General features: G+C 34.1%; 2 protein-coding genes across 3 annotated transcripts in view; one reads left to right on the top strand and one right to left on the bottom strand.

Moving 5' to 3' along the window:
* FMN2 (formin 2) overlaps nucleotides 1-17,812 on the top strand; it is a 446,111-nt gene extending 428,299 nt beyond the window's left edge. For both annotated transcript variants that reach the window (XM_051993530.1, XM_051993529.1), the window contains 2 exons: nucleotides 15,288-15,369; nucleotides 17,543-17,812. In XM_051993530.1, the coding sequence (XP_051849490.1) occupies nucleotides 15,288-15,369; nucleotides 17,543-17,569 (109 nt within the window). In that variant the 3' untranslated portion in view covers nucleotides 17,570-17,812. The remainder of the gene's footprint in view (nucleotides 1-15,287; nucleotides 15,370-17,542) is intronic.
* A 39,446-nt stretch (nucleotides 17,813-57,258) lies between these two features.
* Nucleotides 57,259-197,016, bottom strand: GREM2 (gremlin 2, DAN family BMP antagonist). The gene is made up of 2 exons (XM_051993527.1): nucleotides 196,744-197,016; nucleotides 57,259-60,889 (listed from the first exon to the last, which is right to left on the bottom strand). Exon 2 carries the CDS (start codon nucleotides 60,886-60,888, stop codon nucleotides 60,382-60,384), a length of 507 nt encoding a protein of 168 aa, XP_051849487.1. The 5' UTR covers nucleotide 60,889; nucleotides 196,744-197,016; the 3' UTR covers nucleotides 57,259-60,381.
* Between the last annotated feature and the right edge of the window lie 91,342 nt (nucleotides 197,017-288,358).

Here is a 288,358-nt window from a genome sequence, read left to right as displayed (position 1 = left end):
AAAAATTAAGTGGAAATGATTATAACATTTATCTAAATTATTGATAACTTTCATTTTTACATCATTTTCATTTACAAATGTCCATCCTCATTTTCTTTCCCAGAGAACTATCCCTTGAAGCTATAAAATAGGAATGTGAAAAGAGAGAAAGTAAGCAATTCATTTGTCCTATTCCAAACTGACAGTTTCCCACCTCTGTAAAGAAGAAATAGGAGATCTCATGATGGCTTTAAGGATGAGCTTGGTAATTGTAATGATACAGCATTCCATTTGTTCAATTACTTCCACTTCCATTGTTATGCTAATCATGTATATCATTTTCCTCTTTCTGCTTAAATCATTCTTGGTTCCTGCAAGTTTCCTAATGGGGTAATTTTTATAGCAATATGTCATATTATGGTTATAAATTCAGTTCCTTTGTTTTTTCCCCCAGAAGTTTTCACATGAAGAAATAGCAATCATGTTCCAAAGCTAAATAACTCCCACATATATTTATAAAGAATTAGTCCTCAAGTGCATTTTAAGAACTTACCATGAATAAAACACTGGTTAGGCACCAGGAAAACATAATGGAAAGAGAAAACAGTTTATGACCTCAAAGTACATATCATCTAATAGAAGGAAGACTTGAATCATTTAATTTAATCACTGAAGCAAGTTAGGCATCTCTATATCAAAAGCTGATTTGGGTGCCATATTATTTATTTAAATTCTTATCTAGAGAATTGTGAATATCTTCTCTCTTTTTTGGAAGGAATCAAGGCTTTTTAAAATTATTTTTAATGGAACATATTACTTACATTAAGAAGGAACATTAGTTATCATTTAATTTAGATTCCTCTCTATGCACTAAATAACTTCAATTTTTTTCAGCATCTCAGAAAGATAGTCATTGGTCTCTACTTGAACAGTATACCATTCCATTGTTATTGCACACTAGCCAGTGTCTGTCTTAAGAGTATAGCAGCACAAACCTTGTATATTACTCTCTCTGCCCAGAACAATGTACAACCAATTATTACTGGTCTTGATATAAATAGTACATTTCTATCAACATAGTTTATGAGTTCCATTCAATGAATAATTATTGACTGCTTACTATTTAAATTTATTTATTCTAATATACATTGCTTTATGAATCATGTTGGGTGAGAAAAATCAGATGAAAAAGGAAAAACCATGGGGGAAAAAAAAAACAGAAAAAAGAAGTGAACATGACATTGTGTTGATCTACATTCAATCTCCATAATTCTTTTTTTTTTTTTTTTGGAAGCAAATGACATTTTCTGTTCAAAGTCTATTGGGATTGCTTTAAGTCACTGAACTCCTGAGAACAACTAAGTCTTTCATAATTGATCATCGCACTTTCTTGCTGTTATTGTATGCAATGTATTTCTGGTTCTGCTTGTTTTGCTCAACATCAGTTTATGTAAATCTTTCCAAACATTTCTAAAATCAGCTTGTTCATCATTTTTCTAGAACAGTAACATCCCTTATCTTGATATGGCATAACTTATTCAGTCATTACCCAATTGATGGGCATCTACTCATTTTCCAATTCTTTGCTACCACAAAAAAGTGTCTACAAACATTTTTGCACATGTGAGTCCTTTCCCCTTCTTTGTGATTTCCTTTGGATATAGAGCCAGTACTGGCACTGTTGGATCAAAGGGAATGCACAGTTTCATAGCACTTTAAGCAGAGTTCCAGATTGCTCTCCAGAATGGTTGGATCATTTTATAACTCCACCAACAATGCATTAGCATTCCAGTATTCCCACATCCCCTCCAACTTTTATCATCATCTTTTCCTGTCATCTTAGTCAATCTGAAAAGTGTGAGGTGGTACCTCAGAGTTATTTTAATTTGCATTTCTTTAATCAATAGTGATTTTGAACATTTTTTTTCATATGACTATCGATGGCTTTAATTTCATCATCTGAAAATTGTCTATTCATATCCTTTGACCATTTATCAATTGGGAAATGACTTGTATTCATATAAATTTCACACAGTTCTTTATATATTTTAGAAATGAAATCTTTATCAGAAATACTGGCTGTAAAGATTTTTTTCCCAGCTTTGTACTTCCTTTTTAAACTTGTTTCTGTTGGTAAGATTAAGCAAAACCTTTTTAATTTAATGTTGTTAAGGTTATCCATTTTGTCTTTCATAATGTTCTCCAGTTCTTCTTTGGTCATAAATTCCTCTCTTCTCCAAAGATCTGATAGGTAAATTATCCCTTGTTCTCCTAATCTGTATATGGTATCATCCTTTATGCCCATATCTTGTATACATGTTGACCTTATTTTGGTATGATGTATGAAATGTAGGTTTATGCTGAGTTTCTGACATTATTTTTCAATTTTCCCAGCAATTTTTGTCAAATAGGGAGCTCTTATTCCAGAAACTGGAATTTGAGGTTTATCAAATATTTGATTAATGTAGGCCTTAATTATTGTGTCATGTGTATCTAATCTATTCCACTGATCCAACACTCTATTTCTTAGGCACTACCAAATAGTTTTGATTACTGCTGTTTTATAATATAGTTTTAGGTTTGTATTTTTTTTTCATTATTTCTCTTGATATTCTTGAACTTTTGCTTTTCCAAATGAATTTTGTTATTATTTTTTCAAGTTCTGCAAAATAATGTTTTGGCAGGCTGATTGGTATGGCACTGAACAGGTAGACCAATTTAGGAAGAATTGTCATTTTTATTATTTTAGCTTGGCCTATCCATTAGCAATTGGTATTTTTCCAATTGTTTAGATCTGACTTTATTTGTGTGTGAAATGTTTTGTAATTGTATTCATACAATTCTTGGATCTGTCTTGGCAGATAGGTCCCAAATATTTTATTTTGTCCACAGGAATTTTAAGTGCAATTTCTCTATCTCTTGCTGACTGGGCTTTGTCAGTAACATATAGAAATGCTGATGATTTCTGTGAGTTATTTTATATCCTGCAAGTTTGCTAAAGTATGAATTATTTCAAGTAGGTTTTTAGATTAGATTTTTTTTGAAAATGGAAAAAAATGTCAAATTTTCTGCTTTTGTGCAGTTTATAGTCTAACAGGAATGATATATCACGTCCAAAAGAATGCTTTATGAAATTTCCTTTAAGAAGAAGAGAAGAACCCTAGGGACAAATAGTACTAAGAAGGTGAAAGTTTTTGAATTGATGTGATCTTATGGGAAAATAAATTTCTGGAGACCATTTAGAACAGCCAGGTGAGAAATAATAAAACATATTCAAACAGATAAAATAACAATAATTTTATTTAATTTATCTTTTTGTCTTTGAATTAACATTTGTTGTCTTGACCAAGGAAGCATTTTATAAAATTTAGCCACAATGATGTAGTGTGGGAACTATTTTTTTTGAAGGGTCCAGCTATTCTGTAGTGTCTTTTCTACCCACATAAAGACCTTTGCCATCCTTAATGATTCATAACTTATTCCTCACATCACAGTTCATAGAACATCTATGGAGGCTAAAGGGTTTTGTCTGTGATTTTTGAGCTTTAAATTTAGCTTAGTCCAGTCATTATTCAGTCATTTCTGACTCTTCATGAACACATTTGGAGTTTTCTTGGCAAAGATAGTGGAATTGTTTGCTTATTTCCTTTGCCAGATCATTTTCACAAATCAAGAAATGAAGCAAACAGGATGAAGTGACATGCTTAGAATCATATAACTAGTAAATGTCTGAGGCTGACTTTGAACTCAAAAAGATGAGTCTTCCTGACTCTTGGCCTGGTGCTTTATTCATGATGCCATCTAGAGCATGTTTTATTAAATTTAAATTTCTCTCTATAATCATTCAAGGAGGTGATAACATGTGTTTCTTGATTAATTGGCCTGACATTCACTGATGAAACTTGGAAACTTATATTCTACTCAGAAATTTTAGCAGAAATTTAGCAAAAATTATATTGATTTCCCTTCTTTCCAAAAAAGTTTTCTTTTTATTGAAGGTAGCAAAATTAAAACTTAAAATTTCACACATATTAGTGACTTAAATATATAACCAAAAAAATTTAAATGTCCAACATCATTTTTAAAAAATGCATAAAATCACAGAACTTGAGAGACTGATGAGAACTTGGCAATAATTTGGTCCAATATATATAAAGAATCCTTATTTGTTAAATGTTAAAAAAAAAAAAAGAAAGAAAGAAAGAAAAGAAAAAAAAAGCTTCTGATTCCCTAATTCCCTATATTTAAGAAAATGGAGAACAACAACACAACAATTTTTTAAAATCCCCAAAAAACTTTTTGTTCTATTATCATTATTTTTCAGATTAAGCTAAGAGTCAATTTTCAGTATTTTTTTTTTCATTCTGCAAGTCTCAAATACCTTCTCTTTGGTGAAAAACCTTGCTCAAGCATGCTGCCCTGACTTCACTCCCTTTGTACTCCACCCCCCCCTTTCCATTTTTCCGTTTCAGTATTTCAAATTCATACACAGAAAGGATGGTATAAGCTTTCACAAAAGTGCCTTGTCAGCTGGTAATGATAATAGAGTCTACTCTTAGCTTATTCTAGAAGGGACTGTTAGAATCACTATTGCTATGCCAGTACTTAATGCATGTGTCCATTTTAACTCTGCATGGTTTAAATTGGTCTTAGGCTGGTAGACTTCAAAGATGTGTTAAGCTCTTTCTAAAAAACACAGATGGAGCCACTAGGAAACACATTTGTCTACAATGGATATGTATTTAGACAAAATTATTAAATGTTTAGTGGTTAAAAAGTGGCCTTTCTAATCAGATTGAATGATGAGAGAGCATATCTGCTATTTTGATAAGGCTGTGGCCAGCTTGGCATTTGGAATAGAAGGTAGATAAAAATTATTCTGCCTGCAGACTGCAGGGATGTCTGGTTTCTTTTTCCTGTATCTGTGCCAAAGTGTATCTCCCTTATTCATCTTACAAACTGTCCTTAAAGTTAATCATGCTGAACATTTTGTGTATATTTGCCTGACAATAAATGAGGTTGGGGGTAGGGAGAAAAAGTGGAGAAAAAAACCACACAACTTTATTAGGACAGAAACAAGAAAGTGTGCTCTTTGTTTAGATTAACCCTTACTGCAAATGTTAGTAAGAATGGAATTTGCGAATCTTTGTTTTGCTCTGTAAGATACCAGACATAGAATATGTAACAATTATGCTAGTTTAAGCCAACACTATGGTGACACTGATTTTTATTCCATTCAATTATTCTTTACAAAACATTAAGCATCTTAAATGGAAATGTCCTTTGCTTGATAAACTTACTTTCTTATATTATAAATCCCCCAAATTAGGTAAAGTTATTTCTACTTGAGAATATTTTCATGGGGGAGGAAAAGTAACCCCCTGAAGCATATTGAAAATATTTTATATCTTTTGAGCTATGTTTAAGACTAGAGGACAGGATATTTGTGCATGATCTTTTTTTTAAATCGGATCTTTAGTTAAATCCTAACATTGAAAGACTTTGTGGTTTTTTCCTCATGATTGTTTATCTGGATTATAGAATGTCAGATCAGTTTAGTGATTGATCAACTGTATGGTTTGCTCCCTACCAAAGAGCATCTCAACATTACTAACTGATCAAAAAGTTTTGTGTATCATAGTCTGCCATGACCAACAGTGGTGTCATGTTTCCTTGATGAACTTGGATCTGAAAAATTTTAATTCATACCTGTATATCTTTCTATCATTATGGTTGCTACTACTGCGTATAAGTATGTTGGAAATCTGACTTGTGACGCCTAGATTTACAAAAGTTTTCCTGATATTATTAAGCAGACTGATATTATTAGACTTCTAGAAGTAAAGGAAAACATCCTTATTCTGAAGAGGAGAGATCTCTCTTCAATTTAACAAAGATTTTTACCATGATTTTTCTACAATAACCTTGTCTTTGTACTTGAACTTTAAGAAAGCTAGGTAATGGAATCAGAGGAAAAAAATTAAGCAAGAAGAAAATTGAGACTAACCTTACATCAGTATTTCTCAGAACATTCATATGAATATGTTATTAATAGATAAAACAAAGAATCAGTTTACAAAGAAAATCCCCAAAAGAGAAAATACCTGGGGAAAAAATACATTTAGGGCATAATGGAATCTAAAATATTTAACATGAATTTTTAGGTATTAACCAATGTATGTATGTATGTATGTATTGCAGATGTCTGGGGAAATTTCAGGTGCCTTGTGTGTTACTAGGATCCAAAGGAATTTTTACCTAGCAAGTTTGATTTCTTACTTGAAGGATGGGAGAATGACTTCTAATTTTTTCCTGATCACTAATTCTTGTGGGGAGAGCTCAAAGGTTTTGAGAACTCTGTAGGGATCAGGTTTCCCTCAGAGAGAAGAGGTTTTCTTTCTTTCTTTTTCTTTCCTCCTCCCTCCCTCCCCCTCTCTCTTTCTCTCTCTCCAGGCTTTTGCATAGGACAAGGTAACAGAGACATCTTGTTATAAAAAATTGTGTAACCATAAATTTGAAAATGGATGCAGTTCTCAAATCTGTCAGCTAGAGTGAACCTGTATATTGGTAGGAAAATGGTGGTTTCCAGGCTGGTTTTGAACTGTTATATGTGATCTTTTCCCCAGAAAGCACCCCTAATTGATTTCACTAGGACATTTGAATGTTTTGTTGTTGCTGTTGTTGTTGTTGTAATTGTTCAATCATTTCAGTCAGGTCCAACTCTTCATGACCCCATTCAGAGTTTTCTTGGCAAAGACAGTAGAGTGGTTTGCCATTTCCTTCTGCACTCGTGTAACAGATGAAGAAACTTTGGCAAACAGGGTTAAGTGATTTATCCAGAGTCAGACAACTAGTGGTTCACCATTTCTTTCTCCAGTTAATTTTATAGAAGAGGGAACTGAGGCAAATAGGATTAAGTAATTTGTTCAAGGTCACACAGCTAGTAAGTTTCTGGGGATACAAATGAACTCAGAAAGGAAGGTTTTCATGATTCCAGACCTGGAATTCACTCCGCCACCTAGCTGCTCATCAAATGATGAATTGGAAAAAAATACAAAGTCAGGATAATTCCCTCATCTCAGTTGATATATTTTAGAACATAGTCATAGCTAATATGGATATAATGTGTTAACAAGGTGTTAACCATCCTAGATTCTCCTTATAAAGTATGAACATTTTTATGAGTCAACAGGGAATAATGTCATTGAATTTGTAAAATGAAATTCATAAATAAACTTTCAGAATTTTAAATTATCAATCCCTTAAAACAAAGATTGAGTCAGTTAAAAAGAAAGATATACAAAATCACTCTTCATATTTCGGAGGATTTTTTTTTCTGTTTTCCCAACCTTCCCACACACATGAGCCATGATTTCCAGCAGCAAAGCTACTTTACCAGAAAAAGACCACTGCATTCACCATTCAGCAGGTGGAGAGTCTATATTAGAGTATTTAGGTCATAGAATTGCAGGGAGAAGCAGTTACTCAAATCCAAAAGCAGTTTTAAGCACTGTGATCCCTGTAACAACTAAGCCAATGAGTCTCAATATTTAATACCTGAGAGAGGATCAGACTTTTGAAACCCAGAGTACACAGAATCCAAGTACCGCATCCCACAGGGAGCTTTGTGAGAACACTAGTAGAGAACAGTGTATGGAATGTACAGGGAATTCTAGCACCTCTAGTATGAGGACTGCTGAGCCCTTTTCAGGTCTGATTATCTTCCTTTGGTATCCATTTGTGACCTAACTTTCCCCTTGAGTTCCAAGAAGCTGTAGCGTGTTCAACAGTAAACTGCCTTAGTGAACTGTTGCAGCACACAGGCTAAGCTAGATTGAAGGTAGCCATCAGACCTAAACTCATCAATGAGTTAGGAGACTGTCCACCCCAACTTTATAAAGACTTCCCTCAGCTAAATGGGAAGATGAGAACAGTTTGTTCCAAAGGCCATGAAGGCTGTTGATGCAGGTGCTGTGAAGTAGAGCCTGGTCAGACATTAAAGACTCCAAGGTTAAATGCTGCATGCCAGACTTTTGACTTGCTACCGGACTTTTTTTTTTTACTCTTCCTTTTTTTAAATAAAGTTTTTTTTTTTATTTTCAAAATATATATGCATGGATGATTTTCAACATTCACCCTTGCAAAACCTTGTGTTCCAAATTTTTCCCTTCCTTCCTCTCATTCCCTTCCCTAGACAGCAAGTAAACCAATATATATTAATCGTGTGCAATTCTTCTATATTTCCACATTTATCATGCCACACAAGAAAATTCAGATCAAAAATGGGAAAAATGAGAAAGAAAGCAAAAAGCAAACAAACAACAAAAAGAGTGAAAATGCTGTGTTGTGATCCACATTCAGTTGCCATACTCCTCTTTCTGAATGTAGATGGCTCTTTCTATCACAAGACCATTGGAATTGGCCTTAATTGCCTCATCATTGAAAAGAACCATGTCCTTCAGAATTGATCATAGTATAATCTTGCTGTTGCTGTGTTCTTTTGACTCTACTTATTTCACCTACCCTCAGTAAATGTAAGTCTCTCCAGGTCTCTCTGAAATCATCCTGCTGAGACGCTAAAGACTTTGCACAATTCTGCTTCTCTCAAATCCAATCCATGTGCAAGTAAAGATATTACCCTATAATATCATCCTCTTCGAAACCTAAGAACAAAGAAGAATAGTAGAGGAAAAATATTCAAGGCCCAGCATTATATATAGAGTGAATAATCTCAGTTAGATGCCTTGCTACACATGGATTCTTCAATTCATGTCCACTCTCCTCACAGTATTGTGAGAGGGATATGTTTTAGTTCATTTCCTTACTGTACCATCTTAGCAAAAGCTTTTGCTCTATACTAGTTGTGTCTACTCTCTGATTGTTAAGGGAAGAGAAAAAATGTGATTTTTTTGAAGTGGGTACCCACAGGTAACCTTTGAACCTCAAGGTGGTACCTCTGGGAAACCAACCTATGTATATGAATATAAACTGAGAGTATCCATTAGGGGATGTTAACCTTTGCCTATCATTTTAATTATGTCTTAAAGCTTAATCCTTGCTCAAAGAAATTACTGCTGTGATCATATGTAGATAATTAATTTGGGGTATGACTCTCACATCAGTAATGAATCATAGCTTATCTATTAAAATAAAATCAGTTGAATTTTTGCAATGTTATTTAATGCCTACATATCTAGTGCCTTCTCATCCTTTCCTGAAGTATGGGTGTGATGCAATAATTCTTTGGTCTTTCTCATTCCTTGTAATTGCATCCACATTTTCTAATACATTCCTAGCCATCCCTGTCTGTACCCATTTTTCCACTGAAGACATCAAGTATCAAAATATTTATTATAATAATTTAACAAGTTCTTTATGGAATTTCTCAACTTTTTTATTATCTGAAACAAATGTGGGGAAATAAGTTGTTGTTATTTTCATAGTGGTCTTTTTGCATATATTTATAAAGAACTCTGTAATATGTTTCCTGCTGATTTGGGGCAAAACATAAAGCCAATTCCATGCTTTTTTTTTTTTTTTTTTTTTTTTTTTTTTTTTTTTTTTTTTTGCATCTTGGTCTTTGATGACATAGTTGAAGTTGTACCGAGTATTGACCTGAATTAACAGGTACTGTGTTAAACTCTGAGGCTAGGAAAAAGAAAAAGACAGCTTGAAATCCAATGTGGGGAGACAATATACAAAAAGAAGTTGAAAAGGAGGGAAGGAGGAGGGTGTGTTAGAGACTACCCAGCTTGGGGTCACGATGTTAGTGGAGGTAAAAGCAAGCATAACAGCTGATGGGAAAGGAAGAACTGGCTGGAATTTCTAAATCCTCTATAAAGGGAGGGTTGGGGAGTTTTTGTTTTTTTGTTTCTGTTTTTGTTTTTGTTTTTTGTTCTCTCCTCCAAATGTCCAATTAGAGGGGAGAAATAAATGGAAGGTACAGAGGAAATATCAAAGTTGAAGCAATCTCCATGATGAAGAGATTTCTGACTTATCCCTGAGGGAATCCTGAAGTTACAGAAGAAGAAACTGAAACTAAGCAGAGCAGCTGGAGGACCATAATTTTTATCTTACATAGTATATAATGTACCTTCCATTTTCCAACACACGTGCCAGTGTTTGCTCTTCTGCCATGGCCTCTAAGATCTTCTTTACTGTTTAGTATTGTTGGGGTACACATTTCTACTCTTTCTCTATCTATTGCTACTAGGGACAATATTTGGCAGCAACCAGCCCCACCCCCCAGTTATTGAGACCCACAACTCTGCCTGCTAACAATGAAGCCTATATCTATGTCTATACTGGCTGTCCTTCTAATCAGATCCTAGCACATCTGTGATCCACATATCTGAGTGCTCTGTATATAGCATTTGTTCTCCCAGTTTGAGACAGACTGTACTCCATACCTATAAGACTGCTTCTCTCAGTGTGATCTCTTGGACTCTCTAATTCCATTTGGTATTTATGTCAGGTTGGTTAATGTTTTTCCCTCTCTCCTTTTATTAAAAAATAAAACAACCACCACCAAAAAAAAAAAAAACATAAAAAATCCCCAAACTTCACACACATTTCTATTTATTTCATGTATGTTTATTTTGTAGATGCTTTTCTGTGTACATTTATGTCCCTTCAGTGGGGCAAGGAAAGCATGTGTGTGTGTGTGTGTGTGTGTGTGTGTGTGTGTGTGTGTGTGTATTTTTTTTTCCCCGTGTAACCCCAGAAACCTATATAGTGTGGGCTGTTTTTCTTTAATAAGTATTGTTGAAATGAATAGAAAAAAAAGTTCATAAAGTACAGATATCCGATCTTGCATTGACCATTTAGAAAAAAAATAATTTGGTTGACAATATATAGGTTTATAGGTTACTTAGTCTCTGATTCCTTTACTTCATGTAAATCCTATTTCTGAGGGAGAAGTAGGCTTTCTCACAGATGCACAGATGAAGGAATGGCTGGTTTATACCTCCTGAAAATCTAAATCTAGGCACGATTAAGGCAAAAAGTGCCTTTTTTGTTTGTTTGGGTTTCTTATTCACTTTTTAAATATGCACTTTTTGCCTCTGGTTGTGAAGTTTTAAATCAAATAGAATGCTAGAATGTATTCTATTTGTTTACAAAATAGGATGGTATCTCTTTTTCTGCTCTTATATTATTATAGCTTCTTACTTTACTCTTTACCTACTTTTACTAGCAAAAATCCATGCTGAATCTGCTAGCTACATCTTCCTTAGACCAACATTTGATTTACTATCTTTAATTCTTATAGCTTCTTTAGTCTTCATACAAATTTCATTTCTTATTATATGTTGCCTCAATATGTTGGAGCTCTCTCTCTGCTGTTAAATTCAATTCAGAGAACCAGGCCTGATTTTACCATACAGATAAGAAACTTGAAGAATTGTTTTTGGAAGGAAACCAATCCAATTAAACATTATATAATTAATAATTGGAGCTTTTGAATGTTAGGAATGAGAGTAATTATATGAGTTAGCTTTAAAGTTTAAAAAAAAAAAAAACCCTCTTCTTTTTATTCATTAAAAAAATGAGAGTACTGAGGCAGCTATGTGGTACAGTGGATAGAGCACCTGCGCTGAAGTCAGTAGGACCTGAGTTCAAATGTGGTTTCATTCAGACAATTAACACTTCTTAGCTATGTGACCTTGGGCAACTCACAACCCCACTTGCCTGGGGGTCGTGGGGGGGGAGGGAGGAAGAGGAAGAGAGAGAGAGAGAGAGAGAGAGAGAGAGAGAGAGAGAGAGAGAGAGAGAGAGAGAGAGAGAGAGAGAGAATATTCAAAAAACATCATAGATTTCAAGAAAATTTGCTAGAGGGCCTTTCTTAGCTCCTAATGCCTCAACTTATTTTTTTTTCCCTATCCATGGTAAATTTCTTGAAAATGTTTTTGTCTGCAAATGATTACTTTCATTGGATCCTTAACCATTTTTGTCTTGGGTCCCTGGATTCTGTCTTTTGGCTACTCTGCAAAAGATGTTCTAAGGTTTCCAGTGACTCCTTAATCACCTAATACAAAAGTATTTTTTTTTCCAGCAACATCTTTCTTGATCTCCATACAGCATATAATGTATTATATATGATCTGTTCTACTCATGCCTTCTAAGATACCACAATCTATTTCTTCTCTAGCGACTCTTTCCATATCTCATTTATTCAATTATTCAAATACTCAGCCAGCCAATAAGCTTTTATTAAGCACTCATCATGTACTGGTACAGTAGTTCCTCATCTATTCTCGAATCTCAATATTTTTTCCCTCTTCTTCCTTTATAATCTCCCCCTTGGCAATATCATTTACACCTGTGATTTCTTCTATCATCTAAGCAGTTGATTCTCAAATGTAGCTCTCTATTTCTAACCTCTCTTTTGAGCTCCAGGTACCCATCTCCAAATAGATTTCCACTTGGATATTCTACAAGAACCTTCAAAATCACAGCTGAAAACTGTTTGTTTTTTTTTTTTCCCTCCTCCCTATAAACCTTTTTGTCTTTAATCTTTCAAGACATTTTTATGTATCTAAATCCATTTTATAAACCTTTGGTTTATGCTCTCCCTCCTAATCAAATTAATAATATTAATCAGGGAGACCTATTTAAAAATTTACTTTGAAGGACCTAGCACATTAATTGTTTATCTGGTTATGTTTAGAATTTAAGCTTCTTCAGCTTATGTCTCCTTTTGTTTTTTTTTCTTAATAAATGCTAATTAATTGATCCAAATAATGCTTTTCATGACAAATTCAATCTATTCATCTTTTACTAAAAAAGGATCTTTAGGATTTTTCACCTAGAATTGTAATATCAAAATTTATCTTTTAAAAATTATTTCTCATAGTTTTTGTTTATTCATATTGACACCCTCTCTCCTTCCTACTACCACATTCAATTTGTCCAAATTAATACAAGTAATTTTCCACCACAATTCTATGAAAACTTGCACAGTCTATGAGATATATCACCTGAGAATCAAATTCCTAAAGTGACTCCTATATCATGCAAATTTTTTTTAAATGGCTTTACTAGATTCCTGACTCTGCTAATTCACAGCAGATTACTGCCTAGTTTAAGAGTTTAAAAGCACAAGAACAACTAGATGACATCAGAGATTGAGTACTGGCCCTGAAGTCAGGAGAATCTGAGTTCAAATTTGACTTCAGAAGCTTAATACTTACTTGTGTGTCCCTAGGCAAGTTACTTAACCCCTGTTGCCTCACCAAAAAACAAACAAACAAAAATATCCTTCATCCCCCACCTCCAGTTTAAAAATATAGGAAAACCAGATTATATTTGAAATTTTGATTCTGACAATTCTAATCAATCCATCCCAATTAAAAGAGAAGATGTAGTAAAAGCCTCTAACTACCTTTCTCATTTCTTTGATTCTTTCTCTCTTTCTCCTCTTCATAGCTCTTCTCCTTCTCCTTCTCCTCCTTCTTCTCTTCCTCCTTCTCCTCCTTCTTCTCCTCCTCTTTCCTTTCCTACCTCTCTTCTTCCTCCCTTTCCTATCTTTTCTCCCCCTCCCTTTCCTATTCTCCTCTTCTTCTTCCTCCTCCTCTTCCTTCTTCTCTTTTTCCTCTTCCTCTTTCTCCCCCCCTCCTCCTCTTCCTCTTCTTCTTTCTTCTCCTCTTCCTCCTCCTCGTCTTCATTCTTATTTCTTCCTCCTCCTCCTCCTCCTTCTTCTTTTTCTTTTTCTCTCTTCTTTCTTCTCTCTTTTTTTCTTCTCTCTTCTTTCTTCTCTCAAAATGTCTTTACTATGTAGGAATTTATTATTTTAGGGTAAAATTTTAAAAAAATTATCATTACATTCAACTGTTCCCAAATAGTCATAATGAATTTAAAGAATGAAATAAAAAAATAGAAAAGAGAATTTTCAGAATATTTTAAAAACTCTAAAATTATATATAAACATATTTAAATGCCAACAAAATGTGAAAATAGAAAATGTTTTTTAAAAAATCAAAAGTGAATTTAATAGAAGGATCTTCAGGATTTTGACTAAGTGCAGAAAAAGTTCTCTCTTAATGTCTCATCCAAATACTTCAAGTTAAATTTACTGGTAGCTATTTCAAGGGAAAATGTGGTCTCTGCAATCATTAGCTTGTTATAAAGAAAGTTTTTTTTTTCTTCTGCAAATGTTTAGAGAGAGGATTAAAGACAATTTATTGCTTGGGTAGAAAGTAATAAAAGTAACAACAATGGAGTGTCTTCTAAATTGTCATCATTTTCTGGAATTACTAACAAGATCAATCCCAGCAGGCTTTTTGTGTCCAAAGGAATTGCTTTCATTTGTCATGCTTTAATGTATACTGTATCATTAATCTTCTTGCCACTGATATTGGATTGTATTTGTTTCATTGAATTGTGAAAAGTAAATGTTTCATTCAACTGTATATAAGAGGCATTCCTTCATCAGAGCTTTGCCACAGACAGGATTTGAGAAGTATATTTATTATACATTTCTTTTGGATAAATTGTCCTTCAAGAGCTGCATAAAAGGATTTGGTTAAGATGTGAGTGTCTGCCTTTTCTGTTGTTATTTTTCCAGGAACACACTATGCACAGTTCTAAAAAGAAAGATTATCTTTTAAACATAAAGTAGCTTCACAGACTCATAGATCATTAGAGTATCAAGGTCCGGAATGTTAGAGATTATCTAATTCAATCCTTATATGTGATAGATGAGGAAATTAAAGCCGAGAGTGGATGACTCAGTCAAATTCACACCACCAATGACTCAACAACAAGTTAGTTTCTTCTGTTTCCCAATCTAAGGGATACTTTCCCTCCCTTATTTTGATAAAAAAAAAAAAAAGACTTTCTTAAAAATATGAATTTGAAAAGGAAATCTTTAAACAAAATTAAATTATGAACATTTTTTCAAACTCCTTCATTAATTCACAGATGAAAGACATTCTATGAATCATTCCCTGATTTAAAAAAAAAAATCTTCCAAGATTGTCTTCAGAAAATAAAAATTTTTAAATTGGAGAAAAAGCACTATGGATCATATTCTAAGCCCTTCCAACATGGCAGGATTTGCCTAAACTTAGTTTTTGCCATTTTGGGCTTGCAGAAAAAGAAGTTACTCTCCTACCAAAAGGAGATTTTGGAGGTTTGTTTTCAATACTTGGTAGGCACCATTTTGCAAAAATTTCCATTGTATCCTTTGGGGTATGGGTTAGAAGCCCATTTCTGAAGCTCTTACTGGCTATAAAGTTCTCACTTGCTATAGAAGGAATTGTTTATTGTTCTTCAGCTTGTGTTTCAAAATGTGTTCTCTCCCTCTTTAGAGTAAAAGAAGCAGAGGAAGTGTGTAGGCAGAAAAAAGAAAAATCCTTGTATAAAATAAAGCCGAAACATGACTCTGGAATTGTAAGTATATAGCATACTCTTTGTTTATGACATAGCTTTCAGAACTTACTCTTAAAATGTACATGAGGATATACACAATTAAATTGGTCTATTATTTCATTCTTTCCTCTTTTTGCTGGTATCAGTTGTGAATTTTTTTTTTTTTTTGCTCATGCAATTGCTCAGAGACAGAATGTTGCAGCTTGACTGGGGAAAGCATGTTCAAAATTTTTAGACTGAAAAAGAAGAGACTATTGAAAAAAGGGAACCCATTTCTCAAACTTTCTCCAGATTTCCCTTTGAAATTAGAATAAATGTTACAATTTCATTAGCTTTCTTGGGATAGGGAGAAAAATGGGAAATTCCAAAGTTGTTCTTTGCCTGGGGCTTTGAAAATTAAACCTAGAACTAGGAGTGGTGTTACAAAGTTGGCTGTTTAAGAGATATCAGATAATGAGATGATTTTAACCACCCAAATTAAGATTTTTCCCTTTCCTAATTAGTTATTTAAATAATGTGACAAATTATTATTCAGAAGGAAGGGAACATTAAGCTTATAAGTTTGCTTCATTAGCAGTAAAGTGAATAATTTCTATAATGTATATGTTACAAAGTATGTAAACTGATAACTAAATTATTGAAATTTAAATTATGGACAAGATATTAATCATAAAGAGTTCTGCAGATGATTTTGTTTAGGTAATACATTGTATTAATTGTATCAACCTCAAAAAAAAAAAAAAAAAAAAAAAAAAAAAAAAAAAAAAAAACTACAGATCTTCCTAAATGGGATCTACAACTGCTCAAAAGAATTTTGTCTAATTTTTAGCACACACACAAAAGAAAGGATACAGATAAAGAATGTCACTTGACTAGACTATGATATACAATTGAATGAAGAAGCCATTTAGTTAGTGTATCAGTATATATATCTTGGACTGAAACTTTAAATGGAAAAATGAACTGGAACCAAATTGAACAAGGAACATAATAAATTAGGCTAAATTTGGAAAAATTGATACTTTAAGAATTCATAAGCTGTTTTCTACAACAAAATCACCTTTTAAAATACTAAATCATATCATCCTAGGATTGCTATATGGTTGCAATGATATATTCACTAAAGAATCAAAATTAGAGACAACCTAGATGGCAAAGGAAAGATATTATTGGATGTAGATAGGTTACAGAAGATGACTTGACTGCAACAAATGGTTTAAAAGAAGTTATTCCAGAAATTAATGATCAGAAAAAGAGTAGAAATGGCCTACAAACAAGAGGGATAAGAAATAAATAACCCAAGCATTACAGTGATATTTATGTAATATAAAACTCTCCAATGCATTCTTCATAGAGGATTTATGGCAGCATATGAATAAGCGTCATACAAATGGATAAGTTGCTGTCTCATCATTATCTTTATCATTACTCCAGTCTCTGTTGAGTTGGAGTAAATAAATACCCACATTCATAAGATCACAGATCCATTGAAGTTTTGAATTATAAAGTTTTGGAAATGGTCTGGTGCCAAAAAATACAGAAAATCATAAAGGAGTCCTTGGTTTATATTTTTAAATATGAAGCACTTTAGCAACTGAATTTGCAATATTGTCTATAAAGACAAGTTATTACAATTACCTAAAATGGAATATAATTAGAAAGGAAAAATGATATGATTAGGAACCATAATTCACATACTAACAGTATTTTCTTCCCTATTTCTACAAATCATAGTTCATTTAATTTGGATCAAGTTTCAAATTTCAGCTTGAAATGTATCATACATATAGCTTCTTTTCAGTACTTTCCTCCCTTAATTGAAATATATGTTTAAAAAGTTATAAATGAAGAGGAATATTGACTTATTTATTGTTGTCATATCTCTCTGAGACTGGGGGAGAAATATGGTACATAAAATTGGAGCAGAGTCTAGGTGATTTGGGGACAGAGGCATAGTGTGGTAAACCTTTTTTTCTTTTTAACACAATACAAAATTGAACATTAAAAGCACTTACCCTGTAGTTTATGCAAATCTAATGATAACACTGAAAAGAAGCTTGTCCATAATATCTTTCTTGGAACCTATTCCACATAGAAAAGTTATGCTTAGTAACATTGTAAGATTGAAGCAATTAAATTTCTTGGAAATGTTGATGTCTAACTTTGTTTTCTATCTTTGTCTGTTTGTTTTCAGAAAGCAAAGATAAGCATGAAAATCTGATCACCAAAAGTCAGAACAGATATAGCATTGCCATTAGATGGACAAAGTTTAATGTATTTGGGGAGGGGAAGGAAACTACATCATTTTGATCATTGTTTTTTTCATTTTGACCTAAGTGTAGTTTTTGTTTTCTTGACTGATTTCACTGATCAATTCCACTGTACTGTGCACAAATTAAATATAAAAAGTAAAATAATTAAATTTATTGACCCAGAAAATAAACTACTTTTTACATTAAAAAAACTTATTGCATGCAATATGTCCTCCTTTTGCGACAATCAGTTGTTTAATTTTATTTGAGATGCATTCCTGAAATTTTAACAGGTATTATCTAATTCTTTATTATAAAACAACCATTTTACCACATAAAGTTCTAAGTGTATCTTTGATTGACAGCCAACTTTTTTCTTGATCATTGCCTAAAAGTTTTAAATAGATTTAATTTTCCAGGCTAGAGACATAATCATTAGATACATTTCCTATCATTTCATGATGTTATCATTAAAAACAATGATTAAATATTCCATCTCCATTTGATAATTCCTATAATTTTAGAGATATTTATAAGAATTCATTATTCCCTCAATAGGCACAGACTTCTAGGTTCTCTGGAAGATTAAAAAAAGTTTCCTAAATATTCTTTGCAGATGGATGTTTTACAGTCTGATAAAGAGTTCCAAATCTTACAAACTCACTATTTTTGGAATAGCCTTAAGTGAAAAAAATATATAACACTTTAGTTTTTATCAACAAAAAATAACTTTTCTTAATCTGCAGTACTATAGTCTTTGTATTATTTTGCCCATGACAAGCAGCAAGCATTATTTTATGCATTACAATGGTTAGCAGCTGATTTTATTTATTTATTTTTTTATTGTTATTCCAATTGCAAGAAGCCTATACATACTGTAGAGGAATCAAAAGCAAATGCTCCAGCTGGAAACCCTTCCTCCCCCTAGGTCTTTGCTTGTTTTTTGATGATTAATTAGGTTATTGTAAAGCAATAAGTTATCAATTTGTTTTTAAACCACTTTTCACTTTTCATATTGGTGTAACTGTTATTTAGTTTGGAGTTTGAATTATCCTTGATTTTTCTATGTTGAAAACTACTAAAATATCCCTAATAGCAATTGAAGTGTGCACTTTAAGAACTAATATTTCATACATTTTCTCAGAGTAATAATAAAACAACAACAACAATAGAAAGCAGTGAAACATGTATGGGATGAAATGTGACACTCAAAAGGTAGAAATCTGATTAAATACAAGAAAATCAGATCAATCCATTTTCATCTGGCTAAAGACTGATGTTCTAAGTCAGCCTGATGTCAATAAAAGCACATAACACAATTGTTAACTGTTCCAAAATGAAACTAAATCAAAGTCATTATTTTCTCCAAGTAATTCATATACCATACCACAATACTTTAAAAAAACAATAGCAAAAGTGATCCATCCAGAAGTAGATTAGGAGGAATATTTTTTTAATTTATTATATTATATATTTCATTTTATTTTCTAGCCTATGGAATAACACCAAAAGAATATAAAGAACACACATGGGGCAGTATCTATGAAGATTCTGAACCTAGTGAAAACTTAAACTTGGGTATAAGCTCTCAGATTGCTACAATGTGTATTAATGTTTCCATTTCCACTAGCAATTAGACTCTACCACACTGCACTGAAATTTATAAAGAAAAATGTTACTACTGGTGAATTATTTGCATCTATCTGATGTTCACATTTGTATTTTAAATTTGAATTTTGTCTGCTCAGTATAATCAACACTTTCCAACCCTTTGGTTGCTTTCCATGCCCAAATAATTGTGAAGAAGATGATTATAGATATATTTTTTTCTGATTGTTAAATTATTCCAAATATTAAATAGGGTCAGGAGAGTGAGGAAAGGAGAACCAACCACAACAAAAAGAAACTGTTCTTAGCAATTAACAGGAAGGCAAAGGAATTTTCATTTTAATGAAGATATTTTTAGTTAGTTTTAAATTTTCTGTCTTGAAGGAATCTAATGATTTTCTTATGTACAATCATTTAGAAGCAGCAATCTATCCTCTCCATTGCTGCTTCACATACCCTCTCAAAGGACCATTTATCAATATTTGGAAGGAATTTAAATACTTGATGCCTACAGACTTTCAACTTGGGCAGAAACTGGAATAAAATAAGCCCTTGGTTGAATTGCAATTTACTCTTGTTTTAATATTTGTGACCTGCCAGGATAGTTAAGCAATACTAAAAGGAATTAGAAATGCCCTTGGATTTTTCTGAATTAATAATGTGCCAAGAAAATTTAAAAGATGAAAAATGAGAGTCTAGTTATATTTTTATCTAATAGATTATTTTTAAAAGCTTTTGTTTGTTTTGCTTTCTTTTAGCTCAGAAAAAGAAAAAAAAATTGTGGGCTTAAAATGCATTGTGCTGGTAGTAAGCCTACCCAAGGTGAATCCATCTAAAAAAAAAATGTGGTATGTAGTCAGATTAGTGTTTCGTGGTGAAAGAAAATGAGTTTTGCTATTTTCAGTCAGCTATATAAAGCAATTGAAAAGAATAGGCTCCTTCAATGGCACTGATTCATAATGATATTTGTATTTATATAAAGTGTAGCATAATGTTCTTATATTTTGGATTTATTTTAAGTGTACAAATAGAGTAGTTTGTTTATAGTCTTCCTGTTTCCCTCAACTATATTACCATACTACGATGAAGTAGTAGGGCATTTAACAAGATCACTATATGCAATACTGTATTTAGTGTTTCTATTTGAATTTTTCTAGAATGTTACTTTATATGAAAATAAAATAAAATAAATAATAAAAAGTCCTTTCTTATGCTACGTTTTGCCTAAGAACATCTTTTAAATACTTAGCCTTATTTTAAATAAAAAAAGAGAAATATGATCTTATAGCTATTATATTTAGAAGGAACAAGAAAGATGGATTTCTATTTCAGGTTTGATGATTATTAATGGATTAAAAGCATATATAGAATACTTGTATTTTTAGAAGAGCTAGTTATTCTACTTTATATTGATAATTTGCTTTCTGGGAAAGTAAATATTATTTACAAATATTAGCTATTAGATACTGTAAAAGTGGAAAGAATATTACCTTCCAAAAATAAAATATTAGTTGAAGATTTATTGGTATAAAAATATAAGTATATGGGTAAGCATGTGTACATGCACACAAATATAACATAAACACATAAACAAAAAAGTGAACATAGTATATATTGATTTATATTCAGTCTCTATAATTCTCTCTCTGGATGCAGATAGCATTTTCCATCAAAATTTATTGGAACTGCCTTGAATCACTGAATCACTGAGAAGAACTAAGTCTGTCATAGTTGGTGATGACACAAACTTACTATTACTTTGCACCATGTATTCCAGGTTCTGCTTGGTTTGCTCAGCATCAGTTTGTATAAATCTTCCCAGGTCTTCCTAAAATCATCTTGTTCATCCTTTTTTATAGTACAGTCATATTCCGATACTTTCATATACTATAACTCATTCAACCATTCCCCAGTTAATGGCATCCACATGGATGTGGTGGCGGTTGATGCCACCACAAAAAGAGCAACTACAAATGTTTTTACAAATGTGGGTCTTTTCCCCTCCTTTATGATTTCTCTGAACACATTGGTAAGCCATGTGAAGACAGTCAAGCATAAAACTCTCACAATGTTAGGTAGATAACCTGAGGCGCATGCATACACACACACACACACACACACACACACACACACACACACACAAAAACACACACACGAGAATATGGATAAAAAATAATGAAATCATTGATGTATTGGAAACAAAAATAGAATTTCTGTATTTAACTATTTTTAACAAGAAATTTTGTCTATATATTTCCTATAGCATATCAGACAATATGGCACCTAGGGAATAGGAAAGGAGATAGAAATAATAAAAAAACAAAGATTTTTTTCTCAATTTAAAAGAATTGAGAAGAAAAATGAAATATATCAAGAAGAATCCTAGTATTTTTACTTTCATAAATAAATCCTACCCACACCATTATTGCTAATATTGATAAATAATTTCTTTCCTGTCAGGGGTGTAGGTAGCATGCTACTTTAAATTCATGAGACTATTTAGGAAAGAAAAACTTCTCAAAAAATGACCTTTATCCATTCTGGATCCATTCTGGAGCTCCAACCACTCTGGAGAGCAATTTGGAACTATTCCCAAAGGGCTAGCTATCAAACTGTACATACCCTTTGATCCAGCAGTGTTTCTATTGGACTTATATTCCAAAGAGATCGTAAAAGAGGGAAAGGGACCTATATGTGCAAAAATGTTTGTGACAGCCCTTTTTGTAGTGACAGGGAACTGAAAGGTAGTGGATGCCTATTTATTGGAGAATGGATGAATAAGTTATGGTATATGAATGTTATGGAATACTATTGTTCTATAAAGAAATGATCAGCAGGATGATTTCAGAGAAGTCTGGAGAGACTTACATGAACTGATGCTAAGTGAAATGAGCAGAACCAGGAGATCATTGTACATGACAACAGCAAAATTATACAATGATCAATTTTGATAGGTATGACTCTCTTCAACAATGACACGATTGAGTCCAGTTTCAATGGTCTTGTGATGGATAGAGCCATTTGCACCCAGAGAGAGGTCTGGGAGCATGCATCACAACATAGTATTTTCACTCTTTTTGTTGTTGTTTGCTTGTATTTTGTTTTCTTCCTCATTTTTCCCTCTTTTATCTGATTTTTCTTGTGCAACATTTGTGGGAAAATATATAGAGGAATTGCACATGCTTCACATATATTGGATCACTTGCCATCTAGAGGAAAGGGTGGGGGAAGGGAGGGAAAAAAATTGCAACATGAAATTTTGCAAGGTGAATGTTGAAAATTTTCCATGCATATATTTTGAAAATTAAAAAAAGAAATAAATGAACAATAACAACAAAAATTGACTTCCATTCTTTTCATCTCTGCCTTTTTGACAACTGAGGAAACACTGAAGTTCTACACATTTGCACTGGAAAGATAACATTATCTGTAATTACTAAAATTTTAAGGTCTCAAAATATTTTTTATTTACCTGATATGTACTTGTATTATAATTTTGATAAGATGAATTTTTAAGTCATTCTAGGTGCTATATTACAATGCACACTGATGTCAATTTTATTTTTTTGCTTCATCTTAATTTGCCATGCACCACCATAAAATCTGGCATGTAAAAGACATTGTTATAATGGTTTGCTTCTAAATGATCACTTTCCTGATAGTGACAAACAGCTCTGACATTTTAAAACACTTGTAAAAATAGGAACTCATTAACATCATGCAAAAAAATCTCCTGAATTTCTTACTTTGATTGTTATTCTGTTATTTCAAAGTCAAGAAATGATTCATTTTATGTATACTTTAAACTTAAAGAATTATCTAAATTGAGTAGTATTGTATTGGACATTGTCACCCACTGGTGAATATAATGTTGTACCTACTACTTAGAGACAATTTAAACAACAGACATGGAAAGAGTTAAGTTACAATTAATCAACAAGCATTTTGCATGCCAGACAATGTGCTAGGCCTTCAGGGTAAAAATAATATGGACAGTTCCTATCCTCAAAAATCATATGTACCCCTAAAAGGATATAAATATTTTCACAGAGAGGGTATACATCCAAAAAAGGAAACCCACATAATTAAGGGGTGGGAAAATATCAACAACTGGAGAATTGGGACAGATCTCTTGTAGGAGGTGATTAAAACCTTGAAAGAAATTTGGGATTCTATGTGGAAGAAGTACTGTTTTTCACTAGGTAAAGATAGGGATTAGAAACATAGTATGGGGAATCTGATCTACCTCTTTTCTCTGATGTCACTAAAAAATGTCTGAGGGAAGAGGAAAGAGGAGAGAAGAGGTTGCTACTACTTATATAGTAAGGAAACACAGAATGTCTTCTCCCAATAGCAAGTCTCTGGCATCTCCCACATAATTGTCTCCATCTGAAGTGATCACCAAGGCTTGATTATACTCATTATCACACAGTTGCTTTGTAGGATTCAAAGCAATAACAAAATTTACTTGAAAAAACAAAAGATCTTGACTATCGAGGAAAATTAGGAAAAGATGGGAGAGAATAGCATTTCCAGACCTCAAATTATATTTCAAAGCATTAGTCATCAAAGCTATTTGGTACTGGCTAAAATAGAAAGGTATATCAATGAAACAGAGTAAATAAGGGAGAATCAGAAACAGTGGCACTTAGTAACAAAGTGCTAGATAAAATGCAAGATATAGATTACTTAAAGAACTTAGCAGTCTGAGAAAAAATTAGTCTTAAACCAAGATTTTTAGAATATTAGCAAAATATTCTAAATGGATACTGTATTATAACCACAGCATAAAAATTAGGAAAAGAGATTGTATAATTCTCACAGCTATGAGTAAGAGATATATTTTTAACCACATAAGGAATAGAGGCAATTACAAAAGAGAATTAGATAACTTTATATCAGACTGAAAAGCTTCTGCAAATATAACATTACTGAATCTAGTTAGCAGTAAAGTGGCCAAATGGAAAAAAAAAAAAAAGACATACATATATGCATCAAATTTCAAATTGTAGAATCAATTAACACAAATGAGGTATCTAAAATGCCTTAGTACAGTTTCAAGGACAGCTAAATGGCACAGTGAGTAATACACAGAGTCTGAAGTAAGGTTTAAACTTTAAAACTGCACTAATCCTCTAGGATATTTATATACACATATGTGTATGTATGTTACATAAACAAACACATATATAAGTCTTCCTGATTTATTTTCCTGGGTTCAAATCTGCTCTTTAACACTTACTAAATGTGTTAACCTGTGCAAGTCACTTAACCTTGTTTATCTTGTTTTCTTCTTCTGTAAAAAAAAAATAATGTGCTGGAAAAGAGAATGGCAAACCATCCTAGTATCTTTGCCAAGAAAACCCCAAATGTGATCATGAAGAGTCAGACATGACTGAATAACTCAACAATTTTAAGCTTTAATAAGTTCAGAATCTAAATGTCATAACTGTTTAAAAACATTATTTAAAGATTTGATTTTTTACATTTCCTTTCCATAATTGTGATTTCAAATAATAAAATTGTAATTTTCATTTTAATGAAATAAGGTTCTTTCATTTATTCAGTGTGTGCATGCGTGCATGTGTGTGTGTATGTGTGTGTGAGTGTGTGTGTGTGTGTGTGTGTGTGTATGATACCTTTTTAGACTGAGGAGATCTTTTTAATTAAATAATTTGTTATTTTGGATTTCTTATTAAAATTCAATGCAGCTATTGCCTTGTGCTAAAACATCATTCTGAGTTAACTTCTATACTTTGTAACTACTTTTATTGAGTGCTACTCAGGAATCAGGCAGATTTCATTTGTATTCCTAGCCTTAAGAACATCCAAAGAAGATCTGTTACATACAGTTTTGATGTGACCCTACAAGAAAAACTTCAGTGGTTAGATTGGGTTACAACAATGTAAGAACATTGTAAGAATTATTTAGTTAAACTTTCAAAGGATTTTTTAAAAATAAATTTGTAGCACTTATGTAGCACTTATAAAGTCCTTAAATCTTAAAACTGCACTAATCTTCTAGGATATTTATATACATATATGTGTTTGTATGTTATACACACAGACACATGTATGTGCATATATGAATAGAACATACAAAGATAATATCATAAGCCATTTGCCATTGGTTAAGATGTCAATGAAAAGAAATAATAAGCATTTATATAATGCATACTATGTGCAAGAAATATGCTAAATACTTTACAAATATTGTCTCCCTTTATCCTCACAATAACTTGGGGATGGTACTATATAGTTAACTTTATTTTCTAACTGAGGAAATCTTGATTTTTCTAATTGAAGAAACTGAGGCGAACAGAAGTTCACTTAGTAACTGTCTGCAGTCATAATTGAACTTACATTTTCCATTCTCCAGGCCCAATCCTCTATCCACTGAGCCACCTACCAATCTCCATTTTAGATTATACAGGCATGCATCAAAGTCTGGTCATATTAAAGGACATGAACAAACAGTTCTCTAAAAAATTGCAATGGCCAGCTAGTTAGTATAGTGGATAGAGCACCAGCCCTGAAGTCAGGAGGACCTGAATTCAAATCTGACCTCAGACACGTTAACATTTCCTGAGTATATGACCTAGGAAAGTCAATTTAACCCCAATTGCCTCAGAAAAAAATTTGCAAACTATTAACAACCATAAAAATGAATGTTCAAAGTAACAAGAGGAACACAAGGAAAAAAAAAAAAAAAACAAAAAACTTCACACCCTACTGTGATGACCGTATATTTAAAATCAGCTGGAGTCAGGAATTCAGGTTAAGGGGAAAATCTTCAATCTTTATTGAAGTGAAGAGGTGAAAAAGGATTGCAATAGCAATATGGGCATCTGCGACAGAAAGCCAGCTAGCGAGGGGGATTGGAGATGAAGGGCCGCCGCAATAGCAATGCAAGCAGCTGTGACAAGATGCCAGCCAGCAGTCTCTCCTTCCGCTTCCCTTTCCATTCCCTTGCCTCCACCCACCAAAAATGTCATTTCCTATACAACACATCAGGACTTGCACAAAGAGTGGGCAGGGGCCATTTTTTCTCCAAGCATATATATTAATAGAGTATGGTCCAATTACTATTTAGCCTCACATGCTTGGGACCTCAGTGCATCAACTCAAGCTTCAGCCCATTACACCCTACAATTTGGTAAAAAAAAATGACAAAGATGGAAATAATGTTGGAAAAGTTATAGGAAAAGAAGTATACTAGTGTGTTATTGGTAGATCTGTGAATCAGAACTACCATTTAGGGAAACAATTTAGAATTAAGCAAACAAAATGACAAAAATGCCATAACATTTGACACAGAGATTCCAACTACTAGGCTTCTATCTCAAGGAGGTATTGATAAGGAGAAAGTTCACTTACCTACCAAAGTATATAGAAGGGCACTTTTTTGTGTGATAGAAAAGTTTTTGTTTTTTTTTTTTTTTTAAAGTAGATGTCCATGCACTGATGAATAACTAAAGATATAATGGTACATAAATATAATAGAGCATGATCATTATCTATTATAATGATTAATATAATGAATATATTGAAATAAGGGGAATGGTTCATAAACATAAACTGATATAAAGTGAAATAAGCAGAGTCAAGAAAATATACACAGTGACTATAACAATGTAAACAGAAAAAAAAACACACAACAAAAGTAAATGTTAAAAGATTACAAAGGAATTTTAACATATTTAACATGTACTGGACTACCTGCCAGTTGGGGGAGGGAGTGGGAAGAAGGGGAAAAATTAGAACAAAAGGTTTTGCAAGGGTCAATGTTGAAAAAATTATCCATGAATATGTTTTGTAAATTAAAAAAAAAAGCTTTAATTAAAAAAATAAAAGATTATAAAGAAGCATGATCCAAAGAAGTGATAGAAGATACTGTCATCCTATACCTTTGCAAAGGTGAGAGGTCAATTAAATGGAACATTGCACTTTGTTGCAGGATTTTATTTTATAACAATATCATTTATTCTTTTTTACTCTATATTATTTGTAATATGGGATGACTCTGGGGATAAGGAAGGGAAGGGAAAAGACTGCATAAGTAAATTTTGGTAATATTGGATACAAAGATGTCAATTAAATGTTTTGTATTTTTTTGAGAAAAAGCATAATGGCAAATTGCAGAGGGCCTTGAAAATATGAAATAGTATTTTGATTTATTCAGGAGACAATAAGGACACAAAAGCTCAAGGTAGAGCCAAGATGGTAAAGTCAAGAAGCTGCTTGAGCTTTCCTACTTTCCTTCAAAAATTCCATGAAACCAAGGCTCTGACCAGAGTCTGACAGTATGAAACCATTCTCCACTTCAAGATAGATTGGAAAAATGTAAATAAAGTTCAGTCTCACTGGGGTGACAAGGGTATTCAGGCCAGATCAGATAGACTCTGGGAAGGCCAGTGAGAGGGTCTTAATTAGAACAAATCAGAAACAAAGATCTTCAATCCTGGCTCAGTAGAGGAGCAAACCAGTGGGGCAGTTTCCAATCTCAGCTGAGAAACCAGTTTTCTCTGGGAAACCAGACTGTTTCCTGAACAGAGAAGGCAAAGCTACTACCCCCAGCAAACACAAGAGGATCCTGTGCTCAAAGTTAAAGTTCAGAACTGCATAGGAAGCTTGGGGCAGCACCTTCTATACCCCAGGAGCAGAACTAGACCTTAAAAGTGAAAAAAAAAAAAAGAAATACCAAAAGAAAAGGAAAGAAAATGAGCAAGAAAAAAGAGGTATCAGCACTTACTGTCATCAGAGGATTCAAATAGAAAAGAAGTGATGAAATTCTTCTTCTCAAGGAGCTCACAGTCTAATTGGGAGAAACAACTCATCAAGTCAACAAGCATTTTTTTAAAATATTGTCTACATATTTTTTTAAATTGTATTTTCCCCGGGGACATGTAAAAAAATTTTTTTTGGTTATACATATACATTGTTTTCTTTACACATATCCTTACGAATTATGTTGAAGGAGGAAAATCAGAACAAAAGGAAAAATTCAGAGGAGAAAAAAAAAAAACAGAAGGAAAAAAAAATTGAAAATAGCATGTGTGGATTTGCATTGTCTTCACAGTTCTCTCTCTGGATGTGAATGGTCTTTTCCATCCAAAGTTTATTGGGATTGCCTTGGATCACTGAACTACTGAGAAGCAAGTCTTGCTGCTGTGTGCAATATATTTCTGCTTCTACTTGTTTCACTCAGCATTAATTCATGTAAAGCTTTCCGGGCCTTTCTAAAATCTGCCCATCATTTTTATAGAACAATTAATATTCCATTACTTTCATATACCATAACATTAAGCCATACTCCAATTGATGAGCATCTACTCACTTTCTAATTCTTTGCCACAACAAAAGGAGCTGCTACAAACATTTTTGTACATGTAGATCCTTTTCTCTCTTTTTTGATTTCTTTGGGATATAGATCCACTAGTAGCATGGCTGCATTAAGGAGTATGCACAGTTTTATAGATTTTTGGGCATAGTTCCAAATTGTTCTCCAGAATGGTTGGATCATTTCACAGCTCCACCAACAATGCATTAGTGTTCCAGTTTTCCTACATTCCTGACAACATTTATTATTATATTTTCCTGGCATCTTAGCCAATCTGTGGTGTGTTAGGTAGTACCTTAGAGTTGTTTTATTTTGTATTTTTCTAATCATTAGTAATTTAGAGCATTTTTCATATGACTATAGAGCCAAACTGTTTTTATGTTGTGATATCTAATATGTCAAGGGGCTATTCCTTATCTTAAAATATTATTATTATTATTATTGCCAAACACCATTACAAATGACTATTGAGAATGACATTTCTTCTCATTCTCAATACCAGGGGTGTTGTTCTCCCTGCAAGAACACATTACCAATTATATAAATGAAGTGAAGGAGAAAATAAGATTTGCTTAGCAGTGAAATTCATTGGGATATGTCTATAACAACAACAACAAAAAAAACTTTTATTGGAAATATTTAAGAGAAATTGTGGTCTGTGGATTTTTATAAATTTTTTTATTATTATTATTATGCCTGTTTCTATTAGAAAAGTATGGCTTATTGACCCACACTTAACACTATACACCAAGATAAGGTCAAAATGGGTTCATGACCTAGGCATAAAGAATGAGATTATAAATAAATTGTTTACTTCTCAGATCTGTGGAAGAGGAAGGAATTTATGACCAAAGAAGAACTAGAGACCATTATTGATCACAAAATTAAAAAAAATTGATTATATCAAATTGAAAAGTTTTTGTACAAACAAAACTAATGCAGACAAGATTAGAAGGGAAGCAATAAACTGGGAAAACATTTTTTACAGTCAAAGGTTCTGAAAGGCCTCATCTCCAAAATATATAGAGAATTGATGCTAATTTATAAGAAATCAAGCCATTCTCCAATTGAGAAATGGTCAAAGGATATGAACAGACAATTCTCAGATGAAGAAATTGAAACTATTTCTAGCCATATGAAAAGATGTTCTGAGTCATTATCAATCAGAGAAATGCAAATTAAGACAACTCTGAGATACCACTACACACCTGTCAGCTTGGCTAGAATGACAGGGAAAGATAATGCGGAATGTTGGACGGGATGTGGGAAAACAGGGACACTAATACATTGTTGGTGGAATTGTGAATATATCCATTCTGGAGAGCAATTTGGAACTATGCTCAAAAAGTTATCAAACTATGCACATCCTTTGATCCAGCAGTGTTTCTACTGCTTTTATATCCCAAAGAAATCTTAAAGACGGGAAAGGGACTATATGTGCACGCATGTTTGTGGCAGGTCTCTTTGTTGTAGCCAGAAACTGGAAACTGAATGGATGCCCATCAACTGGAGAATGGCTGAATAAATTGTAGTATATGAATTTTATGGAATATTATTGTTCGATAAGAAATGACCAGCAGGATGATTTCAGAAAGGCCTGGAGAGACTTAAATGAACTGATGCTGAGTGAAATGAGCAGGACCAGAAGATCATTATATACTTCAACAACAATACTATCTGATGATCAATTCTGATGGACGTGGCCATCTTCAGTAATGAGGTGAACCAAATCAGTTCCAATAGAGCAGTAATGAACTGAACCAACTATACCCAGAGAAAGAACTCAGGAAGATGACTATGAACCATTACTAGAATTCCCAATCCCTCTATTTTTGTCTGTCTGCATTTTTGATTTCCTTCACAGGCTAATAGTATACTATTTAACTCCTATTCTTTTTGTACAATAAAATAACTGTTAGGACATATATGCTTTAACATACTTAATACGTATTGGTCAACCTGCCATCAGGGCGGGGAGGAGATGGGGGAAGGAGGGGAAAAATTGGAACAAAAGGTTTGGCAGTTGTCAATGCTGTAAAATTACCCATGCATATAACTTGTAAATAAAAAGCTATAATTAAAAAAAAAAAAAAGTATGGCTTGACCATGGGACTCTTGCAAGTTGCTAATTAAACATTGTCTTGACCATCATTTCTAGGTTAGGGAAATGGGCATTATCTCCTTGGTATTTTTTCTGGTTTGCCATAAGTGTATAATTCATCACCAAATGACTAGCCCACTAATGATACTCTTCTATGTACTTCGTGAGGCTAATTCTCATAAAATAGACATGGTCATTTGCCAGAACCAGACTTGAAACCTTTCCAGAAGACAAGAATCTGCCAGAGAGCTTCTCACATTGCTTCTGGAAAGACACATTCACTCCTTTCTTATGATGAGATAGATGGATGAAGAGATGAGTGGATGGGTGGGTGGGTAAATGGACAGATTGATAAAAACTGACAAAACCATTTATTAAACACTTATAATTTTCTGAGCATTGTGCTAAATGATATTTAGAAATAAAAGCAAAAAGAAACTCTCTCCCCTCAAAGAGGTTACATTGTAATGGGCAAAGATAATACATAAAAGGCTAATCTGAATTAGACATGAGCATTGCTGGAATGGATATTTCCTGAAATGGAGTTTCTAGAGAACTTACCAGTTGTCAAAGGTCATACGGGTGGAGGTGCTGTCTGCATGAGAAAGCTACTAAAACATAAAAAATGAGTTAACTCAGGAATCAAGGGCTGAGGCTAGTTTAAAAGGTGATAGACAGTGGAGAGGATTTCCATGGCAGAAAAATATGGAACATTTCATGAATAAGCAGAATCTCACTTTAGACTTGATCATTAGTATGAAGAATTGTTAAGTCAGAGTGATAAAAGTTGTCTGATATTTTGTCAGTTTTTCACCATTTAAAGCTGCAATATATATATATATAATAAACATGTATTTAGGACTTTCTGTGTATTGTAGAATATCAAGAGAGGGTCTGTTAAGATGATTATGGCATAGTCTCTACCCTAGTGGAATTTACAATGCTGTAAGAGTATACAATGCATATACAAAAATAATTAATAATAATTAGAGACATTTATATCTTGCTTTCAAAACATTTAACAGATATGTCATTTGACTCTCACATCAACTATGTGAAAGATTATTATGTTCATTTTTCAGAAGAACAAAATGGTAATCTGGTGAGGATCAGTCAGTTAACAGCCAACACACATTTATTAAGAGCCTGGAATTTTATTTTATTTTATTTTCTGCAAATGGCAATCTCATTGTTATAATTCTGTCATTCACTTCTTTTGCAAGGCATACAACTTTATTTACTAGATTAGTTTTAATTTCAGAATCTCCACCAGCTTCACAATACTCTCTTTCACTTTGACCACTCCAGAAAAGCATGTATCCAGCTCTCACTGCACTAAGCTAGCCTTCAATAGCCAGCCTTATTTCACATAGGGCTGCTATTTTGGATACCATACTCCTTGAGTTTTCCCACAACTAGAGCTGTTTGTCTTTCAGATCTACTGGATTTTGTGTTGTCTATAAATGTGCACACATTCTATGTACTGCTAGGGGAATCAACTTTACAGAAGTTTTTGTACATTTTTTTTAGTGTTTCAACTGCAGGGTAGTATCTCTGCCTGCCATGGTAATCTGGTGAGGGTCCAGTAAGCAGACAAGTTTTGGGGCACCTTTTCTAGCCCTTCCCCACACTTGGGGATGAGCAATGCAACTCTAAAAGGCTGCTCATACACCCAGGATGCTGCCATATCCCACTGCAAATCAGAATCGAATTAGTTCAAAAGAAATGTGTGATGTGCAAAGTTAGAAACACCCCAAAAGATCATAGGGATTATTTGTGAGCGCATTCCCAGCTCCTATTGGTTCCATAGTCAGATACCCTATAACTCAACTCTAACATAGTGATGTCATTTTGATCCTCTTTTGAGAATAAAGGACATCCACCAACCAGCCAACCATTAAAAGCATAGCATTTAGCAGTCACTTCTCAGAGCATTGGGAATATACAAATACAAAATAAAAGAAACATGGTCACTACCCTTAAGGCATTTATATTCTAATGAACGAAGATTATACATAAAAGGAAGCTGAAAGAAAGAAAGGGACCAAGGTGGAATCTGAGAGAGTAAGTGATTTACTTAGTCACCTAGTTAATGGGTCTAAGTTGAAATTTGAATCTGTCTTCCTGACTCTTAAGTTCAATACTCTATCACTAAATGCAATAAAGCATAAAAATAAAGTAGAATAAAATGAACACAAATCATATAACAGAATCAGACAGTTAAAAGCATTTATTAAATACTTATGTTCCAAGTACAGTGCTAAAGAATATAGACATCATAGGTAAAAACTTGGCCTTCTCTCAAAAAGATTACTTTCTAATCAAGCCATTCTCCAATTGATAAATGGTCAAAGGATATGAACAGACAATTTTCAGATGAAGAAATTGAAACTATTACCACTCACATGAAAGAGTGTTCCAAATCACTATTGATCAGAGAAATGCAAATTAAGACAACTCTGAGATATCACTACACACCTGTCAGATTGGCTAAGATGACAGGAAAAAATAATGATGAATGTTGGAGGGGATGCGGGAAAACGGGGACACTGATGCATTGTTGTTGGAGTTGTGAACGAATCCAGCCATTCTGGAGAGCAATCTGGAATTATGCCCAAAAAGTTATCAAACTGTGCATACCCTTTGATCCAGCAGTGTTTCTATTGGGCTTATACTCCAAAGAGATACTAAAAAAGGGAAAGGGACCTGTATGTGCCAAAATGTTTGTGGCAGCCCTGTTTGTAGTGGCTAGAAACTGGAAAATGAATGGATGCCCATCAATTGGAGAATGGCTGGGTAAATTGTGGTATATGAATGTTATGGAATATTATTGCTCTGTAAGGAATGACCAGCAGGATGAATACAGAGAGGCTTGGAGAGACCTACATGGACTGATGCTAAGTGAGATGAGCAGAACCAGGAGATCATTATACACTTCGACAACGATATTGTATGAGGATGTATTCTGATGGAAGTGGATTTCTATGACAAAGAGACTTAACTGAGTTTCAATGGATAAATGATAGATGGAAACAGCTACACCCAAAGAAGGAATACTGGGAAATGAATGTGAACTATTTGCATTTTTGATTTTCTTCCCGAGTTATTTTTACCTTCTGAATCCAATTCTCCCTGTGCAGCGGGAGAACTGTTCGGTTCTGCAAATATGTATTGTATCTAGGATGTACTGCAACATATTTAACATATATAGGACTGTTTGCCATCTTGGGGGGATGTGGAGGGAGGGAGGGGAAAAAACGAAACATAAGCGATTGCAAGGGATAATGTTGTATAAAAATTATCCTGGCATGGATTCTGTCAATATAAAGTTATTATTAAATAAAATAAAATTAAAAAAAAAAGATTACTTTCTAATGATGGAAAGAAGAGTATTAAGCTAGGAGGGAGAGAAAGTGATTTCTAACCTGCCCTAGTTTCTCTATATCTATTTTATTATCTCATTTAAATTATACCAACTCTAGAAAGATGAAGACAGTTCTATTAAGTTTCTTTCTTTTAGATAAAGACTCCAATTGTCATATTTCAGCCAAAACAATAAACAAACCAACAAAAAAAATTCTTTAAGTGGGAGACTTAGAGCCTAGGATTGTTTTTTGTTTTGTTTTGTTCTGTTTTCTCCCTGAGCTCCTATTTCTGAATTCTAAGTAAGTTTCCTGCCTCCATAGTACGTTTTTTATAAAGCCTTTGTGAGTCAAATTTAATTTAAAATGCCATCTTGATGTGTGTGTAATGTTGTTATGCTATGCCATAAAGTTATTATTCTCTGGAGATTTAGATCCCACAAAATTCCAGTGATGATGCTCATCTGTTTTTAATATGATGCTTTAAAATAAAATAAGAAGTAAAAGCTTACCACATTACTGCATGTGATGTTCCCCTCCCCCATGTGTGATGGCAGAATTCCTTTTCTCTTTCCTTAATTCAGAAATAAACTTTCCAACTAATGTCACCACCCTTCAAAAATTATGCTTTGTACTTGTTCAGTAATTTTCCCTTCCAAAGGGAGAAAAGATATCATCATAGGAATCCATGCCTTATTCTACATACAGAACACTTGATTTTCCTGGAGAAAGCTACTTTAGCATCTGAATAAATTGTATTGACAGCCAGGTCAGGGGCATTGCTATTATTCCTGGCTAGTAAAGTCAATTCTGACTGTCCGTATATTGCACCCTGATGAGAATTAGCTTTCCAAAGTGGTGAACATAGTACTATGTAAATTATTTTTCAAATGGTGAAAGAAGAATCCATTAAGATTTTCTTTGCTACCAATGCCAGCAAGGCTAACCACATTCTAGAATTCCCACATGATGAGATCAGGGTAATTGTGTAATGATGAATACCCAGGATGCTGTGCTCTTGCAATAACTTTAAAACATTAGTGCCCCAATAAATAATAATGCTGGGTTAAGAGGAGTAGTGGAAGTACTGAAGTTGGCCTGGGAAATGAATGCTGAGAGGAAGTGACAACAACTAAGTTATTTGTACTATGAGCAGTCTGTCATCTTTTTTTTTATGTTACTATTGAAGAACAGACAGATCCCAGAATTAGAGTATTAAATATTTGAAACAGAAAGATTGTTAGAAGGTAATCTATTCTGACCTCTTCATTTTAAAGATTAGAAAACTGAGTCTTAGAGATCAATTACGTGTTTCCATAATTTTGTGTTCTATTATTTTTTTTTATAATGACAAGAGCTCTAAAGTCCTATCAATATATCCTATCAAAATCAAAATATTTCCTTTCAAAAGTCTTTGGGAAGAAGGCCAACTAAGTCTATTATCCAAGTACAAGACAGTCAGATTCAGAGAAAAACTCATTACCAGTTTGACCAGAAGGCAATGAAATTTTCTGGCATAACACACCTGAAAGCTATTCTATGAATTCAAAGAAGAGTTGAAATCTTTGCCAATGAAATGAATATACACACTGAAGAATTCATGTTATCTATCAGGAATAAAAGTACTTTATCATTGCAGTCCTATTTAGGTCTTAAAATGGCCTTTTAAAAATCTATCAAAATTCTGAAAAAGATGGTGAGTTGGTGCTAAGGAAAAGTATTGGGAAGAAATAATTTACTGTTTGTTTTTAATGGTTTATTGTTAATCAACTTTTGGGAAATTACACTGCCAAAATGGCTAACCAAATGCTTTTAAGAGTAATTAGACTTATATAAGGAATGTCTTTTGTATAAATGTCTAAGAAGATATGTTAACTAAAATAAGGTGAGCTATTTTATCCAAAGACATTTCTGTGTGTATGCATTGGCTGTCAAGATTTTAATGGAGTTTATCAATTGGGGTAGCTGGGGGACACAGTAAATAGAGGGCAGACCTGGAGTCAGGAAGATTCATCTTCCTTACTTCAAATGTGACCTCAGACACTTACTAAAAGTATGACCCTGTTTGCTTAAACCTGTTTGCCTCAGTTTCTTATTTATAAAATGAGCTACAGAAAGGTGGGGCAAACCACTGTAATATCTCTGCCAAGGAAACCACAGATGGGATCATGAAGAGTCAAATATGACTCAACAATAACAGTGAATCGCCAGCCTGTGAAAGGGGATTTGCCTTAGAGATCAGACCTGAAGAAGTTGGAAGAATGCTACTAACAAAAAGAGAAGAACCATTGGGAATAAAAAAAAAAAAAAACCCACCCCAAATAGGTGTGATTAATCCTATTTTGCCTATCTACTATTTGGAGGGGAAAGGGAACAATCCAGATTTAGGAAATAATAATGGATTAATTAGTCAACAAATAGAACATTCCTATTAATTCAACTGAATACGCTTTCATTAAGTATCTTTCATGAACCCTGGGCTGTTTTAGTCTCTGGGATACAAAGACAAATTTTTGATCAGCTAATATAAAATTACTTTACCATGACTTTCCAGAACCCTACAGTCAACAGCTTATTATCTAAAAAGATATAATTTAGTTTGCTGAAGTTATTCTCAGAACCTGAAGAGACCTCAGCAATAAGATCTCACTCAATAGTCCTATAACTGTTTTCTGACAGATGAAAAATTAAAAGCTGAGAGTCAAAAAATACTCATGGTATTATGAAATTGAAGTCATTTATCCTTCATGTTAAGTAGGAGAACCCTTCATTTTAAGGGTTTATTTGTTCAAAGGAGCAAAGGACCATGGATTTATAGTTTAAAAAAAAATCCCACTAGTCCTAGAATAGGGCTTAAACTTTTCTATTTGCAACCACTTTTTGCCTGAGAAATTTTTATGTGACCTTGGGTATATAGAGATATAAAAGAGACATACAAATCAAACATTTACTTATAATAAATCCTAATTTTGTGAACCCCACAGTTAGCTATTTGATCCCACAGGAGGTCATGCCTCACAATTTAAGAGATTGGAATCTGGACTCTCTCATTTTGCCAATGAAGAATTTAAGGATCTAAGTAGTTATCTGACATTGTATAACAGCAGACCAATAAAGGTTTATTTCCATTTCAAAGATCTTCCAACTTCTTGCTGATACACTATTCTTTTCTGAAATACTACTATTAGTAGTACAGGCCCCTGTTAGAATTCAAATCAAACCAATAAGCCTTTTAAGTGTGTAGGTACCAAGTATGGTACTATGTGCTAAGGATATAAAAGAGATAGATCATAAATAATCCACAAATCCACACATAAATACTGATCATATGTAGTATTAAAATATATTTATATTTTTATTTTTCCTCTACTCAAGTCCTAATCAGAAACTGTCTCATTGATGGAGGTGAACCCTGAAACTGTCCAAATGACAGAGGTGAACGCTGAATCTCTCCTCTGACCCACCTTTCAGGACTGTTAAGTGGTCTCATTCAGTTGGAGACCTGGCCAGAGATATGGTCAAACCCTCTATTGAGTTGAAGTCCAGGACCACTCCCAGTAGCTCAGAACTCCCAGTTATCGAGTGTCTTGAAACTCCAAGATAAGTATTCTCTTTTCAACTGGAAATCTAGGCCTCCAAGCATTGAGAACATTGACGGAATCTCATTCAATGGAAGCCCTAGCCTCAGATTGCTATAAAAGACAATTCTAAATTCCAAATCTCTACATAAATCCAAAACAGGATTATGCTTTGCCAAGGAACCTCTTTTCTTGGCACAATTGCCTGCCAGCACTCTTGCCTACTGTGAAGATACCATCTTCTCAGTCTCAACCGTTGCCATTTTCCCTGACAGAATCATGCCACTAAGAAGTCTGTCTTCCTAGCAAAGCTGGCTTCTTAGTTCCAATAAAAATCCCTTTGCCATTCAAATTTCAGGTTTGTGAATTCTTTCACATTGGAACTATGCTAACCAGAGGGGATTCCCCATTTCAATTCTCACACATTAGCACTGCATCATCATTATTGTATGGAGATGACTCTGTACACAGGAAGGCTTGGCCTCCAAATTCTACAAGGCCTTTCAAGGAAAAGTTCCACGTATAGGTCTGGCAATGGACTGCCTCTCTAGGCCATGCTGTTGTTGTTTCATGGAGTGCTTAGGGAGTGTTAACACCTCTGGCATGAGGGATTGCCAACCCCTTTTCATGGCTGCTCATCCATTTTGGTGTTCATCTGTGATCCAATTTTCATCTTTGGCTCCAAGAAGTTGTTGCATGTGCAGTGTCCACACCCTATTAAAACCACCAGCAGAAGGCAAAATCAAATTGAGAGTAACCATAAAACTTCAAACACATCAGTAAGTTGGGGGAGGTCTACACCAAGCAAGTGAAAACTTTCCCCAACTAAATGGGCAGATGAAAACACTTTGTTCCAATGCCCAAGAAGGCAGTTTAAGCAGGTGCTTTGGAGTGCTTAGAGCTAGGTCAGACATCAAAGATACCTAGGTCATCCACTACACCTCAGGCTATTGCCAGTCATCTTGACCTTTGTGCAGCCAGTGGGCTTTGATGACTGTAAACAAAGAATAAGGCTGACAATTTTGTGCAACTGCCTCACTTAAATCCAGTCTAGCCACAAATCAATACATCAGCCACGATGTCACTGGTCCTCTGAAAATAAAAGACAAAACAATTTCCATTTCACCATGTTTTCCCTATGAAACTTTTTAAGTGATCAAGAAAGGTAGGAAAAAGGACAAGATAATGAAAATCTCATTTGTGAAATATGTATACATTTAAGTGGTTGATGAACATCTCAGCGAAGAAATTCCTTCTATCAATGTAGCAGCATGTGTTAGAATTTAATACTGCTTTGAAGAACATGAGGCAATTCAAAGAAGAGGGAAAATTAATTGGATTTGGAGTAAGAGAATCTGGGCTACACTGTCTAAAATGTAATTTAGCTCTCTGAGCCAAGTTTTCTTTTCTATAAATGGAAGGAAGTTCACTAGATCAGTGTCTTCTCAGATTTTCTTTTCATCTTATGACCCAGCATTTTTTTTTCTATGAAAAACCATGGAGACTAAGAATGTAAGCTAGAAACAAGCAAGCAAAAAAGGATTCCAGGTGATTCTAGGACCAGGAGATCATGAATGTTGGGTGTGTTGGGCAGAGAAAAACTGAACAATTGATTCTTGAGGCAGGCTAGGAGAAAGCACTGATAGAGATAAGACCACCCTCTGGGCAGGTCATCCAGTCATCCAGTCAGAAATTCAAGTCATGTCAAACCCTGTTTGGTTGTTGGGTAGCCTCACCTCGCCATGTCCTGTAAGAAATTCCACTCATGTCCCTGAGGTTAAAATTTCCCTATAAAATCTACTTATGGCCATGCTATATTCATTGCTCTCGTTTGGGTCAGTCTGCCAGTGCCCTCTGCCTCATGGTGTCTGTCCTGTTACTCTTCCCCCATGCCATGTGCTCTCTCCTGACGCCACTTCTCCTTAGAGATAGCTAATTATTTTGGGGTACTGATATAATATGAAACTCTAAAATGTCCAAAGAGTGACTCTGACCCCTCCTTAGCCAGATAGCTCAGAAAATTCCCACAGACCAAACTTCTGAGACAATAATGAATAAGACTACTTGTCATTTCATTGCTGACTGATGATCTGGTCAGTGATAATCAAATTTCAGAGACCACCCTTAATTCATCTGGAGATTACTTTCTAGCCTTACCTTCGGGCTATAGAATTAACATATCTCTAATTGAAAGTTGTATAAGTGTATTTCCTAGCTTCAATTTCTTTACTGGATTCTTTTGGAATTTGGTCTGCTCAGTAATGGCAGTCACATTGCTTTTCATAAAGCTTTGCCCCTTTTCAAGCCTGCAAAAAATTTTTAAGACACTTCAGGACATCAGTCTAGAACTTTTGGGATCTCCCCTCTTCCCAACCTCAATGTTGAGGATTTAGCCTGTCAGCTAAGTTCCACTAAGGAATTTGCCCTTTCCATCATTAATTATCAAAACTCTTCCGGAGTTATTTTTACCTTCTGAATCCAATTCTTCCTGTGCAACAAGAGAACTGTTTGGTTCTGCACACATATATTGTATCTATTGTGACCTATTTAACATGTATAAGACTGCTGGCCACCTAGGAGAGGAGGTGGAGGGAGGGAGGGGAAAAATCAGAACAGAAGTGAGTGCAAGGGATAATGTTGTAAAAAATTACCCAGGCATGGGATCTGTCAATAAAAAGTTATAATTATTTAAAAAAAAAAAAACTTTCTATACTCTCCCAACTCTAGTTCATATTTATCTTCACTGGTGTCTATTGTTAATAGACATCTTCATTTTGTCTGTAACCTATTCCCCTAAACAAATCTATCTTTTGCCAAAGAGAATGGCTATTATGAATTCTTTACATGATCGAACCCCAATTTTTGTTGCCTGTCATCATTTGATGTCTACATCATCCACATCATAGAGCTGTCAGCTTTCCAGACTTGTTACCTAAGCCTTTGCTTCTCCTTCCCTGTACCTGCTTCCATAACTTCTTTCTTTTATTTACTTTCTTTTTTTTTTTTAATGTTTTTATTCCAGGAAGTAGATATAAACTAACTTTGGGGGATTAAAGGGAGCAATGAGGTAGTCTCAATGATTTGCAATAGACCCAGCAAATGACCAATGAACCTCAACAAATTCATTCAGAAACATGACACTAGATCACTTCTCAGGTCCATTGTAGGCTTAGAAATAACATCTACAAAATATAGTTTTGAATATAAAGCAACTATCTGTTTTCTATAATTTGATACTGGATCTCATCAATAAGGTTACGCCTTTTAAATGTTCAGATTACAATACATGTATACCATCTAATCCTAAATAATTCTTGGTCCATGTCTTTCTGTAAGTATTCCATAAATGCCCATTCAACATGTCTTTCTCTAAATGTCTTGTTGCTATGAGATTATCATTGGAGCACAAAGGTTAGCTATTGGTTATGCTTTCCTTACACTATATACCATGTTTCCCTGATAATAAGACCTATCCCGAAAATAAGCCCTCCCCTTACTGTGTAAGATTCCTCTAAATTAAACCCTCCTCCGAAAATAAGCCTTATTGAGATTCCTATGTAGTGAAGGTGATACCCTGTGCTACACGCTACATTCCGGTACCCTCTGTATGCACCGTCTCCCTCCCCCACCCCCCCTCCGGGTGAAATGCACGCCGCACTCCGAGCTGCAGCCAATCAGAGCTGCAGCAGTGAGCGCATCATCCTGTTCTTCCCCAGTGATTTGCTTGCTGGCGCCATTGAGAGCAGTGCTGTGGAGGAGAGCTGAGGCAGGACAACATAAAAACCCAGTATGTAAGTGGGAGTGAGGGGGCATGAGGGAGGATAAAAGAAGAACTCAGGCAGCACTCACCGCGCTAAAGAAATGAAGAACTTCCTTGCAGAGAGAAGAATAGATCAAGTAATGATTCCTGCAGGAATGACTGCCTATCTCCAGACCCTTGATATTGCAATAAACAAGCCATTCAAGGACCATTTGCACATGGAAGTCAATGACTACATTGAAAACAGAATGGAAAGAAATCAGCGTGGAAATTTTGTGAAGCCCTGTCTGCAAGAAGTTGTGACTTGGATGAAGAAGTCATGGGATAAAATTACTGACAACTGTGTCGCCAAGGCACAACGAGCAGGTTACCTGGACAAGACATGTTCATTTAAAGAGAGCTATATTGCTGGACATGACAGATTGGGTCCACTTCTTCTGAAGGAAATAGAGGCGCAAGACATCCAGGATGAAATTCAGGGTATGGACACATGACGATGTTGTTGAAGAAGATAACATGATCATTATTGAATAAAGGTACTTTTTTTTGTTCACATTTACCTGTTTATTAAAATTGCTGTCAATGTTCATTAAAATAAGCCCTCCCCTGAAAATAAGCCCTCTGGTGTTTTTCTGTCCAAAAGAAATAATAAGAAAGTGTCTTATTATCGGGGAAACATGATAATCCCTCACTTCCTTTTCCAGTTACACACCCCTCCAATTATATACTTTTAACTTTTCCTCATACAATTCTTTATTTCCTTTTCACTCAATGCAAATAAAATAATCTCTTTTTTTTTTGATAGTTTTCCTCTTTCTGAAGATACACTTAACTAGGGGCAAGTGATATTAACCAAGCTCAGATTTCCATGATGCTTACCCAGTAACCAGAATTTCCTGGAGTAATAGAATATTACCTCCGCTAGAAACATTTAATAAAGTCAGGAAAATACTCAATTATCTCCTACAATGTACTATATTTATATTCCAGGGCTTTTTCTTTCATGATACGCCCACAAAACAAAACAAAACAAAACAACAACAACAACCAAAAAAAAAAAAAACTCCTTCAACTATAGATTTGCTTCCCTCTTGGTCTAAAATTATTAGAAAGGACCTTAGATATAAAATACCCCAAAGTCTAACCTCATTTTATAATGAAGAACTGATTGCAAGTAGTTATGAATCACCCAATATGACAGATAGATTTTGGTTACCAGCAATAGAGAATGGTGGGCTTACCAAATGGAGAGGCTGACTGGATTTATCACCTCACACTGTTATGCTGAGTGCTATCAAGGTACCCAGATTCTTCCCAGGCAATTGCTGGACAGAACCTGCTGAAAGCTGGAGTGACTACTGCCAGGATCTCCTTTTGATGGTAGTTTCAGGTGCCAGGGAATGCTGACCATTGGGCTTTACTCCTACTCCCCCAAAACTGAATTGGGGAGGTGTTTGGACAAGGTTGTATGGGGTCCCCAGAGCTGCTTCCCCTATTTGTACAAGTGAGGCAGAATTTGAGTTTCCCTGTAGTTCTGAGATGTAAACAGAGGGAGTTGGGCTATATTGATCTTATTAGCAATCCCTAAAACTGAGATACTACTCAGGACTCTGGGGAGTGGAATGGAGAAGGTCCCTTACTACCTTTTGGGGTGGTTTCTCAAGGAGCAAAAGAGGATTCCAGACAAGATAGGAGTCAAGGAAGGGCAAAAAGTTACTATTTACCTAGTTTGTTTTTTCTTTTTCTTTTAGAATGGGTTGGTTAAATTCCTGGAATTATCCCTAATGTTTCAGGAATTTTTTTTCCTTGCCATCTTAAAGTGACTAATTGCCAAACTTCTTAATCATTGCTCTCAAAACTTTGAGAATCTGCTAAGATGTTACTTTGATTTTAATTAGTTAACTTTTTTGTGTGGTCCTGTTTGGGCCACAAACAAAAACCTGTGTTTGTTTGGCCAGAGCCAAAGTCCGCAGGAAAAAGTTAGACTTTTTGAGAAATTTTCCCAGCATTCTAACTACAGCATAGAGGGTTTTTTCCCTTGCTGGTTGTGTTTGAAATCTTTCCAGGTAACAAAATCTAAGCTCACAGAACCAATATGACACAGACATTCTGCACAGAGACAGAGACACAGACAAAAATGGCACGAAAGAAGACTGTCCCATCTTTACCAAAGTCATAAAATTTTGTCAAAAGCTATCCTGTAGCACTCCATCTCCTCTGGCATCCTAGAGAAGGTGAAAAGGTGGCAAAGATAACCTACAAACTTTGCCAGAAATTGCAAGAATTTCCAAGTTGGGTGTCTTCAATCAAGGAAAAGTTGCTGAAAGTGGAGCTCACGATGATCCGGACAAGCCTTCTCCCAGTGGCTTGGGATGTTCCCGGTATAGGTTTGAGGGAGAAAAAAAAATGGGGGACTTATCTTGACAAGGAGGGAATCAAGCCAGGGGAGGCCAGACTCTCCCTGTACCAGGCCACCGAATGTTGGGGTTAGGAAAGGACCCTAAAAGTTGGGGGGGGGGTCACAGACCAGGGTTATCAGGCTTCTCAAAAAATTTTGCAGACTTGAAACCATATCCAAGTCAAGGGGCAAAGTTTATGGTAATTGCAATGCCAACTGATGCTTGGGCTAAAGTCCAAAGGATTTAGCAAGGAACCTGAAGCAAAGAAACTCATTTATTTAATTCTTCATATAATTGATATACTAATTTTATGGTCTAGGGATAAAATCAAGTGGTCTCAGGAATTTGGTTATCTTTGACCAACAGACAATAATGTTTGTAGGACTGTTCTAAGGCCAGATGATTTGAAATCATTGACAAACAGATTAGTAGAACAATAGTCTCAGGATCACTAATATATCCTCCCTAAAGTCTAAGGGAAGAAATATTATTATATTCCTAGGCCAGAGGACTTTTATAATCATTGACAGAACAATAGCATTCTTAGATCAGAGAGCCTTGGGAACAAAGATTCCAAAGCCAGAAGATTTAGAATCACTGACAGATTGTTAGAACAGAATCACCCAAAGGTCAGGGGACCTTAAAATTATTGTTTCCCCTAGAGGCTATATTACATCAATTTGACCAGTGATATAACACTATACCACATATTTTAAGGGGAATCTTTTATTATAGTGATTGACTGTAGGGGCAGTGAGGGGCATAGTAGATAGATTTACTAGGCCTGTAGCCAGAAACACCTTTTCAAATCCAGCCTCACATAATTAATTAGTAGTTTTGTGATCTTTGGTCAGTCATTTGACCATTTTTTTACATGTTTTCTTATTCATAAAGTGGGGATAATAACAGCATCTACCTTTCAATATTGTTGTGAGAATCAAGATTATTTCATTTCACATCCAATTACTTGCTTTAGAGGGCATATAATATTTATTTTCAGAATGGCAGGAAGAAAAAGAGGGAGATAAAGAAAAAGAGACAGAGAGAGAGAGAGAGAGAGAGAGAGAGAGAGAGAGAGAAGAGAAAGAGAGAGAGAGAGAGAGAGAGAGAGAGAGAGAGAGAGAGAGAAGAGAGAGAAGAGAGAGAGAGAAACAGAGAAAGAGAGAGAGAAAGAAAAAGAGACAAAGACACAGAGATTGAGAGACACAGAAAGACAGAGACAGAGATAAAGACAGAGAGATTCAAGTGTTGTTCTCAAAATCACTAAAGAATTGGAATTAAAGACAAAAATAGACCCTCCTGATATACTGCCTCCCATACATGGGAACAGGGCAATGTGGTGCCTATGGTAACACAAGTAGTATAGTCTCTGTCTCCTTAAACCAAAGAAAACAAAACACCACTACCACAAAAATTAAAAAAAACAACAACAAGAAGAAACTATAACCATAAATATTTTGATAATTCTCAAATGTTTTGCTGAAGTTTCAAACATGGAATTTTAAGTTCCCAGTATGGTGAAACACCCAAGTGGTAATTTATACCCTACATGTCTTCACCCTAAATGAGCAAGTTTCAACTTTTAAAATAAGCATTTTGTTCAATGTAGAATGTGGTCTTTTCAGGAGTTATAGTCTGGGGTAATGCCTTGTTGTCTATTTAGCTTTTTCAAAAACTGTTTACTTTCCTCAGGGAATTTAAAATGAGTATGAATGTAAAAGTATATGATGAAGATCCAGACAAAAGTGTCATTGAGGAGAAAAGAAAAGCCTCAGAACTTCAGAGCCTCCTGTTTCCCCTGTTCTCAGATGCTGACCTGACCTCCTGTTCCACTGAGGAGATCAAGCTCATGTTAAAAGAGATCCTTCAGCCCTCTTTGCACCTTGCTTTTCCAAATTAAAACTTTTTCATGACTTCAACCTTCTCTTCTAACTTCAAAATTAAGAGGTAGTACTTCTAGCCAAAGTTAATACTCCATTGTAAAAATACAAAGCTATGTATAATCCCGTATGCTTCCTTGTGATAGATATTACTTTATCACTTTTTCATCTTCATTCTTTCCCACTCCAATAGTTTTTTTTTCCTCTTTTCCTGAGAACATAAAAAGGTCTTCCTCATTCTAACAAGTCCCCTTTCTTTGATCCCTTCACCTTAAACTACTACTACTACTTTTTTTTTTTTTTTTACTGCCAACTTTGTTGTATATGCTAATTCTTTGAAATTCTGGCTTCTATATACAATGTCGATCTGAAACACGAGTTGCCACCTTATTGCCAAATTCAAAGGTATTTCTTAACTTCTTTTTTCCTTAACCTTTGTAAAAGATTTGATAGTTTTAATGATTCTCTCATTGTACGTACTCAGCTTTTATGATTGCAATTTCTTGTTTTCTTTTTTTCTTTCTCTAAAAAATATATATCTCTATATATCTGAAATATAGTTAATCCTACAAATTCTGTTCATGGCTCTAGCAGTTACCTCTCCAAAATCCTCTTCCTTGGTGATTTATATACACCTCTATTATTTGAACAATTATCTTTAAGTAGATGACTGCCAAATCAACATCTCTGGTCACATCTCAATCTATCTCTATTTATATCCCAATCTTCCATAACTCTTGCTCCACCTCTTAACTACTAATTGAAAAAGAAAAGAAAGCAAAACTCCTCATAATAAATATGCATAGTGAACCCAAACAATTCACCATATTTTCCATATTAAAAATGTGTGCCTTATTCTGCATTTTCATACCCCCTAGGGTAGCCTGTGTCATTAGTCCCCTTGAATCATGGTTGGTCATTTGTATTGATCAGCTATTAAATCTATTAAAGTTATTTGTCTCTGCAATGTTGTTTTTACTGTATAAATTGTCTGCCAGCTTCTACTCACTCCATTCTGCAACAGTTTATTCAAGTCTTCTCATGTTTCCCTGAAACTAATTTTTTTTCATCATTTCTTATGATATAGTAATATTACATTAATTGACATACAATAATTTTTTCAGTCCCTACACAATTGGTGAGCACCATTTTTTTTTTTACTATCATGAAAAGAGCTCATAAATATTTTTGTATATCTTTTTTTGATTTCTTTTGAGGTGGAGACATAGTAAAGATATTTTTGACCTCTCCAACTTAAAACAAAATAACATTTTTTAGAAAAGAGAACAACAAACAGCTTTCTTAGACCTTCAGGTCTGACAGAGATTATAATATAAAAAGATAAAGATACTTGTTTTATTTTAGGGAAAGTTCGTGATTTGAAACTTTGTATCTACTAATAAAGAACATTATTAGAAACATGTGACTTGGCTGGACCAACTATACTAATCTCAAATTCAAGATAAAATTTCTTTTTGTTTTGTTTTTGAATTAGCCTTCTCTCCCTCTGTTTCTCCAAACTTCTCCTCCCTCCCCATTTCTATATTCATCTTTCAACCTCTCTTCCTTTTCCCTCTCTCTCCTCTTTAAATATCTTCTAGAAAACAAAGGAAAAATCATAAGTTATTTTCTTAGCTCATCTTTCTTTCCTTACTTCCAAGAGTTTAATTTTCAATATCTTCATGTAAAGGTACATGTGTGACTGAACTCTGAAGAGGTAACCTGTCATCAAACTTAATTCAGTAATAATTGTGTGCTTTATATTTTGAATTTTATTATTAATGATTCTTTTTTACAAAAAAAAAATTATAAAGTTAAATGGTTTATTATGCTGGGAAATGTCTATGATATGTGTTCAAGAGCTTCCAATTTACACTGAGTTTATATGGCTTATATACTGCCTCCCATACATGGGAGTTGATAATCCTATAATAACACATGTCATATGTTTCCCATTAAATAATCCTCTTGAACAAAAATGTATGTATGTATATATGTATGTATGTACACACACACACACACACACACACACACACACAGTTGTAGGGTTCTATTTCAAGGCACTGTCATGTCCAATGCTTATATTCTGAGAGTACAGGATTCACCAGATTTGGAATATAAACCCACCAGATTTGGAGCCTAAATAATAGTGGCAGTGAAGTTGGAGAGAATCTCCCTCAAGTTTTTTTCCTCTTCTGCCAGATTCAACCATATCACACCTCATTGTTGGAATGCTATTTTTGCCTCACTTACAATCTATTTTGCACCAAAGCTCACAGAATCTTAGATTCATAGCCACTAGGAACTTTAAAGGTTGTATTGTTCAATCATTCAATTGTATCTGACTATGTGATCCCATTTATCACTTCTTTCACTAGTGTATTGTCATTTTACAGATGAGAAATTAAAGCAAATAGGGGTAAGTGACTTGACCAGGATTGTTGTGCCACACAGTTCCCTTTTGATGTCCTGACCAATTTCCCTAATTGTCCTATTTAGTTACTCTGCCTCAGGTTATAACCTTTCCCTGTTAATGTTTGATGAAATAAAGATCTACCTTGGTTCCTCTACCCCCCAAACCCCAGGCTATAATCATTCCTCTTAAATGGTAGATGAGATAAAGGTTTTATATTTTTAGGCCATAATCATTCCTTCTTAATGTTTGAAAGGATAAAAGGTCTATCCATTTTAGACATCATTAGAATATCAGTAACCTCTCCAGTACTTCCCTCCATTGTGTCATCCTAAGTGCCTCCCCCCATTAGGTTACCCCCCATCCAAGTACCTCCTCCATTATGTCATTGTGCTTGTTATCCTTTAAAAATCTTGCTGTCTCAATACTCAGAGCTGGATTCTTTGAGAGGGGTAGTCTTATTTAGCCCTGGGACCAAGCATGGATCCATTTGGTCCCAGTATATCTCTCCATTTAATAAACTATTAAATTGTTCTCTAAACTCTGTCTTGCTCAGTTTCTCCGGCATTACAGGATCATATAATTATTATTTTAGGTCACATCTGGATCCAGATCATCCTGACTCTTGCTCTTCCACTGCATCACCACCAATCCACTCAAATCTCTCATTTTGCAAGTAAGGAAATTGAAGCTCACAAGGAGGAAAGGATCATTTGTAGTCACATAGATGGCAAGTAGCTCACTGAGTGGTAGAGGCAAAATTCTAACTCAAGTCTTCTAGTTTTCAATATAGTACTATTTCTACCCAGTTATTTGTGTATCTTTTTTTATCTTCCTTTGAGAAGACATGATAACTTTGTATGCTAGATTTTTTGAAGAAAGGATTTTTAAAGAATTCAGAAAAATTACAGAGAAGATCCAGAAATCCTATAAATGATTTTTAGAGATTTAAAGGACTCTCTATACCATTAAGTCTAAATCGCTCAATTTTAAAGTCAAAATAACTTCCATGCTCATTAACTCGCTGACATTCTTGGGGGGAAAATTATCTTGAGAAGAAGAAATAGTTTCTCTTATGCCTTTATGGCAGGAACTGATTGTTGTTATTCAGCTATTTCAGTCATGTCTGACTCTTTATTAGTCCTATTTGGGGTTTTTTTGACAAAGATAGAGTGGCTTGCCATTTCTCTCTCTAATTCATTTTGCAGATGAGAAATTAAGATAAGCAGGGCTAAGTGACTTGCTTAGGATTGATCACATAGCTAGTAAGTGGCTAAGGTCAGATTTAAGCTCATGAAGATGATCTGACTAAGCTCAGTTCTCTATCCACTGTACCAACTAGCTGCTCAGAGACCAACACAAAAGAATAAATCCTGATACTATTAATGTTAGAGAATTGATGCAAAACCATTATACTTGGAGGACAGATCTTGGTTATAAAATAAGAACATCAATAAAGGTGAAACTATAAAGTACTTGTCCCTAACACTGAAGGAGAAGGTTCAGCATTCTCATGATTTCATCCCCAAGAAAAAAGCATAGGGTTTGCGGGAATAAGTTATGAGCTCCAAACAGTAGATCCCAGCTATTCCATCAATTTAACATACTGTCTTTCACACTTATACCCTATTTTTGCAATTTAACCTCTACACTATCCTATAATTTTCTTTTAAAATTCTTAGATATTTTTAAGGTTCATCTTAGGTCAACTTTCTGTAATAAACCCATGGTGATCCATATCCCAGCTTTCAGTATCTTCTAATTTTCTTGAAGCAATTTACTTAAATACCCATCCCCATAATTTTCACCTATCATTAAAAAAAAAAAACATCCAAAAAAATAAATAAAATAAAATAAACATCCATTTAGTATTACCACTCACCCTTAGTAAAATGTAAGCTTCCTGAAGGCAAGGACTTACCATATTTTATCTGTGTTTCTTCCATGACTAGCATAGTTCTTAGATAAATAGTAATAGTTATTTACTAAAGGTTTATTGGATTGATTTGACTTGATTTAAATAGTGGCAGAGAAGGCATTCCAATTTGAGTTCCCGGAGCACCCATCCCTTCTCTTGCTTCTATATTATCTCTTATGACTGAGGACAGGATAGTGCTGCAGATATTTTATATGTCACTTCTTTGATATCATACCATTCCAATAAACAGATATTATTCTAGTGCAAGAAACTATTTCAACCTAAGATGAAAAGAATGTATGATAGCCCTATTTGAACTGTCCCTCAAAAGTTGTACTGGCATTTAGTAATACATTCATTATGAGACTTTGAATTACTGTGATTTGCATTTGAATAATATCTACACTTGGATTTCCTTTCTTTTATGATAGCTTTCCTTTTGCTAAACTGTCATAATGACACTTGAAATGGCAGTGTTGTAGGAATAAAGGATCTAGGGAAGACTGGAGTCTAAGGGTCACTTCTGCAACTTCCTGAGTATATGCAAGTCAAAAACTCCATGAGTCTTAGTTTTCTCATTTGATAATTCTTGAATAACCATCCTTTTTCCTAGGTTGGTTTAAAAAAAAATTTCTAAACTAAAAATTTCTATACATCTATGGACTTTTGTGGAAGCAGGGAGAATTAAGATCAGATTACTTGGATGTAAAATAGGACAGTTTTTCTGATATCTAGATGGAAGATCAATCTTGAAAGTGAACACACCTAAAAAGAAGTGTCAAAACTCTGCCTCAAGTATTTAAGGATGAGCTAATGTTTATATTGTGCTTTAAGGTTTGCAAAGGTTTACATATACATGACGTCATTTTATTCTAACAACAACATTATGATTTCAGTTATCTCTATTGTACAAAGGAGGACTCTGAAACATAGAAAGATCTCATTGATGAGAGGAACCCTGAAACTCTTTATCTTTCTTTCTTTGACTTTGGGAATGAGCCGTGAGGTAAAGCACTTGAGAAGCTCCTTTAAGGAAAGATTCTCCTTGAACCCAGCTTCTGGGAAAGATCAGCCCCAGGGTGTCAAGATAAAATGGTTTATCTTGGTGACACTAGTTAAAGTAATCTCATTTAGCTGGAGATCTATTGACCCCCTTGAGCTGAAAATTGGCTCAAAACCATTCCCAAAAAGTGGTCTCATCTGGACCTGAGAGCAGTGACAGCATTGAGGGAATCTCATTTGATTGAAACTTCTGTCTCAGATTTCCTTATAAAAATGCCAATTTTAAACTCTTTTTTTTTTTTTTTTTTTTTGCAAAAGACCTAGCATGCCATGCCAAGGAACCTCTCGTTCCCCTTGACATAAGCTGCAAGCCTCTGCCCGCTGAAATAATATTTTCCTTCAACATTACTCCCTCTTTATCTTTATCTCTCTATTTTCCTAACAGGACTATGTCCTTTTTACCTCCCTGTTGGGATTTTTCTGTTAGAGGATTTCTCTGTCAGAAACTCTCTCTCTACCAGGACTGCTCCACTAGAAACTTTATATCCCTCTGTTGGGACCTTGCCACCTAGGAATTTAGTTTTTCTATTCATGCATAGCAAAGGCTGACTTCCCGATGCTAATAATAAACTTCTTTTTGTCTGTCTAGCTTTTCGGGTTCATAAATTCCTTTACAAAGGATCTCTGGGCTGACCAAAGGGATTCCCACAACTCCCAGTCCTGTGCCGAATCTCATCATTTGGGGACACAACCCTGGACCTCTTCATTTGGTTCCCTGACCACTAGGAACCCCAAACATCTTTATTTGGTTCCCTGACCTGCAGGAACCCCAAACCTCTTCACCATGACTTATAAAATAAAATAAGGACAACTAAGTATATAAGAATTTGAATTCAGATCTGATTTCAAATTCAATGCTCTACTACAATATCCACTGAATTGCCAAAGCAATCTTTCTGAGGCCCAGATCTGAGTTTTTAAAAAGTCTATAGTCTTCTTATTACCTCTAAGATCTTATATAAAAAAGTTCTGTTTTACTTTTCAAGCCCCTCACACCCTGACTCTTTCTTACCTTTCCTTAGTTCTTTCCATTTAATATAATATAGTTCATACACATAGTCAGAATTACCCAATAAGTCAGTGTCTTTAGATACCTTTCCTTTTCTTTTCATGGCTGTCTCTTGTTCCTGGGATTCTCTCCTCCACCTCTCTCTCCTGCCTTCCTATAAGTCTCAGCTCAAATCCCACTTGAGACTAGATGCCCTTCCCATTTGCTTAATGCTATTGCCTCCTTTTGATATTTATATATATATATATACATATATATATATATATATATATATATGTATATGGTATTATATGTATCTGGTTGTAAATTGTATATATGTTGCATATATCTAATTGTAGGTTGTTTCTCCCATTAAAATACAGGCTCTTTGAGGAGAATCTGCCTTTCTCTGTATCCCTAAACACTTAGAACAGTGCCTGATACATAGAAGGCAATTAACAAATTTATTGTTAACTCAACTTGATTATCTATATTATGTTATATTAGGAATTGAGGTATGAATTTTTCTCCCCTATTTACTATAAGAAAGCTTGGTAAGGAGACAATTTAGAAGAAAGGATGGTTTAGCAGAAGTATAGAGAGAATGAGAATAGAGGATCAATAAAGAAAAGGAAAAGAAAATGTATGGAAATGTTCTCCTAGAATAACTGAGCTAAATGGGAAGTATTTATTATTCATTGTTCTCTCAGGGTTGGAGTGATCTTTGTCTCTTTTTCTTGCCTTCTGAAAGAGGAAGAAGTCATATTTACAGCTGAAAAGCATCTAAGAGATTGTTGAATCCAGCTTTTTAATTTTATACATTAGGAAACTGAGGACAAGTTCACACAGCTAGTATATGTTTAAAGTGATATTTGAGACTATGTCTTTCTGACAATGTCTAATATCCTATCTACTTGAGCTGGGACTTGAAGGGTCATAGGTGTTTAAAGAGTTAGAGGAGTAAAGTAGAGAAAGCATTCAAGGCATAGGGAACCATATGTTTCTTTAATAATAGTTTTAATGAATCTCCTGCTCTTTTCCATAATGTTATAACTTAGTGACTCTGATCATTTGCTTCTCCATTACTCTTTGAGTGATAGGAAGCTTTATTTTTTTTGGAAACTTTTCAGCAAAAGGCAATTTATTTTTGATCAAGGTCATCAGTATAAACCAAGCATAATGGAATCACCTTCCTAATATTTTAAAGTAGTAGACTGTCCATTTGTGTGAGGTAATATAAGGCTTACATTCTTAAAAAAAACAAAAAAATCCCCAAAAAACAAACAAACAAAAAAAAATAGTAGGGGAAAAAAAGTAGACAAACTTTTTATAGTTCTCTACCAGCCCTATGATAACATAATTTTATGACTGACTCACAGCACTCTGCTGCAGTAGTTAGCATGATTCAGCTAACATGAATATTAAAATGGGGCACTGATGACTCAGATTCTTTTTTTCAGCATTAGTCACTACATTGCTGTATCCTTTTAAAGGATATCATTGACACCATTGTTTCTCATTGTTCCTAAATGCTCCTATCTCCACATGAACTCCCACATGTGCTTAAACCAGATTAAAATGTAATTGGGAAATATTTAACAGAATTTTAAAAAATACAATAAAACAAATTATCTTGATTTGTGGTTTTTTAAACCAATGTGCAGATAAAAAAGAATTAGTTTCTGTGTGAGTATGACAACACTTTTCTAGGATCTTAAGCCTCGTCATCAGGTTCATGGAAATTTGTAAAGACTAGACAAATTTATTTATGTTTAGAGAGAAGACTTTTTGAATGCAGGGAATATTTTTGTACCCTCAGCACCCAGCTCAGAATCTATCATAATTGCATAGGAAGAATATATCTAAAATTTGAAATTGATACTCCTTTGAAGGACTTATAGTAGGATACAGACAAGAATTTGTGTAGGTTAGGAAGGCTTGGTGAGGCTGCATATCAACACTTTTGGAGAAATTACCTACATCAATATGCCGAAGATCTCTTGAATTATCTAGAATATTAAATTTTAACTAGCATCTTTTGTGCTGAATACAGACACATCTTCCATGTTCCAATTCTTCATGTTGTTTGTTCCCTTCTGGACTCTTTCCACTCAATATACCCTAAAAGCTTGATCAGGGCCAAGTGTTGGGAGAGTTATCATGTAAAAGAAGCATTTGCCTCATTCTATTTGTCTCCAGAAGGCAAAATTAGTTAGAGCATGACCTGCTTGGCTAAAAAATAAAAACAAACAAACAAAAATAACAACTTTCAAACCATGGAAGCAGTTAAAAATTCCATTTCCTTCATTATTATCTCCAACTATTTTGCATATTGTCTTTTTGTCCATAGTTGTTTATATGGTATCTCAATTAGACTCTAAACTTCTAGAAGGCAAGTATCCTATATTGTTGTTGTTATTTTGGCTTCACTTTATATCCCAAGGACTTAGCAAAAAGCATGGCACACAATAAGTGCTATATGGTGGCTTCATTAATGAATAAGTAGGAAATTCTCAATCATTCTTTATGCATTTTGAAGTGAAGGCTGGAAGGGGATTTACCAGGGACAATATTTAGAATGATTTTGCCTAGGCAAACTAGGGTACAAACTAGAATCTTGGCAGAGGGTGTGATAATTTGAAGTGAAAAGAGAGAAATAGTGTGGAGGTGAAACCATTATGACTTTCAACCATTTGTATTGGGGTAGTAGGGAACATGGAGGGGATGAGCTATTACCCAATGTTTCAACCGTGGTTGAGTGAAAGAATGGTGGTACTAAAGAATTCCTAATTCAGGTAGACATTGAACTAGCTGACCTCTAAGGTCCCTTCTATGAGATTCCATAATTCTTACAGGAAAGATTGCCTCATAGTTTCTAAGTTACCTTGTTCATATCCAGTGGTCTAAAGTTAGTGATTATCCTAGTATTCATGGGCATCTCAGGGGAAATTAATTTAAGAAATAGCATTACTGTAATGCTTTGCACATTAAAAGGATTTCATAAGTGTTTTCTTGATTGGGATTGCTATTCTTACATCCCTTGGGGACATGGGTAATAAATGTAGTGGATGGGTGGATGTGTTAGGAATTGTTCAAAAATATAAAAGCCTATTTTTATTATTTAGTTCTTTACATGTACTCCCATGGTGCTATTTAGGAGGAAAAAAATCCCATTTTCAACAATCTTTCTGGAAAGCTTACTCATCAAACATTCCATTCAGATAGCAAGTTGGTGACTGCAAACAACTTCATGATTTTTCTTTTTGCTTTTCCCCTTTGTTGGTGAGTTGCTTCTTTATATTAATTTTCATTTAATGAATAATTGAGAAATCAATTTGGAAACTTTAGAAACAAATATATTGGAGTTTTTCACTTGAAACTAGGTTTTTGTTATTTTCAACAAATATAAAATCATTAAATAGTTTTATTAAATCTTATTGATGAGCATGACCCAAAGTAACCTTCTTCAGTTTTTTAAGTATTTTATTTTTCATGAATGGAAATTCTAATTCCTCGAATCATCTCTGAGTCATCCACTACAAAAGATAGGATTATCATGGAAAAGGAAATCTGGAAGTGCTCAAACCATACAAAAGTATAATTTGAAGACAAATTAGGATAAATTGGCTACTTCTTGTTTGGGAAATGAAAGTACATCAAAGGCAAATATAAGATATGGAGGCTCTAAAAACAAAAGTAGAGAAGATATGACCTCTTTCCACAACTTATTCTTATGAAGACAAGATGGAAATTACTGTGTACATTTAAGATGTATAAATACAAGAGGGATTGGGAAAGATGTCTTGTGGAAGGAAGCAGAAACCAGTACTCTTTTTATGGAGACATAGGTGGAAAGAGTCCTGTTTGTAATAGCAAAGAACCTGCCTTCAAAATCCCTGTTTTGCCACTTAACTACCTTTGTGATCTTGAACAAGTCACTTGAGCTTTCTGGGCCTCAGTTTCCAATTATGTAAACAGAATTCAAATAAATGCCACATTTAAAAGTGGAAGGAACCTCAGAAATCATTTAATGCAAACTTCTTCATTTTGCAGGTGAAGAAACTCAACCTAGAGAATTTATATAACTAAATCCTTTTTACTTATCTCAAATTGCCTTAGGCAACTCAAACAAGAGATAAGCAAAATGGCATTGGGTTTTATTGTGTCAAACACTCTCCCTTTTCCCCAATTTGCTGATACCTTTAAGAATACCACTATTTTCCCATTCACCCAGGCTCACAAGATCACTGTCATTTTTAACTCTTCATATCCACCCAACATATCCAAACTGTTGTTAAATTGTGTCATTTCTACTTTTGCAGTATCTTTTGTCTATGTTCCCTTCTTTCTACTCATGTGGCTACTACTCTGGCACAGGACCTCATTATTTCATTCCTGAAATATGACAATATCCTTCTACTTTTTTGTTTTCCTGCCTCAAATCATTCCATGCTTGAATACATTCTTCAATCAGCTACCAAAGTTGTTTTTCTAAAACAGAGATTTGATCATGTCACTCCCTCTCCCTTTACAGTAAATTGCAGTAATTATTTATTACCTCTGGTATCAAATATAAACTTCACTATTTGTTATTTAAATCCTTTGCAACCTGTCCTCTTATTATCTTTACAGTCTTCTCACACTTAACTCACTTGGATAAACTTTATAATTCAATCTTCTGAATATTACTCACATATGACATTCTCTCTCTACAACATGACTTTTTGCCTGGCTATATCCTGTGCCTGGAAGATTCTTTCTCCTCACTTCTATTTCCTAGCTTCCCATGCACCTTTCAATATTCAAGGCAAATTCTTCCTTCTGCAAGACATCCTGATCTCTCTACTCTCTTCCCTCTTGTATTTACACATCTTAAATGTACACAGCAATTTCTGTCTTGTTTTCATAAGAACATGAGCTTCTTGAAGGTAGGGACCATATTTTTTTAAACTTTTATTTATAATGATCTCTTCATACATACTTAACTGTCTAACTTTCCCATAGTTACTCAGTTTTTCATGTCAGGATTTGAATCTAGACTCTCACTTTAGAGTCTCACTTTAAAATCACTCATTTCTCCCCCTAGAAAACCATCCCAGATCATTTCTTCTCCCCGACAGCCCTGCCATTTTGCCCACAGCTATCATCATCCTAGATTGCCAGTCTTTTTGTGTCCAGAACAGGTTTGGGTCTCTTGAGCATACCACCCCGAACAACTTCCCAATTAACCTTCTACAGGACAATGAGACTTTGATTACATATAATCCTAGAGTATCTTTATTTGTTCTATAATTTAATAGTACACCTATAAAATAATTACATTATACTTATAGCTTTTTTCTTCATTTGTAAAACAAAAAACACAAACAATTAAATACAGTTTGAACCATTATAAGGTAAACTTAGTTTTTACATACAATAATCTCCAGAAAGGGCTTCACACTGCAGCATATCATATTGCTTTTATTGATACCCCTGGAGAGTGTGCACGTTTGTGTTGTGTTTATGTATAGCTTAATCTGCATGATCTTCTGCTAACTTGGTCACAGGGATCGGCTTTATAAGAGAGTCTCAAAAAGATGCCCATGTAGGCATCTCAGAACTACTTCCTTACATAACTTTTCTGCTGACCTTCATAATCTCAGAATTTTATTTTTAATACAACACTAGGTATAAGAATGTCGGTTCTGAAGTTAGGTAGGATTTGCCCATGCTCCTCCCTCTGCTGCTCTCACCTGCCTATGTTTACCCCTACTCCCTAGCTACCTTACCAATATTGTAATTTAGTGCTGCTCCTTTTGGGGCCACCACGTGTTTAATTGAGAAGCATGTCAAAGGCTGGTGTGGAAGCCAACTATCTTTTCAGTACCACATTCCCCATCCTCATAAATACAAACCATTGATAGAAATTAAAGCAGTGAGGCTGGGAAAGGAAGCAACATATTGACTTCTAGATCCCTAGGCCTCCCCCTGAAATCCTGTAAAGACCCTTTTAAATTCAATAGGTGAATTCCAGAAAAATTATCCTCACAGTTTTAGACAGTATTGGAACTAAGTCATTGTGAACTTCCTTAGCAGGAATGTCTTAACAATTTAAACTGCAGAAATAAGAGGATCACTTCTTGAAAAATTACTCAAAATTGTTTCAGAAGATGCTAAGTTCAATAAAGATGCAACTCTTTCCCATCTGTAAGAGTTTATAAATCCTCTTTCTTACAAACAGAAATAGGGCATTGTTGCAATCTAAAAAAGAACCTAAAAAAGCTTGACAGCTCCTTGAGACTCTCATATTTTGAAAATATTTTTGGAAAAAAAAAATGTCCCTTTAACTCCACTGTCTACTGTGGTAAGTTGTATAAGTAAATAGGAACTTAAAATAAATATTTGATAAATTTAAATAATCATTTTAGTTACCTAAATTTTTATAAGCCAAATAACTAATGCAGAAAAATTTCTATGTCACTATGAAAATGAGGGTCTATTTGAAAAGGTAAAAAAATTTGTCCCTGTAACTCCCATATTATTCTTTATATTCTATTCTTTAATATACAGGTTCCTAACCCCAAATCCTTGGACTCTCAAAGGGTCTGTGGGTAATTTCAGGATATTCTAGAAGATGAATGAATATTTTTTTAAGTTAAAATTATTTTTTCTACTAATTTTCAACTGAAATTTAGCATTTCCTTTCATTATGATTTTAAAACAATATTTATTATGAGAAGAATCATAGGCTTTATTAGATTTCCAAAAAAGGGTCATGACATGTAAAAAAAAAAAAAAAGGAGGGGTTAAAATCCCCTATTTAATGGCTTAACTTAGCTTTAATTGGATGTATTTCATTGTTCATTTATCTCTTCATAGAAAAATATCCCAAATCCTTTGTCTCTTAAATTTCCCTTTCTTTTTTGTTTTAGCAGGAAAGGTCTATGCTTAGTGTCACGGCAGTGAAAATAGTGTCCTTTTTCTAATCTAAACACTTTAAAAGTTAAGGGGGCTTTTGTTATTCAATTTAACAATTAACTCCATTCATTCTCACCCAAATGCTCCCCCTTACCCCCCAACTCTGTGTCAAGATGCTCTAGTACCTTAAGTGAAATTAGTGTTTTCCCCACCCTGCCCATCCCCAAGCATAGATATTTAGCAATGAATAGCTGATTGGGAAATATTTCTGAGTGGCAAGCGTCTGCATCTCTAGCTACCATGAAACTGGTCTATGTGGAGGAAGATTCCAACCCCAGCTACTTGGTGTTTACTCAGAATTGTTATCCAATGCCAGAGTCAAAATTGACACGTGAAACAATACTTGGATAGGATGATTATACTTTTAACAGCTCTTTACTACAGGTTGATTATAAAAACCAGCGTTAATGTAGAGACCTTTGTGTGTAATAATATTTTTAACTGCAGCAACAAAGCATGCAAAACCAAAATCTGTCTCAAGTCCATGAATTGGGAGGAAAGGAAGGAACAACAAAAAAGGTGAGGAAGTTTACATCTACCCATATTTTAGAGTGGGAGGAAGAAGGCAGTGTGGTACAGTAAATCTGGAGTCAGAGAATCATGTTCAAACCCTGCCTCTAATACTGACTTGGGTGACTTCAGCCTAATCACTTTACCTCTCTGAGTCTCAGTTTACTCATTTGTCAAATAAGAGGATTGGACTAGATGACCTGAAAGGTCCCTTCCAGCTCTAGAATTATGATACTACAATCCTGTGACTTGAGCAAGGTCCCCTAGGGAAGCCAAATCCTTGGTTCAAAGGGCTTCCAGCTTCTTCTTGCAATCAAGCTTGTCAAGAGTCTCTCCATAATTTCATTTTGTTTTTATTTGAACCATGTGCTTGTCTACATCACAGCCTCAGGCAGCAGTGGTGGCATGAAATCCACAAAGTGAAAAGTTCCCAGTTGGGAAATCCAGTGACAGTGAAGCCATAGAGACATCTTTCACTTCACATGGATATGGTCGGAGTGTAGGGTTGAGGAGATATATTTCTTTTCTTTTCTTTTCCCACACAGTGGAAACATTAATGCTGGATTTAACAGTGCATCACCTAAAATATCCTTCCAATTTCTTTCTTTCTTTTTGGTTGGTAACTGTTTTCCATCTTCTTCCTTAGGGCTTGCTTCACAGGCTGGTCTTAGATGCAGGAATCTTGCCAAGGGGCACCCGGGAACACATAAGCCAAGCTTCTATTTCCGGTCAAGGTGACACGGAAACCTGCATCCCCCAAAGAACTGCCTGCTGAAAAGAAAGGGTCCAGCCAGTGCGTGAATCTGCTCAGAGGAAAGGGATAGAGGCAGCAGCAAATCTGACAGGAGGTGGGGTGAGGGGTCCCCCCTAAATGCTGAGCAGCATCCTGCCACTGAGGCCATTCACTGTTTGTCTGAGTCACTGAGGTTCACAGACATGCATCGGCACTGCTTTACCTTCTGAATCTTTTTGTGTCGGTATGGGGGGTCCTGCCCTGGGCACTCTAGTTCTACCAGTACAGAAGTGACCCGCTGGGGCTTACAAAAAGCACAAGACTGGAAGGACTCTTCCTCCTTCTTCACGTGCCGAGGGATGTAAAAGGAGTTGCACTGGCCATAACAGAAGCGGTTGAGGATGGTGCGGCTCCGACAGCCTTCTTCACTGACCGTCTGCCTTAGGGGCTGGGTCTTACACCAGTCGCTCTTCAGATACTTCCGCTCGGTGACTACTAAGGCCTCCTGGCTAGAAGCCAGCACTTCCTTCATCTGATGTTGCCACCTCTCGGAGTTGTTGCTACTGCTGTCCTTGTATGGGGAAGGGATGGCTCCCGGGGGCCGATTTTTCCGAGCTTCTGCCACCTTCATCAGCATAGCCACAAGGAACAAAGAGAAAGAAAGTTTCCAAACCATTCTGCAATGGGAAAAGAGGAAAAACACAAACATTGATTAGGAAGGACAGGGAGGAATCGGTACTTATTTCCAACATACCCTTCTGTAGATTTCAATGAGAAGCATCAAGACCCTGTAAAAATCAGAGTTCAAGAGATAAAAGAATAGGTTTGTAGGCCTGAACTAAAACTGACTCGGTGACGTTGAGTTCTCAGTCAGCCAGAAACTAGTTTTTGTTAAGTACTTACAATGCGCAGGCACTGGGGATTAAGGGACATACGGAAAAGTGCACAGGCTGATGGAAGAGACAACATGCAAATAATTACGATTGTACAAAATATATACAAGGCAAATGCGAGGTAAAATCAGAGGGAAGGTATCAGTGTTGAAGAGGAGTGAGAAAAACTTTCTGAAATTGAGATTTTTAACTGAGACTGGAAGGAAGATAGGATGTAAAAGTTAGGAGGAAGAGAATTCCAGGGAAGGGGAAATGCGAGGTGTACCTAAGGCAAGTTCATCTAATTAGCTGTAAAAGAGGTACCAGAACAAGTAAACGTAACTATTGACTACCTGTTGAACAATTAAAAATTGCAGTGTCCTAGATATTACTTACTATGTAAGGAAAAATTAAAATGGACCAATGAACTGGAAAAAAAAAATAAGCCCCCAACTTTTCTTGGGATTGAAGGCATGAGCATACACAAGTTGACCTTTATATACCTCCTTTTTCTCATGTGAAAAGTAGAATCATAATACATTTAGGAATTACCATAAAGCATTACTTAAATATAAACTATTAATTATTGTTACCTCACCCCATAAATTCCTTTTTTTCTTTCTATAAATGAAAGCATTATTATCATCTTCTAAAGTTTTTATTGAGTATTATTATATTTACCCTATTATTCTGGATACTATATGAGATAAATGGTGATCTTGCTTTTTAGAGATATTTAATGAAGATACATAACATAAATATGTAGGAATAGATATATAAAAAGAAGAAATTGGTGGAGGAAGGGCAGATATATTTAGAATGAAGAACAAAAAATGAGGATCATATACTGAAGTGTAAAAGGCACTCCAGAGGGCATCTAGCTCAACCCTCTTATCATTCTGCCTCCCTAGAAAACACAATAATTACATAGTTTAACTGGACTGATCTCTTCCACCTCATAGATTCTGTACAGTATTACATTAACTAAACAAATTCAAGAAATATTTATCCTTTTTGCATAATAGGCAAGCATTAATGGGAAAGTTTGATAAATTTCCTTGTTATATCTTTTTGTCATTATTTTTTCTATCTAGTAGGAAACTCAGAGCAAATTTGATATAGTACTTAGTTGAGCAAGACATAAAACATGGACATTGAATACATAATTATGATGACTGGATATAAAAGTAGCTAGTTGACTTTTTTTTTTTTTTTTTTTTTTTTAGCTAGTTGACTTTCACTGAGGACAGGAGAGTTGAAGAAAAAAGACAAGGGAAAATGAAGAATCAAAGATGAGGAATAGGATATATATATATTTTTAAGTTCTAGCAAATAATAATTTTGAAAGTTTTAGGCCAAGTTTTTAAAGACTTTTTTTTTCAACCTCATTATTTCTGTGCATAAAAGACTCATATAAAAGCAGTCACACCTCTCGAATGTTCATAAAATATATGACCCATGAAGTTCAATTATCTCATTATATTTGTAGAGTTACCTGATTTTTCATTAGTTTCTTAAAAGGAAAGCATTCTTTGTTTGAAAATTTCTAAAATTATTGGCATTCTAGGTATATATGACCCAAACTTGATAAGCTGAAGCCAGGAAACATTTACAAAATCAAGCCCTCAGACTTCCGGTTAAGATGGCGGAGAGGAGGCTCACAGCTGCATAAGCTCCACGCTCTCTCTCACTATCCATTTCATTACAAGCCTCTGAATCAATGCTTGACTGAAAAAAACCCACATATAGTTACCAAGAGAAGCCATCCTTGAGATCTGCCAAGAAAGGTCTGTCTTTACTGGAGGGCTGGGGCGGTTTTAGATCGGGCGCAGGATGAGGGCAGCGGCAGTGAGAGCACGGGAGCAGACTGGAGAGGGGGTGGGGAGTGATTGCAGCCGTCTCTGCGGGAAGAGCTTCGCTACAGGTTTGAATACTTTGCTCCGGCAGCAAGTCAACAGCCCAGCAGAGAAGCTAAAAACACTGGGGCTGAAGAATACAACCCCAAACAGCTGGAGTCTCTCAGGACCTGGCCGCCCCCCTTTTCCCCCCCACAGTGACTCAGCACGCTGTGGGATCTCAGAGCGCAGGCGCAGCACAGTCCTGCTAGTGCCTCACTGTTGCCCCCTGCAGTCTGTAGAGGAAGCTCGATAACACACCCAGCCCCCCCCCCCAAAGAAAGACTCCAGTTTTTTCTGTTTTTCTTTGGTAGTTTGTCTCTGATTAATAGACAGAATGAGCAAGAAGCTGAAGAGGACTTTAACCCTTGACAGCTTCTATACAGATAGAGAGCAGACTCTAAATCCTGAGGAGACTAAAAACAGGCAGTCCCCAGGTGAATCCCCAAAGGAGGAGAACATCTGTTCGTCAGCACAGATGAACCTCATAGAAGTGATTAAAAAGGCTCTCACAAGGGAGCTAGAAGAAAAATGGGAAAAGGAGAGGGAGGCTTGGCAAAAGAGCCTGGAGAAGTCAGTTAAAGAGAGAGTGGATAAAGAAGTAAAATCCTTGAAAAATAGGATTAGTGAACTGGAAACAGAAAACAGCTCTCTAAAAAACAAAATTGGCGAAATGGAAAAAAATTCCACAGAACAAAAGAACTCAATTGGACAATTAGAAAAAGATTTTAAAAAAGTGAGTGAAGAGAATACTTCACTGAAAATCAGAATTGAACAAGTGGAATTGAATGACTCGAGGAGACAAGAAGAATCAGTCAAGCAAATCCAAAAAAATCAAACAATGGAGAAAAATGTGAAATACCTTCTGGGGAAGACAACAGACCTGGAAAACAGATCCAGGAGAGACAATCTGAGAATCATTGGACTCCCAGAAAAACATGATGAAAAAAAGAGCCTGGACACCATTTTCCAGGAAATTATCAAAGAGAACTGCCCAGAAGTCATAGGAACAGAGGAAAAAATAAACATTGAAAGGATTCATCGATCACCCACTGAAAGGGATCCTAAAATCAAAACACCAAGGAATATAGTGGCCAAATGCCAGAACCCTCAGATGAAGGAAAAAATATTGCAAGCGGCTAGAAAAACCCAATTCAAGTATCAAGGAGCCACAATAAGGATCACCCAGGATCTGGCAGCATCCACATTAAAAGATCGAAGGGCCTGGAATATGATATTCCGAAAGGCTAAGGAACTTGGTATGCAACCAAAAATAACTTACCCAGCGAGAATGAGCATCTTTTTCCAGGGAAGAAGATGGACATTCAATGAAGTAAGCGAATTTCATCTATTTCTGATGAAAAAACCAGAACTTAACAAAAAGTTTGTTCTACAAATATAGAACTCAAGAGAAATCTAAGAAGGTAAAGATTAATCTTGGGAACTATATTTTGACTATATAGATGTATAAAGAATACATGTATACCTTGTTCTAGAAATTGATGTGGAAAGGACATTGTACCAGAAAAAGGGTAAAGTGGGGGTAGTACATCTCATGAAGAGGCATAGGAAACCTATTATATCTGAGAGAAAGAATGGAGGGGGATGAATATAGTGGGTATCTTACTGCCTTCAGAATTGGCTTTAAGTGAAAAATCTTAAGACATATTCAATCTATGGTGAAACTTCTCCCACCTCATTGAAAAGTGAGAAGGGAAAAGTGAAAAGGGAAGGAAGAAGCTAAGAGGAAGGGAATACGGAAACTGGGAGGGAAAGGGGAAGTTAGGGGGAGGAACTCTAAGGCGGGGGGAGGGATACTAAAAAGAGAAGGCTGTGAGAAGCAAGTGGTGCTCACAAGTGTAATACTGGGAAGGAGGGTAAAGGGGAAAGAAGGGAGAAAAGCATAAACCGGAGTTAACAAGATGGCAAGTAATACAGAATTGGTCATTCTAACCATAAATGTGAACGGGGTAAACTCCCCCATAAAGAGGAAGCAGTTAGCAGAATGGATTAAAAGCCAGAATCCTACAATATGTTGTTTACAGGAAACGCATCTGAAACAGGGACATACATGCAGGTTAAAGGTAAAAGGTTGGAGCAAAATCTACTATGCTTCAGGTGAAGTCAAAAAAACAGGGGTAGCCATCCTGATCTCAGATCAAGCTAAAGCAAAAATTGATCTAATTAAAAGAGATAAGGAAGGGCACTATATCTTGCTAAAGGGTAGCATGGATAATGAAGCACTATCTATATTAAACATATATGCACCAAGTGGTGTAGCATCTAAATTCTTAAAAGAGAAATTAAGAGAGCTGCAAGAAGAAATAGACAGTAAAACTATAATAGTGGGAGATCTTAACCTTGCACTCTCAGAATTAGATAAATCAAACCACAAAATAAATAAGAAAGAAGTCAAAGAGGTAAATAGAATACTAGAAAAGTTAGATATGATAGATCTCTGGAGAAAATGTAATGGAGACAGAAAGGAATACACTTTCTTTTCAGCAGTTCATGGAACCTATACAAAAATTGACCATATATTAGGACATAAAAACCTCAAACTCAAATGCAGTAAGGCAGAAATAGTAAATGCATCCTTTTCAGACCACGATGCAATGAAAATTACATTCAACAAAAAGCCAGGGGGAAGTAGACCAAAAAATAATTGGAAACTAAATAATCTCATACTAAAGAATGATTGGGTGAAACAGCAAATCATAGACATAATTAATAACTTCACCCAAGAAAACGATAATAATGAGACATCATACCAAAATGTATGGGATGCAGCCAAAGCGGTAATAAGGGGAAATTTCATATCTCTAGAGGCCTATTTGTATAAAATAGAGAAAGAGAAGGTCAATGAATTGGGTTTGCAATTAAAAATGCTAGAAAAGGAACAAATTAAAAACCCCCAGTCAAACACTAAACTTGAAATTCTAAAAATAAAAGGTGAGATCAATAAAATTGAAAGTAAAAAAAGTATTGAATTGATTAATAAAACTAAGAGTTGGTTCTATGAAAAAACCAACAAAATAGACAAACCCTTAGTAAATCTGATTAAAAAAAGGAAAGAGGAAAATCAAATTGTTAGTCTTAAAAATGAAAAGGGAGAACTCACCACTGATGAAGAGGAAATTAGAGCAATAATTAGGAGTTACTTTGCCCAACTTTATGCCAATAAATTCGACAACTTAAATGAAATAGAAAAATACCTCCAAAAATACAGCTTGCCCAAACTAACAGAGGAAGAAGTAAATATCCTAAACAGTCCCATCTCAGAAAAAGAAATAGAACAAACTATCAATCAACTCCCTAAGAAAAAATCCCCAGGACCAGATGGATTTACATGTGAATTCTACCAAACATTTAAAGAACAATTAACTCCAATGTTATATAAACTATTTGAAAAAATAGGGATTGAAGGAGTCCTACCAAACTCCTTTTATGACACAGACATGGTACTGATACCTAAACCAGGTAGGCTGAAAACAGAGAAAGAAAATTATAGACCAATCTCCCTAATGAATATTGATGCTAAAATCTTAAATAAAATATTAGCAAAAAGATTACAGAAAATTGTCACCAGGATAATACACTATGACCAAGTAGGATTTATACCAGGAATGCAGGGCTGGTTCAATATTAGGAAAACTATTAGCATAATTGACTATATCAATAACCAAACAAACAAAAACCACATGATCATCTCAATAGATGCAGAAAAAGCATTTGATAAAATCCAACATCCATTCCTAATAAAAACACTTGAGAGCATAGGAATAAATGGACTTTTCCTTAAAATAGTCAGGAGCATATATTTAAAACCATCAGTAAGCATCATATGCAATGGGGAAAAACTAGAACCTTTCCCAGTAAGATCTGGAGTGAAGCAAGGTTGCCCACTATCACCATTATTATTTAATATCGTATTAGAAACACTAGCCTCGGCAATAAGAGTCGAGAAAGATATTAAAGGAATTAGAGTAGGCAATGAGGAAACCAAACTATCACTCTTTGCAGATGATATGATGGTATACCTAGAGAACCCCAGAGATTTACCAAAAAGCTATTGGAAATAATTCATAATTTTAGCAAAGTAGCTGGCTACAAAATAAATCCCCATAAATCCTCAGCATTTTTATACATCACCAACAAAACCCAACAGCAAGAGATACAAAGAGAAATTCCATTCAGAATAACTGTTGATACCATAAAATATTTGGGAATCTATCTACCAAAGGAAAGTCAGGAACTATATGAGCAAAATTATAAAAAAGTCTCCACACAAATAAAGTCAGACTTAAATAATTGGAAAAATATTAAGTGCTCTTGGATCGGCCGAGCGAACATAATAAAGATGACAATACTCCCTAAACTAATCTATTTATTTAGTGCTATACCAATCAGACTTCCAAGAAAATATTTTATTGAGCTAGAAAAAATAACAACAAAATTCATATGGAACAATAAAAAGTCGAGAATCTCAAGGGAATTAATGAAAAAAAAATCAAATGAAGGTGGCCTAGCTGTACCTGATCTAAAATTATATTATAAAGCAGCAGTCACCAAAACCATTTGGTATTGGCTAAGAAATAGATTAGTGGATCAGTGGAAAAGGCTAGGCTCACAAGACAGAATAGTCAATTATAGCAATCTAGTGTTTGACAAACCCAAAGCCCCTAACTTCTGGGAAAAGAATTCATTATTTGATAAAAACTGCTGGGATAATTGGAAATTAGTATGGCAGAAATTAGGCATGGACCCACACTTAACACCATATACCAAGATAAGATCAAAATGGGTCTATGACCTAGGCATAAAGAACGAGATTATAAATAAATTAGAGGAACATAGAATAGTTTATCTCTCAGACTTGTGGAGGAGAAAGAAATTTGTGACCAAAGATGAACTAGAGACCATTACTGATCACAGAATAGAAAATTTCGATTACATCAAATTAAAAAGCCTTTGTACAAATAAAACTAATGCAAACAAGATTAGAAGGGAAGCAACAAACTGGGAAAACATTTTCACAGTTAAAGGTTCTGATAAAGGCCTCATTTCCAAAATATATAGAGAACTGACTCAAATTTATAAGAAATCAAGCCATTCTCCAATTGATAAATGGTCAAAGGATATGAACAGACAATTTTCAGAGGATGAGATTGAAACTATTACCACTCATATGAAAGAGTGTTCCAAATCATTATTGATCAGAGAAATGCAAATTAAGACAACTCTGAGATACCACTACACACCTGTCAGATTGGCTAAGATGACAGGAAAAAATAATGATGAATGTTGGAGGGGATGCGGGAAAACTGGGACACTAATGCATTGTTGGTGGAGTTGTGAACGAATCCAACCATTCTGGAGAGCAATCTGGAATTATGCCCAAAAAATTATCAAATTGTGCATACCCTTTGATCCAGCAGTGTTTCTATTGGGCTTATATCCCAAAGAAATACTAAAGAAGGGAAAGGGACCTGTATGTGCCAAAATGTTTGTAGCAGCCCTGTTTGTAGTGGCCAGAAACTGGAAAATGAATGGATGCCCATCAATTGGAGAATGGCTGGGTAAATTGTGGTATATGAATGTTATGGAATATTATTGTTCTGTAAGAAATGACCAGCAGGATGAATACAGAGAGGACTGGCGAGACTTACATGAACTGATGCTAAGTGAAATGAGCAGAACCAGGAGATCATTATACACTTCGACAACGATATTGTATGAGGACATATTTTGATGGAAGTGGATTTCTTTGACAAAGAGACCTGAGTTTCAATTGATAAATGACGGACAAAAGCAGCTACACCCAAAGAAAGAACACTGGGAAACGAATGTAAACTATTTGCATTTTTGTTTTTCTTCCCGGGTTATTTATACCTTCTGAATCCAATTCTCCCTAAGCAACAAGAGAACTGTTCGGTTCTGCAAACATATATTGTATCTAGGATATACTGCAACATATCCAACATATAAAGGACTGCTTGCCATCTAGGGGAGGGGGTGGAGGGAGGGAGGGGGGAAAAAATCGGAACAGAAACGAGTGTCAATATAAAGTAATTATTAAATAAAAAATTAAAAAAAAATCAAGCCCTCTTCCATCTACCCCAGAGCCCAAAACAAACATGTATCATAGATAGAACAAAAATCTGTTTCCCTCAGAATATCCTAATTATTGTCTTTGAGAATTGCATTGAAATGTATTCAGCCAGTTGGAATAAATCTTTTTTTGGAAGTCATAATGCTGATTTGGTGGTTAATAGGTCTGCTTTTCTTGGTCACATCATTTTTTTTTAACATTTGTAAAAGATTGATGATCCTCCTTAGAAATTATTTCTTATAAAAGCTCAAGAAGAAAAGAAGGGGCTGAATTTCTCAGAAAAAGAAAATGATGTTGATAAGAAGAAAACATAATGAGGTCAGTCTAAACTGTGTGAAACAAATTCAGTTTCTCCTTTCCCTTCTCCTCTTTTCTCTTTCTTTCAAATAGTATTTTTACCCATTACCAAAAAGGAAAAAAAAATGATAATGAAGGAAGGTGTACTAAAAACTCTTCTGCTTTTGCAGTTTTTCCTTAATTGTCCATTCAAAGACCTTAAGGGATAGTATGAGACAGCTGCTCCCAATGGCCTTTTTAAAGTATGTGTTCAGAATTAAAATGGAAGAGAGTGTGCTTTTCAGTAGTTTAGTTCTATAACCACTCTCAGTTCCTAGAGAGTAGGAAGAATTTCATTCAGTAATCCAAATTCCCTAGTCTATTTCTCTTGGGATTCTGACTCAATAAATAGATATTGACTAAAACCTATTAATGTGCAAAGCATCCTGGTAGGTGCTGGGAATGTAAGGATGACTGCACAGTCTTTCTCTAAAGAAACTTAAGTAATAATAGGGCAGTGGCCAATATTAGAGGTAAGTAGAACACAGTACAGGTCAGGGTGAAGGAGATATTGGATAGAATGCTCTAAAATTGTTTGAGAAAGAAACACTGGTTTGATGGAGATCAGAGAATAAATAGTTCATTTGAAAAGTGGCCTTTTATCAGAGCCTTGCAAAAAGAAAAGGAATCTGAAAAGGCCACATGAAGGAGAGGGCCATGTTGGGTATAAGTGCCTATATGAATACAGGCAAATATAGCCCAATATGTCATAATTATTATTAAGTCATCTCAGTTGTATCTGGCTCTTTCGTAACCCCATTTGGCATTTTCTTCTAAAGTTATTGGGGGTGGTTTGCCATTTCTTTCTCCAATTCATTTTAGAGATGAGAAAATTGAGGCAAACAGGATAAATGACTTCCCCAGAATCATATAGTGAATAAGTATCTGGGCCAGCAAGTGCCTAGCACTCTATCTACTATACCACCTAGCTATTTTAACATGTCACCTTTGAGCCCGCTATATCCAACTTACTCATTTTATAGATGCTGAGTAAAATTAAGTGATTTGTTCACAATCAGAGCTAGCAAATGCCTCAGGAAGAATATGCACTGAAATAGTCCTGACTCCCAGGCCAATATGTGCTGTGCTTTGCCACCAGTTTTATCAAGTTAGGCAAATAGTTTATATTCTAATTTAGCTGCAACATTGGTTATTAATTAACAGTTCTTCAGTGTTTAGTGGAAGAGTTTGGAACAGTATAAATTGGTAAAATGAAATCAGCATTGGGTCTGATTGCACCTAGATTCCAATTCCTCCTCTGATGCTTACTCCATGAATGAGCATAGACAGGTATTTACCTTATTAGAGCTTAATAATCTCATCTGTTAAAAAAAAAAAATAAGAGTTGGACTACTGTAGATGGCCTCTGATGCTCCTTCCTAGTCTAGACTGATAATTCCAGGCAGGCATGTAGGACAAGTTAGGAAATTTATATTTTGTCCTAGCAACAACAGAAAACTGCTGGATGTTTGGGGGCATGAGAATGATGAGATCTTTGCTTAGGAAATTTAGCTTGACAGCTGTGTGGATAGTTTGCTTAGCATTTGAATTGAGCTTAAGAACCAGTATAAAAAGATAATCATTTATTGTTACATGACTAAACATGGAGATGGGCTAGTCATATAATGAAAGCAAGGGCCAACAAGCTGATGATCAGGATAGCTTGCATATTGCACTGGTAACTACATAGGAGCATTTAAAATAGTATTATTACAAGACTTTAAAAAAGGCACATTGTGTGGACCACCCATGATGGAAAATATATAAAAGGACATGGAGAAAGGGTCATCAAAGATGAAAATGCACAGACAGATTGTCATCTGTAGTATGAAAGGGGCTACCCATGTGATGGGATAAAAGAATGGGTGAAGTTATTGAAGTGAACACTGGATTGACAGGTAGGCAAAGGAGGCAGGGAGGGTGAAGGCAGAGTAGACAATAAGCTGTTAAAGCAGTCCAGGCAAGAAGCCATGAGGAACTGGAACAGACTTGTAATTTTGCAAGATGAGAGAAGGGGGCAGATGTTACAAGTTTCCTCAAGGTGGAATCAACAGGATTTAGCAATGCATCAGACTTGGTGGTGATGGTGGTCATAGTAGGAGATGATAGACAAATGATTGGCCTCTCAGAAATGTCTGAAATAGCTACTATCTATAACACTGAGGATACTTTATTCTGCCCTCATATCTTGTATTCAGCTGTTTTTTTGAAGAAACTCTTAAATAAATCCTGTTAGTTTTATTAACTCTCCTGCTGGTCTGACAATGTTGTCAATCCACAGGGAAACCAGGGCTATAAATGCAGATGGCCTAAGCAGACTAGGCTGGACAAAGACTCTTGTGCAAATAGAAAGACCATGGGATCCTTTCATCATAAAGGGTTGCTTTTGGTGCAAACTATTTAATTACCAAGAGAGGGTTGGACAGTACCAAAGTTGCCTAGTCTCTGAAATCAGATGCCCAGTAAAGGAAGCACCTTTCAAATCTTTCTAATTGTAGGCATTTAAAATTATTTTCTATCAGGAAGTGTCATAGCATAAGGCAAAAGGTCCCCTGGAGCCAGGGGAGTGAGGCAATTCTGATTGTGACTTCAAGGAAAGGAAACAAGAGTGCTGAGTCATCATCATTCCTTTGACAGGTATGGATATCTAGGGATTTCTGCCTCTCTAAAAAATAGTGCTACATATATGAGTTAAATTGGCTAATAGGTAGGAGGATGGGTGTCTATGGCTTCTCTGCCACAGAATAAATGAATGAATAAAGTATATATTAGGTTCAAATCACAAGATTTTTCTCTTTTCAAGCAGCTCACCTTCTAAAAGGAAATACAACCTATATGGAAGAATTCAGCTGCAAATAAAAAGGTTCTATGGTTCATATGTAGTAGCAAAGCAGATATTAATGCCTCTGTCTCTTTTTAATATTATTTCAACATTTAATCAGTTTTTGATGTTGAATCATTTCACTTTATTTTTATTTTTTTATTAAAGCTTTTTATTTTTCAAAACATATATGTGGACAATTCTTCAATATTAGCCCTTGCAAAACCCTGTGTTCCAATTCCCCCTCCTTCCCTCACGCCCTCCCCTAGATGGCAAGTAATCCAATATAGGTCAAACATGGTAGAAATATATGTTAAATCCAATATATACATACATATTTATACAATTTTTGTGCTATGCAAGAGAAAAAATGAATCAAAATAAAATGCAAGCAAACAACAACAAAAAGAGTGGAAATGCTATGCCACTCAGTTGCCCTGGTCCTCTCTTTGGATGTAGTTGGCTCTTTTCATCACTGAACAATCGAAACTCATTAGAATCATCTGATTGTTGAAGAGAACCATGGTTGAATCATGTCATAATGCCACCTGACTTACATAAACCTAAGGGATGGGGACTTTTTTCTAGTTCCCTGCATTAAGCTTGTGTGCCATATATTGCTTCTTAGTCAAATATAACTTATACCTTTTCCCTTTGAAGTCCTCAATTCTCTAAATCTGAATTATCTGAATTTTGTTCTTACTGCTATTTATGTAAGTCTTTAAGTTTTGCAAAGCACTTAAAATACACAATTATATATTATCCTGAAAATAATTTCAGAGGTTGGTACTATTATTGTTTCATTTTACAAATGAGAACATTGAGATAGATATAAAGTGACTTGACCAGATTAGTATAGTTAACAAGTATCTGAGGCCAGGATTTGAACTCAAATCTTTCTGACTTATATTGAAGAGCATATCATATTATAATCCATTTTGTGTTGTTCCCAAGGAAGCTGTCCCCTTTGTCTAACTTAGTTTCTACTGTTTCTTTCTTGATCAATAGACGGAGCCTACTTGTGCATAGTAAAGTTCATTATTCCTATTTTGGGAGTCACTATGGCAATGAGAGAAGAGATTATTTGAAGGATTAGATAGAAAAAGGATATAGAATTTAACACCTGCATCTGACAGTGCTATAGCTATATGAAGAGGAATAGCTGAATTTAATCTATTCCTAATGAAAGAAATACAAAATAAGAAATATTGCATATAAATTTGTATATTGTAGTAAAGAAAGACAGAAAGTTTATAATGGCAGGCAAGTCATAGTAAAATGATCAGAGTACCCTGCATGATTCAAGAGAAAAAAGTACAAATTTCTTCATCTACTCTTCCATGTAAGACTACCCAAGTGGAATGAGGAGTATCACTTCTCTCCAGGAGAGGTTTGATTCCATCTTGGAAAATTTCCAACCCTAAAAGAATCAAACCAGTTCAATTTCCTTCTGTTTTCTTTCTTTCTTTTTTTCTTTTTCTTTTTTTTTTCTTTTTCTTTTTTTGTTGTTGTTGTTCATTCATTTGTTTGTTTTTTGTTAGGAGTTTGGGAATCTAATTCAGAAAAAAAAATCAAAATGAGTGGTAGGAAGTGGGAAATGCAGGATCTGGGGAAATGCAAAAGAAGTAGAAGTTAGGAGAAAGATTTCTATCCTTCCATATGCCCAAACTATGAGTCACTTTTCTGTTTCTTGGTTTTCTCCTCTGTAAAACAGTATTAATGGTACTTGCCATCACCCTGATCTCTTGGGATGTTATGAGGAATGTAGTGTTGAATCCTGGGGTAATCTAAGAACTCTCTGGGGTGGAGGTGTGGGGGGGAGTCATTACTTTTATTGAAGCAAGGATCACAATGGTAATAAATTTTCTAAGGCTTTTTTTTTTTTTTAAATTCAGGAACATTGTTCTGCAGAGCTGTTATATTGCCTAATTTTTTCTAATAAAGAGGTTTTTTTTTTGTTTTTTTGTTTTTAAAGATCATGCCCGAGAGAATAATGCTGCTGAAATAAGAGGAGGAAAAAAAATGTCAGTTATCCTTCATCAACATACTCCTTTCCCCCAGCATTAGTCTTATGTGTTGAAGACACGTTTTTGAACATTTCCACTTAGCCCAGAGCAGAGTTTTCTGCATTTGTATATGTAAAAATTAAATAGGCCTGCTTAAAATGCTTTCCACAAAATCAAAAACATCCTACCCATGCACCCCGTTTGACCCACCCGGTATGTTGCTCATTGCTTCACGCTGCATTTGCTTTGTATATAGTGTGACCATTCCTGGAGATGGTGATAAACCAAGGAGTGGCAGACCCATTTCCCCTTTGTACTTTCTCTAGTACACATGAAGAATTCTTTCCTTTTCCTCTTTTTCCTGGTTCAGCACACCCCAGTGAAGATGACCTTTGAGTCCTTCAAAGCAACTTACAAGGAGAAAAAAAATCTATTGATCTCTAGTCACTGCCCAATAGCTACGAACCTTTCTGATAGGCAATGGTATGTCAAAGGAGTCATCTGTGATATCACTGAAAGAGCACTAGGTGGGGGTGAGACAGAACTACATTAAAATCTCAGTTCTTATGGACTACATGAATGTTGCCAAGTCATTTAGGGAAATAATAATGCTTTTTACCCATTTTTCTATAGCATTTTCCTCAAAATATTCCTTTGAGTTAGATAATGCAGGTTTTATTATTTCAATTTCACAGATGAGGGCACCAAGCCTGTGAGAGAAGGGACTTAATGAAACTTCCATATATTTGGTATGTGAAGGAGGCAATAGTGGAAGCCCTGTCCTCTGATATTAAATTCAGTACCCTTTCCCAGTCTGCTATATACACTTACTTCACTACTTTCCATGAATTTAACTTATGGCTTTTATAGATCATCTAGTCTCATTCTAGATGAGAATGAAAAAAAGAAATGAGAAAAGAAATCCAGAAATCCTATATAAAAGACACAGTTAAGATCTCATACTGAATAGGTGTCTAAGTTATGCTAAGTCCTTTTAACACACTGATAAAATAGGAAAGGTTATATCTGACCTTAGTTCTCAGGCATATCTTGAAAACCAAGTGAAATAATACATATGTGTGATTTAAAACACTATGCAAAATGCTTTTCATATTATTACTATCCATCAGTTTGGAAAAGACAAATTAAAATTATGTAACCCAGATACTTGATCCTCAGATATATTTAATTATGTCTCAGAGTTCCAATTGTCAGGATTTAAGACCTTATGTCTATGTTGCACCCATTATTCTGCTCAAAAATAATTTGCATGCTTATAACCTTACACCTATTTTGGAAATAGATCCGGTTTTCGTGTCTTGGTCTCCAGAAATGCAGCCAAGGCTTTGACATAAAAAAAAATCCAGTGACAAAAATGAAAATTCAATTCTTGATCCTATTTGATTAAGTTTGTATACTCATTTCAGTGTAAACTAAGGCTTAGATAGGCTAATGTAGGGATGACATAACATCAACAGACCTACTGTTAAAAGAACTCAAGAGGATATCGACTGAAATGCTTTGAGTCAGTTCTGTTAGTATCAGAGACCAAAGTTAAATTAACTTAAAAGAACATAATCTCAGATAGCAAAGCATACAATAAATAAATTATTGAACTTTCTTAATGAGGATTTCATTCTTCAAAAGGTAGAGGAATGAACAAAGAGAAATTCTATGCTAGATTTGATTCATGATGAATAAACAAAATTGATTGTTGACTTAGAAATGATGAAAATTCTGAGACTATGTAAACTCTCCAAAAATTTGAAATCAAGGAGAAGAAATAAAGACTAGTCTGACATAAATTTGGGGAGGGCAATTTACAAAGGGTTCAGAGAAAAGATAATTTGGATCTGATAGATTAAAACTATGTAGGGAAAGTAGACCCAAAATAAATAGTACACCCTTAAGAATTACATGCTATACACCTGTCTTCTCAGGGCAAAATAATTAGAAATTAAGAGGATGCCCATCAATTGGAAAATGGGCAAATAAATTGTGCTATGTGTTTGTGACGGAATATTATTGTTCTTTGGGAAATGATGAGCAGGATGCTCTTCAGAAACAAAAAAAACAACAACCTGGAAAGTCCTCCATGGACTCAAAGTGAAATGTACTGTACATAAACTAATAGCAATGTTCTGGGATGATCAACTGGGAATGACTTTGTTATTTTCAGCATAATTGCTCTGAAGGACTTATGATGAAAAATCCTATCCATATCCAGAGAAGGAACAGATTGCGTTTTAATACAGTTTGAAGCATACTCAATCTTTTTAAAAATTTTTATTTTTCTGAAGATTTTTTTATTAGGATGGGAGATTCATGTTTTCTTTCATGACATGACTTTTATGGAAATGAAATAAATAATTAAATGCAATAGATCTTAGGTACAATTATCTAAGGAAACAGAGGTAGATATATAGGGAAGTCAATTTTGTTTCTGCTTTCATGTTTTTTGTTTTTTTTCTTTTTTAAATAAACTAAAGCAAACATGAGACAATTAACACACATACTTTGGATACAGTTTCCTGGAAACAACGTTTTCAGGCTTGAGAGGAACCTGGTCCTGCTAAGTATTATCTGATGAGTTTATGTAATAATTAGCACTTATAGAGCACCTACTATATGACAGGCACTGTACTAAGCACTTTATAATTATCTCATTTGATTCTCATGACAACCCTAATAGGTAGATGCTAGTATTATCCTATTTTACAAATGAAGAAGCTGAAGCATATAAAGGTTAAATAACTCACCCAAGTTCACACTCCTAGTAAGTATTTGAAACCATATTGAAGCAGGTCTTTCTGATTCCATGATTAGCACTCTTATCTAATTGGGCCATTTTGATGCCCTGAACCTAACCCATCATATCTAGCTGGCTCTAAATCAGGCTGTAATTCCTATCCCATTCATGTATCTATCTATACCACTTTGTTATATGCTGCTGACATGCATAAATCCTCTCTTGAAAGGTTGTTTTTTTTTTTTTTTTTTTTTTTTTTTTTTTTTTTTAAGATTATGCCTGAGAGAACTTTCTATTCCAGGCACAGTAATCAAACCAATACTAACCACCATTGCTCAAAGTGATACACCAACCAACTGATTGAAGGATCAAATAAACATGTCACTAACAAAATCAAAAACTCCCTTCTTCCACCATCACCCACACATATGAGTTGCATTCTTCTTGAGAACAGGGACTATTTCAGTTGCATATTAGAATTTCCATTTTTTAAAATAGCATCCAGAACATAGTGAGTGCTTAATAAACCCTTTCCTTTTTTGCTTTTGAAAACATGCACAGACCTTTATGAACTACCAGGAGAGCTAAAGCTCAAAATGAGCTGAGACTAGTAAAAGCTAAATAGTTGGGATTTTTTATTATTTTGGTTTTTGAGGGGGAGGTTTTTGTTGTTTATTATAAAAGGAAAAAGAACCTCAAAGAATTCCAAATTGAGGGAATGCTTATCAATTGAAGAATGGCTGAACAAGTTGTGATATATGGGTGGTGATGGGATACTATTATGCTATAATAAATGATGAATAGGAACATTCCAGAAAAATCTGGAAAGATATGGATGAACTGATATAAAATGTAAGCAAAAACTGGGAGAATTATGTACACCATGATAGAAATATTTTAATGATGATCAAATGTGAAAGATTTAGCTACTTTGATCAAGACAATAATCCATCTCAGGCATTCTTAATTCTAGACCCAGTGGTCTATCCCCTGTGTCACCTAGCTGCCAATGAATTATATATGAAATCATGTTTTCTTTTATTTGAAGATTTTTTTCTTTAAGGAATGCCTCTCTAAGGGATAGAAATAGGAGGGTTCAGAGACAATGTAAAAACAAAGAACATCATTAGAAACATTTTTAAAAGTAGCTAGTGTTGAGAAGTATGATTGAAATAAAAATTATGACAAAAAATAGCAATATTTATTTCTCAATTGCTAGATACGTTATTTAGGGGTGCTAGAAGTTATTTCTGTCATATTCACTGATATGCTTCTCATATTAATTAGCTTTTCACATCTGAAGGAAAAAAAATGTTCTTTGTTTCAAAGAATCCAAAGAGCAGAAGGTGGTGGGAAAAGACTCTATTTAAATCATCTATTTAAAACAATAATTTCATTGTAATTGCTGTCAAGTCTTATATATTCTGCCTTTTTAAAATGTTTCTATAGGGGAAGCTAGATGGTTCAATGGATAGAGCACCAGCCCTAAAGGTGGACCTGAGTTCAAATGTGGTCTCAGATACTTAACACTTCCTAGCTGTGTGACTCTGGGTAATTCATGTAACCCCAATTGCCTCAGCAAAAAAAAAAAAAAAGTTTCTGTAGTTTAATTATTATCAATGTCAAGTTGAAGTACACAAGGAGGCAATGAGAGGCTTTTAACCAAAGGAAATACAATATGAAAACACAGTTGAAAGATTTGAAATCATCTCAGGGAACATGAAGAAAGTGACAAGAACATAGGGCATATTTGAAATTAAATAGGGATAGTACTTAAAAAAGAAAACAAAACTAATGACAACATCATACCTCTCAGCCTTTTGTGCATCAGAACATAAGCTCTTTGTGAGTAGGGATTGTTTCATTCATACACACACAAACACACATTTTTCATTCTTGTCAAGCTTCCATTTCTGTGGGTGGGTAGATCAGCAGATCTAAGCTGGTCCTATTTTACTTGCTTCTATAGATATTGAAGTCCCTGAAAGAGTCTACATATAGATTAGAGACTGATAACATGATGAGACTGAGAAAATGTATTTCCATTGAAAAGAAAGTTGCCCTAGAGATTGGAAAGTATTTGTTCAATTTGAAATATTTGTTCTTAGAAGTCCCAATCACAATTTTGTGAATATATTTAGCATGCCCTCAACAATCGCTAAACCCTGTATATGTACCACTCACATTCATCTTTCACCATTCTCAATTTATTTTTTTCTTTAAAATAAAAATTATGCATTGATAACTGTGTGACCTACTTGATGTTCACCATCTCATCCCCATCCTCACCCATCTTTTATAAATAATAAAAATACCTTAGTCAAGTCCAGAAAATGCAAAGTACTAAATTAATTATTGAATAGATATGTGCCTTCTATGATCAGAACTGTCATCTATTGAAAACTCAACTATGCAATTATGTATTGCAAATTGCAAATATGCAAATATGAAGTTAGTGTATAGCTAGTGTATATAGTGAAGTAGTTTGTTAAAAGAAGACATTAACAGATGTACCCAGAGTGTAGTGAGTACACTCATTCATGGTTCAACCTTTTCCATTACTCCATTCTCAAGCAGAGATCTTTTCATGTAATTAGGTCTGTCTTCCCCACTACATAGTACTATGGTATTATCATTGGGTCCCCTACTTCACAAGAGTGTTAGTTATTGCCCTGCCTCTACCATTTCCAGGAATGAGATTATCACAGATTTTTTTTTTAATGTGATTAGTAATGCTGACTAGATCCTATACTTTTTGAAGCCCACCCTCACATAGTTCATACTTTAATTCTAAGCTTGATAGTTAATAAAGAAGGAAATGACAATGTCCTTCATGTGATTACATCTAATTATTTATCTTTGAGCTATTAAGAATTCTGTTCCAAGTCTGGTCTTCCTGAGGAGTAAGAATTTTGAAATTCTGGTTTAGTAATTCTGGAATTGGTCATCTGAAACACACCCAAAGCTTTATTAGTCAAATCCTGTACAACACAACAGAGCCTAGACATACAAAATGACAAATGCGACAATAGGACATTAGGACTTGGCTTCTGACCAAGATTTAAGGTTGGGATCCCTTTGCAAAAGAATAGACTGTCATTCAGTAAAACATTCAATATGTAACTATCAACATTTATATTGGATCCCCCCAATTATGAATTAATAAAGATAAGAGAAGCAAGTCAATCAAAATATCAATGATTTTGTGATTCATGCAATTGTATTCTACTTTTGCTTTTTCCTTCCTTCTTCCATTTTATTAGACACATAGAATATCATGGCTCAAAGATGAATTTTCACTATCATCTAATGCAACCTGCCACTTTACTATTGAGGAAACTACACCTAGACAAAAATTATTGGTGTCAAGGACTGAACTAGGAAACAGGTTTCCAGGTTAGATGTGCTCACCTTAGACATAGTCTATGTTCTTAAGGAAGAGATCTGTCCTTTAAAACAAACAAAAATTAATCCTCAAAAGATTTGAGAGCTTAACCTAACAGTGCTCCTACTAGATCAATGGCTGGCTTATGTTAACACTTTGTTAAATTTGATTAGCCTTGGTTTTAACATGTTTAGCTACTAAACAGTTTCCTCTTTTCTGCTGGTAATTAACAACGAGGAGGAGTTTCTTTTTTACTTAATTACTGTAACTGGCTTTCTTGAAAATATTATACTTTGATTTACCACAATATCAATTTCAGATCCCCTGTATCTGTTAACATTAGTATCTGGAATAAATTGTAAAGAATCTGTGATAACCTTAACACTGAAATACCTCACAAGCTAGAATTGTCTCTTCTTGATTTCATGTAGAAATGTTACAATTTAGAAATTGGGCATCATGGTAGATATTTGTGGGTAAGCGGTCAACCACATTTGCTGGATTTGTGAAGTGAGAAGATTATAGCAGGCACATGTTTTTCAAGTAGTTTTTCCTTATATTGGAATTAAACAAGAATAGTTCACTAAATAAATAAAAATATTCTTATTGGGACCTGTAAATGCTACAAATATTTTTCTACATGGTACAAATCTTTCCATACATATGAATTATTTTTCCCTTATTTCATTTTGTTTTTGCAAACTGAAAAAAACCCTTACAGGGTTTGTATTCAGAAGACATGCGTTCAATTCCAAGGTCTCTAACTTAGTTAACCTGTGAATTAAGGCTAATCACAGACACTTTTCCAATTCTTTCTCAAACTTCGCATAGCTTTCCTCTCTCTCTACCTACCATTTGAACTAAAAAGCTTTGTTACATATTTCACTGAAACAAATTCGGCCATTCATACAGACCTCTATCTTCTCCCCTTCTTACTCATCTCATTGTCTTCTTCTCCTATCTTCTCCTCCACACTGTTTCATATAAAGAGGTGGCCTTTTTTCTTGTCAGGGCAAACCATTCCTCATAAATAAATGATCTGATCCATCTCATCATTTCCAATTCCATCTCATCATTTCTAGCAGGTTGTCACCTCTATCATCCCCAATCTCACTAATTAGAATTTAATCTCTCCCAGATTACTGGCTGCCTCCCTATTGCCAATAATGGTCTCACATCCTCATAACAGAACCTAAAAAAAACCCAAAAACCCAAAACCAAAAAAACCTCAATCTTCATTCAATCTGTCCATTCACCCTAGCTATGCTGTTTTCTTTATATCATACCTCTCTTTCACAGCTAAACTACTAAACTACTTGAGAAAGCTATTTACATTCTGTGTTTCTACTTCCTTTCATCTCAATCTTCTAATTCTCTACAATCTGGCTTTTGATTTCATTATTCAATTGAAATTGCTTTTTATAAAGTCATCAATGATCTCTTCATCTGCAAATGTAATGATTCCAAATCCTCATCCTTCACTTCTTTGTAGCCTTGACACCTTTTATCACCCTCATCATGGTACTCTCTCTTCTTTTTCCTGACTCTCCTCCTTACTTGTAAGACTTTGCTGGATCCTCATGGAGATTCAAGGCACTAATCAAGGATGTAGCCCATTTCCTTGTCCTGAGCCCTCTTTTTTCTTCCTTTATAGTATTGTGTTTGGTAATCACATCATTTCTCATGGATTCAATAATCATGTCTAATTAGGTGATTCTTAGATCTATTCATTCAGCCCTAATTCCTCTCCTGCCTCCATTCTAGTATCTTCAATTTCCCTTTGGGTATCTCCAACTGAATTTAATACATCCTAAACTGAACTCATTCTTTTCCTTTCCCCCAAAGTCTTCCCTCTTCTTAATTTCCCTTTCCCTGCTCCCAATTGTAGAGGGCTGAAACTCTGAAAAAAAGTGTGCTTGAATCAGACAAGACAGCACTTAAGGCTAATTACCCATTCGATGTGAGATAATGGCTCTATAAGCATATATTTAGATGATGGCTCTCCTCATGATTGGGGCTTGCTGAATGTGTGGTGATGAGGTAATCTTAGGCAAGGATTGGAGGTCTGAGGGAGAGAAGTCAGGTCACTTGGCAGCAGGATGAGGAAGAGGGAGGCTGGAGACTCCAGACTCCAGAATCCAGGATACATCTTTGGCAAGCCAGTGGCAACTTGCCTGCCTTCTTCATTTCTTCCCCTAAAGATCAAGGACTTTGATTTAATCTGACTCTGGCTGATCCTGAGACCCCCCAGGGAGCTAGCCCATACTTTATATCCAACCAAGATACAAGCTTGACTCCTCACTATATCACAACTTCTATATCCAATTGTTAAGTCCTAGTGATTCTGTCCCTTTACATTTTTCCTATATGTCTTCTTATCTCCTCTGACACTATTGCACCACCCTGGTGTAAGAGCACAGTACCTCATATGCCATAATTTTCTCTTTGTTATCCCTTTCTCAAGCCTCACCCCACTGCAATCTACTTCCATTCATCTGTCAAATTGGTCTTCCTACAAGTCTGATTATGTCACCATACCATTCAATAACTCCAGAGTGTATTACCTTTATGGTGTGAGATCTTTGAGATCAGGAACTGTTTTTTATCTTTCTTTGTGCCCATTGGCACTCAGTACAGCACATTACCAAGAATAATACTTGACATTTTGTTTACCTCAGTTTTTTATTCTGCAAAATTTGCATAGCAATATTTAGGCTGACCACTTGAGCAATGTTAGTGGCACAAATCAGATAACAAATATATGTGTACCTTGAAAATCATAAAAACATTATATAAATGCTAACTCATAATTTGGTTGAAGCTCTTTATTTAGCTGTAGGTATTATTTCATGAAGGCAGAAAGTTGGTACAGTAGATAAGAATGCTGGGCCTCAAGTGAGGAAGAACTGAGTTCAGATCCAACCTCAGACCCTTAACTAGTTGAATGACCCTAGAAATGTCATTTAAAAACCTGTTTGCCTCAGTTTCTCATCTGTTAAAATGAGCTGGAGAAGAAAATGACAAACAACTGTAATATCTTTGCACAAACCACCCCTCCCTCCAAATAATATAATAAAATAATGGCTAATATGTATACAGTACCTACTATGCTCAAGGCACAGTGCCATTTTACCAATAGCTTATTTGATCCTTACAATCCTATAAATTAATATTATTAGCATCTTCATTTCATTCTTAGAGAAACTGCATTGAACAGAAACTAAATGTCTTGCTTAGGTCAGATAGTAAGTGTTTAAGGCTCAATTTGAACCAGGCTTTTCTTGATTCTAGGTGCAGCACTCTATCCATTATACTATTTAACCGAGCAAGAGAGAACAGCATGGTTTATTTAGAAAGCTAGATCTTGAAGTAAAATCAGAAAACTGCTGGAGCGCTCTCAATTTTCCTCAAAAACCACATGAAACCAAGCCTCTGAACAGAGTCTAATGGAATGAAACTACTGTCCAACTCAAGATAGACTGAAAAGAACTTCAGAGGTCAGTCTCACTGGGGTGAAAAGGGTGTTCAGCGCAGCTCAGAAAGACTGGGAAAGCTGGTGAGAGGATTTAAATGACAGCAAATCAGCAACTAAGACCCTCAGTCCTGGCTCAATAGAGCAGCAATCAGTAGGGCAGCTTTTGGTCCCAGCTCAAAAAGCAATCTCTGGGAAATCAGGCTGTTTCCTGAACAGAGAAGGAAAAGCTACCCCATACAACCACAAAGCCAAGACTCAGAGCTATACAAGAAACTCCTTTACCCCAGGAGCAGGGCTCTACCTTAAAAGTAAAAAAAAAAAAAAAAAAGAGAGCAAATACCAAAATAAAAAGAAAGAGAATGGGCAAGAAAGAAAAGAAGCTTGACTATAGAAAGCTACTATGATGATAAGGCAGACCAAAACACAAACTCAGAGGACAGAATGTTCAGAGAAGAAATATCTAAGAGTTAGATAAGTTGGTCTCAAGCCTAAAGAGGCTTCTTGGAAATCATCATAAAAGACTTCAAAAGTTAAATTAAAGAGATAGAATAAAAAATGAGAAAAGATATTGAGAAGTAGCCATGAGAAAGTCAACAGCTTAGAAAAAGAAGGGAAAAAACTGATTGAAGAAAACAAATTACTTAAACAGTAGAATAAACCAAATGGAAAAAGAGATACAAAAAATAACTGAACAAAAATCACACAAAAACTAGAACAAAAATAAAAAAAAAAACTAGAACAGGGCAAATGGAGGCTAATGACTTTGTAAGACAGCAAGAATCAGTTAAACTAAAAAGAATGAAAAAATGGACGAATATGTGAAATATTTCATTGACAAAACAGCTGACCTTGAAAATAGAACCAGAAAAGACAGTTTAAAAATGATTAGCGTACTTGCAGGCCATAAGCAAAAAAAAAAAAAAAGAGCCTGGATAGCATTCTACAAAAGAGCATTAAGGAAAACTGCCCCAATATTCTAGAAACAGAGGGGGAAATACTCACTGAAAGAATCCATCAATCACATTCAGAAAGAGATTCCATAAGGAAAAGCCCAAGGAACATTGTTGCAAAACTCCAAAACTATAATATCAAGGAAAAATATACTGCAAGCTGTCAAACAAAAACACTTCATATATTAAAGGGCAACAATTAGGATTGGCCAGAATCTGGCAGCTTCCACTATAAAGGATCAGAGGGCCTGGAATGTTATATTCTGAAAGGCAAAGGACCTGGGGTTACAACCAAGAATTAACCACCCATCGAGATTCATCATCATTTTTCAAGGGAGGAGATGGAGCTTCAATGAAATGAGACTTTCAATCATTGCTATTGAAAAAAAAAAGAACTAAACAGAAAATTGAATCTACAAAAACAAGACTCAAGAGAACCATAGAAAGGTAAACAGGGGAAAATATATATTTGAAGGCTAAACTATTTAGAACCCTAGGTGGAAAAACAATATCTGTAACTCTTGTAACTGTATCTGTCACTGGGGCAAACAAAGAGGGAAATTACATGGACTAAAGGGTGTGATTATGAATGAATTCTGAAATGATGACATCAAAGAAAAAGACATTAACAGGTGGAAAAAGGCAAGAAAGGCAAAGTATAATGGGACAAATAGTTCACACCAAGAGGCTCAAAAGATCTATTACAATAGAGAGAAAAAAAGGAGGGGGATGAACATTGTCTGAAGCTTGATCTCATCAGTTTTGGCTCTAAGAGGGAATAGCCTAATCTTTCAAATGGGTATAGAAATTTATTTAACCATATAAACAAGTAGGAGTAAGAGAAAAAGAAAAGGGAGGGACAGGATAGAAGGGACGGCAAAAACACTAGGGAAAAAAAGCAAGAGAAGAGGGGAAGGGGTTGTAGAAAATTAAGGTATTGGGTGGAGTGAGTTTAAAAAAACTCTAATAAGAGAAGGAGGAGGAGTGATAGGAAATATGGTAGTTGATGAAGTAGGTAAAAAAACACTACTAAAGAGGGTTGAGAGAAGAAAAGTATATTCAGGGGGAAAGTAGAATAGAGGAAAATACAGAACTGGCAATCATAACTGTGAATGTGAATGGGATGAACTCTCCATAAAACAAAAGTAAATAGCAGAAGAGATTGAAAAAAAACAGAATCCTACAATATGTTGTTTACAAGAAAAAAATTTGACACAGAGAGACATACAGAGTAAAGGCAAAAGACTGGAACAGAATTTATTATGCTTCAACTGAAATAAAAAAAAAAAAAACAGAGGTAGCGATTGTATCTCAGGTAAAGCAAAATTAAAAATAGATTTTATTAAAAGAGATAAAGGGGGAAAGTACATTTTGGTAAAAGGTACCATAAAAAATGAAGTAGTAATGATACTAAATGTGTATATACCAAGTAGTAGAGAAGGCAATTTCCCAGAGAAGATGTTAAGCCATTACAGGAAGAAATAGATAGCAAAACTATAGTAATGGGGGACCTCAAACTTCTTTTATCAGAATCGCACAAATCTAACCACAAAATAAATAAGAAAGAAACTAGGAAGGTTAATAGAATTTTGAAAAAAAAAACTAACAAAATAGATAAACCTTTGGTGAATTTGATCAGAAAAAGGAAACAAAACAAAACAAAACAAAACAAATCACCAGCATCAAAAATGAAAGGGAGGAACTTACTCCTAATGAAAAAGAAATTAAAGGAATAAGTAGGAGCTATTTTGCACAACTCTATGGCAGCAAATTTTACAATCTAATTCAAATGGATGAATATTTACAAAAATGTAAATTGCCTAAACTGGGAAAATATTTTTTACAGTCAAAGGTTCTGATAAAGGCCTCATTTCCAAAATATATAGAGAACTGACTCTAATTTATAAGAAATCAAGCCATTCTCCAAGTGATAAATTGTCAAAGGATATGAACAGACAATTCTCAGATGAAGAAATTGAAACTATTTCTAGCCATATGAAAAAATGCTCCAAGTCATTATTAATCAGAGAAATGCAAATGTTTCTGGCAGCCCTCTTTGTAGTGGCCAGAAACTGGAAACTGAGGGGATGGCCATCAATTGGAGAATGGCTGAATAAATTGTGGTATATGAATATTATGGAATATTATTTTTCGGTAAGAAATGACCAACAGGACGATTTCAGAAAGGCCTGGAGAGACTTACATGAACTGATGCTGAGTGAAATGAGCAGGGCCAGGAAATCATTATATACTTCAACAACAATACTATATGATGATCAAGTCTGATGGACCTGGCCATCTTCAGCAATGAGGTGAACCAAATCAGTTCCAATGGAGCAGTAATGAACTGAAGCAGCTATGCCCAGTGAAAGAACTCTGGGAGATGACTGAGAACCATTACATTGAATTCCCAATCCCTAAATTCGTACCTGGTGCATTTTTGATTTCCTTCACAGGCTAATTGTACAATATTTCAGAGTCTGATTCTTTTTGTACAGCAAAATAATGATTTGGTCATGTAGACTTATTGTGTATCTAATTTATACTTTAATATATTTAACATCTACTGGTCATCCTGCCATATAGGGGAGGAGGTGGAGGGAAGGAGGGGAAAAATTGGAACAAAAGGTTTGGCAATTGTCAATGCTGTAAAATTACCCATACATATAACTTGTAAATAAAAAGCTATTAAAATTTTTTTAAAAAATGTAACAAAGGTTAACAAAGAGGAAATAAAATACTTAAATAGTCTCATCTTAGATAAATAAATTGAATGTCATTAATAAACTACATAAGAAAAAAATCTCCAGAGCCAGATGGATTCACAAGTGAATTCTACCTAATAATAATACCTAAAGTAGGAAAGGCCAAAACAGAGAAAGGAAATTACAGATCAACCTCCCTAAGGAATATTGATATAAATATTTTAAAAAATATTTTAGCAAAGAGATTATAGCAACTTATTAACAGGATAATACACTATGACCAAGTGAGATTTATTCCAGGAATGCAGAGTTGGTTCAATATCAAGAAAATTATTATCATAATTGACCATATCTATAACAAAACCAACAGAAATCATCCAAAACCAACAGAATCTCAATAAAGGCAGAAAAAAAATTTGACTAAGGACAGCACCCATTCCTATTAAAACACTAGAGAGCACAGGGATAAAGGAAGCTTTCCTTAAAATCATAAGCACTATCTATCTAAAACCTATAGCATTATTTGTAGTGGAGAGAAACTGGACACATTTCCAATAAGATAAGAGATGAAACAAAGATGCACTATTATTCCACATTGTGCTAGAAATGTTGGGTTTAGCAATAAGAAAAGAAAAAGAAATTAAAGGAATTAGAATGGGCAATGAGGAAATAAAACTATCACTCTTTGAAGATGACATGATGATATACTTGGAGAATCCTAGAAAATCATCCAAAAATCTACTGGAAACAAACAAACAAAAAAACTCTTTTTTTCTGATTTTTCTCTTCCAACATGATTCATAAAGCAATGTATATTAAAAATAAATAAACTTTAAAAAATAAAATAAAACAAAAAATGAATTATATTTGTGTTATTAGTTAGACATTCCAGTCAAGGGAAACAGTGAAAATGATATATACAAAAACATCATCTATTGAAATATGGACTTTGACTAGATGAAAATTGTAAATAGTTTATTTAGGCCATTCTTCTGAGATCTGTCAAATAGACTAACTCTTTCCCATTGTACCTGTGGTACTTATTTCTTATGTTAGATTTAATGTTTAATCTTTCCCTTCCTTTACTCCTTTACTTCCTTTACTTATTATAATGTGAGATAATTAAGTTTTGATGGTTTTCCATTTCGATGGGATTAGAATTGGTAAAAAGTTTTATATCCCATGTAGAAACACTATATTAAGAAATGGTTCCATTATTACCTTTTCTCATTTCCTTTTTCTTCCTGGGAGGGCATTATCAAGATTACAAGGGATTGGGATTTATGGGTCAAACAACACACTTAACAATACACATACTACTGCTTGAGGAAAAAGGGATAGGGGTCATTGCAACATAACCTAAATTCTGGACCTAACAACTTAGTTTTGTGGGTTTTCTTTCCTGAGGCTATGTTTCAGGGAGGGTAATAAAGGGTAAAACTCATTAGTGCATCATTATCTTTTGTCTGAAGGAAACAATGTGTGGTTTTTTTAGTCAGCCCACTTGGTGTTTGCATTGGTCCTGGATGAGTTTCAAACCAGCTATATTGTTTGCACAATCCCCCACACCCCTCCCACTCCCAAACATAAAAAAGCCCACCACTAAACCACATGGTTGATGCTAAATTACTAGGTGATGACTCTTCTGGCTCCTAAAGGTTTCTAAAATCTCAGTCACTGAAATCATGAATCTTTCATATAATGAGAAAAGATCTAAGCCTTTATGGTAGACCTCCCATGGAGATAGAACCTCCCATCTACTCCATGAGCTCCTTAGAATTGCAGCTTAGAGTCAGGTTATAGAGTTTTCTATAACCTTTCATATTAAAATACAATTCTACAAAGTCTATGGGTACCCCTGTATCAAAGTTTTGAGTCTATAATTTTCAGAGGTTAATCTTGAAGTGTTGATAAATTTGTGCATTATGATAGTATGCACAAAGATCGAATCTGTAAGATCTTTGCAAACAAAGCTTTTCAGATATCAATTATTTGGGCATTAAATCATCATATTTCTAAATATTTTTATCTTTGATTGAACTAAGTGCATCATCCATAAGAAAAGCAAATAGAGAATGCTGAAAATTTCCAAATCCAAAATAAATGAAAGAAATTTGGAAGTCATTTTCTTTCATAACAATAACAGTCATTTATATGGTTCTTTAAATTTTGCCAAATGCTGTTCTAAGTTTCTCATTTGAGATTCATATTTCAATGTGAGAATGGGGAAACTAAGGCTCATGATGGTCAAAAACAGGATTTTGAACTTAGATCCACCAGACTCTAAGAACAGCAGAATTCTAGCTACTATACTTCACTGTCTCTGATGAAACTTAAGTCCAAGAGATACAAACCAAAAATTGTTAAGTACACAAAAGTTGGGATAAGATAGTAGTCCTAAGTATTCAATGTTAAAAAAAAAATCACTGAAGAACTAATTTTAAATATTATTTGCTAAGGATTCTCTCTTTCTCAGGTCCTCTTCTTTTGCTAAATTCATATTCCCTCTTTTGAAGCTTTCTTCAGCTCCCATGGATTCAACGATCACATCTACACAGACAACTCCCAGATGTTCATTGATAATCCTAGATCTCCAGTCTTGTACTCCCAAATAACTAGTATTTGTCTCATACGTATCTTGTGTTCAATATATCTGAAGCAGAATAGTTTTTCTGTTCACCTGATCTGTTCCCTCTCCCTAACATCTTCATTTCTGTTGAGAACACCTAAGTTTCAATTACCCATATGCTCAACCTCAAAATCCTTTTCAGTTCTTCCATTTAATTCTCTTACTCTTCCTATCTAATAAATAAGCAGATCATATTGATTTTACCTCTAAATCTTATATCTATCTTCTCTCTAGTCTGAATGCTAGCTAGGTCTTTTTGTTTCTAGTTTTCTCTTTTCAGTCTATTCTCCAATATTGTCTATTAAATGTCAGATTTGTATTCTGAAAGCACAGCACTGACCTTAACACTGAAGGAGCTCCTCCCCTTCTCTCCTCACAACCCCCTCCCTTGCAAAGGTACTCTCTCTAGAATAAACTACAAATGTCTCTGTTTTTAAATCCCTACACAATCTGGCTCCAGTCTTTCCAGATCTACTACATATTACTTTCCTGAATACACTCGATGTTCCAGCCAACCTGACCAGCATGCTATTCCCCAGAAAAAACATTCTACCTCCTGCCTCTGCTTTTACACTTGCTGGAATGCAGTGGAATGCAATCTGACGTCACTACTGCTTCTCACCATGCCTAGCTTACTTCAAAGCCAAATTCAAGTGTCCTTCTACAGGATGCTTACATTGATCTCCCCTCCCGCAGGTGGTAGTCAAATTTCTCTGTATGTATTTCATTTTTTTTCTCTGAGCACCTTGTTTTCCTCCAATTGGGCAGAAATGATTTCAACAGTTTTATATCCCTGATACCCAGTAGAGTGCACAACACATAGGAGTAGCAATTTCCTAAGCTCTTCTTGAATTGAAAGAACAAAATCTAAATTAAGTTTTTACAAAGCCTAGTTCACACTAAAGCTTGATTTTGTTAGAGGAAACTCTTATTAGCTCCTATAATAATTAGGCCTAGTAAACAACATAAAGATTTTGGTTTCATCTTTTTTAACTTTAGACATTATTTCAGATGAAAAATTATGGGTTTAGAAAAAGCTCCTACAACCTAGGCAAAAGTTGTATTCTCTGCCTAACTTCTATGTATACTTATTTCTACTTAACACCTGGCTTCTCTGGTTGAGGCAAAACTCAATTTACTGGAAACATCTGGGTAATGAAATGGTAGGTTATAATTATAGTCTCTGAATAGAGAAGCATCAGGGGCTGGGAGGAAGATGGGGGAGCTGAGGAAAAAGCCCACCTCCTTGGGGCCTTCCTTCTGCCTTGATTTTCCTCTCTATGATAACCATACTTTGTGAGTCAGCGATATTCTTTCGTATCTACTTACTTAATTTTTAAAATTTATTTTATTTTATTATAACTTTTTATTGACAGAACCCATGCCTGGGTAATTTTTTTTTTACAACATTATCCCTTGCACTCACTTCTGTTCCCTTCCCTCTCTTTACCCCCTACCCCAGATGGCAAGTCGTCCTATACATGTTAAATATGTCACCTTACTTATTTTTTTTAAATTTATTTTTAACATACATAACTTTATGAATCATATTGGTAGAGAAAAATCGGAGAAAAAAGGAAAAAAATCAGAGAGAAAAGGGAAGAGATAAAAAAATCAGAAAAAAGAGAAGTGAACATAGCATGTGTTGATTTACATTCAGTATCCTTTGATATTTTTTTGTATGCCAATGGCATTTTATGACTGAAGTCTATTGGGATTGCCTTAGATCACTGACCCACTCTAAACAACCAAGTCTTTCATAAGTCATTCATGATCCATTCTTGCTGTTATTGTGTATAATATATTTCTGGTTCTGCCAGTTCAGCTCAGCATCAGTTCATGTAAATTTTTCTAGCCCTTTCTAAAACCAGCTTATTCATCATTTTTATAGAACAATACTATTCCATTACTTTCATATTCCATAATTTATTCAGTCATTCCCCAACTTATGGGCATCTACTCATTTTCTAATTCTGTTACCACAAAAAAAAACCTGCTGCAAACATTTTTGTACATGTGGGGTCCTTTCCCCTCCTTTATGATTTCCTTAGGATACAGATTCAGTAATGGCATTGTTGGCTCAAAAGGTTTGCATAATTTTATAGACTTTTGGGCATAGTCACAGATTGCCCTCCAGAATGTTTGGATTATTTCACAACTCCACCAACAATGCATTAATGTTCCAGTTTTGTCACATTCCCTCCAACATTTATCATTATCTTTTCCTGTCATCTTAGCCAATCTGAGAGGTATGAGATGGTATCTCAGAGTTGTTTTAATTTGCATTTTTCTAACCATACTGATTTAGAGCATTTTTTCATATAACTATAAATGGCTTTAATTTCATCATCTGAAAATTTTCTGTTTATATCCTTTGACCATTTATCAATTGAGGAATGACTTGTATTCTTATAAATTTGTTCTTCACATATTTTAAAAATGATACTATTATCTGGAAAGATTTTTTTCCCCAGCTTTGTACTTCCCTTTTAATCTTGTTTTGGTTGTTTTGTTTGTGCAAAACCTTTTTAATTTAATATAATCAATTTGATTTTACCTTTCACAATGTCCTCTAGTACTTCTTTGTTCAAGAATTACTCCCTTCTTTAAAGATCTGATGCATAAGTCATCCCTTGTTCTCCTAATTTGTTTATGGTATTCTCCTTTATGCCCAAATCATGTAGCCATTTTGATCTTATTTTAGTATGCAGTGTGAGATGTAGGTCTATGCTGAGTTTGTGACATAATACTTTCCAATTTTTCCAGAAATTTTTGTCAAATACTGAGTTTTTATTTTGGAATCTGGAGTTTGGGGATTTATGAAATACTAATTGCTATAGGCCTTGATTATTCTGTCATATATATCTAACCTATTCCACTGATCTACCACTCTGTTTCTTAGTAAGTACCAAATGGTTTTGATGACTGCTGCTTTATAATACAGTTTCAGGTTTGGTACTGTGAAGCCACTATCCTTTGTATTTTTTCCATCAATTCCCTTGATATTCTTGACCTTTTGTTCTTCCAGATGAATTTTGTTATTATTTTTCTAGTTCTATAAAATAATGTTTTGGCAGTTTAATTGGTACGGCACTGAACAAGTAGACTAATTTAGGCAGAATTGTCATTTTTACTATATTAGCTTGGCCTAGTCAAGAACAAGTGATATTTTTCCAGTTGTTTAGATCTGATGTTACTTGTGTGTGAAGTGTTTTGTAATTGTGTTCATATAGTTCTTGGGTTTGTCTTGGCAGATAGACTCTCAAGTGTTTATTTTATCTATAGTAATTTTTTTTCTTTTTATCTCTTGCTGATGGACCATAATAATATAGTAATATATCATTAGTATTTATATATATATATATATATATATATATATATATATATATATATATATATATATAAATACTAATGATTTCTGTGGGTTTATTTTATATCCTTTTACTTTGCTAAAGCTGTGGATTGTTTCCAGTAGATTTTTGGGTGATTTTCTAGGATTCTCTATATCATCATATCATCTGCAAAGAGTGATAGTTTTATTTTCTCATTGCCTATTCTAATTTCTTTAATTTCTTTTTCTTTTCTTATTGCTAAAGCCAACATTTCTAGTACAATGTTGAATAATAGTTGTGATCTTTGTTAATCTTTGTTTCACTCCTGGTCTTATCGGGAATGGACCTTCTCTCCGTTATGAATAAATGCTTACTGTAAATTTTAGATAGATACTGCTTATTATTTTAATATCCCTATGCTCTCTAATGTTTTTGATAGGAATGGATGTTGTGGTTTGTCAAAAGTTTTTTTTCTTCATCTATTGCAATTATCATATGATTTTTGTTGATTTTGTCATGGAAATGGTCAATTATGGTAATAATTTTCCTGATATTGAATCAGCCCTGCATTTCTGGCAAAGATCCTACTTGGTTATACTGTACTATCCTTCTGATAAGTTGCTGTAATTTCTTTGCTAATATTTTATTTAACATTTTTGCATCAATATTCATTAGTGAGATTGGTTTGTAATTTTCTTTCTCTATTTTTTGTCTATTCCTGGTTTAGTTATCAGTGTCATATTTGTGTCATAGAAGAAATTTGGCAAAACTTTTTAAACTATTTTTCCAAATAGTTTACATAGAATTAGAATTAATTATTCTTTAAATGTTTGGTAGAATTCACTTGTGCAATATTTATTTTCATGGTACATTTCAATCTTCTTTTTTTTCCCTTTGCCTACTTTTTGGACATTAAAAATCTCTTCTCAAATTTTGAGACAGCATTTTTCTTTTATACAAAATGCTCAGCAGTGATCCAGTTTCTTATTTGCTTTGATTGATTCAAGGAGGGGCATGGGGCTCTGTTCTCATACAGTTCTGATTATTTTATTCAATAAAAAGAGTATTTATATCTAGTCAAGGTGCCAAAGCCAAATGGAGATCGTTATCACCATTATTCTTACTTTAACAGTTGTGATTAATTTCATAATCTGGAGCTGATTTTTTCCATATAAAAAGGCATTTTTCTTCCATGGAAAAGTAATTTCAAAAATTAATCATGAAGTTCATCTTTTGATGAACTTCCCTTAACAAAAGGGAACCTGGGACTTTTTTCTAGCATAGAACTGGAGGTAACAAGAACAAATAGAGAAATGAAATTCTGGAAACTTCTTTTAATGAACTTTGCCATTTATCTTTCACGAAATCTTGGGCAAATCATTCAGCCTTTCACCTCGGTCAATGAAATTGAAATATGCTTCCAGGATTATAAAAATTAATATATTGAGGAAATATTTTAAATATAAAGATTGAGTTCTAAATTGTTTTTAATTATTAAAAAAGGAGAAAAAATCCTATCTAGTATTTGAACAACATATTTCTGAATTGACTTTTTTTTGCTAATTGAATTTTGAAGTTGATAAAACCATAAGTCTCCTTATAGTAACATTTAATCTAATTCTATTAAATCCAGATTCTTGGAGAAGGAAGGTGAGAAGCTTCTCCTCAAAATAAGTTTAAAGAAATTCTATATAAATGTTCTAGAATTGAAAAGCCAGCACAGGATTGCTAAAAAAAAATATTAATAATAATCATTTAAAAAAGATTTCTATTAGAAAGAATTATTGTCATGGTTTAAAGAAAAAAATACTTAATTCAAGATAGCTAGACTTGCTGACTTTGACCCTTAGGAACCAAGAACTTATATAAGTCTCTTGGGCATTTTTATGTCATATCCTCCCCATAGGTAAAATGAGGACTAGAGACTAGAGATAATATCCAATGCTCTTTTCAGATATTAAATTCTAAGAAACTCCAAAATTATCATAGAAAAAACACAAAGTTCTTTTTCTTTCCAAAGATATATAAGATTTGATCAATGAAAGAAAACATTGAGTTATGCTTAGTCAAGCCATAGGCTTTGAGCTTCTGGAATGGCCTTATTTTAATATCAAATTATAGGACAGATATATTACTGGAACAGAGGGTGGAAATAAAGAAATTAAATAGCAATATTAGCCTTTTAACCCATTGTTATAACTCCTTTCCCTTATATTGTTATAAATAAATAAACCAATTCATTTTTCCTCCTTAACACTATGGCAGAAATGAAGTTTGAAGTTAAAATGATGATGATGAAGAAGCAGTCAACTATTGCAACAGGTAAATTGTCTGCATCTGTAAAAATTCTCCTATTGGTCACTCTGACCTGCATTTCTCAAATGACACATGTGACCACAAATTTTTTTACAGGGCGAGAGAAGCAAATTTTTAGGAAAAGATCAATTCCAATAAAAACAACAACATTTACAAGTTCTTTAAGGTTTGCAGAATACTTTTACAAATATTACAATATTAACCTGAGAGGTAAGTGCTATTTTGCGGGTGAGGAAATGGACATAAACAGAAATTATGTATGACATAAATTATGTATGACACAGCTAGTAAATATCTGAGGCTGGATTTGAATAAACAACACCCCATCTAATATGGTTCATATCTTTACACCAGCTGTTCTACCTCTAGTTTGAGCTTCCTCATATCTACTTCCTGAAATCCCTAGTTTACTTCAAATATTAATTCAAAAGCCTCTTTCTCCCTGAGACCAATAACTGTTACTGCTCTGCCAAAGGTTACCCTTCATATGTTGTACTCCCTTTTAGAAGATAATTACCATAATTACTTCTCTCTCTCCCTCTCCCTCCCCTCTCCTTTCTCTCTGTCTCTCTATTTGCCTTTCTTTTTCTCTCTCTCTCATTCTCAGACATAATGTTTGCTTACTTAATTGATAGCTATTCTAAAATCTTAAGTGGTCAAACAATGTCTTTTTTAATACCACAAATTAAAATTACTTCATTAAATTAAAATTTAATATTTTTCATTTTCTATTAAATGGCAATGTTACTCTTGTTACCCATTGTTAATAACTCCTTCCTCCTATGTTATTATAAATAAACCAATTCCTTTGTTTTCTTAAGGCTATGACAGAAATGGCTGAACATTAGGATGGTAATGACGACATTGTCATCGATAGAGTAGCAATTTATAAACCAGCAAGAAGTCCTTCATGAACATGTACTAGGCTAACAACAACAACAAAATAATTCAGTGTTGCTCCTATTCTGTTGCTTTGTTTCTGAGAGTAAGTAGTTGAAAGAACACTGGACTAGAAGACCAAGTTTGGGATTCTATTTTCAGTTCTGCCATTATGATGTTAAACAAGTTGTTTTATTCTTTTATGCCTATAAATTTGGTTCATTCTCTTGATTTTTCTCAAAAGAAAAAAAAAAGTCTTATCATCTAAAAACAGAGATAATATAAAGTCTTCATTGATAATTCTTAATTGTGCAATGGTATTTTCTGACTCAATTTTTATACCTAGGATTGAATTTATGAAATTCTATAAAATAATAATGATGCAGATATATGGTTCTGTTCTTATGGTCAATGTCTCAAATCTTTCTTTATTATCATACTTCAGTAGCCCTTGGTTTCAAATAAATTATTTTTAGCATGTTATGATGAACACTATCATTTCTGTACCTTTTTAAAAAGTTTTTAAACATAAAGAGACGGTGTATTTTATCTAGGTCTTTTTCGATATTTATTTATTCACAAATTTTAATGTTTTGATTGATTGAAATTGTGAGGCCCTCTAGTGTTTCAGAATTTGAGTCAATTAACATGTTTTCTATGAATATCTTGAGGAACTTATATGGAATCCCTTTTCTAGTTTTCTTCACTAGATGTTTGTCTTTGATGTGTGTTATATAATTGTAAAAATTTTGTAACAGGGGAAAGATAAACATATAGATTGGCAGTTATTGGTATAATTTGTTATTTTTTTCTTATACTGAAATAATGTAACAATACTGCAATAATGCAGTATTTTTGTATATTCTTGTTTTACCTGCTTCCATTTAATTTACTTTTTCCTTTTATGCATTTATTTTTATCCTTTAATTTTCTTTGAAACATCTTTTCTTTGACAGATTTGGGGATCTGACAGATTTTCTTTGAATATTTCATAATATTAGAAACTATCAGAGGAACTGGTTGCACAAGGAATATAATATTAGCCTTGGAATCAGAAAAACCAAGGTTCAAATCTGGTTTCAAACACTTACTAGCTATAAGTCTGGTCAAGTCACTTAACTGCTGACTGTCTCAGTGTCCTCAACAATAGGAAAGAACAGAACCTACCTTAGAAAGATTATATTAGGATCAAAGGAGATAATATTTGTAAAGAACTTAATACAATGCCTAGAGCACAATGGGATTTATATAAATGCTTGTTCCCTTCTCATTTGTTCCTCATAATTTTTTATATGGCAGAACATCAGTAATCTATACAAGTTCTCTCTTTTAAGGATATATATTTTCTGTGATGTGCAATGAACCTGGGTCTTAGAATAAAAAAAATCTAGGTTAAAATTCTGTCTCTGACATCTACTATATGAACATGGTGCATATTCATTCTCATTTGTCCATGGGGTTATTAAATTTCTACATCCTACCTCAGAAAAATAAATCTCAAATGATATGATATATTTAAAATATTTTGTGAACATTAAAGCATTTTTTCTAATAAGATTGATAATTGTGATAGCTTAAGCAATAGTTTTTTGAATGTCCCTATATCATAGGGTTTTTTAAACTTTTCCCACTTGTGACTCCCTTTTAGCTGGAGCAATTTTACATGATACTGGGTATATACATCTATAGAATAGATATATAAACCAAATATTTTCTGATAATTAATCAGAATTTTACTACTCTCAAATTGATTTATGAGACCCTATCTGGGATTGTAACCTATAATTAAAGAATCTAGGCTATAAAAATTAAGAGAACAAGGGATAGTCTATTTCTCAGATCTGTGGAGAAGGAAGGAATTTATGACCAAAGAAGAACTAGAGAACATTATGAAATGCAAAATGCATCATTTTGATTATATTAAATTAAAAAATGTTTTTGTACAACAAAACCAATGTAGCCAAAATTAAAAGGGAAGCAGAAAACGGGGTTGGAGGGGAAATTTTACACCCAAGTTTTCTGATAAATGCCTTATTTCTAAAAATATATAGAGAATTGACTCAAATTTATAAGAACACAAGTCACCCCCCAATTGATAAATGGTCAAAAGATATGAAAAGACAATTTTGAGATGAAAAAATTAAAGCCATCATATTAAAAATGCTCTAAATCACTATTGATTAGAGAAATCCAAATTAAGATAACTTGGGAGGTAGTACCTCATACTTCTCAGATTGGAGAAAATGACAAGAAAAAGATAATGATAAATGTTGGAGGACATGTGGGAAAACTGGCACAGTAATACATTGTTGATACTCTTTCATTCAGCAGTGTCTCTACTGAATCTGTATTTCAAAAAGATCATAAAAAGGAGGAAAGGATTCACTTAGGCAAAAATGTTTGTAGCAGTCCTTTCTGAAGTGACAAGAAACTGGAAATGGAGTGAATAGCTATTCATTTCAGAATGGTTGAATAAGTTATGCTATATAAATGTAATGAAATATTATTGTTCTATGAGAAATGATCATCAGGCTGATTTCAGAAAGGCCTTGAGAGATTTACATGAGCTGATGCTGAATGAAGTGATCAGAAGCAAAAAAAACATTGTACACAACTAGATTATATGATGATCAACTGTGATGGACTTGGCTCTTTTCAACAATAAGATGATTCAGGAAAATTCCAATAGTTTTGTGATGGAGAGAGTTATCTGCATGTAGACAGTGAATTATGGGGACTGAATGTGGATCCCAACATAATATTTTCACCTTTTGTTGTTGTTGTTTGCTTTTTTTCTTTCTCATTTTTCCCCCTTTTGATCTGATCTTTCTTGTGCAGCATGATAAATATATTTAGAATTGCATATGTTTAACCTATATTGATTTATTTGTCTAGAGGAAGGAGGAAGGAAAAAGGAGGGAGAAAAAATTGGAACACACAGTTTTGCAAGTTTTTTTAAATTAAAGCTTTTTTTATTTTCAAAACATATGGATAGATAATTTTTCAAAATTGACCTTTGCACAGCCTTGTGTTCCAAATTTTCCCCTCCTTCCCCCCACTGCCTACCCTAGATGGCAAGCAATCCAATATATGTTATACATGTTAAAATATATGTTAAATCCAATACATGTAAACATATTTATACAATTATCTTGCTGCATAAGAAAACCCAGATCAAAAAGAAAAGAAAATGAGTAAGAAAACAAAATGCAAGTGAACAACAACAAAAAGAGTGAAAATGTTATGTTGTGATCCACACTCAGTTCCTATAGTCCTTTATCTTTGTGTAGATGGGTCTCTTTATCACAAGATCATTGAAACTTATCTCAATCATCTCATTATTGGAGTCATGTCTATCAGAATTGATCATCGTATACTATTGCTGTTGCTGTGTACAATGATCTCCTGGTTCTGCTCATTTCACTTAGCATCAGTTCATTTAAGTCTCTCCAGGGCCTCTCTAAAATTATCTCGCTAATTGTTTCTTATAGAACAATAACATTCCATAACATTCATATATCATAACTTATTCAGCCATTCTCCAATTGATGGGCAACCCCTCAGTTTCCAGTTTTTTTGCTACTACAAAAAGGACTGACACAAACATTTTTTGCATATATGGGTCCCTTACCCTTACAAGGGTGAATATTGACAACTATCTTTGCATGTTATTATGAAAAATAAAAAGCTTTTGTTATTTTTAAAATGAAGCTGGTCTATAGTACATTCATATTCGTTGTTTAATGTGCTGGTGGGGAACCTTTTTCTGCCAAGGGCCATTTGGATATTTATAACATCTTTTGTAGGCCATAAAAAATATCAACTTCTAGAACTCAAACAGTGGGAGTTGGCGTTTCAGCTCATCATTGCCTGCGGTTGCCTTAGCAAATTATTTTGTAGGCCTTCAGTGGGCCAAATGTTCCCCAAACCTGGTTTAATGCCATATTGCTGACTATTAAAACTGTCTACTATCTGCAATACCTCTTCTAAGGTTGAGCCAAATTTCATGTATAGAATTGGGGAGGAGGGAAGAACATAGATAAGAAGCTTAAATTCATGACTGTATATCTATTTTCAGAAAAAAAGTCAATCTTTCCTTTCTCAGCTTTGATCATAGCTACTAAAAAGAAATGAGATTCACTGAATTAAATTTAAACCACCTAAGGCAAAGGTTGACAACATCCTTCCCTTGTTCAAAAGCCTACACACAACTTTCTCGTGATAATCTGCCTATTTAATGAAAAACATCTTATCTTCACATCCAATCTATTACAGGCTTCATACACCTTTTTTTTTTCTGTCTTGGTAGGACCTATTGGGTAATATTCACTTATGACATTATTATTAATTATTCTCATTAAGAATAACATCTTATTTTTTTGTTTCTTGAGTGCTTCTCTTATGATGTGAGTCACAAAGCATCTCTCACACCCTATCTCATCATTTTATTTTACTTGCATAGCATCCTTCATGTTGCTGCTTTTGTTGTTTCCCTAATGAATGAATACTTCTAGCACATTTTTTTAAAGAAAGGATGAAGCTAAATTCATTAACATTGAAAACAGAAAAGTTTGATCTCCTTTTTTCTTCTCTAGCTCATTTTACAAATGAGGAAACTAAGACAAATAGGGTTAAGTGAATTGCCCAAAATCATACAAGTAATAAGTATCTGAAGCCAGCTATGAACTTAGCCTTTCCTTACTACAGATTAGGTTCACCTAGCTGCCCATAAAGAAATTTTAGGGCCTTAGACAAATTTGTGGTGATATATTCCTTGTTCAGTCATTTATGTCTTTTGGTGACCCCATTTGAGACCTTCTTTCTTGGCAAAGATACTTCATTTACTTCTCCATTTCATTTCAAAAATGGTCTCCCATTCAAGTATTAATCAAGCCAGATCCAGCTTAGCTTCCTATATCAGACAAAATCTAGCTCTGAGGCTGGCTTTAAACTTGGGTTTTCCTGACTCCAGTTTCTATATTTCACCAGCTGATGTCCAGTTCATACCATCTTTGCATCATACCATACCTCATCCTTCCCAATTTCCTTTGTTAAATACAAATAATATAAAATCCAAATCAATATTGTATCAGACCACAATTTAAAAGAGAAATTTTAAACAAGGGGAAAGTTGAAATGAAACAAAAAAGTTGGCAGGAAAGTCACTGACAGACAGACGTGAAGTGAAACTATCAGTCTAAGGTCAACAAATAGATTCTTTCTGGGAATCGGAGCAAAGATTTTTTGCTTTTCTCATGGACTTGGCTCATTTACTTACTCTGAGGCTTCAAGTTCAAAGCAGGCTTTTATCAGAGTCTGCTTACGTCCTAGATATGTGGGTGTCTGTGCCTTTGCTGGCAGAGGGCTCAGACATAGAAACAAAAATCTTATGGCTACCAAAATATTTTGGAATAGGTTTCAAAATATTAAGGGGTGATTCAATATTATGTATTAAAAATGTTATTGTGAAATGATAGAGATACTGTTATTATCCCAATATGTGCAATAGTGCAAGCTTAATAAAATTAGAAGCCCAGAGGTCAGGATTCTCTAGATTTTTGTATAAACTGAAATATACAATTCAAAATATATTGCTTATTAATGATGATGAAGTTAGCTACTATGTATTAGCTTCTTGTCCTAATCTTAAATAGCATTTATCAAACATTTTGGTCTCAGGACCCCTTTACACTCTTAAGAATTAGTGAAGGTTCCTTTCCTCTGTCCTTCTCCCCAATTTTCCCCTCATAGAACTTTTATTTATTTGGGTTAATCATCAATAAGCATGTATCAGGTTCTGTCCTAAGCACTAGAGATACAAAAAGAAGCAAGATTAACTTCACTTTTCAAAAAGCTCACAAATTTTTGTGGTGAACAACAGTTATATATATATGTATATATAATTATATAAACACACACACATATATACACATATAAGCTACATAAAGGAGACATAATAATTCAAAGAAGGAAGCTACTAGAATTAAGAAGGGTTAAGAAAGGCCTCCTATAGAAGTGAGAATTTTGGTTGTGATTTGAAGGAAGCAAGGGAAACAGAGATGAAGATTGAGGGCATTTCAGCCTTGGGGAAGGCTGAGAATTCAGAGAGAATTCCTGGAGCTGAGAAATAGAAAGTGTCTAGTTACTGAAACAGCAAGAAAGCCTGTGCCAATTGATCAAAAAGTTAAGTGGAGGAGAATAAGATTTAAGAAGAGTGGAAATGAGGCAGGATTTATATTATAAATGGATTTGAATATTGAAGAAAAGATCCTGCATTTGATCCTGAAGCTGATTGAATAGAGGGGTGACATATTTATACACATTTATTAATATTTACAATATTAGAAATCAAAATGTCTTACTATTATGAAAATACCTTTGAAAGTGTCCCAGAGATTCCTAGGGTACCTAGACCAAAACTCTGGTTTAGAAAACAGAGGAGAGTCATGTCCTTTAAGCCGCATAACTCTTTTTCCTATTTTAGGGAACATTTAATGTTGAATTTGGTAGGTTTACTATCCTCCTCCCCTCAAATACATGGCACCACTAAATTAAGGATATAAATTATACTAATAATCTTGTAAGCAATAATATTTTAGCAAAAAAAAAAACCTTATATTATGTCATAGGGTAACACAATCAAGGCATTGTTGAGATTATTCTATGCATTTTAGAATTTTCTGTGGAAATCTTAAAATTTTTTCAGTATTGATTTTATAATTCATAAAGTTGAAGTACATCTCTAGAGAACAGTTGAGAAAATGTACCTCTTTTATTCCCCTGCATAATTGGAGGACTAAATATTCCATGAATGAAGAACACTGATCCACCATTCTATTTCTTAGTACCAAATGGTTTTGATGACTATTACTTTGAGTTTTAAGTCTGGTAATGCTAGGCCAACATACTTTGTAATTTCTTTCATTAGTTCCCTTAATATTCTTTTCCTTTTGTTCTTCCAGATGAATTTTATTATTTTTTCTAGCTCTATAAAATATTTTTGGCAGTTTGATTGATATCATACTGAATAAGTAGACCAATTTAGGTAAATTATCATTTTTATTATATTAGCTCAGCCTAACCATGAGCAATTGATATTTTCCCAATTGTTTAGATCTTTATTTGTGTGAAAAGTTTTTTGCAATTGTGTTCATATAGTTCCTAGGTTGAATAGGGTCAGGGGAAAGTCACTTAGTAATCCTTGAAATGATATGCTTTTCTAAAGAGAGATAGAAATGCAATTATTTTATCAGGGTGATTTTCATCTCTAACTACCCTTAGAGAATTGGATGAGCAGAAAAACAACATTCTAAGAGTATTAGAATTCCAAGATATAATATGCACTGGTACCCACTAACGTTTAATGTACAGCTGTTCCCCAGAGATTTGTAATTAGTGGAATAATATCCATAAAATCTTAAACCATTCACTAAGAAAGATATTAACATTACTCATTTTAATTGGTTAACTTTTACCTTGCACTATACCTTCCAAAGGAAATCCATGTCCTTTAATAAAAGAAAAGTGGTTCATTTGAAACCCTCAATAATTTACATTATGACATGCCTAGAGATTTTGTATATCACAATACATTATTATTGCAAAAAAACTGATGATATTAGATAAAGAGGTACAGAATCGAGGTTTCAATAACAGTTTTGTTGCTGAAAAGCCTTGAGTACATTTCTCTGAGCCTCAGTTTCCTCATTCTATAATGACTTAATTGGACTAATCAATTCCAAGAATTAATTGAATACCTATGACATTCTAGGCTTTGAGGTAAGTCCTAGGAATACGAGGAAAGGCAAAAAAATTCATATCTCTAGTGTTATCTCTCTTTGTGTTATTATGCCATCCATGCAAAGAGTTTAGCTCTATCTTTACATTTCTGTAGTTAACACTTTATCTAGAATGAACTGAAATAGTTATTATATAGATCCTTTATTCTAATGAAAAAATAGAAAATTTTGGAGAAACAAAGATATAGTAAATATCTTTCTTCTTTCTTTCTTTTATTTTATTTTTTATTATTACAGCTTTTTATTTACAAGTTATGTGCATGGGGAATTTTACAGCATTGACAATTGCCAAACCTTTTGTTCCAATTTTTTCCCTCCTTCCCCCCATCACCTCACCCAGATGGCAGGTTGACCAATACATGTTAAGTATGTTAAAGTATAAATTAAATACAATATAAGCATACATGTCCTAACAGTTATTTTGCTGTACAAAAAGATTTGGAGTTTGAAATAGTGTACTATTAGCCTGTGAAGGAAATAAAAAATGCAGGTGGACAAAAATAGAGGGATTGGGAATTCTATGTAATGGTTCATAGTCATCTCCCAGAGTTCTTTTGCTGGGTGTAGCTGGTTCTATTCATTACTACTCTATTGGAACTGATTTGGTTCATCTCATTATTGAAGAGGGCCACATCTATTAGAATTGATCATCATATAGTATTGTTGTTGAAATATATAATGATCTCCTGATCCTGCTCATTTCACTCAGCATCAGTTCATGTAAGTCTCTCCAGGCCTTTCTGAAATTCTCCTGTTGGTCATTTCTTACCGAACAATAATATCCCATAATATTCATATACCATAATTTATTCAATCATTCTCCAATTGATGGGCATCCACTCAGTTTCCCATTTCTGGCCATTACGAAGAGGGCTTCCACAAACATTTTGGCACATACAGGTCCCTTTCTCTTCTCTAAGATTTCTTTGGGATATAAGCTTGGTAGTGATACTGCTGGATCAAAGGGTATGCACAGTTTGATAACTTTTTGAGCATAGTTTCAAATTGCTCTCCAGAATGGCTGGATGTATTCACAATTCCACCAACAGTGTATTTATCATTCTTCTTTCTAAGAAAAAAATGAGTGTTCCAAAAAAGAAACCTACGTCTGCTTTTAAGTATATGGTATAGTAAAAAAAAAGTGCTTTTCTGAGCTTGAATTTTCCTATTTCAAAAATAGGAATAAAAATACTTGTGCATCCTACTTTGTCTGGGTCCTAGTGAGCATTGCCTGACCAACTTTAAGTGTTACACAAATGTGAATAGTCCTTGTTATTTAGCAGTCTTTTTTATCTTTCTCAACCCCAAGTTCAGTAAAAAAGCCAGATCAGAAAAGCCTCCTTCAGCTCAAAGTCATACCACTAAAGTCAATGTGACATAGTATATAGTTAATTAATCTGGCTCAGGAAGATCTGGGTTTAAGTTCTGCCCTTGCTTTATATTGGCTATGTGAGAGTGTGGGCAAGCAAGTCACTTGAACTTTGCAGTAATCAAGATAGCTATCTAGAGAACATGGTATGTGCTGATCAGTATTGAGAGTTTCTTCACTGAGAAAATAAAGATTCCAATGAAACTGCAAATTAGTAGTTCACTCACACATATGTATACTTGTATATGCATATAATCATATATTACACATGTATATATATTAGCATATGTTAGTATGTATTATGCTTGTGGGAATTTAAGTACATAGAAAAATCGTTACAGGTTACAATGGAAAATTGGAAAGAACACAGTCTTTACCCTAATTCCAATCCAGCCTCTGTTATTTAGATTCTTTCCAATGCTAAATCTGTGGCCCTATATGTATATACATGTGTATATGCATATTTATATGTATATAATTTTATATGTACACAATACTGGTAAATATACATCTTTGTATGTATAGATACTTATAAATATGCAACATACTATACACATATGGTATTTATAGGATAAATAGAGCTTTCATCAACTTTTACCTAAGCAGATTTATCATAGGATTGGAGAAGGGACTAAGACAGAGTAAAGGAATAAGAAAGAAGAGTAGATAGATGATTTATTACTGTTTCCTCTTCTACTAGCCAACCTTAAGTTTTAAATATTTATATTTATTTTGTTGGAAATTATATGAAGTCACTCAGAATAACCCTATCAATAATCAGAACTTTTTGTGTGCTTCAGAAAGAAGTACTGCATATCTAAGGTAGACAAAGATAGAGAGGATGGAATGGTGTGGGGTAAGTTTTGCCCATCCTTTTTCTCTAAAGTTATCAAATATGTCTTGGGAGAGCTCAAGCTGAAGATAAAATTAGTTTGTGAAATAGTTCTTAACATCTTTCTAGAACTCTGAAGAAATGCTGTAGTACATGGGATTAAATCAAGAAAATCCTTCCACTGTTCATCCCTTAAAGTGGATAATTTTGCCAGTGGCAATTAGTTTTCTATAAGGTCTTAAGGCCTACATCTGTAAGTCTCTAAGACTTATGTTTCCTTCCTTCATTCCTTCCTTTGTTCCTTCATTCCTTCTTCCTTCCTTCCTTCCTTCCTTCTCTCCCCCCTCCCTTTCTTTCCTCCTTCATTTGTTCCTTCCCTTCTCCTTCTCCCCTCAGTCTCTCTCATCCTCTGCTCCCCCCCTTACTTTCTCTGCCCCTCATTAAGATACTTCTTATAACTAGCATAATAGTTTAAAATGTTTCTTTTTTCACTGTAAATACCCTACAAGACTCAGCAATGCAATTTTTTTTGCCATGACTTTATCACTAATACAGAAAGCAGTTATAACTCTGTAGTTCTTGGACTTCTTGACAGTTTGATCAAATAGACCAAAGGGTTCTCAATGCAGCTGCTCATATTATCATCGGTGCCAGGATCACAGATCAGGTTTCCCCTGTCTTCTTTGTCTAACTTGGCTACCTCTCAGAAAGTGCTTTGATTTAAATATTCTATTACTGATCTAACAAATTTTCTTTAACCCAGGTCAGTCTCATTTTGCAGGTCTTCCGAATAACAATGCTTTTGTATATATATGCATAGACATGTATGCATCTACATATATGAAGGGAGTCTAGGAGACATGTCAGTTTTGCTCTTTGCTTTATAAATTTATTGTCTTATTGAAATATCCCAATTTTGTATTGGGATAAAAGCCATGTAGCTGCTACTTTAAATTTTCTATTACTTTTTTATAAGCTCTTTTGGACATGGACCTGGCTTGTTTTGCATTTCTTCCACACATGATATTACATGTTCATATGTGTGTATGCATGGGCATCTAAGGGACTTTCTTTAGTCAAACAATTCTATTGTCTTATTAAAATATTATTATTATTATTATTATTATTTGCAGTGCAGTGCCATGTAGACGCTACTAATCTAAGAAAAAGTATATTCTGATTTTTTTTTAATTCATTGGGCATGTACAGATATAACTCAAGTGTCCTGGTATAAAGAGAAACATGAGCTTCTAGGACAGGGGTCAATTACCTCATTATCTCTTTAACCCCATTAACTGGAGTACTACTAGCTTATGAGTGCCAATAACAGGCTTAAGGCATCAGCAGAAAAGGAACAGAAATATGGGACAAGAAATGAGGTGATAGAGAAGAATTCGGCTTCTATCACTTATTAGCCAAGCAACCTTCAGGAACTTATTCCACATTTGTGGGCCTTCTAATCCCTAAAATAAGAGACTTAAATTTGATAATTCCTAAATTTTCTTTTAGATTATCTAAGTCTATGATTCTAAATAGAAGGGATAGAAATGAAGAATATTGGATTCAATAATCACAGATTCAGAATGGGAAAGGATCTTAGAGATCATCTAGTTTAAACTCCACTTTACAGATGAAAAAAGCTGAGATTTTTCTGTAGTCATTCAGTACAAATATTTATTTATTGGTTCAACTCTGACATTTCCTCCCGATATATTTGAAATTTCAAAATGAAGCTTACTCTGCATAAGTTTAAAGTTATCAATAGATACAAGTAATTCTAATCAAACTTTTTCTTATAAACTATAATTTGAAAATGTTCCAACATCTTATTGAGAATCTTGTGAAAGTCTTCAAAATCGTTTTATAGTATCAAATAAGCATTTTGTACAAATCACATTTCAATAGGAGAGTTTGTTTTCATTTTAATGAATTAATTTTCTATCAGAATTTTGAAATTTCTTCTTGGGTAAGGTATTTTGAAATATATAGATTTGATGGAGTTTAAACTATCAATCCGTACCTTTTCATTAGTCAGCAAATCATCCATCCTCCCAGTCACCTCAACTTTTGAAAGAATTATTTAGCTATCCATTCAACAATCATTTACTAAATCCCTACTATGTGTCAGACATTGTCCTAGATGCTAGTGATAAAAAAGTAAAACTGAAAATGGCAACTGCCCCCAAGGAGCTTACATTTAACTAAAATGAAAAAAACAATCTACAAATTGGTTTAAACAGAATGAAATCAAAGTAAATACAAAATAAAATTTTTGTTTGGAAATAAGGGGAAAAGCACTAATAATTGGGGAGATAAGGAGGACATTAAAAGCAGACTGAAAAATGCCTGTGTTGATGAAATGTTTGCTAGACATTATGAGAATCAAAATGAAATGTGGAAATAATCTTAAATGTCATGGTTATTATTATTATATCATTTATAATGACCTGTGAAAAATTCATGGTATAAAGAAAGCTATTTAAGAAGATATGTGTTCCAACCCTGTTTATGACACATGCCAGTTTTGTCATCATGGGAAAGTCACTTGATTTCTCTGAAGTCCGTGCCACAAATTTTTAAAGAATATGAACTTGTTCATGTATTACATTTTTGAAGAATTTTAGGACAATTAACAAAGTATTCGCATATACCTGATCTGAACTATATATGATTTAATACTTACTGGAAATTTTATTATTCATACATTAGTGATGAAGAAATTGAGTTTTAAGGTAAATACTTGACCAAGTTCTCAGGACTTTTAAGTAGCATAGAAGTAGGACCTAAATTCAAGTTTTTTGATTCTAAGTCACTGTCTTCTTTTTCTTTGCCCTGATACCACTAAGTACACTTTCAGTGAATCACTTTGGCAAATTCCTTTTTGAAAGTATACCTTGCCAATCCTCTCAGTGCTCATAAAAGTATTCCTTTAAAATGAGTTGGTCCTCTCTGTGCCAGTTCTCCTTAGAGCTTTGCCAAGGCAATGATAAATTGCATGACTGCTGGGCTTTTATTACTTTCTAGCCTTAAAGTTATCCTTTGCATCCACTGTAAGCTTTGAATTCAAGAGTAAGAGTTGCCAAAGCAACATTGTGGAAAATCATTTAATCTAAGTTATTTTGTATTTCTTGAAACACAATGAAAGGGCACCTAGGGCTTTTGTGAAGGAAGAAATGATGGATTCCTGTGTCCAGAAACTAAAAATGTCTGCAGGTAAAAAAAAAAAATTCCCATAGACTTTGTGATCTTTATATGTCACTGTTATTTGTCAAAACAAATGAAAACTTGCTATTTCTCTTAAGATCGGTAGAAGAGTAATAGTGTTAGAAAACAGTAGGAAAATGTTCTGGATTTGAAATCAAAAGATGTGGGTAAAAATCTTGACTCTGTCAAGTTACCTGTGTGACTCTGGGCAAGTGACAAAAGTTCTTTCCTCATCTGTAAAGTAAGGGGTTGACTAGATATCTCTAAAGTACCTTCTAGCTTCTAGCTTTGACTCTGAGTTAAAATGATGTTAGGCCATCCACATTTTGCCTACTTAATTAAATGATTAAAAAAAACTCTCTCTCTCTCTCTCTCTCTCTCTCTCTCTCTCTCTCTCTCCCCGCCCCCCCTTCTCTCTACCTCTCTTTCTCACATAATGAATTTTTCCCCTAGAGAGTGCTAAATTTTTTGCTGTACATCTGCATCACAGAATCAAGAAAATAATACTAAGGTCATAGGAAGGCAGAGCCTACAATCAGAATTTTAAAAAGACAATTCATTTAACAAACCATTGGCACCAACTCCAGGGCTGTCCTCATTCTTGGCCTATGCCAAGATACTCTCTAGAATGAAACCATATTCACACTGAGGTCTCTCAGTAACTAAATACTATTGGATGGAGGCCAAAGCAGACTTGCTTCATATGGAATTCCACTCCATTGTAAATACTCTTATAAGTGAGGTACTAGCACACTTGCCACAGATCTCCATTTATAAAACAATATGGATTTTTACCTTGTAAAAAGGATGGAAAAGACAACTCAATACCACAGACATCTTGTCAAATATCAAGTTCTAAATTTCTTTATAATCAACTTTAATGTACTCAATACATCAGAAAAGTGATTGGAAGTAGGAAAAAAAATATTGAACCTAAAAACAGCCTTTAACAGTCAGAGATTGAAAGGTCCAGGTGATATACCTCTCTACTGATTATCACTATTCCATTTATTTAAATATTGTTTTCTTTTTAGTTTTATTCCACACTCTGGAATGGACACAGTACTTAATTCTTCCTGGAATGGGTATTGAATAATTAGAAAGAAGAATATAAGCATTACTGAAGACTTTTGAAATAGTTTGCCTTAAAATGGTTCATGTCTGGCAAGTTACAGTCATTTTCATTCTTCTGAATATATTATTTAAAGAAAATGTACTATAAATTTATATCAGGGACTAAATGAAATAATGTATTCCAAGTGTTTTGCAAACATCAAAGCACTATATAAATGTCTGCTAATTATTTATATTTTGATAATATTAATACAGAAACAGTTCTGAGACAAGATGCTATTATATTAATTTTATTTTGGGCCAGCTAGATGACCCAATGGACAGAATACTAGGCCTGGAATCAGGAAGATTTCCTGAGTTCAAATGTGCCTTCAGATACTTAGTAGCTATGTGATTTAGATAAGTCACTTAGTCCTGTTTGACTCACTTTCCTCATGTGTAAAATGATCTGGAAAAGGAAATAGCAAATCACTGGCGAACCACTTCATCATCTTTGTCTAAGAAACCCTCAAATGGGATCATAAAGAGTCTGATAGAAGTTAACAACACCAAATTTTGCTTTATGTTGAATGTGCCCTAGGATATTAGACAAGGGGGTAAAATACTTGATTTTTGTTGTTAAATACTATTATCATAATGAGTATTTTTATTATCACCTCATAACTAACTAGCATTAACATAGCAATATAAAGTTTATGAAGAACTTAATAAACAGTATTTCATTTGATCCTCACAAAAGCTCTGGGAAGTATATATTATTATTCCCATTTTATACATTGGTAAAACTGAGGTAGAGAGAAGTTAAGTGATTGTTCCAGGGTCATAAAACAGCTTGTATATACAAGTTGCTTATTAAATACAAGCAGAAACAAGAGTATAAACATTACAGCAGACTTTTGAAATAGTTTGCCTTAAAATAGTTCATGTCTGAACATTTATTGGAATTTTCATTCTTTTGAATATACTATTCAGAAAAAGTGTACTATAAATTTATATCGAGGATCAAATGATGTATTGTATATAAAGTACTTTGCAAATATAAAAGCATAATATAAATGTTTGTTTATTATTCATATTTCATCATTTTCATCATTTTGATGAGGTCGGCATAGTTTGAACTTAGTTTTTCCTAGCTTCAGGTCCAGTACTTTCTCTACACTACCAACTAGCTGCCTCATATTTGTAAATACAGATCTGATAAAACTGCTAATAAGGCAAGACATTAAAATGTGATTATTCTTTTATATTTAAGATTCTATAGAGTATTGCAAAGATAAAATCACTGCTTTAAGAGCTGAATCAAAATATTGGGATATAAGCTCATTATAAGATCACAGAGAATTCCAGTGACAGTTGATGAGTAAGGATGCTATATAATTTCATCCTGTTTCTATATAATTTTGGGCTTGTCATCTATTTATATTTTGAAAATTTTTAGTTCTTTGTAGCTCAGAGATATAGTATTTGGGATGTTAGTATCTATTTAAAAGGGTCATTCTTTTTTTAAAAAAATAGTACTTTATTTCCCCCCAGTTACATGTCAAGATGACATTTTTTTGGCATTCATTTTTACAAGATTTTTGAGTTGTAAATTTTTTGCTCACCCTCTCTTCCCTGCCCTCCCCTCTTAAAACAGCAGGCAATTTGATATAGGTTATACATGTGCTATCATATAAAAATATTTCCATTCTGTAGAGGGCTGGAACTCTGGAAAAGTATATTTCAAACAAGGATACTTAAAGCAGGGTGTTTACTCAGTATGAATGATGAGATAATGGTTCTCTAGTTCAAATATACTTAGTGTGGTGTAATGGTTCTACAGTTGGCACATGCTCAGTGTGCTGTAGTGATGTAATTGTACTAAGGTATTTAAGGGCTGAGAAGACTTGAATAAGCAGACTCCAGTGTGTGTGAGCTCTAGCTCAGATTCCAGACTACAGAGAGATCCTCCAGAAAGCTAGCCTGGACACTACACCATCCATATATGGGTATAATCAAAAATTCTCTTTGGTTTTCTCTCATCTATTTACACTTTCCCTCAGAGACCTCATCAATACTCATGATTTCACTTATCTGTCTTCTTAATTCTACTTCAAATTCTCTAGCTGCCCATTGGATATGCTGAAATGGCTTCCCCATAAGCATCTCAAATTCATTATGGCTAAAACACTACTCATTATCTTTTCCTTTTTCATATTTATTTTGAAAGCATTACTAACTTTCCATTCAGCCAGGTTCACAAGCTATGAGTCTTCCTTCTTCCTTATCCTTCTTTCCTTTTACCATCAGTTGCAAAATTTTTGAACCTACTTTCACCACATCTTTTACATTTATTTCTACATCTCCTGTCATCTGGATTACTACAAAAGCTTCATAGTTAGTGTCTCTATTTCCAGTTTTACCTTTCAAATTTATCTGTAGAAAAATTGCCAAAATGGTATTCAAAGAGCATGGGTCTGATCATATTACTCCCTTACTCAAGAAGATTCAGTCCCTCCCTGCTTTATCAACAGATAAAACTCTCAATTTTTTCCATATGGCATCTAAAGTTCTTCACAATCTAAGTACAGGTTTATTTCACAATGCTAACTCTCGTGTTCTCTATATTTCCAACAAACAGTCCCAGCAAATAACCCACAGCATTCTTTTGCCTATATCTGTGTCTTTATTCAGGCTCTTCCTTCATTCTTGGAATGCTTTCCCTCCCTGAATCTATTTTTTGAAATCTGTAGTTCCTTTAAAGTTTCAGCTTTTTTCACCTCACATACAATACGTACCTCCAACTGTAGTTAGCTCCAAACCAAACTACACTGTATTTACCTTGGATAGTTTTGTATTGATTTATCTCTTTACATGTTGCTTTCATCTGGTAGAAAACTAGAATATAAAATCCTTGGGGCAGGGAATTTTAATTTTGGTCTTTGCATAATTCCAGGCACTCAGTAGGCATATAATAAATGCTTGTTGACTTGATTGAGTCTTTTAAAGGGAAGGAACACTCCCAAACCTGCTTGTCTTCTTCCCCACTCCTTTTTATCTGGTATTAATTCTTTTTTCCCCTTTCACTTTCTCTCTGTTCTGCTTCCACCTCTATTTATAGAAGAATGACTTTCTCTAAACTGTTAGAACAACTCAGGGAAATTGATGATATAAATGCAATGCTATTTTTTTCCTTTTCAAGATGACTCAGGGTAGGGGATAGAAAGGCAAAACAGTTAAATTGAGACAGAAATGGTGATTAGATTCATAAATCTCAAAAAAAAAAAAAAAAAAAGCACACCAAACCTGGAAAATGTGTCCTCTTTCACTTAGTGCTTACCAACTCACTGTAATTTAAAATCAGATTTTTGTGTGTAATGGTATTTCATAATTTTCCACTAAGTTATTTTTCCTTTCCTGGGGGAAAAATCTTCCAAACAAAGGAAATTAAGAAACAAAATAGTATAGTGAATTTGGGTATGTGGCAAGGCTATTTCTCCACCCATCTGGCATTTTGTCACCTTCTGACTGGGAATCATAATCCATGTGCAATGTTCTTTCTTAAAATATAATGGCCACATGGATTTCCCTCCATTAGTGTAACTAGAATTATCTATTAATAGCAGAGAATCATTTCATATATGCATTACACATATTGTTGTTGTTGTTTAATCATTTTAATCATGTCTGATTCTTTGTGATCCCACTTGGGATATTTTTGGCAAGATAATGACATTTCCTTCTCCAACTCATTTTACAAATGAGGAACTGAGGCAATCAGGGCTAAGTGACTTATCCAGGGTCAAGTCAGGTCACACAAGTAATAAGTGAAGCCAGATTTGAACTTAGGTTCTCCTGATCCCAGGGTTAGTGTATTATCTACTGGGGCACCTAACTGTGCTAGCATATGTATATAAATATATGAATATATGCAGATACATACATAGGAGAGAGGATGAGAGAGCAAGAGATGAGAGAGAGAATGAGAGAGAGAGAGACAGAGAGAGATGAGAAAGGATCCCAACCCCAACAAAAAGATAATATTCATGTATCCTTTTATAGAGGTTATTAATCTTTTTATGTCATACATCTCTTTGGCTAGCTAATGAACACTTCTCAAAAATATTTCAAGGCACTAAAATAAAATAAATAGAACTATAGTGGAAGCCAAGCATACTGAAATATAATTATTCAAAATTAAAAAAAATGTCATGGAATCTGGATTAAGGGTCTCTGCTTTAGGGAATAAAGATATAGTTACATATATACTGGACTACAAGAAAAAAGTAAAAACCTAAGAAAAAATTTCCTCTTTTCTAGTTTTGGAAGCTGATGAGATTTGAGATAGCTTCTATTATCTATACTGGATCAGAATATAAAAGACCATTAAGAAAGCTAAAGCTAGACCATTGCTGGAAGTCTGGAAAAAATGAGGGTTTTGAGGAAAGATAATATAATAAATTTGCAATGCATATTGTAATCTCTACAAGTCTGCCCATCCCATGTGACTTTGTCTATTTTATCCAAGACACAAAGTGGTGAGGAAGGGTTCTTTTTCATGGGTCACTGCCCCATAACAAAAACTCTACTTCCAAGGGGTGATTATCACAGCCACGAAGCAATCTGGTGCCCAGGGATTGGTTATTCTATCAATAGCATCTATGCAACTACTATTGTGGATGTCCATTGTTAATCATGTTACAGTTATCCTGAGAGGCTAACTCCACAATACAAGTATTTGGTACTTGAACAACATGTAAGGTTGTAGTGGGGGTGAATAGGTAATGGGCAAAAGGTGGGACCAATTAGTTTGAAGACAAGTCCATGACTGGATGTTGCAGGAAAGATGGGATCCAGATGATTTCCCCCCATCTCTCACTGGTTGATTATATGTCCCGTGGAATAATGTCATAACCCTCATTTTGGAGATCATTGGTTTAGAGTACAATTTTTTTACAAAATTGTATTGAAGAGGAGGAGCCTGAAAAGTCATGAGCACTGTTACTGTCACATGCTATCTTTTAATATCAATATTCTCCTGGTGATATGACATAGCTATACCCCATGAAACTCTTAGATATAAAAAGAAGCAAAATTTTAAGTCATCCATAGGACAAAAATGAAAAATTAATAAAAGCAGGTATATTACAAAAAAAAATGACTTGTATACAAGACATAAAAGATACCATCATGACATATCTAACCAAAAAAAAAAAAAAAAAGGTGGACTCTGAGATAGTAACTTGTTCATATAGCTAGCTACATACATATATGCACACATACACAAAGAGTTGAATATCTCTAATTTATATACACACAAGTATATATGCACATATGGATATTATATGTATATATTAAAACATACACACATGGGAATATTTATATCTACACATATGTGGAAAATATACAATATCTAGGTATGTGCACATATATGAAAATATACACATATATTTGCTTTGTATATAATCATATCTATAATGTTTATAGATACATACTAAAATTTAGAAATAATCAAATATAAAAAATTCATTTATGGAAAGTCATGAACAAGAGTCATATAGGATGAGTAGGTACAGATGGAGTATAGTCTACAATAATAGAGGGAATGTCAATGAAATCATGAGACCATTATTAGCAAAGTAGTTTTGATGCTTATAACAACTTGAGATAAGATTTTACAAAAACTGAATGACATTTCAAATAATGTCATTTTAAAATAATTCTATGATTTAAGCTGTACTTCAATAATTAATCCAACACATATTTATTAAAAACCTAAAGGATATTTAAACATTTAAAACTTCTTTCAGACCTTCATAGAACTAATAATTTGGAATGCTCTTTTTCATGCATTTAATATGATGCCAATAACACAGGAAGAGTTTCATTAAAACTACATAATAAAAATGACTTTTGAATATAATCAAGTGTTATATGAATTTAAAATAATGCTTTAAAAATCCATGATTTGTATAAGCATTGCTATGATGTCCCCATTGGGGACATAGTCTGTAGTAAAGACTATGATCTTTGAATTACTTAACAGTATCTTTTAAAAGGACAGATATTTCCAATATAAAACTAGGGGAGGGAAATGAATCAAAATGAGTTTCATATGTTTAAAAAATGGCAATGACTTACTGTGTTACAGAAACTTCATATTAACATAGAAATAAGGTATTAAACCCTATCAGACCATAATTAAATGAAAATCAGAAGATTTCTGTGTCCTCTGTCTCAACTAGTAAATATTAATATTCCCAAATGATCCTATCTCTTGGCAAAGCAGATGATGATAAATTAAACAACATTTCAAAAGAACAATTTTGGATAGAAGTATTATAGAAGTAAAACCACAGCATTGGATAATTGGCAGCAAAATAATTTTTCCAAGTATAAGTGCCGAAATTATGGCAGCTATCCATTAAGGGATGGAAGAACTGGCGATATCATATCATGCTTTCACAATTTTAGAATCAGTAAAATTTGAAATGGAAAAAGATAGCATTATTTTGCAAGATATATATATAAAGACACCTACATATATGGATTGTATACACATACATATATACACATATACAATTCTACCAAATTGGCTTAGGACAGTTTGATATGACAATAAAGCCAAAGCCGAAGAAATCGCTCATGTTATATAAAGTTATCTTAGGGCTTCTTGATTGGGCAATAGCATTTGCGTGCATATTTATTTACCTAAGATTTGACCCAATTTCAAATCAATTTTGAAAATGTTATGCCTGACCTATATCTGAGACATGTCAAGATGAAAAAGAAAAATGCACCTATTCTACCCTCAAGTCTCCTGAACTATCAATTCACGATGCTCTACAAAGTTATTCAGGGTTATATACCTTTAATTCATAAGTTCTAAAGTAGAAAAACAAAATTGTCTCCCTTTCTCTCCCAGATCCAACATCCCTGTAAACTATTTAGGGATAACAATAGAAGGCTTCCTTTTGTCGTGTATCTTCCTGACCAATGAGAGAATCAGATGATCAGTCTCATTTCTTAAAATGGAAATGGATGACCCAGTAAAGAATATTAAAAATATCTTTTAGAACCTAGAGGACTTTTAAGAGCCTCACTGGAAACATATTATTCAAATCTACAAGACCATAAACCCTATGGATATGGAGTAAAGAAAAGCTCGGAACTAGCAATGAGTTCTGGAGGCTGTAAGGAATAAAAGGGTTTTCTCATCACTCTAAACTATGGGCAACATGGATGAAGTGGTGATTTTTCACTCTAATGTTATTGTAAATTTTCCAGTAATCTAGGTCTCCAACATTGCAAATACTGGAAACCAATTTGGTCTTCCTGCTTCACACTGACAGTGACACTTCGTTAGCCCACATCTGAAATCCTGTGGCTTTTGATTCATTCTGTTTGTTGATGCCTTTTCTCTTGTTTTCTCAGAATGTAAATATTTGTTCTGTCTGCATCCTAATTGGCAGTCTTAGTCTCTTATTGAATATGAGGGCTGTGGTAAATCTAGGGCCTCGGGATCTTTTGCCATGTGCTGGGATTTCATGTTTTATGACATTAGCTTGGCATAACAGTTACCCTCCCTGGCCCTCTGACCCTGACTGAATTGTAGTTGTGTCTCTAATTGAAAACCAGGATTATTTTATTCCTTTCTGTAGAGAGGAAAACCAGAACTATCATTCTGAACACACACCAAACCACAGGAGTCTGGGTGAGGGACCATAATGACAGGGCCTCCTACACAGCACATTTACAATCTTTTTTTGCTAATTAGCTTAATTTTCTTTGTCTAGACTAAGTTAATACACTGAAGACCTCCACATTTTTTTTTAAAAAGAAGAATCGTTAGTTCTTCAATTTCTGCCAACCAAAAAGGAGAGAAAAACATCAATAAGACCAAGGGAAAAAAAACCCAACAAATAAACAAAACAGAACCAAAGTATTTGTCCATGAATGAGCTGTTTCCTAATATTTTTTTTGGTAGGGGGAGAAGTTTGTAACCACTGTTGCTGGGGGTGAGGTGAGGGCATAAGGCCTAAAAGTCATCAAAGTATTGTTCTAATACTAATAAGAGTTGACATTTATATAGAATTTTAGGTTTATAAAATGACTTTGCATATATCATCCATTTGATCTTCTCAAAAACCTTGTGAGGTAAATCCTACAAAGAATGTTATTGCCATTTTACAAATAAGAAAATAAACTCAAGGGAGATTCAGCAATACCCAGTGGTCAGGCAATTGGTAACTACCAGAGGTAGAGTCTGAACCCATCTAGAATCTTGACTATCACTGTCCCATTGTCAAGAAAAATAGAAAATTGAAAGAGATGGGGGAAGAGGGGAGGAGGGAGGGGAGAAGAAAGGGAAGCAGAACCATTCCTTGATAAAAGTAAAAAAAATTAAAAAAAAAAATAACAGTCACTTGACTTCTTTCTTATGGCTGCCTTGAACATTTCCAATCAGGATTGATTCTTTCTTAGTTGACTTGTCTTCTATGAGGCATTAGGTTCCTGAATAATGAAAGAACATGGCTTGCTCATAAAATGTAAGATATCCAAGCCTTTCTTTGGCTTTTTAAGCTAAAATATTAGGGGTATATATAATATTTTGGGCTCATGACCCTGTTTAAAACTTTCCCTGAATAAAGGGATAAATTCAGTTTGAATCAAATTGCATTGTCTCTTAAAACTCCTTGGAAGCCTGAGGTTCAGTTTAGATTGACCTCAATGTGGAGATCACAGCTCACTGCTCCACAATGGCCTTGGGGAAAGGGAGGGGATCCACACAAGTGGCGGCAGACTGTCTATGGTAGCTTGAAATGGCTCCTGTGCCAAACTGGCTTCCCAGTATGTGGAGCAGTCACTGTGGCCCAGAGAGCCTCAGAACTGGATGGTATCCATGGAGGCTCTTGCACACTTAGAGAGCTTTGCTCAGCCAACCCCCAACCCCCTGATGCTATGTTTCACCTTTCTGCTTAATGAGCTCCAATTCCAAAACATTCTAAACTGTTTGCCATGTGAAAAGACTGATTAGTTTGCTAGGATGTGATGACAGGTTTCATTTTACTGCTGCCTTTTGTCTTAAATATGTTTCTTTTGGTTGATGTCCTTTTAAGTTGAGTTGAACTAACTATAAGTGGGTCAATAAAGGGTTGGAAGAATCTCCAAACCCTTTGCTTGTACATAGTCAAGACATTTTCCCAACGCAAATAACTGACTAGACCCCATTATGTTATTTCTAAAATGGCAAGGATATGGCTTAAGTTACCATTTATAAATTGGAGGAAACTGTAAGTAGAGGGAGTGAATTGCCAAGGGTCTACTTCATGTCATTTAAACTAATTGATGCAGCATTTTCCAGGTGAATCATCTGTGCTAGACAAAGTTTCACATTTCATTGATTCACTTCCTCTCTCTTATTCTATATTTCCTTCTCTGTCCCTCTCATATGCGATTATAGGTTGATTGTATTGATCTGTTTATTTACTATTTGAAGAGTTCTTTCTAGGCTCCCGTAAACTAAAATATGTACTAATAATCAACTAGCTGAATTTTTTTTACAAAATCACCTTTTCAGTGTTCAAGGATCTTCATAATCTTAATGCCCTTCACTCTAACCTTTCCAATATTTTTACATCCTATTTCACTTGCCATACTTTTTAGTTCATATCATTGGCATCCTTAATGTCCATGGACAAGATACTCTTTTTCCCTTTGTTGATATCGGGCATTTTCTCTGGCTGTGTTCCATCCTTGAAATACTCTGCCTCCTCATTTCTGTCTCCTGGATTTTTCCTTCAAGATCCAACTTAAATTCTTCCTTCTACAGGAAGCCTCTCTTAATTTATCTTAATTCTAATGTCTTCTTTTCATTAATTATTTCCTATTTGTCCTAAATATTGCTTGTTTATACATATTTGCTTCTTATTTCATCATTTCACCTGTAAGCACTTTGATGACAAAGATTATTGGCTTTATTATTACTTGCCTTTCTCTCTTTTCCCAGAACTTAGCACGATACCTGGTTCATAGTTGGTGTTTAATAAATCCTTACAGACCGATGAACTCATTCTAGCAAACCAATCAAATGATCACTTTTGTCTTATGGGTCCCAAAACTGGATTGGATGATGTCATGCCTATTAAGTAACCCTACCTTCCCTATCATATGCTTAAAGTTTTGATTCATTTTACTAACTTGGTCAGATGCGTTGGTACTACATAAATGCAGCTTAAATTAATTCGCTCTCTGAGGTCAAACATTGTATCTGTGCTAAGGTGACCCCTTTTCTTTATCTAATACAAATATAATCAAAAACTATATTGATAAACATATTTTGTTTGTTTCTTTATTTGTAGACAAAGTTCATTTTAGGATTGATTCTATTTCTAGGACTTGGAGGAAATATAAGATCAGGAAAGGTAGTAGAATGTTCATGTGGTAAGAATTAGTTAAATTAGAAGAAATAATAGATAAATTCTTTAATCACAGAGTTGGGAGAGAGAGTAACAGAAATCGAATCCAAGCCATATGTGAAAAAATAAATGATCACCTAAGTTTTGCTTTGAATTTTTCAAGAATGAAAAATCTATTATTTTCAAAGACAGCATTTTCCATATCTCTAATCCTTTACAAGTTTTTTTTTTTTTTTTTAACATCAAACCTAAATTTTATTCTTTGAAACTTCAATCCATTGTTTCTAGTTTTGACAAAGCAAAATACTTCTGGTTCTTTTTTTTTCAAATGACAGACATTCAAATATTTTTAAAAGTTATTGTATTTTCCCTAAATAGTCTATCTTTGAGCTAAACATTCCCAGTTCCTTAACCAAGCTTCACATAAAGTTAACTCAAGGCCTTTTACTAAAAAATTCTTCCTGAACACTTTCCAGTTCATCTATGTCTTTCCTAAAATGTGGTACCTACAACTCAATTACACTATTATAGAAATTCATAACTTCAAGCAAGTGGTAGGGAGACATGGATTATCTAATAGGAGTGACATAATCCAATCTGGGTTTGGGCACCATCAAACAAAACCAACCACTTGATTGGCTGGTTGGAAAGAGTAGTCAATGTCTTATTCATGAAACAGTAATGAGTTTCACAAGCAGAGTCCTAGACTAATTAAATTAGTTTTCTTGGCTTCTATATCATATTGTGAGGGTCAAATTGAACTCACATTTCATTAAAAACCACAGATTTTTTTTTCAGATGAACTGCTACTTAGTGTCATTTTCCCTCATTTTATACTTATGAAGTTGATTTTTTGAATCAATATAAGAATTCACATTTATCCTTATTGAAATCCATCTTATTACATGATATCTTGAATGCTACACTGGTATTCTTAAAATGTATTTTTAAAAAAGGCCTAGATAAGGCCACATCATACTGGGAGAATACTCTGGGAAGGATCAAAGGAAGAATATGGACAAGAACAGCACAAAATGAGAATATATAAAGTCAGAAATCTATTGAATTATTGAAATAAGTATTTCTAAGAACTCAACCTAAATATTTCCTCTGACAAGGAATGGAAAATCTTATTGTCATGTTTATCCTTGATATAAATACACAATATACTTATCAAGCCAATTCCAAAGTTACATTAAACCTTTATAATTATTAATATATGTTTTATATATAATATATATTATATAATATAATCAAAAAATAATTAAAACAGGTTCATAGCATCTATAACTCAAAATCATAAATTCAGTAACACATTACAGACAAGAATTTTAATGATATACATGTATAGTTAATTATAAGTAATCTATAGTTTAATTATACATGTATACATACATTCATAGATATACACACATTACTAGCCTATATGAATGTATAAGTACTAAAGTACTAAAACTATTACAAAGGCAATACATATTTTAAATAAGTGCAGTGGTGACTTGGAAAGCTTTTACTAATACCATCTGATATCCTGCTTTTGTTGCTAACAGAAAGATTTGATCATTTCAATAGCACCACACTGAATTTTTAATTGTTTGAAATATTTGCCAGATCTTTAATAGTCATTCATTACCTCACCAATAAAGTAAAAATAAACGTATTTAATTATCTTTACATTGTTATTGTCATTCAGTTATTTCCAGCATGTCTGACTCTTAGTTACCCCATTTAGGATTTTCTTGGCAAAGACACTGGAATACTTTACCATTTCCTTCTCCAACTTGTTTTACATTAGAGGAAATTGAGAGAAATAGGGTTAAGTGACTTTCCCAGGGTCACACAGCTAGGAAATGTCTGAGGCTTCATTTGAATCCAAGTGCTTACTCCAGGTTCGGTGCTCTATCCACTACACCGCTTTGTTACTCTGTGTGTGTGTGTGTGTGTGTGTGTGTGTGTGTGTACACATATACAATAGCTTATTGTATATGTGTGTATACATATATGTCTATTGAGCTTTTTAAAACTTGATTTGGAAAGAGTACCTTAGAGGAAGGCAAGAAATAGTATCAAAGCTCTTTATAACTATCCTGTCCATTAACCTTCAGCTTTAATTCAGCTAAAGAAATGTTTGAGCTCCCACATCCCATTATAGCATACTAGCAACCTTTGTAACTAAGAACAAAATCAATGTTTAAACTATCATTACAATGTCAATGTAGTGTGTGTTTTTCAAAAGAACATTTACAATGTTCCAGCACTGTGTTAAGTACTTTGCAATTATTATCTCATTTGATCTTCACAACAACCCTGGGAGGTAGGGGCTATTATTATCTCCACAATAATAACTTGCATTTATATAGCATTTATTCTGTGGCAGGCACAATGCTAAAAACTTCATAAATAGTTCATTTCATCTTTAGAGCAATTCTATAAACTAGGTGCTATTATTATCAGTATTTCACATTTAAGGAAAATGAGACAGAGGTTATGTGTCCAAGGTCACATAAGCAATAAGTGTCTCAGACTAGATCTGAACTCAGATCTTCCTGAAACTTAGCACAGTACAAAATAACTTCCCCATTTATTTTGCATTTGTTTTAAATAACACATGCTGACTTGAGTAATCATTATTCATATAAATATTTCTAAGAACTCTTCTCCTATAGTTTATATAGCTTTTTGTAAACATTATTAATCATATGCACTGTCCATGGAATTTTTCTATGAATGGTGTCTCTCAACTGCAGAGTGGGATCCCCACTAATATTAGTTTGATCAATCACAATAGGACACACAGTAGCTCAATTCTAAAATAGTAATGTCATTTTTGTCCTCTTCAAAAATGAAGGACAACAACAATGAATGAAGAAATAAGGTAAATCTATAACTTAATGGACAGAAATTATAACCAATAAACAGTTCTAAAATTCCATAGTGAGTCTAGGGTACTGTAAGACACACCAAACCTACCACTTAGGTATAAAAGTAGGCATCAGGTATGGTATTTGTTCACAAAGATACTTGGAAACTATTTGAGAAGACACGCTATAGACACCAAAACAGCAATTTAATTCAAAAAGTCATTAAATGCCAAATAAGTGCTGAGTAACATATTTATATACAAAAATACATGTCAAAACAGATTATTTACCAAATGAGCAGTATAACTGATGAGCATTGTAGAAGTTTAGGATTAATCAAAATTTTGTACTTGGTGAAGGCTTCATTGATGAGGTAGGATTTCTGTTAGATCCTAAAGTAAAAGCAGAACTTACACATATAAAGTGGAAACAAAGGTAATGGTATGAACAATTTTTTTTTTTGAAGAGACAAGCAATTCTCCTGGGGAAAAACAAATAGGAAAGTTTTGTTCCAGTTGAGGATTGGAGCAAGGAAATAATCAACAAAAAATCTGTAGGAAGGGATAAAAGTGTGGTCTTTGAATGCCAGATTTAAATATTTGATTTCTTTTTACAAATAAGTAGAGAATAACTAAAGTTCTCAAGTGATGTGGTAACATGTGCATAGAGATATATGGATTATATGGATTTATCTTGAAGATGTTTTTAACACAGGGCAACTTTGTGGTGCAATGAATAAAGCACTGGTCTTGAAGTCAGAAAAAAGCTGAATTAAAATCCAGCCTCAGACGTTTACTAGCTTGTGTGACCCTGGATAATTCACTTAATACTGTTTGTTTCAGTTTCCTCATCTGCAAAATTAACTGGAAAAGGAAATGGCAAATGACTACAGTATCTTTGTAAAAAAAATTGGGGGCATGAATAGTTGGACATAAAGCAACTAAACAACAAAAGACAGGAGAGGCTAAAGCAAATGTGTGTTTATTAATTTTCAGTTGTATCCTATTCTTTAGGACACTTTAAACAGGTTAACAGAGAATTACAGTAATTCAGAAACAAAAACATGGTGGCTAGTGAGGATGGAATAGGAAGTCCCACTTCATGAGACAAGAATAACAAACAGGACTTGGAAATAAACTGGATACAATAAGCAAGAAGGGATAAATAAAGATTTTCAGTTTTGTTGACTAAGAAAAAAAGGTGATGCTATTGTTAGAAATAGGAAAGTTGAGAAGAGAACTTGAGTTCAACTTTAGGAGGAGAAGGGATAAAAGTTGTATTTTTGTCATGTTGCATCTAAAATGATGGAAGAAAATATTCCTTTGTTCCTATTTTATGAATTTTTTCATAATTATAACTTTTTCTTGACAGAACCCATGCCTGGGTAATTTTTTTACAACATTATCCCTTGCATTCCTTTCTGTTCCAACTTTTCCCCTCCCTCCCTTCACCCCCTCCCCCAGATGGCAAGCAGTCCTATACATGTTAAATAGGTTACAGTATATCCTAGATACAATATATGTGTGCAGAACTGAACAGTTCTCGTTGCATAGGGAAAATTGGATTCCGAAGGTAAAAATAACCCAGGAAGAAAAACAAAAATGCAAACAGTTTACATTCATTTCCCAGTGTTCTTTCTTTGGGTGCATTACTTCTGTCCATCATTGATCAATTGAAACTGAGTTAGATCTCTTTGTCGAAGGAATCCACTTCCTTCAGAATACATCCTCATACAATATCGTTTTTCAAGTATATAATGATCTCCTGGTTCTGCTCATTTCACTTAGCAGGAAGAAAATATTCTTGAAGAGGTTAGAGGAATTGAAACAAACTTTGAAGAGAATGTGGCAGTAGAAAATAGATGACAGGCATTCTCATAGATATAATGTCTGAAATAACAAATAATAGGAGAAAGAGAAGATATGAAAGAGACAAAGACAGAAAAAGAGTAAGCCTACATAAAGGTGACCATGACCTGAAGGCAAGGATTGAGCTAGTGTGCATTCATACACAGGCTCTGGGATAAGGAACTGAATCCAGTGAATGAAAAAAGCAAAGGATTTAGAAGTAAGTAGTGAACAAGAACAGCATTGTATCTTGGAAGCCAAGAAAGGGAAGAGATTTTTCCAAAAGGAGGAGCTGATTAATAGGAGTGAATCTTTAGGGAGATTGGGAAGAATGAATACTGAGAAAAATCACTGATATAAAGATGTCATTTGTGACCTTAGAAGAAAAAAATCAGTTTGTACTGAGGTAAGCAGGGAGCCAGTGATAAGGAAGTTAAGGAAATACGTTAGAAATGTAGCTCTTAAAGAAAAGAGAATGGAAAGATTAAGGCTAAAAAGGAGAAAGAGTTTTCAGTTGGAATGATGAGGTCAGAAGACAGAGTAGAGAAAAATTACAAGCAATTGAAAAATGAAGAAGTGGACATACCTTGTGTAAATGACTCAAGGAGTTTATCCCAGAAGAGGAGGAGATGAGGAACAAAAAAAGTTTGTTCATTCATTCATTCCTTTGTTTACTTATTAAGCATCTACAGGTATATTCGAAGTGGTTTATAAGTATTATCTTATTTGTTCCTCACAATAATTCTATGAGGCAGGAGCTATAATGATCCCTGTTTTATACTAGAGAGAGTTAGAATAGGTCAGGAAGGATGTAAGCAAGGAAGCTTAAACCAATGGCATAGGTTTTTAAAAAGAATGGAATTACTGATGGGTGCTAGATCTTTATATGGGATCATAAGATAGGCCTCCCCTTTCTCTTTTGAATTTGAATTGGGAGGTAGAATAGAAAAATGAGCACCTTACTCTATCTTTGCACAGGGCTTCAGTTAAGTGGTATCATGGATAGTAACATCTTCAGTTTATTTTCCTAGAATTTTTCTTTTTTTTTTTTTTTTGCAACATTCAGTGCATTTTCCTTTACACATCTAAGTCAAAGGACAACTTTTTTGGGCCAATCTGAAAATCTTTTGATGATGGTCGTATTGTTAGATTGTGACCCAGACCAAATTAGATTGCTTTTATTAAATAATGTAACCTTTGCTTAATAGCAATACCATACTCTAGTGTGTAAAGCCTGCCAATTTTCAAAACACTTGTGGATTACTTGCTTTTAAAAAGAGCATATTTTAGCCACATTGCTTTAAATACAGAGGAGTCAGGAAGGTTAATTGGAATGGAAACTTGGAATTAAAAAGTAATAACTCAAAATAATTTTTTGGTGACCAAATAAAGCAGCTAAAAGTGTTCTATAGTGTGTTATAGCTTTCCTAGTGTTCTAAAGTTTGATTTATATTGTCTTATTCTGAAATAGGATAAGTTTCTCATCTCTTTCCTAGACTTCTATGGAACTGATCCAGGCACAAAGCTTTCTCAAGTACTAGAGGAGACTTTATATTTGGACATTCTTCATAGAGGTTCAAAGTAAGATTAAATATTGGTCCTTGGGAGTTAGATGGCTTGGAGGTCTTAAATTATTGGTGACTAATTTTACTGATTTGTGCTAGAAATTGAGTTTAGAGAAGAATATCTATTTCTGGTGAGTGAATTTGACTCTTAGCAGATTCATTTATAAGAAATAGACCAACTAGTTTATTTAATGCACAAACTTAGCCAAATCCTGAAGAAGAGCTCCTTCTGTTCTGTTAGTTATTAGGATTCTCTCTTTCTTTTGTAGTCCCCAAATGCCTAATAGGGGGTGTTCAATTAATGTGTGTTGAAATAAAAAATGACAAAGAGCAGATAGTCTGCTCACTGAATCATACATTTTAGAGATAGGAAGTTCATTAAAGCTCATCTGTTCCAATTCTCTCTCTCTTTCTCTTTTTTTACACAAGATTTTAAGACCTTAGGGAAGCAAAATGATTTATCCAAGATTACACAACTAGTAAGTGGGAAGCTGGATTAGCTAGGATTTGACTTTAGGAGTGCTGACTTCTAAGTCAGTACTTTTTCATTAACAATATAGTGGCTTTTCAAAATCTTATCTAATTTTTCAGTTTCATAACCTTATAAAGTTCTTTCTCATATAGTCTAAGTTTCTCTTGCTGCAATATCAACTGAACATTGGATTGGAACTTCAAAAGGCCATCTAATCTATTTCTCTGCTTTCAGGAAGGAATACTAAAAGGATACCAGATGGTTGAAATTATATGCTGATTTTAAAGACCCACACTGAAGAAAACTAGACACTTTTTTTTTATTTCAATGCTGAGTATCTTTAATTTTTAACAAATGGTTACTTATAATAAATAGAATTCCTTATGCTTTCATTTAAGTATATAATCTCTTATTTAGTCTTCCATTGCCATGATTACCACCATTTACACATTTGAATATAACTATTAAGTCACTTTAAGTCTCCTACCCAGCTAACATCCCAACATATATTACAATCCTTTCCATATCTTTAATCTTAAATCATTCCCACTGTGAAAATCCCCATTTTATTCTGGGTATGTGTTCTTTGTATATGTTTGCTTTCTTGTTTTATCTCATTATCCTGTGAAATTCCTGAGAGTCTGCTTTTTGCCTTCTTTATATCCTTAGTGAAATACTTGATACATAGAAGGCCCTTAATATGTAATTGTTGACTTGAACTGATTTTCCTCCACAGTAATGTAATGTTTGCTGGGAATTCATTTCTTTTGACATTTTTCTAATCACTGGAAACCTGATTTGGCTTCTCCCAGGTAAGATTTCAGAAAGCAAAAGCACAGATAACCTGAGGAGGTATTCCTCAGGTCTTAATTAGCCTACAAGTTAGAAGCACTATCTTCCAGGACCTGAAGATCAGGCTTATTGTTTGTAATGCTCAACATTAGTAGGTACTAAGGAGTAGATTACTTGGACTCTAAAAGAAGCGACTAGACAGAAATAGTGGGAAATGAATATGGAATACACATACATGGCTTTTACACATCTATCACTACCTCTGTTTTTTATGACAGGTAAAGCAGTAATTTTCTGGAAGAAAGGAAAATATTTCAACATGAAGAAATATAGAGAAAGCCTATGCATATAAAGACCGAAAAGTGCAGAAACATTGGTGTAGGGTAGGGTAAGACAGCAATATTTTCTTCATCATCATCATCTTCATTACCATCATCATCATCATCATCATCATCCAGACTCTATACCAATTGTTCTACCATTATTATCTCATTTGATCCTTACAATGACACTGGGAAGTAGCTATTATCATTATAGCCATTTTACAGATGAAGATACTGAGACAAACAACAATTGTACCTTGTCCAATGACACTGAATTAAAATCTGAGAGCAGCTTTAAATTCAGATCTTATTTGACTCCAGGTCCAGCTTATCTGAATATAGGCCCACAGAACCATGCAGATACAGCAGTTTAGGAAATGGAGATAAATCATTCTGAACAAAAATCAAAGTACATAAAGGGGTTAGCAGAATGAATAAAGACTTAGAAAAATATTCTGGGTATAGATATGGAGGGCTTTGAATGTCAGAATAAAATGTTTATATTTTATGTTAATTTTTTTTGAGCTGGGAACTAAAAAACAAAACAAAACAAAAAAACAAAACAAAAAAAACCAGCATTTGTTCACTAGGAAGGTTGCTTAAGCAGGAATGTCAAGAATAGATCAGAGATTTCTGAAAAGAGGCAGAGAAGACTTGAAGATCATTCCAATAATCCATGCAATAAATAATGATTGAATGAACAGGAATTATGATGATGGGAATGGAAAGAAGGGGCATATATGGGAGATATTTAACAAGCATAAGGAAGAATTCAGTGACTAATTGGATATGCTGGATGAGAAAATGAGAATGAGAAGTAACTCCAAATATTTGAACATGGGTAACTGTGGGGATAATAATAGTATCTACAATGGAAATAAATAAATGAGTAAAAGCAACACATTTTTGTGAGAATATCTATGAATCTTTATTTAACATGGTGGGGTTGCTATCCAATGGGCAGCTGGGTTTGTGAAACTGGTATTCTAAGAAGAAATTAAGATAGAGACATAGATTTAAGAGTTCTCTTCATATAATGGTTAATTAAACTTATTAGAGTTAAGATCACTAAGAGAATATATAGAAAGAATAAAAATGTGGTTTACACAAAATCCAAAAGGGGCTCTATCTATAATTAAGGAGGAGGAAAAGAGATCAACGAAGAAGGGGAAAACTCAGTCAGAAATAAAGAAAACTATTACATAGATTAAGGTTATATAAGCCAATGACAAAGACACTATCAATTGGGAGAAATATTTTTAAAATATTCCATAAAGAAGAAAGAAGATTCTAGGAAGATAGCAGTATAGGTCAGAAACAGAAAGGGGCAAGCCTTGGGGCTATCTGTGTTGGGAGGTAGCTCTTGGTGCTAGCCAGAGGAATTTATACATCCGAGATAGTGTTGGCAGTTTGGTGTCTGAGCAGAGGAAAACTGAAGGAACCTCTGCTGGTATGGGATTCCAGGTCTAGTTGTGCTGCCTAGCTGTGATCCTAGGTGAGAAAGAACCAACACAGCCCGGTGAATGCAGAAGCAGTGGGACAGAACATCTTCACTTGTGTGCACTTACAGGAGGGCAGAGTTCTTGGTTTTGGTTCAAGGCCAGAGGTGCCGTCCTCCATACCCAAACAGCTGGAGTGATGCCAATAACACAAAAGCAAAGAAAAAAGAACCCAAACATAAATAATTACTCTGAGAATAGAGAAGACCAGGATTCATCTTCAAAGGAAGACACCTAAGGAAAAAAAAACTCCCTAACCCAAAGGTAACATCAAAAGGTTACTTGTCCAAAAATAATTCATAGAAGAACTAAAAAAGACTTTAAAAAATCAAATAAGACAGATTGAGGAAAATTTTTAAAAATAAAAATGATCCAATAAAAACAAGATTATGAAAAGAAAGTCAACAAACTGGATGGGGAGATGCAGAATCTTAAGGAGGAAAACAGTTCCTTGAAATTTAGAACTGGGTAAGGGGAAGCCAGAAAAATTATAGTAATAAATAAAAATAATAAAGCAAAACATATAAAATGAAAAAAATAGAATAAATTGTGGAGCATCTTATTTTACAGCTGATCTGGAAAACAAATCAAGAACAGACAACATAATAATGGGATTACATGAAAGTGACAATTAAAAAAAGAATCTTTTATACAATAAAACAAAAACTAATTACAGAAAATTGTCCTGAAGTATTAGAACAAGAGGGGAAGGAAAAAATTAAAAATACCTATTTTTCACCACATGAAAGAGATCATAAGAGGAAAACCTACAGAGATATCATAACCAAATTCTAAAACCTATGGGTCAAGGAGAAAATGTACATATAACCAAAAAAAAAATTAAATATGGTGGAATTACAATTAGAATTACACAAGCCTTAGAATTAGCTATATTAAAATAAGACAGATCTTGAAACACTGCATGTTGAAGGGCAAAACATCCGGGGTTGGACCAAAAACATCATATCTATCAAAGTCAAGAATAATCCTGGATTTTTTTTAAAAGGATATTCAATGAATTTCAGACCTTTAGGATTTTGTTGCCAAAAAACCCTAAACTTGGTAGAAAATCTAAAACTCAAGATCCAAGAAAAATATAAGGAAATATCAAAGATTAACTATAAGGTACTCAATAAGGACAAACAGTTTATTTTATACATAGAAATGTAAAAACTATATGCCTAAGATTTTCATTAGTAATTGGGTAATTCAAAAGAAAGATTGGGATAGGGCTGAGATTGATGTAATTAAAACTTAAAACCAAAAATGAAATGGTAAAAAGAGTAATTACCTTATACAAATGAGGTGCAAGAGGAAGAAGTTTATTAGATTGGTGAGGAGAGCTATTCCTTCTGGAATCTTTCTGTCATTGGGAATAAGTTAAAGAGGGAACAATACAAAGATACCTAGAAAGGGATAAAAATCTAAATGCAGAAAGAAATAAGAGAGTACAGGGATGGGGAGGAGAGAGAGAGGGTAAGAAAGGGATTTGTAGAGAACCCTACTCCTATCATATCTGGGTCAAAAAGAGAAAAGCATATACATTTAGAAGGAAACAAGAGTCTTCTAAATTTATAAAGAAATAAGAGGATGAGGAAATAAAATAAATTTGGGGGTATGGAACGGTGTGTATATTAATGAGAATGGGATAAAGAGGGAAGAGCATATATATTTGGAAATCTAAATTCAACTAGAAATGAGAAAGGGAAAGGGTGGGGGGGAAATTATGAGGGAGCATTCCTTGGATGGGTAAGGAAAGGTCAAGTAATAGGAGGACAAAGTGAGGGGAGAAGTAAAGCAAAGGAATCAGGAGGGATAGCAAATAAAGAGACAAAACCAAACATAAAATAAAGCTCAGGAGTAGAATTTATTATTTTAAAAAGTGGGGGTACTAATTATGATCTCAGACAATGTTGAAACCAAAATAGATTTAATCAGAGAAATATAGGGAAACTGTACTGTATATGTCATGTTAATTAGTAATGTTTTAGAGCATTTATAATAACTAGACAGTATAAGATTGGAATATTGTTGTGGTGTAAGAAATAATGAGTTGATGGGACTAGAAAAATATGGACTGACTTGGATTCACGAAGGAAGATGCTATTCACCTTTAGAGAAAAAGAGGACATAGTACAGTCTTACATAGATACATGTGCACACATATGTATACATGAGTATGATATCTATGTGTATGTATGTGTATATATTTTGTATCAATGTATGTATATTTGTATATATGCTTACACTTTTATGTATATATACTTGTGTGAGTATTTATATATATACAAGTGTGTGGGTGTGTATGTATGTGTTTGTGTACACATACACTTTAATTGTAGCTTTCTTGGGGGAGAAATAGAGGAAGAGGAAAAGAGGAATAAAGTAAAAGAATAGCAGACAATAAAAGGAAACCTACAAGGAACCAAAGATGGAGGACTCTGAACATAATGTGGAGTATTTATTATATAGGCTTTCTTGAAATGGAAATTTATCACTTTATATTCTGAATCTTCTCTATATTCTGTTGTGCACAAGGAAATTTTTTTTCTTTTTCTAATTTTTAAAAATTTAAGCTTAAAATAAATAAATTTTAAAATATTCTATAAAGAAGCAGATTTGGTGGTGATTTTTTTAAACATAATGAAATGTTATTAAAAAATCTCATATGGAAGTTTAATTTCTCCCTGCTTCCAGACCAAAAAGCTTTGAAAGTCTAGTCAAATCAGCAAGGCTTGTGAAGTTTTTGAATTATGAACTGCTGTGAATTTTGAGCACTGAGCCAAAAGTTTATCTCTGGCTCAATAGGAAGCTATCTACTTATCAAGCTGCCAGTTCACTCTACAAAGTGTAAATGGAGCTCAACCAAAGTGCAGCAAAGGCTGCATCAAGGGACTGTACATGTGTTACAATGGGATGTTTACATAGAATTTTGATCACTGGTGTCACTAGCTCCTTTAGCTTGTATCACCTCCTACAGGAAGCCCTTCTTGATTTCTTTAGTCCTTCATTGCAGCTTTAGCATTTAGCATTGTACCTGGCACATAGTAAGTGCTTAACAATTGTTTGTTGACAGCTATATTTATGCATTTAAATATTGTATTTTCCTAGTAGAATGTAAGTTTCTCCAAGGAAGGGGCTATTTCATTTTTGTCTTTGTATTTCCAACTACTAGCCCATCATCTAGAACATATGCTTGTTAAATTGGACTGGAATATGTGAAGTGTTCACAGTTTCAAGACCACAGAGCAAAGGGCATCTTTTAGCATTCTTCAAGATTCAGTCTAAGTGAACTCTTTGGATCCTGTTTAGGGCTTGGCCCATAAAACCTGACAAATGAATTAAAGTCTCCTGAAACCTATTTGAAATGTGGATGTTTACACAGTTTGACAGACTACACTTTTAATTACACACAGCCCCCAATTAGCAATCACAGACTAGCTTACATAATTTAAACAGTTAACACTTCATGTTTTAATGCAGTGTGAGGTCTTGGGGCTACCAAATATATACATACATATATATATACACACACATATATATGTGTGTGTGTATGTGTGTGTGCGCATACACATATATATAGATATGTATGTATATATGTCAAATACTTTTGAGATCAATTGAAATGAAAGTGTAAGGAGACATGGGGAGAAAAAAAAAGGCACACATATTTAAACCAGTAGTTTAATGCAGAGTTCATACTCTTCTAAGGATATCTTCTGAACTCTTATCTTTTGTAGGCCAGATGTTTTTTCCTTTGGTCTCATATTTTTCAGTGGATAAGACCCCGATAGATTTATATAAAAGGAGCATCTGGCTCAAAATGCATTGACAAAAATATGTAAGTGAATAACTTATTCCAGTTAGTTAGGGATTCAGAGTAGAGTTGTGTGAAACTTACAACAAGAAACCTGAAATCAACAGAAAAATCAGCCTTGGCTGGTAGAAAATGTTGCCTAATTTCTACTGCCCAGGAACACCCCTAAGTCCTAAGATATAGTAACTTGGAGATGCACATAAGAGAAGAACCCATGCTAAATTTGCTTTGTCTGCTCTGTCTTTACTTCCAAAGGAGTCTCCAAAGGAGACTATCCTCACTTAGATATTTTGATTTAATTCTGAAAGCATCTTCTCTCTCAACTACACTTGCCCCCTCCAAGCCAATAGTTTACAAGGGAATTTTACCTTCTTTCATAGATCAGCTTTCAGGAAAAAGAAGCATCAGTGTTTCATAGTTAAAATGCTTTGTCATATCTCAGGACTCTTTTAAAATACAACAAATTGGGGTAGATAAATGGCATTGTGGATAGTCTTGATCTATATCTTGCCCGGACCCAGATGGCTCTGGAGGGGAAAGTGAGGCAAGTGACCTTGCATATATCCATTTACATTTGGCTGTATATATTTTTGTATGCATTTGTTGTCTCCTTCAGTAAAATGTTTGCTTCTCATAAGTTTAATTCTTTGTATTTGAATCCCCAGAGTATAGTATAGTGCCTGGCACATAGCAGGTACAGAAAAATAATTACTTATTCTACATTCTCTGCCCTTTGTGCTCTGTTGGAATCCTTACTAACTGCTAAGTAATTAGAGTTGATCTAATCTTACAAGAAGATGTTTTGGGCAGAACCTGAAACAAGGTACTAAGTAGAACTAAGTTCAATGAGTTCACACCTCCCTTGAAGCTCGTTGGGCCAGAGAGCACTATGGGAGAAAACCCATAATCCCTCTCTCTCGTATCCCACAATTCCTCCCTCTTGGATAAAAGAAACAGACAGAAGCTCTCGGTGAGATTTCAGTAGAGTTACGCCAGAAGCCCTCTCTCCGAGGCAAGGCAGAATATTTTCCACTTGGCTGGCTGGTGGCAGAAGTGTTCTTCGGAGAGTGAAGATGCTACAAGTCGAGATTTCAGCGGAATGACATGAAGAGTTGGAGCTGGCTGGAGGCTGAAGAAAACTGAGGCAGAGGCTGAAGGACCAGACCTTTGGATTTGGTGACATTCGGAGAGAGCTCTTGGAACCAAGCAGAGAGATAGACCTCTAAGCTAACCGGGCTATATTGGAAATAATAAAAGATCTGAACTTTTATCACCTGGCTGCGTTTTAAGAAGAAAAAGCTCACCACACATATGGAACAATAAAAAGTCGAGAATCTCAAGGGAATTAATGAAAAAAAAAATCAAATGAAGGTGGTCTAGCTGTACCTGATCTAAAATTATATTATAAAGCAGCAGTCACCAAAACCATCTGGTATTGGCTTAGAAATAGATTAGTTGATCAGTGGAAAAGGTTAGGTTCACAAGACAGAATAGTCAACTATAGCAATCTAGTGTTTGACAAACCCAAAGATTCTAAATTTTGGGATAAGATTTCATTATTTGATAAAAACTGCTGGGATAACTGGAAATTAGTATGGCAGAAATTAGGCAAGGACCCACACTTATACATCAATCACTCGAGCCCGGTTCGAAGAGCTGACCAGACCTTTGGATTTAAAGACATTTGGAGAGAGCTCTTGGAACCAAGCAGAGAGATAGGCCTCTAAGCTAACCGGGCTATATTGGGATAATAAAAGATCTGAACTTTTATCACCTGGCTGCGTTTTGAGAAGAACAAGATCACCACATTTTGGCGCCCTGAACGTGGGACAAACAGACCCCTCAGTGGATTTCAGTGGAAAAGCTACGATCCTGATTCAAGTGGAAAAGCCTCTGATCCTGATCCAGTGGAAAAGACTCTTCAACCCAGAAATTAGAGTGAGTACAACAAAGAAATTTTGTTAAAAGAGTTAAAGTAGAATTTCAGCTAAGATGGGACAGATATTTAGAAAAGAGCCTGTTTCTGTTCAAGGAAAATGTTTAGAGAGCATTGTAAAAATTATGAAAAGCCAAGGTTTAATTATAAGTTTACAGCAAATCACTGAATTTTTACAAACTGTAAAGGACATATGTCCTTGTTTCTCTCTTGATAAGGAATTAGATCTAGATGAATGGAAATTGGTTGGAGAGGATCTTTGTCAATTCTATGATAAAAATGGGCCTAACTCAATAATTAATACATATAATGTAATACAATTGGCTATAAGAAGTTATTTAAGTGATAGAATGATGAAAAGGAAAGTACAGGAGGAAGAATTGCCAACTTTACTAGGTGAAATCTTTTGGTCGTCTGTCTTTTATCCACGTTGTGGTAGACACCTTTTCAGGATTCACTTTTGCCATACCAGCAGCAAAAGAGACAGCCCGAGTGGTCACTGAATTCCTCATTCAAGCATTCGCAATTATGGGTGTGCCACAAGAAATAAAAACAGATAATGGACCGGCATATACCTCCAAACATTTTGAACACTTTTGTGCACAGTATAAGATTCTACACACTACTGGCATACCCTTCAATCCTCAAGGTCAAGCAATAGTAGAAAGAAGAAACAGAGACATTAAGACACTCCTCCAAAAACAAAAGAAAGGAGGAGCCACGGGTAACCCTAGAGAACTTCTAAATTTAGTTCTCTATACCATTAATTTTTTAATCTTTGATAAAGATGCACTGGCTCCAGCAGACAGGTTTTATAACCCACCAGAAGAGCAGTGTCCAGTGCGAGCAGCTCCACTATCTTTAGATAATCGCCAGGTGATGTGGAGAGACCCAGAAAGTGGTGAATGGAAGGGACCAGATAGGCTAACTGCTTGGGGGAGAGGATTTGCTTGCATCTCTACAGGTGGAGAAGGAATCAGATGGGTGCCTACGAGCCGCATTCGCCTTGTCCATCGCAGAAAGATGGAGCAGACCCTTGAAACAAAGGAGAAGACCCAAGAAATATCGGGTGGTTCTGTTGCTGATTGTGCTCATAAGAATTATTAGATTCCTGGCGCATGAACTAATGGACAATGGATTGCTTATGGACTATTTCTAGGACTTATGGACATGTGTAAATTTTCAGGTTGATTTATGTTGTTACATTACTACTAGCCTGTGTTATATTGCTATGTGCTTATGTAAATTATGTATAATGCCTCCCATATTGATGGATTTATGTATACCATGTATATCTGTTACAAAGTTCTGGCCCATATTGATGGATTTATGTGTACCCCCTCAGAAACCCCCTATGTTTTAAAACAAAAGAAAGGGGGAGATGTTGGAATCCTTACTAACTGCTAAGTAATTAGAGTTGATCTAATCTTACAAGAAGATGTTTTGGGCAGAACCTGAAACAAGGTACTAAGTAGAACTAAGTTCAATGAGTTCACACCTCCCTTGAAGCTCGTTGGGCCAGAGAGCACTATGGGAGAAAACCCATAATCCCTCTCTCTCGTATCCCACAATTCCTCCCTCTTGGATAAAAGAAACAGACAGAAGCTCTCGGTGAGATTTCAGTAGAGTTACGCCAGAAGCCCTCTCTCCGAGGCAAGGCAGAATATTTTCCACTTGGCTGGCTGGTGGCAGAAGTGTTCTTCGGAGAGTGAAGATGCTACAAGTCGAGATTTCAGCGGAATGACATGAAGAGTTGGAGCTGGCTGGAGGCTGAAGAAAACTGAGGCAGAGGCTGAAGGACCAGACCTTTGGATTTGGTGACATTCGGAGAGAGCTCTTGGAACCAAGCAGAGAGATAGACCTCTAAGCTAACCGGGCTATATTGGAAATAATAAAAGATCTGAACTTTTATCACCTGGCTGCGTTTTGAGAAGAACAAGATCACCACAGTGCTCCTTTCCCCAAAAGGAATTACTAATTCAGTGGATAATTTCCTGACATCTTCATTAATGTCCTAAGTTAAAGATCTAGAAATTAAATTCATGATAAATGTCCATGATAGTTCACTGATATTTTTAGAGGAAGTGAACAGTGTAGACAACCCAAAGGAGAGTCTACTGATAAAAATTTTATGTACTTCAGCAAGCTACTAAGGTGACTACAATGGTATAATCAACCAAGAAAGCATCTCGTGGGTCAATCCCAAAGACTACAAAGGTGAAATTTAAATAATAAGAAACAAGATGCCTAAAAAGTCTGGGACTGATGAAGAAAGATTCAGTGGGTAATGAACAGATTTCACTTGTAGTCTTTGAGGATAAATATTCACATTCAAATTTCAAAATCAATTTCAAGTTTAAAAAAAAGTTTTCATCCTCTCAGTCTATGTCAGTACAGTTTGTTTTCTAAAGCAAAAAAAAAAAAAAAAAAGCAAAACTCTTTTTGAATAATCATTGACAAAAAGACAAATGAGGTAAAACCTTTAAAAGATATGCAATTCCATCTCTTTACCTTAGGCAATTCATAGTCCCTAAAACATATTTTCCCCAAAGACTAGGAATTCTTTTTGCAGAAATGGGCCTAGTTCTAGAAATCTAGTTAACTAGCTGAAGACAGAAACATCACAAGTTTAATTAATACTAAGCACTATAGTAATTTCCCCAGAGGACTAATTTTACCGTACACATGTTACTTCCTAATTTGATTTCCAAACTTCACACCTATGTTTATAGTCAAGGTCTTCAGGCAAAACTTTGAGACTATTGTTAACAAAACTTCTTGAGAGGGTCTCTTCTTCCCTTCTTTGTATTATGGGGACTATGTTTATAAGTATCCTCCCCTACACTAGCATATGGTAAAAAGAGATCAAATTTAGTTCCAAAAATTATTACATTTTCATTCAAAAGTAAGGAAAAAATTTAGTCCCTAATTAATTCAGCCTGAAATTAGTATAAATTTATGATTGAAAAAGGTCAAAAGAAGCAAATGGCATAGCTTTTACTGTGTTATCTCAAGGAGGATGGACAAATTCCTCAACAATTGAACACAGAGACATACTTATATGCAAAATTAAGAAAGATATGCAAAGTGTACTATGTGAGGGAATACTGGTTTCCCTAAATAGGAGAAACTTTCTTCAATATTAGAAAAAAAGGTCTGAAGAATTAACATTTACTTCCTTATCCATTCACTCCAGTCACCCTTGGAGGACAGCAGGACTCAGTGAATCACAGATTATTGGTTACAGATGCAAAAAGTACAGCTGGAATAGGATAGTCACAGCTCTCATAAGGCATAATTTAAATGGCAAGGGAGTTTAGCTATCTCAGTTTTGTGAGCCTGTAGTTCTGATTTGTCCTCATGACATTTATTATTCTAAGATAAAGACAATAAGTACGAGTTCACCTCATGAAACTATCTTCAAGTTTATAGGTGTCCTTTCTGCAGCGGTACTCATCATCATGCAGTCAATAAATAGTTGACAATGACAATAGATTTATTTTAGTCAAAATTTATGATCCAATTTCATTTTTCCTTTTCACTAGCATACTGAAGCCAATATATTTTAAATGGCTTTAAAATGAGATATTTTAAAATGGGCAAAAACCTTCAAAATAAATAAAAATACAATGTTTCTACCTCTTCAATAGAATTAAGCATCAGGAAAAAATGTAGTAAAATTTAATATTAGAATTATATTACATTACATAAGTATCCTATAACAATTCATTTATATGAAATTAACATGTCAAATTCTATCAATATTTTGAGAATTTAGAAGCACATTATAATCCCCTTTTTGCTTAGATTGTAAACTCTTTGAGATAAGGTACACTCTTTTATTTTCTTATCTGTAATCTTCAAATTGGCACAGGGCCTGATAAACAGTAGGTGACTAACAAATACATTTTAAATTGAATAGAGTCACTTCAATTTCTTTTAAAAAGCAGTAAAAAAAAAAAAAAAGAGAAAGCCATACAGATAGTTAGATGGAACGCATGGAAGAATAAAACTGAAAGCATAACAAGGAATATAGCCTAAAACAAAGATTCCTAATCTGGAATCTATGAATTTACTTTGAAAATATTTTTTATAGTTTTATTCAATATAATTTGATTCCTTGGAATACGAGGTATTTTATAGCATGCATTTAAAAACATTATTCTAAACAAAAGATCAAGAATATTAAGGAAATCCATTTTTAAATATGTAAAAGAAAGTGGTTTAGCCATGCCAAATTACAAAATGGATTATAAAGCAATAATTACCAAAACATTCTGATACTGCTTAAGAAATACAATGGTTGATCAATGGAATAGAATAGATAGATATATAACATATTGAGTAAAAGATCAAAATAATTTAATATTTGATAATATAAAAATCTATGCTTTGAGGACAAAAACTAAAAACTTCTAGTGAAAACTAAAAAAAAACAGTACAGCAGAAACTAGGTATAGAACAACATCTCACACCATATATCCAGAAAAAGTCAAAGTGGGTATGTGGTTTAGACATAAAGAGTGATACCATACATATATTAGGAGAGCATAGAATAATTTACCCATCAGATCTATGGAAAGGGGAAGAATTTAATACCAAACAAAATATATGCAACATTACAAAATGTAAAATGGATAATTTTGATCACATAAAATTAAAAAAAAAACTTTTATGCCAAAAACCCCAATGTAACTGAAATTAGAATGAAAGTAGAAAACTGGAGAAAAAAATTATAGCAAGTATCTCTCTAATAAAGGCTTCATTCCTCATGTACATGGAGAAGTGAATTTATAAGAATACAAATCATTCCCCAATTGGCATATGGTCCAAGGATAGGAACAGACCATTTCCAGGTGAAGAAAAAAAAATGTTCTCTATCACTACTGATTAGAGAAATGTTTGTAGGTAGGAGACTATTTACTATTGAGATTGTCCACTGGATGGCTAAGATGGAAAAATGTTTATACCACAGATTCCCAGACTTTTTTAGTTCACAATGGCCTTAGTATCTCGGTAATTATTTCAGAACAGCCATATGTCAAAAGAACCAAGTAGTTGAATTTATTAAGTGATTAGATCTACACAATTTTTATTTATGTCCTAACAATTTTAGTAGACATTAGAATAAGGAATATTCACAAACTGAAAAAAGTAGCATTTTATGTCTTTCTTAAATAACAATAATTATTTATAAATGGGTTTTGGGTCATGTACAACTTATCAAATCCTGGAATAAGATTGACCCCTTCACCCTCATTTCCTGTTTTACACTGATTTTTACACAGTTTTTGCAACAAAAAACCCAGCTTCTAAAAATTGATGCCACAAATGAGAAAATTTGAGTAGTTATCAGCACAGATCAAAGTTCAAAAAAATAAAAAATCTCAAACATTGAAAAACATTACTATAGAAATGTAGTATGATTTAATGTTGAAATTATGAACTAACTCAAGTTAATTCAAGAGGTGGTGTCAGCAGATATTGAATGCTATAATTTTTCCCTCAATATTTACAATATCTCTTAGTTCCCCTTCTAAGTTCCCTGAGAGGGGTGTCTGTGTGCATAATTTGGTAGCCAAGGGACTATAATATTAGGCCAAGCCCAGTCCAATTTAAAAAATACATTTCACAGTTTGTTCTAATTGATAATCTATTTCCTTCCTATTTTTCTAAGTCCTCTTAAATTCATAAATATATTAAGTTACAGTGTTTGGCCCAATTAATACAGTTAAATTTCTCAGAATCATTCATTTCTATTCTACTTCCTTTCTAAAATAGATAAACCTTTTCCAAATTAATCCTTATAAACTTTGGGTTACAATCACCATTAAAAAAAATCCTCTAAAATAACAAGTAAAAAATCATGTTTTAGAATATAAAGATGAAAAAAACAAACAAACAAAAATAACTAGTCTACTACTTGATGAGACATCAAAAATAGTAAATAATTGCCACAAAGTGCTTTCTGAACATAAATTATGCTTATGGATAATGACCAAAAAGAAAGAATAATGTATTCTCACAGGTAGAAAGGGGGATAGGATATGGTTATTAATAGTTATAGGCTGTGGTTTGAATAATTATAATTAACTCAGAAATGGAGAATGGGAAATGAAGACACATAGTCCTAAAACCTTTATCCCTGCTGTAAAAACATGGTACACTAGCTCCACAAACCTAAAGCAATAGTTCATTTACCATCAGAATCTTTTACTGTATACCTTGTCAGGCTAATGAAGTTACTGAAATTGAAAAATTACAAGGTCATTTCTGAATTTTAGAAGCAAGCCCTGTGTCTGAGACACTGCCGTTCTGTGGCTCACAGGGATTATGATTCCTGCACTAACAGGTGGTGTCAGGAATCAAAACTTAATCTTCCAGGGGCCGTCTTGGTGTTCGATTTCCCCTTTCATTGTAGGTGTAATCCTCACCATTAGTTTAATGTTTCTCTGTGGGAAAGACACCAAGAGACAGGATTCTAGAGAATGCCCTGGGATTTCCAAGATTCCTGCAGGGAATTATTTATAACTGACAAGAGGGTTTTCCCTTGGGATTTACCATTAAGAATGCTGGGAACTTTAGGATAGGAATGTTGTTTTGTTTTGTTTCATCTTCACTGTGTGTGTGTGTGTGTGTATACATATATACATATGTATATACATATATATATATATATATATATATATATACATACACATACATATACACAATGTGTGTTTATATGGGAACATGTGTATATATATATATATATGTATATATATATATATACACACACACACACACACACACACACATATACATTTACATATAATTGATCAACAGAGATTTCTCTCTTTTACCACAAATTCTTTTAATTCTCTATGTCTTCCAACATAGTGAACATAATGTCAGGCAGAAATTGCAATCACTAACTTAAAGGTAGAACCCAGTTTGTTTCTAACTCTTTGTTAAGCACTACTGAATGAATTACCAAATTGCTTGATGAATACATTCTGCAATATAATGGCATGACAAATTGATTTAGACAAGAATGGAATAGCTGAGGAAGGAAAAGTCATCCTGTGCTCAGCTATTAATCCAAGTATAGGATAGAATTGCTACCTTTTGTCTGCATTTCCTTGACATTATTGAAAGCCTCATTTAGTTTCCATGGTAACTGCCAAGGTGTCTAGGAGCAAAAGTGATTGTCTTGAGGCTTCTTGGTGATTTCTGTCTTTCAACTGACCTTCCTTAACCTACCCCTTTCTAATAATTTCAATTATCCAATCTCATACTTTAGTTTCTATGAAATATCCCTTGTGGTGTTTCCCAAATAGTTCAGGTAAGTAGAGATGTAACTTGTAATTTTGACCTTGAGGCAAACTTCCCATAATATCACTGGTCCAAATACCTTGTTCAGTTGTAGGAGTGCACTAAAGAGAAAAAGACTGAGAGACATCATGTGATTGTTGCTAGCCATAATGATGAAGCTTGTCATAAATAATTTGTTATGAAGGATAAGGTAGTGAAGTGGTGATGTTAAAGGCAACATCCCATTCAATAATCTTCAATACTGACAAATGAGCTTTACTAGCTATTATCTAAACTTTGTTGACCTTGAGCAAAAAGCAGTTGCCTGAGCCTAGTGCTCTCACAGTAAGACCTCAATAGACATGAAAACTGGAACTTTAAAACTGTGTACAATAAGACCTTTTTGGAACTTCAAGGTAGGGGTAGGAGGTAAGCCAATGTGTGCCATTGATAAAAACCATCATTTTGTGTTTCTTTTCCTCTGAATTTTTCCTTTGTTCTGTTGCCCCCATTATATTCTAAGATATTTAAAAAACCGACTGTGTCATATATATTAGGTCTAACATGCTGTAGATAGATATATTTCATACATAATAGGCCCAAATATGTTAAATCAGGAGCATTAACTGATTCTGAAAATGTTAACAAAATATTTCAAACTCCTTGTATATAAGTAAAGTATTTATGTGCATAATTTTTATCTTTTGTATAAATGCACAAATGATGTGAAACTAACAAAAATTTTTGAAAAGGAAGTAACTATAAAAAAAGATGAGTTGTTTAAAACCTAGCAAATACTCTATTGGAACTTTGTTTTACTTCTGCTAGATTCACAGTGATTACCATTTTTAAGCTACCCTATTTTCAATATTTAAGAAAGTTCTGCAAAGGCTTCAGAAGCAGATATTATAAACTAGACCAACAAAATTAGTCTTTTTTCCCTATTAAGTAAAACATGGTTTTTGGAAATCCTGAGGATATTCCTCAATTGATAAATGCTCAAAGGCTATGAACAGATAATTTTCAGTTGACTAAATTAAAACCATTTATAGTCATATGAAAAATGCTCTAAATCACTATTGATTAGAGAAATGCAAATGAAAACAACTCTGAGGTTCTATCTCACACCTCTCAGATTGGCTAAAATGACAGGAACAGATAATGATAAATGTTGGAGTGGATGTGGGAAAACTGGGACACTAATGCATTGTTGGTGAAGTTGTGAAATGATTCAACTATTTTGGAGAGCAATCTGGAACTATGCCCAAAGGGCTTTAAAACTAGACCCATAATATTGTCTTCTAGATTTAAATAAATACATGAACAAGTGATTGGATACATAGGAAGAGACAGAGAGATAGAGATAAATGATAGATATTTATAAATAGATGGATAGATAGAGGTAGACAGGAATAGATGAATATGTAGATAGATTTACCATGAAAAGACCATTGCAAATTTCAGAAATTCTAGAAATCTCCACAAAAATCTTATCCAAAGGTAACCTGCCAGTCTACCATCCAAAAAGTATATATGTATATATACACATATCCCATGTAATAATGATATATAAAACTGCTTTCCCTTGCCTGGCCAAGGAAATTTGCACATGGTGAGGAATCAGTTGAATGGCTAACCATTGTTGTCCTTTAGCCACGTGAACATTTTAGATAGGATAATACTCTAGGTAATGTATTTGAGGAAGTGCCTATGTTTGACACATTTTAATACTATAATAATGATTCATGTGCTACAGTAGTGCTAGCAATGGAATCAAGATAATCTTTCTCATTTTCCACTACTTATAATTAAAACATGCTGGCTGCTCATTTAATTTATAGATGAGTGACATGAATATGTTCTATATTATCTAACTAGTCCTTTCTGACTCTAATCACTCTAATAAATTTCATAGTCGAGAGGAAGGCATTATGAAAGAGGAGAGAGTCCATTGGGTTGGAGATTAGGAAAGCTATTTTGTACTTCCAACTTTGACACTAATTAACTATGTGACCTTGGGCAAATTATTTAACCTATCAGAATCATAATTTTATTCTGTTGGCTTTAGGAGCCTTCTTTCAACTGTATTAGCTCAAGAAGTTTTCTTCCTTATTTCTAATATTTACATCCCATTGTCTAGTGGGGCAGTTTAGTTTGAAAACATATCAAAGTAGCTGCTACATTTTCTTACTTTGTGATCTGTGACACCATAGTACCTAGAACAGCAGACATTTGATAAACATGACTTTTGGTGAATAAAAAAATATTACAGACTCAGAGTTGGAAAGGTCCTGAGAAGTCATTTGGTCCTGTTCAAAATGTAAGCAACATTGAGCTTCCCTTTGAGGATCTATAGTGAGGATCTATAGGGAAGTGAGTACTTCCTGAAATAATTTATTCCACCTTTGGATAACTCTATTTAGAGAAATTTTCTCATATATTAAACTGGAATTTGACTAGAGTACAACCCATTGTTCCTAATTTGCGTGTTGGGTCCAATAAAACAAGTAAAATCCCTCTTGTATATGTTAGTCTTTTTAGTATTTGAATGTTTAGCTATTACGTTTCTTTGAAGATTTGTGCGTATATGTATATAATATACATAGGTATAAGCATGTACTAAATATAATACATCTATAAGTAGATATTTATATTATATTTATGCATATGTGTACATATACATACATGTAATGTGTGTATGTATGTATGTATGCATACACAAATACATTGAAAAGAGGTACCTTTCAAATCTAAGGTTGGGGGGAAATACATATCTAAAGAAATGAGATGGATTGCATAAAATAAAATAAGAATTTTGCATTACAATAAATTTTAAAGTATTTGCACAAACAAAATCAATGTAACTAGATTAAGAAGAAAACTGTGAGTGAAGAAAATATTTGCATAATAATTTCAGTTAAAATATTTACTATATAAAGAAGTTATAATAGCCACAAATACATGACTAAGAACTAATTATTAAATAAATGCTCGTTGTTATGAATAGTCTTCAAAAAAATGAAAGATAAAATATCAACAACCACTTTAAAATGTTTGAAATTGCTATTAATGAGAAAAGGGAAAATTAAGACTATTCCGAGATTTCATTTTAAAGCCATAAAATTGTCAGATGAAAAGAGTCAGTGTGGAGGGACTCTGAGAAGAAAGCAATTCTAATACTCTGTTGGTGAACTGTGAATTAGTTCAACTATTCTAGATTCATTCTGCTCATTTGGAATTTGGATAAAAAAATTACTAAACCCTTCACTCATTCTGACTCAACAATCTCATCACTAAATATATATCCTAGGGAAGTCAAAAATAGAAGGAACAGTTCCATTATAACAAAATATAGCAAGACTTTTCACAGCAACTGGGAAAAAGCAGGTTCCTATCAAATGAAAAACAGTTGAAGACATTATAGAGCATGAATGCAATAAAGCATTAATAATATTAATTAATAATAAAAAGTTCTACCTAAAGTTAATTAGAAATACGAGAAAATTTGTATAAACTAATGGAGAGAAAAGATGATAGAATTAGCAAAACCATTTCATGTATTATTAAAATACACTCTAGAAGAACTCTAACTTCATGTTAAATGTAATGGTCAAACTAGTTTCTGGATGATAGTTTTGAAATAGATTTCCTCAGTAGTTCTTGAGAGAAAAGTTGACATACATCATCAGTTTCTGTTTCTATATTAGTTTGTTTCTCTTAATTGTTCTTCTTTGTAACAAGGGAGGATTCTCCTTTAGATAAAGCAAATAAGGAAATAACTATGATATTTTTAAGGCATCATTAATTTTTATTAAAAAATAGGCAAAATAGAATACAATACTACCAATGTAGTTTAATCAGGTTACAACTCAACTATAACCGATTATTGTTCTGTACATGATGTATACATGCTGCCTAAATTTGAATTAATTTTTTAAATTTTTATTTCTTGATGACTGTATCCAACTATTTATTAATACGTAGTTTGGAATCTACTAAACTCCTGAGACACTTTTTCAAACAGACCTTTGTCTTGATATGCCTCACTAATCAAGTATACTTTTTAAACCCAAGATGGGACTTTATATTTGTTCTAATTAGATTTTATTTGATCAGATTAGCCCAATACAGCTTGTCAAAGCTTGAGATACTAATGCTGTCCTACCACATATAAACTATCCCTACTTTTACTTTTCTGTCATTCACAAATCTGACAAATAAGTTATCTATTTCTTCATATGAGTTACCAATAAAAATGCTGAATAAGACAGAACTAAACACAAATCCTTACGGTACTCTACTAGGGATATCACTCCAACTTTGACAATGGCCTATTAATAATTAATTTATAATTATAATTAATAATAAAATACTAATATGGACTGAACATGTAACTGGTTTTGATTCCAACTAATGCTATTATCATTCAGCAATACCATCATCAACTATAACAACTATTAGTTGTAGTAGTAATTCCTGGCACTGAGCTAAGCACTTAAGAAGTATTATTTCATTTGATTCTGATAGCTCTGGGAAGTAGAGCTGTGAATTATTATTATTATTTTTTTACAACTGTGAAAACCAAGGCATACAGAGGGTGAGTTGTAGAGTCAAACAGCTAGTTAAATATCTGAGGCTGGAGTAGAATTTACATCTTCCTGACTTCAGATCCAGTGTACTATTCACTGTATAAACTAGCTAGCTGTTTATCTTCCCATCTTCTTCACAAGCAAATTATGAGAGAAAGTGAATAAATACTCTAATAAAATTCATTATATTATGTTTACAGCATTCTTTTATTCCCCTAGTGAAGTCTCTTGTTAAAACATGAAGTGTTAGTCCTCTCTTAAACCTATGCTACTTTATAACAATTATTACTTCCTTTTTTAAGTGTATGAATACTCTCCCTATGATAGGAGCTCTGTGTGTATAAGTGTGTATAAGTGTGTGTGTGTGTGCCATGTGCACACATACATATGTGTGTTCAATAGTATGGAAAAGGGAGGTGGGCTTATTATACTGCTGACATAAAGATCCTGTTTTTATTTGTTTACATACATGAAGGCTTTATCTTTGTAGGTAGATAGAAGTTCTATATGTCTATAATGAATCTACTACATGATGAAGAAAATAACAATGTAACTGAAGATACTACTAATTTATGTTTCCCATGATGTGCCACACAATTCAAAGATGAGTCCATATATTATTAAAGTGGAATATGAAGAATTGCTTTGGCAACCCCCTCAACGTGGGCTACTCAACTTCCTATGAAGGCAGGGTATTTGACAGACAATATTAGGGTAGCAATCCCTTTATGGTCCCTAATTCTCTTGAATTATAATAATCATGATGAACATAGTAAATATTTATATCAAGAAAATACTTTATATTAAACTCCCATGAGCCATCATCAAAAAAAATATGCAATTGTCCCTGATATAATCTGGCCCATTCGCTACCAATGATCACATAGAGACTTTCTCTTTTTTAGTTATATATAACTATATAATGATAGTTATATCATTAACTAGATATAATGATGTCCAAATGTAAGATATTAGTGAATATTCAATATTTGTCCAACAAATGAGAGTTTCTATGAGAAGAGTAAAGTTTTTATAGCCTTTTATCATTTAGCTAATTGAGAAGTACCTATACTAAATTCTTCCTAAATGCCTGGTACTATACTAAGTGCTGTGAGTACAAAGACAGAAATATGGTCCCTTTCCTTAATAAAGCACATATTCAACTGGGGAGAGAGAATGCATTTATAAGGTAACAGTGGTAAAGGCACTAGCAGTGAATTTTAGATTGAGATAGACTGTACTTAAGAAAAAAAAATTGTTCTTGGAGGAAATGTTCTTTTCCAGATAGGAGAGAGGATTAAGTTATACAGTTATACAGTCATGCTAAATAATATTTTTTTTTGCAATTTTTTTAGGAGCAAACAATTATTGTTTGAAACTAGTACTTTTTTCATTTCCTATTTTCTAAATTTATCTATTCAGGAAAGCAGAAGTTTCTACCCAATATTTTTCTTACCCATTTTCACCCAATTCTGTTCTATGATAATTTTTTAAAAAATTTATCCATTTCACCAGAAAAAGTAGTTTGTTTTGAATGGATGATCCAGAAAGATTAGAGACAGAAAACTACATGTAACATGTTAGAATGCAGAATATTTTTCAATCAGTTTAAAAAATTTTCCTTGTAGGTCATCCTGTTGAAATAGAAGTCTGTTTTTAAAAAAAGGTATTCTATACATCTAGCTCAAACACAATTTAGTTATGTGAGGTTGGAAAAAACTCAAATTTCACTTAACTTCCATTTCCTCTTTTGTACAACCAGGAAGTCAAAGTAGTGATCTTTTAAGGGGCCTTTTACCTCTAAAAATCTATGATTACAATTAATCTATAGGAGTGGGCTAATTAAATAACAGTGGGGATCCATTTCTTGTTTTATATGCATGGCCAGTTCTACCATAAAGGCCTTTTTTTGGTGGGATATGTGGGGAGCAACTGCAAAAGAGAACTGAATATTCACTGCCAGTGGCTTCTCAGCTTTCTAGGCAAAGTATTTTTTATTAGATTTCTTTGATCCATGAACAAAATGATAGCAAAAGAGTTAATGATCCTGCCTCATGGACTATCACCTCTAAAGAATATTACTGAGCATTTTTTGACTGCCTTGGAATAGGCGCCATCATTGCTCTGAGGTGAATGACTGCAGTGGGGGATATCTAACTTTGGATCTAATTACATCTTGATAGCATCCCTGAGGATTTTGACACCTTTAGATTCAGGATGTAACTGTAGCTGAACTGAGGAGGATAAATAAGCATCTTCTTCCTCAGTTCTTGTGATCTTCCTGAGGTTTTAATTACAGCTAGAATATCTCAATAGAGTTCTAAGGATGCAAGGAATTTTGTGATAGCTTCTATTTTTTTAAACAAAGAGAAAACAGGTGTTTGTATGTGTCCTTTTTCATTAAAAAAGCATAAAAGTATTCTCATTTAAAATTGGCATGTTCAAATGAAGAAAATTCTCACAAATTAAGCATACTGGTCTGACATGTTTGAGTTATCAGTAATAAAGGGAAAATAATATTCCATAATGCTATGGCATGATCAGAGCAAAGTTGTGATGTTTTGTGATGATTGTGGGTTGTTTTTGTTAAACTAATATTGTTCCTACACTACATGAAAGCAGATAGACTACTGGGACTTCAAAATTCCACCTAAAAACTAAACTTCCAATCTACTAACAAATTATATCTCTAATGTAGAAAATATCGTGAATATCTAGTTTCGATTTCTGCTGATTGTTGCTGTGGAAATAATGTTTTTAGTATTAGGCTATCTCCTGTCCTTACCCCTAATGTTTAAATTATTCATATATAACTATCCTCTCCCATCCTCTTAATCCAGAAGTTGTGTTTGTATGGACTACTTAATCAACCATCTTCACTAAATTGACTAGCAATTCTAATCAGTTAATCAAAATATCTGTTCACACAGATTTTTAAAAAACAAATTTGATTGTTTTACTGAAATGATCAAATTATTTTAGCATCTCATTATTATGAGCCATAGAAACTGGGAAATATACTAAAAACAATGATAATTATCAAATCCAGCATAAAAGAAATTGTGAATTGAGAGTGCCTTAAGAAACCTGTGGTTTTATTAAACTCAATCAAATGCTATTGATGTTGGAACAAGAGAGACTAACTGAATGTATGCCATCAAAATGAAAAGATATTTCAAAGGTCACTTTCTTTTTCTCCTCTTTAAAAAAAACATGATAAACTTGGTATTAAACATTAATAAAAAACTGTTTATACTTTTGTTCAACTATTTTTATATAAATAAGTGATTTTCAGCATATAAAATGTCATAATAATTTTTCAATATCTGCTAAGTCTCTCCTTCAGGATTCTTCATCCAGTCACAATTACTCTTTTCCTCTTACACAGTCATAACTTATATTATACTTTATTCTCTTGTTTTCTTATTGTTTTTTTTACAAATTACATTAATTCATAAACTTCTTTCCATATTTTCATATTCCCCATATGTATTGATTTCAATTTATTTCCCCATTGCATTAACATACAATAATTTATTCAATCACTCCCCTTTTATTGGGCTGCCATAAAAATCTTTGAACAGAAAACCCTTGGAGGGAAAAAAAAAACACTTACAAGATATATTCCCAAAAGTGTAATTATTGGGTCAAAAGATTTTATTATTTTAGGACTTCTACTATGTATCAAATTGCTCTCCCAAAATATTCTACAAATTTGGTTGCTCAATAATAATACACTAATGTATTTATTCCTCAATATGTCTGCTGACAAAGTTTCATTGTTTTTAGTCATTTTTCCAGTGAAATAGCACCTAAAAATTACCTTGATTTGTATTTCTTTGATTATTGCTGAGTTAAGTAGTTTTTCATGTAATTTACTAGTGAGGGTTTTTTTTTTTTTGAAAACTTTTCATATTCTTGCTCATTTACCAATTAGGAACTGGGATAGAAGATCACTTTTTCATTTAATTCTCCATTGGAAAACTCGCAGAATGTGAAACAATTAGGGATCAAAGTGAAGGATCTGGTTTTCATTAATTTGATTCATTTCCACTAAAGACAAGAAACTGATCTATATCTCAGACAAGATATACTCTATGTTCTTGGAAAAAGTTTTACAGAATCACAAAATCTCATGGTTGGATAAGAATCTCAGAAGTTTTCTAGTCTGATATTATCTGAATATGACTGACTTTGTAACACTTCTCAGGAGAAGTCATTCAGTTTCTCTTTAGTAGTCCAAAAATCATTACTTGTTGACACACTAAATATAATTACTTGATTATATAAGATCAAGTAGTAAAAAGTTAATAATTTCCATTTGAATATGAAAATTATTTAAATGCTTGAAGACAGAAATGATGCATTCCCTCATCCTTATCACTACTGCCACTGAGTTTTTAAGCCTAAAAATCCCCATTTCTTTTAATTAAATTCTTATGAAATTATGAAATTATTGTGTCTTCCCATCTTAGTCCCTTCCTTCTTTACATGCTCCAGAGTTTCAATGTCCTTTGTAAAATGTAGTATCTAGAATGAATATAGTATTTCACCTGTGACCTAATCAAAGCATAGAACAGTGATGATAACAGGTACATCCTCTAAGAGAATAGTGACTGAGCGCATTTTTAAATGATTAAATACATAACTAACAATGGGGGATAGCACTTGATAGCCAAATATCCTCTTTAATATACTTTATCTGGCCTTGAAATCATGCAAATATGGATATACTCAAAGAAAAATCTGGAAAGGCTGTTATATAACCTTAACTCCTGAGCTCCTCTCCTGAAGTTCAATAGCCAGGGTCAATAACATGATTATTGAAGAAAATATAAAAGTTACTGACACCCTAAAATCAAACAACTACAAATTCACAAGCGATATTTGTTCATGTATTTCTATATTCTCGCTCACACAGCATTGTGAAACTCATAAAATGAACCAATTTGAGAATTTTATTTCACTATGTATTGCAACTAATGCCTTGCCTAAATGTTTTATCTTAGCTGATTCAATAATGAACAGAGTCTCTGGAATGTATCTATGATAGATAAATCAAGCTGTGATCCTCTTTCATTAAAGAAATTACAATTACCATTCTTCCATTTAAGATCATTCTTTTACCCCTTCTTTCAAGAAAATGGCTTTTGGCTTTCTTAGTGTTACTGGTAAATATTTCTAACTAACACAGAGATATGCACACGTTCTGCTTATATCTATGACATCTTTAGAAATGTATATTTTTCAAACCATTTTTGATGCATTTTCAAACTATCATTTTTGATAGTTCCATTCTGCTACTAGCAAGGTAGTATCTCCTATATCTTAAGCCTACATGAATAGAGACAGGTCATTTACTAATTTGTAATGGATTCTGGAGAATATATAGATTTAAGGTAATGAATTTTCCAACATCTAAATTATACAATTGTGCATAACAACCAATCAATCAACAAGCATTTATTAATCACCTACTCTTTGCTAGGCAGTCTTCTTGGCAGAATTATCAATTTATCAGACTCTCATTTATACCATTCAAGAGCTTGGAATGATACATGCATAAATAAATGAATATGGTCTAACCATGTTAGTTCCCTGGCTCCCATCAGGATAGAATCCCCTGGCTCCCATATACTCAGAGTTTACTCAATAAGAGCAAAAGTCATGGTTGGAAATTGAGGCTTTTTTTTTTTTTTTTACCTGCCTCCTCCCTTTAATCCTATTCATCTACTCAGGACAAGAAGCCACAATCACAAACTGACAATGATTCCCAATTAATACATTTAACCTAACAATAAGCTTCAAACTAGACTACTTTTCCATTATCTTCATTCCCATTGCTTTATATGTCACATGATCCATCCTAGAGTTCTCAATATGATATATACACGTAGACCCTAACATTCACCATTTTTAAAAATACCTAAACATCTTCCTATTCACTATAATTATCCTTGTTTCCGCAAACAACCTATTCCAGAATGCAAGTAATTGAAGTTGAGTGACTTGCCCAGGGTCATACAGTTAGGAAGTGTTAAGTGTCAGATGCCATATTTCAGTCCTCCTGACTTCAAGGCTGGTGTTCTATCCACTGTGTCATCTAGCTGCCCCATTATAGAAGGCATTTTTGAAAAGAGATTTTACAAGGATAGAATACATTATCTACAATATGTGATAAACAAATTTTTAATTAATTAATATAATGCCGATATCATTGGATGAGAGAACAATTTACCCTTTTATTATACCATAATAAATCACTTTTAAGAAATCATAAATATTGGAACTTGTTATTCAACAGGCATTTCTTAAATACTTGTGTATATAGTCCAGTATTCTATGAACTGGCTATACAAAGAGAATAAAAAACATGGTCATTACTCTCAAAAAGAAAAAAAAAATTCAAGTAGGGGAGGTAACATACTAATAACTATGGACTAATAAAAAATATGCATATATGTATATGTGCATATATATATAAATACACATACAGGCATAATGATACACATTGATATGGAGATACACACACACACACACACACACACACACACACAAAATTACTTAGGTGTGGGTCAATGCATACTATTTTCCAATTTTCTCAGCAATTTTTGTCAAAAGTGAGTTTTTATCCCAAAAGCTGGGGTTTTTGGGTTTGTCGAACACTAGATTTCTATAGATGGCTGTCTTCATCACAAGATTTTTGGAATTGGCCTTACTCATCTCATTGTTGGTTGAAAAGAGCCATGGCCATCAGAATTTATCATAGTATAATCTTCTTGTTGCCATGTATAATGACCTCCTGGTTCTGTTCATTTCAGTTAATATCAGTTCATGTAAGTATCTCTAGGCCTTCCTAAAATCATCTTTCTGATCATTCCTTACAGAACAATAATATTCCATAGCATTCATATACCATAATTTATTCATCCCATTCTCCAATTGATGGGTATCAATACAGTTTCCAGTTTCTAGCCACTACAAAGAGGGCTGCCACAAACATTTTTGCACATGTGGGTCCATTTTCCTCCTTTTAAGATTTCTCTGGGATATAAGCTCAAAAAAAAAAAAAACCAAAAAAAAAATACTGCTGGATCAAAGGGTATGCACAGTTTGATAACCCTTTGAAAATATTCCAAATAGCTCTCCAGAATGGTTGGAATAGTTTATAATTCCATCAACAATGTATCAGTGTCCCAGTTTTCACACATGCCCTCCAACATTCATTATTATCTTTTCCTGTCAACCTAGCCAATCTGACAGGTCTGTAGTGGTATATCAGAGTTGTCTTAATTTGCATTTCTCTGATCAATAGTGATTTAGAGCATTTCTCTGATCAATAGTGATTTCATATGAGTAGAAATTGTTTTGATTTCTTCATCTAAAATTATCTCTTCATATCCTTTGATCATTTATCAGTTGGAGAATGGCTTGAATTCTTATAAATTTGAGTCAATTCTCTACATATTTTAGAAATGAGGCCTTCATCAGAACCTTTGAATGTAAAAATGTTTCCCCAATTTATTGCGTTCCTTCTAATCTTGTCTGCGTTAGTTTTGTTTATACAAAACCTTTTTAACTTAATAGAATCAAAATTATCTATTTTGTATTCAATAATGAGTTCTCCTTTGGTCATAAATTCCTTCCTTCTCCACAGATCTGAGAGGTAAACTATCCTTTGTTCTTCTAATTTGCTTATATCTTTATGTCTAAATCATGAATCCATTTCAACTTTATCTTGGTTTGTGGTGTTATGTGTGGGTCAATGCCTAGTTTCTGCCATACTAGTTTCCAATTTTCTCAGCAATTTTTGTCAAAAGTGAATTTTTATCCCAAAAGCTGGGGTCTTTGGGTTTGTCGAACACTAGATTTCTATAGTCATTGACTATTTTGTCCTGTGTACTTAACCTGTTCCATTGATTGACTACTACATTTCTTAGTCTGTATCAAATGGTTTTGATGACCACAGTTTTATAATATAGTTTTAGGTCTGGCACAGTTAGGCCATCTTCATTGAATTTTTTTCCATTAATTCTCTTGAAATTCTTGACCTTTTGTTTTTCCAGATGAACTTTGTTATTATTTTTTCTGGATCTGTAAAATAATTTCTTGGAAAATTGATTGATATAGAACTAAATAAGTAGATTAATTTAGGTAGTATTGGCATTTTTATTATATTTGCTCAGCCTACCCATGAACACTTGATATATTTCCAATTAATTAGATCTGACTTTATTTGTGTGGAAAGTGTTTTCTAGTTATGTTCATATAATTCCTCACTTTGCCTTGGTAGATAGACTCCCAAATATTACCAACAGTTACTTTAAATGGAATTTCTCTTTGTATCTCTTGCTGCTAGACTTTGTTTGGTAATATATAAAATGCTGATATTTTCTGTGCATTTATTTTGTATTCTGCAATTTTGGTAAAGTTGTGAATTGTTTCAAGTAGTTTTTTAGTTGATTCTTTAGAGGTTCTCTAAGTTTACCATCACATCATCTGCAAAAAATGACAATTTGTTTTTCTCATTATCTACTCTAATTCCTTTAATCTCTTTTTTATTTTCTTATTGCCAAAGCTAATGTTTATAATATAATATTGAATAGTAATGGTGATAATGGGTAACTTTGTTTCACCCCTGATCTTATTGAGAATGGTTCTAGCTTGTCCCCATTACTAATGGTTTTAAATAAATGCTACTGATCATTTTAAGGAAAACTCCAGTTATTCCTACAAAGCATAGGAATTTATAAGAGTATTTATTCCTTTACTCTGGTGTTTTTAATAGCAACAGGTGTTGGATTTTACAAAAATGCTTTTCCCACATCTATTGAGATATGATTTTTGTTAGTTTAGTTATTGGTATTGGCAATTATGCTAATAGTTTTCCTAATATTAAACCAGCCCTGCATTCTTGGTATTCCACCCAGTTTTGATCAGCACATTTAAGGGAGGGTATTGATATGCAACAGATAGCCTGAAAAGAGAAGTAGGATGGTAAAGGACCTTAAGATCATATCATAAGGAGATGAATTGAAATAATTAAACACTTTTAACTTACAGAAGTTAGTATTTGGAGGCATCATGAGAATCATCTCCATGTATCTAAAGTTTAATCATACAGAAATAGCATTAGACTGGTTCTGTCCAATCTCAAAAGATACAACAGGAGCAGATTTTATCTCAATAAAGAGAGAAACTTTCCAACCACAGAAATTATTAATAATTAATCCATATTTAGCCATGGGTTAGACTAAAAGGAGTTGGAAAATTCTGATAAAGTTGAAATTCTCTAATTCTGCAAAAACAAACAAATAAATAAATAATGGAAGCACAGTTCTCTGAACTTTAAAGTGTGTAATGAGGAGATGCATAGAACCAGAATAATTACTCTCATCCTAAATTAATAAATATATGATCTTATAGATTGAAATGTGTTGCAAAGTACTATAAGTGTGGCAAATAAAAATGATATAAAATTAGTGGTAATTCCTAGAAGACAAAGGTTACTGCTATAATACAGTTCCTAACATACTAGGATTCCCCTTTATCTTAACATTTTTTTGGTGGTAAAGATAAAATGAGAAAATATTTCTATAGTATCATCATCATTATCATCATTTGTCATTATTATCATGATTTACTGGACCCTACTATGTTATGGGTGTAAGATACTGGAACACCAAAAACTTAATGACTTGCTCAGGATTAGAGAGACTCTGCGTCAGTAGACAGATATTCCCCTAATTCTCTCCATTATGCCATGCATGACATTTAATATAACATTCACACAATATACCATGAGAACAAGAGCCTTACTTCAAAGCATTGCCAGTAAAAAGCCAAAATCATTAACAATGTCAAAATTTTATGCATCCACATATGTTGTAGGGAATAAATGAGGAAAGAAAGGGTCAATTCCAGTCAAATCAATGGCAATATCATCAATAGCAAAAGCTACAAAAGGAACTATATCTGCCAAAAGAAATTTTAAAGAAGATAAAGCATATTATCATATGTCTCAAGGAAGTAGGCAGCTTTCAGATGCCCTAGAATATAATCCATTGGCACATATTTATACATCTTGTTGAAGAAAAATGATAGAGTACCATAGTAATGGAGAAAAAAAATCCATGGGCTTAGTGACAGACAAACCATTTCAGAGTTAAGATAGCATGGACACTTAGTCTGAAATTGGAAATCACATGCAGTTTGTTTTGCAGGAAGCCCAGCAACTAAATTGGCCATGCTCTGTCCTCACCTTGGTTTGCACCTCCGCTTCCTTCCTCCCAAATTTAGTCTCTCATTGAACTTGGAAATGAATCTGCCTTTCCTCTCTAGATAGACTGAAATATTTCTTAACTGAGCTTCCTGGTTTCATTTGGGATTGTAATGAAACCTTTGTGACAGCTGGACATCACTAGCCCATATTTCCTGTTCAGACTTCAGACAAACCCACAAATCCCTTCGACTCATGACTTTGGTTCAGTTTCAGTTTTTTGTCCTTCTTTCTTAACAAAAAATAAAAAAACCATGTAACCACAAAACAAACCTATAGACATTAAAATTTCTAACCATGACTGGTTGGCCTAGTTAGAATAACAATGTAAGCATGTAGCATGAAGATGAAATAAAACAAAACATAGTGTTATTCTAAGAGACTCTTTTCTATCTTAACCCGTTATCTCATGGTCAAAGAATGAAGTAAAAATATTAATAAGATGTTCAATTCTAAAGATGAAGATAATTTCTTTTTTGAAGTCTTTAATTTACTATATAGAATCCACTGTGAACAAAACTGGCCAATAATGATGCTGATCTCATTGAAATCTGTTCATCTTTGCATTGTTTCTTTAATTTTTTTTCTAATGTGATAAAAACAAAAAATATAGAGATTTTACAAGAACTTTTTTTTGGTATGAAGTATTTGGAATCTTGATTGGAACATTTTTTTTTTTTAAGCAAGGCTGTTAACAGTGAGGTGCTATATCTACACTACTTGTCTACATACTATATAGTCTTCAGAATGGCATTTAATAAATTCTTTTTTGAAATTTAAAACATTTCAAAAATAAATTTTCCTTTGTCTCAGTTTTCAGTAGGCACCATAATAATCTTATAATCAGTTTCCCTCCTTATTAATTCTCATCCAAGATCCATGCAAAATAGGGTTCTCTCCTTTAACTGAGCTTAGGAAATATTCCTGGCATTGTCAATATCAAAATAAATAGAAGTTTCCTGAAAACTAACATGGAACTGAGCCGACTATAAAAGTGATGTTGTCGCAACTTATTTCAACAAAGAAAAGTTCTGAAATTAAAAACATGCTTCTTCTGTCATGTGTCATACAAAGGAGAAATAGGAGAAAAGGAAATCTTAGTATGTTCTTAATTTAGATTCCTCTCCTTTACTATAAACATAACTTTCTCCAACAATGACACACACATAAAGATGTTGCGCTACTCTGAATATTGAAAAATACTTTTTTTTTTTTCAGAATTGGTTCTCACCACTTGGATGTTGCTTGAAAAAAAAAGTGAAATTTTGGGATATGTATAAACTAGTGATGATGGGAGGCGGATCTTGTATTTACACGCATGTTTCTTGAATGTGGATTTTAATGAAGCACATTTCTCTGAAAAAAATAAAATTGCATGAATTAGTCTCAGTGTCATGTTTGCATGCAATATCACCAGATTCTAATTGTCAAACTATTTAGTTACAAATATTAGCAATTGTTGTAATGAATGTATGATAAAATTTTCCATACTTAATTTATTACAATATAAAAAATAGATGGAATTTAAAATTTTTGCTCATACATTTTTCTTGCCTAATTAAAAAATGGATACAGACTAGTTAATATGCAGCATCTGACTAATTATGCACAATTTAAATTATGTAAACTTCTGACTCCCTACCCTAGAAATATAACTGCATACAAGTAAAGAGGGTCTTTTTTTTTTTTTTGAGGATTTTAATCACCTTTGTCAATATGTGGCATAGGCTTAGGTTGCAGATATCTGAAGCTTGTTTTAGTCTACAATGCATTGGGTGGATAATAATTATGACATCTCCATTGTCTCCCCTTGGAAAAAAAATAATTATCTTCCTTGAGATTAATTTATCTCTAAAACAGAAATAAAATTATAGTAGCTGCCCTACTTTTCTGTATCATTGGTGCATTGATTGGGTAAATAGGTATGCTAGATTTCCTACCTTGCTATTTGCATATTCATTTATTTAAGGCTATTACTTCAATCTCTATCTAGATTACATGGCTTATATCATACTGATGGCAAAATATATTGTAATTATAAAGTTTACCAATGCCCAACCATAAATTTATTTGGTTCTAGTCATCTGCAAGGCATTTGACTATCTTCAAAACTATTTTCAAGGATTAGTGAATCACTTACACAAGAATTATGAAAGAACACAGAATTACTTCAACCACATTATGGTATAGTGAGTTATAGAAGGCTTCAGTTACATGGATATCATCCTTGTTCTCTTAGTACCTAAAACACATCATGTAAAAAATACTTCAGTTGATTTAAAGATAATTTCATCTTTTAATAAAAATAAAGGAAGCAAATTCTGGATCTGATTCTCATCAACAAACAGAAAGGAGTGCTGGAAATTACAGAAATCTTATGGGAAAATGATCTTTCTTAGAATTTGTCTGCAAAGGAAAAGAAAATCAAACACAGTTATACTTGCATGATAGATTTTAGGAGAAAAGATCTTAAAAGAGTCAGAGAATGAGTAAATGGACATGATTCTCTAGGCAAAAGTTCTATATGAAAAGTCAACCCAACAAGCAAAGAAAGTCCTCAGTAATGAAATTCTAAAGACATGAAGACAAGCAATGCCAAAGAAGCAAAGGAACTAAATCCTCTCTCTAACCCTCTCATTTAACAAATGAGCAAATCTGAAGCCTATATGAGATCAGTTGAAGAAAGTTGGGAGTGTGTGGTCTGTAGAAAACAATACTTAGGAGGTATAAAAGTTGTTCAAATTATTTAAGAACTATCATATGGAAAAAAGGATTAGATTTGCTTTCTGGTCCCAGCAGCCAAAACTGGGAGAAAAGAAAGTATGGATTGATGGACCAGCTTTATTCCCACATCAGTATTAGGGATCTATGTAGGACTCAAAAGTTAATAAGTAGAATAGAATACAATGAAATAGACATTCTCTTTCCACTCTCACTTAAATCTATAAATGACAAACCTTCTTAACAGTAGAATGCACTCTCCCTTCAGTAGAGACTGATGGGCAAGATAATATATTGAAACAAAGGACCAAAGAATAAAATATTTGTCCCATAAAGAAAACACATATTAAACTCTTAAATATTGTTCTATTCCCACTTCTGTTTCCAAAGCTGTATATATTTTTTTAAATATTCTAATTTAATTAGATTCATAAGTAAATTTAATCAGATCTTTGAATTTTTAAGATTTTATATTTAACTTCAGGAATCTTAGATCAATCAAAATTCAATCAAAATGTAATCTTTTACTCAAAACAACTGCTTAAATACATTGGAAATTTACATAAATTAGAACCTGATTTATTAAAGTGTTAATTATAACTGTGATCATTATCTTTTATTAAAGTTCTAGCTATAAAATACATGTAACATATTACCTGGTCAGCATATAAATTTTTGGTTATCTGGTTTAAATTCTTAGCTATAATGGCATACACATCTGAAGGTTTAACCAAAGCTTAAAATTTATAGGCTTACAAATTTTTAAAATGCTAATAACTCAGTGACAGAAAATTGTTATTGTAGAGAAGCTTAGGTAAGAGATACAGCAGGTGGACCAGGGATACCATCATATGAACTTCCCAGAAATAAACTTATTAAAAGGATAAATGTTTTCTAAATAAATCATTAACTGCGTAGTTCTTTGATGCTTTTATTCAAAATATATACTGAACATATATTAAATGATTTGACCAGACACATCATGTACATCCCAATTATGACTATGTTAATATAAATAAATAACTTCTTTATTTACTAGATTTTATTCTGAAAAAGTTATTTTTAAGAAACTTTTGCCTAAAAATCAAGTTTACCGATAGTACTGAGTACTCAAAAGTACTCTTCTGAGTACTCAAAAGAATATGATATAAGATCTGGAGGTGATCCCTTTTCCTTTCCCCATGACAAAATAAAAGAAACATGGAGACATGTAATGGTAGCATTAACTATTATTACTCCTCTATTTTTTAATTGCCATTACTATATTTCCCTTGGCTATATAGATATATCTTGTTATTTGATATATATAGCCAAGGGAAATATAGTTGGAACAATGAGATCTTGGGAAAAATTCTCAATTAGAAAACATGTTTGTTTGTTTTTTTTTTTTTTTGCTTACCCAGTTACCTAATTTGAAAACTGCTTTCTTTTGTAGTAATCTTTTATCTCCTTTATTACCTTTCATTGCCCAATCCTTTTCTGTTCTCTATCAAAATTTATTCTCAAGATTAGGTCTAGAGTTCATTACACTAACTAAAAATAACTGATAAAAGTTTAAATCCTCATAGTCTCCTTCTCAAGTACATTTATTTTAAACCAAAGCTCAAAATTTAAAACTAAAGCAAAAAAAATTTTTTTTTTCCAGCTAGGGGAGGAGAGGATGGGGAAGGCAAAGTTCCATTAAATTATATCAGATATGTGCAGGTAATCAGTCCAGTTGCATTTTAAGCACATTGAGATAAGAAAACTTAAAAGAAGCTTTCTCATTCAACAAGAATTTGAATCTTATGATTTTGGAATAATAGTTTTAGAAGGGAATTTCAGAAGTCAACGGGTACAACTTCTAAACAAAGAACCTCCATACCTTAGATTTTGCTTTAAGGGCATTATATTCTATTTAATGAAGAATCCACATTTTAATGACAACAACAAAAACCCAAAGGTAGAATGCCAAACTAAGAAAGCCTTCATTATGACTTACTATGATGTTATGACACAAAGGGAGACATGTTTTGAGAGAGACTGAATGCTGTCTCCATCTCTACAGAATATGAATATGAAGATTACTACATAGTATCAAAACAAAATCATCTCTAGAGGATAAAGTTACTTGCTCACTAATGACTGCCATATGTCAAGACCTAGTATGCAATTAATACTTGTAAAGCCCCCTGATCTTGAAAGTCTGTTGCAAGGACAGATTAATTTTTATTTCTCTGCTAGATTCAAGAAGGTCCTTCAAGATAGCTACAACTAGTCACTTTCAGAGAAAAATGAAAGATCCCTCTTTATTTCATTTCCCATATGGAAAACTAGTATGACCTTAGGGCTCATCCATATTGGAGTATTACTGCTCAGCAGCTGGGATTGAACCTGGTATTATTGGTCTCATTTTAGTTATTAGAAAAATTTACACATAGGAGATCATGGCCCATATATTGTTATAACTGAGATTTCACACAAATGTAGTGAAACTTGAAACAATTAGAAGGGAGTTATTGCATATACTACAAAATATTTTAAAGATATATCCTGGTACAAACCCAATCTACTATGGAATCCTTATATTTGGATAATTGTGTGTGTGTTTTCCTGCATTGAATTATGTATTGTGATATTAAATTTAGAACAGGCTAAAAGTCATGTTTAGTGAAAAGTATAGCTACTTATTTAGGTAGATTTAGAGCATGGGACATATTGGATAGAATTTCTGGTCTTGAGGGCAGCTAGATGGGGCAGTTGATAGAGCACCAGCCCTGAAGTCAGAAGGACCTGAGTTCAAATATGTCCTCAGACACTTAACACTTCCTAGATGTGTGACCCTGGGCAAGTCACTTAACCCCAATTGCATCAGCCAAAAAAAAAAAAAAAGATTTTCTGGTCTTGGAGTGGAAAAAACCTATGTTCAAAAAATGTCCCTGTTACTTACACATGTGACCTTGGGCAAGGCTTTTAATATTTCTGTACCACAGGAAGTGAAATAAGACCGACTATAATCTGGGAACCTATTTTGGAATCTTTGATCTGTTGTCAACCACCTGAGTGACCTTGGACAATTATTTTAATTTATCTGAGACTTTTCATCAGTAAAATTAAAGAGATAGAATGGGTAACTTCTATATATCTGATAGCTCTAAATCCATGATCTTGTGATTCTGGAGATTATATGATTTACATTAGTGTAGGGAAGTCCTGATACTGGCAAATATCACAGGCTTTTCAAATATTCATAAATGGTCAAATGGCAAAATATTTTTTTTGCAATATAAAAAAATTCTATTTCATATTTTGACCATTGATAAGGAAAAAAGGTTATTATAGATCCCATTTTAAATCTATTAACTCCCTAATTACAGATTTGATCCTATTTCCTTTTTCATCTGGTAGTACTACATGCAGAAGGATTATGGGAAAGTTATCTAGTACATAAAAATATATGTAGTGGTTGGGTTCAGGCTTTCTAGAGTTTACATGTTTGTTTGGTTTTTTTTATTTTTTATTTAATAGTACTTTGTACTTTTCAAGTATTTTATATGCATTATCATATCATCATCATTGCTAGCATTTATATAATGCTGTAAATTCTACAAAGTATTTATAAACATTGTCTCATTTTATCTTTACAATAACCCAAGAATGTATGTGCTATTATTGTCTTCATTTTACAGAAAAGAAAATTGAGATTGATAGAGGTGAAGTGACATACAAACATAGCTGTTAAAATACCTCCCTGACTTCATGTCCATTGTGCTATTATCCAAAAGCCATTTGATTTCCATTCATAGTTTTGAAAACAAATCTATGAGATTAACAATGTGATTATTAGTTTCTCCAGTTTATGGACAAGGAAACCTGAGGTCAATAAGTGAAACAATTTGCCCAAGTAGTTACTATCAGAGATGATGTGAGAAGTCTTGTCTTCTGACACTCCCAATTTTTCAGATAATATGGCTTTCGCAAGTCCAACTTATCTCTTGCAGATGAGAACTTAAAAATTGTGTTGACTCTATCAGTACTGGAGGTCTGAAGTGTCACCACTTAAAAATGAAAGTAGGTCTTTAGGCAGTAAATATATACCTTCTGAAATATATAAAATTGAGAACTGATCTATATCCCCTTAAGAATAGTGAAATATTGCAGTGTCCTTCACTGACTCCTACAGAAAATGACACAGAATATATGGTCACCTTTCACATTGATAGGGCAGAAAGAAAAATATTAACTACATGTTGCATAAAAGTGTCTTCCATAAATTAAATTGGAAGAATTTGGTCCACAAAGAGCCAACCCATCTTCATCAAGAACAAGTCAAGCCTTACTAAAAAATCATTTCCAATTTAACAGCTTTGTAGATCAGGGAATATGACTAAGATATTTTTTCTTAGATTTTAGCAAACCTGGAAAATATGTAGAGATATAGCGTAGACAAAAGTATAAATAAGTACCTTTAAAATTAGTGCTTGAACTAAAGGAAAAATAGTAATGATTCATTGTAACCTTAGAAAGACGTTTCTAGAGGAAACTCCAGAGATCTGTTTGGCTCTATGCTGTTAGATAATTTTATTTATTTATTTTTAAAAAGTTTTTGCCTTTTTAAATAATATTTTTTTCTAAATACTCATAGTTTTCAACATTCACCTTTACAAAACCTTGTGTTGCAGATTTTTCTCTCTCCTCCCCCCTCCACCTTCCCAAGACAGCAAGCAATCCAATATAGTTTAAATGTGCAATTCTTTTAAACATATTTCCATATTGATCATGTTATGCAAGAAAAATCAGTAAATAATTTCATTAATGAATTGAATAATGGACATCATCTTGATAAAACCTATAAATCATACAATAAAGAATTGGATTCAGTATCCAAAAATATATTGATAGCCAAGAATGTTTAGATGAATTAATGACAAAATTTAACAGAATAGAAAGTCTCATTTGTATTCAAAATAATCATCTTCACAAGTTGAAATATGAGGAAGCTATAGCTAGATATCATGTCATCTAAAAAAGATGATGATGATAGTTATATTTATACTTTAAAGCTAATAGAGTGCTTTGCCATTTGATCCAACAACTCTGTTATGAGATAGTATTCACTTCATTTTATAGAAAAACAAACTGAAGCTGTGAGAGAACTTAAGTGGCTTACTCAGTGTCACACAGTTTGTTCATGTCTAAGGTAGGACTTGAACTCAGGTCTTCCTGACTTCAAGAACAGCATCTACCTGTTACACTACTTAGCCACTTAGATATATCTGCTATACGACCTAGTTACCTAAGTCTGAGGTTTTAGTGCACTACCAGCCTGGGATGAATTAATTATATAATATAATAATGACAGCCCGCAAACACTGATGTGATGTTATGTTATGTTACAATTATTCAATCAGAAAACATTTATCAAACACCTACTGATCACCAGAATTTCAGATAAAAATGAGAAAACCTTCCTATTTTTGAGAAGTTTACAGATTAACAAAGGGAATTGTCATAAATAAAGTATATAGAAAATATTTTGGGAGGAAGGCCCTGGAAGATGAAACAGGCAGGAAAAGTTTCATGGTGCAGATACTGTTTTAGCTAAGTTTTGAAAGACATGAAGAGATCCTAAGAAGTGAAATTCAGGAGGAAAATGTATACTAAGCAAAGAAGAGAGCTGTGGAGACTAGAAATGACTGAAAATCAAGGAAACAATACTCCTATTATACTTTACCCTACTCAGACTGTACTAGAAGTATTGTGTTAAATTATAGGCATCATATTTGAGGAGGGAAGTTAGAGATAGCCTACACAGACGCCAGGATGGTGAAGAACCTTAATATCCTACTATATGTGCATCAGTTATAGAAACTAGAAATGTTTAAACCCCAGAAAATAAGAAATAAAGGGAATATGATAGCTACCTTCAAGTATTTGAAAGATTTTAAGGTAGAAGATACATTAGAATCATTCTGTTTGATCCCAGAGGGCAGAATTAGAAACAATGGGAAGAAATTTCAGAGATATTAAACAATTTAATATAAATAAAAGTTTCCTATCTTTTTTTGTTGTTTACTTTTTTTCAGTTGTTAGATTTTTTCATGACTTCATTTGGGGTTTTCTTGGTAAAGATACTGGATTTCTTTGCCATTTCCTTCTCCAGATCATTTTACAAATGAGGAAACTGAGGCAAAGTTAAGGGATTTGCCCAGAGTCACATAGTTAATAAGTGAGGCCAAATTTGAACACAGAAAATATGTCTTCCCGACTCCAGGCCTTGGATGAGATATTGATTTAATACTTTTCTGGAAGTCTTCAAAAAAAAAAAAAAACATTACTCATGATATATTGTAGAAGGCTTCTTGAATTGCATTCAGCCTTAGACACTTCTTAGTGATCTTGGGCAAGTCCCTTAACCCTTTATGCCATAGTTCCTCATCTGTAAAATGAACTGGAAAAGGAAATGGTAAGCTATGTTCATATTCTTGCCCAAAAAATGCCAAATGGGATCACAAAGAGTCAGATGAGAGAAAAGTGACTCAAAAACAAAATATAAGTTACTAATACATATAATAATAAACAGTGCTACATGAAAAGTTAATGAACCCAAAATTTTGACATACTGGCTATAGGACCCTGAAAAAATGATTTACAATTTTGGTGCCCCCAGACAGCACTCTAAGACTATAAATAATAGAGCAGGTGCTAATCTTCCCTAGTAATGGGAGTTCTCTCCACTGAGAGCCTTATGGACAAAATTATACTTTTATGTAGAGAGTATATATATATATATATATATATATTCATATGAATGCAGCATGTGCTTAATGGCAGGTCAGAGTCAAAAAATGGGGGGAGGAGGGAAGTATAATAGAGATTTACATAACAAAGTGCATAAGGAGTCTAAGAAATAAGCTAAAAACAAGAATCAGGGAAGCCTCCTGGAGTAGGTGGCACTTGAGTTGAGCTTGTGAATGAATCCAACCATTCTGGAGAGCAATCTGGAATTATGCCCAAAAAATTATCAAATTGTGCATACCCTTTGATCAAGCAGTGTTTCTATTGGGCTTATATCCCAAAGAAATACTAAAGAAGGGAAAGGGACCTGTATGTGCCAAAATGTTTGTAGCAGCCCTATTTGTAGTGGCTAGAAACTGGAAATTGAATGGATGCCCATCAATTGGAGAATGGCTTGGTAAATTGTGGTATATGAATGTTATGGAATATTATTGTTCTGTAAGAAATGACCAGCAGGATGAATACAGAGAGGACTGGCGAGACTTACATGAACTGATGCTAAGTGAAATGAGCAGAACCAGGAGATCATTATACACTTCGACAACGATATTGTATGAGGACATATTTTGATGGAAGTGGATTTCTTTGACAAAGAGACCTAAGTTTCAATTGATAAATGACGGACAAAAGCAGCTACACCCAAAGAAAGGACACTGGGAAACGAATGTGAACTATCTGCATTTTTGTTTTTCTTCCCGGGATATTTATACCTTCTGAATCCAATTCTCCCTATGCAACAAGAGAACTGTTCGGTTCTGCAAACATATATTGTATCTAGGATATACTGCAACATATCCAACATATAAAGGACTGCTTGCCATCTAGGGGAGGGGGTGGAGGGAAGGAGGGGAAAAAATTGGAAAAGAAATGAGTGCAAGGGATAATGTTGTCAATATAAAGTAATCATTAAATAAAAATTAAAAAAAAAAAAGAATGAGTAGAATTCAAAAGGCAAAGAGCAGGGAAGAAGGATCTGCTGGGCATCAGGAATAGTTTGAATAAAGACATGGAAATCATGGATTCTATTTTTGGTCTCCACTCTGGGACCCCCACTTTAGAATTTTTTTTCTCAAACCTCAATTTGGGGAAAAAAATCACCCCAATCATGAAACCTAAAAACATTGCTTCATCATAGTTTTCATTATCCGTTGATATATCTCCAAATTTTTGGTAAACACTGAAGCCAATCCCATTCTCCCAAGAGGAAGAGAACAAACTTTATATAAACATCCATCAATCAACTCAGTTATTATATTTGGGGAAAATGGATTTGAGAATGTCTGCCTTTCGCAAGAGCTGTGTCATATATACATATATATATATATGTATGTATATATACATATACAATATGCTCATATATGTATGCATATAAAATACACACACACACACACACACACACACATATATATATAATACTTAGCTTCAGAATGAAGTATATTATCCCAGTATTGAGGAGTCAAACATACCTAGGAAGCTCTCTGTATTCTAAAGGGGACACTTAATATATATCTGCCAATTTTTAGGTCTCCTATTAGAATGGGAGACATTTATATGATCATATTTTAGAGTTGTAGGAAACATTAGAAGTTGTGTAACTCAACAATGTTATTTTATATTTGAGAAAATTGAGGCATTGAAAGGAGAGGTAATTTGGTCAAGGTTACATAAGTTACATAAGTTACATAAGTTAATATGTTAAGATGTTATAAAGCCAGAATTCAAACGCAACTCCTACAACACCAAATCCATTATACTTAAAGGTAAGTGTGACAGTAGATATAGCAACTTACCTAAAGTCAGTTTAAATCTTGTTTCAAACACTTGCTAGTAAGTATGATCCTGGAAATTTAACAATCAGTTTTCCAATCTGTAAAATGAGGATAATAATGGCACCTACCTCACAAGGTGGTTATAAGGATATTAATAGTGTTTTGCAAACCTTAAAGTGTCACACATGGGGTGCTACCTGCTGCTGTTGCTATCACTACTACTGATACTATTATTGCTATTCCTTCTCCTTAACACTGCTATAAATACTACTACTACTACTATAGCTATTCCTTCTCCCTACCATTACTACTATTACTACTACTACCACTATTACTACTACTATTATCACTACTATTGTTACTACTACTACTACTACTACTACTACATTACTACTATTATTACCACTACTACCATTACAACAACTACTACTACTACTACCACTACCACTACTATTACTACTACTACTACTACCACTACTACCATTACAACAAATACTACTACTACCACTATTACAACTACCACTACTACTACTACTATTACTACTTCCACTATAGTACAATGCTTCTCATTATTAAAGTTGCTACAAAGAGTTTGATATTTACATATGACTGATCTCACAAAAATATTTGTTGCCAGAATACATACATTCAGTTTATTTGATTCTTTACTAGTCCTAAGTTTCAGGGAGAATAGGGAGGAATAGCTCCTTTTCTCCATGCTAAGACAACCTGAAAATTGAGCCAACACACTCCTCAAATACCACAACTGATATCTTGATTAGGTAGAAAGACACACATGTCAGCAAGTCAGGTGGTTGGATGACTGGCTCAAGGATAAATTCAAAAGAAAAATCAAGCATTCAACCCAAGTGACTAAATTTCACATGATGCCATTTTAGACATGCCTTTTAGCAACATCCTTCCTAGGAATCATATCTGAGTAACCCTAGGTCATATTTATTTGGTCTTTATGCTAATAAATCAATGATATGAGAGCTTTTTATAGAGCTTTGAAAGTTTATAAGCTTATGAGACCTTAAAGAGCCTTTATAGATATTTTAAGTCTTTTTATACACTTATCCTGTAACATAGTAATTTGTTCATGTACTATGTCTTCCTGCTAGAGGTCTAGTACTCTTACCAATTTGACACTTAGTTGCCTTTATATCTTTAAACTTCTCAAGGCTGGGAGCAAGTCAAATCAGAACTTCATGTCCTTTACCACATATATCATAATGTACAGTATGTACTTGATAATATTTATTGATTATTAATTGGGTAAATAATGACTTTTGAGCTTTAAGAGAGCAGGAATCATCTTTCATTTATTTTTTGCATTTTTATTAGAACTAGTACATTGCTTTGAACAATAAATATTTATTTATTGAAATGAACCCAATTGAAACTGGTCAAAAAAAATTTCTTCATAAGCCTTTCTTTTTGTATCCTTTTCTATTCCTTGGAGTAGCATTATCTTAGTATGCTCATTTTCTTCTCCCTTTTATTTATGAAAATCATCTCTAAAGGGACTGATATTTATTTGCTTCTTAATAATTAATTTGAAAAAATCCCACAAGTAATCTTATTTTTATTCTCATTTATAACTATTTAATGAAAGACTATGACTCCTATTAAATATATTTTTCAGCTCTAGACACTTGGGAGACATTGGAGGAGGACAGGAAAGGAGAAAATCAAGGTTCCCTATACTGTAAATTTGAATCTAAACATTAATGGAAAAGGATGGCTATTCATTACTAAATGATCTCAGAAGCATTCCTAGAAAGAAGGGGGAGTAATATTTACTTTGCATACACTGTAGATCTCCCCCCAAAAAATACAAGAAAGAAAAACAAATAAGATACCCAAACACAACAGTAACAGAAAAAGAGACCATGAGGCTATTGGATTTTTTTTTTTTTTCAGCAAGAGACAAGATTAAAAGCAGAAGTCAAATGGAAGTGATGACGGAGAAGCAGGCCTGAAATACCATGAATAAACCTCACAACAGCCCCTCCTACAGGTGAATCAGTATTTTGTGGGACTAAATTACAGAATGAGACTGTGAATAAAAAGGAGAAATAGAAAGAAGTTAGAGGGGAATCTTTGTTATACTCTAATTAAGTCAAATATTAGTAATGAAGGGGAAATAATTTCTATAGTCCCTCAGGAAAAAGAGATCTCATAGGAGAATTGGATAAGGAGGCAGAAGATGATAAGATTTGTAATCAGGGATTCATGATTTTACACAAAGACACATACAAAATGACCATCTTAGGGCACCAAACTATTGTAAAGAAATGTAAAAAAAAAAAAAAAAAGAAATTGTAAGGAGATCCCTTACAAATTAGAATGCAAAAAATTAACTAATTCAGGAATCAAACAAAAGACATAAAGTCAAATGGAGATGTAAAGATGAAATCCCAAATGATGTATGGATGAAAGAACCAATTAGAGTAATAATTAAAAATTATGGGAAAGAAAATGATAATAACGTAATTAGATACTAAAATTTCTGAGAAGAAACTAAAGCTGCCAGAGGAAAAGATGTATTCCTATAAACGTGTATTACCAAAATAGGAAAAAAAATAAGATTAAAGAATTGAAGATGCATTAGAAAAAATAGAAAGCCAACAAATAAACAAACTTAAGTAGAAAAAAAAGATATTAAAAAATCAAAGAATTAAATTAGCAACCCAATCCCACCCCTCCCCAAAAAGCTAAACACTGAAATGGTAAATGAACTTAAAAGCTCATTCTTTCAAAATACTAAGATAATTAATCAACTTTTAACCAATCTCATTATGAAGGAGCACAAAATCAAAGTAATAAAATGGCAAATGAGTAAGATGAAATTACAATAAAACCAGAAGCAAATATATATATATACACACACATATATATCAGAAGCTACTATACACAATTATATGCTCATGAAACTAAAAGCACAAAAAAGAAAAGGAGAAATAATTCTCAAAGTACAGAATATCTAAACTAAAATACACATCTAGAGATGTTAAACAATCATCGGTGAAGAATTGTTGGGGAAGGGAAGGAAGATAGAGAGAAAGACAAGGAAAAAATCTCCCTGTCTTGATGAATTCAAGGGAGAATTCTATCAATTTTCAAATAATAATTACTTATTGATAACACTACACAAATTATTCTCTTTTTTAAAAAAATAATTATAACTTTTTATTGACAAAGTCCATGCCTGGGTAATTTTTTTACAACATTAAATCTTGCACTTCCTTCTGTTCCAACTTTTCCCCTCCCTCCCTTCATCCCCTCCCCCAGATGGCAAGCAGTCCTATACATGTTAAATATGTCACAATATATCCTAGATACAATATATGTGTGCAGAACCGAACAGTTCTCGTGTTGCACAGGAAGAATTGGATTCAGAAGGTAAAAATAACCCGGGAAGAAAAACCAAAATGAAAACAGTTTACATTCATTTCCAAGTGTTCTTTCTTTGGGTGTAGCTGCTTCTGTCCATCATTGATCAATAGAAACTGAGTTAGATCTCTTTGTCAAAGAAATCCACTTCTATCAGAATACATCCTCATACAGTATCATTGTTGAAGTATATAATGATCTCCTGGTTCTGCTCATTTCACTTAGCATCAGTTCATGTAAATCTCTCCAAGCCTCTCTGTATTCATCCTGCTGGTCATTTCTTACAGAACAATAATATTCCATAACATTCATATACCACAATTTACCCAACCATTTTCCAGTTGATGGGCATCCATTCATTTTCCACTTTCTAGCCACTACAAACAGGACTGCCACAAACATTTTGGTCCATACAGATCCCTTTCCCTTCTTTAGTATCTCTTTGGGGTATAAGCCCAGTAGTAGCATGCTGGATCAAAGGGTATGCACAGTTTGATAACTTTTGGGGCATAATTCCAGGTTGCTCTCCAGAATTGGGATTTGTTCACAACTCCACCAACAATGCATGATACACAAATTATTCTCAAAAATTGAGAAAGCACCCTACAAGGTTACTGTTTTAAGAAAAATATATCCTAATTTCTATAATTTGAAAAGATATAGTGAAGGAGAAATATAGACCATTATCATTAATGAATGTGTTTGAAATTTGTAAATAAAATCCTATCAAACAGATTACAGAGCTTTATCCAAGAAATCATTCATTAAGACCAACTTAGATGTATATCAGGAGTGTCAGGATGGTTCAATCTCAGGAACATAATATAATCATTAAAAACCAAAAATATACAAACCCCATGGGTATCTCAAGAGATATGAGAAAAAAACTTTAACAAAGGATTATAATACTCATTTAAGTTGGAAAAAAACCCTCAAAAATATAGGCATTTAAAGAGCTTTTTTTAATATCACAAAAAATGTATTCATTTAAAAACAAATAAGAAACATCAGATGCATTCTGGATGATTAGAAAATTTCTCAACAAATATAGAAGTAAAGCAAGGATGTCTGCGCTCTCTACTATTATTCAATATATTTTTGGAAATGCTAACAATAATAATACAATAGAAAAATTAACCATAAATATAGATTAAAGAACAGATAAACCTATCCCTAACTTAAGCATTATGATTATTTACTTAGAGAACTATGGGGAATCAGCAAAGATATTAACTGAGACAAGAGCTTCAGCAAATTTGCAAGTCATAAAATAGATTTTCAAAAGATATCTCTAAATAATAATAATAAAATTCAAGAAGTAATGTAGAAAGAAAATCTTATTCCAAATAAGGTCAAATGTATAAAATACCTAAGGACCCATCTATCAAAGTACATATGAAATATTTGTAGAGATTCAATTATAAAATGTTCCTTAAATAAATAAGTAGCAACTTAAATAGTTGGACTAATATTCAGTGCTTAAGGTCAGGATATATCAGCATAATAAATGTAAACAAAAATAAAATCAATATTTTCAAAGTTAATTTGGATCTTTAAAGTTACTACAATTAAATTATATAATCAAAATGATACATTATAATTTTATAAACTTCAAAATTTGCTAAAAGTAACAATAATTTAACTTAGAAAAATAAAACATGCCATTTTAAGGCAAATAATAACAAGAAGAATTGAAGATAGAGTAGATGAGCAATTTCAGTCTTTGAACTATATTACAAAACTGCAATCATCAAAATCATCCAGTGTTGATCAAAAATAGAAAACTTCAGTGAAACAGACTCAACAAGGAAGAATCAGAAACAATGTAACTCAATAATCCAATTGTCATAAAATATTAAATATATATTAGTTAATATATATTTTATAATTTTATAATAGTATTATATAATGCTATATAACATATTATATAGCAAATATATAATAGTTAAAGAGGAAAAATCTATTCATTAAAAAAACTACTAGAAAAATGAGACATCCAGTCTAGCACAAATTAGGCTTAGACAAAAGGTTACCCTATATTCCACAATACTTCTAAAAGAAGTATTATGTTAATGTTAAATATTAAACTGTGAAAAAATGAGAAGAGAATGGACCACATATTTTGCAGTTATGAGTAAAAGGTGTATTCTTAACTAAACAAGGGATAGAGGCAATTGCAGAAGATATAATAGAAAATTCATTATATGAGACTGAAAAGTATTTACAAAAACAAAGTAATACAAACTGTCCTGCTCAAGTCCTTAGTTTAAAATAATTAAGGTCTCCCCTACATCTAAAGCCATTTCCAGTTGTCCTGATCCTGGTCACTGGACCTAGATGGGTCTGGAGGGGAAAGTGGGTTAGCATCCTTCAAATACAATTCATTTGCATGTCATAGCATCATTTCCCTGATGTCATGATCCTCTTCAAGAAAGAAGGACAAACAACAACATCAACAGCTAAAAGAAGCAAAGTGATTGAAGGGGAGAAAGCATTTGTATTAAATGTATTTGAAAAGAATTTGACATGTAAGATATATAATACATTAATTACAACACAAATATGTATATATCCTTACATATATATAGCACCACAACAGAAAAGTGATCAAAGAATAAAAACAAATAGTGATCAAAGAATTAAAAAAAAAACCAAACTATTAACCATTATATAAAAGATTGCTCAAAATAAACAATAAAAGAAATGAAAATCAAAACAACTCTGAAGTTTCACTTCAGATACTACATATTGGCAAAGATAATAAAAATGAAGTAAATGGTCAATGTTAGAAGGGTTGTGAGAAGCTGAACATTGTGGTGAAATTGTGAACTACAACAACAATTTTGAAAAGAAATTTGGAATTATGCAAAGTGGCAAAAATGTCCATATATTACCTTGATGTTCTATTATTAGGCTTGTACCTCAAGAAGACCACTGATAATTAAGTCTCCACCAACAATTTTTTTGTGAGCTAGAAACAAAAATGGCAGCAAAAACAGATCTGGAGACAAAAGGAAATATCTATCATTTGGGGGAAGGATTAACAAATTGTGTTACATGAATATAATGGAATATCACTACACTGAAAGAAATATCAAATATGATGTATACAGAGAAAAGATGGAAAGTTCAACATGAACTGATTTGGAGAGAAGTAAGGAGAGCTAAAAACATGTACAAGATCTACTTTAATATTAATAGAAAAAAACTAAAAAAAAATGCTGCAAAATTACAAAGGACAATCATAGCTTAAAACAAGATAAGAGAAGAGACCCTGACCAATGGCACCATCTCCACTGTCCAGAGGTAGAAGGTCCACAAGTGTTACATATTCAACACATTTCCAGACTTTAAAAAATAAATTTATTAATTATGCTGATTTTTTCTTTTTCTTTTTTTTGTCCTAAAAATATCTCTTTTTCTATGGAATGGCTCTCTAGAAAGGGAGGCAGAAGGAGATACTATATTTTGGTGATATAAAAGCCATCAATAAAAACATTTTAAATCATTCTGTCTAATCTGTTTATACTTAACATCTGACCTTGATATTTTTAGAGTGTCATCCTAAAGATGACCTCCTGTAAAATATAGGATAAGGCAGTCCGTAAGGATGCATTAATCATTTACTATATTACAGATATTATATTAAGCACTGAAAACATTAAAAAAAGACAAAGACAATTATTATTGTTGTCCTTATGCATCTCACATACAAATAAATGGAAGTTGTAGATGAAGATCATCTAGTCCAATTGTACAGATAAATAAATTGAGTCTTAGAGAAATGAAGCAATTTGTCCAGGGTAACAGAAATATTTGAATCCAGTACTTCGCACTCCAAATTGAGTTCACTTTCTGCTACAACTTGCTATTATATAAATAACATATAACTTTTGAGTACTCTCATTGCTTTCTTCTTGTTCACTCACATCTGATTCTTTGTGAACTCATTTGGGTTTTTCTTGGCAAAGATACAGGAGTGGTTTTCTGTTTCCTTCTCCAGCTCATTTTACAAATGAGAAAACTCATTAAAAATGCAAATGAGGCAAATAGGGTTAAGTGACTTGTTCAGGGTCACACAGCTAGTGTCTGAGGCCAAATTTGAAGTCAGGAAGATGAGAGCTGTGCTTTATCGACCGTGCCAGCTAAATGCCTGCATTATTTTCTAGTGGTCACCAAACAAACGCAGGATTGCAAGAGACCTCAATCCCAGGCTGTGAATCCCATTTTTCTGCCCTAGTAATAATTATCCTTCTGTGCTAAATAATCAGAATAAAGCTGATTTCAGTTCAGATGTCACTTAAGGATATTCAGAGCAAGTTGAGTATACTGAGGAAGCCTGTTAGGAAAGCTGCTTTCAATTCAGCTGCTTCTGGTCACGTAGATGTACTGTATTTGTGCTCATATAGAAAAACAAACATTTGGTTATCTCATTTTGCGCACTTGGAAAAAAAGAAAAGGATATGACCTTTTGATATTCACTTTCTCCATCTTGCATTCTGGCCAATACACAAATAAATAAAGGCTGGAATCTACAATCCTGAACTATGATGCTTTTTCACAGCTTAATATCCTGCCAGTCCCAGATATGAAACTAGAAACACACGGTGTGACTCTTCTAGCATTCATTCCCTTTGTGCAGAACACATTTTCCAAAGAACTACACCTGAGAAGAGTTTGCTTGGATTCCAAAAATCACGTTTTATGACCATAGCTGCAATACTTGACTTAAACAGAAATGCCAGGAATGAAACCAGTCTCTAGAGAGAAACAAGACTTAGAAGCCAGAACTTTGCAGTTTTCTGATCTGTGTTTGTCAGAGGTAGGATTTTGAGCCAGGAAACACAATAAAATCAGGAGAATATTTCAGATGCCACAAGTTAGATCTATTTGTACTTTTAGAAACTAGAAAAACCATAGCAGGAAAATATCTGCTCTGCTAAAGAGAAGATGGAGGAGACTGATTTATACAACTCAATCTACAAGGTATTCAAAAAGTTTTACTGCTGTTTTCAGCTACTAAATATTTAAGATATTTCGTCTTTTTCTCTCCTGGGACAACACATGCTTCATTCTCTACCAAGAAAATCTTTCAAATTTCAGCTTTTGATATGTAAAGTCAAAGATGATATCCTTAAGTAAAAATATTGATTAACATTAAGATATATATATATATATATATATATATATATATATATACATATATTGCCTATATTAAATTACTTACCCTTTTAGGAAGGGGCAAAGGAAAGGAGGGAGAAAATTTTGGAACTCACATTCTTTTTTAAATGAATGTTAAAAATGTCTTTATATATAACTGGAAAAAATAAAATACTATTTTTTAAAAAAAGAAGAAATAACAATGAAGAAAGATTTAATAAAACAAAATAAAACAAGGAAGACTATCATTTCTCCAATAGCTTAGTAGAAAAGAATATGGCGTTTAACACATGCTTATTAGCTATTTGCCTTTTGGAAACATGTCCCTTCCTCTGGTCTGTTTTTCTACATTTAAAGGTGAGGATGAAGAGAATTGGACCAAAATGATTTCAAAAACCCCTTTCTTTAAAAAAAAATTCTATAACTTTATACATTAATTCGGTTATTCTTCTGACTATCCAGTTACCAAAATGAACACTTTTTGGTTGATTTGATCACTTTGCATGTCTTATATTGGCAGAGTCAATTGGATCACCAGTATTTGCAACTCAAACTGTCAACTCAAAAAGCACCAAACACCACATTTCCAGAATTTTAATTTCATAGATATAGACTCAATTATCATTGAGAAATGACATAAATGAGTCCCTGATACATAATATTTCAATTTCCACAGATGATTTTTATTGGTACTATATAAAATTATATTCTCTCTTATTAATGACTTTTTTTGGTAACAAAAAAGATTGCTTTGGAGTGTTGAAATTTGTGTCTACAACCTCAAATGACTTCTCTATCTTTGATCTTTGTAGTCAGAGGTGATTAGATTTTGCACGTGGCATTGATAATCTTAAAAAAAATGTACAATCTCTTTGAAAGTGGTTTTTGTATCAGTCCAAGAATAATCATTTATAGCAAAAACACCTGCCAGGAACATGTGGGTGTATATTATTCTCAAGACGGCAGAAGGTATTTTTACACCAAAAAATTGTTTTCCTTCCCTACGTACCAATTCACATGGTGCCTATTCAAACATCAATCTTAAATTACTCGGCTCTCATGCTACACTAAGGGCAACAATCAGAATTCTCAGCTCTAACTTGAGATAAAGGGAACTTTTTATGAGGTGTTAGTATTAGTTTGGAGTTTTATCTTCCATGAGCCAGCTACCAAAAATCAGTAGCATATAAACTTCAGCTGATATATAACAGCACGCCTTAGCTAATAGCCATGGAATAGAGTTTTTCTGCTTTGGAAACATATAGCCTGGCTTAGAATTTTTCTCTATCCCTATCTACCTCTAACTTATGTCAGGATCCCTGAGACAATTTAATCAGTAGAACACAGCATCTCCCCGAATAAGCAGCATTCATTCCTCTAAGTGTTTTCAAATCAGTTAACAAACTTTCACTAAGTACTTACATAGTCCTGTTATATTCTTTTTCTCCAATCATAAACAATTCATAATAACCCTGAAATAAATAGTGCCTCCATTTTGTAGATGTGGAAAATAAGGTTCAGAGAAATTAATCTTCCCAGTTATAAAACTAATAAATAGTGGAACAACAAACAGAACTCATTTCTTTTGATTCTAAGATCAGGGCTTCTTCCAATACACCATGTTGCAGAATGGATTGGAAATAGGCTATTCTACTTCCACTAAGAAAAGGGAGGTATTTTTTCCATAGAGAAGGCCATCCTTATTTGTGCTGTAAAGTGGAGATGACCCATCCCTCAACTGATAAGTAGAAGTAGTTTAGGAATTTGATTCCAGTTCTGGCACTCTATCCACTATGCTACCTAACTTCCCATAAAAACCAGTTATAGTAGCTTTTTTGTGATGGAAAAAAATTAATAAGCTAATACAATTTCCTCTGATTGGAGAATGACTAAAATATGTATAAATATAATTGTGCTATAAGAAATTACAAGAGATAGTTTCAGATGGACTTGAGAAGATTTGTATGAACTGATACAAAGTAAAGTGAGCAGAATCAGAGGAAAAATTTATACAACAATATACAACAAACTATTTTAAAAGATTTAAGAACTTTAATTAATAAAATAATTAACTACGATTTCAGAGAATTGATGAAAAAGAATTCTGACTATTTCATGACAGAAAGATGATAGAATTAAAAATGTATTTTTGAAAATGGCCAGTCCTGTGCTACTTTCTTCCTCTTTCCCCCAGCTCCTCTCCTGTCTTCTCTCTTTTCTAATATAGCTTTTATTTATATCGATTTATTACTACACATGTACATCTCCCATTCCCTTTTCTCTTTAATTAAAGTATGTGCACTTTGATAGAGGAGCCATGTCATGTTTGATTCTCATCATTTTGTGTATCATATGGTTGATTGATTGATTGAAGCAATTAACAATAGCAACTATTGATAAAAATTATAACCATGACCATGTTTAGGGAAGTCTGATCTAGTGGGGGGAGATGGGGAAAGACTGGACTAGAAATCAGAAGATATGGTTTCTAGTCTTACCTGATTCTGTTACTAAATTAGTGTGTCCTTGAACAAGCTTCTTAATATTTAAGTACCTATTCCCCCACCTTTAAAAATAAGGGGATAGAGAGGGCAGCTAGAAGTCAGGAGGACCTGAGTTTAAATCAGGTCTCAGATACTTAATACTTCTTAGCTGTAGGACCCTAGAAAAACATTTAGCCTCAAATGTGTCACAAAAATTAAAATAAAAAAAAATCGGGCAAGCTCATATATTCTCAATTTCTTGTTCTAAAATTCTGCAATTTTAGCTAAATTTCACTAAAATATAAGCAATATATAATTGAGTTGAAAGAAGAAAAGTGGAAGTAGAAATACATATTATTTGTCTTAGACCCTGCCTAGACTAACCAGGAAGCTAGCCGACCCTATGATAGAGTTCCAGACTCTTGGAGTCTGGAAAACCTGAGTTCCTCTTTGGCTTCAAGCTCTTACTAGCTGTATAATCCTGGTCAAGTCACTTCACCTATTTGCCTCAGATGCTCAACTATAAATGCTGTAACAGTAGTATTTAGCTTGAAGCTTGAGAAGATCAAATGAGATAATATTTGTAAAGCACTTAGTGCAGTGTCTGGCACACAATAGGTACTTAATAAATACTTGTTCTATTCTTCCTCTTGAATCATAGCAGTAAGTAGGAGTACAGGATAAGATGTATGATTCGATAGGTTTGTTACTGAATATGAGAACTGAGAAAGATAACAACCACCAAATAATCCAAACACAGGCTTAATTTCTATTCATGGATTTAAATGGGTCTGACCTTTGCTTGGTAGAAATTGGTGAAAACAACAAATACTAAAGTAAGAATGAATAGAAAAAAATTAGGGCATTAGTTTTGTGAAACTTACTTCTCTAGACGTGCACATACTCAAGGGACTTTCATTTTGACTTCATTTTCTTTGTTCCCTTATAAGCCAGACAAGTGTAATGGAAAAGATACTCAACTGAGAATAGAGACTCATGTTATACAATTCTGTATGTTACCTTAAGAGAATGGTTTAAATATTTATCTTCTGCTCTTTTTCTATTTCCCAATATATCACTATCATGCCTATCTCATAATATTTTTACACAAGTGAAATATAGTTAAAAAGAGAATTGGAAAATACTTTATCAACTAAATCAACTTCCCTCTTTTTTTGTAGGGGTGACAAGTGAAGCTTAAAATGATTTGTAGCATCATGAATTTAGAAATGGAAGGGCCTTCAAAAAAACATGCGATCTCATTTTACAAATAAGGAAATTGAGTCTTGGAGAGATTATATAACAGTTAGGGACAGTTGCATTTTGAAACCATGACTTCTTGACTCAGGGATATCTCAGGAAGATACATTTTCATGAGTTTAAATCTGGCCTCCTAGCTATGTGATCTTGAGCAAGTCACTCAATCATGTTTGCCTCAGTTTCCTCATCTGTAAATTGAGCTGGGGAAGGAAATGGCAAAACCAAACCAATATCTCTGGCAAGAAAATCCCAAATGGGGACCCAAAGAGTTAGACATGATTAGAAAATGAACATCCATCTTCTTGATTCCAAGAACAAACCATCACATCAATATAAGAACTGAGATTAGTATCCTAATTTTTGCCAATGTTTAGCATTATGTATACCATGTCTTTCCCACAGTCTTAAAATAGGGGTATTATTCATTCATCCAACAAATAGATGGGTGTCCGCCATATGTAAAAATATAATTATTTAGTGAGATAATGCATATAATATGTATACAACAAAAAGCAGTTTAACCAATTAAAACCATGTTAATGGTAAAAAAAAATAATTTCCATGGAAATTCAGTAGAGAGAAAAATAAATCTTGGAGATGGGATTATAGGATTTAGAGTTGTTAGGGATTCTAGAAATCAAAAAAACATAAGCTTGACCTAGAAGTCTCTATTCTAGTTCACCTCCCCTTAGAATTGAAGAAACTAAGGCACAAATTGATTAAAATAATTACTTTGGGTCACATAGAGAATAAGGGAACAGATTCATTATTCTAACCAAAGTCTCAGAATTCTAAAAATAGGTCAGCAGGATGGGAGCTTTCAGACAAATTTTCTACTCCACTGAGGGACACACCTTTATACACATACTTCACAAACATAATACTCATCCAGAAGAGTTATATGTCTCTTCTTGGCTTATCTGCAAAAATTACTTCCAGCAAGAACAATCGGCTACAAATGTCTGTACTGTTCAGATGTTCCCTATTCATAACAATGATAGTAAATGTTGTAACAACCTAAGTGAGAAAGTAGCCCAGAGGTTGCTTTACAATTCAGAAAATCTACCACTAACAAATGCCACATTCCAGGTGACAAGCCAGATACAATGAAGGGAGAGAGAATGAAAGAGAAAATCACAATCTTCCAAGAAAATTAATTCTTTTTTCCTTGAATATCTTTTATATACTTACATAGGGAAGATAGCTAGAATATGATCCTCTGAGTTTTATGTTGTATTTTATCAGGAAAATCATGGGGAAAATATTGCAAATCAACATAAAAAATTTTTCTTAGGGTACTTAATTCTATGTTGTTCATTGCTCTCTTATATAACCTCCCATCTCAATTCTACCATTCTATCTCTCCAACTCTACCCTACTTGTGCCTTCTTTCCATAAATCATTTTATATACATTTAATTTTAATTTCTAAATATACATTGTTTTCCCCTAATGGAGAATATGAACTCTTCTAGGGGTGGGGAACTATTTGTTTTTCCTCATCTGAGACTACAGACTATAGAAAAAGTACTGATCACCACTAGTAATCATTTTCTTTACTAGTAATTACCTATACCAGTGAAATTATAGGTCTGATTTAAAAAGAAAGAAAAGAATATCTCCAGCATCTGACACAATTCCCTGATGTATGATAAGTAGATGCCTAATAAAGTTGCTTCACCTAAGCCTGCCAAGAAAGGAGGAAAGAGTCCTAACTCCTCTGGATCAGTCATCCATTCTACTCACTCTCAGGACACTTATAACTCCACATCTAAACCAGTGGCTTTGTTCATGTCTGTCACCTTTTCTAGCTACAAACTGCGACATGACATCATAGATTAACTCTACCCTGATAAGGAAGAACTTATTTCTCAATGGTTAACATACCCTCACCTCATCATACCACACCCATCTCATTGATTCCGAACCTTATTGTTCAAACTCTATTCCCCAGCCCCAATGACACATACCTCATTGCCATCTGTTTCAGGGAAGCTCCTAAGTTTAAAGCTGCCCAGACCTTCCCTTGTGCACCAAGGAATTCAATAGATAATAAATCTGATTTCATCTTAAATCTTTCCCTTTCTTGTTCCTTCTCACATTCATCGAAATCTGTTTTTCTCTTAATTATCCAATTTTCTTGACTATTTTTCATCATTGGTAATACTTTTATTCATACCTTCAACTAGCTGGTCATGACAGGGAATTTGAATACTCCTTTTCCCCCAATGCTACTTCCAGTCCCTCCCTATACTAGAACTACTCAGTAACTTCTTTCCTTTTAAGATTCACAAAATCCACATTTATCATCAAATTGAGATTCTAGTAATGGTTGTCAACCAACACTCTCCTTTTTTTCCCTCAATATATTCTGTGCTTCTTCAGTTTTTCTCACCTCCTCAACTCTACTATAATACAGAGGTTTCATTATACATATTGATATCCTCCTAAACATCTAAATCTCTTCAGTTCTTCAATGTACTAATTTCCTATGATCTACTATCCTATGTCACCTGAGCTAAAAAAAAATGCTCATATCCTTGATCTTGCCATCACCCAGTAATAATCTTCTGTAATCTTCAAATTTTGAAAGTCTCTTATTTAAATACCATAGGTTGTCATTCTACCTGGTCCTCTGCCTTACAACCCCTATTAATGTTCTCTGTCTCCTTGTGACATTTAATTCCTCTCCTTTTCAGTTTTTTCCCAGGTCATCATCCCTGTATTAGACATATTTTCTTCCCTTCTCCATCTTGATCCCTTGATAAACCAGCTCAAGTTTACATTGTCTCTAGATCTCTACTTCTTTGTTATTTTACTCTATTATTAATCTTGCCTTCAACCATGAATTATTCTCCATCACTTTTAGTCTTGCTTTCTACTTTTGTACTGCTGGATAAACTAGAATAAAAATACAAAACTTTGCTGACTAGATCCACTACAAATTTAAGTTGCATAATCTCAACTAAACCCTCATTGCAACAATCCTTTTACAATTTCCTGGTCAATTCACTATTCCTCTTACCAAAGCCACTTTTCCAAAGCTTTTCATCCCTCATCAAACTCCCCATGGCTTCTCCTCCCCTAATACCACAGCTAAGAACTTTGTCTCATATTTTATTAAAAAACAATTGTGGTCACTTGCAGAGAAGCAAATATAAACAAAACCAATCCTGACATCACCTCTTTAGATCCCCTTTAGTGATTCCCTGGCTTCTCACCTAGATTAGATGAATTCTCCTAGATCTTGCCAAAAAACACTGAAATTTGGGACCCAATAACCCAGGAAAAGAGGACAAAGAGACTTATAAAGTTACTAAAAGTTTTTAATTCATATATAAAGTATGCTTTGTTTTTTATATTCCAAATTGGTTCCTAATAGATATTTTAAAATCATCTACAGTATATAAGCACTGTGGTTTGAAATTGTTGACAATTTCTTTAAATGGAAATGAAGGACTTCCAGCTTTCATATAGTCTAAACTTTAATTGGTTTATGCATTGTTCACATTATTCACAGTTTGTCCTAAAACTGTGAAGTATCACCAAAACTTCTTCATGTGCAGAAGAGTGATAAGTCAGTTATTTAGGGTTCTTTATGTTTGAATAATCCTTCTCCCAAAAAATAAAATAGTTAAGTTCAGTGCTACAAAGTTAAATTTTAGCACTTCGAAACCATAAGTTACTTTCAGGCATTTATAATTTGGTAAAGTATGTGCACAAACAGATATGATCATTCAGCACTTTATATAGTTTTTAGATATTGATCCAGGTCTATTATTTACTTGATATAGACAAGAGTCTCTACCAATGTACTTCTGTAATTTAAAATTTTAAAGAGTTTCCTGGGTTACTGATTCACTACGTGATTCAACCATGTGAATATGCAGCCAATGCATCCAAAGGTACTAATGTAAATCTAGGCAGCATTAAGAGAAGTAGAGTTTCCCGAATTAAGAGTATAGAGTCCCATTATACTTTTCCCTAGTCAGACCATACCTGCAGTATTATGTTCAATTGTGGTCAATTCAATATAGGAAAGACAATGGTGAGCTGGAGGACCTCCAGATTACAGTCCCATATTGAAGGAGCAGCAAAAGTTTAGCCTGAAGAAGAGAAGATGTAAAGGGAACCTAATAGCTGCCTTTAAATATTTAAATAGCTGCTATGTGGAAGAGGAAAAGAAGCATACTTAGACTTAATGGACAACTTTCTAAAATTTACATCTCTCAAAAAATTCAATGAACCTCTTCAGGAGATTGGAAGCTCTTCATCTCTGGGTTGAAGGTGTCTTCAAGAATAGACTGACCACTAGCAGACATGTTGTAGAGATTTCATGCATGCAGATTGAATACAGATATTCCTTTCAAATTTAAAAATTTGTAGTTATGTTATTGAAATTTTGACTAAATTTTTTATGAACACATTGATTTTCTCATTGAGATGATTGCATTATCCAGATGCTTAGGGATCCAGCGGAAGTCAAAATAAATATAAGTATTTTTTTGTATCAAAAAGCCTCTATTACCTGGGCCAAATGATTCTCAGGAATATCATGAGGGACATGTATGGTGGAGGCTATCTGAAAGCTCTATTCTCTTGTGTTATATCTAAGTTTAAAATATCTTTATCTAAAACTATTTCAATTATGTTAGCATTGCATTAGCATTTTGTCTCTCAAGAGGTTAGAGTACATGTAAAATATTTGAAATCTTTAGAGTAGAGTAAACAAGAAAATGGTTTTGATCTTAGAGTCACAACTTAGTATTAGAATATTCTAAGTGGATTTAATGTTTTCCTTCCCCAGATCAACCTATCAATGTAAATGAAAATTCAATCAAAACAATGTCCTAGATTTTCCATACAAATGGATTTTGATCTAGTTATTTTGTTTCAAAGGCTAAATGAGACCTAGCCCATTAGAAGCATTTCCACAACTTCAGATGAATTGAGAGATTCATTTGCAGAATATTTCAGGCTCCTCAAGTTACAAAAATGTTTAAAATATGCTTATGAATTGATAAAAAGAAAGATTCTGTGGTTTCAGGAGACAAGGTTAGCATGGGAAACTCCACTCTTTCTGGGTCTTCTTGTGATAATGCAACTATACTCAATTCCGTTTGTTTCAATAAGCATGTGTTAAGCCAAGCACTGTACTAGGCACTGGAGATATAAATAAAAATGAAAAATGGTCCTCAGTCTCAGAGTTCAGTCTCTACAGAGGGAAGAATAGAATAGTAAGAGACAGAAGTAATTTCTGAGGATGAGGTTGGGGGAAAAACACTTAACAACTGGGAATATCAAGAAATTCCTTGCTTGTGAAGGAGCGTCTTAGCTAGGTTGTGAAGTAGAAGTGGGAGGGGAGAGCACTCTAGATCTGCAGAACAGCCTAAACATAGGGACAGAACCAAAAGATGGAACAGGCAATGTCAAAGCTGATAGTTCAGTTGAAATATGGAGTGTATGAATGGATGGTAATCTAAAAACAAGCAAAAAATATAGATTAGAGATAGATTGTAAAAGGTTTTTGTGCCAAAATGGAGACGTTTGTAGACTAAGCATTCTACTGAAAAGAACACCTGGAATCAGGGGAGGTCACAACCTCGATGGGTCTCAGTTTCCTCATCTGTTAAATGAGGATAATAGTTGCACCCACTTGACTTACTTGAATTGCTGTGAGGACCCAAGAAGATAATATTACATAAATTACTTTTGCAAAGTCTGTGGCTCAATAATAAGTGTTAGTTACTACTACTATTATTATTTTTTTTAAAATTTTATCTTAAGAGTAATGAGACACCAATAGAGCTTCTTGAACAGGGTAATTGAATATCACTTTGGCAGCTGCAGAGAGGATGGATTGGAATGAGGGAGTGACTGGCAGAAGTTAAAACATTAGTTATTGGTGGATAAAGGGGCTGGGAACTGGGCACATGCAAACATACTGGTGAAATAACATTAGAGACCACTGCACTATGGTCAAAAGGCAGGGCTCTGTCTCTCATCCCAGCCACTTACTAGCCATGCTAGTGTTGTACAAAGAAGGACTTGTGCCCCTGGGGTGAAGGCTGCTGAGCCCTGTTCAAGACTGCTCATTCATTTTTGCTGTCCACCTGCAACCTGTTCTCATTTGGGGATCTAAGAAGCTATGACATATGCAGCAGCCATATCACAGTAAAACATTTAGGCAGATGGGCTAAACCAGTTATTGAGTTAGGGCAGAGTCCACCCCAAGCAGGTGAAAACTATGCTGGCAAATTAGGTAGATCTGAATGTTTTGTTTCAGTTTATTTGTTATAAATTCTAGGGAAGCAGCTTGGTCAGATACCCAAATGTCAAGGTCATCCACTGTATCCAGAGCCAAAGCCAATTCTCCTAGACTCTTATAAGTGGGGAAAAGAAATTGAGGTTGCCTATTTAGGACTACTCTGTCTCATTTAAATCCAATTTATACCCAGGTGAAATGCATTCAGTCAAAAGCCAAACATTTTAAGTATCTCTTACATGTCAGGCATAGTGCTAAGCACAGGGGATAGATACAAAGAAAGGCAAAGATCCTTCAAGAACCTCACACTCTATTGGGGAACACAATAAGCGAACAACTCTGTAGAAATAAACTAGAGGATAAATGGAAAATAATTAACTAGAATAAATGAATATCTGTAGAAGCTGGGGTTTGTAGAGTTTGAAGGAAATCAGGGAAACTTATAGATGAAGATGGGAAGGGGAACATTTCAAGCATGGGAGACAAGCAGCAAAAAGAAAAATGACCAGGGCTGATGAGTGTCACTAGCAAATTACTTCTTTGTTTATTCCCATTTGTAAACTCATGATTATATTAAATAAAAATATTTATTCCTCAGGTCTATTTTGAGGAAAGGATGTTTCAAATAATAAAAGTACTATATAAATATGAACCATTCACTATCAGATATAATAAAGCATAAGACAGTTTTATGTAAATCAGCTATATAGCTGAGTCTTCTCTGCTATTTAAGTCATTCCTGATACTTTTTGTCCACTGTATGCAAGCCTTACCTGATTGCTAAAGAAACCACATTCTTTGTGGTCTTTGCAAAAAAGAATACATTTAGCATCCTCTCTAGGACTATCTCTGAAACTGGGTCCTAGCATTGGGCTCTAATCTCTAACCTGTATGAATGTTAAGCTTCTTTACTCTTGGGAGCTCCTCTCTTGGATCTAATTTATACCTTTACCTAGCCTAGGCCAGTACTGAAGAACAGGTTAAAGGATTTAAAACTACAAAGGATTTTCTAGTCCAAAGGCATCAAACTCAAATAGAAATAGTAAATCATACCCAAAGATTACTAGAGGCCACAAACTAAATAAGAAAATAAAATGTTTACTTTATATATGCTCTATGTGGTTGTATTTATTTTACTAAATATTTCCAAATTACATTTTAATTTGGTTCCAGTTTAATTTGTCATTCAGGTAGTTGACAATTCTGGCCTAGTTCAATACTTTCATTTTATAGATAGGGAAACTGAGGCATAAAAAGTTTACCTAATTTTAAATCCAGGTTCATGATTGCAGAAGAAGAAACACTGGATTTAGAGTAAAGGGACCTCAGCTTGAAAAACCTACCTAATCCTTAGACAAGTCACTTAATGTTATTGGTCCTCAGTTTCTGTATGAGTAAAAATGAGGGGATTGGGTATGAACTAGGTGACCTCTAAGTTTTCCTCCAACTTTAAATCTGTGCCCCTATGAATAAGAGGAAAAGCCAAGATTAACACCCAGATTCCCTGATTTCATATATGTTATGCCTTTTCCACTTTTTAGATTTTTTTTTTTTGGAAAACATGCTATTTCAGTAGTTTTCTGACTATGCATAATACAGCATATTTTGTTCTGTTTTTTTTTTAAACCTCCTTTTTCTTCTTTGACACTTAGGTATATGATGAATACAGTACCTTTCTCAGATTGGGCATTCAAAAAATACATACACAAATTAACTCCTTTAGAGGAACTGTAACTTACTCTCTCATTCTGTGAAAGGCTACTAATATCAACTCCATGGGGTCTTATGGGAACAATAGTATCAAAAATATTTACAGCCTGGGATGCTATGATATGGCCTTAATAAATAGCTTTGGATCTGGGCCTGAAAACTCCAAAACTTCAGGGATCCAAGTTCTAATTTTGCAATTTTTAATTTGTATAACCTAAGTCAAGTCACAACCTTTCTAAGACTCAGTTTCCTCATCCCTTGTCTGCAAAATGAGGATAATACTTGAATAACCTACCTCAGAGAGTTTTGTAAGGATGCACTGAGAAAACATTTAAAACATTTTGTAAAGTTTAAGGGCTACATAAATCTAAGTATATTGGAGCTTTGTGGGGATTGGTAACTTGCAAGAAACCATCATTCAAGGAAATTGTCAATACTCAAATTTACATACCTTTCATATTGTAGCAGTATTAGTCTGGGTCACTTCTGAATCATAAAATGCATCATAAAGGGAAACCACTGCACTATAATCAGCTAAGAGATTCAGAGCAAAAGAATCTGAAAGGAAATATCATAGCAGGGCTGCCAAATTTTTATGAGCCTTCAAGCAAAATATCTGACTGCCTACCTTCCTTAAAATGCTCCTGTTATAATGAGAAAATATAATGGATTACCCAGGGTCAGTGTTATAATTGCAAAAAAACAGTGAAAGGCAGCTAACTTTCCTTGGATGATAAGATTAGGTTCCTCCCAGCCCTTTGGAGTTTCAGTCCTAGCGCCAGGTTGAACAATATTTTTAATGCAGACAATGTTTGTACAAGACAAAGTCAACTTCACATTTCACATGAGCTATTTAAGTGTTCTCCAGATCAGTATTTTTTCTTTTCTCTTTCCCACTGTTTAAATAAATTATAAAAGATGAGGATTTTAGTTTGGCACTGCTGGTAATCCATAACATGAATGTCATATTCAGGAGTATTTGTATTCTAGGTGTCATGTTCTTCAAAAATTGTTTTCCAAGAGAATTTTTCCATAAGTGACTGTCTTTTCGTTGTAATTCTCTTAAAGTCTTCATACAGGAGTGTTTTTATAGTATTCTGTACCACCGAATTTGTTTTCTGCTGAGAGTTATGGAATTGGCCAGAACATTATTATCTTATTTATTCTTTTCCTCCTCTCAGTTGGGTAAACGCTTTCAAGGAGATTGATTTTTAAGAATTAAATATTTTGATTAAAAAATAAAACTGAAAAAAGGAGAAGTTAATTGGTATTTCTATCTCTGAAGGACAATTAGTGAAGGGCTATTCTAATTACTAAAAATGGGAAGAGAGTTGCAGGGTCTTATATGTTCACTATTATGTCTTCAGTTCCTCCTAATAATCCAAAATTTTTATTTGCCATTCTCTTACCTAAATATCATGTTGCAAGTTGTGATTGCATTACCCTTGATCTTTTAGTGATGTAGAATAATAACATTCATCAGAGCTTTCAGGTCAACAGAGGCGTTTTGTTAGTTTGTTTGTTTTTTGTCAAATATTAAATTGGAGGTGAAGGGAAGGGAAGAACAATCTTGTCACAAAGAGAAGCATGTTACATTTCCTTTCCTTTTACACACCCTGAAACCTTATTTTTTTTCCCTAAAAAAGTACTCGGTGTCAATTCGAGCACATGTGTGCACACACATATACTCACATGCAAATACACAGCTCCTAATAACATAGGGCAAAAAACAAAGATTACGATATTCTTAGTGTTGGCAACTTCAAAAGGGTCCAGAGCATTCCAGCCCTCTCAGAATTCACATCCCCATAAACTTCTGGGGTTTCTCTTCTATTATACTATCTTATAAATCCCTTTAGCTCTCTCTTTTGGGTCAGGAAAAACTGTTTCCACTAGATTCTTTATGGGATTATAAGATTTTTTAAAGTCTTCTTATCTGACATTTTGGAATTCCTCACTATAGAAGCCTATCTGATCTAGCAATAATGAAAGGGGAAAGAGTGATATTTTCATGCCTTAGGGCTAACCTATCAGAAAAAGCTTACTGAATGGAGCAACATAATGTCATGGACATTCATGACAATTACCCTACATTTCAATCCTGATATTTCTTATTTAACTCTGGCTTATGGCTTATGATCCAAAAACGTGAAGGCAAAAAAGAAAGCAAATCAGCTGAACTATGAGAAGCTTAAGAGATTCACATAGCTTTTCTGCTCTAATATTAAGATTGGCCATCTATTACCTCTCTACTATTCATATGCTTGTGAAAATGTGCCTAGAATTCCTAAAATTTCTGTCACAAACTTGCTTCTGATTGATTAATGCAAACTCAATATAACAAAACTAGCAGACTATCCAAAGTACTGATGGCTACCAGAAGAACGAGAACATAATCAGCATGTTTTCTACAAAAATATATTTTGCATTGGTCCGGTGCCAGAAATGACATTGGTCCATGATGGCTGAAACCACCAATGAATGGTAAGTTTAAGACTTTTCTTCTCTTTCTCCTTTTCCTTCCTTCTTTCTTTCTTCATTTCCCCATTAAAAAGGATATGAAGAAAACAAACAACAAATCAACTAGGAGAGACCAAAACTAAGTATGTACAAAGCATAAGTAAAGCTAGCTCTATTTTTAGTGTCTCTCACTTTCCTTTTTTCTGGCAGACAAGGCTAATACCATTTGGGTATATAAAAGAAACTTAACTGAACTTGACATTAAGGAGAAACAAGGGTACATTTAATAGGACAGAAAAATTCAGATTGGTTGAAAACAGAACTCTTCCTCTACTCTCAATGGCCAACTAGAAAGGTACTCACTTTTAAGAGTTGGAAGACTGCCCTCTCCTGGTCTTTATGTGTAGGTGTCATCATAATCAAGTGATATTTAATTTCCTACCTGTGCATGATGGGTGTTTCAATAAAACTTTCCCACTTCCAATGTCTCAGATAATCTTCTGATGTGCTCATCCTTGCAGGTGATGAGTTTTTATTTGTTTTGTTTTACATACTCATCAATCCTTTTACCTCTTGCTTTGAGAGTAGGGAAGTCATTCCATGAAAAAGTGAACATCTTTTAAGAAATATCCCTCTGTGAATATGTCTTCATCCATAAATGGATATGGAACATTGCTCTTCAAACAAGTGATGAAGTAAAGTCTGTTTTCTGGATGATATTGATTGGCCAAATGCCAATCAATGGTCCCTGCCCAATAGGATTTGGTTCATTATATGGTTGAAATTCTACAAATATTCAAAGTATCCAAGATATCTACCATAGAAAGGAAAATTCATACAACACAAATGTAGCACTTTACAAAATGAACCGTGGGAGGTAAAAATAACTTGAAGAGTGTATACAGAACCTAGAGTAGTGTGATTGAATAGAATCCTTTCCATGGCCTCAACACCATTTAAGAACATTAGGAATGATTTAACATTTAATTTAGTAGGAATGGTAACATGCAGGTAGGATCAGTGAACAAGAGCAAGGGAACTCGAGTCAAGAAGACTTTAAGTTCAAATCTGACCTCAGACACTTACTGTGTGATCCTGAACAAGCTACTTCTGTCTCCTTCTACCTTAATTTCCTCAACTGGAAAAAGGGGAATCATAACAGTACCTATGTCTCAGGGTTATTGTAAGAATAAAGCAAGATAGTATTTGTAAGGTGCTTGGCACAGCATCCGGCATAAAGAGCTACATAAAGATTTGTTCCTCTTCTCTTCCCCATCCCCTCCCCCAATTTATTCATAGTCTCTAGTGAGTGGGAGTGAGAGGGCAAGTCAGCCCATTTAACAGATCCAGACAATGCAATGCAAAAAAAAAAAAAAAAAAAAAAGGAAGCTCACTACTAAAAGTGATAGAAGAAGGTAATCCAAGACAATTTATAATCATATAAACTCTCTCTGATAAATATGATTTTAAGGTTCCCTTTTTTCTCCTCCTGTCACAGACACATTTTTTTTAAAAAATTTATCCTGACCAAGGCAATAAATCATGGCTTTTAATACAGTACCAACAAATTCAATTCTTAAATGCCTTTATCAAGAAGAAAATGAATATGAAATAATTTTCCTGAATGTAGCACAATGGAAGTTCCAACCTTATCCAAACATGTACCCCAAACTCCATAACTATCTGGAATAACTCTGTCCTTGACCAGGTTTGTCAGTTCTATTCATATCAATAAGAACACCAAGCTAAGATTGAGAAGCTAACACTCTTTCTTTGTTCCAGTGGGAGAAAGTGAGGGAGGAAGTGTTTATTTTATAACAGATTTGAAGGAGTGTACATTGTTTAAACTTTACCTCACTAGCAATTCAAGGAAGCCATAAGCTTAAGCTGTGACTGACCATGAAACAGAATTGTAGTCAGCTCTGTGAATTATCTATTCCAATGGAGAACTGTTCAAATAATACAAAACAACCAAGGATTTTAGGGCTCCAAAAAGTCCTTTAAATCAACTAGTCCAATCCCCTGCTTTAGATTCTTACTGGCTGTGTGATCCTGGTTGAGGAGGTTGGCCCTGATAATCCCTTTCACCTTTAAATAAATGATTTTATAATTCTTACTTTACAAATGAGTAAAGTGATACTGTAAAAAGATAAAGTGATTTATTCCAAGTCACGCAGGCTAGCTTGGGGTACACAAATTACAAAAGAAAGGCGTACAGTATTTGTCAGAGAAGACTAACATTCAATTACTCCCTCTGTGCAGAACCCTGAACACCTTTCAACTCTGTAACATTGTTAGTAATCCATGACCTGTTATAATATGAATTTACTGTATACAATCTACTTTTGATTAAAAGTATACGATAATAAGAAAAAAGTGTCCATTAGATTCCATTGATAGTATAAGACTGGGTCTTAGCTATATTAATTTGCATTGCCAGCTGACCTCTTGCCACTAAGGTTTCTTTTTTAAAAAACCCTTATAATATATAAAAAACAAAATAATAGACAAGCTATTGATACCCCGCCCCAAGAGGATTTACTTACTGTCAATCCATTCCTTTCTCCCCTCCCACCCCCACAAAATATCTTTTTGGGAGGAATTCAGTAAGATTCTACAGCAAATCATACTTTGTTGTCAATAATGGAGGAGAATGAGAACAGCTTTCAGTCAATTTACATAATAGCTAAACCAGAGTTTCCCTGCACAAATAAGAAAAGTCTTAGTCTAAAGAATCTAGGTCAAGGTAACAATACAAATTCTCCATTGTGAATGTGCAAAAGCAGATGGAACAAATATTACTGACATGACTTGCTTGTCATCCTTAGACAGGAAAGTGGCACTGAATGGGGATGACACCTGAATCAAGCACTGGTGGAAGCTATAAACAGATGGGAAATTTGCAGTGAATTAAACATGTAGGGGTCTGGATGGGTCTACTAGGCAAAGTGCTAATTAGGCCTTGGAGAACGTATTTGACTTGAAGCTGCACCTGCTGCACGAGCCATTCTCTGCGAGATTGTGGAGTCAGTCCTACCTAATCTGGTATTTTTTTTTCCCATTGCAGGAGCCACTCTTTCTACAGATTCAAAGCAGCCAAGCACGTGTACTTGAGAGTCATTCAAAGCATTCAAAGCAGGCTTTTAAGTGAGCTTTCATTCAGTTTGTTCTGCCTTTGGCTGAGAAAGGCTGGAATCATAAAGAATGGTTAATTTTGCCCTGAGAAATCCAATTATATAGTCACCTGGTCCAAAATACTGAAAAATAATTTAGTCGTCAGTAAATTACCAATGCTTTCTTCCTTTCTTTTTAAGATCTCCATATCAACATCAAAAGCTAAAGATTCTTCTCATGTTGGTACCAAATCAAACTCATCCTTGGCATGTCTTGCCAGTATTATGTTAATCAGAATGTCAAATCCTCAACTCATAGATATAATTAGAGAACTTCCCATGTAGAAATACAGGATGAAAATCTATCTTAAGCTCATATGTTAAATATAAAATCAAGTGCACAGGAAGAGAGTGGGAAAGTAATATATTTTTAAAATGTTATGAATTGCTATAACAAAAGGCAAACATTATATGTATAAAGTTAATGCATCTTATCACATCATATTCAGTTCAAAACCAGGCAAAAGTCATTCCACTTCCCTGATTAGGTCAGGAGGGTTACATAGGTCTGATAGTAACTTGACATAATAAAATCACAGGGAATAATAAAAGGTTGCTTTACAAAAGTCAGGCAACGGTTAGCTTTGCGGTTATACATAATTAAAATCTAGGACATTAATATGTGTGGATGCCCCCCCCACCGCCGACCCCTCAAGAAAAAAAAAAGAAAAAAGAAAAGGTCTCATGATAGCATAACCCTTGATTTTTATTGGGAATGAAGAAGGCACTGCCAAGTTTGCAGGTCTGTAATTCACACAGCCTGAAAATCCAATAGATGGATAGTAATAGCATAAAATATAGACTCAATGAAGTAGGAAAGCTCTTCTATGTGTTCTGTTGTGAAAAGTTAAGGAAAGGCAAAGTCAAGAATCCAGCCAAACCTATAGAAAATGTGCGAGGGAGAAACCATCGTTCATGCCAGATGAGTTGTGACGAGCTCCGTACCTGCAATGCTGTTGGAGCTCCTGCTCAGTTCCCTTCTCGCTCGCTCTCCCTCCTGTGGGGATGATATAGTCCAAAGGGGCGCCTAAGTTTGATCTCCTGCTGCCGGGTTCAGTTCTGCCTTAGCCGGGCTGCAGCAGATGCCCATAAGATAGAGCACTGGCTAAGTGAGCTGGAAATGGGAGATCTTGCCTTGCTTTGCACAGTCTCCGGCTGTCTCCGGCTGCAGATGTGAAAAGGAGCACCGGAGTCTTAGCTCTGACTCCTCTCAGTCACTGCATGGGTATATTATCACAGTCTAGGCTTTCTATTGGCTCTGATCACCAAACAAATCACACCAGCCACCACCACCCCCCTCTCCCTCCCCTCCCTGATTCACTCAGCGCTTGTTTCTCATCTAACCCACAAACATTGCAGCCACACACACTTCAGTCGCTTGCAATGTTTCTCTTTTCCTCCTTCCAGTCTGTGGATTTACAACCTTGTGGTCAGCTCTAACATTTTTTTTTTTTCTTAGCCGACTTCCAATCCAAACCGTCTTGTTTATGTAGAGAAATTCTCCATCGCCTAGCCCGCAAAAACCACTCATTCCCTTCAGATCTTCTTCCTTCTTTTGTTGATGGGCTTGCAATGTGAAGAATGCACGAAGAAGGCTGTAGTCCGTTGTGTGACAGATCTGACATTCACACACACACACACACACACACACACACACACACTCACACGTCGTGGTCCTTTTGTTTTGAATAAGTGAGGCTAGTAAAATTAAAAGCCCAATGTGCCTCCTGACCAAAGTGAGAGCTCCTTCAGTAAAATCTTCAATTAAGTTAGCGCAAAGGGCTCGTTGCTCGAGTTTGGTTTGTGTTTCCAACAACGATTCGGTCATTATTATCCCTATTTTTGTTTATTGAATGCAGAGGTTTCTAATGCAAATCAGACCCTGCAACATTAAGAGAAACTGGAACAATGACGCCAGACCAATTCTTCTGTTCAGTAAACTCAGTTGGTTATATCAGAGGGGCTAAGAGCGAGTGATTCCTGCTAGTTTCCTTCTCTTTTTGTTATTATTATTCTTTTTTTTTTTTTTTTTCATCTTCTCTGCTCCTGGCTGCGGTTTAAGGTGATACTCTGACCAAAGGAAAAGAATTCAGCCTCAGCTGACATATGCTCCTAGCCTCAAATGTTGAATAGCTGGGGATGAATAGAGATAGACCTTTGGCCTCTGGGCAGAGGAAGAGCCCAAGGGGGAGAAAAGATCTTTTAAGATTTTCCAAACTTGGCTGGGAAAATCCGGAAGAAATTCACTGTGCTTTGTAATAGACCCTCCCGAAGTCTTTCCCACAACATCAATTTCACTGGAGCTTATGGAAATTTTAATGACAGTTATTCTTGACAAGTAGCCATTGCTACACAAATTACTTTGCCTTATTTTGATTTTCAGCTTAAAACAAAATCCTCAACCTCCTGTTATGCCTTTGGTACAATAGTTACCCTGACTTTGTGAGAGGATGTAAGGCAAGTTCATCATCATCAACAGCATCATCAGCATCATCACCATCCATAGATATATACATGACATAGATATATACAGAGAATGACGAAAGCCCAAGAAATAAAAACTAGGGCTGGGAATTGACCATTTTTGTATAGGCTATTTGATTTCTTCCTCCAACTAGGCAAATTCCATTAACCTAATGCTCATTTCTGATTAATCTAACAGTAGCTAGAAGTTACAGGAAATATTGCACATTTGGTTACCTGCTGTCATACACCCCAACTTCATTTGACATTCCCCTATTACCTGAAGAATTAAAAGAGTCTCGTTTTTTCTTTTGTCAATATGTTTTTAACTCAAATATGAGTTTGTAAATTATCTTTTTATGACTACTCTTGGGAAGGAGGCAGAAAATAGGTATCAGTTTTATGGATGGAAAAAATAAATCACAGAATGATAAAGAGATTTGTTTCTAGCTTATGCAAACTGAACTAAACTGAAATGCAAAGCTTATTCTATCTGCTGGAAGTGTCTTCCTTCCTCTCTTCCTTCCCACTTTCTTTTTTCCCTTCCTTCCGTGCTTCCTTTCCACCCTTTTTAAAATTAGCCTTCCATATTTGCTATGACACTCAGAGGAAAGGAACGGATGATACAGGAGACTTAGTACTATATATAATTTTGAAGATCAATTGCATTCATGAAACCATTTAGCCAACTCTGGAAATAACTACTTATTCACTATCCTGGAGGTTGGTAGCCAGGAATTTGTTTTCTTATTTTTGCAATCTATCCGGAAAGACTGCCCCTAAAAAAAGGATCAAGGTTTGTTCCATTTATTTTTGCATTTCCAGCATTAAAACATGACTCAAATTATAATTAATAGTAACAATAATAATAATATTGAAGATAACTCTCAACATTTGAAAGCAATTGATCATGTACATCCTTTCTGACCAGTTTCTGTGGTATAATAAAAGAATTTTCAGTCAGAGACTGATGTTTCTATTCTGATCTTTGTTAATTCTCTGTTGTGAGACCTGAGTTCAAACTGTACCTGAGCACTCAGATACTAACTTTCCATCTGCTTTAGTTTCCCCATCAATAAAATGGAGATAACTATAGGACCTGCTTTCCAAGGTTGTAAGATTAAAATTAGGTAATATTTATAAAATGCTTTGCAAAACTTTGTGTTACATAAATATTAGCTAGCCATAATAACTATAATCTTCATGATCTTCAGTTTCCTCACCTGTAAAATAGATATAATAGAAAGACAACATTTCTTGGAATCAGAAAATGAATTCTGATTCTTCTATGTACTAGCTACATAAGCAATTTTGGCTGTCTCAGTCTATGAATATAGTTAGAGAAAATAACAGCTAAGTGACTTTTCAGATTTGATATTCTGTGATTATCTATGAATTATTCTGTGAATACTGGTACTACTTACCTCACCATGTTAATGATACAATCAAATGAAACAAGGTAAACTAAATATTTTTTGTGACTATAGCACATCACATAAATATCAGTAATTATTATTTTCAATACTTTTTAAAAATTATTTTTAACTTCTCCCTGGCTTCTGGAAAAGACAACATAGCATAATGAATATAAAGCTGGTCTTGGAGTCAGGAAGGCTTGGGTTCGAGTCTCACCTTAGTCACATAATGATTATGTGAACTTGGGCAGGTGACAGCTTCTCACTGCTCTAGTGGGAATTAAACTCAGATAATACCAGGGGCCACTAAACTGTTCAAAAAGATCCTTGCAGGTGTGTAGTGACTTACAAAACATATTAAAACTATGTTTCATTATTTTAAATTATTTCCTAATTACATTTTGATCTGATTCTTACCATATTAGGGAGTGGTTTTCCCTCCTCTTCCCATTTATTTGTTTGTTTGTTTATTTATTTTTTTAATATACATTGTTTTATGAATCATTCCGGGAGATAAAAATCAGGACAAAAGGGAAAAATCATGAATGATAGAGAGGAAAAAAAAAAAGTAAAAGGAAGTGAACATAGCTTGTGTTGATTTACATTTAATTTCTGTACTTCTTTTTCTGGATGCAGATGTCATTTTCTAGTCAAGGTCTATTGGGATTGCTTTGGATCATTGAACCACAGAGAAGAACCAAGTTTTTCATAGTTGATCATTGTACATTCTTGCTGTTATTGTGTACAATGTATTCCTACTTCTGCTTGTTTTGCTCAGTATCAGTTCATATAAATCTTTCCAGGCCTTTCTAAAATTAGCATGCTCATCATTTTTTATAGAACAATAATATTCCATTACCTTCATATATCACAATGTTTTCAGTCATTTCCCAATTGATGGGTATCAATTCATTTTCCAGTTCTTGACTACAACAAAAATAGTTGCTACAAATATTTTTGCCCATGTGGGTCCTTTTCCCTTCTTTATGATTTCTTTGGGCTATATAGACTCAGTTATGTCACTGCTGAGTCAAAAGGTATGCCCAGTTTTATAGTCTTTTGGGCATAATTCCAGATTACTCTCCAGAATAGTTGGATCATTTCACAACTTCACCACATCCCCTCCAATATTCATCTTTAGCTTTTCCTGTCATCTTAGCCAATCTGAAAGATGTGAAGTGGCACCTCAGAGTTCTTTTAATTAGCATTTCTCTAATCAATAGTGATTTGGAGCATTTTTTCATATGATGTAAATGACTTTAATTTCATCATTGGAAAATTTTTCATATCATTTGAGCATTTATCCATTGGGTAATGACTTGTATTCTTATAAAAATTGACACAGTTCTTTATATATTTCAGAAATGAAAAATATATTTAGAAATTACATTCAGAAACACTGAATGCAATTTTTTTTCAGCTTTGTACTTCCTTTTTAATCATGTTTCTGTTGATTTTGTTTGTGGAAAACCTTTGTAATATAATGTAATCTAAGTTGTACATTTTGCCTTTCATAATGTTTTCTAGTGCTTTGGTCATTAATTCCTCTCTTCTCCAAAGATTTGATAGATAAATTATCCCTTGCTCTCCTAATTTTCTTATAGTATCATCCTTTTATGCCCAAATCATGTACTCATTTTGACCTTATTTTGGTATGGGCTGTAAGATGTAGGCTGACTTTCTGACATTTTATTTTCCACCCCTTCTCATTCCATATTATGGTAGAAGTGCCAAAAAGTGTCAAAGTTCAATGAAAGAGGGTGCATATTTCTATCCTGTGAGACTTTGTTTTGTTAGAATAGTCAAGGAATATTTATAATAACCAACAGTAGCTGATATTTATATGATACTTTAAGGCTGTCAAAATGCTTTACGAACATTATACCATTTGATCTTTACAATAATCCTGGAGGTAGATGCACTTATTAACTATATTTTACATTTGGAGAAACTGAGGTAGAAAGATTAAATGGTTTCCCCAGGGTCAGACAAGAAGTACCTTATCTGCATTTATTAGGTTTTTCTGACTGCAGGTGTGGGATTCTTTCCACTGGCCCATGTAACTAAAGAAGCACAAAAATTGAAGAATATCCTAAGGAAACTAGGATGGCAAAGGACTTTGGGATTATGTCTTATGGGGAATCAGTTTATAAAGGGTTATTTATTTGAATGACTAGGAAAGAGAAGAGAAGATAGGAAGAGAAGGGACAACTCTTCTAACTTCATTCAAGCCCTAATTAATTCTTGCCTAGATTGTTCAATGGCCTCCAAATTTACCTCCTGCCTCAAGTCAGTGCATGCTCCAATTTGTCTTTTACAAAAGTATCAGGTCAATTTTCTATTGAACAAAATACAATGACTCCATTATCTTCAGCATAAGCTAGAATCCCTTCTGTCTTTTAAAGACTTTGATGGCTAACTTCCAGACTATCCTTTCAAACTTGATGTATAAACCTCCCCTTCCTAAAGTCTACAATTCAACCAAACTGACCTCTCTATTTTTACCCATCTCTTGCCTTGGCAGTACCCATATTCATATCTAGAATGTATTTCCTTTTCACTTCTGTCTCATTGATTTTTTTCCCTTTCTTTAAGACTGGATGCAATCAATCAACAACAAATATTTCTTAAGTTCCTATTATTACTAGGTAGTATGCTAGAATACAAACATAAAAAATACATACAAAAAATAACAAGTTTCATATGTTTTTGTGGGGTAAAGAAGTATGTATTTAAGGACACAGAGAATAAACATAAAAAGAATAAATATAAAGTAGTTAAATACAAGATACTTTGTGGTAACAATCATTGTTGGATGTATTAGGAAAAGTTTCATATGTAAGATTTTATTTGAGTTGAAGTAAGAGAGATTTGAAAAAGTAGAGATGAGAGGCTGTACACTCAAGGTTTGATGAACCATCAGTGCAAAATCACAGAGATTCCTTTTTGTGTAAGGAAGAGGTTAGTTTGGCTATGCCACAGATTGTGATAGAGAAGGAAAGAAAGAGAATAAGAAAGGAAGGAAGGAAGGAAGGAAGGAAGGAAGGAAGGAAGGAAGGAAGGAAGGAAGGAAGGAAAAAAGGAAGGAAGGAAAGAAGGAAGGAAGGAAGGAAGGAAGGAAGGAAGGAAGGAAGGAAGGAAGGAAGAAGGAAGGAAGGAAGGAAGGAAAGAAGGAAGGAAGGAAGGAAAGAAGGAAGGAAGGAAGGGAGGGAGGGAGGGAGGAAGGAAGATGAATGGATAGGCACTTTAAAGATAAAGTGGGACCAAAGTTGTACAGGGTTTTTAAAAAGCTAAACAGAGGGGTTTCTAGTTAATATCATGGGTGTTCATTGAGTAAAGAAGTGACATGGTCAGATCTGCAGTTAAGGAAATTCATTTTGACAGCTGCATGGAAGATAGAATGAAGTTAGCAGAAGTTTGAATAAAACCCCTTAGAAAGCCATTGGAATAATATAAGGGAGAAGTGATGAACTACAATAAGATAATTGTTGTGTGAGAAGAAAGAAGGGAACAGATGTGAATATTATCTTCTACATGAAACTTTCTTGATCCCTCCAACTGTTAGTTTCATCTCTGCCTTCCCGAATGTCCTAGATTTATTTGTATTTATTATATATGTCCTTATTATTAGTATTGTTTCTTTGATAGAATGTAAACTCATTGAAGGCAAGAATTGTCTTTTTTATTTCTTATAATTACAGTGTTTGACACAAAACTTAGAACATGATAGGCACTTATTAAATGCTTATTTGTTAATTGATTTGATGATCTAATGATCATTTATATTAAGCAAGACATTTTAAAAAAGGAGATTTATACTTGGCAAAGATATTTTCCACTCTCACAGGTCCAAAAAAGAAACCAAATAGCAAATGGATTCCTTATTTATGATAAGGTTTTCCAAATGCTCCCATTTGGAAATGATATTGTGTTGGTTTTTTAAAACATGCTAGAGTCTCCTTAATGAAATCCTCTAAAACTCAAAAGAATTTACACAAGAAAAACCAAGTGGAAATTGAATTTCTGTTCTTGAGAATATACTCTCTAGTTACATTGAAAACCTATAGAACTAATTTATCTATCTGTCTGTCTGTCTGTATGGATAGAGTGCCAGGCCTGAGGTCAAGAATACTCTTCTTCCTGATTTCACTCTGGCCTTAGATACTTACCAGCTGTATGACCCTGGACAAGTCACTTAACCCCACTTGCCTTATTTCTTATCTGTGTCCATGAGCTAAAAAAAGAATTGGCAAACCACTATAGTATCTTTGCAAAGAAAACCCAAATGGGGTCATAAAAAATCAGACACAAGTGAAAAATTACTGAACAATAATAATATATCTATTACACATACATGCATATATGTATATATACAATTTTAAAGGTCTTTTGGTGATGTTAATAGAAAAGGCCTATTTTTTAAAAATTAGGTTATATATATATATATATATATATATATATATATATATACACATACATACATTCTTTTTTACATATTTCCATATGAGTTATGTTGGGGGAGAAAAATCATCACAAACGAGGAAAACCATGAGAAAGAAAGAACAAAATAAAGAAAAAATGGTGAAAATAGTACTTTCATCTGCATTCAGATCTCTCTCTGGATATGGATAGCATTTGCTGTTAGAATTCTTACAAGGTGCTAAGTCAGTGGAATTGATAGAGACAATGGTTGTTTAGCAGGGTGCTTAACAGTTCTCTAGATGTACTTAGTACTTATTAGAGTTCTACAAGATTCACATCTTTAAGAGAGCATATATAAGCTAGGAGCCTCAACCAGGACTGACTCTGGGAGATTCACAAGCCAGGATTCAGTCCAGGAGATTCACAAGCCCACTCTCGAGGTGGAGTCAGATTCATTCCATCTTCCACCTTTCTGCTGGCTGGAGGCTGAAGCTGGCAGAGGCAAAGGTCTAGTAGCAAGAGCTCTCAGAAATAAGGAGAGAAATAGGGCTCTAAGAAATCTAACCAAGGAAGGAGACAAGACTTAAAAGGAAACAATAAAGGATTTGGACTTTAACTCCTGGCTGCATTTGAGGTGATTATTACACTGAACTGAAACTAAGACTGCTCCCAGAAGCTCCCCAAGAAACCTGCTCCCAGAGAACATTATATTTTAGAGAAGAACATTACAATTTGCCATACAAAGTTTACTGGAATTGTTTTGTATTATTGAATTATTAAGAAGAGTTAAATCTATCATAGTTGATCATCAATGCAATCTTTCTGGTTCTGCTTGCTTCACTCATCATCAGTTCATGTTAAGTCTAGGCTTTACTGAAATCAACCTGTTCATTATTACCTATAGAACAATAATATTCCATTATTTTCATAGTATTCCTTCATTCCCCAATTAATGAGCGTTCATTTTCCAATTCTTTTCCACCACAAATAGAGCTGCTACAAACATTTTTGCACATGTGGGTCCTTTTCCCTTTTTTATTATCTCTTTGAGATACAGACCCAAAAGTGACATGACAATCCTTATTTTTAAGAATACCAATAGTGTCCTGGTGGTGCTATATGGTTGCAAGTCATAATCCGTGATACAGACTGTGAAGAATTAAAAATGAGTGTTACTCAAAGGTTCAGAGTAAGGTGTGTGGTGGGAAAAAGCAGGCAACACTATATGATCCAGTAAAAATAGAATCATGGTAAATAATCAAAGAAATCTATGAGTTAATTTTAAAAGAAGAGATGAACTATTGATTTTTAAAGAGTGAAAGATTACCAGGGCTTAGAGTTTCTATTATATTCACGATATCAGGAAAAAATGAGAAAAGTGCTCAAAGTGTTGGCTAGATAGAGAGCCTTTGTCCCAAGCCCTGGTGGTGACAATGTAGAAAACTATAAATGAGAACACCAGAGGATATAATAGGTTCTGAACTGCAATCATTAGTGGAAACATTCATTTTAATAATGTCCTAGATTAGTGACTATTATATAAATGTGCATTAAGCCCTTTTCTCTTTTATAACTAATACCTTCTTAAAGCTATCATAGTCACTTCACTTTAAAATGTTTAAAGTACTTGTGGTTGTTTGTCTTTCAGGAGATTAAGGGACAAAGTTGTGGTTTCATTGCATAGGGATGTTCCAGAGAAGATACTTCCTGTACCAGTTTATTTCTCTAAATACTTTGCAATTGCTAGAAAGTTGCCAGAAGAAATGAGGGGTTAATAACCTCTTGCTCGTATTTATTAGAGATATATCTTTTCCACAGATTTTCCTGACTCACAGAATAGCTCTGCATTCATTGCACCAGATTGATTAACAATTGTCAATTTAAAAAAATAAATAACATGTCATTAAATATTCCTTCCTACCACCTTTATCAGAGACAACTAGATGGCGCAATAGATAGAGCATTGGAACTAGAGTGAGACCTGAGTTTAAATCTGCCCTCAGACATTTATTAGTTCTATGATCCCAGATATGTCTTAACTTTTCCCTACCTCAATTTCCTCATTTCTAAAATGAGTATTAAAAAAGCACCTCTCAAAGTTGTTGAGAGGATAAAAGGAAATAATATATGCAAAGTATATCACAAATTTAGAAGTGCTATATGAATGATAACTATTATTAAAACTATATTTTACAGGGAAAGATTTTTCTCTATGTGCAAAAAACTATAATGTGTACAAATATTCTCTTCTAAATTATGTATTATCTAGTCTGCTTTATAGAATGTGCTCTTGTTGCTTTACAATACTCTTTTTTGGGAGGAATGTTAGGAATAGTTGCTCAATAAACAATTCTAATATTTTTCTATGACCTAGACACTTTCCAATTCAATCACTTATTTCCATGTCACTGCAAAAATACAAATATTCTAAGCCAGTGGTGTCAAATTCAAATGGAAACCGATTCTTTTTTTTAATATTTTATTTTATTTTATAATAACTTTATATTGACAGAATCCATGCCAGGTAATGTTTTTTTTTTTTTTTTTTTTTTTACATCATTATCCCTTGCACTCGCTTCTGTTCCGATTTTTCCTCTCCCTCCCTTGACCCCCTCCCCTAGATGGCAAGCAGTCCTATATATGTTAAGATATGTTGCAGTATATCCTAAATACAATATATGTTTGCAGAACCGAACAGTTCTCTTGTTGCACAGGGAGAAATGGATTCAGAAGGTAAAAATTACTCGGGAAGAAAAACAAAAATGCAAATAGTTCACATTCATTTCCCAGTGTTCTTTCTTTGGATGTAGCTGCTTCTGTCCATCATTTATTGATTGAAACTGAGTTAGGTCCCTTTGTCAAAGAAATCCACTTCCATCAGAATACATCCTCATACAGTATCGTTGTTGAAGTGTATAATGATCTCCTGGTTCTGCTCATTTCACTTAGCATCAGTTCATGTAAGTCTCTCCAAGCCTCTCTGTATTCATCCTACTGGTCATTTCTTATAGAACAATAATATTCCATAACATTCATATACCACAATTTACCCAGCCATTCTCCAATTGATGGGCATCCATTCAATGGAAACTGATTCTTACAAGAGGCATATTAAAAACACACACAAATTAACAATATGTTATGTTGAATTTTATTTATTTTTATTATTTTTAAGCATTTCCCAATTACATTTTAATCTAGCACTAGCTACATTTTGCATACCACGAGGACAGCAAGTCTGAGACCTCCATCCAATTAACTTAAAGAAGAGTTTGAGAGTTTCCACCTAAAGAGAGTTGGGCAAACAAATGTCAAATTAACAAAGAAGAAGAGATCACATAATCAGTTTGAAGCTTATATTTTCTTGCTCCTGGGAGCAGGTAGATGAGGTATATTTTCAGGCCATCAGTCTATGCTTAATGAATGTCACTGTTTGCTTAGAGATGGAGACTTTTTAACCTAGGGAAGAGATAGACTCTATGATAACAGCACTCATGAGACAGATAAAAAAAAAATAACAAACAACTATAACATGATTAAGTGCTGAGACATGGAGATGGACATGAGAAATTGGTGGAAGAATCTCACACTTTCCTATTTTTTTCTGAAACAGTTTTATAGAGAAAATGAGTCTGGTCTGAGTTTCTTGTCATTTGAATATATGGCTGAACTATCCTAATCATCACTTTTGAAGCATGTAAACTTATTGTTTGATGGAAGATTAATTACAACTCTGTATTTTCCTCAGGAACAAAGTCCTAACTATTTAATATCAATATTTTGCTGATGGTCTTTTGTGGTTGTATTTGGCGGAAGAATTTTAAACAAATGAATAGGAGGCCCAAGTTGAAGTGTATGGTGGGTATGAGAATATTGCAACATATGATAAGGAATTAAAGAGAGCTAATGTAAACAACACGATCAAAGAAAAGTTTAATCCAGATCTATTTCTGCCTCTCTTATTTGCTTTTGGAAACATATAAGCACTATTCATACAGTTAATTGCCATTTATTATGCACCAGGTGGTACCTAGGTGGTACAGAGGTACAGTACCAGGCCTGGAGTCAGGAATATTTATCTTAGTGAGTTCAAACCCAGCCTCAGATACTTGTTAGTTGTGTGTCTCTTGCCAAGTCACTTAACTCTGCATCATTCCCTTTTTGGTAAAATGAACTAGAGAACAAAACAGCAAACTATTTGCCAAGAAAATTCCCAAATGGGTTACCATAGAGTAAAACATAAATGAAATGACCAAATATGACCCTGTGCTAATCATTGGCGTGCAACAAGAGGCAAAAAACAATACTCACATCAAACTATTCACAGTCTAATGGAGAAACAGGATGCAAATAGCTCTGGACAAACTATCTATTTGTCTATCCATCTATCTATCATCTATCCACCTAAAATAAATTGGGGATAGTATGAGAGGGATTAGAATAAGGAAAAGGAGAAAAGGCTTCTTTAAAAAGGTAAGATTGTAGCTGAGACTTGAAGGAATTCAGGGAAGGTAGGAAGTAGACATGAGAAGGGAAAGACTTCCAGACCTGGGGGATAGACAGGGACAATCTTCAGTGTTGAGAGATGGAGTATTGTGTGTATGGGCAGTAAGGGGGCCAGGATCTCTCTATCACAAAGTACATACAGGGAAATAAGGCACAAGAACCCTGGAAAGGGAAGAATTGTCTAGTTTAAGAAGTGTTTTAAAGGCCATTCAGAAGAATTTATATTTGATTCTGGAGATTACAGAGAGTTACTAGAATATCATGACTAGAGGAATTATAAGGTCAGACCTATACTTTAAGAACATCAATTTGACAGTTCAGTAGCTGATTAATTGTAATGGGGAGAGGTGAGTACAAGGTCCAACTAGTAAGCTACTTTAGTAGCCCAGGAGAAAGTTGATGAGATCCTGCATCAAAATAGTTGCAGTATGTGTAAGAGAGATGTCATAAAGGTAAAAATGATAGCACCTGACAATGGATTTAGAGATGAAGATGAGAGGGAAAAAGAAAATGGATAGAATAATATCTAGGTTTATAAGTTCAAGTGATTAGGGAGACATAGTACTCTTTAAAATACATTGGAAGTTAGGAAAAGGGAAATCTTTGAGGAGAAAATAATGAATCCATTGGACATGTTGAGTTCCAGATGTCTGTGGAACAGGAGAAAATGGTGTCACAAAAGCTGGAGAGAAAACAATTTGAAGGAGAAGGTGATTGACAGTGTCAAAGTTTGTAGAGAGGTCAAGAAAATTGAAGATTGAGAAAACATGAGAGTTGAGGTCATTAGTAAACTTAGGGAGAGCAGTTTCAATTGAATAATGAGATAAGAAACCAGAATACATAGAATTATGTAAGTGACAGGATAGACCTATTGAAAATAGACTTCTCAAGTCTAGCCACAAATGGAGGAGAGATATAAGGTAAAAGCTAGAGGAGGTGGACAAATCAAGGGAAGATTGTTAAAGATGGGAGAGATATGGACATGTTTGTAGATAGTAAGGGGTGAAAAACTAAGCTGGGAGTAGTTGAAAACTGGAGATGATAGAGAGTGCATCTCTTTAAAAGAGATAGGTTTGAATGGGATCATTTAATGCTCATAAAGGAATTGGCCTTGGCAAGCACAATGGCCATCTTCGATATCTAAGTGAAATGAGAAACAGAAGAGAAGAGAGAGCTCTCTGAGAATGGATAGAATTGTTTTAGTTAAAAGCAAAATTAACAACTAAAGGAAGGAAGGAAGTACTTATATTGTGTCTCTATTATGTGCCAAGCACCGTGCTAAATGCTTTTAAAGTATTTTTTAATTTAATCTTAATAATTAACCCGGGAAATAAGTGCAATTATTGTCCCTTTTTTATAGATAAAGAAACTGAGGCAGACAGAAGCTAAGTGACCTAAGGTCACATAGTAAAGGTCTGAGAGGAAATTTGAATGTATCTTTATCACTTGGATTGCTTCCTGAAAAGGTCCTAGTTAATCATTTCATCTTGCTTTCCTCAGTTAATTCTCATATTTTGCAGGATTAGGAGAGGGGAGGAAAATAATGAGCATCATAAATGACAATAGATCTAGGATAGTTCTGTAGGGTATAAATCACATGTGTATTTATGGATATATATATATATATATATATGTGTGTGTGTGTGTGTGTGTGTGTGTGTGTGTGTGGTCATTCTATAGGGTATAAACCACACATGTGCATTCATATATATATATATATATATTATATAAATGCACCTGTGAATATGCATCTCTGTGTATCTATGTGTGTGTATACATACTGATCTTGAAAACCAGAAAACATGTGTCACCTCTGATCTCTGACATATACTGACTTGGTAACCTTTAAAAAGTCACAATGTCTTGCTACTCTAGAAATTGTTTAAGAATATAAGTTGCTTAGAAAGTATTAGCTTGAATTGATAAATTTCCCTACCTAAGAGTTCACTGTAATAATGAAAATATGAGTCCAATTCCCTACAAATACACAAAATGAGACATCACACTCACACATTAAGACTTTTGTCTATCTATCTACCTGTACATGTGTATGTACATTACCCACATATGTGTATGTAGATGTGTATATGTGTAGATCACATGTACATAGATAGATAAATATATACATTAATATACAGCTTTAGCTTTAGGATGAACTACAATTTTCAGGAAACCCTATACATATATATTTACCTCAACTATATTCCAGAAATATTAAAGAATAAATACATCCACGAAAAAAGACAAATTATAATAAAATGATTTGAACAACTTTTAAGTAGATATCCAGTTTATCTCTTCATTAGCAAATGGTCATAGAAAATATAGTTAAATTCTAAATAACCATTTGAATAGAAATGGTATCTTTGCCATGAAAAATCCAAATAAGTTCACAAAAAGAATCAGTTATGACTGAAAAAAACATGAACAAATATGTCAAGTGCTACACTAAATACTAGGGATTCAAGAAAAGGCAAGAACAGTCCCTGCCCACAAGGAATTTACATTCAAGTGGGGGATATGACATATATCAATCAGAGTTTACAAGATAAGTACAGAATATGTGGAAAGTAATCATAAAAGGGGTAGCAGTAACAGCTGGGAGGAGGGAGATCAGGAAAGGTGGTCCTTTAGCTGAGTCTTAAAGGTAGTTAGAAATTTTAGGGGTCAAAGGCTGGAAAAGAGGACATTGTCTAGGCAGAGGGAACAAATAATCAGAAAGACAGAAGATGGAATGTCACATGAAGGGAAAAATGGGTGGATATGGCTAGATCATAATGTACATGGAGGTCAGTGAATATAAGGAGATTGGAATGATAGTAATGGAGCAGGTTGTAAAGAGCTTTAAATGGCAAACACCTTTGATCATGAAAAAAATATGGAGTTACTACCGGTTATTGAACAGTGCTTGAGGAAAATCATTTCCCAGATAATTGGGGAGAGGAGAAACTGAAAGCAGAAAGAACAATTGGAAGGCTATTGAAATAAGCCACATTTGAGGTGATGAGGTCTTGAACTAGAGTAGTTGTATGAGTGGAGAGAAAAAGGTCTATGTAAGGATGTTACAGAGTAAGAAACTGTAAGATTTGACAATTGATTGGATGTGTGGAAAAAGAGAATGGCAGACAGAGACAGAGAGGGGGGCAGGAGAGAGGGAGGATAGGAAGAAAGTGAGAACGAGAGAGACAGAGAGAGAGATGGGGGAGGAGGAGAGGGGCAAAGAGAGACAGAGGGAGAGAGAGACAGAGAGACAAAAAGAGAGAGAGAAAGAGGGAGAGAGGGAAAGAGAGAGAGAGGGAGAAAGAGAGACAGAGAGAGACAGACACAAGAGAGACAGAGACAGAGAAAGAGAGAAAGAGAGAGAGGAGAGAGAGAGAGATGAGTTTCATTACAGACAGTATTCAACAACATTAGAAAGCCAGCTGCATGACTTTGGGCTTCCTTGACATCTCTATTACTTCACCTGAAAAATGAGAAGAATTATTCTCATTTTGTATATAAGTATTATTCTCATATATATAAAGTCTTACAAGGTTGTGAAAAGGATCAAATGAGGCAATACCAGATATGAAGGTGTTTTGAAAACTATTAAGTAATTTATAAATGAGAAACAATTTTTTCACTCCTGATGACTTTGTTAAAGGAAAGGCTCCAAAAGTTCCTTCCTTTTTCATCAGCTAGCCATCAGCCAAACAATTATAATAAAGTACTTAAATTTTCATTCAGTGTAACCTAGATATCCACTGCCTAATTATTGTACTAATTGGCTGCTACATAGAAACCATAGTGTAGGATAGTACAAAAGGAGCGACACTATGCCTAGATGGCTAAGTCTGGGGTCATGGAAGCCGAGTTTAAATTTCACCTCTGTCATTTAATGCCTGTGTCATCTTGGTCAAGTTACTTATTCTTCTGAGTCTCATTACTCTCCTCTATAAAATGACTAGATGATTTATAAAGGTCCCTCTCAGTTCTATATTGATGATAATGAAAGAAATGATTATTAAATGACTAAATATTGGAGAGCTCAGGCTTTTCCCTTCTAATTTCTCACTCAGAAACCAGAAACCTTAATTCTCTGAAGGACATTGTTGATGGATGAGATTGTCCAAATTCCAGGGGTACATGTTTTTTTGATCCTGGTTGGGAGACACAATCCAAACAGAAAATCTTACAAAGAATTTAATCTAGGTGAATTCCTCCCCATTGTGTTCTTAGGCAGGCTCCAGTGAGGGGCAGATCCTTTGCCTAGAGTGATTAAAGCACATTCTTCCATATTTCATTAGAATAAATTCACCTCTCATTATAATATTCCTTCTTCTCATTAATTGTTAACCAATCAGAGTTGATTGTTATTTTTAGGACCACCTCTTCCAAAGGCATATACATTTTATATGGGTTTAATGAGGAGACTGGCATTCAAGAGCATCACTGATTCCTTTTATTAATTATATGCTAGCAATAATTAATAAAATGATTAACTATCCAGAAACTATGTCTTTCAAAGTTTTATCCAACATAATTTATGCTCCTATGAAGCTGAAAGAACTAACATTTTCTAGCTCTGCAATCACATTGGAAAAAGTGGCTCAGGAATATCTTTTCTACTTTATAGATTCATTGGTTATGTCCCTGAAACAAAGAATTCTCAGAACAAGCCATTTTGTATGTGTCTAGGATTAATTATTCCATACAACTTATTGAATGCACTGCTGCTTCACTCTATTGGACCTCAGAGAAATGTCAATAGCAGGCGGGAAATTCAAGTATTATCAAAGACTTTTTTCACTAGCTGGGCTAATGAATCATATGATGAACTATATTTTAATTAGCTATTTTATGAATGACAGTACACTATAGTGTAGTCATTTTCAAAAACAAAGTCCAAGATATTTAGTAGGAAAATTAGGTCCTAGTGTGACTAGTTCCTAAACTGGGATTAAAACACAGCAGTTCTCCCTGTTCCTTTTCTTGCTCCCAAGTTTGCATTCCTACTTTCTGTAGATACCTGCAACACATGCTCTCAGTAGATTTAAGAGGGAGCAGAAAGGAATATTTGCTGAACAGTATTTGACCTTTGCCTTGAATTAATGTGGATCTTAGGTTGTCCTGCACGAACTTCCGAAAATGACAGATCTCATTGCCAGATAATGACAGGGGAACAGCTGGCCAGACTGACTATGAGCTCAGCACACCATAAGGTTTGGATAGTTCTCCCATAAGATAATGGAAGTGGTATGAAATTCCTTTCCAGCTTAAGGCTTGGAATGGACTTTCTTTTCAATCATCACTGCTTTATCCAAATCAGCAAGCAATGGTCTATACTTTTATGGAACTACTCTGACATTTTCTTTCAGACACAGTCAATATCAGGAGTCAATATCACATCAATATCATGGTCAATATCATAAGCATGAATATTGAGGAAATTCAGAGAAATAATCATCAAAGAGTATATTTTAATGGAGATAAAGCCAAATCTTGAGTTAAAGAACATGGTTTCAAATCTCAGCTCTTCTATTTGGGTAATTCACTTTACCTTTCTAGCACTAATATTTCTCCTCTGTAAAATGAATCATATGGATCATTTGAACTACAATTTATTCTTGACTTAAATTCTATGATCCTTTGTGCCTGAACCTATTATTAGTCACATATCAGCATGCATTAAACAGCCACAGTACTTGCCTTATATAAGTAAGGTAGGTACTTTTTGATGCCTTTTTTTCCTCCTACAATTATAATATTTTGGTATTTTAGTTGGGTGATTGTTTATGAGAGGAAGTGAAGCATAGTGAATGAAGAACCAGCCTAAGAGGAAAGAAAGCCTGAGTTCAAGACCAGTATCTGACACAAACTACCTTCTGATACCGATTAAGTTACTTAGCTTCTCTATAAACAAATATTTATCAAGTGCTTACTACATGCTGTGTCCCATAATAATTAAACTCATAAAATATAGAGAAGGTTCAGGCTACATTCAAAAAGGGATTTCTTTATCAGGAGTACCCCTTGTCAGTGAAATAATGGGCACAACCCCTATGTCTGCCCATAATTATTCAGGACACTTTGCCTCTCTGGCTAAATTGTAAGCACTTTGAGAGGAGAACCCACAGCATCCTCCTTCTCTTCCTTCTCCTCCTCAATAACTACCATTTATATACTACTTTGAGTTTTCCAAAGCACTTGGCAAATATTAATTCATTTTATGCTCACGACTTTAGAGAAGTAGATACTATTATTATCTACTTTTTTAGGGAAGGAGAAAGCCATTGGGGTTGATTTGACCAGGGTCACATAGCTAGGAAGTGTAAAATGATGAAGGCTGGATTTGAATTCAGGTCCTCTTGATATCAGGACTCTATCCATTGCATCATCCAGCAGCCCTAATCATATTTTATAAATTAGAAAACTGAGACAGAGTTGAATAACTACTTGAGTGTCAAACAATTAGTTAGTGTCTGAAACTGACTTTGAACTCACGTCTTTCTAATTCCAGGTCTAAGATTTTATTCTACTGCACTAACTACTTATATCATCTAGAATCTAGTTACTGCTCTGTACATAATAATCACTTATTAAATGTTTGTGGGATTTGAAGTGGAATTAAACTGATATAGTAGGTATTCAAGGAAAATAGAATGAAGAGAAGAAAAATACTCTGAACAAAGAGAAAATTAAATACTGGGGAAAAATTGGAAATTGCCTAAGGGCCATGGATCTCGAGGCCCTTGAGGGCTAAGGACCAAGGTTCAAACTAAGAGGATTTATTATAGAATAGATTCTGTTATGAAGGTCTTTCTGACATTTAATATCTCTCAGAGGGAACTCAAGGAAGACCATGCAATACCAATTATTCTCTGTAGTATTGTAATGAAGCTTCAGAGTATTTATTTTAATTACATGGAATGTTGACCAAACTGGTCTACTTAACATCTCCCAAACACACTTTTCACTTTCCTATGTGAAACTTTAAAAAAAATTATTATTTTGACATTCTTTTATTTTTATATGTATTTCAAATCCTCTCCCTCCTGCCCCTACCCTACCAACTGAAAAGTCAAACAATGATATGTATTATGAATGTGATACCATGCAAAACCTATTTTTATATTATCTATATCACAAAAAAAAGAAAAAAAAGTATAAGTCAATTTACACCCAAAGTTCATCAGTTCTCTAGAAATGGATAGCACTTTTCATCTTGAGTCCTCTGGAATTGTCTTGGAATTAAAAATTTAACAGTTCATCTTCATTACAATATTTCAGTTACTATGTTTAATGTTCTCCTAATTCTGTTCACTTCACTTTGCATTAGTCATACAGGATCTTCCAAGTTTTTCTCAATCCATCTGCTTCCTTACTAGTAGAACAATAGTACTCCATCACAATCATATGCTATAATTTGTTCAGCCATTCTCTAAATGATGGGTATCCCCTCAATTTCCAGTTCTTTGTCACCACAAAAAAAGCTGCTCTAAATATTTTTGCACATGTAGGACCCTTTTCTTTTTATTTGATCTCTTTGGTTTACAAGCCTCACAGTAGTACTGCTAGATCAAAGGGTACACATAGTTTCATAGACCTTTGGGTTTATTTACAAATTGTTTTCCAGAATACTTGGATCATTTCACAATTCTGTCAACAATGCATAAATGTGTCTATTATTTACAGCCCCTCCAGCATGTTATTTTTCATTTCTATCAAATTATATGTGAAGTGGTAGCTTGGAGTTATTTTTATTTTCACTTTTCTAATCAAATGTGACTTAAGAGAATTTTTTTTCCATATTACTATAGGTAGCTTTGAGTTATTTGTCAGCAAACTGCCTGTTCATGTCCTTTAACCATTTATCAATTAGAAATGGCTCTTATTTTTATAGATTTTTATTTCTTTCTCTCTTTATTTGAGAAATAATTCCTTTATCAGAGAAACTTGCCATATTTTTTTTCAATATTACTTCAACCTCTATAGAAACTTTTAGAAAAATATCATTTCCTGCTGTTCTTTAACTAGATCCATTTTTGCATAACAATTCTATTTTAACACCTTATTTTAACTCTGTATGTGAATCTTTTTATATCAAGTGTATCTTTTCTAAATATTGTATCATTGAACTTTAGTTTCTAATCTACTGTGCTATTCATTTCTGTTTTATGGGTGAGCATTCCATTCACTTTCAGAGTTATAGTTACTGTGTATTTTCTTCTATCCTGTTTTTCTTCTGTTTCTCTCTCTTTTTATCCTGATTCTTCTTGAATGTCTATTTTGCTGCCTTTTGAATGTCTATTTTGCTGCCCTCCCTTCTCTCTCTCTCTCTCTTTTTCTCTCTCCCTCTCTCAATCTCTCTCTCTCTTTGATAAATTTTGTGTGATCCTGAATAGGACTCCACAATATTTGAATTATTTCTTTTTGGCTGCTTGCAATATTTTCTCCTTGATCTGAGAAATCTGGGATTTGGCCATTTCTTTTCGGGGGTGATCAGTGGATTTTTTTTCAATTTCTATTTTATCCTGTGGATCTAAGATATTGGGATAGCATTCCTTGAAAATTTCTTTAAATATGAAATTTTTGGCTATCATGGGTATCAGCTTGTCCAAAAATCCTCCTTAATTTATTTTCCAGGTCCGTTTTTTAAGGATATTTCACACTTTCTTCTATTTTTAAAAATTTTTGTTTGTCTTGTTCTTGATGTCTCGTGAAGTCATTAGCTTCCCCTTATCCAAATTAAAATGTTTAAGGAATTATTTTCATCATTGAGTTTTTATATCCATTTTTCCATTTAGCCTATTATGCTTTCTAAAGTTTTTTTTTTTTTCTTCATTGAATTTTTATGTTTATTTTATGGCAGGCCAATTTTGTTTTTTTGAGGTGTGACTTTCTTCAATATATTTTTGTACCTCTTTTACCAAGTCATAAAATATCTTTTCATAATTTTCTTGCATCATTTTCTTTTGTTTTCCCAATTTTTCCTCTACCACTCATCTTTTTCTTTAATGTTTCCAGGAATTCTTATTGGATTTGCATTCAATTATTTTTTTTTCTTTAAGGCTTTTCTTGTAGCAATTTTCATATTGTTGTCTTTTGAGTTTGTCTCTTGGTCTTCTCTACCATTGTAGATTTTACAATCAACTTCATTTTTAGTTTGTTCACTTTTAAAACATTTCTTTATGCTAAACTTATGTTAAAAAGTGCTTTACCTGGGGCTGGGTAGGCCCTGTCATAAAGCTTTAGGAGTTTTTGTTTTGCTGTTTTTAGAGCTAGTTTTAGGGGTCTGCAAATTTTTAGTGTTACAGTGTGATCTTGAGAGAGGGGTAATCAATGCTGATCTATGCTCTAGGTTTTAAGCAGGAAGGTCCCTGCTTCTCTGTGACTGCAAATGCTAGCATTCTTCTTGATCTTGCAACTATGACCGGGTCCTCTGCTTTTCCACACCGCATATGCTTTTGTCCTTTCTTCTTTTGCACTGCAACTAGGACTCCTGCTCCCTCATAACTGACCACAAGTGTCCCTCTTTGCTCTGGAAATGCAACCCAGAAATAAAGTTTCCAAGCTCTGCCAGCTTCATTCAGTGCCGGCAAACTGGTTTTTGGACAAGTTCTACAATTTCCTTACCATCTCTGGGATGAGAACTTCTGAAATTGCTCTTGCTATTGCTATAGCAGCTGCCTCCAAGGCCCACTGCTGGTGCTGCCACAGTGAGAAGAACTTGGCTGGCTCCCACCCTGTTGTTACAGACTTCTGCCAATCTCCAGAGTTGTCCCAGGCTGAAAAAATGTCTCTCTCTGACCTTTTGTTGGCTTTGCTGTTCTAAAAAATTGAGTCATTATATTAAAATTGTTTGGAGGGAAATGTTGGGAGAATTTATCTGGCTTGCTGTTGTCTCTACTCCAACATCTCGGCTCCACCTCTATCTGAAAGTCTGCTGATAGGGCTTTACATTTCTTGCCTGGAATGCCCTTCTGTTTGTAAAGATCACAGAATTTAAGAATGGAATCTCAGAGGTTATTTTGTCCTGTACTTGAACATAAAGCTCGTCCTCCTATTGTAAAATATTCCGAACAAGTGGTCAGTCACTGTCTGTTTGAAGATTGCCCAAAATGGGAAAATGTTGTCTCCTGAGTCAGCTCACTTTTTTCTCTTCATTCTTTCCTCTGGAGCCAAGCAGAATGCGTCTGTCTCTCTTGTTTGGTAATCCTTCAAATACTTGAAGATAATTCAAAATCTTCTCTTTCCCAGGCTAAACATCCCCAATTCTTTCAACTAATTATCATATGATATATTATCATGTATTTTTTCCATTCTGGTTGTCCTCTTTTAGACAGACTCTAATTTGTCTATGTCTTTCCTAATGTCTGGAATCCAGAAATGGAGATAGTATTCTAGATTAGGCCTAACATGGAAGAGTACAGCAAGTCTTCTTTATCCTAGGTATTCTGTCTCCTAAAACAGCCCAAAGCATTAACTTTTGGGGAAAGGAAGGGAAGGCAATTGTGGCACATTGTTGATTTTAAATACTATCCACTAAAAAACTCTCTGAACTTTTCCAAACAATTATTGTCTAGCTATTACCACATTCCATATTTCTTCAAAGATTTTTATAACACAGGAGAAATTTGACATTTATTTTTAATTTTACCATTTTTAATTTGATCCACCATTCTAATATATTGTGATTATTCTGCATCATGAATTTTTCTAAGAACATATGTCATCTTTCCATAGTTTAAGTCCTCTATGGACCATCTATGTCTTTATCTTATTCATTAGTCTAAAAAGTTATAAAACTAAAGTAGCAAGATAGTGCAGCAGATAGAGCACCAGCCCTGGAGTTGATGACCTGAGTTCAAATCTGATCTCAGACACTTACTAGCTGTATGACACTGAGCAAGTCACTTAACTTTGTTTGCCTTAGCTCTTCATCTATAAAATAAGCTAAAGAAGGAATTTACAAGTTACTCCATTATCTTTGACAAGAAAACCTTCAATAGTGTCCCAAAGAATTGGATACAACTGAAAAATGACTCAACATAAAAAGAGAGAATCAGGTAGCTAGAATTATGCAGTAGAAATATGTTATCCTTTATAAAGTAACATGAAACATCTAACTTCTATGAATACAAACCTGAAAATATGCATAAGAATTTAACAAATATGAAGGCAGCTAGATGGCTCAATGGATGGAGCATCATCCCTGGAGTCAGGAGGACCCTATTCAAAGCCAGCATCAAGACATTTAATACTTACTAGCTGTGTGGCCCTGGGCAAGTCACTTAACCCCACTTGCCTCAAAACAAAAACAAACAAAACAAAAAGAATTCAACAAATATATGGTATATCAATTTAATGGAATATTATCATTCTATTAAAAATAATGAGCAGGTGCATCTCAGAAAAACTATAGACTTATATGAACGGATTCTGAATGAAGTGAGCGGAACCAAAACATCACACATAGTATCAGAAACGTTGTTTGATTATAAATTATGACTGACTTAACTCTCCTCAGAATACGATAATCCAAAACAATTCCGAAAATACTAATTGTGGGGGCAGCTAGTTGGTGCAGCTGAAATCAGGAGGACCTGAGTTCAAATGTGACCTCAGACACTTAACACTTCCTAACTGTGACCCTGGGCAAGTTACTTAACTCCAATTGTCTCAGCAAAATCAAATAAAATAAGTAAAAATGAATGTTGAAAATTAATCTTACAGGTAACTATAAAAAACATAATACTATTTTAAAAAGGAATTCAACAAATAAGAAGTAGGCAAACCAGAGTATCATTAGTCAAAACTCTTTCCCTAAGCCATATAGTTATAATAGTAATATTAATCTATAAAAAATTAAGACTGTTGTTCAGTCATTGGATCCAACTCTTCATGATTTCATTTGGGGTTTTCTTGGCAACACTACTGGAGTGGTTTGTCTTTTCCTTCTTCAGCTCATTTTACAAATGAGAAAACTAAGGCAGACAGGATTAATTGATTTGCCCTAGAGTCACATGACTAGTAAATGTCTAAGGCCAGATTGGCACTCAAGTTCTTCTGATTCTAGGGCTAGTGATTTCTTCACTGAACTACCTAGTTATCATCAGCTGCTCTAAATATAATCCATTACAAATTAAGAGATATAAAAGAAAAAAAATGACTGGATTGAGGGAGAAACATGAAACAAAATAAAGGATAGAATGGTTGACTTTAGCGATCTTGGAAATGAGCCTTTGTTGACAATTTAAAGGGTCTTCCTAGAAGTGCCTTTGATGACAAGCTTATCTTCTTGCCTGGGAAAAATAGATCATTTTTAGTGGGCTCTGTTCTATATAACCTACATGCTAAACTCTATATATCATGCTACTTCATGTACATGTTATTTCAATATCTTATGTTATTTCCTCATTTTTAAAAGTACATCTCTAAGCATGGGAGATGACTTCCAGGTCAGAGATAAATATAGTGCTTTCTCAATTTTACATGTGTTATTCATTCATATGATACTATGGACATATTCTATACCTCTCTTCACATCATGCTTTCTTGTCTGGCAAGAAAATCTTTCACAGCTTTTGCTAAGTGCATATTTGAATTAATGTTTCTTATTTTCCATCTATTCTATCCAGACATAACAACATGTTATTTCACAAAGGAATCAGAAGGATGACAATAAGGGAAGGTTCTGAGAACAAGAATAGCTACTGTGTGTCTGCATAAAATCTACATCGACTTCTAGGAAAACCTGGAAACAAAATTCTCCATCCCAAATCTCATTACTGCTATTAACATTGCCTGTACCACATGTGTGTTTTGCTTGGCCATGTGTTGCTTATTATCAGACAGTGTCTATGTCTTGCAGACTGTCCAAATGGATTCATTCTTCTCCCATATACTTTTTATTTACAGAATTGTCCTGCTAAAGCTTTAGTATATATATACACAACCAATAGCATTACATTTCTTAGCAACTGAGTATGAAAGATACCAGTATTTTCTGATTAATGTATTGATTTTGAATTGACTGTGGCTGCTTCAGTAAAAACTAAGATTAAATCATCAATAATACCAGATTAAGATTATCATCCCACCATCACCATTATTACCATTGTCATCATTATCATCATTGTTATCATCATCATCTATCACATATGTAAATGTGGGGTTTTGACACCCTCCAGTCTAATTTAATATTACATAGAACTCAATTTTTTTGTTTAATTAATTTATACTTATAACCTTGGTGAGAACAAGTCTTTAATCAAGTTAGGAAGAATGAAGTGCTTGGATCATCAATGAAAACAACTGATGTCATGCAAGCAATTATTTTAGAGTTAGTTGAAAGAATCAGATACATTCCTTGGTCTCTCTATACAAAATACATAAAGTCAGCTCAGAATTGTGCATTTAGCAGCAAACCAGTCTATTGTGAAAGCTGCTCCAGCCAAGCTTGCAAAAGTAAATCTCTTGGGGAGGGTACAGGAAAAAGAGAAATACAGGCAACCATAAGATTTGGGGAATTCCATTGCAGCTATCAGAAATAACTTAGTCAAATTCCCACTAGGAACCAGGAGTCAGTGGTAACATTTACCAGAGTCAGTAAGTCACTCCAGAGCAATAGTGGATGATAACAGCATCTCTACTGTGAATTGAAAGACATTTGGAGGACAAGTTGAAAACACAAAAGAAAAGCATTTTAGAACTCTATGAGGGCATTAAATTTCAGAATCCAGAAGAGACATACACATACCTAGGACTTCATGAGTCCTCCAGACAGGGAGAAATCTTGTTTAAATAACTAGGATTTGTGAATTTACTTCTTTGCCCACCTGTGCACTCTATATTTGAACCTAGTATGTGCAAGTAGAAAGTGTGCTTCTAGCTTATAAGGATGTTTCTGTAACAAATGTCTTTTATATATCTAATGAACTCTAGCTGATAAGTAGTGGGGAGATCACTGGATGGTATCTTGTGAGTGATAATACTAGAAACCCTTGACTTCTTCTAATTAGCCCTAGAACCCTGAAGTGAGTAAGCAGCAACCATTTGGGGCTTTGACAAACAAATGGGAATTGGAATTACTGATCTCATTCCCAAGAGTGTATTTCAATTATCATAATTAGTGAAAAGGAATGAAAAATAATTTTTGGCTTTAAAATAAAACTTTGTTCTAAAGTTAGTGAAAAAACCAGTGTCCATAGAAAACATAAATCATTTAGAAAAAAAAATAGAATCTCCCTAGAATTATAGACTCTTCCTTTAAATAAATATCCTTTGCATTTCTTAATGCTTTTAAAGTACACTTCATCAAATAATTGTACTTTTACCACTGAAAAAAATCCTGTGGGATAATTTTCATAGATGACGAAGAAAAAAACAATCCTTGAAAATATTATGTTACACTTGGACACATGTAGATTTTTCTCATCTAGGTAATTTTATGATAGCCCATATCTATGTAACAGAAGTACTAACTAATAAGGGATCAAAATCTTTGACTATTTTGTTTGGAGTGGACCTCCCTCTCTGATCTTGTCAGAAAGAGTAGTAATCACTCATGGGCCAAATACCACAGCTGATCAGCACAACAGCTTTGTTTGAACTATTCTGTTTTAATCTGGGAAAGGTTATCCCTCTTTACATAGATTGATGTCTCAGATGTTCCCAGGGGCTGAATATAAAATTGGTAGCAGACATATTGAGGACTTAATCAGCTTTAGGCCTATTATATTTAGGAACTCCCAAACAAGTGACCCACTAGCCTTACCCTCCCAAGTAACAGTGATTACAAGTATATACCATCATACCTGGCCAGCCCAATGCTTTACACAGGTACAATGCACACAATACATAATGCTAAATGTATTACTTCACAGACTTCCTACCCATCCTCTTAAAGACTTTCAGAAGAGTATAAGCTCTGATTTGTTGTTGTTGCCATGTCAGATTCTTTGTGACTCCATGGACTGTCCATGTGGTTTTCTTGGAAAAGATACTAAATTTTTTTTTCCATTTTCTTCTCCAGTGGATTAAGGTATACTGAGATTAAATGACCTGTCTAGGTTCACAGGGTGAGTAAGTATTTGAGGCTGTATCTGAATTCAAGTCTTCCTGATTCCAGGTCCAGTGATCTAGTTGCTAGATCTAGTTGCTTCTTAAGCTAGCAAAGATCTTATCAAATTAAAAAGGCCTAAGACCTATACCTATCAAAGCACATTTTCTTTAATTTCAAAGTTCATCACTAATAGGTTGGTTTTTAGATGAATGATTTTGGACAAGGTAAATCATAAAGACCATAAAGGCATGGAGATGATTTCAATCTGAATTGGTAGAAAAAATACCATCACAGATGATATCACAATCCTTCTGAAGCATTAAAGAAACACTATTTTTATTGTGTTGAGACTATATTTTAATCTTGTCTCATGATAGGTAGATTAAAGTTGTTTCCATGCAAGTGGGATCAGGATCATTCTGGCCAATTCTCCCAATCTGGCCAGAAGTGATTCTTTATCATGATAATCTCTCTTTGCATGCCACAACACTAAATGACCATAGTTATTAATGTTAACTAGAATTGGAAACAGTTCTAGAATAATTTTTCCATTCCTTCTGTAGAGGGGTGTAGTATCTTTACCTGAATGCAGCAGGAAAGAAGAGAAGGGATATTGCTAGATTTTATGATATGAGAGCAGTGTACCAGCAAGGTGATAGTATTCCTGTATTCTGACCTGGTTAGTCTTGTTTTCAGTGCCCTGGAATATTGTGTCCAGTATTCTAAAAGGTTATGTTTTAGGAACTGATAAGCTGATACATATCAGGAGGATCACTACAGCTATTTAGATTGAAAAAACTGCAAATGTTTAGTTCAAAGAACAAGAGTTGTGAAATACATGATAACTTGTCTTCAATGATGTGAAGGTTTTCTTTCATGAAACATGGATTTAACTCATGATTTGTTCTGCTTGGTTCCAGAAATCAAGTCTAAGAACAATGTGTGGGAATTGCAAAGACATAGAGTTCTACTAGAGGAAGGAAGTAGTTCTCAGGAATTAGAGATGTTAAAAAATGGGGTGTTACTTCCTCCCTGTTCAAGTCAATAAGCATTTATTGAGCACCCTTTTACATAGTAGGTTCTGTAACTTGCTAAAGATGGTTAATAAATGTTTATTGATTGACTAAATGACAAATTGTAAGAATTGTTATGGAGGAAATCCCAGTTTAAGTATGATTTAAACAAATCTCTAGTACCTTTTAACTCTAAGAACCTTCCTTCCCCTAAATGTGAGAAATGTGAGGAGGCCCTCCTAATAATATAATATGACTTCACTATGTATATCCAAAAAGAAAAGCAAAGAACTAACAGAAAATGTGAAGACATGCCCATGATTTCTAAGGTCCATGCACGGCCCTGGAGGACCTAGAGAGACTTTCAAGTTGTTCCCCAGAAGGAGTTTTTCTGTATCATATCAGGATAGATATTTAGAAAAAAAAAGTAACTGTGCTGGCAGACATGCTAGTTTATTGGCCAAAAGATAGAATTTGATGGAGGAGGGGTGGGAATGTGGAAGAGGATGGATTCTTTCCTACTTCATAGTTGGAGTAGCAAAATGTTAAGATCACACTCGATGGCAAGAGAGAAAATTGGACTGAATGTCTTCCAGGGACATCACCTGTTCTTCCACATCTGTGTGCTATAATCCACTGAAGACCAGCTGTGCTTCCTTTCCCATTATGAGTACACTATTAGCCCCATTCACTGTCTTTTATTACACAGCTGCAGCCACTTCCTGGTCTACTACAGTCTTGCCTCTTCTCTGAAATCTGGGTTGCTCTAAGCATTCCCTTCCCCACAGCCTGTTTCTCTGCTTCCATCAGCACCACCACAAGCAAGAAAGTGCTCCCAAACCACAGGCAGTGTGGACACGCCAACATGGGTTTAAGCACAGACTTTGCCTGAGGTGTGAGGACCATATGGATGCACTTGAGCAGCAGAGCAGCCAAAACAATTCCCAGATGATGCCAGAAAATACTTTTGGAAAAACATTTTGGAAATTCCCAAATAGATGTCCCTTAAGGGAGAAAAGCTTGAGACTGTGTCCATCTTCAAAGCTCAAGTCTCTCTGAATTGCGTGCTTCAGATCATAAACAGGAGTGTAATATTCCAGATCGACAGTCTCTAAGGGTCTTGCAAATTGCTGTAAACTATATGTACATAACCACAGATTTCTACAAATTTGAGAGCAATTTTCTAAATTAAAAGCTAAAACCAATCAATGTTTTTCTATGGAAATATTGCAATTTCCTTGGATCTACATGTGCTGTTTATAAAATAAGCATTCTACACCATTGTCCCCTGGCAGGAAGTCAGGGGGGCTTATGTTTGGATTCTCATAAGATTTCTCTGGTTTTCCCACATTTTTAGAGGCAGCTCATCCCTTATATCACATTTCTGAATTGGATAGGGTTGATCAGTCCCAGAAAATTTATCTTTTTCACAGATAATTTGTATAAAAAGATTCATTCAAAAAATCCATTGTAGTATGTGCAAGAAATTGGGTTAGGGGCTTTCATAGCTATGAAATAATTTCAAAGCAAGGTACTTCCCCTCCATGAATTTACAATCTAGTTGGGAGTGTGTGTATGGGGTGGGGAGGTAGAATATGTATCTAAACTTGTCTGTGACACTAACAACTTGACATGGGCAAGTAATTTCACCTGTTGGCAGCTCAATTTGCTCATCATAACATAAAAATCCAGCTTATCCCAAAAAGTCTTAATGTCATTTTAAATGGCATTGAGAAATTTGGGATACCCTGTTCATTATTTTCCCTACTACCATATAGGATTGTTGTGAGGAAAGTGCTTTGTCAATTTTAAAACACTATAGCTATTCCTATTCTTATTAGTCATAATAAAATCCTATTCTGATGCTTTGACATATTATGTAGGGGACTCTGGCTTTTGAAAGGCTATGCCAGAAGAACCCAAGCTCTGGCAGATTTCACTATAAATCTAGAGATAGAGACATAGTTAAAAAATGAGAAACAACCTACCTGAATTATGAGGTGCATCCTCAGATTGGAGTTTGTCCTGATCAATGAGATTTTTAGCCATGGCAACTCTCAAAAGCTAGAAGAGAAAGAAGGAAGGAAGGTAAAAAAGAAGGAAGGAAGGAAGGAAGGAAGGAAGGAAGGAAGGAAGGAAGGAAGGAAGGAAGGAAGGAAGGAAGGTAAGAAGAAAGGAAGGTAAGAAGAAAGGAAGGAAGGAAGGAAGGAAAGAAGGAAGGTAAGAAGGAAGGAAAGAAGGAAGGTAAGAAGAAAGGAAAGAAGGAAGGAAGGAAGGAAGGAAGGAAGGAAGGAAGGAAGGAAGGAAGGAAGGAAGGAAGGAAGGAAGGAAGGAAGGAAAAAAAGGAGGGAGGGAAGAAGAGAGGGAAAGGAGGGAAGGAAGGAAGGGAGGGAAGGAAGAGAGGGAGGGAGGAAAAGAATGGGAAGGAGAGAGGGAGGGAGGGAGAGAATGGGAAGGAGGGAGGGAGGGGGGGAGAGAAGAAGGAAGAGAAAAAAGAAGGAAGATTAATGCTGTAGATAGAAGAAGATTAATTGAGATGTTTCCTCATTCATCTCAGCTCTCCATAGATTCGGAATTGGGCCCGAATATAACTGAATGACGTGTCCATAAAAGATTAGAGCCTGATTATACAAAAGTGAAAACGGATCACTACAGAAGTAGCAAGATTGTCTAGCCACTGAAGAGACTTGCCTAGTGTTTAGAGGTTATGGTCACAGGTGAATAAGATTGCATATGTAGCCTGATAGTATTCATTAGAAGAGTTTGCAAGGGCTATTATATTCAACTTTCATATAGATGTTATGTAGCATATTCCTGAATGTAACACATAGGTAAAGGTAAAGTCAACATCCAGGGCAGCTAAGGTAAGTGGTACAGTGGATAGAATTCTGGGCCTGGAGTCAGGAAAACTCATCTTCTTAAGGACATATCTGACCTCAGATACTTATTAGCTGTGTGACCCTGGAACAGTCATTTAATTCTGTTTGCCTACAAACAGGTGGTTTGTACAAAATGAGGTGGAGAAGGAAATAACAAGCCACTCCAATATCTTTGCCAAGAAAATTCCAAATGGATTTATGAAAAGTCAGGCACAATTGAACAATAACAAAAGTCAAAATTTACCTCCCCCTCAAATCTCTCTTCCCTCTTTTAATTCTAGTACTTTTCTAATATCAGGTGAAAACACATCTCAATTGCTTACTAATGGGAACCAGGCCTGGACACAATAATTCTCTTCCTATTTAAGAAGAGCATAAATAACACTGTGTGGGTCCTGTATTAACCTGGAAGTTTGTTGAGAACTTGAAAGATTTATAGGGAGCAAAGGGTGTTCTAGCTAAAATTCTAAAAAGGAATTGAATGGAGTAGGAGGGACAACCTCAGACCTCAAATCCTTCCCCCTCCTTTGCTGAAGGAGGCCTTTAAGATATGGAGGATTTCCCATTTTCTTATTGATGTTATAAAATGTTATTGATATGATCATTATATCTAAGAGAAAATTATGAAGAATTTAGCAAAAATACTTCCAAGATCATGTTCTTGAACAATGAGTCCATTTTCCATTGGATTTTATATGCACTTGTGAGAGAGGATGTCATAAGACTTTGTAGATCATGTTTTACATGAGCTATTCTTTCCATGCCACCTAATAAATACTCCTAAAAATGAATTGAAAAATGAAATGACAACAACCAATAATTATGGTGGAAGGTACATTGGTGATGGCTCATGAACTATAGTCTTAGAAAAGTAATCCCTGTCCCCTTATCTTTACCATACATATGTCATGTTTTGGTAACATAACTCATCAGCTAAAGTGGTAGTTGGAATAAGGAACAAAAGAATCTATATGTGCTAGCTATGTAATTTTCTTTTTTTATATTAAAGCTATTTATTTTCAAGACATATGCATGGATAATTTTTCAACATTGACCCCTGCAAAACACTGTGTTCCAATCCCTTCCTTTCCCCTAACCCTTCCCCTAGATGGCAAGTAATCCAATATACGTTAAACATGGTAAAAATATATGTTAAATCCAATATATGCACACATATTTATACAATTATCTTGCTCACAAAAAAATCAGATCAAAAATGAAAAAAAATGAGAAAGAAAATAAAATGCAAGCAAACAAACCAAAAAAAAAGAATGAAAATGCTATGTTGTGATCCACATTCAGTTCCCACAGTCCTGGGTGTAGAAGGCTCTCATCATCATGAGATCATTGGAATTGGCCTGAATCACCTCACTGTTGAAAAGAGCCATGTCCAGCAGAATTAATCATCATATAATCTTGTTGTTGCTATGTACAATGATCTTCTGGTTTTGCTCATTTCACTCAGCATCAGTTCATGTAAGTCTCTCCAGGCCTTTCTGAAATCATCCTACTGATTGTTTCTTACACAACAATATTATTCCATAATATTCATATACCACAAATTATTTAGCAATTCCCCAATTGATGGGCATCCACTCTGTTTCCAGTTTCTTGCCACTACAAGAAGGGCTGCCACAAACATTTTTGCACATGTGGGTCCCTTTCCCCCCTTTAAGATCTCTTTGGGAGAAAACTTCTGGGTCAAAGGGTATGCACAGTTGATAATCTTTTGGGTGATTCTAAATTAGTTATGTAATTTTCAACTATATACAATTCTAATATTGATGTGTGTGCTATATGCCTACATAAAACCTATATATATGCATATATATATATATAAAATTCATTTGTGATTATACTATACAATATTTTTTAAATGTTGCATAGTGTTTGTCTACAGCCTATATGTAAACAATGGAATTTGTACACTTCAAGTTTTTTTTTTTTTTTTTTTTTTTTTTAAAGAGAGTGTAGACCATATTGTTTTAAAGTACAGGCCCAATTCCCTCCCCATTTAAGGAAATAGGCATTTTGCCTCAAGGGAGAGGTGATGAAAGGATTTCACTGGCAAAGTTGAGGAGAGCAATGCTTCTTACTCAGTGAAACAGCTGGAGAGTTTTCTTGAAATGGCTGAGAAGGGTCACTATTGTCAATTTATCAGTGATATGGCTGCAGAAAACATTTTGTTTTGCTTTGTTTTCCCGGGAAAATAGTGAATACTCTGAGCTTAATATTATAGAAATCAGAGAAGTGAATTGGGAGCAGCATGGAGATGGAGATCGCCATGTAAGTGGTGAGCACTGCTTGAGGCAAAATGAAACTGGGCATATCTATATGGACCCTATCACCAGAAGCTACAAAAGAATGGGTTACAGAGTAGGCACACAATGATGAACAGGGAAAACTGGTGAAGCTATAGCATACTCAGTCCCTTTACTGAACTCTTTGGCTTTATGAGATTTTGTTCTAGTACTAGCCTCCCTTAGCTGTGACATGATCAAGTTAGTTCCTTCTTGTTAACCTCAGTTTCCTAATCTGCTAAATGAAGGGATTGTGATATAAGATGTTTGCTGTTAAACCATTAGTTTATTAAGCACTTGTTGGGTGCACAGCCAAAACTCTCATTTCAATTAAATTCAACAAGCCTGTATTAAGTGCCCATTATTTGCCAGGCACTGTGCCAGGTTTTAGAGATACAAAGGTAGAGGTACAAAAGAATGACCTTAAGGAATTAGCATTCTATTGGAAGGGGAACAACATATAATAGAAAATCAAATACAAAATATATCTAATGTAATTTCTGAGTAGAAACCAAGGTATAATATGAACAATCTATTGATAATAAAATGGGGCTTTCAGAGACAAGGAAAGGATAGGGTTAGAGGAATAGGAATGAAATTGGTATGAATAAATGAAAGAGTAGTGACTGGTCATCAAGGAAGGAAACTTTAACCTAACCCGCTTATCACTCAATCACAGGGATGCGGATTTAATAAAATCTCATATTCTTTACTCTATGAATTATATTGTTAACTTGGTTATTATTTCTCAATAACAAAAGGAAATTGGAGATGGGATGGAGTTTACAAGAGGGAATTTGAAGGTAGAGATCTGGGGAAAGGCTCCTAATAGAGATGGGAGACATTTTATAATATTTACCTTCCAATTTTAAAGCTTTATCCCAGAGTTTTCTCAACTGTTCAATAGGCAATATCTCCCCTGATGACTCAGGAGGGTCTTTGTGCTGGCACTCATGGCTAGTATCAAGAAGTCAGATGGAGAAACCAATAGACACATGTTAGCCATATAAAATGAAAGAAAATCATAAAACTAAGTATTGTGTGAGATCAGAGACTGTAATGGGAATAGAGAGGAGGAAACGGGTGATTGATTTTATATGAGTTTAGAGAACAGAACCTGTTTGTGTTCAAGAGATAGTGTTGACTGAATTATGTTTGCTGGAGTACTTTTTGGAGAAGTTGCTGGGACCAGAGAAGTTTATATAACCAAAACACTTAAATACAGTTGCCTATTATTTTTCATGACACATATATTAACAACATATTTGGTTAAATAAACTTTGTGGAATGACTTGAAAAGTAATTGTAATTTATTGACAACATTGTTTTTATGGCTAAATATAGTAGGCATTCCAAGCCACTTTTCCATGCATGGATTTTGGTTTACAAACTTAAATTGCCTATACCTGTATAGAAAGATGCAAAAAATGAATGACCCAGAAAAGAAAAAGATATAGAACTCTTCTCTCATGTCAGAGAAATGGGAGGACTACTAAAATAGGAAAACAGAATACTGCATCTATTTTTGGAGCTTCTATATTGAAAGATTTTGCTTATTTTTTTTTTTTTTTGGTCACAGGAGAGATTCCAGGCTGGAGAGATGGGAAATTATTGTTATTTAAATGTGAATGGTGTTTAACTGTTGCTTTGTTTTATTCGAAAGAAAACATAAGCAGAGTGATATATGGCATAGTGGAAAGAATTTTGGATTTAGAATCCTGATGACCTGGGTTCTTAATCTGCCTCTGATACTTCTTTACTAAGTGACTTAGGCAAGGGCAATGAGGGCATGATAGAAAGTGGATCAGACTTAAGAGTTAGAAAAACCTGAGTACAAAAATGGCCTTAGATAATTAACAGCTGTGAAGTAGATTAGGAAATTGAGAGAGCATATTTTTAGATTGTTAAAAGAGTAATGTTTCACATGAAGAAATGACATCAGGCAGTTTATCATAGGTCCCAAAGATGTGCCATTTATTATGTGAAATAGCTCATGGGCTCAATCAAATATGACTAAGTAAGGCAGAATTATAGATGATTAAGCAATATTCTTCCCCATTAAGAAACTTTTAAAGTTTCAGGGGAGAGGAGGAACAAGCAGGATTTAGGAAATAAGGAGAGAAACCAGGGAGAAGTTGGGGAAGAGTTGGGGAGAGCTCAGGGAGGGATCACGGAGGAGCCAGATGGAATCTATGTGACTGATCAGGTTCCAGATTTGTCTAAAGATATGCTAATTAAGATGGAGACAGGATGGACCAAATGCCAAATCCATCAAATTTTTTTGCAGGACTGATTAGTATCTTGATGGGGAACAAATCAGGTTCATATCCTATGAACTTCCTGTTAGTAAACTCCTCACCATAAAACATTTTTTACCTGTTTTAAAAGATGGTCTGGGCAATTCATTAAGATAGTTGTCTGAAATTATTTGATCTCAGTAAGAAAAAAAAAAGGACAATAGAAAGAAGTGGAAAGATTTCTGAAGGAAACAAATGGGAGATTTTAGTGGATTGCCAAATCATTGGAGTAAGATTGCAATGTAAATTAAAGCCAAAGATTTTTTAAACTTTCTACTGTTAATTAGGTCTGGAATAGGCCAGTTTGTTTTTTCTAAAAAGCCTGTGGCCTAGGCACAATTTGCACAGGTCTGGATATAGCAACTGATATTCTTCTGGCTGTGGAAATGACCACGTACAAAGTTTTGAAGAATTCATTGTGTTAACTGGTTTGCCCATTATGTCAAAGATGGTATTTATGCAAAGAATTCTAAATTGTTTACTATGATTCCTCAAAGTGACAATGCAGAGTTAGAAAAGGAGACGTGAGATTCCATTGGAAAGAAACTATTTTAATAGTATTTTAATTTTCCAAAATATATGCAAAAAATGTTTTCAACAGTCACCCTTGTAAATATACTTTAACATATTTAACATGTATTGGTCTATCTGCCTTCTAGGGGAGGGGATGAGGGAAGGAGGGAAAAGTTGGAACAGAAAGTTTTGCAACGGTCAATGCTGAAAAATTACCCATGCATATGTCTTGTAAATAAAAAGCTAAAGTTAAAAAAGAAAAAAAAAAAGCATAATGTTCCAAAATTTTCTCCCTCTCCCCTCCATCCTCCTCCTAAAGACAACAAGCAATCCTATATAGGTTAAACATGTGCAATTCTTTTCATCATATTTCCATATTTGTCATGTTTTGCAAGAAAAATCAGATCAAAATGGGAAAAAATGGGAAAGAAAAAAAATAAGCAAACAAAAACAAAAGTAAAAATACTACACTTTGATTCATTTTCAGTCTCCATAGTTCTCTCTTTCTCTGGATACAGACAACATTTTCCATTCAAGTCCGTTGGAACTGGCTTAAATCACCTCATTGTTGAAAAGAGTTAAGTATATCACAATTATCAGACTTTTCTAAAATCATACTACTTGTCATTTCTTATAGAAAAATAATATTCCATTACATTCATATGCCATAATTTATTCAGCCATTCTTCAACTGATGGACTTCCACTCAATTTCCAGAGGAACCATCATTTTTTGAAAGATGAGCTGTACACTATTTGTAGTGAGGATATTTGGTTCTGAGTTTATGAATCTTGCTCTTTTGTTTGTATGTAACCTATAATCTAATTGGTGAATATAACTAAAATAAAACATAAATAAATGGAACATGAAAGAAATAGTTCAAGAAAAACTTATTAATTAATATGAGTTCAAAGAAGAAAAATATAATTTCCATTTGGTTGGATCAAGGAAGATGTCATAAGAAAGTTGGCTTTGGATGTTGGTCTGGAAGAATAGATAAGATTTCAGAGTCACTTAAAAACTGGGTATGGGGGAATGATAGGGAGAAATGTCTTTAAATAAGGTAATACTATATCAAAGAGGGACTTGAATGCTGGGCAAAAAACAAACAAACAAACAAAAAACGTTGTACTTACTCAGTAGATTATAGGAATTGATTGGGCCTGAGAAATGATATGAGGAAACTGTTTTATGTTAATTTTTTGTTGTTGTTTTTGTCTAGAACTGTGATTTTTATTGGTATAGGAGACCTGAGGTGAGAAAAATCCCTCTAAAAATGGAGATGACAACTATTCTATAACATAGTTATTGGAGTGTTTTTTAAGCATTGAGAAGTTAAGGATATGCCATCAGCAGAATGTGAACTTAAGTTTTCCTGGTTCTGAACCTGACTGTATCCCCATGCTGCTTTTCACAAAAGTGCAGGAGAAAATTGTTTTAGCTGCAGTACAAATATTGATCATATGGATAAGAAAAACTGAATTTAGGCTGATACATTACATTGGGAGCAATTTCCAGGCCTGTGGTAATGAGGCTGTGAATTTAAATGATAATAATGGGAATCAAAAGAAGAGGGCCAATGCAAATGAAATTATACAGGTAGAGGCTTTAAAATTTGACAACTGATTGTGTTTTTAAACCATTCATTATGCAGCTTCCAATTCAAGAAAAGAAAGTGGCTAATACAAGTGCAACAAGAACAATAAAGCACCAAAAAAAGACAAGTGATTTAAACTGTAAGTTACCTAGTAGTTTTCAATCCTTGAATCTGGTTTGCTCTTTACTTTAACCTGGCATCAAGAGTCTCCTCAATGTGATGTTCTCCAATGTTTTTGTACATCTCACAACTCCCATTCTGTGTTTCAGTCCAACTGAAAAACATCCTGTCCCATACACAATTCATGATCTACGTGTTCTGTGTCTCTGCTCTGTCTGTTCTCAACTCTGCCTTTGAAATTCTACCTACCTTTTAAGATTCAATTCAAATGTAGCTTTCTCAATGAAGCCTTACTTATTCCAACCAGTTGGAGAGGGGAAAAAAGCTTTTTTCTTTTTCAGTCCTAGCAAGTACTTTTTTTATTATTATTTTTAAAATAGCATTTTATCCTCCCCAGTTATATGTCAAGAAAAATTTTAGCATTAATTTTGCAAGATTTTGAGTTCTAATTTTTTTCTCCGCCTGCCTTCTTCTGAAGATGGTAGGTAGTTTACATATAATTTATATATCACAGTTGTGAAAGAAGAAACAGATGAAAAGGAAAAAAAAACACAAGAAGCATTAAAATAAGTGAGATAAGTATGCTTTGATCTGCATTCCAAGTTCCTCAATTCTTTATCTGGTTATGGATAACATTTTCTTTTGTGAGTCCTTTGTACTGTCTTGGATCATTGTGTTCCTAAGAAGATTTGGGTCAGTCATGAATGATCATCACATATTGTTTTAAATAATCTGCACAATGTTTTCATGGTTCTGCTCATTTCACTATGCACTAATTAATACAAGTTTTTTCTAGGTTTTTCTAAAATCTGCCTATTCACCATTTTTATTGTACAATAGTACACTATATTCATATACCAAGCTTGTTCAGCCATCCTTGAATTGCTGAGCATCACCTCAATTTTTAATATTTTGCTTTCACAAAAAGGGCTGCTATAAATATTTTTTAATCTGGAGGTTATTTTATCTTTTTTATGATTCCTTTGGTATGTAAACCTAGTAGCAGTATTGTTGTATCAATGGGGATGCAAAGTTCAGTTGTTCTTAGGACATAAGTTCCAAATTGCTCTCCAGAATTATTGGACCAATTCATGACTCCACCAACAATGCATTGGTGTTCCAATTTCTCACATTTTCTCCAACATTTATCACTTTCCTTTATTGGCCATATTGGCCAAAATTGTTTTAATGTGCATTTTCTTGATCAAAAGTGATTTAAAACATATCTTCATAAGCTTAAATATAGCTTTGATTTCTTTATCTGACCATTTATCAATTGGGGAATAGTTTGTATTCCTATAAATTTCACTCAGTTCTCTATATATTTGAGAAATGAGGCCTTATCAGAGTTGTTTGCTGGAAAAAAAATTGTTTCTCAGATTTCTGCTTTCCTTTACATCTAGATTGCATTGCATTACTTTCATTCATTCAAAAGCTTTTTAATTTAATATAATCAAAATGATCTCTATGTTGTTTTTTAATGTTCTTTATCTCTTGTTTGATCGTGAATTTTTTGCCTTCCCATGGCTGACAGATAGACTAATCCTTATTCTTCTGATTTTCTTTTAATAGTTTCACCCTTTATTCTAAATCATTCATCCATATTAAATTTATTTTTGGATACAGTGTGAGATGTTGTTCTATACTTAGTTCTGTAAGTCCTATTGTTTTCTAGTTTTCCCAGAAATCTTTCCCAAATAGTAAGTTCTTACCCCAAAGACTAAGGTCAGTTCCTAGACAGGAGCCAAGATGGCAAAGTAAAGTCAGGAAGCATCTCAAGCTCTCCCACTTTTCCTCAAAAAGCACATGAAACCAACCTTTTGAACAGAGTCTGATGGAATGAAATCACCTTCCAACTCAAGATAGATTGGAAAAATTTCAAGAAAGATCAGTCTCAGTGGGGTCAAAAGGGGGTTCAGCCCTGCTCAGACAGACTCTGGGAAAGCCGATGAGAGGGTCTTAATCATAGCAAATCATTAACTAAGACCCAGTCCTAGCTCAGTAGAGGAGCACATCAGTGGGGCAATCCCAGCTCAGAAGGCAAACTGGGAAACCAGACTGTTTCTTGAAAAGAGCAGGCAAAGGTATCTCTGCAAACACAAGGGCCTCTGTACTCAAAGCCAAGGCTCAGAGCTACACAGGAAGCATGGGAAAGTGCCACCTTTATACAAGGAGCAGAGCTCCACCTTAAAAGCAAAGGCTAGGGTCTTTCAGTTTATCAAATATTAGGTTACTACAGGCTTTGACAACTGTGTCTTTCCTCTAAATACTGATCCACAATAGTAATTTTTTTTAAAAATGATTATTGCTTTATAATATAATTTGAGCTCCTGTATTGCCAGGCTATTTTTTTTTTCATTAATTTCCTTGATATAATTGATCTTTTGTTCTTCCAGATGAATATTGTTGTATTCTATTTTCCTATTCTTTGGTTGGTATGACACTGAATAAGTAAATTAGACAAAATCAGGGTTTTTAAAAATTATATTGGCTCAACTTATCCATGAGCAACTGATTTTTTTTTCTAATTGTTTAATTTAACTTTATTTGTGTGAAGAATGTTTTGTAATTATGTTCATGAAATTCTTAGATTTGTTTTGGTAGGTAGCGTCCTAAGTGTTTTATATAGTTTACAATTATTTTAAATGGAATTTTTCTTTATATCTCTTGCTTCTGAGCTTGGTTGGTCATATTAAAAATGCTGATGATTTGTATGAGTTTATCTTATAACCTGAAACTTTGCTAAAGTTGTTAATTATTTTAAGTTGATGTTTTAGGGTTAAGTATACTATCAAATATTTACAGCTAGTGACAATTTTGCTTCCTCATTTCCTATTGTAATTCCTGCAATCTCTTTTTTCTCTTACTGCTAACGCTAACTTTTTGGTACTGTATTGAATGATATTGTTGATAATGGGCATCTTTGCTTCACCCCTGATTTTATAGAGATATTCTAGCTTATGCCCATTATATATAATGCTTACAGGTGGTTTTAGATAGATGTTATTTATCATTTTAAGGAAAACTCCCTTTATTTTTATGTTCTTTAGTGTTTTAATAGGAATGGGTATTGTATTTTGTCAAAAGCTTTTTCAGCATCTACTGAGAAAACTATATGAATTCTATTTGTTTTGTTATTGACATGGTCAATTATGTTGATAGTTTTCCTAATATTTAATTCACCTGCACTGTTGATATAAATTCCATCTAGTCATAGTGTATAACCTTTGCAATACATTGCTATATTTGCCTTATTAGTTATTCATTGTTGCTGCTACCAGGTCCTGTGTAACCTTGATTGTTAATACCTAATATTAGAATTGTTTCTTTTTGGCCACTTATAGTATTTTTTCCTTGATCTGATAGTTCTGGAATTTGTCTATTGTGTTCCTTGGAGTTTTTATTTGGAGATGTCTTTTCTCAGGTGATTGGTAGATTTTTTTTCAAAGCCAATTTTGCATCCTGGTTCCAAGACATCAGGATAATTTTCTTGAATAATTTCTTAGAAGATGCTTTCAGGTCCCTTTTTATTATAGTTTTCAGGTAGTCCAACAATTCTGATATTATCTATCCTGGACCTATTTTTAAATCAATTGTTTTTCCCATAAATTATTTTATATTCTCTTCCATTTTTTTTTATTATTTTGGATTTTTTTTGATTGATTCTTGATATCTTATAGATTCATTAGCTTCCACTTGCCCAATTCTAACTTTTAAGATATTGTTTTCCTTAATTAGGTTTTGTATTTTCTTTTCCATTTGGTCAATTTTACTCTTTAAGGAGCTGTTTTCTTCTATGGATTTTTGTATTTCCTTTCCCATTTGGGCAGTTCTACTTTTTAATTAGTTTTCCAAGTTAACTTTTTTTTTCATAATTCTCTTACATCACTCTCATTCTCCCCCTCCCCAATATTTCCTCTTACCCTCTTATGTGAATTTAAAGCTTCCTTTGGAGCTTTCCCATGAATTTTTTCTGGGCTTGGAAGATTTTTCCCTTTTTTTGAGGGGATGGGCAAGAGGTTTATCTATAGGTGTTTTTACATTTTCCTATTGTGAGTTTGTATCTTGATCTTTTCTGTCACCATAATAGCTTTCTATGGTCAGATTTTTTTATTGTTATTGTTCAATGATCTTTCTCAGGCTCATTTTTCCTTCTTTTTTTTTTTTTTTTGGTCTTTTTTCTTTCTTTGACCTGGTGCTGATGTGTCCTTCAGGCCCTGGGGAATCTGGTGCCACCTGAGGGAGGGAGTGTGAGGGTGACTGGTGCTGCTGGAATCTGGCAGCTTATCCAGGGCTGTGCTGTGATCCTAATGATGGTGACTAGCATGTGCTAAGGATAAGTGGGGTTTTTCTGTGTTTCCTTGGTGTTACCCTGAGCCATGTGGAGGTCTGGCCACTGGATGACTAAATGCCTGGGATTTTGCCACAGCTGAAGTCTGCCGGGGCTGCCCTGGTTTTGCAAAGACATTTGGGGGATTGAAGTGTATGCATTCACCTGTTCTACCATCCCGGGGCTCAGAGTGGTATTTTACTGATGCTATTTTACTGAAGTGAAGTTTGCTGCTGGGGAGTTGGGGAGCTTCCATTGTTGGACTGCAGCCCCACCCTTTTACTCGAATGAAAGGGACCCCCTCCTGTTCATTCTTTAAGTTTCGTGGGGTAGGAGATTGTTTTATCCTGTCTCTTTGCTAGTTCCATTGCTCCCAGGACCTGTCTTGGGATGGTATTTTATGTTCTCTGGAGGTGAACATGAGAGAGTTACAGTAATTCACTGCTTACTCCACTATCTTGGCTCCTGCAAGTCTAGAAAACAGCTTTTCTCCTCTAACTCTATAGAAGACTTTGTTAACTTAGGGGAAAAAGCAGTTTTGTTTTTTTTTTTTTTGCTTGCCAAAATATTGCACCAACATTATTTAGAGACAGTATGTATATGTACATGTGTTTATCTTTCTGTTTGTGTTACTGATTGACTCAAAGTATAAAAGAGAGCCAAGAGTGGAGAAGACCATGTCCTTTCTTTTTTCACTTAGCTTTTCTGCTAAGTTGTATTCATTTGCATCCCAAATAGGGAAAATCTTGGGAATTAAGTAGGCTTTGTAGTTCAGCATCCAAATAGTTTCTGTCATGTGTAATTATTTATTTAATTAAGAAAGGCAAGATATCTCCAATTTTTACTAAACACTGGCTAAACAGATTGGGGAAACATTTCTTTATGATATGATTCCTTCAAATTATTTTTAAAAATATCACTGTTAAGGACCTGATATACCAGATATATAGAGTACTCAACAAAAATAAGAGACACATTTCCTGATAAGTGGTCAGTGGATATAAACAAGCAGTTCTTAGAAAAAAAAAAGTAAAAAACAAAGCAAAAAAGAAAAACAAACCAAAAGATGGTAAACCATTGGGAATAATTTAAAGAATGCTGCACATCATCAATAATAATGCAATAAACAGCAAAAGAAAGATAACAAAAGGTGGAAAAGATGAAAATAGTGTGAGGGTTATTGGGGAAAAGCTAGTACACAAACTCATTGTTAGTGAAACTTTGAATAGCTCGTCCTTTCTGGAGCAATTTGGAATTATTAAAAGATCACAGTGGCTAAAATATCCACATTTTGACCCAAAGATTTCAATTCAAGGAAATGCTAAGCAAATTGTGATATACAATTGCATTAGGAAACTATTGTCTGTAAGAAACAATGCATATAATAAATGCAGAATGGCATGAAAATACATACATGAACTGATGATGCAAAGTAACTTAAGAATAATCAGGAAAACTATATACAATGAGTACACCAACATAGACAATTGAACCTAATGTCAAAGTTGAATGACCAAATTTTGCTCCACTGAAAGCATATGAAGCTATTTAATCTTATTGTTTTGCAGGAAAGAACTCTGAATACGGAACAATGCATTTAATGTAATCCTTTTTTCAATGTTTGGTAGTTTGCTCAGCTTCATTTCCTTTCTATTTTTAAAATGTTTCATTGTTGATTAGTTGCGTCCATCACATCTGACTCTGGGACACTATTTGAGATTTTCTTGGCAAAGATATTAGAATGGTTTGCTTTTTTTTTTTCTCCAGCTCATTTTACCAATGAAGGCAAAGAGTGACTTGCTGAGAGAAACACAGCTAGAAAGTACTTGAGCCCAGATTTGAACTCATGAAGATAAGGCTTCCTGATTCCAGACCTGGTGCTGTATCCACTGGGCCATCTAGCTGCCAGATTTTTCACTACAAAGCATCTAGTAATGATGAGGTTTAGATTTGGGGAACTCAAATGAAATTAGGATTTCTGGTGGTCAGGGAGTTAAATGAGGTCTAGTGGCAGGTTCGGGGTTCAGGGTAGGTTTTGGAACAAGGGTAGGAAGTTTCAGGGACTCCCTTCTGGCTGTGCAAGAAGTTTTCTGTAAAGGAATTTACAGACCCGAAAACTTAGATTGATAAAAGAGGTTTATTATGTGGATTAGAAGTAAGGTTAAAGTCTGGTTAAGGAAATGGGTGAGGGTAAAGAAAGGATAGCACTGGAAAGAGTATTCCAGAGGGCTGATCCATGGAAAATGGAGTGTTGCACTGTTCTCAGTGGGCAGAAAGACCTGGTAGTAAAGGGAACCGTCCAGGTCCATCGTCAAAAACCTTAGTTGATGGAAGCTCATTATATTGCTTGTCTTGGTGGGGGTTGGGAAACTGGAGCAGATCATCAGAAAGGGGCCTGGAAGAGCCCAAGTTGGCTCAGATCTGATGGGGCTGAGATAAGTCTAGCTCTCCTGTTGAAATTCAAAGGGATGCTTTTGACCAGGATTTGTGAATCAAAGGTCCTGGCATCCTGGATTGATAATGAGTCAGCCAGGAGGGGTTGGGAATCAGAAAGGAATCACAAATCAATAGGAAATACAGTTTCTTAAAGGGGCCACAACCTGCTTCATTAAAGAAAAAATATGTTCTTTTGAAAGCAGCAAGCTTGATATTTTCTGAGAATATTCCTGAACAAGAGGTTCCTAGGTCCACAAGTGTCTTAACCTGTTATATTTCTTAAATATGTGCTCTCTTTTGTGACCTGGCCATGTCTCCTTTCCATATGTGCCACTAACATATTGTTCCTTGTTATAAATATTTTCTGAAGATACGCCCTTTCACACTAGTGTAGAAACTGTATGCAAAGACATGTAACCAGGAAAAAAATGGGAGGACTTTTTTTTTCTCACTTTGTTTAAATAAGGTGTTTGATTTTAAGATCTTTAGCTTGAATTCATGTATCAACTACTTGGCAAAAATACATACATTTTGGAGTGAAACATAGTGGGAGGTTTTTGTTTTTTTGCTGAGGCACTTGGAGTTAAGTGACTTGCCCAGGGTCATACAGCCAGGACATGTGAAATGTCTGAGGCCAGATTTGAACTCAGGTCCCCCTCAGTTCAGGACTAGTGCTCTATCTACTACATCAACTAGCTTCCTGCGAATCATAGTTTTGAGTGGGTGATGACCAACAGACTACCTTGAACTAAATGGTAGCATTTTTGGAAGTCAATATATGAAAGAACCCACCTTGATTCTATTTTACTATCCTCATAACATATAACAAACATTAAAACTTCCTTAATTAATAATAACAGTAAAAGCATTTATATAGCACTTCAAGGTTTGCAAAGAATCTTATAGCATATAAGATATACTTTTATCTTTTTATATACTGAGTATATGTGCTGGAGTAAAATCTGTCTATCTATTTATCAATTTCTTCTTGACTATAAGACTCATTAAGACAGTGAATAAGTCTTATTTACTTTTTCATTCCCAGATCCTAGGTCAATGTTTATCATGCTATTTTCCTTATATAATAGAATAGTAGTTTCCTGAAGCAACTCTTCTTCTACAACTCTCTCCCCACACAATAGTATATATAACTTCTTTTGGTCCCTGTTTCCCTAGCAGTTTCCCTGGTGAAGCTTCCTCCTCTTTGTGAAATCTGAGTGGCCTTAACTTCTCCCAAATAGTTTCCTGGCTTCTGACCAATAAATTGTAGAAGTCATAAGGTTTTAGTAGGTACTCCAGACCATATAAATCATTATATTCTGGTGACTGACTTACCAAGAATAACATTATTGGTGACAGACATATCAAGATAGAGATAAGGTGGGTCACATCCAGAGAAGCTATATGCCTCTGTATTCTTGATGTAAATCCTTTCTGTGTTAGAGAAAAGTAAGTTTCCTTCTTTGTTAAATTTTCAGTGACTTTCAAGTGCCTCATTTCCTCTCAACATTTCATGTAAATTAAGAGGGTGCTGGCTTTAAAGTTCTGCCTACCTCATGGAATAAGTGTACATTGCATTGAATTGACTTTCTTTTCTTCCCCAACCCAGCATTATTGCCAAAGTATCATTTCTCTTCCACAGCCGATAGTCTGGGTATCTCCTAACTTGGTTGTTCACTTGGCTGTTCTCAAGGTCATGATCAAAAATGCATAGAACATAAACAGAGCCAAAATTGAACCCACATTGATTTTGTCCCAATATGAGAAATTTAAATTTTCTACAAATAAGCTTCTTTCTCTGCCTTCCTCCATCTTCTAGGGGTGATGACAGCAGTTGCCAAAACTTCCTGTAACATGTTTCCTTTGTCTTTGGACCAGAGAAACCTGGTATCTCAGAAAGAGCTTATTCCACTTGAGCAGGATCTTAACTGACTGTTGTCATACCATCATTCCAAGTTGTAAATCCATCTTCAACCATTCCCAGATTAAAGTTCATGTTTCTTCCCACAAATCTGTCACAATGTTTGCAGTTATTCTTCACCATGTATTTGTGGCATTTCTCCTATTTTTCTTGCTCATAGGTCTCTAATTTCATTTTTCAATTGCAGAGGGGGATTCTAGGAAGATGGTGGAGTAGCTTAGAAAATTCCATGGTCTCCAGATTTTCCTCATAAACAAAACAAAATTGAGCCTTAGGGCTAACACAGAAAAGTTAAAAACAAATAAGACAAAAAAAAAAAAGGGGGTCCTCCTGGGAAATCCAAGGAGACTGGAAGAAAGATCCCAAAATGGAGGTTTAACCTATAAAGTGTAAACATCTCCAGGTTTTCTGCAGAAATAGCAAAAAGGGAGCCCTGGGACTAACTATGTTTGGAAGTAGCCTTAGGTGAAACTACCTGAATTTTCATGTCCCTGACAACATAGGGAGTCCAGGGTTTGAATCTGAGAAGACTGAGGGAATCTTGGCTGATTAGCAAAGCGAGGCTCAGTTAGTTGTGTTGCAGAGATAGCCTCGGATGAGAAAGAACCAGCACATAACAAATGAGTGCAGAAGCAGTGGGGCTGGGAAGCTGTTGGCTGCTGTTCCTTGCTGGAGAGTGGAATTTTTGATTTGAAGTTCCAAGTCTGAGGGAAGAGCTGAAGTGAAGCTGGAGGCATTATCACTCCACACCAGAATTAAAGGGCTTACACTAATAATTCTCATTAAAAAAAAAAAAAAAGAGCAATACAAGAATAGAAAATTACTATGGGAATAGGAAAGACTGGAGTTTATCTTGAGAGGAGAACACTGAAGTAAAAAACAAACAAACAAACAAACAAAACATTAAATGCCTACCTGCCCAGAAAGAATTTATAGAAATCAATATAGACTTTAGAAATGAGAAATCTATTATAAATGACTGAGGGATTTCATTATGCCTTCTGAGTCATGAATAAAAGCATGAATTAACTAGAATCAGGGAACAAATGATAGGACAGGACAGAGAGCATTGGAAAGGAAGCAGAGCACTCAGCCTTGAGTCCTTGAGGAAAAGGAAACTTTTAAACTTGGAAGCATTCAAATGATTCTAGATTCTTTATCTTTCTATTGGTGTACTAGGCTGAATGAGCTGGATAAGCTGATGGAAGTACTTGTTTTGGAAGTTGTAAGTAGCTCAGCAAAGGAACTACATCATGTCCAAGAGAAATTCCTCGAGTGCCCTGTGAATGGGGGGAAAAAAGAATTTCTAGTAACTAAGAACAGTGTGTTATTTCATTGCAATATATACGTTCTAAGGATGAACTGGCTTTCCCTGGGATTCTGTATGTAATTGTGAAATAGTGTGTCTTAAAACTTTGGAAGTAGGTTTTATACCAATTGCTTTCACTCTAACTGCCTAAGTAAATGCTTCTTTCTAAAAACTATTTAAATCTGGATGACTAAAATGATTTTAAATTTGTGACTTAAACAGAGACATTAAATTATAACTCCTATCTGTATGTGCAAAAATGTTTGTGGCAGCCCTTTTAATAGTGGCTAGAAACTTGAAATTGAATGGATGCCCATCAATTGGAGAATGGCTGAGTAAATTATGGTATATGTATGTTATGGAATATTATTGTTCTGTAAGAAATGACCTGCAGGATGGATACAGAGAGGCTTGCAGAGAATTAATGCAGAGGACGAATTGATGCTAAGTAAAATGAGCAGAACCAGGAGATCATTATCCACTTCAACAACAATAGATCAATTCTGATAGAAGTGGCTATCTTCAGCAATGAGAAGATCCAATTCAGTGCCAATTGATCAGTGATGAACAGAAGCAACTTACACCCATCAAAAGAACACTGGGAAATGAGTGTAGACTGCTTGCATTTCTGTTTTTCTTCCCAGGTTATTTTTACCTTTCTAAATCTGATTTTTCTTGTGCAACAAGAGAACTGTATAAATATGTACACATATATTGTATTTAAGATATACTTTAACATGTTTAACATGTATGAGACTGCCTGTCATCTAGGGGAGGAAGTGGAGGGAAGGAGGGGAAAAGTTGGAACAGAAGTGTTTGAAAGAGTCAATGTTGAAAAATTACCAATGCATATGTTCTGTCAATAAAAAGCTATAATAAAAAAGGGGAAAAAATTATAACTCCTATCTCTTCAGGGTTATCTCTAGAATCCCCACAGAAGGAAGATTTAACTTGAGGATACAGGATTTATCTGAGTCAGTTAAAGTTAGGATATTAATCCTCATACGTTATATGAGTAACATAACACAACCACATTCTCTTTCTCTCTTTCTGTTTGTGTATGTAATATTTTTATGTATAAACATGAGAAAAACATATGTACATAGACACATTTTTTCTCATATTTTAGAATATAAGCTCTTTGAATGCAGGGACTGTTTTCAACTTTTCTTCTTAATCACTACTTAACACAAAGTTTGACATATAGAAAATGTTTAACAAATGTTGCGTGGTTTTTGACTGATTCTATTATATCATGTTTATCATGTCATAATCCTAATTTCTTCAGCAGTAAAATGAGAATAATAATTACTTTAATCTTTACCTCACAAGATTTTGGGGAAGATTAATGACAATATTATATATGGAAAGTTCTGTGAAGATGATAAAGTGTAACATGTTACTATTCAGCTGATCCATCAATAAACATTATGTATCAGATATTGTGTTAAGCACCAGGGATAAAATTATGATTAAAAAAAAAGAAAGTCCATTCCTTCAAGTTTATAATCTAATGGGAGATCTAATGGGGCTAAAAGAAGATAATTTATGCAAAAAACTTTACAGATATTAAAACAGTTTACAAATGCTGATTCTTTTATTCACATTAATATTTAAATTGGTATTTGAATTATTAGAAAATAATTTGGAGTAAGCACGAGGATAAGTTAATCATTCTAATTATATTATATTTATCCTGGAAGATATTGTTTGAAGGCATACTTATTGTCTTATTAATTTAATTTAATTTTTTCTTCTTCATGTGATAACCTGATCTAGATCAGAAATAAGGGATATTTGAAAGATTTTCTGGAAGGAACAAATGATAGTCCTCAACAACTTTTGGGAGATTTTTAGTAAGGTTGAAAGATGGTCGTTATGGTTAAGGTGTTAACTCTATTAAGAATAGTCTTGAATTTAAGTCACTGAAGGACTAAGATATAAATTAAAACTACAAATTTCTGTGAATGTGAGAATGTCAGTAGTAGTTGTAACAGACCGGTATGGCATTTCTAAGGGGACTTTGCCATAGACATAGCAGTCATACATTTTGTTATAACTCCTGATAACCTGCTGAAAGTGCAGAGGACCATGTACAAAGTTTTGAGAGCTGTGTATTAGCTGACTGGTTCAAAGATAGAAGGCATGAAATGAATCTTATATTGCCCATTATAATTCATCAGAGGTTCTATACAGGACCTGGAGAGAAAATGAGATTCTATTGGAGATAAGTCATATTCTTTTTTAAAGTTATTATTAAATCTTTTTTATTTACAAAGCATATTCATGGGTAATTTTTCCAACATTGACCCTTTTGTTCCAAAATTTCCCCTCCTTCCTTTCATCCCCTCCCCGAATGGCAGGTATTTCAATATATGTTAAATATGTTGAAATATATGTTAGAGCCAATATATGTATACATATTTATACAATTATCTTGTTGTACAAGAAAAAACATATCAAGAAGGAAGCAAAAGAAAAACTGAGAAAGAAAACAAAATGCAAGCAAATAATAACAGAGAGAGTAAGAATGCTAAGTTGTGTTTCACACTCAGTTCCCACTGTCCTCTCTCTGAATGCAGGTGGCTTTCTTCATCACTGCACAATTGGAACTGGTTTAAATCATCTCAATGTTGAAGAGAGCCACTTCCATCAGAATTAATCATCATATAGTCTTCTTGTTATATTATAGAACATATATATGTTATATATAATATATAATGATCACCTGGTTCTGTTCATGTAGGTCTCTTCAGGCCCCTCTGAAATCATCCTGTTGGTCATTTCTTACAGAACAATAATATTCCATAACATTCATATACCATAATTTATTCAGCCATTCTCCAATTGATGGGCATCCACTTAATTTCCAGTTTCTAGCCACTACAAAGAGGGCTGTCACAAACATTTTTGCACATATAGGTCCCTTTCCCTCTTTTAGGATCTCTTTGGGATATAAATCCAGTAGTAACACTGCTGGATCAAAGGTTATGCACAGTTTGATATTTGAGCATAATTCCAAATTTCTCTCCAGAATGGTTGGATCCGTTCACAGTTCCACCAACAGTGTCCCATTTTTCCCACATTCTCTCCAACATTTGTCATTATCTTTTCCTGTCATCTTAGCCAATCTGACAGGTGTACAGTGGTATCTCAGAGTTGTCTTAATTTGCATTTCTTTGATCAATAGTTATTTGGAGAACCTTTTAATGTGACTACAAATAGTTTCAATTTCTTCATTTGAAAATTGCCTATTCATATCTTTTGACCATTTATCAATTGGAGAATGGCTTGAACTATTATAAATTTGAGTCAGTTCTCTATATATTTTAGAAATGAGGCCTCTATGGGATCCTTTGGATGTAAAAATGTTTTCCCAGTTTATTGCTTCCCTTCTAATCTTATCTGCATTAGTTTTGTTTGTTCAAAAACTTTTAAACTTAATATAATCAAAACTATCTATTTTATGCTCAATAATGATCTCTAGTTCTTCTTTGGTCACAAATTCCTTCCTCCTCCACAAATCCGAAAGGTAAATTGTCCTATGTTCTTCTAATTTGTTTATAATATCATTCTTTATGTCTAAAACATGAACCCATTTTGACCTTATCTTGGTATATGGTGTTAGGTGTGGATCTATGCCTACTTTCTGCCATACTAGTTTCTAATTTGACGAGCAGTTTTTGTCAAATATTGAATTCTTATTCCAAAATCTGGGGCCTTTGACTTTGTCAAATACTAGATTGTTATAGTCATTGGCTATTTTGTTTTGTGAACCTAACCTATTCCACTGATCAACTTCTCTATTTCTTAGCCAGTACCAAATGGTTTTGATGACCACTGCTTTATAATTTAGTTTTAGATCTGGTACAGCTAGTCCACCTTCTATTTAGCCTGCCTCTTCCATTTTCCCCTTTCCCCTTCTCACTTTCCTATCAGATGAGAGATGTTTCTCTGTGAAATAAAACATATCTAATATTCTTTCTTTGGGCCAAATCTGATGAGAGTAAGATTCACACAATAATCATCACCCTCCCTTCTTTCCCTCAATTGTAATATGTTTTCTTTGCCTCATTTCCCTCATTTTACCTCTACTTTTCCCCTTTTTTTTCTGTTACAATCTCCTTTCTATTTCTATTTTCTTTTTTATATTATAACAGTAAAATCAGATTATACACACACACACACACACATATATATGATATATGATATATATATATATATATCAATGTATACCCATTACAGAAATACATTTCTCAAGAGTTTTTTTTTTCCTTCTTTTTACCTTTTTATGCTTCTCTTGAGTTCTATATTTGGAAGTCAATTTTTGTTTTTTGTTTAGATTTGGTCTTTTCATCAAAAAATAAATGGAATTCATCAGTTTCATTGAATGCCCATCTTCTTCCCTGAAGGACAATGCTCAGTTTAGCAGGGGAATTTATTTTTGGCTGCATTCCAAAGTCCTTCACCTTTCAGAATATCAGATTCCAGGCCCTTTGATCCTTTAAAGTGGAAGCTGCTAGGTCCTGAGTTGTGATGACTGCATATTTAAAATCAGACAGAGTCAGGAATTCAGGTTAAAGGAAAAATCTTCAATCTTTATTCTCAGTAGAGGTGAAGAAGGATTGTGATAGCAATATGGGCAACTGCGACAGGAAGCCAGCTAGCAGAGGGGGATCGGAGGTGAAGGGCAGGTTGTGATAGCAATGCCAGCAGCTGTGTCAAGTAACCAGCCAGCAGTCTCTCTTTCCACTTACTTTTCTTTTTTTTTTTTAATTTTTATTTAATAATTACTTTATATTGACACTCGTTTCTGTTCCAAATTTTTTTTCCCTCCCTCCCTCCACCCCCTTCCCTAGATGGCAAGCAGTCCTTTATATGTTGGATATGTTGCAGTATATCCTAGATACAATATATGTTTGCAGAACCGAACAGTTCTCTTGTTGCATAGGGAGAATTGGATTCAGAAGGTATAAATAACCCGGGAAGAAAAACAAAAATGCAGATAGTTCACATTCGTTTCCCAGTGTTCTTTCTTTGGGTGTAGCTGCTTTTGTCCGTCATTTATCAATTGAAACTCAGGTCTCTTTGTCAAAGAAATCCACTTCCATCAAAATATGTCCTCATACAATATCGTTGTCGAAGTGTATAATGATCTCCTGGTTCTGCTCATTTCACTTAGCATCAGTTCATGTAAGTCTCGCCAGTCCTCTCTGTATTCATCCTGCTGGTCATTTCTTACAGAACAATAATATTCCATAACATTCATATACCACAATTTACCCAGCCATTCTCCAATTGATGGGCATCCATTCATTTTCCAGTTTCTAGCCACTACAAACAGGGCTGCTACAAACATTTTGGCACATACAGGTCCCTTTCCCTTCTTTAGTATTTCTTTGGGATATAAGCCCAATAGAAATACTGCTGGATCAAAGGGTATGCACAATTTGATAATTTTTTGGGCATAATTCCAGATTGCTCTCCAGAATGGTTGGATTCGTTCACAACTCCACCAACAATGCAATAGTGTCCCAGTTTTCCCGCATCCCCTCCAACATTCATCATTATTTTTTCCTGTCATCTTAGCCAATCTGACAGGTGTGTAGTGGTATCTCAGAGTTGTCTTAATTTGCATTTCTCTGATCAATAATGATTTGGAACACTCTTTCATATGAGTGGTAATAGTTTCAATTTCATCCTCTGAAAATTGTCTGTTCATATCCTTTGACCATTTATCAATTGGAGAATGGCTTGATTTCTTATAAATTTGAGTCAGTTCTCTATATATTTTGGAAATGAGGCCTTTATCAGAACCTTTAACTGTGAAAATGTTTTCCCAGTTTGTTGCTTCCCTTCTAATCTTGTTTGCATTAGTTTTATTTGTACAAAGGCTTTTTAATTTGATGTAATCGAAATTTTCTATTTTGTGATCAGTAATGGTCTCTAGTTCATCTTTGGTCACAAATTTCTTTCTCCTCCACAAGTCTGAGAGATAAACTATTCTATGTTCCTCTAATTTATTTATAATCTCGTTCTTTATGCCTAGGTCATAGACCCATTTTGATCTTATCTTGGTATATGGTGTTAAGTGTGGGTCCATGCCTAATTTCTGCCATACTAATTTCCAATTATCCCAGCAGTTTTTATCAAATAATGAATTCTTTTCCCAGAAGTTAGGGGCTTTGGGTTTGTCAAACACTAGATTGCTATAGTTGACTATTCTGTCTTGTGAACCTAGCCTTTTCCACTGATCCACTAATCTATTTCTTAGCCAATACCAAATGGTTTTGGTGACTGCTGCTTTATAATATAATTTTAGATCAGGTACAGCTAGGCCACCTTCATTTGATTTTTTTTTCATTAATTCCCTTGAGATTCTCGACTTTTTATTGTTCCATATGAATTTTGTTGTTATTTTTTCTAGATCAATAAAATATTTTCTTGGAAGTCTGATTGGTATAGCACTAAATAAATAGATTAGTTTAGGGAGTATTGTCATCTTTATTATGTTCGCTCGGCCGATCCAAGAGCACTTAACATTTTTCCAATTATTTAAGCCTGACTTTATTTGTGTGGAGACTTTTTTATAATTTTGCTCATATAATTCCTGACTTTCCCTTGGTAGATAGATTCCCAAATATTTTATGGTATCAACAGTTATTCTGAATGGAATTTCTCTTTGTATCTCTTGCTGTTGGGTTTTGTTGGTGATGTATAAAAATGCTGAGGATTTATGGGGATTTATTTTATAGCCAGCTACTTTGCTAAAATTATGAATTATTTCCAATAGCTTTTTAGTAGAATCTCTGGGGTTCTCTAGGTATACCATCATATCATCTGCAAAGAGTGATAGTTTGGTTTCCTCATTGCCTACTCTAATTCCTTTAATATCTTTCTCGACTCTTATTGCCGAGGCTAGTGTTTCTAATACGATATTAAATAATAATGGTGATAGTGGGCAACCTTGCTTCACTCCAGATCTTACTGGGAAAGGTTCCAGTTTTTCCCCATTGCATATGATGCTTACTGATGGTTTTAAATATATGCTCCTGACTATTTTAAGGAAAAGTCCATTTATTCCTATGCTCTCAAGTGTTTTTATTAGGAATGGATGTTGGATTTTATCAAATGCTTTTTCTGCATCTATTGAGATGATCATATGGTTTTTGTTTGTTTGGTTATTGATATAGTCAATTATGCTAATAGTTTTCCTAATATTGAACCAGCCCTGCATTCCTGGTATAAATCCTACTTGGTCATAGTGTATTATCCTGGTGATGATTTTCTGTAATCTTTTTGCTAATATTTTATTTAAGATTTTAGCATCAATATTCATTAGGGAGATTGGTCTATAATTTTCTTTCTCTGTTTTCAGCCTACCTGGTTTAGGTATCAGTACCATGTCTGTGTCATAAAAGGAGTTTGGTAGGACTCCTTCAATCCCTATTTTTTCAAATAGTTTATATAACATTGGAGTTAATTGTTCTTTAAATGTTTGGTAGAATTCACATGTAAATCCATCTGGTCCTGGGGATTTTTTCTTAGGGAGTTGATTGATAGTTTGTTCTATTTCTTTTTCTGAGATGGGACTGTTTAGGATATTTACTTCTTCCTCTGTTAGTTTGGGCAAGCTATATTTTTGGAGGTATTTTTCTATTTCATTTAAGTTGTCGAATTTATTGGCATAAAGTTGGGCAAAGTAACTCCTAATTATTGCTCTAATTTCCTCTTCATTAGTGGTGAGTTCTCCCTTTTCATTTTTAAGACTAACAATTTGATTTTCCTCTTTCCTTTTTTTAATCAGATTTACTAAGGGTTTGTCTATTTTGTTGTTTTTTTCATAGAACCAACTCTTAGTTTTATTAATCAATTCAATAGTTTTTTTACTTTCAATTTTATTGATCTCACCTTTTATTTTTAGAATTTCAAGTTTAGTGTTTGACTGGGGGTTTTTAATTTGTTCCTTTTCTAGCATTTTTAATTGCAAACCCAATTCATTGACCTTCTCTTTCTCTATTTTATACAAATAGGCCTCTAGAGATATGAAATTTCCCCTTATTACCGCTTTGGCTGCATCCCATACATTTTGGTATGATGTCTCATTATTATCGTTTTCTTGGGTGAAGTTATTAATTATGTCTATGATTTGCTGTTTCACCCAATCATTCTTTAGTATGAGATTATTTAGTTTCCAATTATTTTTTGGTCTATTTCCCCTGGTTTTTTGTTGAATGTAATTTTCATTGCATCGTGGTCTGAAAAGGATGCATTTACTATTTCTGCCTTACTGCATTTGAGTTTGAGGTTTTTATGTCCTAATATATGGTCAATTTTTGTATAGGTTCCATGAACTGCTGAAAAGAAAGTGTATTCCTTTCTGTCTCCATTACATTTTCTCCAGAGATCTATCATATCTAACTTTTCTAGTATTCTATTTACCTCTTTGACTTCTTTCTTATTTATTTTGTGGTTTGATTTATCTAATTCTGAGAGTGCAAGGTTAAGATCTCCCACTATTATAGTTTTACTGTCTATTTCTTCTTGCAGCTCTCTTAGTTTCTCTTTTAAGAATTTAGATGCTACCCCAAAAAGATAGTGCATATATGTTTAATATAGATAGTGCTTCATTATCCATGCTACCCTTTAGCAAGATATAGTGTCCTTCCTTATCTCTTTTAATTAGGTCAATTTTTGCTTTAGCTTGATCTGAGATCAGGATGGCTACCCCTGCTTTTTTGACTTCACCTGAAGCATAGTAGATTTTGCTCCAACCTTTTACCTTTAACCTGCATGTATCTCCCCGCTTCAGGTGTGTTTCCTGTAAACAACATATTATAGGATTCTGGCTTTTAATCCATTCTGCTAACCGCTTCCTCTTTATGGGGGAGTTTACCCCATTCACATTTATGGTTAGAATGACCAATTCTGTATTACTTGCCATCTTGTTAACCCTGGTTTATGCTTTTCTCCCTTCTTTCCCCTTCCCCCCCCTTCCCAGTATTAAGCTTGTGAGCACCACTTGCTTCTCACAGCCCTCCCTTTTTAGTATCCCTTCCCCCGCCTTAGAGTTCCTCCCCCTATCTTACCCCTTTCCCTCCCAGTTCCCGTATTCCCTTCCGCTTAGCTTATTCCTTCCCTTTTCACTTTTCCCTTCTCACTTTTCAATGAGGTGGGAGAAGCTTCACCATAGATTGAATGTCTTAAGATTTTTCACTTAAAGCCAATTCTGAAGGCAGTAAGATACCCACTATATTCATCCCCCTCCATTCTTTCTCTCAGATATAATAGGTTTCCTATGCCTCTTGATGAGATGTACTACCCCCACTTTACCCTTTTTCTGATACAATGTCCTTTCCACATCAATTTCTAGAACAAGGTATACATGTATTCTTTATACATCTATATAGTCAAAATATAGTTCCCAAGATTAATCTTTACCTTTTTAGATTTCTCTTGAGTTCTATATTTGTAGATCAAACTTTTTGTTAAGTTCTGGTTTTTTCATCAGAAATAGATGAAATTCGCTTACTTCGTTGAATGTCCATCTTCTTCCCTGGAAAAAGATGCTCATTCTCGCTGGGTAAGTTATTTTTGGTTGCATACCAAGTTCCTTAGCCTTTCGGAATATCATATTCCAGGCCCTTCGATCTTTTAATGTGGATGCTGCCAGATCCTGGGTGATCCTTATTGTGGCTCCTTGATACTTGAATTGGGTTTTTCTAGCCGCTTGCAATATTTTTTCCTTCATCTGAGGGTTCTGGCATTTGGCCACTATATTCCTTGGTGTTTTGATTTTAGGATCCCTTTCAGTGGGTAATCGATGAATCCTTTCAATGTTTATTTTTTCCTCTGTTCCTATGACTTCTGGGCAGTTCTCTTTGATAATTTCCTGGAAAATAGTGTCCAGGCTCTTTTTTTCATCATGTTTTTCTGGAAGTCCAATGATTCTCAGATTGTCTCTCCTGGATCTGTTTTCCAGGTCTGTTGTCTTCCCCAGAAGGTATTTCACATTTTTCTCCATTGTTTGATTTTTTTGGATTTGCTTGACTGATTCTTCTTGTCTCCTCGAGTCATTCAATTCCACTTGTTCAAGTCTGATTTTCAGTGAAGTATTCTCTTCACTCACTTTTTTAAAATCTTTTTCTAATTGTCCAATTTGTTCTGTGGAATTTTTTTCCATTTCGCCAATTTTGTTTTCCAGTTCACCAATCCTATTTTTCAAGGATTTTACTTCTTTATCCACTCTCTCTTTAACTTTCTCCAGGCTCTTTTGCCAAGCCTCCCTCTCCTTTTCCCAAGCTTCCCTCTCCTTTTGCCAAGCCTCACTCTGCTTTCCCCATTTTTCTTCTAGCTCCCTTGTGAGAGCCTTTTTAATCACTTCTATGAGGTTCATCTGTGCTGAGGAACAGACGATCTCCTCCTTTGGGGATTCACCTGGGGACTGCCTGTTTTTAGTCTCCTCAGGATTTAGAGTCTGCTCTCTATCTGTGTAGAAGCTGTCAAGGGTTAAAATCCTCTTCAGCTTCTTGCTCATTCTGTCTATTAATCAGAGACAAACTACCAAAGAAAAACAGAAAAAACTGGAGTCTTTCTTTGGGGGAGGGGTTGGGTATGTTATCGAGCTTCCTCTACAGACTGCAGGGGGCAGCAGTGAGGCACTAGCAGGACTGTGTGCGCCTGAGCCCAGAGCGTGCTGAGTCACTGTGGGGGGGAAGGGGGAGACGGCCAGGTCCCGAGAGACTCCAGCTGTTTGGGGTTGTATTCTTCAGCCCCGGTGTTTTTAGCTTCTCTGCTGGGCTGCTGACTTGCTGCTTGAGCAAAGTATCCAAACCTGTAGTGAAGCTCTCCCTGCAGAGACGGCTGCGATCACTCCCCACCCCCTCTCCAATCTGCTCCTGTGCTCTCACTGCCGCTGCCCTCAGCCTGTGCCCGATCTAAAACCGTCCCAGCCCTCCAGTAAAGACAGACCTTTCTTGGCAAATCTCAAGGATGGCTTCTCTTGGTAACTATATGTGGGTTTTTTTCAGTCAAGCATTGATTCAGAGGCTTGTAATGAAGTGGATAGTGAGAGAAAGTGTGGAGCTTATGCAGCTGTGAGCCTCCTCTCCGCCATCCTAACCGGAAGTCCCCACTTACTTTTCCACTCCCCTGCCTCCACCCACCAAAATCGTCATTTCCTATACGACACATCAGGACTTGCACAAAGAGTGGGAGGGGGCCATTCTTTCTCTAAGCATATATATTAATAGAGTATAGTCCAATTACTATTTAGCCTCATGTGCTTGGGACCTCAGTGCATCAACTCAAGCCTCAGCCCATTACACTGAGTAATCCTTATTGTGGCTCCCCAGTATTTGAATTGATCTTTTCTAGTTGGTTGTAACATTTTTTTCCTTGGTCTGATAGTTCTGAAATTTATCCATGATATCTCTTGGGGTTTTAATTTTGAGGTTTCTTTCAGGAGGTGTTCAGTGAATTCTTTCAATGGTCATTTTACCTTCTGTTTCTATGATATCCGGGCAGTTCTCTTTGATGATTTCCTGAAAGATAGCGTCTAAGGCTCTTTTTTCATCATGTATTTCATGGAGTCCAATAATCCTTAGATTGTCTCTCCTAGATCTATTTTCCAGGTTGGTTGTTTTCCCAGTTAGGTATATTACATTTTTTTCTATTGTTTCTTTCTTTTGGTTTTGCTTGACTGATTCTTCTTTTCTCATTGAGTCATTTATTTCCATTTGTTCAATTCTGAATTTTAGTGAATTGTTTTCTTCATTTATTTTTTTTTAAATTTCTTTTTGTATTTGTCCAATTGAATTTTTCAAATGAGTTGTTTTCTTTTTCCATTTCACAAATTTTGTTTTTTCAGGAGTTATTTTCTTTTTTCCATTTTACAAATTGTGTTTTTAAGGAGTTATTTTCTTTTTCTGTTTCACAAATTCTGCTTTTCTGGGAGTTGCTTTCTTTTTCCATTTTATCAAATCTATCTTTTAATGAATTATATGCTCTTTCCATTTTACTGTCTATTTTGTAATGAATTTTCTTCAGATAGTTTCTGTGTTCCTTTTCCAAACCCTCTTGCAAAGTTTTCCTTTCCTTTCCCCATTTTTCTTCTGGCTTTCTTTTAAAATTGTCTTAAATTTTTTCTAGGAGAGCCTTGTGTAATGGGGACCAGGTTATATTGCCTTTTGGGACTTCATCTGGAGACAATCTGCCTTTAATCTTCTCAAGGTTTGAAATGTGTTCTTCTCTTTCACCATAAAAGCTGTCTATAGTCAGAGTCCTCTTTACTTTTTTATTCATCTTTTTTTTTTTTTTTAAGTTAAGGTCTGCCTTTAAATGGGGAAGCTTTCCAAGCTTCCTTTATAAGCAGTAGCTTCTTCTATAAGTGGCCATGGCTGTGCTGGGATCGTGCTGATTCATTCCTGGTGCTAGGTGGGCGTGGCCAGGTCCCATGAGATTCTGGCTTTTGGGGTTCATTCTTTACCTTTTGTTTGTGTTGGATGTTTTATAACTTCTCTGCTGATCTACTGGCTTGCAACCAGGGTAGAGTGGCCAACACTGTTGTAGATTCCTGTGGATTTCTCTCCATAGATTCTCTGCCACGTGGAGTCTGCACACCCTGGAGTCAACAATGCCCTGGGACTCTGCACTGTCTGCACTTGCATTTGTGCTCAGCTGTTTGTGCTTCACTGCTTCCCTTCCATTTCTGAATGAAACAGACTTTTTCTGGTCTTTTTCTTCTGTAGATTCTCTGCCACATGGAGTCTGCATCATCCAAGTTAGTCAGTAACACCAGCAGAGTCAGCAACACCCCAAGACTCTGCAATGTCTGTGCTGGTGTTTGTGCTCAGCTGCTTGCCCTGGCTACCTCCCTCTCATTTCCAATTGAAACAGACATTTTCTGGCAATCTTCAAAATTATCTTCTGCTGATGATTTGTTGCACTCCCTATATTTGTGAGTTCTGCTGGTCTAGAGCTAATTCAGAGGCTGGATTTGCTAATTCGTCTGAGGGTTGTAGAGAAGGTCAGAAAGAAACATGTGTTGTCTCTGCCATTTTGTCTCTAAACCCTATTTAAAAAAAAAAAAGATGAGAACTACATTACACATGGTGAGACCATTTATAATAGGGTTTATGGATTCTTCTTCATTTATTTGCATGGAACATATACCCAAATCCAGTTATACTACTGATGGACAAATAAATAGAATATAAAAGAGATTATGGAATACACAGTGAAGGAAAGAAAATTTAATTTTAAATTACTTGCATCAAGGAAAACAAAAACAAGCTTGTTTTGGATCTCAATCTTAGGGGATAGGTAGGACTTCAGGAAGAAGAATTGGGGGAGTGGGAGTTGGGAAGAAAAGTCTATAAAGATAAATTGTAGAGAGGGCCTTAAATACCAGGCCAAAACCCCCCTCAAACAACTTTATAATTTATTCAGTAGACCATAGGAAGCTGTTGAAGTGTTTGGGGCTGAAAAATATGAACAGATTATATTTGTTTTCTTTTTGGCCAATCCTTTGATATTATTGTATAGGGAACTCATGGTGAGGAAATTGCTCTACCAACAGAAACTGGCAACTGATCTGTAACTTAGACTGAATAGATTGTTGTTTGCAGCACTAAGAAGTTTAAGTATGTGTCATAGATAGAATGCAAACCCAAATTTTCCTAGTTCATTAGTAAAGACTGACCTATGTATCATATGCTGCTTTTCACAATAGAGTATAATGAAAATTCACCTAGGTGTAATGTGAGATATTAATTAAATAAATAAAAGCCTGGATACAGCATATCTATTATGTTGGAAGTAAATGAAATTTGTCATATCTCTAGCAGCAAGATTCTGAACTATACTGATAACAAAAAGGAAAAAAAATAGAAAAAAAGGCAAATATTTCAAATTGTCAATTGTCTTAGTAGTGTTAAGTTCTTGAGTCTAGTTTCCTCTTTGCTTTAATTTGACATTGAGACTTGTCAATGTAATGCTACTTTATTTCTTGAATATTTCATATCAGCCCGACTCTGTTCTAGCCCAACCAGAATACTTCTTGTCCTGTATACATAACCCATTCTCTATATCTTCAATATCTGCAATGCTGCTTTTTACTCTTTCTTTAAGATCAAATTTACCTTTTAAGTCTCAGATCAAATGTAGTTTCCTCGTTGAAGACTTTCCTATTCCAAAAAGTTGGAGAGAGGCTTTTCCTCCCTATAGAACACTTTCCTAAGTTAAGCAGAACATGAGAATTTTTTTTCTTATCACAGTGCTGTCACAAAATCACAGTGTATATGTAAGTGTGTGTTTGTATGTATGAATATACTCACTTATATGGATAAAATATAGTCAAACCATAAATAAGAGCCAATGGCTGCAAAATAATGTCATTTTTTCTTTCACTTGGTTTTACTTAGTTTTGGGGCTTATTTGAATTCATTTGCATGCCAAGATAAGGAAGATCTTGAAGATTAAATGGGCTTTATAGACACATGGTTCTTGCAATGTGTGATAGAATGAAACTACTAGTATATGTAACACAGCAATATAAAAAACAAAAAAGACCTATTACAATCCCGGGAAATAAGGAGAAGACATAAGCATTTTCTGAAGCTTAATCTCATTTTTTTGCTCTAAGCAGGAATAACTTAATCATTCAGCTGGGCATAAAAATTTATCCAACCCTATAAAGAAGTAGGAGGAGAAAGTGGAAAGAAAAGGAAGGGGCAGGATAGAAGGGAGGGCAGAAACACTAAGGGAAAAGGTAAGATAAGAGGAAAAAGACTGACAAGATAAGGTAGTGAGTGAGGTGGGTTAAAAAATACTACTGAGGACAGGCTGGAGAGAGAGAACAAAAGTATATACAGGGGAGAAAACAGGATAGAGAGAAATATAGGGCTGGTAATCATAATTGTTAATGTGAATAGAATGAACTTTCCCATAAAATGGAAGTGAATAGAAGAGTAGATTAAAAAACAGAATCCTACAATATGTTGTTTATAAGAAATACATTTGACACAGAGAGATACAAACAGTAAAGGCAAAAGGCAGTTGAATTAAAAAAAAAAAAAAAAGCAGGGTTGCAATCCTGATCTCATATAAAGGAAAAGTAAAAATAGATCTTATTAAAAAAAAGATAAGAAGAAAGAGTACATCTTGATAAACAGTACCATAAATAATGAAGTAGTAATGATAATAAATGTGTATACACCAAATAGTAGAGCAGCCAAATTCCTAGATATGTTAAACCAGTTACAGGAAGAAACAGACAGCAAATTTATACTAGTAGGGGATCTCAAGCTTCCCCTCTCAGAATCAGACAAATCTAGCCACAAAATAAACAAAAAAGAAACTAGGGAGGTTAATAGAGTCCTTGAAAACCTAGATATGATAGACCTCTGAATAGGGACAAAAAAGAATAAATCTTTTTCTTGGCAGTACATGGCACTTACACAAAAATTGACCATGTATTATTCCATAAAAAACCCATAATCAAATGCAGAGAGGCAGAAATAGTAAATGCATTCTTTCGCAGAGGACAGTGCAATAAAACTTATATTCAATAAGGACCAGGGAAAGATAGACTAAAAACCAATTGGAAATTAAATAACTAATTCTAAAAAATGAATGAATCAAAGAACAAATCACAGAAACAATCCATAATTTCATCAAAGAGAATGACAATAATGAGACAATATACCAAAACCCACGGGATGCAGCCAAAGCAGTTCTTAGGGGAAATTTTATATCTGTAAATAGCTACATGAATATAATAGAAAAAGAGGAGATCAGTGAATTGGGCATGCAACTAAAAAAGCTAAAAAAAAAAAGAACAAATAAAAATCCCCAAATGAATACCAAATTAGAAATTCTGAAACTTAAAGGAGAGATTAATAAACTTGAAAGTAAGAAAGATATTGAATTAACAAGTAAAATTAAGAGTTAGTTTTATGAAAAAAATACAACAAAATAGATAAACCATTGTTTAATTTGATCAGAAAAAGGAAAGGGAAAAAAAATCACCAGCACCAAAAATGAAAAGAGTGAACTTACCACCAATGACAGAGAAATTAAAGCAATAATTAGAAGCTATTTTGTCCAACTGCATGGCAGCAAGTCTGACAATCTAACTGAAATGGATGAGTTGTTACAAAGATATAAATTGTCCATATTAATAGAAGAGGAAATCAATTACTTAAATAGTCCCATTTTAGAAAAAGAAATTGAACAATCCTTTAATGAATCTTCTAAGAAAAATCTCCAGGGCCAGATTGATTCACAAGAATTCTACCAAACATTTAAAGAACAATTAATTCCAATACTATGTAAACTATTTGGAAGAAGTAGTCCTGCCAAATTCCTTCCATGACACAAATATGGTACTGATACCTAAACCAGGAAGAATCAAAACCAGGAAGAGTAAAGAAAATTACAGAATAATCTCCCTAGTGAATATTGATGCAAAAAATTAAATAAAATGTTAGCAAAAAGATTATAGCAACTTATAAGAGGATAATACACTATGACCAAATGGAATTTATATCAGGAATGCAGGGCTGATTCAATATCAGGAAAACTATTATCATAATTAACCATGTCAATAACAAAACCAACAGAAATCATATGATAACTCAATAGATGCAGAAAAAGCTTTTAACAAAACACAAGAGAGATAAATTGAGCTTTTCTTAAAATAATAAACAATATCTATGTAAAACCAACAACAAGCATTGTTTGTAATAGAGAAAAGCTGGACTCATTACCAATAATATCAGGGGTAAAACAAGGATGCCTGTTATCATCACTATTATTCAACATTGTTGAATTCAGCAATAAGAAAAGAAAAAGAAATTAAAAGAATTAGGATATGAGAAAATAAAACTATCACTTTTTGAAGATGATAGGATGATATACTTAGAGAATCCTGGAAAATGATCCAAAAGCCTACTTACAACAATTCACAGCTTTAGCAAAGTTGTGGGATATGAAATAAATCCATACAAATTTCAGCATTTCTATACTGGCAAAGCCCAGCAGCAAGAGATAGAAAGAGAAATTCTACTCAAAAGAATTGTAGATGAAATAAAATAGTAGAAAAAATAAAATAAAATAGGCTTATTTTATATCCTGCAACTTTGCTAAAGCTGTTTTGTTTCTAGTAGATTTTTGGTATATGAAGATTAAGGACTATTATTATTGTATAAGAAATCATCAGTAGGATGATTTTACAAAGAACTGGAGAGACTTGCATGAACTGATGTTAAGTGAAGTGAGTAAAACCAAGAGAACATTGTATATAGCAACAATAAAATTATGCAATGATCAGTTCTGACATGACTCTTTTCAACAATGAGGTGATTCAGACCAAATCAAATAGACTTGTGATGGAGAGAGTCATCTGTATCCATAAACAAGATTGTGGGGACTGAATGTAGATCACAACATACTATTTTCACCTTTTTTGTTGTTTGCTTGCTTTTTGCTTTATTTCTCGTTTTTTTTTTTCCTTTTTGATCTGATTTTTCTCTTATAGCATGATAATTATGGAAATATGTATAGAAGAATTGAGCATGTTTAACTTATACAAGATCACTTGTCTAAGGGAGGAGGGACAGAGAGAAAGGAGGGAAATTTGGAACATAAGGTTCTGCAAGGGTGAATGTTAAAAACTATCTTTGCATATATTTTGAGAATAGAAAGCTATTATTAAAAACACATGAACAAACAGGTTTCAAAGGAAAATTCCTAACAATAATATGAAAAAATGCTCTAAATCATTGACAATAAGGAAAATATAAATCAAACATTCAAAGGAAATTATATACAGCAATTTAGTGAAGATGACAAAAGTTGGAAACAGCATTTGGGATATCAGGAAACGGTCAGCACATTCATTCATTGTAATAAAACTTTGAATTATTCATTCATTCTCGATAGCAATTTAGAATTTTTGAAAGAAATTGGATAACTAAAATGTTATTAACCCAAAGATTTCACTCTTAGATACATACCCAGAGCAGTTAAAAAAAAGGCTCAATTACCTCAAAGCATTTTTTGGTTGTATCAAAGATCTGCAAATAAAAGCTAGAATAAGGTGCCCATAAATTCAAGGAAATGAAAGCAAAATCATACATAATTTCAATGAAAGAATATTGAGTTGTAATGAACAATAAATATACAGACATGAACTGATGCAAAATGACCTAATAAGAACCAAGAAAACTCTACATAATGAGTACACCAAAGTGGACAATTGAAATTGAATAATATAAAGTTTTAATGGCCAAGTCTGTCCACAAAGAAAGCATATGAAAAACTATCTCATTCTGTTGTATACTAGAGAAGAAAAACCTCAAGTGTGGAACAATGCATAGCATGTAAATACTTTTTTTCAAAGTTTTTTAAGTTGTGCTGAGCTTCATTTCCTTTCTCTGTCTTATTTTAAGTTCTTTATTACAAGGGTATAATTTTCAGGGAGGGACTCAGATAAGGAATATTGTAGGAAATTTTTTTTCTGCAATATTTTGTAAAATTTTATTTTTAATAAATTTTATAAAAACTAAAGGTTTTAATTAATTTTTAAAAATCTTCTTGTCTCTTCAGTGGAGAAGCAGGATTATTACTCTTTGCAGATGATATGATGGCAGCTTAAAAAAATTCCCTGGAGAATCAATTAAAATAATAATTGAAACAAATAACACAGTTGTAGGGCATAAAATATATTCACATAAATCATCGGATTTCTGTATACTATCCACAAAACACATCAGTAAAAGACAAAAATAGAATTCTATTTAAAATAAATGCAGAGAATATATAATTGGAAGCCTAGCTGCCAAGAGAAACTCAGAGATTCTAAGAAACAATTACAAACTACTTTTGATCCAAATAAAGACAGATATGATAGAGAAATATTAATTGCTCAGCAATTCTACCTAAGCTAATTTACTTATCAGTGCCATGTCAATAAAAGTACCAAAGAATTATTTCAAGGAGCTATAAAAATATTAATAAAATTGGAATAACAAAAGATCAAGAACACAAGAAAGTAAATGAATAAAAATATAAAGGAAGACTAGCAATTCCAGATTTCAAATGATATTATGAAATGATATCATCAAAACAATCTGGTTTTAATTAAAAAATGGAATGGTGGATCAGTGGAATAAATTAGAAACATATTACAAAGTAGTAAATGGCCATAGTAATCTAGTATTTGATAAACTCAAAGAACCAAGTTTTGAGGTTAAGAATTGCTGAGAAAACTGGAAAGCAGTTTGGCAGAAATTAGGAATAGAATAACATGTCACACTATATATCAAAAGAATATCAAAATGGCTAAACAAATTTGATGTAAATGGTGCTATCATAAGTAAATTAGGGAAGAATGGGAAGATGTATCTATAGGATCTATGAAAAAGGGAAGAGTTTATGTGCAAATGAGATAGAGAGAACTATGGGAAACAAAACAGTTAATTTTGATTATATGAAATTAAAAAAAAATTTTCACAAACAAAAGTAATTAGAAGGAAAACAGAAAACTGTTTCTCTGATAAAGGCCTCATTTCTCAAATGCATAAGGAAGTGAGCCAAATTTTAAGAAAAGCCAACTCACAGTTGACAAATAGTCAAAATATATAAATATAAAAGAAGTGGAAATCAAAGCTTTCAATAGTCCTATGAAAACATATTCTAAATTACAACTTATTAGAGAAATGTAAATTAAAACAATTCTGAGATAATACTTTAGATCTATCAGATTGGCAAACTTGAGATAAAAGGCAAATGAGAAATACTGATGAGCCATAAAGAAATTGGAACACTAATGTATTTTTGATGGAATTGTGATCTAATCCAGCCTTTCTGTAGAACAATTTTGAACTATACTCAAAGAATTATGAATACCTATTGACCCAGCAATATCACTCCTAGATTTACCTCCCAAGCAGGTTATTTCAACAAAATATTGTTGTTCTTTCAGGACTAAAGACCTGACAACCTGCTTTTATTAGAGAGAAACTTTCTAATCAAAGCATATTAACAAAATGGAGCTTAGATAAGCAGCTTAGATGGCTCTGAAGAGATCAGTCTGGACATTGATATCAATGAGAACTTATCATATGTCTTGTAAAGAAAACCAGATGGAATAATAAAATGATATCATCAGAAAAAGGAAGTTGAGAACAGCAGAGACAATGGATGCATCTAGTAGAAAGCAGAAATGTACATCAGAGAAAAAGAGAATCATTCTGACATTTTCTGAAGACATCATGAACATTCCCAAATTAGGGTTTTGAGCTACTTAGGTCATGAATGTGCCTTCTTGGGATGTGTTCCATTGTGTCCCATCCAAATGGGACCTTGGAATTGATATCTCCATGCATAATTCCTGACCATGTATTTATCCATATGTGACATTAATGTGATGTCTCTTGCGATCAATATTTTCTGTAAATGTGCCCTCCCCTAGTAGTCTGGAAACTGGTGGGAAGATTAATGTCACAAAAATGCAGAAATGTCTTTAATAATAGCTAACATAATAAGATATCATTACTAATTAATAATAATATTCATATAATTCTTACTATATTCCAGGCACTGTGCTAAATGTTACAATTATCTCATTTATTTCACACAACAATCTTGAAGAGAAGGTACTATTATTATCATTTTACAATTATATGCAATACTAGCTTTGCATGAGTACTCAATTGACTTTCTATCACATGAATAGAATCTGCTCACATCCCTTTATATTTGCCCTTCCCCTACCATTCTCATTTCTTATCTGTCTTCTACTTCCTGTTCTGTTCTTTCACACAATTACATGCCATCAATGCATGAAATATATTTCATCATCAAAATTTTACTCTCCCTCTCAAACAGACTTTCTTAGACTCATCAATATCCCTGTATTCATACTTTTGATGTATATTGCAAACAAAATCTCATTCTCACTTATTCATGATTTCTTAGTCATAATTTCTTGAAGATGCTATCAATCCTTTGAATGTATATTTTCTCCCCATTTTATATGCAAGATCTCTCAAAAATTGCCTTATTTTTTAGACTCATTCAAATCCACACACATTACTTGGAGGCCCACTGGAGATAAAGCTGAACCATGGAAATTGAAAGGCTATGAAACTCAAAGAGAAAAAAAAAATCACTGAAGTACACCATTTTCTTCTGGCATATAAATACAGCATGATCATGATCTTCTACCTCCTTAGGTAAAAGAACCAGCAAAGAGTTAAAAAGTGTTTTCTTAGTAGATATGAAACATTCATTGACTCCACTTAATCAGGTATAGTGACAAGAAGTTTTTGCTCTTTTTTTATCTTTGCTCTGGTGAGATCCAAAGAGACTTAGCCAATATCTAATGGTTCTATTGTTATGAAGCTACAATGAAAGGAATGCTTCCCTAGTTATTGAAATGGATATGCCATACCAGGACATCTCTTTGGGTAACAACAATACTAAGGTTGCAATGATGGTGTCAAAAATCCACTTGATACTATCTGCATAATTCCTATGTAATGATTATTCAAGTTGAAATTAGTGAAAAATAGCTACTAATAGTAAAAACTCAAGATATGCTCTTTTTTTATCCCTACTAAATCCTCAGAGCTTTCTGGATAGAAAGAGTCAGGACAATACTTGATTTTTCATCCCTTTAGAAGTCAGCAGGACTAACTCCTATTTTTTAATATGGAGCTTCATGTTGACTAATAGAAACATGATAGGAACATTTTCCAACTTTTTCTAGTCCTATATCAGTACATACATTGAATTTTTTTTTTACTATCCTTTCATTCTTATCCATTTCTTCTACAGTTCCCCCTACTCTCCTTTTCTTTCTGTGACCTCTCCTTTCAAGACAATTCTGATCAACAAAAATCTATAGTGAAAATTTGCCCACCTGAAAAGAGAAATTAGGGATGACTGCTGAAAGTATGAAAGAAACACCGTCCCTTCCATCTACACTGGATTCAAATGATTTTGGGGGAAAGCAATTTTGGTTTGGAACCAAGAAAAATGATATCCCTTTGTGATAGGATAAGACCCAGTTTAAAAAGGAAAATCTATTATAAGAGACTGAAGCCAGAATAAGCAAAGATCACAAAACAGTTTGAGCAACTGAATATATGTCTCTGCAAATTCTGATAATATAAGACACATTTATCATTGGCATTCACAAGTACTATAATCTGTGAAAAAGAGAGACTACTAATTTGCTTTGTATGAATGCTCTATCTGAAGATATTAATAAATATTCTCTTCAATATTTATGTCATATAGGTCTTATAGATGTTTTAAATGAGTAAGTTTAATAAAAAGGATAAAATTTCTAAAGAATTCTTAAGTGTAAAAAATACCAAATTATAGGAAAAACATTAATACAACATGTAATGATTGGTATGGTTGAAAATATGTTTAGTAGATCATAAATAACAACTTTGGATAGTTCTAATTGCATATAATACAACGGGAAGAAGATTCCATATATCTGAAGATTTTTGCAATTCATTAAAAAGGAAACTAAAATATATTCTTTTCTCATTGCAAGGAAGTGAAGCTACAAATACAGTTAAAAATGAATTTCTAGTTACATATGTATGATATATTGTTTAAATCAATATAAAAAGACATGTTTCTTTGCACATAGGTTAATGACAATAATAACAATGATGATGATATTAATAATGGCACTTATATGGTACTTAAATATTTATTAAGAGATTAAAATATATCTCATTTTATTTTTTAAAGAACTCTGGAAGATAGGCATCATTATTTTCTCAATTTTCCAGATGAGAAAATTAAGAAAAACAAATTAAGTGACTTACCCATCATGACCCTATTTTACCAGTGGTTATGAGACTTCTCAATTACCCTCAACCTGACTTAGCTTGTCTCTTGTGGCTACTCTCCATGCTACAGGTTCTTAGACCCACAGGTGAGAGTAGGATGACAGGTGGAAAGCAGCCCTGAAAAGGGCTTGGCAGCCCTCACACCAGAGATTCTAGCCTTGCCCAAACATCTATATACTCCATGATATTATGTAGAAACTGAGCTAAGATTTTTTCTTAAGTGTTGATGAGTAGGATTCTCTACTTCATTTTTGCTTTATCTTTTAATTAGATGTCCCTTTATAAAAGCATAAATTGATATTAATTGATAAAAATTAAACTGAGACACTACTCACAGACCCCTAAAAGATGAGGGAACACAGTTGGTGGGGGCTTAAATTTATGACAGTAGAGACAAACTCACACTTCCCAAATCTCCTAGAATCTAGAACTCCTAGAGGGCAGATGTATCTCAACTTGCTCTACAATAGTAAGTTAGAAGAGTAGAAAATGTCTGATAAACTGGAGAAACATTCACAGGAAGGCAAACAATCTGTTTGAAAGATCTGGAATTAATCTTATATAAGGATTGATCAAAGGAGCAAGGGGGGGTTAGCTTTCTCCCCTCCCCCCCAAAAAAAAGATTTGGGGGAAAATAATAGTTACTTTCAATTACTTAAAATACTATAATAATAAAGAGATAGCACTTTTTATTTGTTCCAGTATATGAAGAAAAGATTAAGGGGTACAATCTACGACCTACAATGTAAGGAATCATTTCCTGACAATTAGAAGCATTTAAAAGAGGAAGAGGCTGTAATTTTTCATGTATATAGAAATTTAGGCAATGGCTAGATTACTATTAGTTTGGTTCAGTTAAAAAGGAGACTGACTGACTGTTCATGAGGAATGAATTGGCTTTTGAGCTACCTTGAGAATCATAAATTCTGCAATTCTGTAAATAAGTAAAATTCTTAGATCAAATAATGTGAGCTACTGTGATAGTTCTTGAAATCCTGTTGGGTGTATTTTGAATATTTAAGTCTGAGGTATCTCTCTGCCATGTTAGCCCCCTTCCTTAATGGTGAGTTCATCTTAGAATCTCCAACTTCAAGGTCAGCCAATTCTCATTTGCCTCATGGTGTACTTCTTGACTTCTGGACATTATACCTCCACTGCAAACCCATCCCGACATATCCATTAGCTTTTGTAATCTTCTCCTCTCCATAACCTCTCTCTGCTATGCTGGTCCCCTTGTCCCATTGACACATTTCTTCTGGGCTTCCATTTTGAAGAGAGGTTCTAGCCAGACAACCTCCACCCTCTTTTTGAATTTTAGTACCATCCTCTCACATCTAGAACCTTCTCATCATCTCTCCTTTAAGCTCCTTTAATGTATTATCTTCTATTGATTTGTAAACTTATTAAGCCAGAGACTCTATATCTTCTTGATTGTATGTGTATCCCCCTAGCCATCACTGTGCCAGGCACATAATAAGCTCTTAATAAATGTTTGCTGCTACTTTCCTTTTGCTGAATCTTTAGTCCTAAATATGAAGGCAGAATATCATTAAAACCCTGCAGTCTTAGTAGGATTTAGTATATGGAATATGATCTGAAAATAATATGGACCATCTGCTTCTTTGTTCTTCAGTCTATTTTCCAGAATCCAATTTTTGCAACTATCTATAGCACTTTTTTTTAGAAAGTGTTTTTTCAGTTTTTATGATAAATAAAATTTCTGGCTAGTGTCTTATTTGTGAATATTTTCAGTCCCAGTGTCAGAGGGTTTAAAGATATCTTTGCTTTACAAGTGAGGAAATTTACTGGGGAGATAAAGTAATTTACCCTATTTCAAATGTAGTTCTGGAATTATTCCTTGGAGTCTTTACTATGAATTCCTTACACTTATATATTGTAATATGGACACCAAATGTGCTTTCCATGGCATTGATTTTGAATGCAAAATTTAAATCTCTGAACTCTTACTGATGATAAGAATGAAAAGAATATCAGACTAGAGATCAAATTCTGAGTTTTACATCTTATCTCTTCCACTTCCTACCTGTGAATCTTGGACTAATTATTTAGTCTCATTAGATCTTAGTTTCTTTATGTGAAAAATGATTATTTTAGATTAAATAGTTCTGAAACCCTTTAAAGTCTAAATTTCTCACAAGCATGTTTTCAGGCATTTTACAAATTCAAATGACTTAATAGTACATCCTTGGACCCTATGGGCTATCAGAACTATAGTTTTCTTCTATTTATGACTCCCCAACTGTGTTTGCTTCAAGACAGAAGGACACTTGCTCTGTAAAAGAATGCTAGAATACAAGCTGACTGACATTTTTTCCCAGTAGATCACAGAACAATCAGTCTATATACAAGTCTGCTCAGGTTTCAGGATGGAGATCATATTAAATTACTAACAACTAATGCTTAAGAGTAGTTTTATACTGCCTGCTGTCCAAGTTTAATATCATCATAAGCTTTTCAGTGGAATTCAATGTTATATACTCTCATAATTATATATTAAGTGCCCACTGTTTTTGGATAAGCAACTAAAACTCTACTAAGGAGGTTAGACACAAACTATGAGGGATAACAATGAATGAGAAATTCATGAACTCAATGAGCCCATCCTGTACTGATTCCATAACCACTAGAATGGCCAACACGTACCATTTATACTGAGTTCCTGCCTTCCTCCCAGAGAGATAGGCCAAGCACGTACTTCTCTCTGGAGTCCCTGCCCTCCCTCTAAAAATACTCTGCCCAAGGTCATCCTGGAGAGGATATCACCTTGTAAGACAGTGATAAAATCCCTAGCCAGGGTCATGAGGCTTGGCTATACTTTTCCATCCTGTGGGAACTTCCCTATCACGTTGACTCCAAGGGTGGGGTGAGGATGGGGGGAAAAGGAAGACACACAGACAACACACACACACACACACACACACACACACACACACACACACACACACACAGCTTCAAAGTAATTTTCTACCTGGCTTCTATGGGTTACACAATTTTTCTCTCATGGTCTTACTGTGGGTCACTCAGCATTGTGTCCTGTCTTCCACAATGTACTCATTTATAGTGTTTAATAATCTGATACATAGGATTAAGCTTCTTTCTGGTTTAATAAGGTCTACAGAAGCTGTGCTGTTGAAAAGGCTGCTGACCAGCATATTCTTCTGTGAATCTTGGCAATTAAACTTCCTTTACTCGGAAACAGTAAGCCTCCTATGTAATCATTGCCTGAGCTTCTTAATTTGAATGTGAGTATTGATTGACAGATCTGGCAGACTACCCATATACACAAATAATTATAATTAATATTCCCATACATGATAAGCATATTAATGAAATTTAAAACAAAATTATATATGAACTATATAAAAAGAAAGAAAGCCTTTCTCCTCTGACAAAGGAAATTTTTCATGTAGAAGCTAACATTTTAGTTGTCTTGATCTTTAAAGGATAGGTAGGAATTCAATGTGTAAAGAGGGAGGATGAGTTCAAAGTATTAAGAATAGTATGGGGGGAAAGCACAAAGGCAGGAAAACATAGAGTGTATTTAGAAAATAGAGAAATAGTCATGTTTGGAGAAAATAATAAATTTATGGGGAATTGTATAAAAAAATAGAACCATTTGTCTATTATTCACAAGTGCCTACTATCTGCTCAGCTATAGTGCTAAAGCAGGAGATATTTAAAAGGCAAAAACACTGCCCAACCTCGAAGAGTTAAATCTAAATTGAGAGACAACATACAAACAATTATATAAAAATAAAATCATCTTAAATCATTTGATTTGCTGGAACCTTGATTGGGGAATACATGAATTTAGACATTAATCAGTGATCAGTGAAGGGTCATTGAATATTTTTGAACAGAGACATAATATGACTAGATCTATCCATAAAAAGGGGCATCTTGGTAATGCAGTGTTTAGAGCATTCAACCTGGAATTAAGAAGACCTAAGTTCAAATTTGGCTTCAGATGCTTGGTACATGGACAATTCATTTATTCTGCCTCAGTTTCTCATCTGTAGAAATGAGCTGGAGGAGAAAATGACAAATCACTCTAGTATTTTTGCCAAAAAAGTCCAAATGAAGTCATGAAGAGCTGGACATGAATGAACAATAGGAAGTTCATAAAAGAGGTCCTCTCTTTTACACTCATTGAAGTACTTTGCAGGACTAAGATAATTGAAAATATCTTTTCAATAATTTATCAAATTCATCAAATGGTTTGATGTTTAAAAGGGAAGCAGAAAGGACCTAGCTCCCTTATATTTACAAGTTCTGGGATGGTAATTAATGAGAAGTGCTAGGAGATGCTTCAGAATGGAAATGCCAGTCTAATTTTCAGATTCTATGAGTAGCTGAACACTTTTCTTCCATGTTCCAAGGTGATGAGAGGTGTTAGAATCTTTTCTTTAAGTACAGTGAAAACTTCTTGAGCACAAGAAGCATCCTGCTATGATTTTGAGTAAAGAACTATGTATAGTGATTCTCCCCAACAGATGCTGCATCCCTAGCAAGCAACACTAGTATTGCAGCTTTCTTCTAAGGTAGTGGGTAAACATTTTTTATTTCATTTTGATATACTGTAATATGAGGAAGAATAGATATATTCCTTGTTCTATGTCGCCATTTCTAAATCTAGTTTCTACAACTGAAAAAAAGTCTTCTTTATATTTTTTTTGTTTTGTTTTGTTTTTTTTATCCTGAATTACACACACACGCACACACTCTCTCTCTCTCTCTCTCTCTCTCTCTCTCTCTCTTCTCTCTCTCTCTCTCTCAGAATTTCTGGATGAATCTCAGTCAGGTACCTGATATTCCTATTTATTGAACCAGTTCATTCACTCTAAAATCTACTCTAGTACAGGGGGTTGGGTCCCCTAGAGAGTCACTACAATTAACTTTCAGGGTTTTAGGGCAAATTCTGGCATGTGTATGAGAAAAAGACTCTTAATACTTACCGAGATAGCTTTTAAGCCCCTATCAGTGTGTTTCCTATTAACCCAGAAAAAGAGTCACAATGATACTAATAAAAATTCACTTAAGAAGAAGGCAAAGTAGGGCAGCTAGGTGGCACAATAGATAGAGTACTGGTCCTGGGGTCAGAAGGACCTGAATTCAAATCTGTCCTTAGACACATTAGCTGTGGCTCCAAAAGAACAAAAAGTGGCAAAGGCAGAAGCTAGTATAACATTGACAAGATAGAAAAACTGAGGAATCATATCAGCATTAAAAGCCCATTTGCAAACATAAGTCACATCATGAATTCAAGCATTTTCTGTGGAGAAGAATGGTCATTTATTTATAGAAAAGTATCAGTGAGGCAATAAGTAAGGAAATTCATTTTTTTTTAGGGTAACTCATAATGAATGACTGTAGGATTTGCGGGTCTAAATCTCTTTACTACGTGTCATCTATGGGCAAATCCAGTTCTCTGCTACTTGCTTCTTTTTTAATGCTCTTATTTCTCCTTCTAAACAAAGCCATGTCTCTGTAACTGTCAGGATACAGAAGAAAGGACAAGCTCTTTTCACATATAATTACCCTTAGTTGGGCACTCAGAAACATTATGCTTTTTTACTTAATATAGCAAAAAGATACCAATAAGGCAATTACAAAAATTATTTTCTTTTTCTTCCTTCTCTCTTAAGTGGTAGAAGATTATAAAGGGCAATAAATGCATCCCTGTTCATCTCTCTCAAATTGGAAACAATAGTGACAAAACTAATCAACTCTTCAGCAGTCAGGGATAGCCATGTCCAGTAAGCTTCCTGTAGTTAAAGAAAACATCATTTCTGTGTCTCAAGGTTAGAAACTAATTCTCAGTTGACTGAACCTAAACCTTGCTCTTATCTTCTAATTCTCATCCTTTGGTTCAGTTTAAGCAGCATGAGATTTTCTCCATTATTGACTTCTCTCTTTGGATAGTTTTTGAACGAGGTTGTCCTGGAGATAACTCAGGTATTCCCAAGAGCTGATTGTAATATTTTTAGTATGAGAATTTCTCCTCAAAATTACTAACAAACCAAGGCTTGGTATATTGTTTTGTTGATTTCCTGAATTTAATTAAGTGGAAGAAAAAATGTTAATAATGGAAAAGAAAATTTAAAGTACATCAGACTTTTTAGGGAGCTGGTTTGCTAAACATTTGTCAGCATATCACAGTTGCTATGGTTCCTCTTTTTTTTAAATCTCTGACTCATCTTATAGCTTTATATATTTTTCTCTGATTTTCAGTGCTTCTTAAGAACTTCTCCTGAATAATGATCCATTTCTTACTCTGACTAAAAAGCCCAAAGTACAGGGTTCTAGCATGTGCATATATATGTATGTGTGTGTGTGTGTGTGTGTGTGTGTGTGTGTACACACATATATATGGACATGTGTCTTGATGTTATATAATACAATTTTCTCATAGCTGACAAATAATTCCATGACAAAATTCTCAGTTATATATTTATTTCAAAATGTTGAAAATAGTCATATACAAAGTGATCAGTGCTTTGTAAGATCTTTGTCTTTACATAGGATTTATGCCTGTGAGAGACACTGTTCTCTCTCTGGTCTTCTCATAACAGCTTGTAGCTCTCAAAGGAATTTTATCTGATGGGCTATGATTCTTTTTTAAGCCAATTTTTTTTTTATCAGTGTTGTGTATACAATTTTTTTTCAGCATTCAAAATGCCCATATATAAAGGAAGCAAAAGAGAGAAAGATTTTTGTATTAATTGATGAATATCTGCTATGTTTATCTTACCTAAAAAATAGTATGTAGCAAATTGAACATGCTATTTTCAAAGCTGTTCTCACCTATGCTTTATTCTGAACTTCATGTTCTTTTTTGATTCATTTTAAATGCCTTGACGATTCTTGTTTTCTTTCCTTCCTTCCTTCCTTCCTTCCTTCCTTCCTTCCTTCCTTCCTTCCTTCCTTCCTCCTTTCCTTTCTTCCTTCCTTTCTTCCTTCCTTTTTTCCTTCCCTTCTTTCCTTCCTTCCTTCCTTCCTTTGTTTGAATCCTTTTCTTTTGGTTTTTCCCTTTTGTTCTGATTTTTCTTTCATGTCATGACTAATATGAAAAATATATTTTAAATGATTATATATATATCATCAGATTGCTTGCTATCATGGGGAAGAGCAAGTGAAGGGAGGAAGAGAGAATTATAACTCAAAATCTTACAAAAATAAATGTTGAAAACTATCTTCACATGTAATTGGAAAAATAAAATGCTATGGAATTATTTTAAAATTATTTTATTTTTAATTTATGAAAGAAAAGTAGAATTTAAAAGATGATTGTAAATCTATTATATACAATCTGCTATTCCATTTAAATATATAATAAAGTTATCATGTAACTTTCTTTCCCCATGGCTCCTTCCTCCAGTGTTCTGTAGAATGAAAGGACCAATTCACAGTTATCATCACAATCTCTCTCTGTATATAGACATATATAGCTACATATGCCTATATGTAAATGTCACATTTTATATTATATTTTTTAATTTTTAATTTATATTTTATATATTTTAATATATAATTTTATGTATAAAATATATTTATATATGTTATATATTTTACATGTAAAATATAGAAATATATTTATGCAACTATATATGTATCCATATCTATATAAATCTGTTAATCTATCTACCTATCTTTTAAAAGTACCTGCTTTTTTTTGGAACAAACTTGATTATAAATTGGATTTAAGTGAAGTAGAGTTGTATGAAGTTGTCATCTTCACTCTCTTTTCTGTCACATTCCAGTGGCAAGACAAAACTAAGATGACTGGTGATGGCTCAGAATGCATTAAATGACCATGGCATCTTTGATGTCTAACCAAACTCTAAGCACTCCATAATACTACTTCTACCATCTTCATGACTTGTTGGAACAAGTTGATCACATCTACCTATTTTACTTCACATGTTTAGGGTAAACACCCTTCCTCTCCAATTCATCAATGTAGCTAGAGTCTATCAGGTACCTTTAACGTGGGTTTAGCCATCTATTGAGATAGTTTTACTTGGATGTAGCCACTGTAAATGCTACTGCTTCTTGTAGTCCCAAGTGAGAGTTGGATAGCATCCACTAAAAATGGATGGACAACCCTAAAGAGAATTTAGCAATCCTCAAATCAGAATTGTTAGTGTTACCTAAAAATCCCCAAAATGCTTCCAAATCCCTCTAATGACTATCACTTTGCTTTATTTCATTATTTAATTAAACATTATTTCTTGCCTTATTTATTCCTATTATTTAGGATTAATAATTATTACCTAATTTTAATCCTTTCTTCAAAGACCCTTTATTGAATATTATCACATTTTATGGTGTACAGTAAAGTATGCATTTTCTTTTATTTCTTTTTTCTGCATTTTTGTGAGGTTTGAATGATATAAAATATGATAAGTTTTTGTATAGCTTTCATATATATGCATATATATTTATAATCTGTTGTTTTTTTATTTTTCTCCATCATTTTCTATTTATAGTTTGAGAAGAGAGATACTCAATTTAAATGAGCTATAACTGTATATGCTTACACTCAACTGCTCTTCTTCTCTTCCACTTGCCCAATCCCTAATTATGAAGTTATTTTTTTTTCCTTTTCTTTTAATGCTTCCTTTGTATATATTCTCTGAAGTTGTTTTGTTTTGCTTATGCCTAATGTCTACCTGAATCTAAGCCAGCTCTTAATCCCCATTCTCCTCTCTCCCTGTTCTCACCTTTTCCCCTGTTGAGTTTGTTATTTCTATGCCAAACTCCGTGTATTTGTGTTAGTATGTTTGCTTGTTCAACTCTCCTTTTTCAGGTTCAAATAAAAGTGAAAGTCTTGTAATATAGGCTTCACTCATCTCTTCCTCCTCCTTCATAGCCCATTTTTATGAAATAATAATTTAACCCACCTTTCCTGGAGTATTACTTTTTCATTCTTACTTATTTTCTTAATATCATTCAACATTGTTTTAAAAAATCATACCCAGGTTCTCTATTTTATCAATCCCCCTGTATTATATTTAAAGGCATTAAGATTCTAAGTTCTTGTTTGCTCTTTTCCTCTGAGAATGTAAAGAGTGTATCATCAGAGTCCCTTTCACTTGGTCAAATATATTTGCCTTTCTTTTTCTCATGATTCCTATGTTTATATATTAATATCAATTCTGAAGTTTTCATCAAGAATACTTAGACATTATTTATTTCATTAAAGAGCTATTTGTTTCCACATAGGATCCTACTCAGTTTTGCCAGGCAAGTTATACTTGGTTCCCAACTTTAGTTTTTGCCCTTTAGAATACCCTATTCTAAGCTTTCCTTTTCTTAATAGAGATAGCTACCAGATTTTATGTGATTCTAAGTGTGGCAATTGGAATTTTTTTTTCTTTTTAGTTGCTTGCTGTGTTTTTCCTTTAACTTGAATATTCTGGATTTTATCTGAGAAGTTGCTGAGAATTTTCAATATAGGATCACTTTCAGCAGTTGACCATTCATTTTTTTTTCTAATTTGACTTTGTTATCAAGTAAGAAATTGCCATTTTTGATCTCTTGAATGATTGTAAGCATCCATTATTTTTTTTCCATGCTTTTGTTTTTTTAAGTAGTCAGATTATTCTAAGAATATTCATTTTCTTCTGTCAGGCTTTTTTTTTTTTTGAAGGAAACATTTTACCTTTACTTTTATTTTCACTTTGATTTTTTTCCCCTAGTATTTCTTATTATCTTATGCAATCAATGATTTCTATTTGGGCTATTATATTTTTTCAGGATGTCTGTTACTTGGGTAAAATTTTGTATCTACTATATTAAACTACTTATTCTCCTTCCAATTTTGTGCTCTAGAGCTCTTTCATTTTCTTTCTTCTAGACTTCACATTTCATCTCTAGGGATTATTGAATGGGAATAGAGTGTGTGTTACATATTTGTAATGGGTACATGGCATTTTTACAAACATATTATCTAATCTTTACTAGTACCTCCATGTTGAATGGAAAAAATTTCCCCTCACCCCGATTAACTGTTTATAATCATACTCTCAAGTGTAGCTGTTCCAAGTTTGCTTTTCTCTTCAGCCTCTCATACTATATAGTTCCCCTTATCTTTTGTTCTTTATTTCATGCCAAAGAAAATGCCAAGGACTTACAGGAGTTAATATGCAGCAACATAAAGCATTCAAATAGTATTCTAATTTACCTTGGAAGATAACTAAAAATGGGGTTGCTATTGGGGCAACTTTTTACTATCCTGTTGTGTCTCTGCCTCAACCATAGATAATTTTCTCAAATCTCATGGTACTGTTGTATTTTTTTAAAACTTTTTTTTTTTAAGTAGAAATTTTTTGGAAGTTTCTGAATAGCTATTTCAGTTGGATATGTTTTGTCTGAGTAACTTACCAGTGAGTGTGACACATCGGGATATATTTTTCTAGATTCTAGGACCTTAAAAGGTCTTATCCCAGATCTTTTAAAAACTTCAGAACCCTTAAACATGGGCTTATTCTTGAGGCAATTCTCAAAGCTGTTGCTACCCAGGAAAAATCCCTTTCTTTTGTCTAAAAAGTTAGGTGCCAGGATCTGAGGGTTTACAATAATCTATGACATTAGAAGTGGGGAATCAGAAATTATATCTTCAAATTTTTCTCTCAGTCTAATGGAAATACTATCAACCACTGCCATGTATCTTCTGCAATATTTCTGTCAATGTTCTAGTGGCTATCATTTTAATTCAGAAACTCAAAACTCTTCCCTGTGTTGTGGCAAGGATACAGAAAAGACAACCACGAAACTGAAATTCAAGCACTTATCTATCAAGCTATGTGAGTAGTACAGAGATATTGTCCTACATTGCCTCTTCAAATGATCAAAGAATGAAGGTTAATTATGCTGTGTGTGAATGTATATATAACAGAGAAAAAACAAAACAAAACAAAAACAAAAACAGAGAGACAGAGGAAGAGAAAGTAGGACAAATTAATCACAAGGTTAATTTTCATTTCTAAATTAATGAATTTCTTTTCTCTCTTTCCTTCCTCTTGAACTTCCCCATTTTGCTACCATTGTTTTCATTTACCAACATTATTTTCCTTTTGGTGTTTTCTTGGTTTACTTCTTTTAGTTGTTAGTGTTTAAGCCAAATTCATTATTTGTGTCTAAGGTGGGGTTGTATAGCCCTTCAATTAATTTTTCTTCCTGATAGAAGAAACTGGGCAACCATTTTAATAGTAATTATATTCTCTGAAAAGTAAATCAATGTATGGGCATAGTGGGCAGGCTTATCTTCTAAGAGGACATCTCCTTAATTGTTTCCAAAGGCATAATCTCTATAATCTTATCCACTGATTGGTGAATGCCTGAAACTGATTCATGATTCTTAAACCAAGCTTTCTGCTTTTCTTTAATTTTGTTATTGGAATGTCTTCTGCCTTCTGGTCTTGAAAATTGGTTATGGTTTTTAGCCAATGGATTGTCTGGCTCTGTGTGATTAATTCATCTTATGTGAATATTAGTGGTGGCTATATTTGAGATATATCTAATTTTCTTCTTAGAAGTTTTCATCATGTCAAATATGAAAAATCTGTGCTATGCATTCAAAATAAAATCACATGGACAGTTAATCAACCAGGTAAGCTTATATATCTTTTCAGGATACTTTATTTCAGGAAGAGGAAGAAAACTTATAAGTTCATATGACAGATAATTAGTGGTTTTTTTTCGGTTATTAGACAAAATAATGAGAACATATATGCATACAATAAAGGTCAATAACACATTTAAGAAATGAAAATTCACCTTTTCTTGACTTTACTTGCATTTGTCTTTTTTTTTTTCCTTTGAGATGCCAAATACCCTAAGAGTAAGAACATAAGGAGGAGGAAACAGATGTCAATCCAGTTTGTGTTGTGAATGGTGAATATAATTTTATTTTCAAATGTAACTCTAGAAACATTTGAAATAATTCAATTACCATTGATACTATCATGTTTGAAGGAGGAAACTCTTTAGAAACGTTTGACTTGAAACCAGAAGTTTGGCTTATTTAATGTATTGTTGTTCCTCTTAAAAAATACATACTCACATAGACAGACACATATGTGCAAGTATACACATGGGCCCACCCTCAAGCATTTTTCCTAATATGATCACAGTAATCATTGAGTCAACATGAGGTAGTAGGCAAAATACTCAAAGTCAGAAAACCTGGACTAGAATCTCATTTCTTACTTACCTATGTGACTTTTCTCTCAATGTTATTAAATATTTACTAATAAATACTTTATCTTAGCCTTCAGAATATAGAAGTAAACTAAAATTGGCCTAAGAAAAATTGCAAAACAGGCAAAAAAAAAGTTCTTTAATATTCAATTTTATCATTAAGACTTTTGTCCCTACTTAACCCAGCTATATATTCTCTTCTTTCGTATCCAGTTTCTTCCCCAAATTCAAATACTACCTCCAGAAAGAGTCTGTGAATCTCATTTACTCCAAAATCCAAATAAATGAGAAGTGTCAGTTCCTTTTTCCCTCCTAAAATTTTTGATACATGAATATGTAGTAGCACAGGAGTGACTCTCCAATTGTAGAATTTGAAGAAACAGTCTGAAAAACAGTATTGGTTAGTTCTTGAAAATAAATCACACTTGATAGAAACAACCTCCTCAATGTCCTTGAAAGGCAGCCACACTTTAACTGAATCCTCACAGTAACCATACAATCCTTTTATTCTTTCCCAATTAATTCAGTTGCCCTCTTACCAATAGCCCCTTTTTCAAATATTTTCATTCCCCTTCAAACTTCCCGTGGCATCCCCTCTCCATTGAAGACCTAACCTCTTACTTAACTGGAAAAAAATGGAGGCCATTCGCCAAGAACTTTCTTCTCTCCTCCCCTTCATGCAATTAGGTACATGTCACACATGATGAGGAGGATGGTACAAACTACAGTGCCTGAGTTCAGTCTTCATAATTTGATGAGAAACTGTCTTGCGTCAGTTTTCTCTGACTCTTTGTGACCCTCATTGGAGGTTTTCTTGGGAGATATCCTACAATGTTTTGCTATTTCCTTTTCCAGCTCAATTTGCAGATGAGGCAATTAAGTGACTTGTTTAGGGTCACATAGCTAGTAAGTGTTGGAGTTCAAATTTGAACTTAGGAAGATGAATCTTCCTCACTTCAGGCTTGAGACTATCTATTATGCCACCTAGGTAAAGTCCTAGTACTACTACTATTACTATTAGTGGTAGTAGTTCTTCAAGGCTCAACTCAAATATTATTTTCTACTCAAAACTTTTACTGATCCTCTCAGTTTATATGTTCTTCCTCCTCAAGAATTATTTACTTATTGGTCAGTCTGTCAACAAGAATTTGTTAAACTCATATTATGTAACAGGTACTGTGATAATCTATAACTCCTAGTAGAATGTTAATATCTGGTGGGCAAGGATTATTTGTTTTATCTTTGGACTCCATATTATGGGGGCTTTATAATGACTTATTTAAAAAAAATTCTTTTCTGGTTATACACATATATTAACCTTTAAAAATACATAGATTTCCTTATGAATCATATTGGGAAAGAAAAATCAGAACAAGAGGGAAAAATCACATGGGAAAAAGAAAATAGAAGAAAAAAAGGGGTGGGGAGTGAACAAACAGAATATATTTTGATTTACATTTAGTTTCCATAGTTCTGTCTCTGAATGCCAATGGTATTTTCTATCCAAAGTTTATTGAAATTGCCTTGAATCACTGAGATCCTTAAGAAGAACTAAGTCTTTCATAGTTGATCATTATACATTCTTGCTATTATTACGTACAATGTTTTCCCAGTTCTGTTTGTTTCATTCCATATCAGTTTATGTAAATCTTTCCAGATCTTTCTAATATCAGCTTGTTCATAATTTTTTTAGAACAACAATATTCCATTTTCACATACCATAACTTATTTAGCCATTCCTCAATTAATGGGCATCTACTCATTTTCCAATTTTTTGCCACCACAAAAAGAGCTGCTACAAGCATTTTTGCACATGTGGGTCCTTTCCCCTCCTTTATGATTTCCTTTGGAAACATACCAGTAGTAGCACTGCTGCTTAGAATTTCTGAATTAAAATGAATGTTCACCATGAATTTTGCAATGCAGAATAAAGTATCTGACAGCCTCTAGCCAATTGAAAAGATTTTTGAGTGGATCATGCAGACAGATTGTATCTTTCTCCTTTAGAAATAAGGCAAGTTAAATTCAGAGAGTATTCTCACTAGTCAATGGACTACCTGGGGATAATCTTTTTTTTTTTTTTTGGTCTGTTTTTAGACTGCAGCAAATTATGAAATTTCTCTACCAAGGCACAAAGGGTAAAAACTGTATTTATGGAGATTCCATCCAAATCTGTGATGAAACAGTGGATCCTTGAAATATTTGAGAAAATATTTGTGAACAAGACTTATAACCCTCTACTTACTTGCAAGCTGCTATCTTTTTTGTCTTTGTATTTCCAAATTCTAGCCAAATTCCAAATTCTGTTGTAAGTAATTATTTTTGTGTCAAATTGAATTGACATTGAAAAAAAACTCTTAAAAGTTCTCTAAACACTCCTATATTACTGCAAAGGGGAGGCTTGTAAGAGGCTGTTTTTAAAAAGAAGGCAAAATCCAATCAGATTGTAGAAAGTGGTGTCTAGATTTTCTGTTAAAGACCTTCCTCTAAGCCTCTCTCCCTTCCTAGTTTTACTTTCTTTCCAGTCTCCTTTCCTCCAGGCTTGCCTTTATCTTTACAATCCCTTCGTTAATAGCCCTTAATCTCATCACTTAACTTCACTACTCCTAGCAGTATAACACTAAGATACTAAATACTTTCAATTAGATAGAGATGAACCTGCCCATATTTGGAGATTTGCTTAAAAGTCTCAAAGAATTTCCCCCTTCCCACCTTTAAACAATTCTAGATTCACTGAAACTTCAAATGCATTTCTCTCAAGCATTGAAAACTCATATGTAAAGCAGGGAAAATTGTATCTAAGATTCCAACTCATTTATACTTTACACTTCCAAATGGCATAGATGTCCAATAATTTATAAGGATTATGGGAGAAGATGAGAGAAGCTCTACTTTTATAGATGTAAGTAGTAGTAGTAGTAGTAGTAATAGTAAGGGCGGGGGGGGGGGGGGGGAGGAAAAGGAAGAGGAGAAAAAGGAGGAGTGATATACCTATGCTTTTATATAGTCATAAATGGAAAAGTGTTATGGACCAGAACTCTGAACTTGAAACAACTATTCTTACAAGGTGCTTACAAGGATTCTTACAAGATGATACAATGGTTATCTAGTTTAGCATGGTGATTAACAGTTCTCTAAGTTCAGCATAATTGATTTAATCTTACCACAAATAATGGTTTCCTAGTGATAATGATTGGTTTATACTCAGTGTAGAGCATATGAGCTAGGAGCCTCAGTCATATTCATTCAGAGTTAGGGAAGACAAGTGGACTGGAGGCTGAAGCACAAGCCCTTGACTCAGATTCATTTACTCCATTTCACACCACCATTGTGGCAGGTTCTCCTCTGCTTATCCACTGAAATCAAGACTCTGGAAGGCCTTTAAGAAAGCTATTTGAAGCCCTGGGTGAGGAGACAAAACTTTGAAGGAGACAATAAAGACTTTTGGACTTTAACACCTGGCAGTTCTCATGGTAATTACTTGGCTGAAACGAAGACTTCTCAGAAACCTCCAAAAACCGAACCAAGAACACTATATTTTGATACCCAATGTGGGGCTAAGGATTTAAGTCCAGACACAATCCTGATGTCAGTGGAAAAGTTTACTATCCTGACTTCAGTGAAAAAGTCTCTGTGACCTAGAAATTAGAGTAAGTACAAAAATAGATAAGAAGGAAACTATGTAAAGAGCTAAAATAGTATTACAGCTGAAATGGGACAAATTTTTAGAAAGGAGCCTTTTCCAATTCAAGGAAAATGTGTAGAGAGCATTTTTAGATTTATGAAAAACCAAGGTTTGATTGTAACTTGGATGTAGATCATTGAACTTTTAGAAATAGTACAGTACACATCTCCTTGGTTCTCAAAGGAAAAAGAATTAGATCCAGACAAGTGGAAATTAGTAGGAGAGCAACTATGTGAATACTATAATGATAATGGTACTGATTCCATTTCTAAAGAACCATTTTATACATATAAATTAATACAACTGGATTTAAAGGATTATATAAGTATTAGAATAAGAAAAAAGAAGAAAATACAGGAGGGGGAGGATAATAACAAACTAGGTAAAAAGCATGAAAAATCAGATAAGAATGGAGTTAAGTACAATTCTGATGAAATTAAAGAATGGGGCACTTTACAGCAGTAGCCATTAGGGCATTCCCCAACCCTGACCCTCTCAATTAACCCTTTATGGGTGGAAGGAGAAGTAGAAGGGGAAGGGGCAGTGACACAATCAGCACCACCTATGGAGTAGCCTATGATAAGATTACAAAAGGCATTAGTTAAAACTAAAAAAAGGACAAGATATATCTGATTTGATAAATGCATACCCTGTGACTGAAGAATTTGATTCTTCAGGTCAAGTCAGAAGAAGATACACTACTTTTGATCTGGAAATAATTAAAGATTTTTAAAAGGGTTATACTCTTTCTGACGCTATATCATCTTATGTTAAGATGGTACCAGAGAATTTGGCTTATGAAATTTTAACCCCTAGTGATTGGAAATCTATAGCAAGGACATATTTAGAAACTGGACAAAAGTTGTTGTGGCTTTCAGAGGATAGAGAACTATGCAGTATACAAGCCCATGAAATAGGCAAACTGGAGTTAATATACAAATAACCTTTGACCAACTAGCAGGTGAAGGTCAGTTTGTAGGCACTTCAGCACAGATTAATTATCTCATAGCAGCATATGAGCAAATTGCTTCTGCTGCTATCAAAGCATGGGGCTCCCTCCCAGGAAAAGAACAAGGGGAAGCCTTCACAAAAATAAAGCAAGGTCCAAATGAACCCTTTGCTGATTTTGTGGGACATTTGCAAACAGCTGTCATATGAATGATTGGAGAAAATGCCACAACAGCAATAATGATAAGCCAACAATAGTGATGGCTAAATAAAATGCTAATGAGGTTTGTAGAAGAATTATATGGGGACTACACAAAGATGCTTCTTTAGAGGAGATCATAAGACACTGGGCCACAGTGAGTACAAATGCCTTTTATACCCAGGCTATGATGCAAAACATAGGAAAACAGGGTCCCTCCTGGCAAGGGACTTCCAGAGAGACTCGTCAATGTTGGCATAGAGATAGAGTGAGAAGACAGAGTGAAAGAACAAGACCAAAAACCCAATGCAATAAAAGCTTCCACTGGGCCTCAGAATGTAGACTGACCCAGGGAAATGAGAGGCGGGGCCCAGCTCAAAAATCACAAACAAAAAACAGGTGGGGCATGATGGCAGTCAAGTTTACACCCAGAGAGTCTTTAGAAGCTCAATACTCTGATCTGATCAATCAGCAAAGAAGCAATCTGATGGGAGAAAGGGGTTACAATTGGGAAGGATATAGGCTTTTAACCTGACAGAAGGGCAGTGTCCAGTGCAAGTAGCTCCAATGTAATTGCCAGATGATGAGGATTTAGAAAGTGGTAAATGGAAGGGACCAGATAGGTTAACTGCTTGGGAGAAAGGGTTTGTATTTCTTCAGATGGAGAAGGAAACAAATGGGTGGCAATGAGCACCTGGAGAGAGATAGAAAAAGAGAAAATCCTTGAAATAAAGGAGAAGACCTAAAAAAAAAAAATCTAGCACTGAAAGAACATGGCTGATAATGAGACTGTTGCAGAACTTCAAAACCAGCAGGAATCATTGGATTCCTTGAGATGAAAAATTGTTGATAAAACTGTTGCAGAACTTCAAAACCAGCAGGAATCATTGGATTCTTGAGTTGAAAAATTGTTGATAAAATTGTTGCAGAACTTCAAAACTAGCAGGAATCACTGGATTCCCTGACACATGATAAGACTGTTACAGAACTTCAAAACCGGCAGGAATCATTGGATTTCCTGAGATGAAAAATTGTTAATAAGACTGTTGCAGAACTTTAAAACCCACAAGAATCATTGGATTCCCTGAGATGAAAAATTGTTGATAAGGCTGTTGCAAAACTTCAAAACTTGCAGGAATTATTGGATTCTCTGACACATGAAGTAATGGACAAATGATTGGTTTTGGACTATTTCTAGGACTTATGGATATGTATAATTCCTCATGTTGATTTGTGTCCTTTGTTATGTAATATCTCCCATGTTGATGTATTTATGTATACCTATTTCAAGTGATATCTTTCAGAAACCTGTTAATCTGGTTTGATTCCCCATTTCCTTTGGTGTTTTCATCTTCTTTCCTGAGATATCAAGGAGGGAGTGATCACCTCCTTTTGGGGGGTTCTCACCTCCTTGAGAAGTCAGGGAGAGTGTGACCACCTTATGTTCTAAAACAAAAGAAAGTAGGAGATGTCATGGGCCAGAACTCTCTTACAGAAAAGTATGTATTCAAATTCATGGATATGGAGTTCTCCTTTCCATGATACTGAAAAATGTACTGCATAGTCCCTTTTCTCCTACACACACACACACACACACACACACACACACACGATTAAAAAACAAAAGTAGCTCGGAAGGATTACTATTGGCAGGTCATATACAGAAGAAATAGAATCCTATGAACAATACAGATCAGATCTGTGATTTTTACTGGTAAAGAGAACTTCCAGGTCAGTCAGTTAGCCAGGCAGTCAGTCAGCAGTCACTAAGCATTTATTAAGCACTTAGCTTTGCCAGGCAATTTAGACTACAAATAAAATTTAAAAAATGGACCCTGATTACAAGAAACTTGTACACTAATGGCAGTTACAAAACATAAATAATTGGCTACATAATTTGGATATGTAAATAAAATGTGGATATTATACTAAAATGCATGTATAAAAAATTCATATATATATATATACATATATAAATACATCATTCATATAATTGGAATCATAGGAAATGAGAATATATGGTGCATAATGAGCTCCCTGGAATACACATACATACACACACACACACACACACACACATGTGTGTGTGTGTGTGTGTGTGTGTGTAGGTATATATATTTATATATAAACACATATACTTATATGCACACACTTATGTATAACATACATATTGTATGTATATATATATACACACACATAAATATATCTTGTGTATATAAATACATGTATGTACACATTTGTCTATTTTGCAATATTATTTTTAATTTTTTAATTTTTTTTTTACCATATTATTGTTAAGTGCCTCTGTCCATCCTTTTATGATGAGGAAAATGAGGCAATCAGAGTTCAGTGCCTTATCCAGGGGACTTTCAGTGGTAAGATGGCACAGTGAGGAAGGAACTCTCTAAAGCCCTCCCAAATTTCCCTCCAAACAACTAGAAAATTGCCTCAGAATTGGTCTAGAAGAAGGGAATCTGCCTACCAACCCAGCAGGAAAAGTCTGTCTCACTGGGAAGGGAAAAGGGTGAGGTCCAAGAGCAGCAGCAGAAGCAGCTAACCTCACAGCAGGGAGCCTGCAGCAGGGCTTCAAAATTCAGGCCATCTTCCAGTGAGACTTTGCCTCCTGTGAACCAATAGCTCCCTAAGCAAGTGAGCAGTTTATGCAGAACAGCAAGATCTCACTCCAGTGACCTAACTCCCAGCAAGGCCTTGACCCCCATTGCTGACCAACAGTAAAACCTCATCTTGGGGCTGGCCAACAGGGAGACCCCATCCTTGGTACCTGCCAGTGGAAAACCCTGTTTCCACAGCAATCCAGTAGCCAGTAATACTGGGGAAGACCAGGAACAAGATTTCCCCTCGAGGGCCAGAGACCAGAAAGATCTTTTACCATAGCAAGCCAGGTCTCATCCCTGCTAGCTGCAGATCAATAGGAAGGCCCATCCTCCAGTACCAGCCAGAAGAGAAAGCAATCCTCCAGTGAAAGCAAACACCTAAGCCCTGAAGCCCAGTGAAAGCCAGCAATAAGACTCAGAGCCCCAGCAGGAAAATTTTGGTTCAGTGCAAAACCGGAGTCACACTATCACATAAAAACACTAAGTCACCAAAAAAAAAGGGGGGTGGTGGTGGAAGGGGGACACAAAAAATGAGCAAAAATCCAAAACAAAACAAAACAAAACAAAAAAGATATTGATTATAGAAAGTTACTGTGATGATAGGGAAGATGAAGGTATAAACTTAAAAGAGGGCAACAGTGTCAAAATGGCTATGTATGAATACTCAAAAAAAATGTAATTTGGTTTCAGGCCCAAAAGGATTTCCTGGAAGAGCTTTTAAAAGATTTAAAAAAGAAAAGCAAATTAGCAAAGTAGAAGAAAATTTGGGGAAAAAATTAGAATAATGAAAGAGAATCATCTCAGACCAATACAAGCTTGGAATACTGCTGGTCAGATAAAAATCATCTCTATGAACACTTGGGATGAACTCATTAATCTTTGAAAATCTTGTGTTTCTTTTGAACTAATTCAATTCTGCTTTGCTCCTAGAATGCAGCATCTTCCCTAATGATGGCATGTCATGTTTAGTGGTCCTGTGGCAATGTCTTTGTCCATATTATACAATAACTTTTAAAATTCTATTTTACAGAGAGAGAGAGAGAGAGAGAGAGAGAGAGAGAGAGAGAGAATCATGAAAAAAAGAGTCAACAGCATAGCAAAAGATATACAAAAATTTGCTGAGGAAAATAACTTCTTAAAAAATAGAATTGGACAAATGGAAAAGGAAGTACAAAAACTCACTAAAGAAAATAGTTCCTTAAACATTAAAATTTAACAAGTAGAAACTAATGACTCTGAGATATCAAGATACAATAAAACAAAATCAAAAAAGTTTTTTTTTAAAAAAGAAAATTTGAAATTTCTTATTTAAAAAAAACTGGCCTAGAAAAGAAATATAGGAGAGATACTAGAAAAATTATCATACTACCTAGAAGCCATGATAAATAGTAATAATAATAAAATAATGAAGCCTGGAAAACATTCTTCAATAAATTATCAA

Source organism: Antechinus flavipes, chromosome 4 (assembly GCF_016432865.1).
Source record: "Antechinus flavipes isolate AdamAnt ecotype Samford, QLD, Australia chromosome 4, AdamAnt_v2, whole genome shotgun sequence".
NCBI classification, from domain to species: domain Eukaryota; kingdom Metazoa; phylum Chordata; class Mammalia; order Dasyuromorphia; family Dasyuridae; genus Antechinus; species Antechinus flavipes.
Note: the sequence above shows the minus strand (reverse complement) of the source record. Positions and strands in the feature narration are given on the sequence as shown.

Coding starts and splice junctions, on each gene's coding strand:
- GREM2 (XM_051993527.1), bottom strand. CDS start 60,888: ATGGTTTGGAAACTTTCTTTCTCTTTGTTCCTTGTGGCTATGCTGATG.